Here is a 205297-nt window from a genome sequence, read left to right as displayed (position 1 = left end):
AATGTTTCATCAACATCATCAAGAGTAGCTCCAAGAAGAGGAAGCTTTACTAAAGAAGCATTAGCTTTGTAGCCTTCATAAATTATAGAATGAATAGTGCAATTGCTCATGTTTAAACATATAAGCGAAGAAAGATTTGGGATGGTAGCCCATACGAACCCTACCTCATCCTTCTCGACAACATCCACATTGGACGGAGATGAGAAATGCTTAGTAGCCTCCTCCACATCGATCTTGAAGTACTTCATGCTGCTCGAAGCTGCCATCGCTAGCTCTTCTTTGGTTCTTTTCATTTATTTCTCTCTTTCTCTCTTTAGTGAAGGATGGAAAATGGCGAGGCAACTTTTTCCACTCATTAGATAGGGTGGGGCTGAATGCATGGATTGGTTGTTAAATAATAATGATAACTGAGGGAAGGAAGAGAGGGGAGGTTTTATAAGAAGAGGAGTGGAGAAGTGGTGTAGTAGTGAAAGAGGGAGGGAGAGGGAGTTGTTGGAAAAGGGGAAAATTTAAAGAGACCTGTACATACTTTAGGTGCGTAATGGAGCATGACGGAAGCTGACAGATCCAAACCTCAGGTGGGTTAAGTACTACGTTTTGAAGTACAAATGGCTTAGTGAAGATAGGGCACATAGGTAATTTGCAATTATTTTATTTTTTATTAAGCTCTCCCAGTTATATTTGGTTTCCACTGTTGTAGAGTTACTGGTTTTCACCCAGTAATTATCTTCGGTAGCGTGCTGAGGCCCATATAAAGACATACTCGCTTCGGAGCGAGGAGGAACAAGAGCACCCATCTCATTTCTACAACTCCTCTAAGGTGGGTTGGGGAACTCCCAGCTTGAGTGCAGCAATGGTGCTCTTGGGTTGGGTACTTGGGTTGGCACTGGGGTTCTTGGTTGTCTGCAGTGGCTTGTTGAGATGGAATGAGGTGACATACAGGAAGAAGGGCCTCCCTCCAGGGACTATGGGATGGCCACTCTTTGGGGAGACAACAGAGTTTCTGAAGCAAGGACCCAGCTTCATGAGAAACCAGAGACTCAGGTGAGCTTGGAGAAAGATGGTTCTTTGGACTTATTTGCTCTTCCTTTTGAAATTTTGAGATGCTAAAACAAGGAAGTCCTCATTGATACGCACTAATATTTTCTTCATCAATGCATGAGGTCTTTTTTTGAAGGTTTTCTTTATCAATGCATGAGGTTTTGAACTCTCTTATCCATAAATAATTTATGGCTTGATAATAGGTTATTCCTGGATTTACTTCCGGAGGGGATAAAAAACATTTGAGTATTGAATGATAAATCCTTTTTATCATATATTTTCCTTTTATAGAGAAAATAATGGTCTGTCTCATGATACATAGTTGCAAATAAGATGCAACAGATTTTTTTTTCCTCCTTTGTTCTTCAGAAAGTCTGATATTTGGAAACTGATGGCTTTTTAGTGGGTGTTCCCCGTCGCTCAAAAATGATTTATATGTTTTTATCTGATATGAAACATCTGCATGATTTAAAAGGTAGATTTTCTGAAGTGGCTTTTACTGGAAAGTGGTGTGTCTTATTTAAGCCTTTTCTTTAACTCCATTTCCAAGATTCATGTCTGCTAAAAGGAATTCTCTCAACTGTTTTAGCTGGTTCTGCAAGTACTTGCTATTTGATATTACATCACTGTCCTTCATGCATTTCCTTAGCTGCTTTGGTCTACTTCTTTCAGCCACTGAAATACTTCGTTCGGGTCTACTTCTCCAGGCTTGGCAATTATCCCTGCTTTTTTCACATTCATAAAAGGTTCTCTGTTTAGCTACTTTAAGATGATTCCAGGAACAAATTGTCAGTATGATGATTCTCATATATATACAATTTTTTTGAGGAATCATATACTGACAATTTTTTAAGGTGGAAACTGTGCATACTAGACATCAGTGGAGTATTTATTTTCTGGTTTACATGCAAGTAAATAAGCTCAAATTTTAAAAGTTTAGAGAAGTTTTAGGTGGTTGCTGTTAAACATGATTTTTTTTTTCCTTTGCACTTTCTCACACTAAAAGTATGATCTTCACTTATATATATTTTTCTTTTTTTAATGAATTTTGTAGGTATGGGAGTTTGTTTAAGTCACATATATTGGGATGTCCTACAGTGGCATGCATGGATCCAGAGCTCAATAGATTCATTCTCATGAATGAAGGGAAGGGCTTTGTTCCTGGGTATCCACAGTCCATGCTGGATATATTGGGAAAATGTAACATTGCAGCTATACATGGTTCGCTCCATAAGGCTATGAGAAGTGTCATCCTTGGTCTCATCAATCCCTCAATGATCAGAGACCAACTCTTGCCCAAGATCGATGAGTTCATGAGATCTCACCTCAGCAGTTGGAACGGGAAAGTCATTGATATCCAAGAGAAAACCAAGGAGGTTTGTAGAATTTCCAACAGAAAAAACTTGAATCTTCATCTTTAATCTTCTATTCTCCAGTAGTTATTCCCTTCAATACCCAATGAAGGAAGGTATGACTGAGGGGAAAGGAAAAAAAAAAAAACTTGATTGAAGCAGCTTCTACCTAGGAATAGAAGCTGCTTTGATTGGCACAAAGTTGGGAAAAATAACCATACAAGTTTTCAGAGCAGTCCTAGCCTCTTGTTGATTTTAACTACAAATCCTGGGAAAGTAAAGACTAGAACTTGAGCTAATGAAACTTATTTATAATTCAAATTCTTTTAGAGCTACAGATTTCCCTTTCAGAATTTATTAGCCATCTAGTTCTTCATGTTCAGATGGCGCTTCTGTCAGCCCTGAAGCAAATAGCTAGCATCGAAAATAGTCCACTTTCGGAAGCTCTTAAAACTGAGATCTTCCAACTAGTTCTTGGTACCCTTTCCTTGCCTATCAACCTTCCAGGCACAAATTACCGCCGCGCATTCCTGGTAACTCCAAATATTCTTTCCATCTCTTGTAATTTATAAGATTTTGGTATGTTGCTGATATACTCCTTCTGCAGGCAAGGAAGAAACTAATAGGCATGTTGAGAGGTATTATTGAGGAGAGAAGGGCTTCTCAGTGCTCTTACAACGACATGCTTGATTCCCTCCTAAAGAGTGATGACACCACAAAAGTAAAACTCACTGACGAGCAGATCATTGATCTGATCATCGCTCTCGTCTATTCGGGCTATGAAACTGTCTCAACAACTTCAATGATGGCTGTCAAATATCTCCATGATCATCCAAGAGCTTTAGAGGAACTAAGGGTACAAACAATGCTCTTATATTAATTGAATTAAGCTTGTAACCAAATTTTTATATATTTTAAAAATCTCCTATTTGTTGTCCTTATCAATTGATTTCCACTTGCAGAATGAACATTTGAAAATCCAAAAAGGGAAGTCAGCAGAGGATGCGATCGACTGGAATGATTACAAGTCCATGAGTTTCACTCGAGCGGTAAGTCGATCAGTCCAGCAGTGAGTTTCAGTGGGTTTTCCTGCTAATATGAAACATTTCCAATAAAATAGTTTCATAGAAAAATGTTGTTGTTGTTATAGGTAATTTTTGAAACTCTAAGGATGGCCACAGTTGTTAATGGGGTGCTCAGGAAAACAACCCAAGATGTGGAAATGAAAGGTGGGTTCAGAAAAATGGGAACATATGTTCCTTGGTTCCCATCAATCCTATGCTAACTATCCTCTTGCTGTCTCCGGAACCTAACAAAATTTGGGTCCTCAATGTTTGATGTCTGTTGTGTTTTCTTCAGGATTTGTTATTCCAAAAGGGTGGAGAATTTATGTTTACACAAGGGAGATCAACTATGACCCATTTTTGTATCCTGAACCTTTAACCTTCAATCCATGGAGATGGCTGGTGAGCAAGCACGAAGTTTCGATGACATACTTAAGTAATTCAAGTACAGCATGCCTCTTTCTGATTTAATGCAGACTTTGATCTCTAAGCGATATACCCTTTTCACTAAATACAGGAGAAGAACATGGAGTCACACCAGCATTTCATGATGTTTGGTGGAGGAGGTAGGCTGTGCCCAGGAAAAGAATTAGGGACAGCAGAAATCGCAACATTTCTTCACTACTTTGTAACTAGATACAGGTCTGACTATGTCTCTGGCATTTGATCTTCAAAAGTGTTCTTTTTCATTTCATTTTTTTTAAAGAGATAAAGATCATAAAAAAAAAACTCATGAAATTTTTTAATGAAGCACTATCTCACACATCAGGGATTTTGGACTAAATGTGTGGTTGCATGGTTTCTGCTGCTTGTCATATATAGTTCATGCTGCTAGAGTTGAATGACTAAAGAAACAGGGCACCTTCGATCTCGGTTATATGTTTCACTAAAATCCTCTGCAAAGTAATTCTGATTGTTCTCCAAATATTTCTGTTGCAGATGGGAAGAAGTTGGTGGAGATAAAATCCTGAAATTTCCAAGGGTTGAAGCTCCCAATGGGCTGCATATCCGAGTTTGGGACTATTGAAACTAATGTTGTGTACAGATACAGATAGGTTCACTAACAAATCATCAAAGAGAAGTGTTTGTTTTCTATTGTTGAACATGAGATATTAGAAATATAATTAGTCATCACAAAGGCTATGCATTGCATCTGCAAAAGTTTGTCAGTAAAGAGAGGTGTGATAAGTACCTAGGTATAGAAGGGGCCATAGATATGTAGGCCTACTAACAACTGATCAAAAGAAAAGTGCTTTTCTTTAGTTGGTGTTCTAATTGGAAAGTATTATTCTCTCATTGCAAAGTTTTAGCTTGATTTAATTTTGAATGCTCTTGTAATCCTATGTTTACAAGGTAAGGATTAATACCTATTTTTTTATGCACAATGTTGGCAACCTTAGCCACTTCTGCCAACCGAGGATCCAGGTAATGTAACACTAAATCCCACTCAACAAAAGAAAGATCAAGAACAACTAAAAATCATATTCTTTCTGGCTTGTTTTAGAACATATGATTTCTAAAGAGAATTAATGTTTAAGGTACTTAAAATATAGAATTCCAGCCTATTTAAGGATAAAAAAGTTTAATGTGTTCATGAAAAGTCTTGGACCAGAGACAGGCATCAACTCAGTAAATTCATACTAAGCATTACAATGAGCAACATACTGCAAACTGGTGGGTCGCATTGATAACAGACAATTCTCAATCCAACTCCTAAAGAAACGGATACTTTGACTGCTTGCATATATTTAGCACTCTCAAAAGGAATCCATTTTGTCAGAAAAAAATTGAAAGCTGAGGAAAACAGTTTGGAAGAACACCATATTTGGAGAACCTGATGATTTATTGATTATATTCAAATGAATAGGCCACAAAGTATGTAGAAGGAGAGCTTCACCAGATTCGCCGACATTTAGACTTACAATTTTCATTAATCTCAGCAAACATCTCCAAAATTCTTACCGATTTAAGCGGCATCAGCATGTCTTTCTATGCACTTAATGGTGTATGATCAGATGAAAGATTGTAAAAAAGAACACAAGAAGAGAATAGCAATGGCCTGCAGCAGATTTTAGCCCACTAGAATCTGGATAGGATGGTAGACAGCCTGAGACCAAGTTCTGGCCTTGTGGTTTCGTGCTGGGCTCTCAAGTTCCAGGCCAAGTCCATTAGAGAATATCCTTCACTGCCTCAGAGCAACCAACACTTGGCGTTTTCAGATGTGGACAGGTTCTAATAGTTTACTTGGCATGACCTTAGCCTTGCTAAACAAAACCCTTAGGCTTGTTAGGGGAGAAAGAGAGGAGAAGCTTCACCGAGTGTAAATTACCTGTCTTCAGATACTTGGAGATGCATCATCCAAAACTTGAACTTAGGACCCCCTCTTCTTAGGAGATGAGGAGAGACCCGGTTCGCAAATTATGAGCATATTTTTTTGGGGTGTGGCTTTCACTACGGTGCTTCCTCATTTTCCTAATCAAGAAGACCATAGATTATATATTTTTGAGGAATGATCATCGATTATAATATGACTCTATTCCTTGTACCGGTGATTTTCAAGTCAATCAAAGTTTGAGCCCCCCAAGCTAGAGGGATGCGATTGATTTATGACATCCGCCGACTTTTGGGTGAGTGCACCTCTTATCGGGCCACTCGTGCTTTCAGAGAGGCTAACAGTATGGCTGACTGAGTGGCATCCTTCGTGGCTTAGCATTTCGGAAATTTTACTAGGGACAACCACACCTTGATTCCGTCGTCTTATATTCTCTAATTTTGTTTTGATCTTATGGACTGCACCCACACTCGTTATGTGTGAGTTGCCGTTGTACCAACAAAAAAAAAAAGAGTTTGAGCCCAGCCCAGACCAAACTCAAACTTTTGGACCACACTCAAGCACAGACTAAGCACTTGTAGCACAACTCCTCATTTTGCTCGCAGAGGATGAGGAACCAAGAGAAGAAAAAGGTCAATCAATACACACTAAATTTATATATACATGGACTCATTTAATTTGTGAGAAAAATTTCTTCTCACTAAAATATTTTTTCTGAAAAGCTAATGCCTCAGTATATGATGTATAAAAAAGCATTTGGTCGACTATAGAAAAGTGATATATTTCAGATTGGCTTATATTTAGTTGAGTATTCACTTTCTGAAGAAAAGTATATAAAATATATGTTATATCCTTAATAAAAAGAAACATCTTATTCCATTCTATCTAAAAATTTAAAAATATCTTTTTTATAAAAAAATTATCTTAATTTTCAGCCGGTGAAAAATGAACTTTTTCACGTCCTGCATAAATTTTTCCTCCTTATAAAATATAAAAATTTTATTTTTATAAAAAAATTATTTTCTTACCTTTTTCTTTTTTGAAAACTCCAACCTACTACCTCCCTCCGGAACCAAACAAGTCCAATGTCCCTGTTCTAATGGTCAATGAATCTATGGTGCTTCAACTCGAATCATTGATACCAACATATTATAGTATCCTCGTGGGATGATTACACATTGTTTACAATCTTAAAAAATGGGCACCAATATTTTAAACATATATATATATATATATACACAATCTTAAAAAATGGGCACCAATATTTTAAACACACACACACACACCCATCCATCTTTGATGCCAATGTGGAGCCATTTGGCATATTGTGAATTAACTATTCCTTCATGAACTTCAATAAAAAAAACTCGTATTCATTCTGAATCCACTGTGAATCAGATAAAACCCATTTCATTAGGATCAGATGGAGTCAGGTATCCGATAGGTTAGTGCAAACTTCCACCCCTAATTTTGAATCTCGCCTTGGTGTTTCGCCTTGATTGCAATGGTTTTGTCGCAATTCAACAATTGTGATGCTACCTTCGGCGACAAAATGCATGGACTTGGCCTTTGGAGGGTGGTGGTGTGATGCAAGAAAAGGAAATTGTGGAAATTGGTCTTACCAGGAGTCTCATGAGCTACTTGGCTGATGGCATTTGACGGTGGGTGAGCCCTATTACATCCTACCACCTTGCTACGTTCCCTTCCTAAGATGGAAGCCCTTCAGGATCAATTACAGCTTATTCAGAAAAGCTGACTCCTAGTTTCTTCCCTCAGATTAATTGAACGTGTGATAAAAATTAAAGCACTTGCACCAGGTTTTGAGTTGGAAAGGCTAGCATTCAGCCATTTTCTAGCTGTGGATACCTTACCTGGCTTTAATTGCCTGCTTCTCAGTCCACTTGTAACCCTCTTCCAACCACTGTCCTCTCTCTGCAAGTTTCCAGCTATACCAAGATCTCGAGGTTCCCTGTGTCCATTGAAACTCCAGCTGGCTACTGCAGGCAGTGAGCTTGGAGCCAGAAAAAAAGAAATGAAGGCAATAGAATAGATACATAACAATGTGTCACCGACACATCCATTGGCCCACACGGTTACCTTACTGCATGCATATTGGGAACATGTTGGCAATCAGAACGGATCCACTCATATAGAATAAATCAAAAATCTGCCCGTCTGCATCCGACCGATTTATTAAACAAATTAAAAATTCAAATCTCGATCCAACTATTTTATTGAATAGATGATCAAATTTAACCTACGATAGATTGGAGCGAGTTAAATGGATTAAACGGTTAAGCACTGCCATCTCTATCTGGACTTGATGATGGGAATCGATATTAGTTGTCGTGCATTATCTTCCCTATCGACCTAAATTTATAAAGAATTTCATGTTTAAATTTTGGGGCCACATCACTTGCCTTATTAGATGGTTACAAATGAATTAGCTAATGTCATTGTCAAGTGGGATCCTTAGGCCAAAATAGGAGTTGAAATTGGGGTCCCACTTGACATTGGCATTTAAATCCATTGGTACATGACAAAGGAGATCTGAACACTGTTTCGAACGTTGCAATATTTTGTCCTTCAAAGGGACGGTTGAGGCGGACCCTGCTTTCAGTGGCAGTCCCTACGGTGTCCGTCCGAGAATGACTACCAAATGCCCCTGCTTTGGCCGTGAGATCTCTAAGTTAATTTGGCATTGCCTGCGTGTTTTTTAAACATTGCATGCCATAGCATGCTAAAAGTGTCACACGGGAGGTCATAGTTTCGAGTTATCTATTTCAAACAAGTTCATATATGACATAGGCCTGCCTCATTTGATGGCCGTCCATCTCTTGATAGCAGCTATTCACAGCTGTACAACATTCTATAGCAGTGCGCATGCACCGTAGTGGATGCTCAAAATATATAGCTACATGTCTGCATCGAGTCAGTACCAATGTGTTGGCAATGGTAGAACCTTACATTCCATTATAGATGGGTTTAGTTATGACTGCACTTTTCTTGTTGTGTACAAGCTGGGTAAGCATACTCTTAGGACTCATGTCTCCATGGTTGTTTGTCTCAACAAGGAACGCATAAAGTCTTCCATTTGAAGCAAACCATCACTACATCTATAAAGAAAGAAGGTTGGCATGTGGAGTCAATTTCTTTGAAACACCACAGAATATTCCTCTAGACTGAGTCTAGATCCATGTAAGCAACGAAAGTTCAATTATATAAAAAAAAATATTTAATTGAAAAAATTATATTCTACACCATATGCACCATATAGCCGTGCATCATACCAACCAGCTTATCTCTTTTCTGCGAGCTTTGTTCATCATGCACTTATAGCAAGGAGATAATGTGATTGGCATGGCGCATGACTACATTGGGGCGCATAATGTGAGATATAATTTTTTGATTAAATAAGCAAATCCGAGCCTCAACCAACCAGAATTTCTTGACTTTCGGTTTGCCGACAGAAAAAACGGGGTTAAAAAACCAACGATAAATTCTTAACGGTTCATCGCTTTATGCTAAAGTTCAGACCACACCACAACTCCGGATCCGGTCACCGCCCCGTGACTGTACAACATATGGACCGCGCCGTGTGAACACGCGTAGTTCAAAAACCGGTGACGCGGACTGCGTCGCTCGTCACGGATAAATCTTATGTGAGGACGTCCGCATCATCCGCCAGCTCCTCTCGTCCGAGCCCGCGCCTTATTCAGCGGGAAGACCCGTCCCCACGGGATACTTTATGCGGGCGCGGACACGATCGCGTCGGAAGCTCTCCGCGCCGCGCCCGCAGCCCCCGCACGTGATGCCACGTGACGGTTGCTCCTATAAACCCTTTTATTTCTCTATTTGTACCCCCCGCTGCCTCGTTGCAGAAAGAAAAGAAAACAAAAGCTCCTGTAAATCTCTCTCTTCTTTCTTGATCCTCTGTTCTCTGGATCTTGGAGAGAAAGACAACAATGGCGGAGCGTTACGGTTCGATCCCGAGCACGCCATTGCTGAAGGACGAGCTGGACATCGTGATCCCGACGATCCGAAACCTGGATTTCTTGGAGATGTGGAGGCCCTTCTTCCAGCCCTACCACTTGATCATCGTTCAGGATGGGGATCCCTCGAAGACGATTAAGGTGCCGGAGGGGTTCGATTACGAGCTCTACAACCGGAACGACATCAACCGGATCTTGGGTCCCAAGGCTTCGTGCATCTCCTTCAAGGACTCGGCTTGCCGCTGCTTCGGCTACATGGTCTCCAAGAAGAAGTACATCTTCACCATCGACGATGACTGCTTCGTGAGTAATCTCTTCCTTTCTATGGCTTTTTTTTTCTTTCTTGTGGGGGTTTTGGATCTGGGGTTTAGGTCTGGGTTGGGGATTTGAGGGAAAGGTGGGAACTTTGTTCGGTTTTGCAGATCTGTTGTTGGATGTGGGGGATCTATTTGGTGGGCCCCGTTGTGTTAATTCAGGATAAAAAAGATGGAGTTTTTGCAGTGGATTTTTCGTTTTCCCCCACTTTTTTATTGTTTTCCTTCTTAAGAAATTTTTGCTTAGTTGGATTTTATAATATCGGTTATGATCGTGATGTTAGGACTCGGATCTGGGGAACAAGGCTTTTTTAAAGGATTTTTTTTTGAAAATTATTTTATTTCATCCCTCGTTTGCATTGATAGGTATTGTCGGCACACATATTTAGCCCTTTTTTCCAACAAAAAAATATAGTTCTTTAGCATCTTTTGTTCAATGGTCTTGTTTGTTTTAGATTTACCTTGTTTTGTCTGCTAAATCTTTATAATGATTTTTCTTAGATTCGAATTTTGAAGGACAATGATCCGCTTCTGTTGGGTTGAAATCTGAGTCTGCTGCTGTTTTTTTCCAGAACCAGAAACATGTGATTCTGAATAGTTTGATGGACCTCTTTAAAGGGGTTTAGCTGACGCTGCTTCTTGCTGATCTCGATGAGATCAAGTGTCTGCGTCCTGGTTAAAATTTATTTTGTGCTTAATTTGCGATGGGATGGCCATGTAATGCTATTATGAATTTTTTTCCGGCATGAGTTCTTTAGTTGTTTTGATTCTGTAAAGTGCATAAGAAGTGCAGATCTGTCCCTGGCAAACATCGATGTTATGCCATTGTTCTTTGAATTGCATGTTTATAATACATGCTTTAAAACAAGCCACATATTAGTAGGAGATTTTAAGTAGATACTGTTTTTTGATATACAATTTTAGTACATGCTTGGAAACTGAATTTTGTGGTGCTTGTGAATTATACAAGAATTTCAGTTTTCTCTCTTTTATATTCTCTTCGTACATTGACGTTGGTGTTGTTTGATTCATTTTTTTAAGCAAACGGTTTTTTTTTTTTGGGGTAAAATCATCATTTTGGTTATTTGGTCTTTATAGTTGGCAATGTTATGCACAGAAAAAAATTGTACCAACCTCATGTTACATTACTTCAAATGGCCCTGTCGGTAAATAGGCTCAAACTTTCTCATGAAGAATGTAATTCTGGTGGGCTAGCTGCATCATTTGATGGCATGGATCGGTAATTGACTTTTAGCATGTGGCTACATCCTGATTGATATGTCTGCCAACTTTTGATATAATTAGATTTTAGTCTCTTGTCGACATTATCGTTCATGAAATGTACAAGTCAATGGCATCATCAGGAACCATGGGCTCCAGTTGTGATGTGCTAGTTAAAACTTTTGGATTGGTAGTTGCCTGATCACATTGCAATTTGCTACATGAACTTGAAAACTTAAAAATCATAATCCCTGCATTTTGGATATGTAATGAAAAACTAGTTCAACTACATCTCCCTGCTTGAAGGTTTCAGGATTGTTAATTTCAGTATAACTGCACCCTGTCACTTCATTGGCACGAACATAGTTAGTAACTCTGTATAAATTGAATAGGTTGTTTTTTTTCGAAAGAATAGTGGTTGCATGAGAAATCTACATGATTTTCGTATATGCATCTTGCCTAGCTATGCTATCCATACTTTTAAATATTGACATGATTAAATTATTTAGTGTAATAACTTGTTAGCCTAGCCCATTGAGTTGGATGATGTATGAGCTTTTGTAGATATAAACAACTGACTTGTATTTTTATACAGGTTGCTAAAGATCCATCTGGCAAAGAGATCAATGCACTTGAGCAGCACATAAAGAATCTCCTCACCCCTTCTACCCCCTTCTTCTTTAACACTCTGTATGATCCCTTTAGAGAAGGTGCAGACTTTGTTCGTGGATATCCTTTCAGCCTTCGGGAAGGTGCTACAACTGCTGTTTCTCATGGCCTTTGGCTCAACATTCCTGACTATGATGCTCCCACCCAGCTTGTCAAGCCTCATGAGAGGAACACAAGGTAGCAAAGCATATATTGCTGGAGGAGTCATTGATGGATGATCAGTTGTTTAATACCAACTTTATCATTAAGTTGCTCGGTCTTTTGTTTACCAGGTTCGTGGATGCAGTTCTTACAGTTCCCAAGGGGACTTTGTTTCCAATGTGTGGAATGAACCTGGCTTTCAACCGTGAACTGATAGGCCCTGCAATGTACTTTGGACTTATGGGTGATGGCCAGCCTATTGGGCGTTATGATGATATGTGGGCTGGATGGTGTACCAAGGTAAGTCGCTCTATAGACAATACATGCCTCCTGCTGTTTTCCATTGCTACTTACTGTAGAAGCTTGCTCATCCAAAGTTGTTAGAACTTCAGCATTTCTAAAGTTGTTTAGAGTTGTAATCTGTAATTGGTGTTATATTGCAGGTGATCTGCGACCACTTGGGTTTGGGTGTGAAGACCGGACTGCCCTACATCTGGCACAGCAAGGCCAGCAATCCGTTTGTGAACTTGAAAAAGGAGTACAATGGTATTTTCTGGCAAGAAGAGCTGATCCCGTTCTTCCAATCTGCTGCCCTTTCAAAGGATTGCACCACCGTTCAGAAATGCTACATCGAACTGTCAAAGCAAGTGAGAGCAAAGCTCGGGAAGATTGATCCTTACTTCAACAAGCTTGCAGATGCCATGGTTACATGGATTGAGGCTTGGGATGAGCTCAACCCTTCTGGAGCTGCTGCTGAGAAACCCAATGGCCCAGCCAAGTGAAATAGGGCAGGCAATATGGACGTCTTTATCATTTCCTTTTCTTATTAGTATTCATGGACTTGGATGTTATTCATATTGTTTTTTTAGCTTCGTTATGAGGCTCCGGGTGCTTTTGTAGTTGATGTTGTAATCTTATTGACACATCGCGTCAATAAAATATTTTATGCTGTGCCTTTAAATTCAGTCCGAACTTTTTCATCACCATGGCAGGGTGGTTTCGGAAATGATTTCATGCTGTTGCTACGTGAAAGATCATTTGTTCACGAAGTCATTTATCTTAGCATGTTGTTCTGGTGAAGGCAGGAGTAAGAGTGCAATTGGGTCTGCCATTGTGGCAACAGCATCGATGAATACTAGCTTTAAATTGGTTTATAGGCAATCAGATGGAGTAAAGGGAAGGGAAGAAGATCAATGAGGCATGTAGGTTGTGAGGAGTATTCTGCCCTTAGGTGACTGACATTTTTTCATTGTCAACGTTTAACAGAACAGAGCTGCCCTTTTTAGCTGGTGGCTGTCAAATGACCCTGTAAAAATAGGTTCCGATGGAGGCTCATATTTTGCTAATCTGATCCGAAACTGACCCAAAACCTAGGGTTTCGATCTTTGAAAAGAAATTCAATAATTTTATTGGGTGGGGCTTGGGTTCTGAAATTAGATTTTAAGTTTTATTGAATTGGATTTGGATTTAGTCCATGCCTGTACCTTGACTTGATTGTATGCTTATATACAAACATTTTGGTATGTATATGTATGTATGTATATATATAGTACATACATATAGGTATCTATTAAGACTGAAATTAGATCAAATACAGATCGAATACTAGTATGGATGGTAGTCAGATATAAAGATTTATGTCCATATTTATTTTAAATAGATATGGATACAAATTAGATATGGAATGTATAGATATAAATACAAATATAAATCAGAAAATTAAACTTTATATTACATAATCAAAGATGTTACTAAATGGATGATAAATCAAATTAAGAATATATTAATATGGTCATTTATTTTTCTTAAAAGTTCATAAATACTATATAAAATTAAATAAGATTATATATGAAATTGGAATTCAGATACGGATCAGATAGTTGTCTATTCATATCTATATCTATTTTTCTTTGATGGATATGAATACAAAAATATTTATCGGATGCACAAATTTTTATCCATATTCCGATAGTTTTGGATACAAAAATGGATACGGACCGATCCACTTTTACCCCAAGTATCTATCGATTTTTCTTTATTGATTTGGCCAAAATTTTTATTCATATCCTTTGTAGTGTTTTTTTAACATATTTGTTACAATTTAGTATTTATACAAAGTTACATTATTGTACAATTTTTTTATTCATATATATATATATATATATATATATATATATATATATATTAATGGATGATTAGATAACAAACATAATGGTTGAATTGGGGCCCTCTTTTAGATATAACTTTTAGCTTTTTCTTTAATATATATTTTCTTGTTTCAGTATTCAGGAAATAGCATTTTGAGTATATTGAATATTTTTTTAAAATCTAAAATATAATAAAATAACTTGCTAAATATTTGATTTCTACCTGAAGCTTAGATCCAATATTTTATCTTTTTTGGATCCAGAATTAGGTGGATATAAAATTTTAGTTGAGTTGTGGCCTGGCTGTGATAAATATATTTTAGATTTGTGTATGAATGTGGTCAAACGTGACGGGACCGATTCTGACATCTCTACCTATAAACAGTTCTGTAAGGCCTAAAAGCTTTTTGTTGTGTGTAGCTGCAAGCCTGCAAAGTAGCTCATTGTATGCTTGCTTTGGGAAGAATGTGGTATGCTCCGTACTCATGTATAGTTTTATGGATGGCCCTGATTCTATGATGATATGAATGATGGATGCTTTTGTTGCTATCAGAGGCAATGCATAGTACTTACTGAAAGTGTACGATCAAGATTTGATAGATCAATTGGTGAATTTCAATTATGATGCAATTAGATGCACTTCTATAATTATTCTTCCAAACCATGATTAAGAGGCAATGTAATTTTTTTATTGAAAATAAAAAAGATGAGTAAACTTAAGCCACCATGCAAAATAGCTAAGCACATTCATTACTAAAAAAACAAACTAAGCACATCCTTGGCTATCATATCTGATCCCTCAAAATCTAAGGCTTGACAGCCATAATCTTGAATCATCAAAAATTACAAGCGAACTAAATGAAATCAAGGCATGTTTGGCTGGAGATAATTGAGCTTTAGAATAGGAATGAGAATGAGTAACTCTCATTTTAGCTTCTTGTTTTGGAGGAATCCTATTCTTATTCTGATTGTAAAAGGAAATGGAAATGTTTAGATCTCTCAAAATTCAATTCTAGACTATCTTGAAATGCTCAAATTTTATTTCAATTCCAATTTAGTCACGAACTAAATGCATTAGGGGATATGGTCCTTTGGATTTCCATTCCAGTTTTGATTCGGGTTTCGAACCAAATATGTCCTTAAAGCAGGCAACCCAGAGCACCTGTCCAAGTATGTCTCTATCTTCTTTTCGAAAAAGGAATCGCTCATTGACATTTACTCAGTCATCAGCAGAATCATGTCATTTTTAACAAATAATGTTGGTGATATCTAGAAAATTTTGTGAACCTCATTTGCATTTTTTCACTCTACTTTGCGCGACGCAGAGGCGCTGCACGACGAAGATATACAAAACTGAATTCTATACAACTGCAAGCATTAAGGCATAGACAAGGGTAATCTTTAAGCTCCCAACAACAGCCATACAAGACCAGTAAAGCCTACAGCATCTGATTGAACACTCTGTTTTAATGCAAGGTCATCCGATGTTGTGTCCCCTCTCTGGCATCACAGTGGATCTTGTTTTGGAGATTTCAGATCCTGCAGTAAGATTGCATGAACAGATTTTCTAGGACATGAATCATAATTCTTCCTTTAGGACCTCTTACTAGTAGAGGTGATGGGGATGAAAAGTTTCAGGCTCATATCCTCAAAGTGAGATGAGTTCAGAACAACTGCTTCCATGCAAAAAAACACAGGAGGACCGAGACTTTGTTTTTCCCATCTTTCTTGTTTTAAGCTGTATTTTCTCTATATTGCAGCATGTTTGACATTACTAATTTTTCCTTATGGAGAATAATGGGCAAACAGGTCATGGGATTTTTGGACGTACAAAAAAAAAGTTTCATAATCTAATAAAACACAAACAACTCATAAATAGAGACCAAATTAGTTCCTGTGTAGGTGAAGCTCTTTTGGCCTAGAACTTCCTCCTTATGCTCCAAGCAAGACTCCAGCTTCCTTGCCCATCAGAATGAGACAATTTTGCGTTTATTGCAAGAAAATCCTACTGAATCATGCAATTTCAAGCCTATGGTTAGCAACCTTACAATTTACAGTGCTTGATTGTGCATATGGCTCTGCAAAAACCTTTGCATAGTGTAATGTCCTTAGGAGCCATAGAATGTTCTTGACATCTTAGGGCCCACCTCAAAATCCCAAGAAAAAATATAAACTAAGCTTTCGGCAGCCAAGATTATTACTTCCAAAAAAAAAAAAGTGAAACAAAAGTAGGGAAATGCAGAAGTTTTGTGCAAATACTATCTTCGAAATAAACCTGCATGCATGAGGCACTCAACAACAATACCAAACAGGCCCTAGTTACAGTACTACTCGCAAGTGATATAATTAGCCATTGCACAGAAATAAAAACAGGTTTCAACATAATTCAGTGAAACGAGCTTCAGGCTCTTTAATAATACACAATGACTGCGAAGGAGCAATGTTGTTATGATCGGCTTGCGGAGGAATCATTGATCTTTTTATGCTCTTTGTAGCAGGCTTATCTCCCTCATGACTGATCTGTGAATCTGTTTCCTGTGCCACCAGGTCAGATGGAACATCTCCTTCTTAAGAGACCCATTGATAACCTGTGGACCCAACAGAGAAGAGTGCTTGCTTGTGACCTTCCTGCCATCCCAGACCTTCTTGGCTCGTGCTTTGCTGAGGGAAATCTGCCTGTTAAACAGAAGCAAAAGACAGACACAGCCATGAGTTTCTCTGACTCCCTTAAGGCCAATAAAACTTGGTGAAGGTACTTTGAGAGTTGTAATTAGACTGAGTTCAATTATGCTCACTATCAGATGTCAATGCAGCTTTTCATATATTGTAATCATGTAAACTAGATCTCTTGAATATCCACAGTGGTACGAGGTAGCCATTTGTTGTGCTACAAGTTGCAAGAGTTTCAAGTCTTGAGCTAATACAAAATCTTCATCTAACTTGAAGAAGGCCACAATCTTCCGGTACATGCAATTTTGGGCATTTTAGGCTTAGGTTACTCTCAGATTTTCTTAGAAATGAGGGAGAGCAATCGAAAGGAAAGAGAAGCATACTAAACAGCTTTCTTCTTTAACCCGCAGAACTCTCCAGCATGATCAACCACATATTCCAATAAAAATAGAAAACAAAATATCGCGGAGCACTCGAGGCAACTCTTCATCTTCAGTCCATAAGATATTATCATCATGACTGGCCACATAGACAATCATCCAATTTGCAATTTTGTTAGATTCTTATTAACGGTTCTATAATTAGTCTCTCTATAATATGCTTAATCTGAAAAGTAACTGCTTATCGTAGCCCGAATATCAAGTGCGGCACACCCTCCTCCCACAGCCGCGAACAAACGCTTACTTCACATGCAAGCTCTCCATTATTTTTATTTATCCCATGGTACTCTGGAAACGGGAGTACCTATCAGGGATAACAAGAAATTATCTCCAGGGTGCCTATCGGCTTCCGGACGAGCACTGGTGCAGCGTTGGGATAAGGAGCCAGCGCGCGCGCTTTGTGTCTGCTGCTCCGCTTGTAGGCTCTGGGGCTTCTGAAATCTGAACCCGTTGTACAGCTGCTTGGAAAGCCATCTGGGGCACTGTACTGTGTGTCTATTACTGTATGGTCACGTCCACTGACTTGACATGCAACAACGTGTCATGTCCAGTGTCTTGACAAATTAAGGTCTTGCAGCTGGATTATTTTAATTATCCTTTGGTTTTCACATGAGAATTGGATGGCTGGGCTAGGGCAAAATATGTGGCTTATCCATACTTGCTGGATGGCTATTTGTTAGGTGATCCTTAGTAATCAGCTTTCATGAGTGGTGCAAGGGGTATTTTCTATTTTGCGCATACCAAAATTTCTTCTATCCAATCTGACTTGACTCTAATAAAACAGGTTTTATCCGATCAGTAACAAATTCGAAACCGATGTAATTAAGTAGCGGTAAAATCTACCCCGAACTCGATCAAGATATATATAACTTTTTACAAATTCCGTCTCTATTTTTTCTGCTTCAGTCGCTTCACCCGTGAGAAAGATTGAATATGTGAAATATTACATATCATAATACTTAGTTGTTCATTTCTTTTAGTAATTGATTTTCTTAGTTTAAGGGATATTTGACTTCTATTATTTTTGAAATTTAGAAACAATACCATCACATCCAACTCTACCGACTCCATCTCACTCTGAGGTGAATATGGAGCGAATATGGGTAATGGCCTACCGATCCATATCCGATCTGTCTACCATTTCCATCTACATATGGTGCAACTTGCAGAAATCACTTTGGTATAAATTAGAGTGGTTAAACACCGGCTTGCCAAATTAGTGCTATGACATATTGAGAACGTTTTATTTGCTCCAATTCATCACTCCAAAACATTCTTCAAATTTTACTAACTTTTCTCATCTATTCTTATGAAGGATCTAAATATATAGTTGTAATGGCTTTTAATTAAGATTATTATCAAATAAATGGAAATTGAGAATAATTTGCTATATGTACTTGTATAAGTTACAGCAAAAGATTGAAGTACTTGTATAAATTATAGCAATCTTAGCCGATCAAATCAGGATTTTGTGGACTCCAAAACTATGTGTGCACTAACTTGCCATCCAAATCATTTTTTTTAATTATTTTTTGTAACCTTTTCATAGATTTCAATGATGAACCTAATTTGTAGTTGTAATGGTCCGCAATCCATTTTGTAGCAAGGCAAAACTAAAGTACAATTTTTTTTGACTTCATGGTTTCCATTACAATGAGAATTTTCAATCAAGTTGTTATATGAGCTTGTTTGCACCTATAGATAAAAAATATTGCTTCATATCCTCAGAATATTGCTACCAAGCACTAATTGACATGCTCTGATTGTTTTGCATTCACCAATATATCATACGTATAAACTTGAGTTAAGGTATTATCAACAGGATGCAAAGCTATTAACATCATCAGCCTTCCTACTGAAGAATTTATTATATTTCTCCATCCGAATGTATAATACACTATAGACAAAATACTTCTAATCTGTTCTCTACTAGATCCCATCCCTCCCCTCCCCCCACTTCTAATCTTTACTGAAGAATCTACTTCTAAGCTGTTCTCTACTAGATCACATCCCTTCCCTCAAAACAAAACAAAAAAAAAGGGAAAAAAAGTTTTCACACCCCACTTGTTTTCTAGTGAACTTAATTGTACAAGGACCTAGAGTTACAGCTAGCACAGATTCAAGCCATTTCACATTGATTGGCACTTAAGATACTCCTGTCTTGGTAGAAGGGCCCATCAAACCCTAGCCATTTGTTCAATATGTTAAAAAATTATATTGATATAACATCTTATATGGCATTGGATGAACATAGAAGCAAAAAGGACACAAATATTCTAAATATTTCACTTCCCTGGCTACTTCCCTATCGCTGTCTCCCCTCAAATCACACGGACTGCTGGTGATTTGCATAAACTTCCTCAAAGCAAGGTCGACACTCCCACAGTTTAGTTCTAGTAGCTGTAGACCAATTTCTTTTCAAGATCGATATATAATATAACTTATGCAAGTATGGTTATTGTTTCATGCTTGCAATCGATGCTCATACCATAGCATGAAGGTCTTAAACTCGCCCCTTCTTTACAATTGCATGTGCATAAGACATCCTGTAGCTTTTGTTTTTAATTCTTGTTCTCTCTTTTAAACACTTTGAACATGCTTGGTTGGAGAAAGTTGGACTCTAAAATAGAAATAGGAATGAGTGATTCCCATTTTGGCCATTTGTTTGGAGGAAATTTCATTTCCATTCTGATTACAGGGAGAAATAGAAATATGTCCCAATCCTTCAAGATCCAATCTCTACTCTCTCCTAATATTCAAATCCTTTAATTTTGATTCCGGTCCTGAACCAAATGCGTTGAAGGATATGGTCATTTCGATTCTTATTCTAATTCATTCCAATACTGATTCCTGTCCCAAACCAAATGCACCCAGACTTTAGTGAGTGCTTCAGCATTTCTTGAAGAGTATTGCCAAACAAGTGTAAACACCATTTTTGTTGCAATATCCATAAGATTTGATGGTTAATGATAGTTAGAATACCAACTTTTTCCTTGAAAAACAAGAGATAAATGAGTCATTTTAGAATCTTTTGAGAGACTTCGAATTAATGTGAATCTAATTAATATAATGTATGTCATACTTAATAATAATAATAGTAAATTTTTATTTATTAAGGATGCTATGCTTTCTATCTCAAGATGTGTACCAAGCACCACACATCTCAAGTGGGACATGGTTAACGAAAACATATATTCTTGCTTGCCAGAGGAGGCAGCCTTTTGATTAAAGCAAATTTTCTAATAAAACTTGTGAAAAATTAATATATTGCATGCATACAAAAATAAACAAGTAAATAATAAGACTTGTAGAATTAATTCCCAAGAAAAGATGTGACCGAAAAATCATTAGTGTATTCCTTTGATGAAAATTTTGTCTGCATCTATATGGATAGATAGCATGTTCATAATATGGGGATGTATGGATAATTTTTAATTAATTTTATATGCGCACTTTAGTTTGCTATTGACAATATTTTTTTGAAGCCATTTCATCCTTGCTTGTATGAGTTTTAGCCCAAGGAAAAAGAGATGTTTTTCATAGGTGGATATATATGGTCCCGCAAAGAGATGAAGTACTCAAAATGTTATTGTTTTGTATTCTCGAGCAAAAAGGGAATTGTTTTGTTCGTTTACTCCTCCAAAACATTTCCTCATGAGTTATAAGATTGAGAGGAATATGTCTACCAGATGATACGTGCTCTTTAAGGCTTCACAACGTAATATATGTCCTAGTCCAGTGATTTCTCTATCATGTATTATAAAGTTGGGAATGCATCTACTATGAATTAAAGATATTTCAATGTGTACCCTTTGACATCTAGCTTCCACATATGCACTATACGTGGAATAATGGTAGGAATTTGTGATTTCATTGGATTTTCTTCTTTTTTTCAGAGGGAGGAAAGAGGGAGAGGAATATTGTAGCTGGTTCAATTTGTTGGAAGTTATGATAAGAAAGAATTTTTGCCCTTTTTTCCTTCTTCTCCCTCTCTTTTTCTAAGGTCTCCATGGATGTGATATAGATGTCCACAAAACAGCTAATGTGAAAGATAATGAACACCATCTATCGGTTGTTGGCTATAACAGAAGTGAATCAGATGATGAGATATTTGAGAGTCTAAATTTTGCTCATCTAAATGTACTATGATCTAGGAGTGCATATGTCCTACATCCATAGTTATACAATTATATTGCGCAGTTAGGACACATGGCAGATATTTATTGGCCATTAAAGTTGTAATTATCTACCTGTCTCTTTGCAGTTGGGTAATAAAGTTTCTTCAAGAAGGACATGGCGCAACTAAGATAAAGCTAGCATCACCAAAAAAATATGCCGCTATGCAACACCACCTATTTGGAATAAGAGTTGGAGTGAAGAATGGAATTGGCAAAAAAAAGGAGGTAGGAACCACGCCCACCACACACTTCGAGTGCCACAAAGACAAGCCACAAATATATCTGCCAAGTGTGGATGCCCGGCCATGGAGTGCTGACATCTCGGTTGTCTCCATCCAAAACTTCTCCCTTCCAAGTTCCAACTAGTTAGGTTAATAGGTTGCCAAAGTGTTCAAAAAACTTCTCTATCAAAAAAGGTTGCAAGAGAATGGTGAAGATGATGCTGCCGAAAACTGTATTGGTAACGGCTAGTTCGCTCTGAGGCGATAGCTTTGAATTTAGTATGCGATCGATGATGGTGGAGAAGAGCATGGCGGTGGGCAGCACTACCGCGAGTCTCTGGGAACATGGAAGACGTCGGTGCGAGGAGATGCCATGTAGAGGGTCTCTCACAAGTTAGAGCTCAGCAAACAAAGCTACGCAGATGAAACCGTGAGGTGGTCGGTGACATCTTCAGATGATTGGAAGAGGTGGAGGCATCCATTACTGACCTTTAGGGATGGAAGGATTGCAGTGGTGAGCTACCGGAGGCCGACATGGTTGCATTGCATCGCATCATTCTCTCTTGCGGTGGTAGGAGGTCTTTTGGAGACAGAATTCTAGAGTCCAGTGGATCAAAAAAGTAGACAGGAACACTCAGTTCTTCCACCGGTCAACCATCATTAGAAGACAAAGAAACGTGATCCGATCCTTGAGAGATGGGTTGGGCAGAGAATGGAGGAAGAGAGCAAAGTTAGGCAACTTCTGTTTGACTTTTTCAGGTCCAGATGGAGAGAGAACAGTAACTCGGAGGTGTCCACCAGTTTTCTTTATCGGATGTCGGAGTTGGGACGACGGAGAATGCAGATCTAATTCGAATAGTGTCAGAGACTGAGGTGCGGGCGGCATTTGGGCTTGGCGAAGGACAAAGCCCCAAGGCCGGATGGCTTTTTTCTTCTCTTTCAGGAGATATTGGTGCATCATCCGGAGGGCGATAGTGGAGGCAGTCCATCTGTTCTTTAATACGACGTCCTTGGCTGATGACTGGATGGCAACCTACGTCACCCTCATTCCCAAGCACCTGGATGCAGTGGAGCCCGGTCACTTTAGGCCTATTAGCCTTTGTACTATTCTTTACAAGGTAGTGACGAAGATCATGGTGGGAAAGATGAAGCGTTTACTGTCCAGGCTCATCTTCCAAGGATAAGGGGCATTCGTGGGGAGTTAGAGCATTACCGACAACGTTCTAATTATCCAAAAGATGATATGGGATCTACAGCATGCCCCAAGGTAGCAAAGCTACATGGCAATGAGTTAGATATGGAGGAGGCCTACGATAAAATCCACTGGTGCTTCCTCAGGTTTGCATTGGAGAGCTTTGGTTTCCACAAGCCCTGGATAGCCTTGGTACTTAGTTTTGTGCAAAGGCCATTCTTTTCCATCCGAATCAACGGGTCGTCATCGCCTTTCTTTCACTTCACCATCGGGCTTCGCCAAGGTTGTCCCTTGTCCCCTTGCATGTTCATCATTTGTGCTGATGTGTATTCTTGCGCCCTACGGATTACTTGTCGAGAGTGGGAATTGGCTGCCTATGTGCCAGCACCCAGTGGCTGACCGATATTCTATCTTTTGTTTGTAGACGACTGCCTCCTCCTTGTTAGGGCGAGGATGAGGGATGCAGTGGCCCTTAGAGGTGTCCTGGAGGACTACTGCAATCAAGGCAGAGGGTGAACCTTCATAAGTCTACCATTTGCTTCAGTTTGAAGATGGAGTTGTAGGTGAAGTAGGAGATTAGAAGACTCCTTAGCATGTGGGAGCAGAAGGGGTCGTGGAGCTATTTGGGCATCCCTATTAAGGAGAGCAGACTACGGGTGTTGGAGTGCCTTAGCATAGTGCAACGCGTCTAGGAGAGGCTGGAGGGCAGCCTCGTTATCCATGATGGGTAGGGTGATGCTGATAATGTTGGTCCTGAGCTCTATGCTAATATATCTCATGTATAACACAGTTGTTCTGAAGACTGTGTTGATGAGAATTGAGTGGCTTCTTCGAAACTTTCTCTAAGGTTTCTTCGGAATTTAATTTTGAGCTGAAAAGCTTGTAATCTTTGAATTATTTAAGAGGCTTTTATCGTTAATATCTAAAAGATGTTGGTGCTGGTGATGAAAAGTTTTGCATATATATATAGATATATATGACATTCTAAGACATTTATAATTTAAGAGTCAAGTCATTTGTGATTATATATATCCAGTAATTCATGTAGAATCGAAACAAGCTCCCGACCAAGTACGCGCTCGATTTGATCAAGAATCACATAACATTGATAACGATGCTTAACATGCATTCCAATCTCAATCCTCTATAGTCTACAGAATAACTTGCGCAACTATAGTCCTCTTCTTCCTCTGATATATCTTCTTTGGCGATGACAAACTTCTGTAGATATAGGGGCTTCAACTACTATATATGATAAATTATTCTTCTAAACAAGTTGGCATGATTGTTTGAGAATGGATAAATCTCACGTGAGACTCACACGACACCCAACTACCTCGGTGCATTGCACCAATCTAGATTGGAGTGAGGATCAGTTGCAGTACTTTTAGGCCCATGCAATTATGTGAAGACATGTCATAAACATCATACACCATGCTTCAATTCATGTGGTGCCCGGCATCACATGCATGAGAGAGAGTTCAGTCATGTTCTTACTTACCCGGAGGACAATCTCAATCAACTTAATGCTACGTGTGCTTATACAACGGATCGAATCCAAAATCCTCTTAGATTGTTACCTGCTGCTCAGCCACCATAACAATATCAACTTCTTTAGAAATATTTAACCATATGATCCACACGAACAGCTTCATCACAAATACTCGACTGCTCGTGACTTGATGTAGAAAGTTGGTGACCAAGCCCTGAAAGGAGTCCAGAACTGTGGTTCTCCAGAATTCCATGGGTAGATATGTGGAGGGAGAAAAAAAAGATTGGTACATAACTCCTCTCATGAATCGACACGTGGTGATTCTCATGCTGCGATGGTGACTTGGGTGTTGACGCCCTTTATTCGGACGCGATTGCTCTCCAAGAAAGATTGCACCCTTGCTTACCCATCCTTAAACACAAACCCACCACCCAGCCAAAATCTTGTGCCAGTTTCTAGCCTTGTCAAAGAATGATCGTGAAGTGCCTTGGATATTATTAATGTGGCAGTTCCCAAGCCATTCATCTCTTGGTCTCTAGCTTCTTGCCTTCTTGTTGCCTTCTTCTTTTTGGAGTCGGGGGAGAGAGGAGATGGGGAGGGGGAGGGTGGAGCTGAAGAGGATCGAGAACAAGATAAACAGGCAGGTGACGTTCTCGAAACGGCGGAACGGGTTGCTGAAGAAGGCGTTCGAGCTCTCCGTCCTCTGCGACGCCGAGGTCGCCCTCATCATCTTCTCCAACCGCGGCCGCCTCTTCGAATTCTGCAGCAGCTCCAGGTATCGCGACCTTTTTCCCTTGTCTTCTCCGATCCCTTCGAATTTGTTCCATCTACTGTCCATCGTTCGTTTGGTCATGTGATGGTGGCTTTCTTTTCTTTTCTCTTCTTTTCGGTTTTCTTCTTTATCTAGCTGATGATGCGATTTTAGCAGTCTTTCTTCTCTTTTGTTTTTGATTCTTGATCTGTGTGATGGATTTGGATCATTTTGATAACCCTAAGTCTGAACCTTACATTATTTAACGTCCATAGATTAATCTTCATGACACCTCGCTTTCTCATCTTTTATCTCCTTAAATTTCTCCAAGATTTTCTCAAAGCTTAGTTTAGTTTTTTTTTTTTTTCCCCTTTATTCTGGGTTGAGAGAATGAGTCATCCAGATCTAGAGTTTTTCTATATTGTTTTACTACTTCCAGCTAGTATTCTATCTTTCTTTTATATTGTTCTTATATTGTCTCGCTTTTTGAGTGTAGAGTTGTTCGATGGATCTAGATAGGTTGAATCTTGAATTCTCAATTACTCCAACCCCTAATTCTTTCATATTTGCATATGGTTGTGGTATTCCTAGTGGAAAAATGTCTTGGATCCGGTCCTCCCAGGATCTGTCTCCCTGCTAATGGATCTGGTTCTTGTTGGATGGTTTCTAATGATACAGTTCTTGATTTCTTTTTTCTTTTCTTTTTTCCTTTAGTGCACAAAAAATAGAAAGGATCCAGATGGATGTTGTTGAGTAATAACGCCTGTGATGTCATGTACTTCACTAGATTTACCAATTCCGCAGGACAGAAGTGCTGTTAAATAAATTTTTTTGTTTCGGTTTTCGCGCCATGGAAGCTTGTTATTTTATGATATCTTAAAATGATTCTTTAACCTAGCTTGGATTTCTCCTCTAGTCTCTCCCTCTCCCTTTCTTTCGATTCGTTTTTTATATTTGAAGCTGGATCCTTCTGCAAAGAAAGCCAGGCAGCAAATAACTCTTAAAGTTAGGACCTTTTTTCGGCTGGAGATCAGTAATAGAACACTTGCCCAAGAAGATTAAATAGGACTGGAGAATGCACAAGAAATAATCTCATGTACGTATTGGAGAGTGTGCAAGATGAGAGCACAATGGACAGAATTAGTGTGCAAGCTAGAGAAAGAAACCTCAAGACCAAAAGAAATAGCAAAGAGGATATCTATCTTTCATCTCTATAGCAATTATTTAAGAGGCTGTTTTTGATGCAGAATAGTTGAAGTATAACCTTTAGTAACACATTTGCCATGAACATGGAGGATCCAATGGCATGTGAAGAACATTAATTTTGAGAGAGTATAGCTTAATGAAGATGGCTTTCAGTGAAGCTCGACTAGAACAAGAAGCAAAAAAACGAACCAAGCATGGGGAGCCTTTAAAGATGATAGGTGCTGCTTGGTGATTGTGTAAGACCAAATGAAGGATGGCCTAGAGTTTGCCATGTGGGAGGACAATCTTCGCATCCATCTGATAAGGATCCATGCATGAACAATAACTAAAACGAAGGGAAAACTTGTAAATATTCACACCATTACTCGGTAAGTTTAATGGCTTCATGAAAAGGAACAATAATCTAAATTTGTTCTCAGATTTTTACAACATCTTGACTGGTGCTAAGTGATAAAAACAATACCCTAGGAAAGAGTAAAGGATAAATATCCTATAAGTTGATGAACTTTAAGGTGAACATGCTTAACTAAATTTCGAATAATGATTAATGGGTCGAAGAGTGTAGACATGATGGTTGCTATATATGATCAGATCATTTCATTTTACATAATTTTTGCATTTAAACTCGACAGTAGAGGTGCTGGATTTACCATGTAAAATTTTGAAATATAATTTTCTTTGAAGATGAATGTCCCTTGAATTGTGTTTCGAAACGCCAGTCTAAAAGTTTTTCTCTATCCCTTGTTGATTATTACACTAGAAAATGTAGAGTAACTCTGCTGATTGGACATTTAAAAGCAACCTTCAGGAAGTAAAAGAACCAGGATGGAAGACAATTAATTATTTTACTTTTAAGCTCAGAAAAACATGTCAGTTTGTTCAGCTTTCTGCAAAGTGACTATCAGTAATGTTGGGGAAGCTCAACAGACAAGTCCTGACTATTCTTCTACCAGGCCTTAAAACCATAGGAAGCGCGGATTTCTGCCTTAAAACCATAGGTGCTAGGTGCGGATCTCTATAATGTTGGGGATTCTCTTTAAACGGTGTAAGCCTAATAAGCCTAATCATTTTTTTTAAAGTCATCCTTGGTGCCTAGTTATTGAACCTATCATTAAAGTATTGATTATCTAAGTTTTTTTCTTTTTGTATGATGTCACCAGATCAATATCAAACAGCTTCTCTAAATTCTGACCAGATGGTTATGACATAAATCAAGTAAATAGATTTCATCATGGTGGGGTAAGTTTGAAAACCTTCAAAATAGTCGGCTGGTGTTTTTTTTTTAGCACAAATTGAATGGCATCGTTACTTCTGCATATATTATTGTAATTTTGTAATGCTAATCTTTGCATCATATCTGATATCTGAAACCTATTTAACTATTTAGAGCTTCTTTTATGTAAAAATCTGATGATAAAAACTACATTATATGCCAACCTAAAATAATATGTAGTAGCATCAAATGATTGTATCACCTTATCCTGAGTGTTTTTAAGGAAGTTAATATACTCATGATTCTATACATAGTGAGAATTCCTTGTATATTCACCACAAAAAAAAATACTGAATAGGTCTCATGAATGGAACACTTTTAAACCTGAGATTGTTGAATGTTGGTGCTATAGTATGTTGTCAGTTTGCCAACTTATCTCATGGTGGTTAAAAGCTATGCGAATGCCCTTATGAATCTGTTTAGCCTTGGTAAGAAGTCATGGCCTCTTGGAACTCGACAAGTAAATTACAGATTTTCATTTTATATGTAGACAAAGCAGCACTTGACCACACCTGACCACACATGAATTGGAGTAGCTGTTGTATGATGCACCATTTTACTCAGACCTCAAGATATATATATATATATATATATATATATAGATATATATATATATAAAGAAAGATCCCGATCCAGAGACGGCATGCAAAATGGGTAGAAGACTTGGTGATAAAATTTCAATGTTGGATTATCTGTTGGATAACAGCTAAACCCAAGATACACTCCGGTTGGGAATGCAGTGCTTCCATGCGAGACTAAAACTGCAGAAGCAAAACCTTGGATCTTGCTGTAGTCTCAGTAAATATCCAAAGACTAAATATCCAGGAGGAGGAGATTAAAGCCCAGGAGCCATGTCATTGATGATAACAATCAAAGCTTCTAGCTAGACATCCACCTTCTACGTGAAAACAATCTGTTCAAGCAATTAAGAATTTTAAAGTTGCGATCGATAGTGGTGAATGCAATAAAACGAATGGAAGAAAGCAGACGCTCTAAATGAATTCAGCACTACTGTTTTTGATATTATATTATAGTTCTCCACGGCCGACTTGCTTTAATGATCGTACTACTGTACTTGCGATGTTTTGTGAGATATTACAATCTGAAAAGCAAGGAGCCTCGATAACGGTGCATGATTGGAAAGAACTGGATCCATTACCCTCACTTTTGCCGTATTGCTTCTCTCAAGGCTGTCATTAGGCATTATTCTTGTAAACTGCTTTTATTCTGGATTTTTTTTTATCATTTGAAAATTTTCTTATCAAATCAAACTCTTACGAAGAAATGCTCTACAATAAAAAAAAAAAGTATGAGATGAATAGGGTGATAGAATATGCAATGGTGGTGAAAACACAAGAACATGAAAAGAAAATACTTTATATAAGATAATGGTGTAGAACAACTTTTCTTCAAAGAGGAACACAATTTTTCTTTCAAGCCCTCTCTATCTACCACTCCTTTCTTTTTTTTTCCTTCCATACATTCTTTTTCATAATAGCCACATATTTATAGGTATTAGAAGTGACCTTTTAACTTTCCTAATAAGTACATCATAATGAGACCTTTTAGATTATCCATATGACCCTTTGGATACTTCATATGACCCTTTGGATACTTCATATGACTCTTTGAATTCCTCAGCATAATTAAGTTTATCAACTTCCAACACCCCCTCTTAAACTTAATTGTTCTTTCTTTAACATATCAAGAGAACTTTTAAACTTGATGAAAAGGTCTACTTTCAAGGATTTAGTGAATATATCAGCCACTTGATCTTGAGTCTTCCCATATTGTAGCACTACCTCTTTATTCTTCACATGTTCCCGGATTGAATGAAAACGAATATCAATATGTTTGCTTCTTTGATGATACACCGGATTCTTTCCTAGTGCAATGACTGATTTACTATCAATGTTTATCTTAGTGGGCTTCTTTTGCTCAGAACCAACTTCCTTTAGCAAGTTTCTTAGCCATATTACATGTGATACACATGCAGATGCAGCAACATATTCAGCTTCACATGTAGAAAGAATAACAATAGGTTGTTTCTTTGATATCCATGAAAATACTTCATTTTCCATAAAAAATGCGAATCCAGAAGTACTCTTACGGTCATCCATGTCTCTAGCCCAATCACTATCTGAGTAGCCAACAAGTTCAAAGTTATTAAGATGAGAATAAAATAGTCCATCAGTAATAGTACCTCGAATGTACCGAAGAATCCTCTTTACTGCCTTCCAATGCATTGATTTGGGCTCTTCCATAAATCTGCCGACTAAGCCGACTGCATATAATATGTCCGGCCTTGTACAGGTCATATACCTCAAACTTCCCACTAAGCTTTTGTAGAGAGTAGGGTCAACAACCTTTCCTTCATCTTCTTTTGATATTTTTGCTCCACAATCAACGGGGGTGCTTATAGGATTACAATCTTCCATTTTGAATCTCTTCAAGATTTCTTTAGCATAGCCTTCTTGGGATATGAAAATTTCTTCTTCATGTTGTTTGACTTCCAAACCAAGAAAGTATGTCATGAGTGCCATGTCTGTCATCTCAAATTCCTTCATCATAGCATGCTTGAATTCTTCAATCATTTGTGGATCGTTACCTATAAAGATGAGATCATCCACATACAAACAAACAAGTAATATGTTAGAATTTTTTTCTTTTTGATACACAGCATACTCAGAGGGACATTGCTTAAAGCCGTTTGCTTTGAAGTAGCTGTCCATCCTTGAGTTCCAAGCTCTTGGAGCTTGTTTTAAGCCATAAAGTGCCTTCTTTAGCTTTAAAACCTTCTCTTTGCATTCCTTCTTCACATACCCTTTAGGTTGCTCAACATATACTTCTTCTTCTAATAAGCCATTCAAAAAGGCCGGCTTCACATCTAGTTGATAGATTCTCTAATTGTTTTGTGCTGCCAAGAAAATTACCAGGTGAATTGTCTCCATACGAGCTACGGAAGCAAATACCTCCTCGTAGTCAATCCCGGCTTGCTGTTTGTAACCTTTAGCCACTAAGCGAGCCTTGTATTTTTCTATCTTTCCTTCTGTGTTCTTCTTTACCTTGTAAACCCATTTCACTCCGATGGGTTCATGGCCTTCTGGAAGAGTGGTAAGCTCCCATGTGTCATTCTTTTGGATTGCTTTCATTTCTTCATCCATGACCGTCTTCCAGTTTTCATTCTTTACTGCTTCTTCAAAAGAGATTACATCCTCATCAGCATATAAACAAATGAGATTAAGAGGTCTTGTTACCTCATAGAGATCTTGAATGCTTCTTGTCTTTCTGAAATCCTCACTTAAAGATGGAGATCTCGTGCTAGGTGAAGAGAGAGGTGAGGAATCTTCAGCTTGAGCCTTTTCATCTTCTTCTTCTTCTTTACTTCCACCAAGTTGGTGCTCCAATTCCAACTTCCTTCTTCGTTGAACTTCACATTTCGGCTTACAATAGTCTTCTTTGTCTTTGGATCATAGAGTCTATATGCCTTGGACCTCTGGTCATATCCTATAAAGATGCAAGGATAACTCTTATCATCAAGCTTGCTTCTTCTTTGATCTGGGATGTGTGCATAGGCAATACAACCAAATACTCTTAGATAAGATACATTTGGCTTATAGCCATTCCATGCTTCTTGAGGGGTTCTTCCATCAAGATTCTTTGTTGGGCAGCGGTTGAGGATGTACATCGCACAATTTACGGCTTCTGCCCAAAACTCTTTTGGCATTTTCTTTGTATTCAGCGTGCTTCTCACCATGTCAAGAATGGTTCAATTCTTCCTTTCTGCTACGCCGTTCTGCTGGGTGAGTATGCGGCAGTTAAGGTCCTTCAAATGCCTTGAGATTTGCAGAATTCTTCGAACTCCTTCGAGGTATACTCTCCTCCTCGATCTGATCTCAAAGCTTTGATTTTGCACCTAGTTTGGTTCTCCACAAGAGCTTTGAATTTTTTGAATATCTCCAGGGCATCCTGTTTCTCCTTCAAGAGATACACCTAAGTTTTTCTGCTAAAGTCATCAATAAATGTTAGAAAATAACGACGACCTCCAAATGAGGCTGGTGTGATGGGACCATAAATATCCGTATGGATTAGTTGAAAAGGTTTTTTGGCTCGATGAAATGACTCCTTTGGGAAACTTGTTCTTGACTGTTTTCCAATAATACATGCTACACATATTTCTTCACAAGTATTCTCCATGAGAGGTAACCCCTTCACCATCGCCTTTGAGAAGAGGAGCTTCAAAGAGCTAAAGTTCAAATGCCCGAACCTCAAGTGCCATAGCCACATGTTATTCTTCATGCATGCACTTAAGCACTTTGTATTGATATACTTAATGTTCAACACGAACATTCGGTTCTTGGTCATAGGTACTTTTGCAATCAACTGATCATGTTTATTCAAGTACAGGCATCCTCCTTTCATGCAAACATTAAACCTTTTTTAATAATTGACCAAGACTTAAGATATTTGTTTTCATATTAGGGACATAGTAAACATTAGAAATGAACTGTTGAGAACCATCCTTGAGTTGGATTAGGATCTTACCTATCCCCTTCACTTGAATTTTTGAGGCATCTCCAAAAGAAACGTTGCCTTTCACTGTCTCATCTAACTCTTTAAAGATATGTTTGTTCCCACATATATGATTGCTTGCACCGGTATCCAAGTGCCATTTATTCTCATTGGAATCTTCTTCTCTCTTCTCTGCTAGTAGTAGCACACCATTTTCTCCTTCCTCCTTCCTTGCATAGTTGGCCTTCTCATGCACTTGATTATTCTTATTATGGTAATATACTGAGGAAAAATGACCATATTTGCCACAAATAAAGCATTTAACATTTCTTTTATCATACCTTCGTCCTCCTCTTGAGAAACCTCCTTGTCTTTTTCCATCTTGAGTGCTTTCTTCATTTGATGGAAATCCTAGGCCTCCTCTTCCTCTGCCATGTCCAAAGGAACCTCGTCCTTGTCCACGGCCTCGTCCATGATGATATCCACGGCTGTAACCATGACCATGGTTTGTATGTTTGTCCTCGTCAGTTGGGCCTTCCTTCTTCTCACTGATGGTGAGTTTGCTTTTCAGGGCTTGCTCCAAAGGTTCTTCTTTTCGCAACAAGATCCTCTGCTCATGGACTTGTAGAGAACCCATGAGCTCATCAATTGTCATAGTATCCACATCTTTGGACTCTTCAATTGCTGTCACAACATAGTCAAACTTTTGATCCAAGGATCTTAGGATCTTCTCCACCACACGCTTGTCCTCTATATTCTCACCATTTCTCCTCATTTGGTTTACAATAGATAGAGCCTTTGTGAAGTAATCCGAGATGGATTCTCCTTCCTTCATCTTCAAAGTCTCGAACTCGCCTCTCAATATTTGGAGGCGCACCTTCTTCACTTTCTCAACACCCTTATGGGCTTTCTCGAGGATCTTCCATGCTTGCTTTGAGTTGGTAGCACCAGCAATCTTCTCAAAAGCGGCTTCATCTAAGCCTTGATAAATGAAGTAGAGAGCCTTCTTATCTTTCTTCAAAGTCTCTCGTTGTTGCGCTCTATCTCCGTCTTCTTCATAGCCCTTTTCGACTATATCCCAAATATCTTGAGATCCAAGTAATGCCTTCATTTGGATACTCCAATTCTCATAGTTGCTATTGGTGAGACGAGGAATAGGAAGCATCCCGGTAGCCATGACCAAGCTCTGATACCACTTTGATAGAATATGCAATGGTGGTGGAAACACAAGAACATGGAAAGAAAATACTTTATATAAGATAATGGTGTAGTACAACTTTTCTTCAAAGAGGAATACAATTTTTTTTTCAAGCCCTCTCTATCTATTACTCCTTTCTTTTTTTTCCTTCCATGCATTCTTTTTCATGATAGCCACATATTTATAGGCACTAGAAGTGACCTTTTAACTCCCCTAATAAGTACATCATAATGAGACCTTTTAGATTATCCATATGACCCTTTGGATACTTCATATGACCCTTTGAATTCCTCAGCATAATTAAGTTTATCAACATCCAACATAGGGGACTTTGCTGAGCAAGGATTAGGTCTAAGTTGATGCACTGTTAGGATTAGGACTTTGCAAGAGGCTCTAATAAATCATACCTCCAAGAGAGAAGCTTTGTAGTAAACTACAGTGCTACGTAGTTATCATTTAAACAAAAAAATTTCATGCTAAGATACAACCAGACTTTTGTCAAAGAAAATGCAAAACTTCACTATGTTTTGAATCTTTAAAAAAGAGTTTATAAGCAATCTTGTTCCATGCTTTTAGGGTAACAATGACATGTAAAATGCCTCCGCTCTCCTGTTGGGACTCAAAATATTGCATAATTTCTGCTTTCTGGGTTGGTTTTAATGAACAATGCAACTTGACACCTACCTTGTTGGTAAATTCTCTTTGTAGTTGTTAGGAGACTGGCCTGATTTGGATCACTCCACTAGGATTTTTGAGGTCATGGGTATTTGTAGTAGGGCTACCCTCTATTAAATTGCTAGATGTTTGGGAGCCTCCTACCAAAAAGAAGAAGAAGAAAATGACTTCTTGACACTAAATTAATTAAACTTATCAACTACAAATCGTACTCCAACATTAGCTCAATTATTGACTTGACGATTTCATAGTAATACCGATGAAAGATTTGTTGGTGTTGGATTGTTCATAAATTTGAACTCCAAGAATGTAAAGGCTAACTTCAAGAAGTCATACTAGAGTAACGCAGATGTTAACTTCTATATGATATGAGGCCTCACTCTACTTGGTACTAGATGATGTGTTGGCATTAATTCTATTATCATCTGGATTTTGATCCTCAAAAACTTCATCCAAGGAAGGATATGTAGTGTTGGATGATCAAAGGCTTGGCATCTAGGTATTAGAATGATTTAAACGTTGCTATTCTTTGCGTTTAAACATTGCTTTGGTAGAACTGTAAAAGGATAGCTCTTGCATCAATTTGTGTATTGTCAAATACAAGAATGAAGACTTTTAAAGGTTACCAGAGCCAATTAAAAAACTATTGCTATTCCGAATACTAAGAGTCTGTTCGGATATTCCTACAGGATTGAACTAAAAATCTTGTAGGATTTGTGGATTGGACCATCCATTTAAGCATGGCCTTATATCAACCAAACACCATCTATATATTGAAAGACCGCTATATAGGGATAAGATTCTGCAGAACTCCAGATGTGTGTGTATCATCCCTTGAGGAAGCTCTGAGAACAAAAAATATTTACCTTTTTTGTTTTTTGGTGGTGAAGCTGGACATTTGTATGTTACATCTTACTGCATTTAATTTTTAGTCTATTCTTGTTGCGGACTCATATCTTATTTTTTCCCTGTTTCCTATTTTATTGAAGCATGCTTAAGACACTCGAGAGGTATCAAAGATACAACTATACTGCATCAGAATCTGTTGCCCCATCAAGTGAGACACAGGTAGGCGAACCTATTTCATACCAAAGATAGAGCACATTCATCAGAGTACATGTTGGTAGCTGAATGTGAGAATCTGTGCATCAGGTTTGGGCATGTAAATGTATTTATGCTTGTGTCTCTTGATGGAAAATTTGAAATTATCAATTCCAAACGAACTACATCTCTCATGCCATTTGATGCTTTTTGTCGAGCTTGTCGGACATGAGCTTCTTCAAATATTGAGCTTGCATAGAAGAACATTTCCAAAATTTCAGTTAATCTAGATAAAGAATAAGCTGCAATTCACTGCATATCTTATTAGTATTTGAGGTTTTCTATTTGCTTTTTGTCGAGCTTGTCGGACATGAGCTTCTTCAAATATTGAGCTTGCATAGAAGAACATTTCCAAAATTTCAGTTAATCTAGATAAAGAATAAGATTCAATTCACTGCACACCTTATGAGTATTTGAGGTTTTCTATGCTTGACACTTCATACAGCGAAATTCAAAATATTGAATGTAACCATCATTCATCACAGTTGTAACTTTATTCATAGATGCAAACTTTGTGCATAACAAATATGCATGGAGAGATGATAAATTGAAGTAGATTCTTAACACATATGACCGATTCCTTGTGTTATCACTAAAATATACACGTGATGAGTATTGTAACAACCTCAATAACAATTTTAGTAAGATTATTATTGTTCTTGAAATAAGAGATTGAAAATTCTTATTCTTTGCGGTCTTAACTTTCTTCATTTTGCTGGTCAAGGGGGTGATGAAGATGGTAGAAGCTTTGTGTTGCTATTTTTTACCTTATCTTTTGTTTTGCTTCTCATCTGGTCATCTACCATGATATGTGCAACTGATACCAGCGGCTGCCTGCCCTTGTTTCTGTGGTTCCAGGCTTCCAGCATGTAAGTTGCTAGGTAACTTATATGCCAGGAAGGGAGTATCTAAATATCAACAAAATGTTGGCAATTATTATTGTATTACATAAGTATAATGTACAATTATTTGATTATCTGTTCTGCGATCCATATGTTTCGCTGGTTGTATCTTCTTAGTAATGTGAACTATGCCTGATAAAAGGTTTTTCAGAAGTTTTTGGTTGCTTATTTTTTGAAGCAGAACACTTATCAAGAGTACGTGAGGCTGAAGACAAGAGTTGCGTTTTTGCAAAGCTCACAAAGGTAGTCTGTCTAGCTGAAGCATGCATCTGTATATATCATAAAACATATATATGTACATACATACACATATTCATATGCACACATGTATGCATGCATCTATATGTATGAATATATATATATCTTTTCCTATTTAGTTTGTTCGCTAAAGATTTCTACTAATGAGATTCCCAACCATGATGATACAGAAATCTCCTTGGTGAGGACTTGGACCCACTAAGTACAAATGAACTCGAGCAGCTTGAGAATCAGCTCGAGAAATCTTTAAAGCAGATCAGATCAGCCAAGGTAAAAAAGCAAATAGAATTAGGTTTCATTTAAAAGGACAATTTGAAAATCACATTGTAGGTGTTGTTCAAGCTAGAATTCTTGCATACCTTTGTCATTCCGTTCATATGGTGCAGTTTGGTCGACCCAATGATGTTTAAGCAAATTTTTAGCAATTATCTATTTGCTTATAGCCTATTGTTGACCCTCTTTGATATTAAATTCCTCAATCAAGGAACAAGGTTGGTAAGGTGTCTCCATATAATCTAAAGGACTAGTTGGCGAAAAAGGGGGCTTTGCTTATAGCCTATTGTTGATCCTCTTTGATATTAAATTCCTCAATTAAGCCAGATTTACTAAGTTATCTGCCAAAGTGATGGAAAAGTCTGCAACGACTCACCCGTATCTCTTTATATATTTGCAGACACAGTTAATGCTCGATCAGCTTTCTCATCTTAAAACAAGGGTACGAGTTCATGTTCAAACTGCTTTGTGCTCATCATAAATATGAGAATTTGTTAGGTTAGATCTCTGCTCCATGTAGTAAACAGGCTGCATTTTAATGCAGGAACAAGAGATGCAGGAAGCAAACAGATCACTGAAAAGAAAGGTACTTTGATAAATTATTTGTTTTTTTTTCCTGATTCTTTTCGACGGTTATCCGATGAGACAAAATCATCACCTTCTAGTAAACAGAGTTGATGTCTTTCCTTTTTGTTTAAATCTGCAACAATGTGCTGTCTTGTGCAAATTTATTGACAACATTTTATACCCATGCTTAAGGAAAGTTTTCTTCTTTTTTTTTTCTTTTTTCTTTTAAGTAGTTTCCTATCTTTCTCACCCAAAGGATTCCTTCTGTTTGTCATGACAATTTGATTCATTGAATAACCTCTCTCGGCTTTCGGCTTTGGCAGTTGCAAGAAGCCGCTTCACAAAATCCCCTCCAAATGCCATGGCCAAATGGTAGTGGTGATCATGCCGGTGGTGCATCAAATGCCGGTGGTGCATCAAATGCCGGTGGTGCATTTAGGGGATTCTTCCAGCCATTGGGATGCGACCCTCCTTTGCAAATTGGGTAATACAATACTCTCATGAAAAATCTTGCAGGTCTGCATGGAAATTAGCTTTGATACTCCCTTTTTGCTGCAGGTACCACCCTGTGCACATAGACCAGTCAAACGGAGGAGCTATGTCCCGCAATTCCAATGGCTGCCAGCTTCCTGCATGGATGGGGTGAGTTCCAAGCCTCATTAGGTGTACGTGCCCACCTGTAAGAACCCATTGTTGTGTGGATTCTCCTTTTTCTTCCTGCCTTTTTTGTTGTAAGCTGATCCTGCTTTATCCGTGAGAAAAGATAAGGAAACAATAAAGACAGTGCTTAAGCTTTATTGGTGCCTGCAAGTTACTGTGACAGAAAAAGACAGGATGAGCTGAATGCGTAGCTTAACGTCCGTCCGTCATGTGGCATGCAATTATCTTGCCATGAGAAAACAAGGATTACGATTTATAAGGCCAACGTGATTTATGCCTTTCCTCGTAACATGATGCTTGAACTTCTGATTGTATCCAAGGAGCATGTTGAGCTGCCGGCAATCTTTTTCTGAGTGGAAAATATCAGTCGTTATAAACCAGCTAATAATGCAGAGAGGCTACTGTTATTGAAAGATCCACATCGGCTAGACTCATTTCAGAGCCTGGGCATATAACGCGGTTGTCTCTAAATCCTGCAGACGTATTTTAGATGAAAAACAAAACCGAAGAGAGAGTCTGAGCGGTGCGTGCGCGCGCGTGCGGGCCTTGAAACCGGACAATACATGACAGGGAAGCCCCATATCCCCCTTTCATGTGGCCCCCCATGTGGGCACTGGGTGCCTCACATGCCCTGCGCAAGCGGGGATGTGACATTTGATATCAAAGCTCTAGTCCGAGGATGGATGAATGAAAGATCACATTAGCTGACTCGTTTCAGAGCCTGGGCATATGAGGCGGGTGTCTCCAAATCCTGTAGACGCATTTTGGGTGAAAAACAAAACTGGGAAGGGGTATGAGCGATGCGTGTGCACGCATACGGGCTCTGAAATCGGACAATATTTAGTAGGAGAGCTCCGTGTTCCCTCCTCATGTGACCTCTATGTGGGCACTAGGTGCCTCACGTGCCCTGCACAGGTGAGGGCATGACAGTTATCGCTAAGAGTTTTCTTCCAAGACTTCGTAGCATAGCCGACATCAATTCTTGGAGACCCAGGCATCTATCAGCACCATGAACTTATATGCCCGCGCTGGCATTGCGTTGGTGTCCAAACCTATGCATTTATTTCAAGCCAGCAAATGCCTACCATTTGATTTGATTGGAGGAAGCACCAATGCCGATGTTCCTCACCATCCATAGCTGCCGTCTCTGGAGAAAAGAATCTATCTTCTTCTTTCCCTCCGAAAGGGGGAAAGGGTGAAGATAAAGAGCTCGTAGCTGAAAAGACTAGGGTGAAGGATTAGATTTGATTCTATTTGGGAGTTTTGAGTTCTGAGAGATACCTTTGCTTTGTCGTCTTAGCCAGATTTGGAGGACGGGAGCATCAAGTTCTACCAATTTTGTGGCCCTCAAAGTCTTATGGGATCTCTTGGAGCAAACAATGGTTTTTTATCGAGCATTTTGCATGGAATGAAATCCAATATGTCTTCTGATTCCTTTTACAGCTGCTACCAGGGAGGAAAGGGGGCAGAAAGATAAGAAAAATAGTTACAATGCTCATGTTATATGCTTGAAGGTAATCAGTGCTGAGGCTAGTATCAACTGTTTCCTTTATTTTTCAGTTCTCCAAGTTTCCAGCAGGAAGAACTAGTGTTTGATTTACTGCATCCGGACAAAGATTCAGGCCATTCGTAGTAGACTTCCCGTTCTCAAGTAGTTTGTGAATGGAGAGCCGCATGGCTTGAAGTTTTCTAGCTCAATATTTGTTCTTTACATAATGGTGTAAATTCTTTACTTAAAAAATGTTAAACTTCTAATAACAAAATGATGTAAAATTAATGAACACGCATGATGTACGCAGCTGGATAAAACGAGATACTGATACCTGTGATACTTATCTTGCACAAGCAAGCAACTTAGTCCTGTCAATTACGAGGCATGGGCGCTTCATAGATGGATAGACTTGTCTTATCCAAAGTGTCTCATAGCAGGATCTTAGTTGCAATGCAACTTGACAATAAATGAAAACAAGGTTAATGTTAGCTTGGACAATCCCTTTTTTTAACCGACAGGTCAAGTATCTCAAGAAACTTTTGCAAGACCGCAGCTATGCATATAACAACTCAGAACCTCACCTATAAAAATTAGTCGGAAGGCATTATTTGGATTTTTTGATCCTATATAAGTACCTAAGATCTACCCAATGAACAACCAATGTAGGACCCAACATACGCCCGCACAAGTCATCACATACTTCCTCCATTTAAGCCGTAGCATCCTCGCTAGGCTAAGAATCCCAATCCCATCACAAACACTATAATCAGTTTGTAGTCAGCTCGAATATACCCGTGCTATAGTATCCTCCAGTGCACATAGGCTATGAGTCGGGTCCGCTCTAATACCATTTGTTACAACCCAAAATCTCACCAAAAAAGGCTACCTGAAAGGTATTATTTGAATTTTTTGATCTTGTATAAGTACTCATGACCTACCCAGTGAATAATCAATATGGAACTAAACATACGCTCACACGAACAGGTCCTCGCATACTTCCTCACTTAAGCTTTGATATCCTCGTCAGGCTAATGGTTCAAATCCATTCAAATCTAATCACAAGCACCACGATTGGCCCGTGCTCAGTCCCAATAAATTCGTGCTGCAATGCGGAGGATAGAGAATCAGTATTGTAGATTTGTAGCCAGAACAATGCTTCGACTTCTCTACTTGCAACTAAACTTTGAATCTGCAATGCACGAGTGAGATTAGTCCCTTTGGGTACACCACCTAACCAAAAAGATTGCTGCTTGATGAACCAGGCAATTAATCTTGTAATCTGTTGCTGGAAATTAGACCCGGGGGCAATCTTCGGTCGAGGAGAGGGAGCGACTGTTAGTCCTCACGGCGGGGCGGCGGTCTGTCGACGGGCGGCGTCCTCCGTCCGGGGCGGTCGGAGAGAAGGAACAGCAGGTCCTCGCAGCGGGGCGGCGATCCGTTGGCTGGCGGCGTCCTCCGTCCGGGTGCCTGCACACGAACCGGTGGCCGGGTTCTCCGGCGCCGGCCCTCCGACGCTCAAGTCAGGAATGGGGCAAATAGTGGGGAGAAGGAGATAAACAGTGATTTTTGGGTGTATGAATGTTCTAATCCCCTCTTGAGAGGCCAAGGCTCCCTTTTATATGCGGGGGTCGGTTTACCTGTGATGTAACAGGGCGAGGCCGTAGTACGGCTTGGCATGTTGTTCAGGTCGGCGCTCGGTCAGGCGAATCATTGCACTGATGTCGGCGGTATGGCCGAGATCAGAGACTTATCATAGTCGACTAGACCCTGCTGGGTCGATTTGCCGTGGAGAGCTGGGGATCCGTAGATGTCAGGAGCCATGCGCATTTATTGTGGAGTAAGTCGGAGATCCGCATTTATTGTGGAGTAAGCCGGAGATCCGCATTAATGGTGGAGTAAGCCGGAGATCCGCATTTATTGTTGAGTGTGCCGGAAGATTACAGCGGCCATGCGCAATAAATGCCGGAGGGGTGTTAGAGTACGGTCCTCGGACATCGGGGTTTCTCTTAGGTCGGAGGTTTTGGGGTCGGTCGTCTTGTGGCCGAGCGTTCCGAGGTCGGACGCTGACTTCGGCTGTCCGGGGTCGGAGGTTGTACGGCTTCTTAGGGGCATTTATGTCATTTGGGGGGAAACTTTATTCCCCCCAACACTACCCCCCGACTTCCGAGTTCGAGCGGCTTGTGGGGCTCGGACGTGGGAAGTAAAGTCTGTCACTAAGGTTGGGGGGAAGGTCTCGCCCGCCCCCTTGTGCTTTCCGGAGCTTTCATGGTGAGATATGCGCCCTTTGGCGTCTCGAGGCTGCTTTATTCGGTGAGCTAATGATGGAGCTCGTATCATCATGCTTCTTGAATCGCCAGGATCATTTTACGGCGGATTAATGATGAGGGACCTCGAGCTCGTCGAGGCGGTGTCTCGATTCCGTAATCGACGTTTCTGGCTCATTAATGAGTGTGCCGTTACGGAGTTTGAAACGGACACGCGGCGCGACCCGAGGTCGGACGCTTTCGATTTCATGTTACTGGATCATAATTCCGAAGAAGTGGAGGCCTCATCGGGGCTCCACGTGTCCCAGATCTTATTAAACGAGGGGAGCGGGGGTTACGTCCGCTCGTTCCTCAAGACGATTTGATTCTGTGGACCCATGATGAGGCCCCGAGATCCGATGGGACAACGCTTCGATTTCGTATCCGATTTATTAAACCGGAGTGAATACGGTGCCTCGGCTTCCGAGGTCGACACGTGGCGCAGCCCGGTCGGGGGGATGGGAACCGACCCCGTCGATCTGGGCCGTCAGGGGGGTCTATATAAACCCCACGAGTCTGCCCTAAAGGTCTTGTTTGGCTGCCTCTTATTTTCGTCGTCTTTCCCCCCTGCTTCCTCCCTCAGCTGAATCTTGCTGGTGGTGCCCGGAGCGATTTCCGGCAATGTCCAGTAGGTTTTCTTCCTGTTTTCACTAGGGTTTCCTCTTTTCTCCTCCTCGTCAACTTCCATTTTCTACTCTTAACTTTTGCTCCACTCTTCCGTGAGAATGGGTTCCGGTCCCGAAAAGGTTGGGTCGAGTCTGTCGAAAGAGGAGCTGGAGTTAATCCGCTCCCGTTTCTTCTTCCAGCCCGGGTTTCGCCTTGAAACCGCAGGGCCGGAAGACAGGGTGACGCAGCCGCACCCAGGTCGGATCGCGGTTTACCGCGAGACACTTTGGGCGGGCCTGCGTTTTCCCGCCCATGAGTTCGTGAGCAACTTGCTGGCCGAGTACCAGCTCGTCCCGGCGCAGTTGGCTCCGAACTCATGGAGGACCATAATCGGGTTTTTATCCCTGTGCCTCGGGCACGGGATCCCGATTTCGGTAGGCCTTTTTCGCCGGTGTTTTCTGTTAAAGAAAAACCCGGCGGACGTAGGGTGGTTATATTTCGCCTTTCGGGGCGGTATGTCACTCTTCCGGGGCGCCCCTTCCTCGATTCACGAGTGGAAGAGGAAGTTTTTCTTTCTGGCGTCTGCGGCGCCTTGGGGGTTCGAGCCAAGGTGGGGACACCCTCGGCTGAAGGCCCTCAACAAACTCTCCGAGCCCACGGGGAGGGAGCTGAGGACCCTGGACTCTTTGCGAGCCCTCGGGAGGGGCAACGACCTGACCGAGCTCCTGCGGGAGGACGCCCTGGCGAGCGTGGGTCTGAGCTCGGCGCGCCCCGAGGGTAAGGGCGGTTGCATTATTCTATTTATTTATTTCTTGTTCTCCGTCTTTACGGTCACTGGTCTGACTCTTAACAAAATTCTTGATTTCAGATATTCCACGCATGCCGACCAGCAACACATCACTTTTCTCTCGCCTGAGGAGGCGAGAGGCCGAGGCCGGGGGTGCTGTGCCCCAGCCTCGGAAGAGGGCGAGGACGGACGGCGCTTCTTCGTCGGCCGGGACGAGTGGCCCCGAGGCGGGGGCCCCTGCAGCCGACCCGAGGCGGGAGCGGGTTGTTGGTGATGCGGGCCCGTTGGCCCCTCCTTGCCCTACCCCCCTTTTCCAGCGGGGGGAGCCGTCCGTGGTCCGGCCGCAGCAGCCAGGACCCGGGCTTACCCGAGGCACCGAGGCGAGCGGCTCCGGGACCTCGGGTTCGATCGTGCCGAGCTCTTCCCGGGCTTTCCGAGAAGAGTCGGTCGAGCCGGACTCCTCTATTCCCGAGGGGCGCTCGGCCTTTCAAGATGCCGAGGTCGCACGCTCCATGTTGCGGCGTGCGGTGCTTCCAGCGGACCAGGCCGTGTTCCGGGGTATTTCGCTGGAGGAGGTCGTCGGCAGTGCTTACTGCAACACCGCCCAGGTAAGCTTCCTTCTTAATTTCTCCAAGTTTTTAGCGTACATATGTGCTTTTCAACTCACAATACCCTCGTTTCTTTCTTTTCAGCATATTCTCGAGCTCGACACCATGGCGTTCATCGCCCATGGGTATCGGGAAGAAGTTCAACAGCTCGGCCAGCAACTGGAGCCGGCCAAGAAAAGAGTCGCCGAGCTGGAGGCGGCGTTGGCCGCGGCCGAGGCTCGGTGGACAGCCACCGAGGCTGAGCGCCTTGCCATGGTGGGGGCGCTCGAGGAGGAGAAGGCGGCTCATGCCCTGACCAGGGCAACCATGCGCGGCACGGAGGCGCGCTTAGGGGAGGTCCAGGCCAGGGTCGCGGCCCTCGAGTATGAGGAGGGGGTCTTGCGCCTCCGACTCGGGCAACTTGAGGCCCGGGAGAGGAGGGCCCTCGAACGAGCCGAGCATGCTGTGGAACTCTTCAAAGAGTCGCAAGAGTTCCGCGACATGTTGGAGGAGGAGACGGTCGACGGTTTCCTTCGAGGCTTCGAGAACTTCCGGGAGCAGGTGCGCCGGTACTGCCCTCAGTACGACTTCTCGACGGTCCGTCCGAGGGAGGACCGGGGCTGGGGGGTCCGACGTGCAAGCCCTTCCTGCCATCCTGACGTCCGAGGCGGGAATATACGAGCAGGACCCCGCCGAGCCTTCGACGGGGGTAGCCGAGGCGGACGGTGTCATGGAGGCGGCTTCGGCGGTCGAGATCGACGCTGTCCCGGAGGCGGCGCCCGAAGCTCCTGCTCCCGGCCCCGAGCCTGTTCCGGAGGAAGATCATGAGGTCATCAATGTGCCGGATGACCCCCCGGATGTGGCTCCCGCCGCTTAGGACTTAAGCATATTTTTCTTTTCTTTTTCATTGTATCCGGGGTCGGCCCTTGAGTGGCCGACTTCCAATTTTGTAATTGGCCTTCCGGCCCTTTGTTAATGAAGAAATGTTTTTGTCATTCTGTGTTCATCTTTCCCTCTGTTGTCGTGGATGAGGCTAGAACCTTAGCTAACCGCCTCGACGACCTCTAACTTCGTATTTTAATCTTTGGGCTGCTTAACGAAGCTGCCCTTTTCCCTGGCTATATCTTAGCCTTCTCGGATTCCAGTCGTCTCGACCAAAGGGAGCTCCGAGCTCAGGTTTCTAGAAAATTTCTCTAAGTCCTATAACTCGGATCTTAGAGTCGTGGGAGTTGCCACGTTTGGCCTTTAGGAAAATCTTAAGGCACCGAGGTCGGGCCTTAGCCCTTCAAGTGGGACCGGAATAGGTCTATTCGTGCCGCTATTCGGGGAGTTTAGTCGGGTTTCCGAACTCAACTCCGAACCTCTCATAGGGAGCGCGGGCTAATAAACAAGTTATTGCCGAAGGTTTTCATAGTTATCGTTCTCGGACCTTGCCGAGACTTCGGTGAACAAGGCTGGGATTTCCAAAGATTGCCTTGGTACCTGTGCTTGGCTGGTACATTCGTGGCCGGGACCACTTTCTCAGCTGGACGTCGGAGTTTACTTAGAAGAGCCGAGTTGGGCCCTACTTTATGAAGCCTTAGTACGGATTGCGGAGACTTGACGAACAGAGCAGGCATAATGAGGTTGGGAGGTCGGTCTTAAGCCGACCCAGCGAAGAAGCCCGGCTTTGGGGAAAAATAAGACTCCAACATTGGACGAGATCCCGCTCAGCAATATGTAGATAAAATTTGACAAGGAGGGCGTCTAGTTGGGTGTACCTCTTGCATTCTCGGGGTCATGCTTCGCATGGTGGAGTAGGTCGCTTCCCTTCCTCGTCGACCTCCGGAGTCATTTTTGACTTGTAAAGGGGGCTCGGGCTTCCCATGGACCCGGCGACTCCTGCCGGAGTTGAGAGGATCTGGGGAGGCTCTGTTGATTTGTAGCCCTTTTTGAGATCGAGGGGGCTTAAGACCCTATGGTCGGACCTCGGAGCGCCTCAACCTTGGTCGAGGGATCTCACGTCAGGTCGGCGGGTTCGTGGACGCTTTGCTGACCTGTGATACCTCCCGAGGTCGAGGGAGCCTGGTTCTCTACGGTCGACCCTCGGGGCATCCCGACCTTAGTCGAGGGATCGTTCGTCAGGTCGGCTGGTCTGGGCACGCTCTACCGACCGGCGACGCTTCCCGAGGTCGAGGGAGTCTGGTTCTCTACGGTCGACCCTCGGGGCATCCCGACCTTAGTCGAGGGATCGCTCGCTTCGGGGATCGGGGATCGTCGACCGCTCCCGGGGGTCCACTTTGTGGCGCCCCGGGTGGAGCCACCCTTTCCACCCCTCACGGCGCCTTCCCGAGGTCGAGGGAGTCTGGTTCTCTACGGTCGACCCTCGGGGCATCCCGACCTTAGTCGAGGGATCGTTCGTCAGGTCGGCTGGTCTGGGCACGCTCTACCGACCGGCGACGCTTTCCGAGGTCGAGGGAGTCTGGTTCTCTACGGTCGACCCTCGGGGCATCCCGACCTTAGTCGAGGGATCGCTCGCTTCGGGGATCGGGGATCGTCGACCGCTCCCGGGGGTCCACTTTGTGGCGCCCCGGGTGGAGCCACCCTTTCCACCCCTCACGGCGCCTTCCCGAGGTCGAGGGAGTCTGGTTCTCTACGGTCGACCCTCGGGGCATCCCGACCTTAGTCGAGGGATCGTTCGTCAGGTCGGCTGGTCTGGGCATGCTCTACCGACCGGCGACGCTTTCCGAGGTCGAGGGAGTCTGGTTCTCTACGGTCGACCCTCGGGGCATCCCGACCTTAGTCGAGGGATCGCTCGCTTCGGGGATCGGGGATCGTCGACCGCTCCCGGGGGTCCACTTTGTGGCGCCCCGGGTGGAGCCACCCTTTCCACCCCTCACGGCGCCTTCCCGAGGTCGAGGGAGTCTGGTTCTCTACGGTCGACCCTCGGGGCATCCCGACCTTAGTCGAGGGATCGTTCGTCAGGTCGGCTGGTCTGGGCACGCTCTACCGACCGGCGACGCTTCCCGAGGTCGAGGGAGTCTGGTTCTCTACGGTCGACCCTCGGGGCATCCCGACCTTAGTCGAGGGATCGCTCGCTTCGGGGATCGGGGATCGTCGACCGCTCCCGGGGGTCCACTTTGTGGCGCCCCGGGTGCAGCCACCCTTTCCACCCCTCACGGCGCCTTCCCGAGGTCGAGGGAGTCTGGTTCTCTACGGTCGACCCTCGGGGCATCCCGACCTTAGTCGAGGGATCGTTCGTCGAGTCGGCTGGTCTGGGCACGCTCTACCGACCGGCGACGCTTCCCGAGGTCGAGGGAGTCTGGTTCTCTACGGTCGACCCTCGGGGCATCCCGACCTTAGTCGAGGGATCGCTCGCTTCGGGGATCGGGGATCGTCGACCGCTCCCGGGGGTCCACTTTGTGGCGCCCCGGGTGGAGCCACCCTTTCCACCCCTCACGGCGCCTTTCCGAGGTCGAGGAAGTCTGGTTCTCTACGGTCGACCCTCGGGGCATCCCGACCTTAGTCGAGGAGGCGCTACGGGGGGCCGCAAAGGTACTACCCCGTTGTTGGTGTCGAGCGCCACGGGGGACTGCGAAGGTACTACCCCGTCTTTCCGAAGTGTCGAGGGGTCTGGGCACGCACTGTGGACACTCGGGGCATCTCGACCTTAGTCGAGGAATCTTGCACCAGTCGACGTTTCACCGTCCTGCGATTCTTCCCGAGATCGAGGGAGTTTGGGACTCTACGGTCGAGCCTCGAGGCATCCCGATTTTGGCCGGAGGATCTGAGGATCACAGACGACCCAATATTAGAAGAGGATTACAGTCATCAAAATGAGAGAAATATTTGCAGAAAAAGGAGCCGAGTCCATTATCCTGATTATCTTGAACCCCTTGGGGTTTCACTGGTAGTACATTCGTAAATTCTCGGAGTTCCAGCTTCGTGGGATCAGAGTCCCTTCCAGGGACTTCAATTTGTACGCCCCTGGCCGTTGTACCCGGGCGATTTGATACGGTCCTTCCCAGTTTGGGGCGAGCTTTCCTTGCTCGGTTGGTTGAGAAGCCTCGGCTTTCCTGAGGACGAGGTCCCCTACGTTGAAGAGCTTGGGCTTAACTCTGGAGTTGTAGTATTGGGCCGTTCGCTGTTGATATCTCGCCATGCGCACCCGGGCGACCTCTCTTGTCTCTTCGACGAGGTCCAAATTGCTCCTGAGCTGGGAGGAATTGGTATCGGGGTCGTAATGCTCCACCCTCGGAGAAGGCAAGCCGATTTCCAATGGGATGACGGCCTCAGTGCCGTATGCTAGGTTGAAGGGGGTCTCTCCCGTGGGCAGTTGGAACGTGGTCCGGTACGCCCAAAGGACATTGTACAAGTCCTCGACCCACTGTCCTTTGGACCGATCAAGCCTAGCTTTGAGTCCCTGCAAAATAGTTCGGTTAGTTACCTCAGTTTCCCCGTTTGTCTGGGGATGGGCAACCGAGGTGAAGCGATGATCAATGCCGAGCTCAGAGCAAAACTCCCTGAAATGAACATTGTCAAATTGTCGACCATTGTCAGATATAAGGATACGGGGTAGTCTGAATCGGCAGATTATAGACTTCCACACGAAGTCCCGCATCTTTTGCTCGGTGATCCGGGCGACAGGTTCGGCCTCGACCCATTTGGTGAAGTAGTCGATGGAGACGACCAGGAACTTTCTCTGTCCGGTGGCCAGGGGAAAGGGCCCCAGGATGTCGATCCCCCATTGGGCAAACGGCCAGGGGGCGATGATGGAGGTCAGCAGAGCTGAAGGTCGGCGCTGGATATTGGCGTTTCGTTGGCACCGATCGCACTTGCGGACGAAATCTGTTGCGTCCTTCTGGAGTGTGGGCCAGTAGTATCCCTGCCGCAGGATCTTATGGGCCAAGGCTCGACCCCCCAGGTGATTTCCGCAGATCCCTTCATGGACCTCTCGGAGGGCGTAGTCCGCCTCGGAGGGGCGGAGGCATCGGGGAGCCTGGCGCTTAATTCGGCGAGCCTCCGTCTCGTCATGAGGTAGAGTTCCGTCCTGAAGATAGCAGACGAGCCCGTCGATCCAGCTTGGCTCGGAGTCGATGCACATAGTGGGCTCGGGTTCCTCCGTGCTGGAGACCCGAAGATACTCGAGCGCTGTTCCCTTGGGAAGCTCGCTCATGCGGGAGGTGGCCAGTTTGGATAGCTGGTCTGCCCTGAGGTTTTCCGCTCTGGGAATATACTGAATATTGAAAGAATTCAGGGCAGATGTGAGTTCCCGCACCTTTTGGAGATACTTTTGCATGGATGGCTCTTTAGCTTCAAAATCTCCTTGGACCTGGTTCACCACCAGCTGGGAGTCGCTGAAGGCCGTCAGGTCTCCCACTTTTAGTTCTTTCGCCAGCTTGAGCCCGGCGATGAGAGCCTCATACTCGGCCTCATTGTTCGAGGCCGGGAACTCGAGGCGCAGAGCTTGCTCAGCCACCACTCCATCTGGACTGGTGAGGATAAGTCCGGCCCCGCTGCCCCCCGGGGTCGAAGACCCATCCAAGTGCAGGACCCATGGCTGCTTCGGGGTCTCCTCCACGGACTCAGATGGCGGCTCGGGGTCGTCCGGAAGGGTGCACTCCACGATGAAGTCGGCGAGTATCTGAGCTTTGATAGCCGGCCTGGGCCGATATTCTAGGTCGAATTCCCCGAGCTCGACCGCCCATTTGGCGATCCTCCCCGCACGATCCGACCTCTGCAATATCTGCTTCATAGGCTGGTCGGTTAATATAGCTATCGTGTGGGCTTGGAAGTAAGGCCTGAGTCTCCGAGCCGAGATGATGAGAGCGAAGATGGTCTTCTCAAGTTTAGAATATCGGGTCTCAGCATCCCTGAGAACCCGGCTGGTGTAATAGACCGGCTTTTGGAGCTTGTCTTCTTCCCGGATGAGGACCGAGCTTACTGCAGCTAGGGAGACGGCCAGATATAAGTAAAGAATTTTGCCCTTCTGGGGCTTGGTGAGCAGCGGGGGAGAGGCCAGAAGGCTCCGAAGCTCTTCAAAGGCTTGCTGGCATTCTTCTGTCCACCGGAAGTCTTTCGGCCGTTTGAGGCTCTTGAAAAAGGGGAGGCAACGCTCGGCTGATCGAGAAACAAACCTTCCCAGGGCGGCTACCCGCCCCGCGAGCCGCTGCACCTCCTTAACTGTCTTTGGAGGCGACATCTCTTGCAGTGCCCGGATTTTCTCCGGATTGGCTTCAATTCCGCGTTGGGTCACTATGAAACCCAGGAACTTGCCCGAGGTGACTCCGAACGCGCACTTCGCCGGATTGAGTTTCATTTGGTATTTTCTGAGCTTGGCGAATGTCTCGTTGAGATCGGCTATGTGGTGTTCCGCCGCTTGGCTCTTTACCAGCATGTCGTCCACATAGACTTCCATGTTCCGGCCGATCTGGTCTTTAAAGATTTGGCTGACCAGTCTCTGATAGGTGGCCCCAGCATTTTTCAGGCCAAAGGGCATCACCTTGTAGCAGTAGGTGCCCTTGTCGGTGATGAAGGCCGTCTTCTCCTCGTCTTCTGGCGCCATTCGGATTTGGTTGTATCCTGAAAAGGCGTCCATAAAAGTTAGCAGTTGGTGTCCTGAAGTGGAGTCGACGAGCTGGTCGATGCTCGGGAGAGGGAAGCTGTCTTTTGGGCAGGCCTTGTTCAGGTCGGTGTAGTCCACGCACATACGCCATTTTCCGTTGGCCTTCTTTACGAGGACTACGTTGGCGAGCCAATCCGGGTAGGAGACCTCCCGGATGAAGCCGGCTCCGAGGAGTTTGTCCACCTCCTCGGCCGCAGCTCGTTGTCGCTCAGGGGCGGAGCCTCTTTTCTTCTGCTTTACAGGCCTGCTGGTTGGCCTCACCTGGAGTCGGTGGACCATGACCTCGGGGTCAATTCCTGGCACGTCCGCGGGCGACCAGGCGAAGACGTCAGCGTTGTCCCGCAGGAAGCTGACGAGGCGATTCCTCTCATGGGCGCCGAGGCCGGAGCCAACCTGCACGGTTAGCTCGGGAAAATTTTCTTGTAGTGGGATTTGAATAAGGAGCTCACCGGGCTCTACTTGCTTCTTCCAGAGGGTGTCCCTCGCATCGAGGGTTTCTATGGGCAGTGAAGGGCCCATCGGGCGGTCTGGTGCCTCGGCTGGTTGCTTTACTGTGTGGGCCGCCATGTAGCATTGCTTGGCGACCAGTTGGTCTCCGCGGACCTCGCCCACTCCTTGGCCGGTAGGGAACCGCATGAGCAAATGGCGAGTTGAAACCACGGCTCGAAGGGCGTTTAACCCTGGGCGCCCAAGGATGGCGTTGTAGACCGAGGGCAGACAGACCACCAGGAAGTCCATCCTCACAGTGCTCTCCCGGGGGGCGAGGCCAACTGTGACAAGGAAGCTAGCCTCACCTTCAACCGGGACCGCATCTCCGGTAAACCCGACCAGCGGGGCATTGATTCTCCGGAGGTGTCCTTCTGTCAACCCCATTTTTTGGTAGGCATGGTAGTACAAAATGTTGGCTGAGCTTCCATTGTCAACTAGGACACGCTTTACATCAAACCTATTTACAATCATTGAGATGACCACAGCGTCATCGTGAGGGGTCTCGACCCCTTCTAAGTCCTCGTCCGAGAACGAGATGACTTCATCAGTGCGTGGGCGCTTCGGGGGTGCTCCCTGGGCGGCTGTTCCTGCCGAGGTCCGCCCAATCATGTTGATGGTGCCGGCGATAGGCCTGTTGCCGCCAGGATTTTCGGTTGGTGCGACATTCTCCGCCGGCCTCCTTTCCTCATGTCGGTTCCTCACGAACCGGTTGAGTAGTCCCCGTCTGATGAGCGCTTCTATCTCGTCCCGGAGTTGGAAGCAGTCCTCCGTGTCGTGCCCGCGATCTCGGTGGAAGCGGCAGTACTTCCTGGAATTTCGGAGAAATCCCGTGTCTCGCATAGGAGGCGGGGGTCGGAAGAAGTCCCGACCCTCAATTTCCATCAGGATCTCGGCCCGAGGAGCATTGACGGGTGTATAGTTCTCGTACCTCGCCTGGTACGTCCGGGGCCGTGGTGGAGACCTCGGACGAGGAGGTGTCCTCTGCTGAGGTCGCCCCTGCTGACGGGGCGGGCTCCTCAGTCTGGGGAGATTCTTCTCTCGGCGGGGAGACCAGCTCCTTTGTCGACCGCGCTCCTCGCGGCGCTTCTTCCGCTTCTTCGAGGTGGGCTCGATTGCCCCCCGCCTGGAGGCGACTGCCTCCTCGGCCTTGGCGTACTTCCGGGCTCGGGCCAGCATTTCGGTGAAGTCGGCCGGGAAGCTCTTCTCGATGGAGAAGAGGAATCGGTAGGAGCGGACCCCAGTCTTCAGAGCCGACATGGCTATCGACTGGTCTAGCTCGCGAACCTCCCATGTGGCGGCGGTAAAGCGGTCCAGGTACTCTTTGAGGGACTCCCCCTCCTTCTGCTTGATGTCCAGGAGGGAGTCTGATGTCCGTCGCTGGCGCCGGCTGGCAGCAAAGTTGGTGGCGAACTGCCTGCCGAGCTGCTCAAAAGAGGACACCGTGTTCGGCTTCAGACCAGAGAACCAAAGCCGAGCGGTCCCTCGGAGGGTTGCTGGGAAGGCCTTGCAGAGCATGGCCTCCGAGGACCCTTGTAGGGCCATGAGGGCCCGATAACTCTCCAAGTGGTCGAGGGGGTCGGTGATTCCGCTGTAGGGCTCCACCTGAGGCATTTTGAACCTCGCGGGAACTGGCTCGTCCTCGATCTGGCGGGAGAAGGGGGACTTGGTAGTGAACTCAAAGTCCCCTTCCTGTCTTGCCTTCTTGCTGTAGAGTGCCGCAATCTGGCGCTCCAGATGCTCGACTTTTCGGTCGAGCTCCCCCACCCGTGGGATTGTCGCTGTGGTTTGCGCCAGCTCACGGTGATCCGGGGCTGACTCCGCCTCAGAAAGTTGGGGTCTCCGGTCGAAACCTTCTCCCGGTAACTCTCTCCGGGGAGAAGCTCGTTCTCCATTGTTGGCTCTGGAGGAGCCATGCAAATTTTGGCTGGGGAGAACCGGGCCGTTGGGGAGACACTCCGGCGGGGCCTGGGCCTGCGGGGGAAGTGTCGGTAAAGCCTCCACGCGCCGCAGGCCCTGAACGGCGGCGGCCAGGGCCTGGACTTGCTGTGCCAGGGCATTGAACTGTTCCGGCTGGACCTGAGGAGCTGGGTCAGCCGGAGTTGGAGAATTCTGGACGGAGTGTCCAGGACTTTGCGGGGGACGCCGGGAGACGTTAGAGGCTCCCTTACTTCTCAACTTCATGACTGCTACTCGGTCCCTTCCTCTAGCGCCAACTGTTGCTGGAAATTGGACCCGGGGGCAATCTTCGGTCGAGGAGAGGGAGCGACTGTTAGTCCTCACGGCGGGGCGGCGGTCTGTCGGCGGGCGGCGTCCTCCGTCCGGGGCGGTCGGAGAGAAGGAACAGCAGGTCCTCGCAGCGGGGCGGCGATCCGTTGGCTGGCGGCGTCCTCCGTCCGGGTGCCTGCACACGAACCGGTGGCCGGGTTCTCCGGCGCCGGCCCTCCGACGCTCAAGTCAGGGAGGGGGCAAATAGTGGGGAGAAGGAGATAAACAGTGATTTTTGGGTGTATGAATGTTCCAATCCCCTCTTGAGAGGCCAAGGCTCCCTTTTATATGCGGGGGTCGGTTTACCTGTGATGTAACAGGGCGAGGCCGTAGTACGGCTTGGCATGTTGTTCAGGTCGGCGCTCGGTCAGGCGAATCATTGCACTGATGTCGGCGGTATGGCCGAGATCAGAGACTTATCATAGTCGACTAGACCCTGCTGGGTCGATTTGCCGTGGAGAGCTGGGGATCCGTAGATGTCAGGAGCCATGCGCATTTATTGTGGAGTAAGTCGGAGATCCGCATTTATTGTGGAGTAAGCCGGAGATCCGCATTAATGGTGGAGTAAGCCGGAGATCCGCATTTATTGTTGAGTGTGCCGGAAGATTACAGCGGCCATGCGCAATAAATGCCGGAGGGGTGTTAGAGTACGGTCCTCGGACATCGAGGTTTCTCTTAGGTCGGAGGTTTCGGGGTCGGTCGTCTTGTGGCCGAGCGTTCCGAGGTCGGACGCTGACTTCGGCTGTCCGGGGTCGGAGGTTGTACGGCTTCTTAGGGGCATTTATGTCATTTGGGGGGAAACTTTATTTCCCCCAACATAATCTTTGCATGTTTATTTGTTTCTCGAATTAACCTAAAGAAGCAACAGTCCATGGTTTAGTTTGACAAGTCGACAAATTACGGTCTTTCATCTTAGCTCTCACTGCTGATCTCCTTCCCTACAAAAGACAAGCTAACCAATCGGCGTCTTTTATACCGGAAAGAAAAAAAAAAGGCAAGAAGAAAAATCATATGCCAAACTCATAAACAATAAGATCATATGGAGAGGAGGGGTGGGAGAGTATATCCTGATCATGATAGCACTTTAGATAGCCCACACCAATTTAAATGAGGATTTGCAGAAGGCCAGGTGAGGAAAGTTTAGCAAAAGCAGGAGCCTAGTGTGGGCAAAGATAACCATGCGACATGCTGTAACTCACTACAACATTGTTGCAGGATGCATGGTGTTATGTAAATTGTTGAGGACATTGTGTTTGGATTTGGCAACAACCATTGCTTATAAATAGGAGCGGCTCAATGCATCTGGGGCCTAAGACGAACTCACTAAGAGGGCCTTTTTTTTCCCATTTTTCTTTGAGGCCTTCTCTGTAGTGGGCCAGCTCAAGGCGAACTCACTAAGGAGGCTTTTTTCCTTTCTATTTTGTCTTTGTGGCCTTTTCTGCGGTGGGCCATCTTTGGGCCGGAATCTTAGGCGACCGCCTCAATCGCATAAGAATTGGGCCGCCCCTGCTTATAGAATATCCAACTGGTAGGTTTTTTTCAGTTTTTCTTAGTGAAGAGCCTTGCTACCTAACTACTGGAGTAATTTAGTGCTATTTCAAGAAGTTCCTGGGTTAGACCATACCTCAATCTTTCGCACGAGCATGCCGAGGCATCTACACCAGCTCGAGGTGCAATTATTAAAGAATTTGACAGATTCACACTCTCTGCAAGTTTGAACTCGCATAATTCTTTTAGGGAGCAAGCATCAGGTAAAACAGCTAAATGACCACCATCAGCTGCCAGTCTCCTACCCTCTCCAACATACCTTACATAAAATTTTTAGTAAGTTCAGAAAGTTCGATGATAAGAAAGACACAAGATGTGATAATTTGATAATAGCCTACCGATCAATAAGTGAAGAAGCCGAGCATATGTAGATTTAATCCAGAAGGATTATCGGACTCGATGTGGATCACTTTGGCCACTACGAGTATTCATAAAAATCACCAAACTCGATATGTATCACTTTGGCCACTATGAGTATTCAGGAGGATTACCAAACTCGATGTGGATCACTATGGTCACTATAAGTATTCAGAAGGATCACCAAACTCGATGTTGATCACTTTGGCCACTACGAGTAGGACTGGACAGGGTTCAAAAACAAGATCTGCCACATTGGAAAGCCGAGTCGTATGCCAAACTTTCAGAGGCCATAACTTGGTCATACGATGCCCAATTGAGATGATCCTTTTTTTAAAAAAATTAAATATATTTTCGAGATCTACAACTTTAGGCCAACCTCCTAAGAGGTTGAATTGGACCAAACTTCTATCATTTAGGCCTATCATTTAGGCTTTGAAATGGATTGGTCAAACCGAAAGTTTTCAGGTGGAGCGATAGAAGGTAGAATTGTTATAAAAGTTGAGATCTACCTCCTCAAAAGATTTTATCTTTTTTTTAGAATATTTTTATTAATCATATTTATTTTAGGATAATTAGTACTAAAAGAGGAATCCAACCCAAATTGTGAAAGAGAGGACCTCATTAGTATTATAAATAGGGACTATATACCTCAGTTTCAGATGTGAAGAACTATTAATGAAAAAAAAGAAGACTTAAAGCCCTATTTTCAAAATTCCTCCATTTTTTTCTAGTTTTCTTTTAAAAAATTCGAGTTAAGCGGGTTGAAGAAAATTTTTCTTCTTTCCAATCGAATCAAGATTCGTCATTAGTTGCCCGACCATACCCGTTATAACCCCATCATTAGGCATATGTAGGCATATGTAGATTTGTCATTAGAGTTATCATTTATATTGTAAGGCTTTGCATTGCATGGAAAGCAATATGCGGATTGCAAAATCTATCATTGAGCCAGTGCAACTGCAACATTACGGCAAGAATTCAGGTTGTATATTTCACATGGAAGAATCATTTATTTGTTTTCTTTTTTTTTTCTTCACAATGTGCACCATTATATCGTGCAATAACTGTTAGGTGACCTACAAAGGCAGATAAAAGAGAGTTTGGAGTACTTTGAGATCTATGCTAGATACGATCCAATAATTGATGTCGCGAAAGAAGATCAATCGTTCTTTCACATCAAATATATAATCCAAACCTCTATAGGAATGTTTGCTTGGAGAGAGTTAGGCTCTAAATGAGAATGAGAATGAGTGACTCTCATTTCAGCTATATTTCGTTGGAGAAAATCTCATCCCATTCCAATTCCAAAGAAAAATTGGAATACTCCAATTCTCTAAAATTCAATCCATTCCAATTCCAAAAAAAAAATTGGAATACTCCAATTCTCTGAAATTCAATCCAGATTATTAGTTAGTATTCGAATCCCATTTCAATTCCAATTATAGTCTCAAACCAAATGCGTCAAAAAATATGACCATTTTGATTCTCATTCTGATCCATTTCATTTCAATTCCGATCGCAAACCAAACGCCCCCCCAGATTTAATTGCATATAAAAAATTCTATGCAGATGTTGGAAAGGTTCAGAAAACGTTTCTGTGATGGAGGTAAAAAAGAGCTATTTGATCAACAGCCGAGATGGTCTGGTGCCGTGATCCTCAGGCACAAGAGAGGGTAGATCTCATCAACAACTGGCTGCTCTGTAATTAGTACAGGATATGGTAGCTGTACCAGCACATTACTCTTGAGCACACTTCAATGCCTACTCCATAATTTGCACCAGATATTGAAATCTCTTTGCCCATTGAAGTATGCATTTAATGAACTTTGTACTCCTGTAAGTTGAATCTGAGATTAATATACATAAGAGACGGCTTTGCAAAGTGGTTTTTTTCCATTGCCTGTTTTGATATTTCTGGTGACATGATCTGTGAACTTTCCAGTTAAGTTCTCTTCTAATATGATAACGCATAAAGATATGGAATAATATATGTTAAACCGTATGTTATGTTTTATGAAGAAAGAAAATTTGTGCCTCTCTTCCACATTTGATAAAATTCCAGCATAACTATTCTCATATGTGCAAAGGTTCTTATCACCATTTTTTTATTGCTGCACTTCGAAAAGCCTAACTGCATAAGGTTTTACCCTTGGAGAGGACTGAAACAGTGTGATACACAACCAAGGTCTGAATAGCACATCATGCCAAACCAAAAATATTCATGGCGAGCTCCACTTATTGCCAGGCAAAGTGGATACTCTCCATGCTCCCCATGAGCTACAATGCACAGGAAACTATACATTATTCTAAAATGCAACCTTATAATGTTTAATGCCACAACAGCATTTTGCATATTGTAGTCGCTGCTTAAGCCTGCTGCATATATGTAGTTAGTTTCGAAATGGGAAAAAAGAGGAAAAGAAAAGGAAAGAATGCTGCAGATCACTCTCGCAGCTTCTAATTTACCTTCACAGTTTCGTGATACTTTATTTTCTAACTTTGTGGGATATATTCACACTTGATAGGTGAGATCCATCCGGTTTATCAACAAAAATAAATCATAATACTAGGAAAAGAAAAGAAAGAAAACTCAAGTCCAAGTATCAACTTACCGATGTGACTGCTCTACCAGCAAGTCAGGCTTTTCTAAAATAAATCAACTTTAAAAAAAATCATACCAATAACAGATTCAATGTAAAAATAAACCTATGACACGAACTAAGACAATCTTTGGCCTGTATTTTGATGACTTCACCTGCATCCTCCCAAGAAATTTATGCTTTATAAAGTTAACCTCCAAGCCATCACACAAGAGTGAGATCTACAACCGGAGATCATGTCATTTCATTGAAAACCATCACCTGTCAAAAAGAACAAAGTTACAGTCATTAAATGGAGAAAAACAGAATAGTGGCACAGCAATATATGATGAAAAGCAAAAGAGAGAATGCATGGCAACACCCCTCTTGAGGGTGCCCCCTCTGCTGTGCAGCCTCTTTCATTCTATCAATGGAAGAGGTAGTAATTCCAACGTTTGCTCAAGTAGATTGCAAAGCAACATGTCTTGACAGAATGATAAGATGCGCAGCAAGTACTCGAAGAAGAGCTTTATGATGTCATAAGAACCTCAGATTGCATCATACAATGATGAATTCATATCATAGCATGGGATACGGGTTCGTGCTAAACTCACTCACTCACCAACATGATACAGGGAGTGCATATCATTTGCAGTTTGTATTGGTATGCCAACAATCTCAATCAGTAGCAATTTTGTGCCACAGAAATCACCAAGTATAGGCTGATAGATGTCTATATATGGCCAGACTACAAATATCCAAAGTTGAATAAATCATTACCATCATTTTCTTTTCAATGTCCAAAATCTCTTCAAATCTTTTTTTTTTAGCTTTTCACTGTAGACACCTGTTCAATTTAATGCGATAATAATCTGTTACAATATTTGGGCTTCTTTTAGTAAGCATGGTGCATGTTTAATACCCATTGGTAACAACTATGCTTCCACAATATGTTTTAATGATAGTAGATTGGTCTAGTCTGACAAGTAACATATAAGTAACATATATGAAAAGTCCAAAGCAAGCCTATTTGCCAGTAGAAAGCAATTAACAACATTTCAGATGCAAAAAAAGGGAAAAAAGGAAATGTGCCTTACCAACCTAGTTATGTATTTTTGAGTGGTAGCACGATGATACGTGGTGTGTATTGTGTATGCAAAACATGCACATATACACATACCCCATCCATGGCGAGTGAATGTTTTTAAGGAAGAAAAACCAGAAAATGACAAGAGAAATGCTGGTGGCAGTAAATAATGATCTTGGCAGAGACACATAGTACAAGATGGAAAATTTTGGCAATCACTAGTACAATATAGAAAATTTTGGCAATCACCCTCTTCCTTAAACCTCCATCTACTCAGTGTTTTGTTCAGTTTTTACTGGTACAGTACACGCAAAATCATCTTAATTTTGTTGTGAAAAGATTTACCAACACCTTTTTTCTTTCTTTGTATTAAAAAAAACCCTCCAACACCGGTTCCATATTTCAGACTAAAATCAAGCTATGTTATTTTTTTCTCAGAACCTCGTTCTTCTGAAAATATAGCCCTCAAATGTGTTAATATGCTTCATTATCTCTATCCTAACTACCAATGATTACTTTGCACTATTCATAAATGATATTTTCAGGCTCTAGGATAGGCTTATATAAGTGAATCTCTACAATCCATGTAAACATGGAAAGACCCAAGTCACAGACAACTGGGCGTATTCCAGAATTAATTTACAAGCTCCCGGTTTAATGATGCCATGTAAGTTGACATTAAAAGGCCAAAAGGTACTATTACCTTTCACAGGTTTGTATATCCTTTAGAAGGACTTTAAATATAAAAGCTACAGTTTGTACATTGCCCAATGTAAATAATTAGTTTTTTGAAGATTAGCCATGTAATAAATCTTCTTGCTATCCTGAAGAAGATTCCACACTTAAAAGTAGACCAAAAACACTATCAGGACAAGACCAATAATTGGTTAACAGAAAATGTTAGGAAAGGAAAAATCATGATGGAACCCACAATTGAAGATCAATTTTTATCTATTTCTCACTGAATTAGATTTCATTGCACTACTAGTGCCCTATATAAAACTCCTCATGGCTACATTTTGAACCTGAAAATTGATTTAAAATTGATAAGGTAATCCAAAAGCAATAAATGAATAGATTTATGGCTGAGAAGACTAAACGAATTGAAGCACCAAATGGGGGAAACCAGTCACCTTGCCACAGACTGGACAGGCTTCACTTCTCTCCATCCAATCATATATACAACAGAGGTGGAAATGATGAGTGCACTGCAGTATGATCCTTGGGTTCTCAGATGTGTACTCTGCACACAAAATCAGGAGAGAAAAAAGAAGAAACACTTAACATCGAATGCTACAAGCTTACTGAAGTCTGCATTAGATAAGCATGCTGTGTAAAGAAATATTTGCTTGCTCCATCTACCCTCCAGGAAGATTCAGAACTTTGATAGGAAATTTCAGCATAACGTAAAACCACATTTAGATAGACCTTTATCAAGATTTGTTTCATCCAGAAATTAGCCATGGCAACCATGCATGATAACAGAATATATTAGCAGCACCAACAAACATTCTCTAACTGCATATAGCAAATTTTACCATCACAGTAGAAATAACTTTGAATTTCTTGGAAAAAGGTTTCTTAATTCTCAATTATCAATGTCACTCCTAATTAGAGAAGGCACATGCAGGTAGCATAACTGCTATAACACAACCTGCTTCATAGCTAACTCGGTACACGCTAAATGAAGCAATTTGTCCATTCCATAAGTGGAATATTCAATGTTACGTGGATACTAGCATCTAGCTCCTAGAATCCATATCAAATACGTATTGAAGTTGGATAAGTATCGGATACTTGGATACTCGGAATGTTCTTTGGCAATGACTTTTAAAGATCAGAAGAGTTGAACTTTTTCAATAATGAGTTTGATCCTCTAATTTGATATTAGGAGCGAATAATTGTTTGTCTTCTAGATTTGTCAAAAATGTTGGTATTGAAATAACTTTACAAAATATTATTTTGCCAATATCTTTAAGTTAATTGGAAAGAATGAGAAATATGTATATTAAAAGACCTTAACAAATAGTATATTTTTAGCATTTGCTTTTTAATATTTAAAAAATATATTTAAAGGTATAAATATAAAATTTAGTTAAATTTATATGTGAACCTATAGATTATTGCCTCTATATTTTTTCCTCCCACTAAGTGGGACACTTAGATATATGTCCATATCTTATTCTCATATCTGTGTTGAAGCAATACTAGGAATATTTACTGTAGCTAGAGATACATTAAAATGAAGATATATACAAGACCATAATCCTGCTGGAATTGGAACTGTTCTTGTTTTGGAACTTAAGATTATTTCAAGCATTAAAGATGTGTGACAAGATCTTCCCTTAGCATTATGAACTCCAAGCAGTTAGCTCATGGTGTGTCGTACCACCCCTTACAGGGCGTATTGTACCATAAGAGAAGAAAATCGGTACGATACTCAACTTCGAGTCGGTACTGCCCATACCAAGCCGTACCGCTCCGTACCATATTGACCTCTATTGAGGTGTACGAAGATGCGTACCGATCCGTACCGAAGTATACCGATCCATATCAAGGCATACCGAGATAAAAATTGAGAAAAAATGATTAGAGAGCTATTTCGATACAAGGTGTATACCATACTGTATCGAATTGGTAAGGTACTAATACAATATTAGGTACTGAGATTGCGGGCCTGGAGTTAGCTTTTACATATTCTTGTCTTCTTAACAATTCAGCATGTTTTGCTATACCTTACCTTACAATCTAAAGTTCTTGTATATTTAGAAATCAACAAGTTCATCTCATTCAATGGGAATAATCTAGTCAAGCATGGTATCTAGAATGAAGAGTATAGAGAACAGGCTTCTTGAAATGCACCTTCAAGGCAAGTTGGACACACATCTTCATCTTCAGATGAAGAATCAACATATATAGCTGCACTTGCCACTTTTGTTGACAGGTGATCCAGTGAAGACTCAGGGCAGCATATCTTAGATCCCCCTTCATAGTCAGATCTACCCCACAATTTTGTTGTGCCTATTGATTCTTTGTCAGTATCATTGATGCGTCTGAGTGGGTGAGAAACCTCATGGAAATGAGCCGATCCCTTATCGCACCTTGACACACGCCCATGCTGATGCCGTAACTGGGAACATCTAGGATCGTCAAAAGGTAAAGGCCTTGGAGGAGGATGATAAGTATCAACTATGGAATTTTCTTCAGTGAGAGATGTAGAGGCTGAAGGAGTTGCCGCCTGCTCAGATGAAGGGGAAACACGTGCTTGTTCTCTTCGAAATAATGCAATGTACTGCAAATAATACATAAAACAGAAATAAGACTTGTTATTCACATGTAATGCTCAAATAAAACTGATTCTCTAAATATTCTCTCATACCAAAAGTAACCACCATGCATCAAAACTAAAGCTGATCATGGGTCGGGCATAGACATAGACAATGTCAAATTTTAAATAGGCCTAACCCAAAGCCTGACTAAAAATGAATATAATTTAGGCCTGAGGCCTGGCCCATGATCAGCTCTAATAAAAAATATTTGCTTTTTGGAATCAAAATTTAGCCAAATATTGGGACCCTCATACATTACCTCCAAAACATAATGTTGACAACATCGTAATATTATCAGTCAAAACTGACTCAAAACATATACTGTTTCTCCATACTAAAGACATGATTTCTAATTACCTAACAAGATTTCAAGAATAAAGAAGTCAGGAGAGATAAAACAGAGGAATCATGGGTTTGTACAAGTAAATAGTGACCCTCAAACGAGCTCCATGGAAACCTAGAAGCCCACAACTATTCACATGAAAATAAATGCATGTCACATGCTAAAACATACTGCTTTCATGACATATAGAAGCATGGACTCTTGGATTACACCATTATACTTTAGACGAAGTGAAGTTCTGCTGCAACCTGAATCCTTATGAGATGTATAGTTGAAAAACTTAACAAAATAAATTAAGATAGGACAAATTAAGACTGCTAGCAACCATGCAAGGTTTAAAACCTGCAGGAACTGAATGATATAAATCTGAAGTACATCCAGGTTCTACCTAGGGGGAAAAAAACAAAGTACCTCCAGGTCACTGGACCTACAACACCATGGCAAACGAGCAGTAATTAGCAAACTGTATACAGAAATGTTTAAACATTCATATGTGGCACTGATATACCTGTGATAAGCATGCAAGTTTCAAAGACACAGAAAATATTAGTTATGGCGAGAACCTCAACTATTGCGACTAACAAGGTGTTAGTTTGGTTCTACTTCAGCCTTTAACAAGCTTTCTGAAGGGTTATAGGTGTGCATTTAATTAGAATGCTTTACTGACAGTGAAATGTGAACTGCCTACATAAGTTAATTTAAAAGTAAGTTTGCAATATTGACTAAGAGTGACAAAAGCATATAGTGTGTTTAGTAGTTAGGTATTGGAAGCTTCTACCTAGGGTAATGCACCAATTTCGGAATCTTCCCGGATTCTCCAACCCGCACCCACTCCCTAAGCATGTCCTTACCACAAGTGTATCTTAAAAATCCGCTTCCCTGCACCCACACCAGATTCTGGCAACTAGGGTTTAGCATTGTTTTTGGTTTCCCAAGAGGGCTTCACAAGAGCATTTTCTTTGAATTGTTTTAAAGGACAACAACCGTTCACATGTTTGATGTTTGGTAAATGCATAACACAAAATATGATTTTCGAAAAAGCAACATGAAAGAAAGAGGGTCACACAGCAAAAAAGAAAAAAAAGGAAAGGTAGAAATATAGGTGCAAACAAGCCTAATGTAGTTCGATTCCTGCATGAAACAAATCTAGTATGAATTGGATAAGGATATAGGAATTAGAGCTGGAATCAACCAATAGGGGTTCAGTCCAACTCATGCCAAATTTGATGGTCCAATTTACAGTTCGGCAATTCCAACTCAGATCTATTTGATTATAATGGATTGAATCTAATTCTGCAAGATTTCAAGGCTGTTTGGTTGATAAGTTCTACTAAAATAGGTGGACAAAAGACTTTAAGTGAAGGAGTTTTACAAAAATGGTTGATTGTTTTCCATAAAATCTGTTTTACCAAATTTGGTAGGACATTAAAATCTGAAAAATGAGTTTTATGAAAAACAGGTTCTTCCTTATTTTTCCTAGAACATCCTTTACAGAATCATGTTTTCTGATTGTCTGTTTTAGAAAAAACTCACAGACAACCAAACAACCCTTTATTGTCACTTGGATAAGGTACAGAATCTAGATTTAAAACTCAATGACTTGGACTTGATATGCCAATTGAGATTTGGGGTTCATGTCAGATTCATGATGTATTAAATTATTCTGGTTTGGCCAAATCCACCTAAATCTCCAATGAGTTTGCTGTGAAATGATGCAAAGCCAATATTTTATACAAGTAGTAGCTTGCAATACACATAGGTCAGACACTTTTTTTTTTAAGCTTCTCCAGCAAGTTTACTCTTTTTCTGATTTTGGTTATATGAGAAATACTTTTGATTAGGCATTACTACAATGATCTCCCTTTTTTTCCTTTAAAATCCAAAAGATTATTATTTTCAACAACAACAAACTCACCAAAGTTACTATGCTAACAGAGGTATGTATATATATATATATATATATATATATATATATATATATATATATATATATAGAGAGAGAGAGAGAGAGAGAGAGAGAGAGAGAGCTTTATTCAGGTTGAAGCTTCAGATCGTGGTCTAGAATCGATTTGTGGAAAATCATCATGCTAGCATCTTGGTAATGTGAAATTGCAGTGGTGACAATACAAGTAGCTAAAGCCTCTTTGAAATGAACATATACGAGCTTTTTCACTTTTTAACTTACATAAATTTAACCAGTCAGACACAATTCATCAATTAGGGGTCAGCTAGACAAATCATACATTGCATAAGTGCAGAGGAAGGCCAATTGAAAAAGTTTACAATTTTTTCTCACGACCTCTATTGAAGTATTACCTAGTCTTTCTTGAACCACTCCAATCATTCAACATGTATTCAGGACACCAATCCTCAACACCTTCATTGTCTTTGCTACATATGACGAGACAATCTCAAACAATTACCTATCACTGGTCTCAAATGCGACATTATGTCCTTATCTATCAATAGTTTAATGCCCACTTGAGTGCAAACAAAGATATTGGCTTCAATGACTAGATCACATAAATGCCGACTCCATAGTGTCATATTTATCATGCACATAGGAAATTATGTATCATATGGCAGTGCCACTTGTTTGCAGTAACCAGTCACCTATCTAACCAAAATTAAAAGGAAAGAAAAGGATGAGAATATTGTAAAATTTAAATGCTAAAACATTAGGGAAACCTTCACTTTTTCAGGATTCGCTGCATGGAACGTGGTTCTCTTCCTTGTTTGCCATGCATATTATGTCTTGTATTGTATTAAATGTTACGATAATGAAAATGTCTAAAAGGTTAACTACTATGCAAGTCTCAGGCTTGATCTGTTGAGGTGCACTGTAATATCAAAATACTTTAGGATTCCTCTTTCTTTGGCTTTTACTATTTAATGTGCTCCCAGATTTTTAGATGGCAAGACAAAATCAAAGCTAAAAAAATAGTATAGTTTGACTGTCATATAACTTGAATTAAATGATGGAGCCGTCATCTTGTAGAGATGATGTATTCTACCTTCATTAAGTGTCTTAAAGTTGCATCCAGTCATCCTGATCAATCATCTTACCTGATATCATATTTATGAGAAAAGGGGAAGAATCTTGAATGAAGCTAAAAGGGATGCATGGGCAAGACCAAAATAGTAACTTGGATGACAAAATTTCATAATCCCAACATACTGGTCATTAGAACAAAACTAAAGTATGTCACAAACTAAAAATTTGGAACGTACCACATTTATAATCTGCTGAGAAAAGCAGCTGGAGCAGACAGGAGTATTGGGATTTTCATTTTCTTCATGATCATCGGGGCGCAAACAGCCAAAAACAGAACCCATAATAACGGTTTCCTTTCTTGTTTCAGATTAACCTCTGGTAGTAATTCTCCGGAGTACAAACTAAAAGACAACAACCTGCAATCCCAAAAAGCAAGCTACTTCTTTCTGTAGTAATAAAGCAGACTCAAACTTCGTATGAGAGAGGAGCTCCGCTCACAGATTTGAGCCTGAAACCCCTCTCCTTTCACTCACTATCTGCAAGATAAGAAATCACCTCGTTCATCAATACCCAACAAAGAAGAGGGTTTACATAAATTCAAAAACAAAAGCAAACCATGGCAAAAGACCACATTCTTTAAGCCCCGTATGAACAAACGCACCAAAACTTTATCTAGAACGGGCATTATTCTACAACCCAGTTAACAATTACTTCAAAACTACCTAAAATTAACAAAAAATGCCATCTTTGATGCAATAAATAATAACAATATAAGTATTAAAGTGCTAAAATAAAAAATAAGTCCTCCCACAAACTTCAAAGAAAAACAACACAAAGAGCAAGTCATCAACAACGCCATCCAAAAAAAAAACCCGACAATTAATAGGAGAACAAATCAAAGTTCTTTCTTCCTAGTCATCTCTTGCTATGCCTCCTATCGGCCACAGATAGTAGGTCAGACTCTATTTTCAAAGAAAACGTACCTTTCAAACGTAAATCCCTACGAAATCCCCAGCAAAATAATCAAAAATCCCTTCCAAAACTCGAAACCAAATCAGAAAATTCGAAACAGAGCCTCATACCAAAACCCACTTCGTCTCTTCTCATCCCCGAGTCGAGACAGAGGCGAGAGACAGAGAGAGAAGAAAGGTGCCTCAACGAGAAGAAAACGTGGAGGAATCGAAGAATACCAGAAGATAAGCGCAATCGAGGTCGATAAAATCGGAAGATTTTCTCGAATCGAAACTCCTTAAACCCTTCGGATTTATCGCCGAAGAAAAAGAGCGGAAAAAGGAAAGACCAATAAAAAAAAAAAAAAAAAGAGCGCGTATCGTAACCGGACTGCGCCTCCACCTCGGCCCCTCCGGTTATCCGTACGTAATGGATAATCTCTATCCCGGATTTTATTATGATTACGCGGCTGATGTTCTCCAACCGTTCTATCAGTATAAAATCTTCAATGATGAACGGTTGAGATTATGTGGGTGCATGATGTAGAATAACGAGAGTAAAAATATCAGGAGCGAAGCAGCTTCTGAACTGTAGCCGGTTTTGTCAAGGCGGTTTTGAGAGCTGTCCTTCTCTTTTTTTGTATTTCTTAAGAATGGTGGTTTTAGCCCATCTGATAGGAGACCGATTGGGAAAGGGACTCGCCATCTATTGTGTTAGTCCACTACAGGCCTAGAAATTTATGGGCATTGATTGAGTCTAAGTTAATGACTATATGTTCAGCAGGATCAATCTCATGATGATCCAGTCACTTGGACAAGATTACTAGATTGGACCCTTTGAGAGGCTCAATATGGGGCCTGAGTTGTTTAGTGCACTCATTTGTGGGACCAGGTTAGATTTAGATGGAGCAAGATTGGTCCCACTTGATAGGGAGCTTGCAAACATTTGGTATAATTTTGATTTATTTCCTTTGATGGTTATTAAAAGAGTTGTTAGGGTGGTTGGAGTAAATGTATCTTGACTTGTTCATCCAAGCAAACCCAAAAAAAAATAATTTGGATAGTTTTGTAAAGCTTAGAGCCTATGCCATGATATAATCAATAGTGAGTCACAAAATAAGCAAGGGCAATCTTTTCTGTGTTAGACAAAATCGTTATGAACTAGGGCTCATATTCATGATTACAATCGCTTCGCTTAACAACTAAGATTGTAGGTTCAAATCTTGAATGGTGCATCTCCAATAATTTAAACCTGGGTAACTGTATGCATGCACGTTTCTTTCGCTTTTTAAAAAAGTTGGACAAAATTATACCGCAAATAAAAGATAATATTGTTAAATTTATCATAATTTGCTCGTGTAGTCCATTTAATAATAAGGTTTGCCTTTGTTTTGCTATCTTTTTGTCGCTGGGAGATTTTTCTTCTTTTTATGGAAGCATGAGATAGGAATAGGTTATTTGACCTAAAACTAATTGTGGTTTATGTCAAGTTTTATTAAAATCCAATGGGCCATCAAAAAAGAAGGGCTAGAAATAGAGAGGCAAGGATAAGAAAGAGAAAACAGTAGAAAGTTTTGAGTAAAAAACTAAGGTGAACAGCGCAAACTTAGGGTGGAACAGAACCATTAGGTGGAACATGAGATGGATTTATATACTATAAGGCAGACTAGTTTTCTTTTCTTGATAAGAAAACTTGATGTCTTAAGGAATTCAATGGGAGTTTATATGGCGATTTTTTTTTTATAGTTGGAGTACTTATTGCATGTATATATGGAAAGAAAAAATATGGTGAAGGTGAATCATCTTGGACGGCAAAGCTCCATCATGAGTAACAATAAGGGTGAATCATCTACTATTTTTCAAAATATTTGCCTGACTTAAGCATCGAAGAATCTCTCACCAAACAAAGTCCAGTGACCTTCGGTGTTTTCTCTTTTATTTTCAAGTCAGACTCATAACTCCAAACAAATTTGTTTGTCCAGCAAACCAGTCCAAGTAATACAAGCAGAACTAGCTAGTCAACATTCATCCATGCATTCAGTTTGGTCGGTTAGATTTTGGCAGGAACAAAGTTGAACCACCATGGATGACAATGCTCCATCATGGAGTAAGACTAAGGGATTGAGGTGCATCTTAGAGCATATTGATGTTCACACTTCATTCTATATATGGAAACTGCAATATACGATCCCCATTAAGGTCTATAATTAATTCTACTATCCTTATATCTATATAGCAACCAGTCATCGATAATCATCAAACAATCTTTTATCTATCTTCCTATATAGATAAAAGAATAGTTCATAGGTTCACAAAAAATATATTTCTAGCTAGATCCTAAATTAAACTTTTCAACATACCTATTTTGGTTGGCGAAGTTACACGATCTACAATTACATCATTTGATTCATATAAATTTTATCATACTTTCAACATCATCTCATATATAGATTTAGCAACATTTTGATAATGTATCCATAATAGATATGTTGGACTAGAATTCTATGGATAGGCCCAAAATCAGCCAAATAAGATAGAATTATGTTTTAGCTACAACTAAATTGGATATTTCCAAAATCCAGCCCAACCTTGGATCCAATATGACCTAGCTCAGACTTATGATTAATTAACTATGGATTATAAAATGGATTAAAGACTTATTAGCGACCCAATGATTTTGAAATGTGGATACAACAGAATAAATCATACATTAGTCAAGACATGTGGCAGGTTGGGGCCTAGTCAGACACAACAAGATCCAAAGATAAGACCTAAGCAATTTTGAGATTAGAAAATATAATCAAATTTTATTGGCCAAATTAGTTGAACCAATTACATAACAACTATCCTCCTGCTCTACTAGTGTTACTCAGCATAAAATATTATGCTACCAAACCTAGTCCAATATTGGCTCTCATCATTGGATAATTTCCTTTTTGCACTAATATTGATTTCTAACATCATTTGCTCCAAGGGCCCCTCAAATAACATATTAAAAAATACCCAACCAAAAAAGATCATCTTAAATAAGTTCATTTTTCTTCTAAACTCCAAAGTTATTAAACCAAATAATAACAATAGCAACATCAACAATAATAATGACAATACTTGCATCTAGTTTTAGTAATAAGAACAATGACATCAACAATAATGAGGAAAAAGAAGCATTTGTTATGATATTAATGCTTTAGGTATTTATCATCAACATATCTTCGACTTTATGCTGAATAGATTAAAAAAAGAATCTTTGATTATTGGATACTAGGACATAAATGTGATTCTAATGATTGCTCATCCCATCAGGAACATATGCTTGATCTCTCTAAATATGCTATTGATTGGGTTTAACCCTGCCAAGATTGTTAAATAGGTTTGGGCTACCAAAAAGTCATGCTTGATCTCTCTATCGTACTTGATATCTCCAAAACCGTCGAATGTCAGATTGTTCATTGGATTTGGCCAAGCTGGAACATCATACTTGACCCTACCAACATCTCCAAAACTAAATAAGGAGGTGTCAAACTAGAAAAAGAAAGATTCTGGTGCTCCTTTAAAATCTGAGCTTGGCTTGATCTTGATTCAGGCTTAAATTTCTAGACCAATCCATCATGTTACAAACCTCATTCGAGCTGAGTTGGGTGAGCTAGGCTGATTTTGCTCATGTTTAGATGACGGGTTTCATGACAACAAAAGTTAAACACTCCAAAATTGTCAAGTTGACAAAAGTTTTAAAGTAAAAATGCCCATCTTGATTTATATGTATCCCCATGGATCTCCATAGATTATTATGATTTTAGATTAGAGGGTGCAATTTATTTACCAATTAGTAAATCAAACTACTGACGTATATTGTATTAACTCATCATTAAAATTTAGACCCCACTTGTTTTATTATTTATTATTTCACGCGGTCAAGAATGCAATATCTTTCTACTTAAATAACAATTCTATTAAGAAAATCTTGCTTACACCCTCAACCTCCTATTAGGAAGTAGGTGAGCCGGCTCGAGCCCAATACCATACCGCTAAGATTCGGCTCATTACATAAGCAAGCTCCTCAATGCGAAGCTTTAGTCAAGCCGGATAAGTGTTTGAGTCTCCACTCATTTAAAAGCCAAGCTTTGAAATTTATTCAAGCACACACTAAGCTGCCATCAAGATGAGCCTTTTGAAAAACTTTGAATCATTTGCAGCCCTAGGGCTCTCATTTCTGTTTCAGACCCGAATCCGATATATGCACCCAGCCGGATTCGGATGCTGTTCCTCGTACCGGGCTGGAGCCTTTGCCACCCTCCTATTACTCTCCCGAAGAGAGTTTCCAAACCATGCAACGAATAATTAGTAAAGAGTAAAAAGAGGGAAGCGCCCAAAAAATCGTCCGAGCGAGAGAGAGAGGAGACTGGGAGGAGGGGAAGTCCCTCTGCTCGATGGCTCCGCCGAAGAAATCGAAGAAAACCAAACGGAAAGCAAAATTCGGCGACAAAAGCAGCACGGACCCCAAACCGGCAGAACCCAAGGCGTTGGAAATCGATTGGTGGTACAGCTTCTGGCAGAAGAATTGCAATTCTGGTAGGTGATTTAATCCATCATTCTTTGTTTCTAGTTATTTATTTTAAGCTTAGAAAATGCTAATTGGAATTCGATTTTAGGTAGTGTTGCTGGTGGTTTCGCCTAATTCGTGCTAAATGTGTGTTTTTTATTGGATTTTAAGTATGATTTCTTTTTGAAGAAACCCAAAAAGGAATTTTTGATAGCTTAATATGATTCGTAGCTATCTCAGTAGAATTATTTGACAAGAAGATTTTGATTTTTCTTTTTCCCCCTTTTTATTGTTGGCTTTAGTATAAGATTTGCTTCCCGATCAAATAACCTAAAATGCTCTTAATTTTCTTGGTATTGCTTTCTCGATTTCCCTTTCCAATGGCTTTTTTCTGCGCCAAGATTTCTGATAGCCAATGCGTTGTGACATAGAATCCCAGTCTGGACTTGGATGCTACCTACGCTCCTTAGTAGTTTCTTTCGACAACCTTGATGACAATATAAAACATAATGGAAAATTTCTTGTAGCTTTCGATTTGGTACTCTCTAACATTATCTCATCGTCTATGAATGACGAATCTTAATGGAGACTCAGTACGTGGATAAATTTAAGGAATAATATAAATATCTTATGTTACTTAATTTGACAACTGCAAAGAGGATTTGAATTTTTTTTCTCTGCATTTAAGATTTTTATATAGTGTATCAAATCAAATTGGGTGGTCCTATTTTATCCATGTTGTGGATTAGTCCATATGTTCTTGGATCGGTGTTTCCAAGAGATGCTCTTGGATTGACGAAGTCAAATTTCATCTGAGATGAACAAAATATGTTATCAGTTATGGGTGGCATATTTATGCGTTGGTTAGTTTGCAAGTTGGTACACAGTTTTCTAGATCATTACAGCACCGGTTGCTTACTTCTGATCTTGTACTTGGTAGAAAGAGCTTCTGTAAGAGAACAAAATGCAGGTATATGAAACATCAAAAAGGAATGACAAGGTTTAAACACCTGCGGAGACCAAAGTAAGAGGGAAAGGAAGCAGATAGAAAAGGAAATGATATATCAATCAATCCGAAATAACAAGTAAAAAGAAAGCAACCCATACAAAAGTCAACAGCAAATGAAAACTCTCATGACAAGATGAGGACCAACCTAAATGCAGAAGCTGGAACCAAGGAAACTAAACATAGTTGTCTCCAGGAAATCTCCTTCTAGCTCCAATACAAATTATCAAATAAGTTGCCTTGGATCTTCCATATTGATCATGTGAAATAAAGGATTCCTGAAATAGTTGCAACCAATTAAACTCAAACATTATTGTTCACTTATGAAAAACAAGCAATGAAATTATACCTTCGAATAAATGACCAAGTGAAGCAGTTGACAGAAATAATAAGTGTGCTTGAGGGATTAGAATAACTGCGGGAGTTTCCACTAAACTTGTTATGTTATTAAAAGATAGACAGTGTTCATTGTCCAGATTGCTGTGTAAGTTAAAAAGGCAGATAGAACCTTATGCTTCAGACAACTTGCCTATCCCAGATGTTGCAGGGTGGAGGAGATGTTGAAAATGGACTCCTTGTGCACTACCGAATACATAACTTTTTTTATCTCATATGTGTAAAGAAAATAATAACTGAAGATCAAAACTAAAATGAACATTTTTGTTGAAACCAAACTTCGGAATGTTTTTTTCTAAGCAAATATCGTTTTAACGACTACATGGCTTGTCTATGTTAACAGAAAGGGGCATTCTTTTAATTCTCTCTTTTATGTATAATATACATATTTACTGCTTTTCTTGAATTTGATTCTTAAGTAGAAAGTTGAAGTTGAATATCTTACTAGACTAGTTAGGTTATTTGCTATGAACAGCTTCCTTTGTTTTGATGCAATGGATCCAGAAGAAACTGATCATCTGACATGCAGGGCCAGCTGTTCCAACTGATGAAGATGAGGCATTCAAATATTTTTTCAGGGTGTCAAAGAAGACCTTCGAGTACATCTGTTCGCTAGTGAGGCAGGATCTAGTGTCAAGGCCTCCTTCAGGTCTCATAAACATTGAAGGCAGGCTTCTCAGTGTTGAGAAGCAAGTTGCCATTGCCCTGAGAAGGTTAGCATCTGGCGAGTCCCAAGTATCAGTTGGGGCTGCATTTGGTGTTGGGCAATCAACAGTTTCTCAGGTGACCTGGAGATTTATTGAGTCAATGGAAGAGCGAGCACGACACCATATCAAATGGCCTGACCCAGACAGAATGGAGCAAATCAAAAACCAGTTTGAGACAACCTATGGTCTACCTAATTGCTGTGGAGCAATTGATGCAACGCATATCATCATGACGCTGCCAGCAGTGGAGTCATCAGATGATTGGTGTGACCATGAGAGAAACTATAGCATGTTCTTACAAGGTATAGTAGACCATGAAATGAGGTTCATTGACATAGTGACTGGTTGGCCTGGAGGCATGACTGTTTCCCGCCTACTGAAGTGTTCGGGCTTTTTCAAACACTGCGAGAGTGGGAAGCGTTTGAATGGGCCAGTTAGAATGTCTGCAGAAAAAACAGAGATCAGAGAATTCATAGTGGGAGATGCAGCCTATCCTCTTCTTTCGTGGCTCATGACTCCATACGATGGTAAAGGCATATCAGCTTCAATGGCTGCCTTCAATGCGAAACACAATGAAGTAAGGTTGCTAGCAGGGAGGGCCTTGTCACAACTAAAGGGTGTCTGGAGGATCCTACACAAAGTCATGTGGAGACCAGATAAGCACAAGCTGCCAAGCATCATCCTCGTCTGCTGTCTACTTCACAACATAATTATTGATAACGGGGATGAACTGCATGCCAATGTTGCCCTATCGGATCACCATGATGCTGGTTACAAAGAACAAAGCTGTCAGCAAGTGGATCCTGACGGCAAGGCTATGAGAGAGACCCTGGCCGGACATCTGCACTGTTATGAGGCATCTCATTTGAGTTGAGAAAAATTGAATGGTGATGTAGTGGATTGAATGCCTGCTTACAGATGTATTTTTGTTGCATCTGACAGCTTAAGCACCTGGAAAATGGAACTTGGTGGCCGTTGAAGTATTTATCTATTTCCTTGATGCTTAATGTTCAACAGAATGAGATTCTATTTTTCTGCTTAATTCCTACTTTTAGCCTTATGTTACTTCTAGCAGGCTGTGTACAAAATGACAGGCCCCTGTTCTCTCTTCGCAGGGACTGATGATCTAGGAGGGACTGCTTTTTCGCTTTGTTCGCAGAATGCTCAACATGATCTTAGATCTCTGCTCTTGCCACCATTGGCAGATTGTGTTATTGGTTGCACAATTTGGTCTTTACAAAATTTTGAAGATTCAATATATAACTGGTTTCGTATCTGTTGCCTATGTGTTAATCAGCAAAGTCCTATCCAAACCTCGTTTCAGCTTGATCATAGTACCTTTTTGCCCTTTTTGTGTGTCAAGTACATGTTATCCAGCAACTTTCTCTGCTTCAAACCTTAACGGCTGCATCATCTATTTTGGCCAACTTTGGAGAGTCCTTTTTTATAATTCATTCTATTTTAGACACTTTGCTCTATAAAACATTTGAGATTTCTGTCACCTTCATTACCTACATATTACCTCGCTGACCAGCCTTAGTTAGGTGTTGGAATTAACCAGGGATGGACAAGTTACCACTATTGAGTCTTGTCACCTTCATGGGGCTTGCAATGTTCCAACGCGATCAGTACTACCGTTTCAGCTACCTGATCAAAGTATGAAAGCTAGAATTGCGTCTAGGATATCCCAGCTATATATTTAGTTTCTGCCGCATGGATATAAAAATAATAATTAAAAAAAACAGCTTACACAAGACTTTGGGTTCACTTTGGCCTCCACCAGTTAGCCAGTGGAATAGTAAGCATTTCAGAGACTTGGTCCTCCATGTCATGCGCATGAATGCATCTAATCAAGATTTGCCATTCCTCAAGGAAGCTACTAACTATTTCTATGTTGAAACATTTGATGGCAGCCAACAGCGGACCGGATGGTTCCCCGACTTTGCCGCCGGTGTCGGTGCAGAACGTCCAAAGTTCATATCAAAGATGCAGACATTCCATAACCAAACTATAGAGAAATATATTGAACCTCCTTTATATTACTGGTAGCAGAGTATGGTGGTTTGTACTGAAGTACTTCCATCAGCCAAGCTATCGTGCACTTTCGGTTCTGATTGGAGAGTTCTAAATGGATGCAGGTGGTGGATCGAAGAATGTTCCAACAACAGGCACAGATTCTTCAGATGGGGCTACTGTCAAAATCCAAGTTTGGATCATTTTCTCCCTTGTGTTTTTTTTGTGGCCTATTTTTCCCCATCTCAAATCACTTTGAGTAGGATCTGTTACTCTCCATACTAGGAGGCTCTTCTCCCATAGATTATGAGCATCAGTTGTGCATCATATATGGTTGATTCACTAATTCTTTGGTTCTCTTTTTGTGATTGATGTGAGACCCTTTTGAGGCCATTTGAGTATGTACTACATGATAAAGAGAGATAATTCTATATCCACTCTCTTTTATCGGCATCACCATCGCTTGTTTAAAACATCAAGAAGGGGGATTAAGGTAAATGAACCATCTTTCACCATCTACTCAGGTCAAATTATTGACCTAAATTCATCAACCAGCAGAAAATCCTCTTCAATTGATTTTTCAGACTTTCCAATGGAGGATGAAAAGGTGACATGTAATCTAGGTTATTGTCTCCTCTACTTAGTTAAGCGAAGCATGTTCGGAAGACATGTATTAGCAGGATAATCAAACAAATACATGTTGACCATGACTGCCATATATGGCTGAAGTGCGATGAAATAATTCTGTTTGCTATCTTTCACTCATCTGGCAAGAAGGTTTACTTTGTGCCTTGTATATACGTAAGAATCACGAATCAGTTGCAACTCTTGCATGAAAACTAAGACTTAAAATGTAAACCAATAGAAAATGATAATCAAAGATCCAAGACATGGCATCAATTAACTAGCAAGGATATTTTAAAACCAGTCAGATAATTTCACCTTTAGATAGAAAAGAATGACTTTAGCATGACTGACAAAACCAACATAATTTGAAAGTGTACAAGGCCATATTAGAGCTTGGTGCAGGCACTAATGACAGACTGATGCAAGGTCTGCCATACCGTACTGAAAGAAAACCGGTACGAAACACTCCTTCAAGTCAATGCTTGGCACAAAGGTGTACCGTACTGTACTGATAAGATACGGTATCTGATACTAAGATTGCAGACCATGGACTAACCAACAATATGACAAACTGATGGCCAACAGAATGAATAAAAGAGTTCATTTTTCTAATTTAATAGCAATGTTTACAGAAATAATTTATGATTTTATAATATTCATTTTAAAATGTCGTAATAGTTAATACTGGATGATAAGCATCAACCATTCCATTAACTTAAATCTATGATACTAGGAACTACCACATGTTACTGGTTTCACATCACAGAATTATAGGGAATTCATATCTATCTCAGCTTCACTGACGCAAAAATAGGTTTAGTGGTTCAATATTTTAGGGTAACTCTGGTAACAGAACCTTAAAGATGTTTCAGGTTAATTATGTTTGATTGTAAATAAGTCACTAATTGCTTCTTTCAAGACAAACATAATGCAAAATGAGGAAATTGTTTGACAACTGAAATTTGGTAAAGAAAACAGAAGACCACTAGCGACGTAACACGCTATCATAATAAGTTGCATCTAAACCACATTCCTTGGTTCGTCACACAGAATCAATCCATGAGGCTCGTTCAAGAGGAAAAAGAAATAATCATCTTAAGCTGGAGCAATTCCAGCATCTTTAACTGATTCACGCCAGGCATACTCCCTTGCTCCATCCTTGTCAACAATCTTGATCACAAAGTTTGGTGGGGCAACAACCAGTCTAGATCGGATTTCCATTATGCACTTATCCACCAAATCAATTGCTTCTTCCAATGACATCCCGCTGTGATAGTGCCGATCCATCATTGATAAGCTGAAGTAGGATCCGTAACCAAATGCACCCTTTTCAATTTTGTGCAGAGTTGCAATGTAGTCAATGTAGTAGAGCGATGGACCAATATCCTTGTCGTAACCAGCCAGTAGAATATTCACAAGATATGGGTTCTGGGAAACCAAAAATCCAAAGGGTAAATCAAATTAGCATGCTCATATAATAGCTTAAAATTCAAAAATTAAATAAGTATCCCAATTCATTGCCCTAGCTTGATTGTGATTACAGGAGAAAATATTTGGTCAAAATGCTGGGATTAGACAGAGTATCTTTTTCTTTTTATGTTGGCCAATTTATGCATATGGGACCTTTCTTTTCGAATAACACTATACCAGACCGCATTAATGGTCAAAGGCTGTGACCCCCTTGGAAGTCTTAGGTTACTTCCTGGGTTCCTGATTGGGTACTGCGAGAACTTGAGATGGCTGGACAATTAGGTCTTCATCTGTCATATATCAAAATATAAATACCATAAAAGAGTGCATGTCTATTATCTAATGCAGGTTTGAGCACGCACTGCCATCAACTTTTGCCCTTTTTCTATCAAATGGGTGTATTGGATTCATCTTGATGTTCACTAATAATATGATAGGAATAACTGATACTGACGCCATAATTGACACCAGCAGCAATCAATATATTATCATGAAGTTTCAAGTTGAGATTGATATTATAATACTGAAATCAGACCAACCAACAACAAAAAAAAGAGGATGTTTCTCATACAGAGTGCAAATATTGGTACTGATACCGTTGTCTTAGAATGATGAATTGTTGATGCTAATCTAAGTATGAGAACTAGTGCATAATATAATGCTACTGGTAATGCTTTATCAAAACTAAAGCTAACAAATAATGGCAGTGAAGATAGTACAATTACTAATTTCACATGCTACCCTTGTATCAAGCAACTACGCTACTGATACTATACATATACTGAACCAAGTAGTGCTAACAAAAATACTAACACCAAGAAAAATGCTTTTGGAGAAAGGCTTTGGTAGGAAGTATAAACTCAAACTGATAATGAGAAGAAAAGTTCTTGAAGGGTTGCATGGTGTCACGAAGACGTAGGAGTTCTGAAATCACTGGCATAGGACAAAAGGTGAGGTGCCATCATGAGTGAGATTGATGCTCAAAAATAGATGCAAGGTAGTTTAGAACTGCATAACTATCATAAATAGTTTTCTTCCATAAATTTCATTAATTAAAAAATGATCCCCCTATTGGCAATCCTGCTTTCACATGAGGAGAAGAGAAAAGTAGAGGGTCTCAAACCAATAGGTCCAGTCAAACTGGAATTGGGTTCTCCCTATTCTAAAGATGGTCTTTTTGAACCAACCTGGAGGATCCATTCTGAACTCTTCTTCCCCTGTTTATTTGTCCTTTCCATCTCCCCTTCCCAATCCTCCTCTTCCTCAGCCTCTCTTCAGCACCATTGGCATGACCTCCTCGACCCCACCCACTTTGTCATATCCTCTTTGCATCTCCAATGCCTCCCCTTCAATATTTTCTTTACCTACCCCCACCTAGAACCAACTTTCTTCATCCTCTTCTTCCATATCAGCATCTCCTCAGCTTATTCCTGGGCAAAGTGCTCAAGAGGAAGAAAAAGAAAAGCAGCACCGCGACATGATTGAGATGTGTGGTCGCATCAACTTTGAGTCTAGACTCCTAACCTCTTTGTCAAGGACTTCATCTTTGAAGTTAACCCCAATCGGATATTATTAAATCTGAATTCACTAATGTGAGGCACTTGCATAGACAAGGAATGGAGCTTTGAATTCAGAAAGACTGCTTTTCTAGTCATCATCTCCCAACATAGTCACAAACTTAGGCTGTATGAATTTTTTATAGGTTTGTTCTTTGTCCATGTTTGGGGTGTGCTTGGAGCTTCATAGATCCTGTGTTTAGCTCCCTTTATCTTTCTAGTAGCTGAAATCTAGACTTTGTATGACTTGTTTTTGGCTCCTTTTAGTTTTTGAGGCCGCCTTTAAGGCTTCGTTCCACTCCTCTTCTTTCGCTCTCATCTCTGCCTTTCATCCACATCGATACCCCCGATCTATCTCTTTTCGAGGAAAACAGACAATAATGAAGAGAAGATGAGAAGAACAAATCAAGGAAGTAAGGATTTTAAGAGAAGGTCCTTTGCTGGTTTAGAATCCCATTTAGATTGGACCAAACCTATCCATTTTAGAAACTAATTTTCTTCCCAATCAGAAAGCTGGACAAGTGTCCCTTCATGTGAGGAGGAAGCAGTTATTGCAATTGCAATATATTGCAACCTAAACCACTTCCTTGCTTAGAAAGAGATTTTGAGAAAAAAAAATACAGTTATTTTATAGAATTATGGATTCTAAAAATCAAGTATTGACAAGCCTAGTCGTTTGCCTCTGCTTCTTGCGGGGCAAGAATTTATCGAGTTAGATCAGCAGAATAAGAAATTTCAAGTCTTTTGTTGATCAGGCAACACCCAAATTTGAATTGAGGATAAAGGATTTGCATCATAGACAAACAATTGAAACTACATTCTTTATTGAGCATTGCAATAGTACTGGAGTGAATCTAATTGGTGTAATACTATTTGAAAACAAGTTCAAGCAACTTATACATTAACAACATACTGAACCATAGGCACACAAATTACATTCATAGATGCAGATATGTGCATATACAATAAATGTTAGAGACATAAGGTGTAGTAGTGATAGGGGAAGAGGCAGTCTCTAGTATGGATGCGAAGGAGTTCATGGTATAAGAGGAGCAGAAAGGAGAGAAAGGTGATAAGAGTACATTGCTCCCAAACATACAGGTTTGAGCATTTCCATAAGCAAGTGTACAAGAATGTTAATACTAAAAGAAACCAATCAAAAAAATTAGATGCCGCATATATTTCATAAGGAAGACCTAAATAAAATAATTTTGGCCCGAAACTGTCAAAGCATTTGGAGAACATAAGAACACTCACAAGTTTTTCTCTTTTAAAATAACATGCAGCTCAGCCATTAGATCTCTGATCTAATGGTTTTAAGGTTTATTCACTAGTTACATTATCATCTTCAAGACAGGACCAATGGCAGGGGGTGGAATGGGATGGAAGAAAGGTAAGAAAGCTGTAGCCGCAATACCTCCAACTCTCATGTTTCCCATTATCTTTTTCTCGGATACAAGAATAGCCTCTACAGTAGTAGTCGCAATCCCCCTCTATGTGTATGGCCTCTCATATTCGATAACCAGCAACAATCACACTCGGTAGCATCCCTTAAAAGAGTTCACTGTTACCAGCTTGGCTCTCTCAAAGATGAGAATAGTAGGGATCCCTTTTTTAATTCTCCCCACTCTGCTTATCTCCCTCTCCCCAAAGCTTACTACATCCAGAACCCACTCAATCTATTTTCCTCCATTCAATTCTCCTTCTCTGAAACCCCAAGGCATTGGAATCTCATGACGAAACCATTCTGAACAAAGCTAACAATTGAGCCTAAGCAAGAAAAACACGAGTCAGCTAATTATTAAAAGAGCCTAGCTAGAGCCTCACCTTCTTTACTCAACTCAAGCTCATGCCAAGCGTGAGCTAAACATATTTATTTTGGATGTAAGCTCAAACTAGCTTCAGATTTCTTGTATTTTGCTTGTCTACACCCTTACATGTATCACTACATCTGAAAATTCACTACAGCACAATTAAAATCCTACCCCCCCCCAAAAAAAAAAACAAAAAAAAGAACCAAAGAGCTTGGCCATCACAAGTGCAGAATTATTTTCACGTATATCAAAACTCTCTAAAACTAAGGAGCCTAGACTCCCACCCAAATCATCTATTCAACAACTGAATAGCACCACATCAGGATCAAAAAGGAATACCTAAGAAATTTAGGGGGTGGGTAGTGAGGCGGTACGAAATCTCCAATCTATAGGTCACTGCAAAATCTTATCACTTGTAACTAACTCTAGACCTAATAATTATATCAAAATGATTAACCTTTGTTATATCTCACATCATCGTGCCATAGAATAAAAAACGGTCAAAGTTTTTCTCTTAGCCATAAAAATGTTGTGATGAACTTAAAAAATACTTCCCAATCGAATTGTTAAGCAGCAACACATGAACCATGGTTTTTTCTATGCCTAATCCTTTAATCAAAACATTCAGATCTTATAGCAGGCCTGGAGACAAGGAAAATAGAGTTTATTGGCAATTCAAGATTTACAATTAACAAATATTGTGAAAACATATAAAACAATGTGAATAATCTGCAAGGCCATTCAAGATACTGATGTTTCAGCTCCAGAAATTAAATTGGGTGGACTGTTAGTGTTTACCCTTATTTTGCTGACAGAAACATTGAAAATGGAATTATGAACTTAAAGTTTAAGAGACTAGAGAACTACCACTACAAGGATGAGTATAAGTGGGAGGACAAATGCTTCATTCAACTCCAAGATAAAAAGGCACTCAGAAATTGATTCTAATTCAATCTGAATAACTGTTATATAAGTTCATGAGGAATCTTATATTAAATTTAGAAACATAGGAAAAGGTGTAGATAAATAGAAATGTACACATGCACCAACATATGCCCAGACCAAAAAATATGTAAATCAAAGGGGACAAAAAGAGGTAGACCATTCAGTTGAGGAATATGCATCACCACTATATGGAGCATAGTCACAAGGAAATAAGAACATGTACGAGCTAAGAAACATTTAACGAATCAAAAGCAAAAATCTCCACTTTATGGCCCAAAAACTGGGAGAAAAAAAAAATTTAAGAGTCTATATAACAATTTGTTCATTGCAAATTCTTTTTGACTATTGTCCATCAACAGGAGAACTAGAAAAGCATTCATTCCAATTTCATAGTTCTGCTTCATCCCATTAAGAGGGCACCACAGTTTTATCTTTAATACTTTTTAGCCAGATAACGTAGAATTAGTTTTTAAAAACCAATTATGTATCTCAGTCCTAAATGCACATTACAGCAATCAAAAGCAAAAATCTCCACTTTATGGCCCAAAAACTGGGAGAAAAAAAAACTTTAAGAGTCTATATAACAATTTGTTCATTGCAAATTCTTTTTGACTATTGTCCATCAACAGGAGAACTAGAAAAGCATTCATTCCAATTTCATAGTTCTGCTTCATCCCATTAAGAGGGCACCACAGTTTTATCTTTAATACTTTTTAGCCAGATAGCGTAGAATTAGTTTTTAAAAACCAATTATGTATCTCAGTCCTAAATGCACATTACAGCAAAAAAGAGAAGGAAAAAAACATTTGATCATCTAACATTATCGACATCTTCTTTTCAATCATAAAAGACATGAAATTAAGCATACTAATGTTCAATAATCATTGGGCTTTAACCGTTTTAATCTCAAATAAGCCACAAAATTGCTTCCCCAAATATTCATTTTTCAACAATTTGACTGCATACTAGTGAACTAAGCTAAAAATCACAACTTTCTTAGCTCTTCCTCCACAACGATAGCAATTTTAATTAATACCGGTACTAAGTACCAAAACCAGACCCTATTATTTAAGATCGACCACATATAACTGATTCCCCTAACAAGAAAGAACCAAACCCCAACTTTTCGACAGATTACAAACAAAGAAACCCTAGAAAAAAAGGGTGGATTCGGAGAGATATCCGCCTACCTTCCGGAGGGCGATGGCGAGCTCGCCGCGGGTGAAGTTGGCGGCGGCAGCGGTTGTGAGAGGGATGCCGTTCCGGAATTGGTACAGGTGCACGTTCTTCTGGATGTATTCCGTGAACTGCACCCTGCCATCCACCATCAGAGCCATCAATTGAGGAATAAGCGAACAAGATCAAGACTCAAGGGAGGTGCTCATTTAAGAAAGAAAGGAAGAAGGTAGGAACGAACCGATCGCCGCCCTCGCCGGAGGCTCCGAGGAGCTTATGGGAGTCGAGGATCATGACCTTGTCCTCATTGGACTTGTGGACCAGGATCGAGTGGACGGCGGATGAGTCCGCCGCGATCAAGGCGAAGCCGTCGCCAACAAGCCCGAACACGCACTCCATCTCCCTCGCCGGAGGATTTCTCTCGAGACCAAACGAAGAACAGAAGGAAAAAAGAGCGAAGAAGAAAACAGCGAGCCGAACGTTGGGCAGAAGAGATTCGTAGAGAAGAAATAGGGACCTTTGGACTTGTAGAACAAGCAAAAGGGCAAGGAGGGATCCGGTGGTCTAGCGGATCAACTTAACGAGACTTGTTATAACTTACTCCAAATCATCATGCATACATTCATACATACATTATATATATATATATATATATATAGTTTAAAATATAATTAATAGGAAGTTATAAAAATATATATATGTTAATTTTTAAACCAAAACCAAATGTTGCATATTGCTATTATTGATCCCAAAATGGAAATTACTTTCCAGCCTTGTAAGCTAATGCGTTTAATACGATTTATGTGGACCATCACTAATAGAAGAAAAATAATCTTTGTATAATATATGAGTTGAAAGTCATGCAACATGATTAGGTGGGTACTGAATGAACTAGCACTTTATCATTCCATCGCTGGTATCGAGGTTGGAGCTACCTGAAAGGGTGTCTCCTACGCCAGACGGATGCTGGAGGCGAACTGCATGATCCTTGAAAGGGATTCCGATACGGTGATCAAGGGAATCCAAAGTCCCAAAGAGTGCTACTAGGGAGATGCGACTGCTCCTCGACATTCGTCGATTCTTAGCGAATGCGTTGCCTTTTGGGCTACCCATGTCCTTAAAGAGGCCAACAACGTTGCAAATTGGGCGGCATCCTATGCGGCTGGTCACTCCAAAGATTTTATCTGGAAGAACCACACCTTTGTTTTATCTCTATTATATTTTGTTTTACTGTCTGACTCTTTAAGTTGTACTTACATCTATTATGTGTGAGTTGCTGATGTACCAAAAAAAAAAAAAAAAAAAAGCACTTTAGGTTCTTTTACACCAGCAGCCCTTGTGTCATTTGTCTCTGGTCTAAATATATAATAAGTTATCATGTTCATTTAAGCTGGTTGATATTAACTGTGATAGTCACCTGATTATCCATTTGTCATTCTATACTAGATTGAGAGTTGCCTGCAAGTCTTTTGCTGTGTACTTGTGAATCTAAACAATGCAAACAAGAAAAATTTATAAGCAGACATGCTTTTTTTTTGCCATAGCAAACCAAGATTTATTTATCATTTTCGCTTACGAGACGGTGATTCTCGTCGCGAGAAGAGACGGCGACGGATGAGTGGACTCCAGCTTATCTCGTGACTGTTAGATAGAACAAGAATCATTAATTCACTCAAATGTTAAGAACCATGCAACTTGGCTTGTTTTGCAAACAATCATATTTGTAAGAAAAGAATGAGAGAAAGAGAGAGATATATATTATATACGTTAAAGACAGCTCTTAAGACTGGCTTGCCAGAGCTCAGCTATAAATGACGGGGTTTTGTCCACCTGCACCGACGAACGCCTGCATGGGCACAAAAATTGGTCGTTAAGAACTTAGAAGATGACTTGGAGAGATGTGAGCGATAGTTGTATGTGGGTGACCTCAAACATGCCAGGAGTGGCTCCAGGCTGGAGGAGGCTGACTATAATGAGCTTCTCGTTACTATCTTTGTTTTTTTTTTTCCGCTCTAGAATAAAAGCATCATACATGACATGTATAGATACAGCCAAAAAAATCAAAAAGCAATACATCATGGAGAGCACTTAGCAACTCCATTTCTTCCACCTCTAGATGGTCCTCTGAATGATTGGCGACAAAAGATGCAATCCAATTTATAGTACTCCAGCGTGCACGAGCACTGCAAGCATGAATATAGAGTGAGCCAGCAGAGCGAGCAGAAGCAGAGATGGTGCGAGCATAGGCGCGAAGAAAAATATTGAGAAGAGAGGAGAGAGCGAGGTCAGGAAAGAAATGGCCAGTCGAGCAAAGGCCCTGAGGAGGAATTCCAGCAATGTCAGCAACAATGCCAGGGCCAAAATCCGAATTTTAGGAACCTTCATTAATTTGTCCTTCGGGGTGGTGCGTGAATGGATAGGGGACGTTCCCTCTCCCGTGGTGGTCGTCGTCTTCTTGATTTGATGGATTATAAGCGTTATATAACTCTAATCATAACTATATTACAATAAGCTTCACACACCCAAGCGGGGATAGCTCAGTTGGGAGAGCGTCAGACTGAAGATCTGAAGGTCGCGTGTTCGATCCACGCTCACCGCAATGTTTTTGAAATTTATTCAACCAGTTTAATTTTTATTTTTGAATGTCAATAAAATTTGGAAAATAAAAATTTCAAATTGACCCTTTTTAGAAATTGTTCTAATATTTTATATTATCTTTCAAAATAAGAAAAGTATTAATTAAAACTTCCGGAAATCAAGAGTATTTTGAAATTAATTCAACATTTTTAATATTTTGCTTTATAGATAAGAGGATTTGGAAATGGTAAAATTTACTATTGCTAGCAAGTTTAGTTGTCGTTAACTTATCACTCAATAAATTATTTGAAAAAAATATCATTTTATAAGTTAATAATTGATTCAACCACAAAAACCTAATAAACTCGAAATGGTGAACTACAATTAGTTGGGAGAGAATAAATACTAAATTCTAGTTCATAAGTTAGGTAGGTTGTGGCTCAAATGTGAAAGTTGAGATTGGAAGATGTTTCTCATTTTTTGAGTTATATGAGGGATATATTGTACAAAAGACTAAATTATTCTATGATTTCAGGCAAATATGTGAAATAGAAGTTCATGTAGAGCATTTCCTTCCCTTGTTATTCCTCGAATGTTTCATGTATTGTTTAGGAATTGTAACCACAAACTAATCGAAATTCCTAAGTGAATAATACTTTGCAACTTTACAGAACCCTAAACCATGGATCATAAGAAATCCATGTATAAATCAAAAGATAGGATTATGCTCTTGTGGCAAACTAGTTTATGAATAGGAATAGTAATACAGTGATGCAATTCAACCAATTACAAATTCTTGCAGGGGAACTAGATTAGTACCTAATTGGTTCACATATCGCATCATTAGAATATTTGTAGTCAATTGTGCTGAAGCAACAGCATGACAAGCAACATAAACATACGAACTCATATTTTTTGTTGTTTCTTTTGATCTCTCTTATATAATTAATATATTAGCAACATTTTTCTTGAACAAGGATAAATCTTCGTAGGTTAACTTGCATAAGGTTCCACTCTCATTTTTTGAGTTATATGAGGGATATATTGTACAAAAGACTAAATTATTCTATGATTTCAGGCAAATATGTGAAATAGAAGTTCATGTAGAGCATTTCCTTCCCTTGTTATTCCTCGAATGTTTCATGTATTGTTTAGGAATTGTAACCACAAACTAATCGAAATTCCTAAGTGAATAATACTTTGCAACTTTACAGAACCCTAAACCATGGATCATAAGAAATCCATGTATAAATCAAAAGATAGGATTATGCTCTTGTGGCAAACTAGTTTATGAATAGGAATAGTAATACAGTGATGCAATTCAACCAATTACAAATTCTTGCAGGGGAACTAGATTAGTACCTAATTGGTTCACATATCGCATCATTAGAATATTTGTAGTCAATTGTGCTGAAGCAACAGCATGACAAGCAACATAAACATACGAACTCATATTTTTTGTTGTTTCTTTTGATCTCTCTTATATAATTAATATATTAGCAACATTTTTCTTGAACAAGGATAAATCTTCGTAGGTTAACTTGCATAAGGTTCCACTCTCATTTTTTGAGTTATATGAGGGATATATTGTACAAAAGACTAAATTATTCTATGATTTCAGGCAAATATGTGAAATAGAAGTTCATGTAGAGCATTTCCTTCCCTTGTTATTCCTCGAATGTTTCATGTATTGTTTAGGAATTGTAACCACAAACTAATCGAAATTCCTAAGTGAATAATACTTTGCAACTTTACAGAACCCTAAACCATGGATCATAAGAAATCCATGTATAAATCAAAAGATAGGATTATGCTCTTGTGGCAAACTAGTTTATGAATAGGAATAGTAATACAGTGATGCAATTCAACCAATTACAAATTCTTGCAGGGGAACTAGATTAGTACCTAATTGGTTCACATATCGCATCATTAGAATATTTGTAGTCAATTGTGCTGAAGCAACAGCATGACAAGCAACATAAACATACGAACTCATATTTTTTGTTGTTTCTTTTGATCTCTCTTATATAATTAATATATTAGCAACATTTTTCTTGAACAAGGATAAATCTTCGTAGGTTAACTTGCATAAGGTTCCACTCTCATTTTTTGAGTTATATGAGGGATATATTGTACAAAAGACTAAATTATTCTATGATTTCAGGCAAATATGTGAAATAGAAGTTCATGTAGAGCATTTCCTTCCCTTGTTATTCCTCGAATGTTTCATGTATTGTTTAGGAATTGTAACCACAAACTAATCGAAATTCCTAAGTGAATAATACTTTGCAACTTTACAGAACCCTAAACCATGGATCATAAGAAATCCATGTATAAATCAAAAGATAGGATTATGCTCTTGTGGCAAACTAGTTTATGAATAGGAATAGTAATACAGTGATGCAATTCAACCAATTACAAATTCTTGCAGGGGAACTAGATTAGTACCTAATTGGTTCACATATCGCATCATTAGAATATTTGTAGTCAATTGTGCTGAAGCAACAGCATGACAAGCAACATAAACATACGAACTCATATTTTTTGTTGTTTCTTTTGATCTCTCTTATATAATTAATATATTAGCAACATTTTTCTTGAACAAGGATAAATCTTCGTAGGTTAACTTGCATAAGGTTCCACTCTCTAATCACATCATAGGAGAGTCTCCATGACGATGTAACACAACTTTGACCAAGATTTTTGCCTTCGCTGATAATTGGTTCTTTGATGCTGCCAAGAACTATACGTTTACAGAAAAGACTTGAATTTGTGATGGGAGGCTACTTGCTTTAGAAAGAGTATTAGAGATGCTCTCTAACATGCTTGAAACCATGAGGTTTGAAAATACATTAAAAGAATTGTTGTGGTTGAAATTTGGCCTAAGGGTGACCACGCCGGAGGAAGCTGAGAAGACGCCGGTCGGGACGGAGAAAGGGAGCCACCTCTTGCGCTCCTGTACCTGCACAAAGCCTTGGCCGGTGATTCCGGCGAAGGCCGTCCGATGGCTAAGTTAGCCGAGTTTTTGGAGAGGTTTCTGAATGTTTTGAATTGCTTCTAATGGCTTACCGAAGGCCTTTTTCTACATCCTTTTTATAGAGAAAGGGTCTCGGCCGTTACTTGAAGTCTCGGACCGTACTGTGATCAGCTAGCCATTAGCTGAAGGTGGCGTGAATCACGGAGATCAATCCCGCGGGCCGAGAATTTGAGAGATATCTTTCCAGATTTGTTCTGAGGATCTGCCACGTCATTCCAAACGGAAGCAGTTGAGGTGGGCTCTTCAGTGCATTGTGTGCACACTCCTTCTCGAGGCATTACCTGATGGTATGCGAGGGCCAATCATCAATGCCTCCCCCCTCCAAGGCGGCCATCATGATGACCGGCCTTTAATACCGCGATCCAAAAAGATCTGCTGTGGGAGCTTCTCTGCCACGTGGCATAATCTGACCGCTCGGCTGCCCGAGCAGGCCGATTAGAGCCGTTGAGGTAGACTATATAAGGCCTTGGGGGGGAACCGTTCCTTTTGTGCTGAGGATCCACAGAATTTTTGACGGAATCAAAGTTGACAGGGCTGAGGTTGGCTTGGCCTTTTGCGGGGTCCGAGGTTGGCCTGGCCTCTGTCCAAGGTCGGCTCGACCTTCGACGGGGTCCGAGGTCGACTCAACTCTTAGCAGGGCTGAGGCTGGGCATGCTTGGCAGGAATTGGGTGGTTCCATGCTGGAGTAGGACGATCTATTTTGCCTTCCATCAAGAATAGTATTTTTTTTTAATATGTGCTATTTCAACATCTCTTCCCTCTTTTTATGAGGGCACGAGGGTTGGAAATACATGGGGAAATAGAATTTTTATTATTTTGATGAAGAAAATGGTCTTTTTAGCACTACCCAACCTATTAGATGCTGTCACATGATTAATACCAAGCACACAGACATAGGAATGTACATTCTTGCACATCTCCATATGATTTTACCAAGCGGTGAGTCACTTGACTTCTTTATTCTATGGGAATCTTCTAATCTAGTTACTGCCTGAGTCTATCCGTATTCATGTTTACAGAAGAAATCCAAACCTTAAAAAAGTATTAAGTGAAAATTTTCTATACACCAACACGTACCACCACATCTTGCTGGGGATCGGCGCACATGAATCGAAAAAAAAAAAAGTGCAGTAAACTGGATGCAGACGCAAATGATTAATTACACAGAAACTCGGAGATTAAACCTAAAGGATTAGAATGATCGTGACTCCATAAAGCTTCTAGTTGTAACTCTACGGTGCTTCTTTTGCGCCGAAGAATTACCTACCATCATAGGTAACTGCTACATCATTTTATTTGGAGACGGACAACTTTCGTTTATTCCAAAAATATCTTCGAAGGCTTTTCAAATCGTATTATTCTTGAAAGCGATTCTACTATGGTGGTTGAGTAGATCTGGAGACAGAGACGCACGGTTGAGAATCGGTCGTTGATCTATGAGAATCGTAGATTGATGGAGAAGTGTAACTCGCATCAAACTTCACACATATACGGAGAGGCCAACATGACTACCAACTGAGTGGCTTACTATATAGCCCACCACTTCAGTGGTTCGTCTAAGTGGATAGTGGGTCTGTGCCATGATCTTTACGTAGTCTTCTGTGTTGGTCGTATTCATATTCATAGTGCGTGAGCTGTTGTTGTACCAAAAAATAAAATAATCTACGGTGCATCACAGGAAAAAAAAAAAAAACTGTCTTTGAGATAGATGGCATGGCAGCTATCCACAACGGTACTACACTCTGCCGTGCAGAAATCTCAATGTAGAGATCCGGTTTGTAGGATTTTTAGTACCAACTTTGCTTCTTAAAACTCGGGCCGGCGACCAACCCTTCCATTAAAAAACAAAGAAGAAGAAAAAGTTTGTCTCCTAACATGGACGACTGAACTGTACCTAAAAAAGAAATGAAACCTGATTTTTATTTTATTTATTTTTTTGGGCTAATAATTCTTCACTCAAACAACATGAGAGGTTTGCCTATTATTGTATACAAGGATACAAAATACTTCTTCCATGTTAAAAGACCTGCTCGGTGATAAGAGTAGAACTGTTAAAAATGTTTATATCATATTTTTAACCAATCAAAACTTTAGATACTATTATGCAATTAAGAATAAAAAATAGTTTCATAAAAAGTAAAATAAATTGGAATAGATCTAGATATTGGTTGGTTAGATAGTAGAAATAAATGAATAATGATTCTCAAGAGAAATTAGATCCCTCTATTGGCTCGAATAAAGCTGTCTGATGACCAAGTAAAGTCCCAGATGGAGCCAAGTATATGAACGCTTCAGGGAGACAACTTTGAACGCTGAAACCAATAAGAGCATCGAAATCCACAGTTGGATTCAGAAATGCAGAATTTTGTATAGACTTGGAACCATGCATGGTCTTCTAAATTTTTATCTAAGAACTCCGGATTACAGCTTTGAATCCCATGGAAGTCTGCTATGATATGAACTTAAAACATGTTTTGTTACATGTGAATCCAATCCTACAAGACTTGGATCTAATTTCTTACATATACATCAATTATATTGAAGGGAGTTGGTCACAGTTCTCAGCATTAACGAGACTGGATTTTCCTTTGAGAAGAAGAGCACTTCGATAGTTCTTGAAAGTGCTTCGATCCTGCTGTCTAAGAACGTTGCACGCTTCTGAATTCTAAAGACTTGGTTCATTAGGTAAGGGCAAATACAACGAGGCTAATTTAGATCATAAATTTGAACCAATGGCCTAAGGACACATGGAGCTTTCAGCCATCAAGAGGGGAGTCAAAAAAGCGTTTTATTCTAATAAACAAAAAAAATATATTTTTGCCATCCCTCTGACCATTTTTTTAGTCGTTAAAATTCGAACCCAAGAGTGCCCACAAGGTCTGTCATTTGCCTGCTTTTTATGCTCTCTACAATTGGAAAGGAGTAGAAAACAAAGTAACCTTCAAAGACCATCAATGGTACAAGCTTTTTCAGCTAAAACAATAAGCCATGCCCTCTGAACAACAAATCATAGCTAAAACAATAGGAAAGAAGCAATAGAAAACAAAGTAACCTCCAAAGACCATCAATGGTACAAACTTTTTCAGCTAAAACAATAAGCCATGCCCTCTGAAACAACAAATAATAGCTACATTCTTTTATCACCAAGCAATGAGTATGAATGCAGAGGTCATCCTCACTTTCCAACTTATACAACATAGAAGAACTATACACAATTATTTGCCCAAAATCATTCTCCTACTTCTCGAGCTACAAAAAATTCCCTACAACTTGCTCAGAAGAATCATGCCCTGTATCATGACTTGGCTTATATGGCAAACAACACCTTTCCACATTGCGTTCTTTCATCTTGTCATGGCTTCATTTTATTAATAGGCGATAAGGAACTTGAATTTAGGCACCTTCCTGATCAAATCGCAAACAACTCTTAAAGAGTTCTTCCATCTTGTCATGGCTCCATTTTATTAATTGGCAATAGGGAACTTGAAATTAGGCATCATCTTCCTGGATCAAATTGCTGATCTCCATTATCAACTGACTGCTTGGGCAGAACACTAAAATGAGTCTTAAGAATGCCAAACAAGCTGGTGGAGTGACATAGCAGCTGATTTATTGTGGAATAAGTTTTTCATTTGATGTGTTTGCTTTATGGACTTGGTTAGTGACAAAATTTGAACAGCCATTTCCTGTTAAAACCAAGAAGAGAAGCAGTCAGTACTAATGGTTAATCTGCTAATACAAGCAACAATGGTAAAAGCAAACCAAAACAAAAGAGAAAGGGAATTACTTTTGCGGTGGTATTTCTGGGAATGTTTCTTCTTTGGTCTCTGCTGGCAAGCCACAGAAGAAATAAGTCTCACAAAGCTGAATGATTAATTTGTTTTTTTCAACATTTTCCCATGATAGGATTCCAGTTTTCTCTTCTTATAAAAGCAAAGTAATGACAAACTGATAGAGATAAATCATCTAACCCAATGCACGACAAAATGCAAAGATCCTAAGATAACCAAATTTAGTGTTGCATAAGGTTATATATATAAGAAGAATCGGTAAAGGTTAGTTATACTAAAAGATGACTACCTGCTTGCTTAACTGGATTATTGCCCTCCGAAATTCAGAAAGAGATTAAAGCTTGTTTCTTTGGATTCAAGAGATGCAGAATAACCTACATTATCATAGAGCACATTTCAGTACTTCAATAAAGCGGAAAAATATATGCAAGAGGATTCTACAGTTGTTACTCCAAAAATATTAAAAAAAAAAATTATAGTAGCCGCCAATAACTCTTCATAGGTTTAGTAATATCTTTTTGATGGGTACATGCAATTGAAAGAATATGTGGGCATCTTTCATCATCACTTACCTTATGAAAAAACACTGGTGCTCTGTTTCCTTTCAGGTCTCTGCACATAGCAAAAACAACTATATATTTTCTTCCATCAAAAAAGAATCACTTTAACATAGGTCCTCTACAGTTGGCCCCATCAATAGAAGTTGAGATCAGTGTATCCATGTGGGTATGGCAAAAGTTCTTCAACTTCTATTCTAGAGCTAGAACAACCCAAGTTCTTTCTGCTTCGGCTATGACTGATTATTTCAACCTCTGCTGAAAAAATGCTGTACACTGGTCTATGGTCGGAGAATCTGGACTCACCACGAACATAAGCCAATTGATTGAGGCCTCTTCCATACCATAAAATGCGGTCACACCTTCACAATACAAATAGCGCAATTAGCTTTGCAAACTCAAATTAAACAATAGGATATGAAAAATTTTACATCCTGCAAGATGCCGTGCTTTGAGCTTTTACCATGCTGGTGTCCGCCGCTTCTCTTTAGAATGCATGTCATCCCCCGCATATCGATCTGAGTTAGTTGAATATTTATATGTTGGAGGGAAATATATTCTTCCTTCTTTCCAGCCCTCAAAAACACGACCACATCCTTGCTCTATCCGAAGCTGTTAAAGACATAAGAGATTTGGTTCCATGCTTCACAATAATTAAGAAAAGAAGAACAGAAGAATCATGGCTTTCTCTAAGTTCCAAGAGAACCTCCCTCTTTCCTCCTCTAATATAGAGAAAGTAAAGAAAATAATAGGTATTCTTGGGACACTGAAAGCCATCATGCATAGAAGATTTTCAAGACACCGAAAGCCAGACTAAGAAGCCCTGCTAATATATATAATAGTTGTCCAGCACTTAGCAATTGGGAAAACTACCTGATCTCTTTGCAGCAATGCTCCCCAGTTTCGCATTTCAACTAGAGCCTTTGCTGAGCGATATGAAAGAGCGACGCGGTAATTCAAGTCCCCAAGCCATATTATCCGACTGAAATAAATAAGAAAAGTGCAAGCTTAAAATAAATTTAAATTATTTCTCTCGGTCAGTCAAATCTAAAAAGTGGGCTTACTCATGCTCAAGAATTGTTTCAGGTGACTTTTCATCAGCAACACCATGCACCCATGGAAATCTAGTTTTCCTCAGAATCTCCATGACATCAGAGTTCCTTCGTAGCTCATCTCCCTCCTTCTGCCCTGATGTCAAGTGACTGCAGATGAAGCAGAAGCTTGTTTGGTGCAAAGACATGCTAATGGAAATTGATCCCTGAACGAAGGACAATATCCTCCACTTTACTCATGATGTTCAAAAATCACCAAAATGGATAAAGCACTGATAGAGCATCAATTTCTTGCAAAAAGGTCTTAGTTAATGTTGAAAGTGAAGTAATATTAAATAGTAACTTGTTTAAGCATTGTGGGGGGGGGGGGAGTTAATCTGAATCCGTGACATTTACCTTGTTACCGAGATAACCCATTAAACCTCTGCCAACACAAGATACCTTCAAGTTCTTTACATCATCTCTAATTTCACTCCTCACCCATACTGTGAGAAATATCCCAACCATCTGCTTACTTGCCACCGAGCAGTACCTGGCATTGTCCCAAGTTCAAATTTAAGACTATTTCAGCAATGGCAGAGGCTTGAGCATAGAGAACAAAGTGTAAAGTTAAATCATGATTGAAAAAGGAAGGAAAAGCTTCACATAGAGTTAGAAAAACATTAGACCAAAATTGTCAAAAAAATTATGAAAATTTAACAAGTCTTGCAAAGGGCTACCTAGATTTTCCTGATGGTCTCTCCCTCTCTTCCACTGATGAATCACCATAGCCATATGACATTGGTGAAAAAATGACAGTACTAGGTGACTCCATGCCAAAATTCTCATCATCAGATGACCCACACCATCTAAAATTGGGATCAAAATCACTTGGTCTGCTCCCAAAGCTGACACGTTCGCAGACACTGAATCGACGATCCAGCCTTGACTGTGGGACCATGATATCTCCATCAATTCTTAAACTGCGGCTCAGGGACTGGAACGACCGTCGATGAAGCAGCGATGAACTCTTTTGCCTCATTGCCGAACCCTCAAAGTCGGCATCAAGCTCAGCAATTGGATTGGGAACAGGGGAGGGCGTGTGGTAGCTTACACTACCACCAGTGCCAGGAAGATTGTTCAGTGTCTTTCTAATGAGAGCCATCCATTTTCTTGCTGGGCCATTGTCTTCGGAACCTAGAACATTCCCAGCATTCAAAGGAACAATCTCCTGAAACCTAAGAAGCGGCAAGGATTTAATTAATGAGATTTATGTTAACCATCAAGAAGTTGCATGCTTCACATTTAGTGTAGAGATATACCCCAAAACATAAATATCAGCAGGAGGATAAGCATGGAGCCAGTCCTCAAGTTTCAAGGAATTTGAGGGGGATTTTCCTCCTACATTCCATGTTGCGACAAACATTCTACACACCAAGTGGAGAAGAAGATTAAAGGTTCGTATCACACATTGGAAGACACATTGTAATTAGCAAGTGAGGAAGCTAAATAAGGTTGATGGGGAGATAATCCGAATTACTTGTATTCCTGAGTATCTGTAACTTGAGCTGATTCCAGATCATTCCTTCCTCGCCAAACTCGATCCGTGCTCCGTTTGGACAATCTCTCTGAGGATCCATGGGAAATTAGCAGGCAACGAGAGACAGTATTTAAGGTGCAGCCGATTCGAGGAATCAAAGGAATTTGAAGAAGAAGAACAAAAGAAAGAAACGCAAGCAGCAGCTTAGATGTGGTCCAAAGATATTAGGCAGGGAGGAGCCTGGCACTCTAACCTGTTCGGCTTTTCTTGACTGTGGATGCCTCTCTCTCTGAGAAGCTGGTCCTCCATTTTTCATCACCTCCTGTAAAGAACAAGCAATTAAAAAAAAGAGGAGATGAAGATTAAAAAGGCTGTCGCTTGAGTCCTTGAGTACTGTTGTCTTCATCAGAGATATGAACTTATACATTGAAATTATTTTTTTTAAAAAAAAGGAATAAGGATTGCAGAATTTATCAAGGGATGCTGAAGGAAAATCTCAGATATTTTGTGAAAATTAAATATATCTATTTACAACAATATGGATCCAAGGGAAAGAAGAGATCTTTAGGAACAAAAAGAAATAGAAGTATAGAACCGAGCCTCAAATCCAAGAGCTGGAGACTTCTACACTTAAAATCCCAGAAAAAGGAAATCACAACTAGTAACAGAGAACTGAGGCCAAATCCAGAAGAGAAGCAATGGACTTACCTCTGCCAACAACATCATCTGCATTAAAGTCCTGAGCTTTGCCCTTGATGCTGAACCACTTTCTGACTGTCTTGGACCATGATAGCTTCTCCCACAAAATTAGGGGAAGAAACTTAAATCAGCAATCCTAAAGACAAAATATATTAACTACATCAAAATGAAGGAAAAAATTTTTTCTTTTGAGGGGAAAAAACCTTGCTTTTCTTCGAATTTTCATCTCTCATGTTTCAGAACTCCTTCATACAGCTTCGAAGAAATGGTGCCCCCTCCCGTCCTCCACCTCCTTCAAAAGACTTTACCTCTGTTGCCGATGAAATGAAGTGGAAACAGAAAAAAATTGGATCTTTACCCTAATACTGCTAACAAACAGAAGAAAACCAAGGGGGGAGTGGCCCAGCTCTTTCCTCTAACACACCATTCCCCAATTTTTTTCCACCGAAACAGATCAGAAAGCAGAGCTTCCAAGCAGAAAACGATGGATGGTTTGTTTTTCTTCCCCCACCAGTCGAAATAGTTTCTAGGCTTTGTATAAGACTCACAAAGAACTCAACCATATACTGTAAAAGGAAAAAAGGAGGCCTTTTGCTCCTTCCTCACTGGGATTTCGAGATAAAACTCAAGTATCGGAACCAAAAAGATTAAAAAAAACTTGGAGTGGAGTAGTATAGGCTTGAAAACAAATGCAGTGGAGTTTAAAAATAGGATTTTGGAGACAAACAAAGCAATGCAGACACTGAACAACAGAGAACAAGAGAAGATGGGGGAGGGAAGGAAGGACACACGCTCTCTCCTTCGAAACCTCGTTCTCAGAATTACCGCAAAGTATCCAATCTGAAGAGAATAAAGCGCAAGGATTGAGCCCTCCTCTCTCCTTTATCCCACTCCCCTCCCCCCTCTCTCTTTCTCTCTCTCTCTCTCACTCTCTGTCTCTCCTTTTTTTCTCTCTCTCTTCTTCCTACTCTCCCCCCCTCTCGAGGCCTTTTGCCCCAAATCCAAGGCCAACCCAGAACAGGGCAAGGCAATAAAAAAATATTTTTGAAATTTTAGTCATGGTTAAAAAAAAAAAAGTTAAAACAGAGCTGCCCGGCAGCCGCCCGGGCCAGGTCACACTCCTCAGTATCTGCCTCCCACCTCTTGCCCGCGGTCAGTTTGCTGCCCCCTGCTCCATTTCGCCTTCCTCCCATGGGGACAGGGGAAGAAAAAGCAGGCAGTGGGGTAAAAAAAAAGTTAAAGATGAGAGCGTATTTGAGAGGGAGATGCGGATACAAATCCCCTCTTCTTTTTCTTTTTTAATAGTAAGTGTGGTGGTACGTATTTTTGTACGAATATGTGTGTTTTTTTAATGGTTCATTTTCTCAAATAGTTTTTTGCAAGAGCATAGGTAGGTATGTTTTGGTAGGTCTTTATTAGTGTGGGGTTTGTGAGGTGGTCTAGGGCAAGGGGAATGTTTAGAGAACCTTCCTTTTGGCATTGGGAACTGGGAGCTTTCCAGGGTTTTGAGGGTATTAGCCTTTGAGTAACCCTGCAACCCTATGGCTGTTGATGTGATCAGATGGTCCTAGAATGTTGGGCTGCATGGGGTTGGCCTTAGCTGAATCAATGGGCTACATCTTGTGTCTCTTATAGGGCTTTGATAGCTTATGAATGTTTGGTGGTGTTTTGAGACAACACAGCTTTTAGCATTGTTTGGATCCAGGATTTTGCCTAAGCTTATGGCTTTTGAGGAAGCAACATGGTTTGCTCATGTTCTTCAAAGCCAAAATCCAAATGCATGCACTGCAACTGGTTTGAGATCTTGTTTGCAACCTTTGAGCCATAAGCTTTTACCCTACGCTCTCCGTGGTACAGCCTCATCCGATCAACTTCCAAGCTTTTACGAAATAGATCTCATCGCAGTTCTCCGGACCAGAGCCCTCGCTTGACCAACCCCGATAGACCGCATCCAATGTCGGAGACCGTGTCGGTCCCCGTGGCACGGTCTTAGATCGCGCAAATCTAAGTCGCTGCAATCGAGTGAGAGCAATAATCTATCTCACGAGAGAATAAAATATATCGGGTTGACGGCGAAACACTTCAGGGGGAGGCTCATGGAGCCCATGCTTCCATTACCGAACGGGGGAGCCCCCATCGACAGGCTCGCTATTCTAGTGAAGGCTCCACTTAGATGCGGGCCCCAGATATGCGAATCTAAGGTGATCGAGAATTGTCCCAAGGTGCGATCGCTCGATGACTTGGCTCCAAATTAAGTGGACAAAACCATGGTGACCGTCTTTCAAGTCCGAGTCTTCCAATGCTTCCATGGATGGATATCGAGCTCAATTGATTTCCCATCAACAAATCCTGTTAAGACTGCAATACACCATGACCAAATTTGCAAGAGTGGGGCTTTTTGGAATGTATTGTTAGCCATTGACCTTGTGTTTTGGTGAGTCTCTGGAATCATTTGAGCCGATTGTAGAAAAAACTTTGCAAGGGCACACAAAGTTGTAGAGAGTGCTGGGCCCAACACCACTATGTTTGAAGATGACCCTCCTACCAACACCTTTTTTTTTGCCATCTGAGGTCCATTTTGATGATTCACCCCACCCATGGGCTTGAATGGGATCTATAGGGGACAGCATGGATCCAGATTCAATGAAGACATGATGATTGCATTACTCCAACACCTAAGGAGCATGACCTGGATACTATCTACTTATGGACCCATGTAGGTCGCCGCATTCTCGACCATTCGATCGATCGGAAGAAAGACATCGAAGCCATATCGCTACGAACGTAGTGTTAAATAATCCATAGGATCATCTGCTAAGGCTAATGATGCAAATAATAGTCTAGGGTCAAGACCTCAAAGCCAAGTAGTATATTAAACAAGACTAAATTTAACTGTTTGCTGAATATGATAATCCAAGCAATGGTTTTAACCACATCATCACATGCGTCACCGGATAGTTCTTATTAAAAACAGAGCAGCACTTTGGTCCCTTGCCATATCCACAATAAAGTTGCAGCATGTAACTTTTATCCGTATCTCTGATGAGGCCTATATATAAGGCAAATGGCTTGCCTCAGAAATAGCAAGTCAGCCTCATTTGATGGCCATGCCTGAAACTCCCTCCAAAGCCTCTATTTCATTTGATGGGTAAAAAACTTAGTAGATGGGGCAATATGTGCCAATTTTGAATGATAGAAACTCCCCTGCCTAATGGAACTCTCTTCTGTTCCACTAGATCAAGAGTGCCAATTTTTCTTTATGTGACAGAAGTGTCTCCAATGTTTGCACATTTTGGGAGGGTTGTACAAAGAACAGAGCTAAATATGAGTCATTTCATAGAATTTGTGGGCGCATATCCAGCTGCTTCTGTGACAGCCTTGAATAATAACATGTCTTGTCACCAGGAGAGAGGTGATGCACATAGTGACATGATGCTACTATTTTGGTCGCACCTTAACCTTATCAGAAAGCTGCTATAAGTGCAATAATGTTTTATAACATTATTTCCAAAATGCTGCTGCTGCATAAACAACATTATTATAGGTTAAAAGGTGTCAACAGACCAAAGTTGATAGAGCCACTTGCATGGATGGAAGAGACATGGATTCCATCTCACCCTCACCTACCATCCTACTTCTCATCAAAAGAATTAAACTGTTCTAAAAGAAAAAAACATTACCATAGGTTGGTTTCCAGGTGTACAATCCAATACACTCCCACCTCAAATTGTCTGTATTTTTTCCAATCTGCACCCGGCCCCAGATTTCTTTAGAGCTTAGGACCAAAGAGCATGACATTTAGATTGGAGAGAGAGGAGGGCAGTCAAAGATCTATGGTCCGTGCTTTGGGCAGAGTATTTCTCGCACTCTCTCTTTTACTTTTTTCAGCTTTAAGACCTTCTTAGCAATCATATTTAGCTCTGGTCTTTAACGGTTTTTACCAAGTTTTGGCCTTGTGTTCTCCAGCTTGGCTTTTTCTCCATGTCATTTTCTGGGAGCTCTTCGTATTGAAAGGATTATTTCATGATATATGAACTCCAAACAAAGCCCTTTTGGTACCTCCTAAGTGGCCATGTCTGCAGATACTTTCCAGGTATTTAATAACAGGAAGATGAATTTGTTTTTTTCTTCTCTCTCTCTCTCTCTTTCTCACACGCGCGCACACTCTCTCTCTCTTTTAGTCTTGTCTTCACAGCAAGAAAGGCAGATAAAACTCTCATTGGACCACTTGAATTGAAGAAAAGATGGGCCCTGTTTTGTCGATCAATTTCTTGATCAGAAGGCTACGAGCGAGATAAGATTTTGAGAACAGTTCCATTGTACCATCAGATGGCTGTTACGTAGTTGTCGAAGTTATTGGATCTTATGCTCGAAAGCATAGCCAATTATGAGTTCGGCAGTATCTTAGACAAAAAGACCTGATATAAGTTTGTGATATCTAGCATTCATTTTGGAGTGTCAAGTCTAATATTGGCCTTCAGTCCATCAATATTTACTTGTAGCAATTTATCTTTATAGTTGGTAATGGCATTTGTGGCTGTGACTGATACTATTCATTCTTGTGAATGTGCATGCTAGGTTAGACTCTCTGCAAGGCAGAGGAGGGAGAAAGAAAAAAAAAAATCCTTGTTTCTCTCCATCATAAGCACAACAAAGCAATATTAGTTCATGGCAGAGCATGATTTATTTATTCTTACAACATGTACGTCAACTCAAGCTTCATGGTGATAAAATCCAGCAGAAACCTTTCTTCCGTTCTAGCTGAGCAACCACCACCTCCTTTTCACCTCCAAAATAAGGTGTCGAAGATGATGTCGTTGCATGCCACACTCTGCCCACAAAGAAGAAGAGAGGGCCAAATTTGTGAGTGGTGTTTCCCCACCCTCTCAGATGAGCTCCTGGTACATGAATCAATCTATATCAAATTACGAAAACTGTGAGCATGATGAAACCATATTTCTCATGTTTTAATCTTTGTTGTATTAGACCAAGGTTAATCATATATAGCATATAATCGATAGCCATCTGTTCTTATTAGATGCACTTCCCTCATGCCCAGCATCACGCCTCCTTATAGCAAGCTGTTGGTTTTCTCGAGGAACATGTTTTCTGAAATAAAAACACCGCAAGATGGAATGGATAAGAAACTTATTTTAAAAAGCATGAGAACTGTAGGTAGTTGGGACAGTTCACAAAACTCCAAGAACGCACACAATTGGATCAGAACAGTTCACAAATCTCTGAGAGGCACCCCAAGAATTTTTGCATCACAGCCGGATCGGTAGACAGTCATCCCAGCATTATTCTGGTGGTAATATTACAGGCATTGGCCTCGTTTAACTATACACAGGCCAGCATCCATCAACTGAGATACAGCCAGCTTTTTGGGTTGCAGTGAAGTTTAGTTACTGCCAAGGTCAGTGAGTTCTTTTGGGGGTCTGAGTCAAGGGACCTATATAAAATTGACCTTTTTTATGCTGTTGACTTCACATTGTTGCTCATATGAAGGCTGTTCTCTTATATTTATTGAATCATGACTTCAAAGAATCAAGACTTGTCAAATGGGTGGACATGTCACATAAAATAAGGGCCCTCGATTTATGGGCGAACTTAGGAATGGAAATCTATAGGCGTTTGGCATGAATTTTTGAATGAAATAGTTGAGAGAAACAGTGATTCAATGAGATTTCTTTGCTGAAGAACAAACCATGATATCCAAAACAAGTCCTGAATGGCCGGGAACAGACAAGAGTGGGCATATATATGCTTTAGTGGACAGCAGGAAGCTTTGCACCATTCCATTATTTAAGACACAGGCAAGTCCCTGTTTTTTGGTGAGAACTGAGTGAACCTGACTCCATGTAGTAAGATATTTGTTTGATGCTGAAGTATTCCTTCCAAAGAATCTCAGAAGATTCAAGTACGTAAGAATCAATTCCGAGTCCAGTTAGGATGCCTGTATTTCTTTGGGAGTTAATTCTCTCATGATGGATCTACATCCCAGAAACAGCTTCCTGTTCTTGATCAATCTCCATAGTAACTTTATGAATGAAAAATGAAATAACTGAAAATATCCTGGAAAGAAAGTAGCTGGTAAAATTATTAGGTAAGCCTGGAATTTAAATATAGTAAACACTTATGTTGTCGCGTTAAAATTAATAGTAAAAATAAAGAGTAAAGCAACAAAAAATTTAATTTTTTTTTTCTTACTTAGTTTTTTTTTATCACCAATGTGATTCTCACTTTATGTGTCATCGAGAACCAAACTCGGCAAGAAAACCAGCCTGGGATAGCACTACAACTATAGCAACCTAGGACATCACCCAAGAAAGCTATCGGATGGTGTTACTTAAGTTGTTTGATAGGCCATGGGAATCCTAGATCATTAACCTTGTAATACCAAAACTACTCATGATAAATTCCATATATTTCATAACTATTAAACAGAATTCTCAAATAAATCATAAAAAAATGCATATGAATATAATTTAAATTATCTAACCTGCCATTCTAAACTAATTCAACAAAATCAAAAATTAATCAAAATCTATCGAAGTAACTCCGGGTGATTGTCGGACTTTCCTAACTACAAGATTTTTTTTTAATAGGATTGTCATCCTTCTAGAAGAACATTTTTTTTGCCTGGAGACCAGCAATTTTTGAAATAATTTTTTTGCTAGATTGAGGAGCAATTTTATCCTCAAATTTCAACCCGGCATCACTGGCCCTGGAGTAATCTTGGAAACCAATCTTCAAGAACAGATTTAACATCACTAGGTTAGATGGTGAGAGAGGAGTGATTTCGAATCACCGCCTCATAGAATCACTAGGCTACAACCAATTACAGTGATCTTGTCACCTCCACCCACATCGACATTAATCTTGGGGTCATAACTCCATACCAAAAACCATCTAAGTGTCAACTCAAAATTAGAGAGAGGGACTAGAACTTGATGATGGGAAATGTCAAATTGGCAATGGACTCGGAAGTGTTAAAAATTGAGGTTTGGTGGAACATAGGAGGAACATTTTAGTGAAATGATAATAAAAATCATATATAACTTTTTGTTACGAGTCAGAATCCCCACTACTTTGAGAATAGATAAATGAAAAAAAAAATATCTAGTGTCCAAGCACCATATATCCCACATTATATGAGCAGCTGGTGGTGAGAGACCGACCAATTCTAAACTAGATATGATTTGAACGCTATTAGCTTAGTTTAGCATAATTCAGATCTCTAAGAAGTAGAAAGGAAGTCCTTGGGAGCATATTTTTTGCATGCCATGTGTTATAAATCTCACATGATGTGCATGGAAAAAACAGTGGAAACATCTTGTTAGATGGAAAAAAATAGCAATGTTTAATGAACCCAGACAGGGACCTGGAAGTCATATCAGCTGAAGTTAATATTTTTGAACTTGATTTGCAATTTGACTTGATGATACGACTTATGATCCTTCCATCTTTTAGGAACAGTAGTTTCTGAGATCAAAACTAAGGATAAAAAACCATGTTAGTGAGAGACTAAAGAATGCTTGCATCCAAACAGTATATATACGTATGTTGTGCCATTAATTATAAGAACAGAATGGTTGCTTCCTCCAAATTTTCGAAAGATTAACATTGTGAAGTAACATATTGGTCCATCTTATAGGACAGCAATTGAAATATATGTAGCATGCTTTATCTATACACCTGTAGATCCCTGTCACCTTTGGGTTCTATTAGGTGTGTTTTCCTTAAAACAGTGTAGGTCCACATTAACATGTCAATGGGAGAAGAGTACAATCTAAATCACATCAAGTGTGAGAAGATCTAGCACTTCTTGTACGTCAGAATAATTTTCATCAAAATAGGACAGAAGCTAAATATATAGGCCATGGCACATGGAATAGTTTTTATTGTAACGACCTAGGACCTCATTCAAAATGACTAGCTGGAAGGTATTATTTAGATTTCTTAATCTTATATAAGTACCCAAGATCTACCCAGCAAATAACCGGTGTGGGACTAAATACATGTCCTAACATCCTCGTCCGGTTAAAAGTTCAAATCCATTCAAATCTAATCATAAGCACTACGATCGGTCCATGGACAATCCGAATGGATCCGTGTTGCAGTGTCCTCTAGTCCGCATAGGTTATGGATCGGGTCCGCTCTGATACCATTTGTAACAACTCAAGACCTCACCCAAAATGGCTAGCCGGAAGGAATTATTGGGATTCTTTGATTCTATATAAGTACCCAAAATCTATCCAGCAAACAAACGGTGTGAGACTAAACATATGCATGCACGAGTCCTTATTACAGTGATCATATTACGTTACTTGGAAATAAAGAGCAAACAAGAAACTTTTTGAACTCCTGCAAGAAAAAAGAATACTGAACATGTAAATTTATCTGACATTGTGCTATAACAGACAAGCTGAACTCTCTCTGGAGCTTCGGTGCCTTGGGGCAGTGGAGATGGCTTAGAAGGACGGTCCCCATAGAAGCCTATGAGCTTAAATTGTTGGAAAATTAGATGCACTGATGTTGTGACAAGAAACATGGCACTGCGCGCGGAGAATGCTTGCCACATAATTGACACATCACCTCCCTCTTATCCTCGTCACCTGGGAGAGAGACCAAGAACCAAGTGGAGCAGAATTAATGCCTCATGCCATCTTGGCTGTACAAGACTTTTTTTTTTTTGTTTTTCTCCTCTATGATTCGTTAGATGGTAAGTGGAAGAAATGATGGATTGTGTTAATGGAACAATTCCTCTTATGTTAGGCTGAAGTAGTATTACACCATAAATCAAACTTCACCTTTGAATAGATATCTGTATGATGGTTTCTGAATTTGCCCGCTTACATCAAAGTTAAAATATTATGATGGATTATCTATAGAGTGCAAATGTTGCATTTCTACAGGGGTTTCAAGCCATTGTTTGACTATCATTTTATATTTAGCTCTGGCATTAGTAGCATCATATATATTAGTCCCTTCCACACATAAAAATATACAAGTTAGGCCTGTTTTTGTTTAGCTGCCGGCTTCAGATGTCAGCAGTAACTAAATATAAAATGGCAGTCAATCCAGGGTCAGACATCAATTTTTCATTTATTCTTCTATATCGATAATTATAACAGTTTCTGAAACCTTCCAGTTTTTTTTTATAAAAGTTGCATTTTACATACACAGTGGGTACTTAGATAATAGTCATCATTTCCTGAATAGAGCGTTGAGCAACAGAAATATCATTTGATCTCTTTGCACCATGTAATCAGCTTTACTTTTATCGAAATTTATTTTTTTTAAGAAAAAAACTTACACAGGTGATTAGCCATTTTGTTGCACCTATAATTCTGATCTTAAATGAAAAGTTTCATGAAAGAATTTTCTAGACCTAAAAACTGTAACCTGTTTGATAAATGTTTACACAGTAATTGCACTAATTTCATCACTGATCCAATAGGTATCAAAATCTTCCAGCTAATTTTTATAAAAAAAGAGAGAGGAAAAATGAAAAAAGGATTCTCGTAACCATAATTTGAGTTGCTGAAAACTATCAGGCAACAGTAGGACTTGTACACTTTCCTCCTAGGTTCCTTTGACATAAAAGCTGCATTACTCTAGGATCACACAAGCTCCCTATAATTTTGGTATCGTATGTATACTGATGATGAATGGCATTACAAGTAGGGTTTAAATCATACCACTATGACATGCCAATTGCTTGTCAAGGACATGATGAACTTTACAAACTACAATGAAAACAAAACCATGTTTATTATAAATAACAGTGTTAACCTTATTAAAGTTACAAATAACTTCAAAATCCATGGACGGCTGCAGCGACAATCGTTGCAATAAACAATTTTCTGCCACCTGACTCAAAAGGAAGCTTTTCAGATCATGAACTTTATGCCAGCAACTTGAAGGCATCACATCTGAAGCTCCTCAGATCCTACACGAACAAAGAAGGCAGTTGACAAAAGAAAAAGGACATCATGGGCCACGAGATCGAATGAAGCAGAAGCATCCACGAGCCTGGTCTTCGGGTATCATTCCACCTCCTTTGCTTGTGTCCACTGCCTCCAAAAGCCTCACAACTTCATCCATGTCAGGTCGCTTATCTGGATTAGCATCGCAGCATTTTCGCATAATATTTGCCAAAGCACTTGGGCAACATCGAGGAATCTCTGGTCGTAAATTCTGGCATATAATCAGAGAAAATTACAATGTTTAATGCTTCGTCTAAACTAAGTTGTGCTTCAAAAGTAAATTAATGAACAAGTTCATACTAGTCCTTAATATGCCAATTTATTAAGATATTGTTTAGAAAACAAGTGAAAATGACAGCTTCGATTTGGCGTATGTCCGCTAGAAAGAACAAGGAATAAACCTGCCAAACAACAGCAGAGGAGACTTCAGCAAAGCTGAGGTTAGGGTAAGGCATGTCACAGCAGTAGATTTCCCATAAACATATGCCAAAGCTGTAGACGTCACATTTTCTGTTGTAAGGCTTCCCATCAAGGACCTGGACATGAAATTTTGTAAGAATTCCTTGAATATCACAAACAAAAACTGATTTTTGTACTCCTGCAAAATGGTCTTGTTATCTGTCCTAAAATGATTCTTGTTAACATTATATATATTTATTCAGATACTGCATAACAATTTATCAAATATTCAGCTAGCCTGGTAAAAACCAAATAATTATTATAGTTCACAAATTTCATGCTACAAGAATAGTAAGATATCGGCAATACACACCTCTGGAGCCATGTACCCTAGGGTTCCCGTTTCACCGGTCATATCCCTGGGATTCTGAGCCTCAACACGAGCAACACCAAAATCAGCGATTTTAAGATTTCGATGGGCATCCAATAACATATTTTCAGTTTTGACATCACGATGCACGATCTTTCTCGAGTGTAGATAGCTCAGTCTGAAAAATAACAAATGCTGCTTTAAAATGCACGTTTTGAGTATTCAACATTTTTATTACAAAAAAAAAAAAAATCATTATCAGTGCCATTTACCCTCTTGATAGATCCAACGCAAGCTGAATCACAATCTTATAGGCGAGTTTTTTTCGCCTATTTTTAATTAGATATTGCTTCAGCGTTCCCCCAGGAAGATACTCCACAACTACACAACATGCTCGAGCTGGAATGGTAGTCTGAACACTGTTCGTGGAATTTTTTGGTGGAATCTTAAGGTCTGCTGTTCCCATTGATGCTCCTATAAACTAAATGAGATTTGCAAGGATAGGAATGGAATGTCCATTAGTTCCCACATAAAGAGCAGAAAACAGCATGAAGCTCCTATACGAGTATTGATCCAAATAGACAATGAAACACCCTGAGGTTACATGCTTACAGTTCATATATAATGCAATTTAAAGCCGGAAAAGATTTAATAAACAATTAAATCTACAGTTCAGTAGTTTTGGAATTCAAGACCACGATATTGGTAAGGACATACATCACACATAATGACTACTACTTAAAACATACCCTGTCCAGATGTTTACCTTTGTAACATTTGGATGCTCAAGCTTATGCCAAACAGCAACTTCCTGTCGAAATGATGCCCTAAGAGCTGCAGTTTCAGCATTTGTGGCAACACCATCTTCTCCCCAGTCCAACAACTTCACTATAATATGAAAATTGATTATTTTGTAATGTTACATTTAAAATAATATAACAAGACTGTTTTATCAGTAAATAATCATTTGTAGCAGTGCTGAAACAAGTATGAACTGTTTGAAGATATTATCTTGTTTCACATAGACCAGTTTCTAGTAAACTTTTTACTTTTCTTCAACATTTTTAGAGGTTTTTATTGCACAAATGTCCGTGAGGACTGCAAGCAGGTTAGAGATAAGGCTCGACCTTAAAATATCAAATTCCTTAAAAAATGGGTCTAGATCAGGCCTGTCAACTGATATGCAATAAAATAACACGTAACAAAATGGAAGCAATATGAAGAATGCATTGAACAAGTTAGATTTATTAACAACCACATCTTAGTTTTATAAAACAGATGATCATATACCTGAGATTTATTAGAACAAACACATTAGGATTATGATAACAACACAAAGAAACATACTGATTTTTCATCAATAGCCATATTTGCATACAGTAACTTAAGTTTTGATGTAAACTGGGAAAATCATGCATGCATTATCTTGAGATGGGTCACATCTGTTTTGAATCTGGTCTCATATAACACAAACCAAGTCAAATTCTAAACACTTCAAAATTCATCATCTAATATTGGATCAGATTCAGGTAATTCGCTTGCAGCCCTATCTCCATGTTGAAGGAATCTAGGGTTGTTAGAATAAAGATCTGCTGAGCCTAATAATGTCTGAATTTCAGCAGAAATGGAAAAAAAAGATCAGTCGATTGGAAAGTTCAAGTGCACGAAGTTCCCTGCATGAAGAAATAACAACAGAATATTGAAAATTCTTCTTTAGGTAAAGGTTGCCAAATAAAGCCTCATAGTATCTGTAATTAACATTATTGCCAGATATGGAAAATGTGTTTCCTAGTAAAAGAAATATTTTTATGGATGATAAGACACAGGCATTTTGCTAAAGAGAATCGTCGATGACAGTCAATATTCTAGGTGGGACATACATGCTTACATACATAGACATCACTGCAGAACAAAGCTAGAAGCTAGTACAAGAAGCAAAAGATCTCCCAAATCCTTCTTGTAGAAATAACATAAACTTAAATAAAGTTCTAGATCAGATGTCTTTCTTTTAAGATCTTTGCGAGCAACTTACCAGTTAGAACCACCTAATTGTTTTGTTGACAAATACTATTATCTGTTTAACAAGATCTGTATGAAATATTTTTATGCTCTAAATCACTGAAGAAATAGACAGTAGGATCGTAACCATTTCAAGGTCTCCAGAAAACGTAAAAGACAGCAGGATCAAAAAAATTTAGCATGCCTGTTATAGCAGGAAAAGGTCATGTCTAGACAAAAACTGTGAGAGACTTTTAAATAACATTTCACAAATATTATTGTTCATTGTCAGTATGCAAAGCATACCTCCTATTCATTTCCCTCAACAACAGCATCATATCCTTTCCTTAAACAAAAATCTTAAGATTTAAAAAAAGAATGGTCCAAATCAATGTGATTATGTTTGGCATATTGATAAGCTTTCAGTAGGCAATATTGGATATGCGAAAATGAAAAAGCATGACAAATAAGATGTTTAAAAGGTGACACTGTGAGAGACATCGAAATGATAGTAATAGTCTTCATGTTCATGACTTTACCTCCCCATAACCCCCCACCTCCCATAAAAAAAGAAAAAAGAAAAGAAAAAAAAACAGAATCAATAGTTGTGTGAGTCATAAGCTTGGTTCACTTTGCTTGTTGAACAATGACCAAGTCATATAAAGCCCACGAATAAGGATAGGGATGGTTGGGGATTAGTATATACATGTTGAATGGACGGATGCCTGTCATGACCATGAAACGCATGAAATAAGGTATCCCAGAGAATAAAAAAACTCTAATTGATGCTGGATAGAAACAAGAAATGAAAGAATAAGGTGAAATGGCTTAAGGATATGATGGTTCTATCCTACAAGGACACTTCCGATGCAATGAAGTCTATAAGGATAGCTCACAAAAAAGTTACCAACAGTCATTACATGCTAGCAAGAAGAGTAAATGGGGAAATAAAAGTAGATATAGGAATAAAGAATTGCTAGAAGCTGGTGATTCTAGGAGAATTATACTACAACGTAATCAACTATGACCCAGTTTGGTATAAATTAGTAATTAACACACCAACTCCACACAAACATACAGCTTAAATATAGAAATATCAATTTATTTCTCGGTTTAACAAACATAATTAACCAACAATTCAATATAAACATACAGTTTAAAAGAGAACAATATCGATTGATTCTCTACGGAAACATCTTCATCGATTAGGGGATTAATATGAACCCATAAGAAAAAAGAACCACGCAGTTTTTCTGAGTGCAAAAGAGTTGTCCATAGTGAAATCAAAGTTAACACCAAATGCACCACCAACACCAACAGAACACCAAACCTTCCCAAATTTTAACGCCACAAAAGAAAGGAGAAAGTACCTGCAACATCCCGGCAATCATAATTGCCTCGATACACAGTACCATAAGTGCCTTGTGCTACAACATAACGTATTTCCAACTGGGAGAGGTCAATCTCCCAGTCTTCTTTGGATCTCTGAGCACCATCCTTGTCCTTGCTCCATGCCTTAGTCAGATGATTCTCCAGCTGAATATCCAAGCTCTTTAGATCAATCTTGTCGGCCCTAAAGAACATATCTTTACTGCTAAAGCTCCCAAACCCCTTAAATTTCGATCTAAATCCCTTCTCCTTCACTTCAGCAGCAGTTTCCACAACTCCATCTTTCTCTTTACTCCGTAAATCCATACTGCCAAAGCGACCCAACACAATCCAAAACAAAGGTCCGGCAAAAGGAAAATTTAAGCAAGCACTAAAATTTTCTTGTTCCCTTCAGTCGGGACACCAAGCACCAACTACCAACAGCAAATTGGACGAAACCCTAGAAAGCTCCCTCTTTTACCGTGCTAGTCCCTAATTAAAGACTCTCCAGATAGAATGCACCTAATCAAACGATATATCATATGACATATAAAAACAAGGGAAAAAAAATGTACAGCCAGCTACTCCAAAAAAGAAAAAAAAAATCAAATTTTGCACCAAAATAACGAGAACTAAAGCCGATCTCCACCGCCAATCAATGCCAAGCGACGAGATTCAAAAATGACTACGATTCAAAGCCCCAATTTAACCACAATAAGACTTGAAAATATATATAAAAATAAAAACAACCAATCCAAAGAGCCCAATTCCCACGCAGGCACGGCAACAAAACCAGCAAACAGAAAACAAAGAGAAGAACCAAAAAAGCGATCAAAATCCACCAAAAAAGACGCTGCTTTCGTTGACCGCAGCACCGCAATCCTTGCTCAAACGTACGCTCAGCTATAGCTTTCAAACCAATTAAAGTATTGCGGAAAAGAAACAGGCATAACGTCGCCCTGGGCGTCGCCAAACTCGCGAAAGAGGGAGAGACAGAGAGACTAGAGCCCTAGAAGAGTGGTTTTAAAACCACTGCGAAGCCCCTCCGCAAGAGAGAAAAATCTAAGCAGCGGAAGCGCAGAAACGAAGTAGGCAGCGCGCGCGCGAGAGAGAGAGAGAGAGCCGCCCGGGTTCGTCCCCCGTTTCGCTGACTTTATTGGAATTTGGGGACCTTTTTTGGTAAAAATACGAAGTTGGGGGCTTTTCGGTGAATCTTGGCGGCTGGAGCCTGGACCCGAGACCCCTAATCTTGTACACTTGGGACCGGTGGGTGAACCTGCACCGACACCTCTGGCAGAATCCACCGAACACTAAAGTCAATTAATAGCGAAGTAGAGGGACTTGTCTGAATATTTTGTATATACTATTGCCAATTGATAGCATCCACCGAACCCTAAAGTCAAATAATTGTGAAGAAGAGGGACTTTTCTGAATTTTTTGTATATACTATTGCCCATTGGTAAGTGGGTGGACTGGTGGAGCCTACTTTTCTATAAGCTTGTTTCACGTTGTTGCATTCTTATATTGGGTTAAGTTTAAACCTAAAACTTGAAAGTGAATACACTTCTAAATTAATATTCTCTCTCTCTCTCTCTCTCTCTCTCTCTCACACACACACACACACACACACACATATATTCTCATAAAATACTAATTTTATCATTCTACTTTTTTTTATCCTTATTTTTGCATATATATACCTACACCATTTAACGCCATTAAAAAATTAAAAATTTCAGAGTAAAATGGCTAAAATATCCTTAATAGATAAATGTGCAAAAAGAAACACTTATAAGGCGATCACAATAGAGAACAAAAAATAATTTCAAATTTTTATTTTAGTTTTAATTACAAAATAGTTTTTATTAACAATATTAGAAGAACCATTATATTAGAGGTATTTGTGTGCAGAAAAAATATTTTATGAGGGCACTGAAATAAATATAAATTTTAAGAGAGTACTCATATAAATTTTAATTTTTTAAAAAATAATCATGCAATAAAATTTAATTTTAAATTTGTCTATAATTATAGCAAGTTATATTTAAAAAAATTGTTTGTGCTGGTGCCTTTTTAATTATCATTTTAGTGGTTGTTTCCAAATTTTACATTTACCGAAGCTTGAGAGATTTGGATAATGTTACTCTTTCTACTATAGCCCATTATGTATAAATCTCTGCTGTCAAGGAGCGCTCACACCAATTCCCGTACAGTGTAATTCATTTAATCAAAGCATTTTATTTGTTAGTTTCTCCTTGGCTTTAATGTATTTAGCTCCGGGTGATATCATTAATTGTAGATTTCAATGTATATAGCTGGAGATCCCTTGCAAACAATCAAAAAAAAATATTTTATTTCAAAATGGGGGGGGGGGGGGGGGGGGGGGGGATAGAAAGATGTTAAAAGTATGTTTAGTTACCTGGGAAATGCTTTTTGCAAAAAAAAAAAAGGTTTCCATTTGTTTGAATGGTAAGAAAAATAAAATAACACACAAATTTAATTTTTAAATCTGACAACATTTGGAGAATCTTTTTGAAAAGTTTCCAAGCATCCAAGAATTATCTTGAAGACCCATCACTGCACAGCGTAAAATGAGAAGGAAAGTTACATGGTATATGCCTATCCAGTCAATTTTATCTAAGTGCTTTAAAGCGCTCAATATGTCTACATAAAAAATTGTCAAAAGTTACTATAGCCGAGCTGGCAATTTCATAATAATAGAGGTGACAATTTATGACCATATCTGTCCATCCGACCTGTGAATCATCCACTTTAAGCATGCTTGGATTTAATATAAATAGGTTTGGATCATTAATAAGTCAATCCATCTAGACCTATTTATTATATAGATTTAGGTTCAAACCTCTGGCCTGCTTAGTCCGTTATGACATATTTAATAATTAGGTTGGATCATAACCTAACCCATTAAAATTGTTTCAAAACCTGGTTAACCCGACTCGCTTAACCTATTTAAATTCATTTAATTCATTACAAACTCATTTAACCTGATTTGACCTATTTAATAAATAGGTCATGTAGGTGGATTGGATTACATGTTTAATAAACATGTCGGATTCAAATCTGAAATTTTGACATATTTAAAAAATAGGTTAGATTTAAGTTGATAATTTTGACCTGATCTGTATCCAATTTGACCTATATCCGAACCGGCACAACCTTATTGCCACCCCTCACATATGCATCAATCCTTTTTGATGATTCCAATCCTTCGTTGCCATGTGTAAAAAAAAAGGAAATTTTCATATGCACATGATGGGCTCCATCCAGCATATAAAATGCATTCATATCTAGTATATTTGTTTCTTTTCTTAAATGATCTATCTTGGAACCAAAAAAATCTTAATTACCAAAAGGCATAGAGTTTTTTTTGGTTATCACACAACAATACTTCTAAATATACTATGTTGTAATTGTTTTAACATTTTCCAAAGAAACAGCTATTAAAATTATTGCTTTCTAAGTATTATGTTCTGAAAAAAAAATCTCTTGGACACAGGAAGAATTAACCAAACAGCTATTAGAAACTCTGCGGAGTAGATAGAGAGGATCTGGTCAGAGACTGTTCGAGCCTTATCAGGCTTATCTTTTGGATTCTTTGTAGCCTTTCCTTCCATTCAAGTCATCAGTTTTAAGTCAATCACGAGCACAGAAATCAGTTTTAAGTCATCAGTTTTGGTCAGAGAATGCAAGAAACCACCCTTTTTTATCCTTCCGGCCAACGACTCCTACTTAAAACTCTGACTCCGTCAGACTATAATCCAAGTGGAGCCCACCTCTGAGAGGAGTAAAGTGGGTCCGACTACAAAGTTTCAGTCAAAGTTCCTTTTGTTGAGAAATGTTCCCATAGGCCTCGCCCTTTTTTTTAATTTCTCCTTGGACTATAGACCTTACCTTTCATTGCATGGAAAGTGACTTTGTAATCGACTCAAAAACTTTTCCTAGGTTTCTACAGGATGGACTTTGGTGTCTTTGACTGAGATTTGAAGATAGAAGCTACATCATGAAGAGTGAATGAGATTTATATCTTTGATCATTCATGATAATGATTTCCTGGCTATCTTCGTCGTCAACCTTGTCATGATAATTAAAAGCAATAACAAATTAAAGTGAAAGATAATAAGTTTTGAATAGGGGTGCAAATGAGTCGGACCGGGTCGAATCATAAGTGACCCCGACCCAATCTGGTTTTTTGTTCGGATCTTAATTTTCGACCCAAATCCAACTCAATAGAAGATCGAGTCGGATCGGGTCAGGTCCACCACTACAATTTTTGACCCAACAAGTCATTCGAATCGGGTCTATGTATAACCCCAGACCCAATCCAAAAAAATTAGAGTCCAATTCGGATTAACCAACCTATGGCTGCAAAACTTGTTTTAACCCCCGCGGGCCCAAATAATTTTATATATTCAGATCGGATCGAGTAGGGGCAAATCGTAGGATCGAAAATCCAAAATTACTTAAATTTCAAATAGGTCGGGGAGGGTAGAGTCGTAAGATTGAAAATCCAAAATTATTCAAATTTCAAATAGGTCGGGTTATGTTTGAATTCAATAAACACAAACTCGATCCGGAAAATGGAACGAGTCTAATTTTAGAAAAACTAACAGACTGCGGACTGAGTGGCATCGTATGTGGCTGATCATTTTGGAGGTACTGAGTCGAGAAAAAAAAAAGAAAGTTACCTAGCGCACTCCATAATATAGTATTTTTTGATATTTTTTGAGGTACACGGATGAGCCATAGGTTGCAAGAAAAGGAAAAAAAAAAAAAAAAAAGTTGAGGATGGCCGGTGCAAGAATAAAATATATTCAGCGATTGTGGGCTCCACTCCGTGCGTGTGCATGAGGGTCAATCGGGATGGACGGTTGGTGGGTAGGGGAGATGCACGTGCGGCTTCGCTCGCTGATTGGATGGATGAGATTAGGAAAGAGAGTTGCGACTTCCTCTAACTGAGGGAAGGGTGTTGGTAGAATTTTCATGGGATCTTTAAAGGTGTAAACCGAGGGGTGAATTAAATCATCATGGAGTTACTCTAACAGGCACTGCTTCTTTGGTGAAATTCTTCTTCCATCTCTCAATTTTCCGACAGTTATTTAAGCTATTGAGAGCATCTTCTTGATCCGGATGTGTGATCATGATTCATAACATCCTCTAAATCGCACCGTCAAACTTGTATTTAGATAAGATCTTCGGGTGCGCATACAATGTAGTCACGTCCAGAAAAATTCTACCAGCATATTTGTTATATTTCGATAATTTGGTAAAATTTGATATATATATATATATACACACATATATATATATATATCATGCGCTGCATCATGATCCATGGAGGTTTTCGATGTGCACCAACCAACACCCTCTAAATCGCACCGTCAAACTTGTATCTAGATAAGATCTTAAGGTGCGGATACAATGTAGTCACATCCAAAAAAATTCTATCAGCATATTAGTTATATTTCAATAATTTGGTAAAATTTGGGATATATATATATATATATATATAATGCAATTATAGCAAATATAAAAATTATTAGACTAATAGTAGTGGAATGCATAATTATATTGATTAGATAGAATGAAGTTATCTGGTCATTTATTCATTGTTATCACTATATGTTATATAAAATCTTCTTTACAAATATTTAAGATACCTGAAATTCTATATACTTATAATTGTTCAATTGTGGATCTCATCTGTATACTGAATAATTCATCTAAAATATTGAGTAATAGCTAAAGCATATATTACAGTGCTGAAACCATAAAATAGATATTGACAAGGCAAAATCAGTGGTAAGAAAACATCCATGCATCAAATCAAACAAGAGAACAGTGTAGCAGCTATAAACGAAAATGAAATCAAAGAAATAACTCAAGGAGAAAAAAACAAACAATGGATGATAAACAAATCAATCAAAGAGTAGCTTAATCTAGGTAATATTTTGTAAATTTAAGAAGCAGGACACAGATCAAACAATATATCTCAATAATAGTGATATCTTACTTTAGTTTTCAGCAAGGAGGGAAGAAAAAAGCAGAAACAAGAGCCTGAAAATAAGAATAATTGATATACACATTGTTTGAAATATATCTTTTTTGATTTTAGTCAAGAAAAATTAGAGAGGAACAAATTCTTGTTTGGTAAAAAAATGATCTAATTAGTATAAGTCAATAAAAACCATGAAAATACTTGAAGACAGAAATCTTAAAAGGGAAATACCCTAGAAGTATTATTGCATTCCTTATTTACATGTGTTCTTTTCCCTATTCCTCCGAGAATCTAAAAAATATAAACCATTTTTATGGAAACTAATCTAACAAATTTCTTTCTTTAAAAAATATGAAAAAAGTGCACCTAAAACAATTCTATTTTTCGATATGCTTTAAATAAAATATCAAATGTAAGCATATCTTACATTAAGTGTGCCATATACTACAAGACCAGTTTAAAAAAAAAAAAAATACCCTACACATTGAGTGGGCTATAAGCTAGTATATATTTGAAATAAAAGCTTAATTTATGCAAAGCTCTCCATTCATTCAATTATACTAATATTAGTATGTTGATCATATTAAAATTCATTGCCTAGTATGCAACAAATATTAATCTATTATATATATCTAAATTGGAGGCTCGGCTTATGCAAAGCGCTCCATTCGGTATGGTAATAGTGATATAAATATTGATATATTTGATCATTATTAAAGTCATTACTTAATATGCAACAAAAATTTGACACTTGAATTTTTTTTTATTATAATTTGTTATATTGTCATGCACAAATTTAAAAAACAGTTGGAAAAGGAGAAAAAAAAACATATATGGCATATCATGCGAGGCCAATATTAATACTGAAGGCTCGGGCTATGTAGAGAATTTTTATTCATCATGTGGATGCTAGTATTAGTAATATCAGTACTAATTACGGAAGTTTTCACTCATGAATTATTAAAATTCAATGCTTAATGTACAATAAAAATTTGATTATTAAAATCTTCTTTTGATTATAATTTACTATATTGCTATGTCTCAAGAACCGTTAAAAAAGAAAGAAAAAAAATCATTTCTGCAGATCCAATCATATGCTTTTGGTTAATCAAGTGCCCAACTTGTAAACAAACATGCCATCATTCGAATTTATGGCCATTGTTCGAGGAGCAAACCATGCACCTCGTTGCAATGAAATTTTCTTTGCTCATTTATGACATTTGCATGAGATTAATGGGTGTTGATGATTTATGTTTCCCAATGTCTTATAAAAAGAAAAAAAAAAAGGTGATTGTGATTCAAGACTAGAAGAAAACATCATACTTCAATTATTTACATTTAGTTAAACCATTGTCTCAAATTCCTCCAAACCTCATGTTTTTACTATCTTCCTCCCTCCAATCTTCCCCAATCCAGATTATACCTGCTAAAGTACATCATCAGTAAAATTTACACAAAGAGCAAAGTTTAAAATTCCTTTCAGTCTTCACATATATAAAAAACCCAACTGTATGGTCCATTCGATTGCTTCTTATATTGTCCATCACCAACAATATCATATGAAACTCAATCTATAAGGTCTCTATGAAATTTCGAGATATTTTAATTGCTCACATCATCTCTGATTGGCTGCTGTTGGCCGAGAGCAAGGAAGGTGGTAAGACTCGGGATTGGTTCTCACTTATTAGACTTTTTACCCTATGCTAAGAGAAGGGAATGGAATTGTAACAACACAAAATCTCACCCAAAATGGTTAGCGGAAATATATTATTTGACTTTCTTAATCTTGTATAAGTACCCAAGATCTACCCAGCGAATAACCGATGTGAGACTAAACATTGCCCGCACGGATCCTCACATACTTCTTCCGTTCAAGTCCTAACGTCCTCGTCAAGCTAAGGGTTTAAATCCATTCAAATATATTCACAAACACCATGATCGGCCTGTGGTCAACCCCAATGGAATGTGCTGCACTATTCCCTAGTCTACATAGGTTATAGGCTGGATCCGCTCTTAAACCATTTGTAACAACCTAGGACCTCACTCAAAATGGCTAGCCAGAAGGTATTATTTGGATTCCTTGATTCTGTATGAGTACTCAAGATTTACCGAACGAATAACCGATGTGGGACTAAACACATGCCCGCACGGATCCTCACATGCTGTTGGTCGAGAGCAAGGAAGACGGTAAGGCTCGAGATTGGTTCTCACTTATTAGACTTTTTACCCTCTCCTAAGAGAAGGGAATGGAATGTTATTTTTCTTGGAGTGAGGAATGCGGTTAAAAATGGCGGGAAACATGCATGCGAGGAGTGCCAACAAAAAAAAAGTTCAGTGTTGGCTGCCTTCAGAGGAAAATATTTATCGATGTGATCACATTGCATGCTGATGCTCACCATATGGGTCATGGAGCCAAGCCCCATGCAGACTGTAGAAATAAACCATTTATATGGAAACCGGCTTAGCTTGCCTCTTGATGCAATGGAATGGAATAGGTGCCTGCCTCAACAAAAAAGATTAAAAAAAGAAAAGAGTTGTGCCATTTCCATTTGGAAAGGATAGATGCATCCAATTCCTCTCAAGAAAATGGCCACAAGTATGATCGTGACTATGCTTAGAGGGTGGATTTAGCTGTTCAACCAAGATTGCATGGGAGTGTTCCTTGTACAAATTTTTTCTAAGTGATATTTCATAGATGGGCTTAAATTGGCCTACTTGCAATCTCATGGATCAAATGCTCAGGTAATTTGTAGCAATTTTTTTCTTTGAATTCTTCAAATAATGTTTCACATGTACAGATCCAACCTTGGGTGAAGCAAACAAGAAATATACAAATCGACTCTCTAGGCCTTGCAAGTGATCGAGGGGTGGCAACTATTAGCTGCATCGAAGGTAAGGGGAGAGAGAAAAATGGGGGAGGGGACAAAGGATCCTGTGACTCATGCACTAAGCTACAAATTATCCAAACATGTGGAATATAAATATATAATACCAGTTTAGTTGTCCTCTTAGGACATGTGTGGGTACTGACATTTGTTATTTGCAACCAACTTTGTGCATGTTGACAAAAAAGATGTGAGGTGGTGAAAGGGAGAGATATCGAATCGCATGAACTAGTAATAATCATGAATTAGATTATTCCTAATCAGACTTTTCATCATGCATTGTATCATCGAATGCATAAGTTATCAATGGATGATCAATACCCGCATCTAGATTGGACCTCGAGTTTAGTTTGGTTTAGAGATAGCATGTGACAAAGGGGTTTATTTTGACCATCGTACCAAACAAAACTCTAAAGTAGTTGTTCTTTTAAAGAAAGTTTATCTTTTTCCACGAACTAAAAGTACGGACACGAGAAAAACTAAGTCCTTGTTTACATACTGAAAGATTTTTTTTATCTAGGGTTTTTGCTTCTAAAAATATGAGGGGAAGAGTGTGATTGAAAGAGTTGAGGCTATTAGTAAGATCTGCAATGGAACCAATGATATAGAGATAAATTAAATTATCTTAAAAAAAGTATTATTTATTTATAAAAAATATGGATTAATTGCCCCATCTAGCAACTCTAATCTCTTTCAACAGTTTCCTATCGTATTTTTCTTTCAGAAAAAGGGCTCACTGGAAAATTTTCGCAAACAAATAAATTCTTTCAGCATGCAAATTGGTTCTTACTCATCCTAATATTTCATATCTCTCACTTCACAAACAAATACACACACAACCTACCTACAACCATGTATATTATATGTGTTGATTATAAACAAGGCCAAGTATTAGCTCAAATGGTGTTGGTAGGTAGATTAAAGGATGAAGTCTCTCTTAGCTTCCCTTATTTTTCAAAAAATACATATTTATTAAATAATATTCTAATATATTATATAAGTATGCTTATATACATGCATATGCATAAGACATGGACATGCTGCAATGGCCAAATATTGGATCCAATTCAAGCCAAAACCTTGCCGTCACAAAAATAACTTCGTCTTAGTTGGTCCACTTAAATCTAGATCTTCTTTCAAAATGGTCGGCCAAGCATCATGAATTATTCCATTTTCATTCGATAAAAACAAAATTATTTCATAAAGATGATGAAAAATCTGTCCTTACTAAACAACATAGGAAACCCTCCTTCCCTTCTCAGCCTATACCATATCATATTGTACCCAAAAACAATACCCTATATCATACCATAAAAAAAATGCTTGTATATATTGTGCTTAGAAGCAAACTTTTCGCACCAAACCAGTCCTCGTGCACGTTTTTTACCGACAAGTTTGCAGTCTCACGGAAATATATGTTGACGTTGGCATCCTTCTCTGCCATGCCCAATCTATTCACTGTTTGCTGTTCGAACTGAACGGCTGATCAGTATTGACCGTGCTGGCAAAGTTAGGCAAAGCAGGCTGGCAGAGCGGCAATATCGAATCCAAGTTGCCGGACATCACTCGCCCAGGAATCGTAACCGTTAATTTTTAAATAACTAAAGGACGATACGTCCACCTCGAAGAACTCGATGCGTACCCGCAATATTATCCCGTGGGCACCACCATCTTCTCTCGTGGCTCGATTCCCGAGTTCCTTTCCGAGTCAACTTCGGGTCTCTTTATATTTCGAAACAAAAGAAAATCCTAACGTCGCCGTTTCCGCTCCCTCCGCCTCCCTTCCTCGTTGTAACAGCGCACCCGCCGGCGAAGGCGCGTAACGGAACCCGCCGCATGAACGCATCTTATTTGCGTCGCGAAGCACCAGATCCCACCCCCATCGCATAGCAAGGAGGAGAGGAACGACGTGAACGTACCGCTCCCTGGGAGCGGGAACCGCCCCGTTCTCGAAGGCGGTGTCGTGATCCGTCTTCCCAGGGGGCAAAAGGTTAAAATAATAACAGTAAAGTCCCCTTACATAGTTTCTTTTTTGTTTTTTTGAAGGAAAACGATTGCTTACCCTTTTAGGTCTTATTTTCACTCCCCTCTCTCTCTCTCTCTCTCTCTCTCTCTCTCTCTCTCTCTTCTCTTTCTCTTTTTTTTTTTTTTTTTTGCTGGAAAAAAAAGGAGAGGAAAGGACAAGCCCACCCCCGCTAGGTCCCCACCCCGAGAATGTTCGATAGGGTAGAAAAGACCGTGTGTTGGGCACTCCGGCCGGTTTTACTCATACTCTACTCACCTGTGGACCCGGCTCGGTTATCCCCTCTAGGGTCCGGTACGAATCCTTCGTGTGAGTACGTCACATCTGGCACCACTAAGGCTACCAGCCGATTAGTAGCGCTTCCAGACTCCATGTCCAGGCGTGGGGCATCCGGTCCCCAAATTTGATCGATGCCCATGCATTTCGAATTTGGAACCACTTAGGGCTCGTTTGGTTCGCGGGAAAAGAAGGGGGGAAAGTGTGGTCAACGGGAAAGTAATGAGATGCCTCTTGTTTGGTTGGAGTTTTCAAAGGAGAGAGATGAGAAAGTTGTATTCTCATGGGAATATGATTTCCATATTTCATGGAAAAGTTTTTTCCATAAGAAATATGGGAAAGTTACTTTCCAATGAGGTGGGAATCACTCCATCTTTATTTTTTTCCAAAAAGACCTTCAGTATTAAAGAGGCATTAAAGAATTAATTTTTATTAAGGGTATAATAGGAATTACATATTTTCAGAAAAATGGATGGTCAACCAAATATAAGCACTCTAGAAATTTGTCACTTTTTCATGTTTAATCAAACATGTCAAAAGTACATTTTCAGGCATTCTCTTCGTAGGAATCTTTCTTTCACAAATTATATTTCTAAGAAAAAAAATACTTTTTTGAACCAAACGAGCTCTTAGTTGAAAATAAACGCTCCGTTCAAACTAAGCTACCACCGGTGGCATTTTTACTCCTCTTCGCGCGGAGACGATGGGAGTTCTGGTGATTTATAAATATTTGGGTGTAACATGAAAAAGCGACCGGGGTAAGTAGGGACGGGCGATTAGGACGAGAGGAAAGAAAAAGATCGACTTCCCGCCCTTCGCCCTTCTTGAAATCTAGAGCGGTGGCGTAGAAAGAGACAGAATAGAATAGAAGAGAGAGAGAGAGAGAGAGAGAGAGAGAGAGGAGAGGAGAGGAGAGGGAGAGGAAGGGGGCAAGAGGGGGGAAGAGGATGTGGGAGAGCTCTGGGGCATTCCGAGGAGATGGACACGCCGGAGAGGAGCAAGATCGGGGGCACGCCAGTATCTAAGTTCGAGGTGATCTCGATTCGATGCCCTTTTCTTGAAGTCTCGCCTTTCCTTTTTTGCGATTTTCGGGATTTTTTTTGGCTGTTTCTTTGGATTGGAACGGGATGGGGAACTGTAGCGTCATGTGGGGGTTTTGATGGATTTTAATTCCTTGGATCGGGGAAGTTTGTGCTTCTGTGGACGGTGAATTAGTTTCTCTTAAGATGGTTTGGATGGGTCGTGTGGTCTTTGTTTTTCTGCTTTATTTTCTCCGGCATTGGAGATATTTGTAGTTCTTGGTCGGCGAAGATACGCGTTTTGATCTCTTTGGGATGTGGTGGGCTTGGTTCCGGGACTGACGATTTAACTGGAAGTAGAGGGGTTGTTGCTGATAGGTTTTTGATTTGCTTGGTTTGAAGTGTTATTAAAAGTTCCTCCTCCAATAGAATGTTATGTGCTAAAAAGAATGTCAATTTTGTTAGGTTGTTATTTTTGGTCTTGCTTGCACTCTAGGGTTTAATTTTCTGTTCCGTTTCCTCTTCTTGGTGTGCTACGAATTGGCATTTTAGTTCAGATGATTCTGGTTCAATGGATCTGAAAGGGTTTGAATTTAACGTACACCTTTGCTTCTCTCAATCCAAGTGCTAGGATCCGACAAATTAACTTATGGATCGGAGTATTCCCTCCTCTGATTCTTGAAAATGAGATGAGATTTCAAGTGGTGCTGCATTTTTTTGTTAGGTTTTAGCAGGCCTTGGTGTGTGTTTGTGTTCTTCATCCACGGATGCAGCCTTGCGCCATTCTTTGTTGATCTTCGTGTGCATCAAATTCCTTGTCCTTCTATCAAGATTACAGTTTGATTAGGTTAATTTTTGGCAAATCTCTCTATGTGAGAATTTCTTTTGTCTTTGTGTTCGTGCTGTTACTGACATCATTTAGTTCTTGCAGTGATGATGCAAATATAGGTTACTGTTCTTGATTCAATTCACATCTCATGTTCCATGATTTTATCTAATGTTGTTTTCTATCATACTAGTGGCAACGTCCATTCAATATCTTAGTCAATGCTGCTATGCTGGCCATTCTGTGACATCTCCTGTAATATTCTGTCTCTTGATCCAAGATTTAGGATACTTAATTTCCATTTTTTAGAGTTTATATTTTTTTCCTTCCTTATTTGACCTGCGATCTAGTTGAGGATTACATATCCCTATCAGTGGGCGTGCAGGGTGATAACATTCGTCCTGTCCAGTTCGGGACTTTTTTTCTCGTGGTCAGGCAATATGCGAAGTATGTATGCATAAAGTTGATTGGTTTTTTCCCCAGAAGTATGGCCTATGTAGTATGTCTAATTGTACATGGGAATTTAGCAGGTTTCGGGGGTTATTTGCCTAATGAGTTTGTATATCATTGCAGGATTCTCCTGTCTTTAACTTCATAAATAGTTTGTCTCCTATCCAGCCTGTTAAATCTGTAGATTCAGTACACAGTGTGCAATCGTATCTGCCATCTGTTTCTTCCATCTTTGCTTCACCACATGCCAATCCACAAAGGGAATCAAGATTCTTGATAAGGTATATAATCATCTTGCTTGTGCATATTTACAACCTGCTGTTGCCTATTTTGAATGTTTTGGCTATCCTTGTGCTTTTCTCTTTTCATAGGAATTCTTCATCCGACTTCTCAAAAGATGAGAGTTCTTCTGACAATGTGGATGAAAGCAACTTATGTACAGGGGTTCTAAATGCTGTTAGACTATCCAGATGCACTGTTATCGCACGAGAAAGTTGCAGCATAATTTGCTCACTTAATGAAGCTACTGTTGACCCTCCTGATGAATGTTCAACTCTACCTAGTAATGTGCCTCAGCCAGAGCAGTATAACTCTGGTAGTCCCAACCATAATACTACACCTTGGTATGGTATCAAAATGGATGTTAAATTGGACATTGACCATGCACCAGTAGAACTGGTTCCCTTTGTTCAAAATGGTCTGGACAAAAGAAAAAGTCTACTTGCTTCTGAATCTGAGTTTCTGGAAAATTATCCACTAGAGCAAAACAAAGATGAAGTGGTAGGGTGCAACTGGGTGAATTTAATTCCTGACAATGCTGATGGTCTGTTGAGTTTTGATTCCAACAATGAATCAGAGGCTTGCAAAGGACCCAGTGAGGAATTAGGAGATTCATCAAAGCCTGCAGAGGGCCTGGACAATTCACATAAAACACAACTCGATGAGTCTTTTGGTCCTTGTGTCAAAAATGCCGCAGGGGATCCTCCAGTCATCTGTAGTGCAGAAAATGGTAAGGAAGATGAAACAGATCATACCCTGCAAATTCTCTCAGGCACTTGTCAGAAGCAGGTCTTGTTAAGTGATCAAACCCAGAAGATGGCCAATGGAACTAGTGATCAAATTCAATCAGGCCACAAGGTAGATCTTATTCAGAAATCATGGTTACTATTGTTGACAATTTTTTTTTCTTTTCTGGAAATCTTGTTTGTTGTCTTTAAATTTCCCCCGTTTGAATTGTTTTGTTTGATCATTTGACTTGAATATCTCATATGTTTCACAACAAATGAAATGTATTAGTCAAAAAAAATTTGTTTGTGACTTTAACCCCTTGAGATTCTTCCCATCATTCTGCTACCAGCTGATATATTCAATCTTTTAGTGGACTTATTTGCTGCTCACTCGCCTTTGGGAAGCTGGGTAGATAATAAACTGCCTTGGAAGTGCTGTTGTTATAGAGCATACAAGTGTAGGTTGTTCCTTAAACCCTTCCTTAGAGGAGCCTGGGATGATGACTAAGCTGTATGCTTTTTCATTCCTCCTAGAGTTGTGGTGAGTCCAAGGTACCTTGAATCACACCGAATATAGCAATTTAGTGAATGAACTGCAGCTTGAGTGATGTCTCTGCATACTTTACTATTTTGATTATGATGTCAGTCATCACTTACACCTATCCTTACTTGCAATTATCCAACTACTCGCTGTTAATTTGCAAACGATGGCTATGATGAAACTTCTAATGTTATTATGTTTGTGGTGTCCAGATACTGCAGTTTTATACACGAAGAGTTGCTCAGATATTTAATGCCTTTGTCTGCTGGCCTTTCTGATTTAGGATGTCATTCTTGAAAATTGTGAATATTATGTCTAAAATGGTCTGGCATTCTCAAATTTTACATGTTCAGTATCCTCTGGGGTTGTTTTCTTTCGTTGTTTTATTCTCCAACTTCATCAAATAATATGTGGATTCGGTCTTGTTTATCCAATTTCACCTGTATCTGTGATTTGGTTAACAATATGCTGTCACTGTTGCTAATTCTCTACTACAGGTTGACTCCCAACAACAGCGTGGCATGCGAAGGCGCTGTCTGGTTTTTGATATGGCTGGGATTTCTAAAAAGAATTTGCAAAACAACTCGTATCACCATTCTTCAAGCTCATCGCTGTCCGATGAGAAAATGGCTTCTGATGATAAATGCTCGAGGCCTGGAACTAGTCAAGCACCATGTGTGTTGCCTGGAATTGGGTTACATTTGAATACTCTTGCGACAACCTCAAAAGAACGACCGGGCACTAAAGAGATGCTGGCTTCTGGGAAAGAATTAATCAGCATGCCTTGTCCTGTTGGCCCCTTTGGCCCAACAACATCTGGGTGGAAAGGTAAGTCATTGGCTGTTGAAAAGGATGCGAGTTCTACTGGAAATGAAGTCCAGAACCTTCATATTATGCATGATGATGCTTCTCAGTCACCTGTTCTTGGTAACGGTGAGGAGCTAAATCAAGTTAGTCCAAAGAAGAAAAGGTATATTATCTGCTGCCACTGGTTGTCTTGATTATTGCCACATTATCTGTCTTTCAATATATAACTGGTGCCGAAAAATCATGAGCCAGGCGCAAGTCAGAAAATGGAGTTGAAAGTGAGGCATGCAAGCGTTGCAATTGTAAGAAGTCAAAATGCCTGAAACTGTAAGATTCTGTCACTGCATTTAATTTTTCTCTAAATCTGAATTCATGTAACATAAATCTTGCAAATCTTTAATATAACTGCTCCTTTTGTCCCTCATATTTTTCATAATGCTAGGCTAGTACCAGAAAATTCTTCCATATACTAGAAAATTCCTGAACCTGATAGATTGTTCATTTTCCTTACTTGGGGTACTCTTGACAGGAAAATTGAATTTTTTTCCTTAGTTCTATGTATGTAGTTCATAATTCTAAGACGTAACTAGTTCGTTTCTTCGCTGTATCTAACAGGCTTGTAGATTCAATCTAAGCCTTGCAATTTATGCTTGATTCTGATATTGGTCAAGCTTGAAATTTAAGGCTGGTGATATCTCTGCTTTGATTCTTGAATCGTGCCTGCCCTTTCATTTGCATCATTTCTGTTGCAACAGAACTTTGTTTCTTCAGCTGGATAAGCAAATAGCTGAAGTCCGCCAAACTGCCGTACATATAATTGTCAAGAGAGCGCATCTTCTCTGACATGTTTGTTGTCTGACATCTTTTAATTTTTCGCCTTTTTTAATTTTTATCATTATTATCTTTTAGGTATAAAGAGGCCAGTGGGCAATGGGCTGCCCAAGCAGGGTAGCCCTTTGCTGAATCCCCTAACCCTCCCAACCCTGGTTAAAGCAGGATTGGCACCCAGGGCGCAGGAATAAGTCTGGATCCTCTATAGTGCATGTTTTGCATTGTAAGAGCTGTGCATGCTCGGATAGTCACCATCTCGCTCATCTTGGAAAGTGAGGGCTCTGATGCAGTTCCTTAACCATGTGTTAGAGAGGCCTTCGAAGAGTGTTGCCTTGGGCTGCCAAACATGCTGGGTCGAGACGTTGTGTAAGAGCCCTCCGTTTCTGAGTTGAGCGATGTGGCGCCTGTCCAAGCATGCACCGTAGAGGATCGTGAGTCCTCAAATACAACCATCAAGAGAATTTTACCATCAACGCGAGCTGGTACCTTCCTTGTCAAATAAGGCAAGGAGTAGAACACTTTCTGGAATTACATTTTTGTATGAACTGAGTTGTTTCTGACCTAATTCTGTATCGTATTACCTATCCCCTGATCTGGTAATGCTTTTGTAGAAGATAAATTTTGCACAATTCTGTTTTATAAGCTGTTTTTTGATTTCATCTTTTATCATCAATTTTACATTGAAATGGTCTGCCTGGTCAGAAATTGTTGGTTGTTTTGAAGTATTTTTTTTTTTTTTTTGGTTGAATGTTGGTTTGGTTTCTGTGATAAAGTTTATCTTCTGGAGGAATTCGCTTATTTTGTGCGGTGTTTTAAAATTATTCTCAAAGCTTCCTGTGTGCAAATCTTAGAAGTTCTTCTATCTTTTTTGTTTTAAATCAAACTTGTTTCAGACTCTATTTGTAAAATGGTCATTTATTTTATTGACATTTCATGCAGTTATTGTGAGTGTTTTGCTGCTGGAGTCTACTGTTCTGAGCCCTGCTCATGCCAGGGGTGTTTTAACAAGCTGATTCATGTAGAAACAGTTCTGGCTACTCGCAAGCAGATAGAATCTCGCAATCCTCTTGCATTTGCTCCTAAAGTGATTCGCACTTCTGAAACTGGCCAGGAAATGGGGGTAGGAATTTTATGCGATATCTTTTTCTGCTTGCCACCACTCCCAACCTTTCCCCCACATTCTCCTCTCCTTTTTCTTTTCTCTTGCTATTAGTGAGATCACCTTTTTGGTACCCTTTAGGAAGATGCTAACAAGACACCAGCATCAGCCCGCCATAAAAGAGGATGCAATTGCAAGAAGTCAAGTTGCCTGAAGAAATACTGCGAGTGCTATCAGGTTCTGCCTCTTGGCTCACTAAACATGCTTTCTGTATTGCATGTTATCTGATATGGGAATGCTGGTTTCTATTTTAAGGGTGGTGTTGGATGCTCTATCAGCTGCAGATGTGAGGGATGCAAGAATGCCTTTGGAAGGAAAGAGGGTGAGTACTGAGTCCTATATTCATCCTTAGATAATTTGTTGTTACTTGGGTCCCTGACGGGATACTGCTGTTCTGATTTTTCTTCAAACCTGCAAACAGCTTTACTAAATGTTTTTTTTGCTTCTACTTTATTGTTGTGCTTTTTTTCCCATACTTCTTTGTAATCTGATTACTATATTTTGTCCAATTGCCCTTATTTTTTATTCAAAAATCTTTTGATTTTGTGCATTCTAATATTCTGAAGTTGGAGATCATGAAAAGTGGCCAGTTGAATTCCTTAGTTGTCAATCATTCCTATGCCATGTAAGGAATTGTGGAGCAGACCCTTATATTATCACTTCACATACTTTTACCATCTTTATAGTTATTTTTTTCCAGCTCGATAAACATTTCAATGGTGACTAAACGTGAGTAGAAATTGACACTCAGGAAAAAAGGTGCTATATGATATTTCAAGATTCTTCTGATTATGTTTGGTTTTGATAGGATGAAAAGAAGTAGGAAATAGAGATGCTAATTTACTTTTGGATGGGAATAAGATTGAAAAGATATTCAGAGGAGGCAATTGTTAGATCATGTGGAGTGTGTAGTTTTCTTCCCAGATATGTAAGACGAACTTTAAAAGTAGAAGGACAGGGTGGGCGGGGGAACATTATGATCAAGAAACAAAAGGAAAGTGGGAGAGCTCAAGACCTTTCCAAAAATGAACTTATTTCTGTCACTATCAAATATTTAACTGCCAAATTTGGATCGCCATGCAACCTGATATTTAGTGGCTGTGGAACTACTATAGATCTTATTTTTAATGTAATAAAAATTTCAGCATGAACTTTGAGTTCTAGAGACCCACTATCTTCATGATCTCAAATTCTATGCTTTACCAAGATTCTAAATTTTTGTACGTTTTGATATGTTTGATTTTTCATAGGTGGTGATCAGTTGTTAAAAGGAGATAGCTCAAAACAAAAAAAATATAAAATGTCAAAGAAGGAAAATGTATGGAGTTGGAGAATTCTGCTAAAAGTTGAATAGTCCAATTCTATAATCTCCAGAATCTTTCAAAATTTATTAACAGAAGCAAGGACAAATGCTGCCTTACATCATATCTTTGAATGACAAAATTATTCTAAATAACAAGGTATCATGATTTTGTATGCATCTGAAAACACTCTAAAACACTGCTCTTCTATATAATGAGCTGCTGACTCTCCAAAGAGTTGGCACTGCCTTTGGTATCTCGTGATGTACTGATATGTAGTCACATTGTAGCATTGTAAGTACTTGAATTTATATGTTACATGAGATGGCCATAGCCCAATGTAGTTGTACATATTGGGATGTTGCTTCCTATTTTTAGATTAATTGCATAGATCCAACTCCTGCTTTCTAGATTTTATGACATCATAAGTGAAAGTTGTCAATCTTGATAATGAATCTTGAACTGGATATCTCGGCTATTGCATGTAAACTCTCCTTGTCAAGTAGGATTTTCCTTTATCACGGAGATCATTGAAGCATTGTGTTAGTCCAATAACATGGGCAAGAGTTGAAAACTTCTTGGATCTTGAGTATGTGGTTTGGTTTTACATTGTGAGAGTAACTAAAATGTGTGTATAGATCTTCAAATAACTAATCAATGTTTTTGCCTCTGGCCAAATTTTGTACCTAGGTGAATACTGCCTTAGATTGCTTTTAGTTCACCATGTTATTTTGTTGCAATTTTTCTAACCTCTCAACCAAGTCTTTCGTGGTCAATTTAACTCATCCAATTTTTAATGGACGTATATAAAGCTTCATCTTTGCTTTGTTTGTTATAGACTTCTGCTATTTCTACTTTGCTATCTACATTGACCAGTTGTTTTATTCATTACATCGTCATTATGATGCCATACTAGATGCTCTAATCCATTCTTTGGGTTGTTTCATCTCGTTTGAACCCTTAAATTTTATTCTTTTTACTTTTCTTCCCCGATGTGTTTAGTTCTTGGATCTTGTATGATTTAAATGTTTGATTCTGTATGCTATTTTCCACTTTGTTGGCCTCCCTCAATGGTGCATGTTCTCTTCCTTTATTTTGACCATCAGGAGTTTGATGCACTGGTTGCTTGAAGTCCTTGTGCCTTTAATACTTATTTTAGTGTTTGTCATTCCTTCTTGGTGGGACATGCACTTTGTCTCATAACTTTATACTTCCACTACATTTTGGTTCTTTACCTAGGCTTGCAATGTTTACTTACCTAACTGTGTTGCCTGTAATTTTCTCCTGCTCATGAACGTCTAGCCCACTATTCCAGGAAATTGGACTTTTGGATCACCTAGAGTTGACTTTAGGGCATACAGGTGGCTTAGTTCCCCGGTCCATCTATTCTAAAATATTGAACTTTATATCCATTTCGTCTTCTGCCTTCTCATCTTGAAAAGGTGGCACGGAAATTTGCAAGGGTTGCTATGATATTCGGAGAGCCATGTATATGTTCTTTCATTTCTGATGTATATCAGACAGTGCATTTGTAGGGACTGACCACTTCAGGCTTAGTTTGCAGCCTAGTGGCCACCATGGCTGAGGGTTTATGCGCCCTCGCTAGTTCTCTTATCAAGGTGAGTGTTGAGTTCAATATTCCATTCGATTGTCTGGTTATGCTGAGCATTTTCTTATGGGGCAAGTCATGCTATCATCAGCCAAAAGGATTTTTTTACGCTTTAGAGTATCAATAATTCACATTTTTGATGCACTTACACTTTTGAGTTTGAGCCATGTTGTGCTACTTATTTCATAATATGACAGAACTGGTCTCCATGAATATCTTTGCTTTGGAGCAAAACAATTAGAATTAGTCTCAATCAACTGGAATTTGTATTATCCATATGGAAGATCTTCCAATTGAGAAGATCCATCAACCTGAGACAAAGAGAAAGTTCTATCTATTTTCTTTAGTTATTCAGTTAAACCAATGATTCATTATTGGAGCAGATACCAACAACCATTTTATTGGACATGCATATTTTTGATTTTCTGATGATTTACATGGTTTTATTAATAGAAATTGTTTGATGTAGTGAGTCCAAGCCTTTTGTTATGTGAGAAAGGTCTATCTATTTTCTTTAGTTATTCAATTAAACCAATGATTCATTATCGGAGCAGATAGCAATAACCATTTCATTGGACATGCGTATTTTTGATTTTCTGATGATTTACTTGGTTTCATTAATGGAAATTGTTTGATGTAGTGAGTCAAAGTCTTTTGTTATGTGTTTGATCCACTACTTTTTATCTATCTGGATTGTGGATTTTACCTGCTTTCATATTTTGGTATTCTATTGTACTTCTGTAGACATCTTTGACATTGTGTTATCCTAGGCTTCTCAACCTTTTCTGTCCTTTTGCGTTTCTCCATCTTGCTCTTCTCTGTGTGTTTTCTGGTTCATGCATGACCATCTTGAGGTATTGTTGCTAGCATACTCACTGAGCTACTTTTCTTCATTTTGCCCGTGATGACTAACAAAAGTTTTTTGGTGCCTGGTGTTAGAGCTCATCACCATTAACTGGCATATGCAGCAAGACTTGAAAAGCTGACTAACAGCTCCATTAATATATTTTCCTTTCCAGTGCATGCCCCTTCTGGATGCCTCTCTAATTAAGGAAATTGGTTTTGGGGCTGCTGACAATTTGATGCAAATGATATCCCTTATATGCGTTATCCATGTCAGGTATACGCCCTTGCAAATACTTCCTGAGAGACCAAATTGAAAACCGGTTTGTTTTTTCCCTTTGGAAAATCGAAACTACTAATGTAAATTGGATTGCATGGAACCCATAATGAAATTCATGACAATTGATTGTGGAATAAGTTCCTGAGGCCTTTTCTATTCCTTTCTCTCTCTTACCATTTAGGGAGTGGCCCAGCATTTGGTACCTTCTCAAAGTGGTTGTGTTAAATTCTGGTTACATGCTTATATTGTGAAGCAGATAATTGACTAGGCCATGATGAGGTTAAAAGAAACATTTGTTATATATTTTGTGTTAGATACATTGTTTATGATGTCTGGATGCAACAAAAGCTGGTATATTGTTTGGCCATTGTGTCTAGTGCCTAACATCCAGGGACTGTGGGACCTATTACTCACAAGTATTATCTCAGATGAGCTGTTAATGTGGATCAATCAATATTCAGCTCATTAGTTGCTGGTCCAGTGATGTGATAGAGTCATGGTTGCACCTTTTATTTGCCAGGGCATTAGGGAAGTTCATGGTATTAGAACACCCTCCTCCCCAATATAACTTCCAATGGTGTGTGGGTTATTTGTAAAGCCTTCCTGCAACCATTATTATACATGGTAACTACATTCAATCGGTTTGAATACATAAAGATACAACTTATTCTGAAATTAAAAGTCAAAGATCCGTTAAGCATGTCATTGATTTCATTTTGTTGGTCTTTAGCTGCATTCTTGCTTCAACTCTTTCCTTCAACAGGTATTGTACCAATAGGAGCTGAAGAAATTGACCAGGGAGAGGACAAAACAGATCATTGTGAAAGGGACAAGGACAAACCAGATGATGATGGCCAACAACATGCTAGTGTGCAGATTGATGACAATCATTCTTCTGAAGGTGTCTTATCTGTGACACCATTGGAAACTTGCAGGTTCAGCATTTTCTACCTGTTTTCCCTAGTTTAGTTTCAGTTATCTTTCTAAAAAATAATACTAGAACCACAATACTTTTCAGACCATCGGTCAAACTGTCATTCTTTTCAAGTGCCAAGCCCCCAAGATCCTCTACACTTTCTGTTGGACTTTCTCCTTGGCTATATACATCTCAGCCTTTCCGAAAGTCTGAAATCCCACTTCTTCATCATAAGCTTGAGAAGCATGTAAATAATGTTCTTGAGGATGATACTCCGGATGCTCTGAGATGTGATGCATCACCAAGCAATGGTGTGAAGACTGCTTCCCCTAACCGAAAGAGGGTTTCGCCTCCACATAATGGAATTGAATTGCTCCCTAGCTGCAAGGGTGGCAGGAAGGTGATCCTAAAATCTATTCCTTCATTCCCTTCACTCACTGGTGATGTATCTGAAGATTATCCTTGAACTATTCCGCAATTTCTTTTCATTTGTCCACATGTAGCTGAGGTATGCCTTCTTTGTGCTCTTTATATGTTGTTATAATATTTCAATTTCGTCTATGAGTCATTTTTTTTTTATTTTTTTGGATCAGGTTGTTGTGAAGTTGCATGAGATTTGAGAAAGAAGACTTCCACACGTTACCATCCCTCGCTTCATAAGAGTCCTTGCACTGGATGAAACTCTAGTGTGACCTGGTGAAGTATAAATAGCAAGTGTCAATCATGGTTAAAGAACCGAGCTATGTTTAGATTTTCGTGTTGTATGATGCTTGTCTGATACTTTTCTGTTCGTTTTGCATCTTTCTTCACGTGTACTGTCTTCCTATTTCACTAAATTTATGAAGAGACCATTGTCTATTGCACTTCTCTTTTTCTTTTTCTCATTGTAAATAGAAGATGATAGATGCCTAATTCTCAACTGTTGTTGTGCCATTGTAGCTGGTAGGAAGATGAATAAACCTTCTGCATCTGGGTTGGCAATTCATTCAAGGTGGTAAAATATGCACGCATGCGTGCTGGTGCAGTCCATCCCTTTTTGGTGTGTCTTCCCATTTTGTTTTTCTTTATTTGTTTTCCTTATTCTGAACTGGTCGATTGATGTCCACTGCAATGTATGTTTGCAGCCATGCCTCCCCTTGGTAGTGGCTAATCAGAGATATAATTCAACATATGGACTAGGATCTGTGGCCTTGTTCTTTGGTGGGGCAGATGCTTTTATCCAGGGATTTGTAAATAAACATGGAAATCAAATGATTTCAAATATACAACATAGTTGCTGATGGAGATGGGAATTGGGTGAGTAAGCAGGGAAGCTTACAATGATCGAAGCAGATTGTGCTAAAAGAGTTTCTATTTTTTAAGATAAACCTGCTTGGGTGATGCCTGTTTGAAAGTTCAAGCATTAGAGGTATGTTTGGTTGCCTGGAAGAGGCTTAAGCCCAGTATGAGCAAGCTGGAGCCTGCTGTAATGCACAATAGCATGTCATGAACATGCCATACCATGGCATATTGCAATTATATATTACTGACAAAATAAGTAGTTTTAAACATTTGTCGGTTGAGTTTAGCTCAAAATATAGAGATTGATTTCATGATGATCAAAATTTTGCACGGCATGGTGAGGAATGCTTACAATCCAAACATCTTAATTAGAAGTCTCTTAATTTTAATTTCTCAATTTTATATATATATATATATATTCTAATATTGCCCCTATTCTTAAATAAATATTTTTAAATATGCTTAAAATATTTCCTGCTCATTATGCCGTCATGCCATCATCTTAGAATCCTAACATCATTTAAAAAGTCTCTCTATAGGTATCCCTGGTCACTCGCAATCTCCTATCATCTGGAGTCGAGTTGTTAAGAGTTCCTGATTTTCATTGTGTCGTACAATATCCAAGGTTTTCTTTTTCACTCCAAGGCACTGTTCTTCATGCTGGTAGATATGCACCACCCTTTTGTGATTCATTGAGTGATATGCACCACCCTTTTGTGATTCATTGAGTGATATGCACTGCCTTGTTTTGACTCATTGAGTGAATTGCTTAAGCTCAGGGTCCTTCCTTCCAAAGGGAGTTCTCTAGCATTTTCTTCACAAGTCCTCTTATTAGTTTTCAAAATCATTGATTTTTGATAAAATAATTGAATTCTAATTATTAACTCAAGTTGCTTAGGAGCAAAATCCTTGCCTCGTTCCATTAAAAAAAAAAAGCAACTCAGTATATATATATATATATATATATATATATATATATATATATATATATATATATATATATGCAGTAGAGGCTGTTTTTGTGTTTTGAACCCATAATTTCCAAGGCGCGATAAAGCAATCTACTTATCTGTTTCCATGAATTGGTAAATTGCTTAGGCACAAAATCCTTGCTTGATTCCATAGAGTTACCTGGCATTTGCACTTGCACCTTGAATTTTTAGTGCTTCATTTAATGCCAACCAAATATTGTCTTGTTGGATCTTGAACTTTAAGTGCTTAGATAATAATTAACCAATATTCATATGCCTTTTTGATTATGCTTACTTTTGTTTATATGGCCTTTGATTGGATGAAAAACATACCAATGGACCATATTTACTGGAAGCTGTTGATAGACCTCACCTACAAGAAAAAAAGCATCCCTTGCTCGGGGATCTTCATGGCCTTACAACTTCATAGAAGCTTTTTTTTTTTTAAAAAAAAAGAAAAAAAACTTGAGAGAGAATAAAATTGTGATAGTAACGGACAAAACCAAGTAAGCTTCTTGATAAAAAGATGTTTCCTTATTTGTTTGAGGCAAGGCATTGCTGCCTGTTGATTGACCTCTGCTGCTAATCGACTGAAATGTAGTTTCTGCTTTGGACAAGGCAAACCCTAAAAGGATGCTTCCTCGATCGAAATTGGCAAATTTATCACAAGTTTAATAAGACATAGGGGTACTGGGATGATAGCTCTTTGGAGGAAGATAGAATCATGTTGTCAAGATGCTGATTTCAATCTGATTTAGGAAGATTTAGCTAACTCAAGCAGCTCTAGAAGAGAATTCCATACTTCAACAAAGAAATATGGTATAACAAACGAGATATTTCACAATTGACATGAGACCCAAGACTTAACCTAGAGTTATAGAAGAAATCGACTTTGCTAAAAGAAAAATAAGTATATTCTTTTTATTCTATACTCATTCCGCTTCCATTTTTTTCCTAGTCCAATCTTATCATTTTTTTCACTTTTCACTGTTTGTTCCAAAATATCTACAAGACTTTTTCGAAGCTGTAGAAACACCAGCATCCAGCCCATATCTGTAAAAAGCTTTTAAATAAAGCACATCACGTATATAGGCTTTTTATAGACATAAACAAGTACCCAAATAGATAACTTTTGTTCATTGATTTTTGAAAAAAGAAATAAAGGGTCAGGACAACATGGACATATCTATCTGCATTTTGTTATTATTGAGTCCTACAAATTGTTTTCTGCTACCCGTTTTAGTAGACAATTCGTATTCATACGTTGAGAACTCGTATGGTTTCTTATATGGTTTATGTCTTGAATAACATATCTGAAAGAGTTCACTATGAGGAGAACCCATGTAGTATTATTGCGATGACCCAAGCCAACATGTATCAAACCCAACCAATTAAAATTGCAAACTTGTTTTGTAATTAATTTCTGGTCTGCTAACTCAAAATATGTAATCAGCTAGGTGATAACATGGCTGGGGCCACAAGCTAAATTGCCGGCATCCTTAATGAATATGCCAGTATAATTTTCTTTATAGTTCTCTTTCGGTCGAAATTAGCAGTAGCCTCACCTCTTTTCAATCCTTCTATAGTAGAGATTTTCAGATATTATGGCTTCTTTTAAAAAATGAATCAATAATGCACAATGAATCACCGATCATCTTCTGATCACACCGACATGCGCAATAATTAGTGAATATTTCCTCACCCAAATATTTGATAATGTAATAACACCGCTAATTCATCGATAATTTTTCTTTTCAATACACATGCATAAGCACGTGCATTATAACTAGTTTATAGAAAAAATTGCATCTCATGCGATAAAATTACAGGCAAACGACTGCGCCGTGACCTTACTCTAGGAGAATGCTCGCATTTTTTTCTGTTGTGGTATTTAGGTCCCATATAAGATTAATGGTTTGACTAATTTTCTATTAAGTTATGAACTAAAATGTTGGATCAAAATAAATTTTAGGAGGTTATGCATAGGTTTTTTAAACTATTGGAGATTAGTATAGTTTATCTCTAATCTTAAGAGGATTTTTATAATTTACTGTAAATTAAAAGCTCTGCTTGAGTAGTCCTAAATCAAATAGAAATAGATTAGCTTTGGTTGGATTTTTTTTTTTTAAAAAAGCAATTCATATATAAATGAGGTTTAATTTGTTGAATCATTCCAAAACCTGATCTGACCTCAATTTCATGTTCCTTGAAGGAGGGTTTATGTGAAACTAATGTATGTTTCCAATAGCAAGTATATTAACCTCTCTTAATGTCTCCAAACAAGTGTGCTGGCTCGCCCCATAGCTGGATCTGCAGTACAATTCCACTTGCGGTTCACAGCGATGAAGGTTGGAAGGTCAAGATCAAATAAATCTTCACATACTTTGGAGATTAGCCCTACACTAGAGGCATACCCTCTTATTAGTGAAAAACATTATATATGGATGATATATTTTAAAAACATTTTTTTTTTAAAATGATGTTCTCAAGAGTTAATAAAAAATAAGTTTTCAATATATGGACACAACTATTAGTAAAGTAGTAAATTATAGCATTATCATAAACATACACAAGAACAAAAATTATGAAAATGCCTTGTCAATATCCAGTTTTATGTCTAGATGATTAATGAGCAATAATATTTTACAAACATGTTGATGGATAGAGGAGCACCACCACCTCTTGTCTACCTTTAAGCCAGTATTAAAGGAATGAGTTACAAAACATTTAATTGGAAGAGAGAAAGAGATATTTAATTGGAAGAGATAAAGAGATATCTTCTGTGATCTTTCTACTAATGCTTTCTAGATATGCAACTCTTGCTTTGCATATCTTTGGAGTCATGGAGTTATTTGTTGTAGGATCAACTACACCGTCGAAAAGGAGAAATTATGCATGCACCAAGCGGCGTGCATGTCGCCACTCACAACCGCTCATTCCTATAGAGGTGCATCGAGATACGTGCTTGATGAGTAGAGCCTACAAGAATATGCAGCTATGATCGGTGGCGTGCTCCGCTATGCGGTGCATCCACAGTAGAGAATAATTTCTCGTCAAAAAGTCGTCATAAAAATACTTTGTACTACATCAATCCCACATTAGTTATACCAATCTATTAGTGCCATACCATCACAAGGAACTTTTTGTATGTCTTTATGATATATTTTGGCATTAATCACTATCATTAATTAATCACGTTATGTACACATTCTACGGTGCCAAGTTTTTCTTTTTTTCTTCTACCAGTTAAGAAAGTCATATAACCATCAGAAAATTATTAAAACCAGGAATTATTAAATCAGGAATAAAAAGAAACTTGAGGATGCAATTACAAGAGACAGCAACAGCACCGGATGCAGCGTCCATGGACTAGTCCTAATATAATGACTCTATCTAATAATTTAATGAATGCACTTACTTTTGTTAGTAGAATTTAGTGCCATTAGAAGAGGGATTGTGCCAGAGTTGGTGGATAGCCTTCTTGTTCATTGCATAGTTCCATGCAATTACTGCCCATAATTCTCCAATTGCACTCTTAATCCCAAAAATCTACCAATTTTGGCACCCAGAATTAATTTCCTGCGCTCTGTTTTATTTGCCTCTGCTTTCCTCCTGTCATCAAAACAGAACAGGGGAGGTCAATATTAGATAAGGAGAAGAATCCACATACACAGAGAGAGAGAGAGAGGAGGGAGAGAGAAGGGGGGGAGGGAGTTCTTTTTTGCTAGAGAAGCGGTTGGATCTTTCGGTACAGCTGCTGGCAAAAAAACGATTCGATCTTTTTCATGGTATGCTCTTATTCTTGCAAAAAAGGATTGTTTTTCCATGTTTTGATTGTAGTTTTCTATGTTTGATTAAATTTCAGCTGCAGACATACCATTTCTTGTGTTCTTCTAAGCGTTTGTTCCATAGGATTCGGTGCCATAGGCTGGGTCATTTTCATATTGTGATGGAAATTCAGGTGCCTTTTTTGCATCACTTTCAATTATCTATTATCCTTAAAAAATTTGTAAAACTTCAATCCTTTTAAAATTTTTAAAAAATAAATAGGTTGGTCTGGCTGATTGTTTTTTAAAAACATAAACATAGTACCAGCGATGATTGCAGCGATGAAGATAGTCGAGGTATTGATGGTGTTGGTGGCGGGGCAATAATAATAGGGTAGAGGTGGAGATGACGGTGATTACAGGGGCAATAGTGGCAAAGGTGCTAGTGATGTGGCAAGCAATAGTGGCGGTGATGCGGCGGATATGGTGGTAGGGATAATGGTGGCGATGGTGTCAACTATATGATGGAGGCAGTAGCGGTGTGTCGGTAATGATAATGATGGTGATGGAAGTGCTATTGACAAGTTATGAACGACGATGATAATAACAATGGGGCGGTGAGGATGGAATGACATCGTAGGTGGTCGAAATAGTAGTGGGGAGACGAGGACGGTGGTGGTATAAAACTTGAGTTCGTTATTTTTAAAAAAAATATTAAAAATTAGAATTTCTACTTTCATTTTTATAGAAATAATGAAAATATTTTTTTTTAAAAAATAGCAAATAAAAAAGAGCCACCAAAATGTTTTCTGTCTTTATTTTAAAAAAATAGAAGATAAGAAACAAAATCAATACAAAATAGGCCCTTAATGTCTTAGATTATGTTTTTTCCATTCATTCTTCATTTCCTAATCACTGAATGAATTGGCTTTCTGGTACTTGGTTATGGCTTCAATTGATCAGCGAGTCTTGCTGCTTGTAGAAAATAAAAATCTTTGGGAACTTTATCGGCGTTTTTGGTCTCTAACCACAGCTGTTATCTGCCCTGCATGTAATTTCTGTTTTGGTTGAGCTTCCATTCTTCAATTGATCCATTTGTTCCATGCTCGGATTAAAACTTGGTTACAGATGGTGGACTCAGTCTTAGGCTTGCTGGGTTTTTGAATGTATGATGATGTAGTTGCTGAAATTATTTGAATTGCTGTTGAAGGTGGAGCCTTTGGATTGATTTCTTCAAAGGAGGCTTTGTTCCTGCTTCTTCATTTTCTTTATCTTTCCACTGTCTACTGCTGCTGTCTTTAACATCACTCTTTAGTGACCCATTTGTTGTTTTCTGATGTGATCGCTGTTCATCAGGTGATTTTTGTAGCAAGAAAGCGAGTACTCAACTAACTTATCAGGTTCCTAATGTTTGTTATACGGATGAGGTATTCTTCATGCACCACCGACAGTTTTAGATTTACTTCTGTATTTCTAAACCTGATCTAATTTGCATTGTCCTGTAGGTGATTCAGAACTCATCGAATTTGGAATACGGGACTTCATATAGATTTCGTTAACATTCATTGAACTGAGTTGCTTTATGAATTGAGTTTGGCGAATATGTTCAGATTTTCTGGTTTGACCTGTCACCTAGGCTTTTATATTGGTAAAAATATCGAGCCTTTGTAAGACTAGATCAGATAGCTTTGGTTTGCTTGCTTGGAGAGATGGAAAAGTTGACGCGTGCTGAATCCGGACGCTTGTATTCATGGTGGTGGGCTAGTCATATCAGCCCAAAGAATTCTAAATGGCTCCAGGAAAACCTTGCAGGTATGCATTCTTGCTTCATGGCTGTCTCGTTACCGTTTGATACCATGGATAGAGTTTCAGTAGAGGAAGGTTTTCTTACAAAATTTATGAACTCTACTGTAAGCATGAATGCCAGAGTTATGGGTAGTGTTTCAGTAAAGGAAGGTTTTCTTTCAAAATTTATGAACTCTACTGTAAGCATAAATGCCTGAGTTATCCTGTTCAAAGAACTCAAGGTTGCGCTTTTAGAATTTAGATTACTTTATAATGCTCCCAGTTATACACTCGAGCAGATGCATAAGATTACAGTTCAGGAACAAAATTAATAAGAGACTTGAAATCCTATAGATAACATAATCGAACATTGGTAGTTCGTTCGGCGACAGGTATGAGTTTTTAATGAAAACAGAGAATTGGCATCATATTTTAGCTGTTCGTGGATCGTACTTCGACAAGTTCCAGGAATTGTGCATTTCACCATAAAGATACAAAATGTTCAACCAAGGAAAGAGATTTTGTGCCATGCGCAGGTTTTATGATGGCTGTACCAGCTTTGGCTGGCTGCTCAACACACTTAAAGCAGCCCATAGCTTACCAGATGAGATAGCTAAAAGTAGTGCAGATCAGAACTCCATTTCTTGCCACTATGGTTCAATCCTTGTTGCTTCATCTGTAATTTGTTATCTATTGTACTATATCTTTCTTAATTGATATCATCCATGCATCATATATGCATGTATGTGGGTTTATTCTACTTTTCATCCTTAACAAGTTTTAAGAATTTTGTTTGATAAAAGGAATGCATTCTCAAGGACAAGTTTGAAAAAGGAGGATGCTGTTTTATTTAATTATAATTTGATGCAAAACTTTGAAGGATATTGTCGTTGGTGAAGCTTTTCTCCAAAGGCATGCACATAGATGTGATTAATGAGTTGGAGCCTACTCTTTTTGTTATTTATGTTTAGGAATTGTTCTCTCTTGGTCTCCTCTTCTTCATAGTTTATGTTGAGAAAAGTCTCTGAGTAAACTTAGAGTTGACTTAGTGTTAAAAAACTTGTCTTAGATTCCTTTCATTTGGTTGGGTCTTATCTTTTTCTTTTTGGTTATGGATGCTGCATGTTTAGATCTTTCACTAAGATCACGCACGTATGTGGGCAGACATGGACAACAAGATCAAAGAAATGATCGAGCTCGTAGATGAAGATGCTGATACCTTTGCAAAAAGAGCAGAAATGTTCTATAAGAAACGGCCCGAGCTTATGAAATTGGTAGAGGAATTTTACCGAACGTACCGTGCTTTAGCAGAAAGACATGATCATGCCACTAGAGCACTTCGACAGGCTCATCGAACAATGGCAGAAGCATTTCCCAACCAAATCCCGTCAGTATTAACTGATGAGATGCCTCCACCCATCCATGAACTGTTTGATGACTTTCAGAAGGATGCTTTGGGCGGGTCTTCACATTTGAATGAGATGTTTGCATCTGGGGAGGAGACTACCTATTCAAATACCAGTGAAGAGAGGGCAAGACAAGGCTTGGATGTCCAAGAGGAGCAAGGAAAAGGTTCGGAGTATAAGCTACTGGAAAATGAAATTCTGCGATTGCTGATGGAAAACCAGGAGCTCGAGAGCCAAATTATGTCAGAGTCAGTCCATGCTAGCAGCGCTGAAACTGAAGTACGAAGCCTAAAAGACACCCTCTCTGAATTAAAATCTGAGAAAGAAGCTGCCATTCTTCAATTCCAGCAATCTATGGAAAGGATGGCTAGCCTGGAGATGGAAATATCCTGCTCCCGAGAAGACATTAGAAAGCTTAACAATGAGATGTTTATAGGAGCTAAGAATCTGAATGTTGCACAAGAGAAATGTCTTCTGCTGGAGAAAGCAAATCAATCTCTAGAGTTGGAGCTAAAGCAGATCATTAACAAACATGAAGAAGAAAAGGTTACTCATTTGCAGAACCTGAAACAAATGGAGGAGCTGTTAGAGAAGAATGCACTGTTGGAAAACTCTCTCTCAAATCTAAATGTTGAGTTAGAGAGATTAACAGAGAAGATAAAGACATTAGAAGACTCCTGTGGATGTTTCTGTGGCAAGATTTCCATCCATCCATCTGAAAAGGCTGTGCTGGTCTCCCAGGTAGAGGCTACTCTGCAGAATACGGCAAAGCGTTTGGAGAAAAATACATTGGAGAACTCCCTGTCTGATGTGAACATCAAACTGGAAGATTTGAGAGGAACGCTGGAAGGCCTTGAGAAACACTGTCAGTCTCTTCATGATCAAAATTCTGAACTTCTTGCTGAAAAGAGTTCTCTTGTCTCCAAGGTAGATGTTTCAAGAACCATTCCTCCAACCTCGTTCTTTGGCCCATTGGCTATTGCAAGATCTGTTTTTCTTTTTATACTTGTCCTTTATATTGATGTTTCTATTTTTTTGAGATTCATAATATGTTTCTGTAGCTGTTTTTATTTTCCTTTGAAAAAAAAAGAAAGAAAGAAAACAACTCATGTGTTTTCCTAGAATTCTTTTCATTATTCTTTCCTTGGCAGTAAATCCTGACGACATTGATGCCTCAGGTGGAGAGCATTAGCAAGAGTCTGGAAAACTTGGAAAGTAAGTATGCAGAATTAGTAAACAAATACTTAAATTTAGAGAGGGAGAAAGATTTGACACTACATCAAGTCATGAAGCTAGAGGAGTTACTGAAACTAGAAAAGGAAGCGCATCGAGCTGTTATCCAGTCTCGCAGGAGTCAGCTGAATACTTTAGAAAACGAGATCTTTTCCTTACAAGAAGAAATTCAATGTAGAGAGGAGGAGCTCGAAGTGGAAGAGCATAAACTTTTAAGTGCCCAGATTGAGATTTTTATCTTGGAGAGAGGCCTGCATGATATGAAAGAAAAATGTATGGTTCTTCTAGCAGTTCGCCAGAAACACGAAGAGACATCAAGAGATGCAGAAAAATTAATTTCACAAGATGAGCAGGACAACCTCATTCAAGAGAAAAATGTAGGATCTTCATCGGTAAATTATGAGAAGCTGAGGGAGGGTGTTCATCTGATCCTGAAAACACTAATAGCTGAAGAGTATGGGCCTCTGGATGGTATCAAAGATGAATTGCTTTTGCAGATTATTCTGCATGAAATTAGATGTTTGTTGAAATCGCTTTCGGAGGCCAGGGATGAAAAGCAGCATCTGCTTCATGAGAAATCTGTAATTCATGGCGTTATGGAGCAGTTTGGACATCATGTGGCAGATCTGCAGTCAGAAAAGAAGGTTCTCAAGAAAGAATCTAAAATGAGGACAGAGGAACCTTCAGTGCTGCATGGCCAAATGCATGAACTCTTTGAGATGAATGAAAAGTTGAGGCAGGATATGCAAGCAAGTAATCTAAGACAAGAAGCAATCAAGGCTGAAATGGGGAACCTTTATGGACAGCTATCAGATTTGTTGGAGGCTCGTTGCTTATTGCAAAGAGAGATTGGTAGGTTACTAGAAGAAAATTTCTCTTTGTCAAAGAGAATAGATGACATGAGGGTGAAACAAAACACATTGGAGGAGGAAAACAGCATTATCCTTGAAGAGGCCATGGCCCTAGAATATCTTCATCTGATCTTCAGAAGTTTTGATGCTGAGAATGCATCAAAGCTGCAATTGTTAAAAAATGACGTGGACTATCTTCATGGGGCTAGAAATGAGCTCGCCCGGGCGAACAGACCAATGGTCGTAAAATCAGGAGTGCTAGAACTTGAAAACGCGCATCTCAAGGACTTGGTTGTTAATCTGGAAGACTGCCGAAGACGTTTGGTGATACTTGAGAATGATCTTAGTGCATGCATAAGCGTCTGCGAACAACTGAACCGACCAATTGATTCAGGAAGGAACCTTCTAATAAAGAAAGACATGGAGCAGTTACAAGCAAATCAAAAGATCCAACAAGCAGAAGATGTGACAACAGAATTATGTCGAAGTATCAAGGGCCTTAAGTTGCACATTGATGAGGGTGAGGTGGCAAGAGAAGAGTTAGAGAAGAATATTTCGACATTGTCAGAAGATTATACCCACAAGAAAATTGAGACTGCATGTCTTCATCAAGTAAATGAGATGTTGAAAGGAGAACTTGATAAATTGCAGAAAGAGGTTGGAGAGCTTAGAAGAAGAGAGGAGCATTTGACTTCTAAACTGCAGAGCAGAAGAGATGAGGTCAAGTGCTATGAGGAAGAAATTGCATCATTATTAGCTGAAATTCAATCTACCACCATCAATGCAGCAATCTTTGAAGAAAGGTTGCTTGAACTAACAGCAACATATCATAACCTTGAGATAAGTGCCATGGTGCAAAGGAAAGTGCTAAAGGAGGAAATCACTCTAAGAAATGTGTGTGTGGATGAATTAAAGGAAAAATTGGAGGCTCGGGAAAGAGAAAACAAAGAACATAAGACACACTTGTCTGCATATGTGCCCCTTGTCATGTCTTTGTGGGGCGATGTCGCCTTGCTGGAAGAATACATCCTTATGCTGGCCAATCATAGTTCAGCAGAAAAGCAAGAAATACAGGTACTCCTCCCACCTTGGTGACAAAGAGAAGGTTCATCTTGTTTTCAACTTTGTATTGCAATTCAGTTGACTGATTTGCATTAACCGAAATTATTTTGCTCTCTTGCCCCTAACGCATGGGAATTTGAATCATAACAGATCTGATGGATTTATTAACTCATGCATGTTATTCCTGAATCATGTGTAATGGTTTTTTCGTGGCTTGATTATGTTTGGAAATGCATCTTGAAGTATTGCAATATAAAGAAAACATTAATAGAATTGAGCTGATCAAAGTAATGATTTCTAAAGGAAAAAAAATCTGTATCTTTTCTTTCAGGAAGTTCCATTGGTGCCTCTCCAGAGCAAGAAGAGCAGTCAAGAACCAATCAAAGATGACAGTGCCAAAGATCTGACGGGAATTCTGAAGCTGCAACAATTGCATGCCAAGGTTGAAGCACTTCAGAAGGTCGTCATGGATGCCAAAAATCTTTTAAGGCAAGAAAGGTTTGATGCATATGCTAATCTAGAGGCTGCAAGGAAAGAAATTGAATGCTTAAAATCAAAGGGAACCTCAGATGATCATATCACCAAAGTGAAGCATGAGCAGAACATGAAGGATGTACAACTAGATCTTGTTTCACATTCATCACAATCTGGAATTGGAAATAGTGTTGGTTCATATGGGCAAAGAAAGACAGGAAATGTTAAAACTAATGATGAGGGGTTTGAAGTAAGGGGAACAGCTGAAGGAGATCACAGCAACCAAATAGAGGTAACTCCATCAGGAACTATGGAGCATTATTTAGAGTATCGCCAGATCAAAGCAATGGAGGAAGGAAAAGGTAAGCACCCCATTTGTGAACTGCTGGATGAAAACGACTTGGGCATTGACAAGCTGGAACTACCAAAAAATGTTATGATGGAATCTCATAAAGAATGGAACAGAAAGGTCATCGAAAGGCTTCTTTCTTCTGATGCTCAGAGGCTATTGGTCCTGCAAGCAAGTGTACATGGACTAAAAGCAAATATGGAAAAATCTGAGGATGTTGATATACCTAGAGGTTTTGAAATTGATACAGTCAAAGCACAGTTGAGAGAGGCTGAGGAAATCACCTCACAGTTGATTGGTACCAACAGCAAGTTGACAAAGAAGGCTGAAGACTTAACTGTGTCCTCTGACAAAATGCTTGAGGAAAATGTGGATTCATGGAGCACAAGACAACGGATAATCTTAGAACAGGCACGAAGGGTGTCAGAAAGGATTGGAAGGCTGGAAGTGGAGCTGCAAAAAATCAAGTATATCTTGCTGAAACTTGGGGAAGGACATGTTAAGGGAATGCCAAAAATCACTTTGCAAGAATATCTCTATGGAAGGAGAAGCAACCATCGACAGAAGAAAGCCCCTACTTGTGGCTGCATCAGGCTTAAAGCAATAGATGACTAGTTCTCATTCCTACTGCTTGAATCACTTGGCTCCGCTTCTTTGATAGAAGCAAATGAAAGGTTCATGCAAGCATAGTATTCATAAGTTAAATGAATTCAGTAAGTTATTTCTGCATCGCCATCTCATTTTGTAAGAGAAGTCTTCAACTTGATACTTCATAACTAAGCAGTCCTGATTTAGCATGGAAATTTAGTCCTGATCCATATGGAAAACTCAGGTGAATTTTCTTTGCCATAATACACTCATGAACTAGATGCTTATTTGCATTCATGATTTCTTCTTTACGAATGGTTTTTCATTGCTGCTCTTCTCATTCTCCTCACCACCTCCCAGGGAATCTTGACAACTCTCCCACAAAGTAATGGAATTATGCAACTGTTCCATTTCTTGCTGAAATTTTCAAGGTATTTCGTTCTGCATCAGGAGTCTAACTTGTCTGTTCATAGCCTAATTTTCAGAAAGAACTAAAAGCACAGCATTTGAAGTAAAGGTTTCCTTGAAACATGGAAAGGTAATAGGCGACCTTGAGTCAAGATGTCCTCTGAAGCAGTTTAAGTTTGTTTGAAAGTTAACGGTAACCTTGTGCTGCTGACACCATTTTCTTGCTTCAGAACTTTGACTTCTAGTATATGGTTTCCTTCTTTGGAGAGAGGGCCAGATATCTCCTTCGCCAAGAATGACTACAGAATGAAAGTGTTCATCTGTTTCCAATCCCTTCGATCATTTACCTAGCCCACAACAATATTCAGTTTGCTACCTTAACTTTTGAACTTATCAGACAATGGGTAATCTGAAAATTGTCACAACAGGGATCTTATTCAGTTACAGTTAAGGGCTATTAAGGGGTCTCAATGAACTGAATAATTAGGTTCCAACCAAAGAATTCATTTAATGTTGGTTATCTGGTATCATACCATGTATAAATACAAAATTAATTTATTAAGATATTAGTTCTTGATACGATGTCTGAGTTGTCGATTACTATGCGATTAAGATATTATTATTACGATTTTTTTCACGTTCCTGCAAACAAACATTAGATGTTGCTATTATAAATGTGGAACGTATGGTACTTTTAGTTTTATTTACATAATTTGATGACTTTATTTGTGTTGAATGATAGATCAAACAAGATTTATCAGTTGCTGTATTTGCATATCTTGTACATCTAAATTCATATCCCTCCAGGAAACTGATTTGGTAGAATATAAATGAATCAGCTGATATCCAAAGCCTGAGGGTTCCTTAAACAAGGTGGAACAAATATAGGAGACTATTGATATGACTTGCATAAAGATTCAAATGCCTGACAAAGCAAAAGGGAAAGATAGTAGTAACATCTATGCTTGTTGAGATAAGAGGCTAGCCATGCCATAGAGAAAAGGTCAATTACGAATATAATTTAACAAATAGATGCACTTTTTTCGAGTACCAACAAAGAAATACACTTTAATTGGCATAAAATGAAGCCCAACTTGCAGATGTTCAATAAGAAGAACAAATGTAATTTTTCATTTCATGTAGTTAAAAAGGAATATCATAAGATACTCTTCACCTAAATAGATCAAATGTGGAGACTACATGCATATAATATACTCACTTAGATGGCCAGTGGAGCTATTTGTGAGTCCGTGACTTCTGCTTGTCAAGAAGGAAATCAACCCTTGGATCTAATTTCCAGTTTCATGCGGAGCCTTTTTTTTTTTTTTGGTAAATCGGATAAACTAAACAATTCAAGAATAAATATATCTATAGAAATCAGAAAATAAAATTTTCAAAAATTAAATAGAAAGTTTCATGCCAAACTTTAATAGCGGACTCCATTATATCAAAAAAAAATAAATCTTGCCACAACTCTGCAGCTCCAAATTTCGCAGAAAATTCAAAATTTTAAGGGTTCCAAATATTTTAACATGCTGATGTTAGATTGAATATTTTCCGCATCTTCAACCATCTTTTTTTCTATGGCTCATGCATTTTTTTTTTGGCAATCACAATTATACTGCTACAAAGCTGCTAGAAATGCAGCTACATTATCGCCTCAAAAAACAAAAATTTTATAAATTAAAAAAAAATCAATTGTCAAATGGTGGGGAAAAAATTTACAGCATATCTCTTCTGAGTAGAAACGTATATAGGCATTGATGTCATTTACGAATATATACAGAAATCCGAGTAGGCAGAGATACAATCTAAATATCTTGGCATCAAGCTTTTTGCTTGTAAGATGCCTTAGTTTACCGTCGCTAATTGGTGGTAGGTCCAATTACAAGATTTGTTACAAATAAAAATTATAAACAAAAATATTTTATTTTATAAAATAATAATAATTATATTATATTAAAAAATTTATATTACTATAATAACTTGTTGAATATTATTTAATAATTATTTAGTAATACAGTCATATTGTAATAATATTCATAATTATATATTATATTATTGTTGGGTGGCGGGGGTTTTGGGTTCCGGTCTTGGATTCTGCATATCGCGAGCGGTCGCTCTAGAGGTGGAATTATTTAACAAAGTCCTCGCCTTTTTCCTTAATCTTGTTTACCATTAGTTTCGCTGGCTGCTGCTCCCAGGGGATGCAAAGAAAAGGAATCGGAAAATCCAAACCCTAAACCTAACCCTAACCCGAGAGGGACAGCGATGGCGGAAGGGGGCGCTGCGGTGGGCGGAGGAGCGTCGCTCAAGGACAAGGGCAACGAGTTCTTCAAGGCCGGGAACTATCTGAAGGCCGCCGCCCTCTACACCCAGGCCATCAAGTTGGAGCCTAACAACCCCACCCTCTATAGGTTCTTCTCTCATCCAAATCTCCTTCCGTTTCGTTCCATTTTTTGTCAGTTGTTAGTTCGATACTCCATTAGAAATCCATTTAGCTATGTTAATTGCGGCGCTGGTTTAGGCTTTCGGTTATCTTTCCTCTGAGAATTGTTTGCTTTCTTGGGTGGTCGCAGGAGCGGGCGGGCGGGCTTGATAGTTGATTATCTTAACTTGGTCTGTTTGATTTTAGATTAAAAATTCGACTTTGGGTGGAAAGATTGTGATTGCAAACTCGCAAGCAAGAGAAGCTTTTCAAAAAAGAGGTTTTTTTAGCTTCTTTGGGTAGTCACTTTTGTGTGTAGTAAGTGGAAGTCTGCTGTAATTGTTCCCCTAGCTTGGATGTCGCGGTGTTGGCTTGATAGGAAAACGTTAAATGGAAAATGGATGCTCTTATGGATTAAATGCTTTGTTGATCGTCAGGGAATAGGGAATGCTTTGTATGTGGTTTGAGTAAAAGGAGAACGGTTTATTGTTCTCCAAAAGCTCCAGGGAAGGGCCGATGGAGTGCGTCACGCCTTACAAAGATTGAACAAAGGAATAGGAGGAATGGCCTTTACTTTATTATTATTGTTTTTGAGGGCCAAATGTACGACAACCTTGGGTTTTGGAGTTTTTTTTTGTCTGTTCGGAAGTGGTTTGACAGTAGAGTTGGTTGATATTTGCTTCAGATGTTCCATTACACACATGTAGCTTCTTTTGTCTTTACACTAGGCAATGAAAAGAAGGAACAGGAATTAGCACTTCAATTTGTTTCCATTGTGGATGCTAAGCCCTCTTTATATGACCATCACTATACAAAAAAGAATATGGTGATTCAACATTTCAACTAAGATGTTTGGTATGGCTTCAATGCTTATTCTATTAGACCACTCAGGTATAATGCAACTTAGCAAGGCAATTTGTGGCATTATTGTATTTGTATAATTTCAATTTATTTTCTTTCTTGCCAATGTCTATCTCCAAGGTAGTTCCAAGTTAACCGTAAAAGTAAATTATATTTTTAATTGTATGATGGTTACTTCGATATAATTTCAGGACTTCATGATTGTTAAACCTGATAACATTGTTGATCCCGTCCCTATCATTTTAAGCTTTTGGGATTAATTGGAATGAAAGATAATTGCTAGTTTCCTGTCTGGATTAAGGGTTTTTGCTGTTGCATTAGATGCTACTTCTAGATTCCTGTTGCTATTTACTGCTTTCTCAGAGAAATAGAAAGGTTCTTACAGGGTATTTTGTGGAAGCTCTACTGCCGATGCGCTGACAATTAGCAGTGGAAAATGGTTAGGGTAAAGCTGTGTTATCTTTAAATGAAAGTGTACTCCATTATAAAATAGTATGTAAATATAGTAGATTATGGAATGAGGTCTTGTACATGATGGATCATGGTGGGTAAAGATGCTTATGTAAAGGAAATTTTTCATTGTTTCTTGGGATGTGGAAACTTTATAGGCAAGTGATAAAATGATCAAGACAAACAATTTTAGTTACTATTGCATGTCATCAAGTGAAATGGAACAACTTTCATGGAAATCTGCATTGTTATAAGCTAGTAAATATGGGTAGTGGGATTGAAAGAAAACGGCAACAGGTAATGGTGAAGGTAAACTTGTTCATGGTAAAATTGTTCTTAATGGAGGGGTATTAGTTAATATTTTAGTCTTCAATTAGGATCTTAGCTAGACATTTAAAAAAGATTTAGAATTGGTTGTCATGCTCCTATAAAAAACTGCCAGATTTAAAATTTGCATCATTTTCTAGAACGAGGCTTATAAAATGACCAGATGGCAGAATGATAATATCACACCTAATTACCAAACATGAGAAAGATTTGAAGATTCCTTCATCATAGTTGAAGATCTTGGCTTAATCTATCCTTTTTATCGATTTATTTATTATCTTGTAGTCTATTTTTGCTTTCCTTGTCCTAAGAAAAGCAATCCACATCTTCTATCATAAAATTTCTATGATGATGTAATGATGCTTTTAGTAAAAATTTTATTTCACAATAAAACCCGATTAATAATCATCAAAATAAACAAGCTATTTGCACCCTTTGATAAAGCTATTATCTATATAAATCTATATAAAGTTATTGATACGACTCAAATGTGTATCTACATACTTAACCTTGTAGTGCACCAAGTATGGAATTTGACCCATCAATGATCGTCTATTTACCGCTATTAAAACTTCATTTCAACTAGTTTAAGTGAAATTTAATATATGTTGTAACTTCTGGAATCTCATGATTGTTTCTATTAAAATGCCTTCTTTTATTGTCTGACAGCAACCGTGCTGCAGCATTTCTGCATTTGGTCAAGCTCAGTAAAGCACTTGCTGATGCTGAGATGACAATCACACTCAACCCCCAGTGGGAGAAGGTAAATAAACATATACATTTATTTAAGATTTTGATTATTTTAATCCTTTTTTATCAAAAAAAGATCCTCAATTAAAACCCATGCTCAGTGTGTTGGCTTTTCTTCTAATTCATAGACTGACCATTTGTTTGTCTCATGCACTTCTAGGGTTATTTCAGGAAAGGGTGTGTTTTGGAAGCAATGGAGCGCTATGACGATGTAAGCCTAGAAATTTCTAGTACTTCTATTCTTTTGTATCCATATCTGGGAGGGGTGGCAATGGGAGACCAATGAAAGCAAGAGTCTTTATAATTAATGTATTCAGGAAATTCTGCTGCCTCAGCCTGACCTAGAGGATTCCAGTATATCGTCACTACTTAGATTGGATGGCCGGTCTTGTTTAGTACCTTTGGTGTAGCAAGATGTCAAACCAATTGACTAAAGCCTGTAAAATATCTTGAACTTGGGATATCTAATTAGTGTACCATTCATGCTCTGCATCAGCTAAGAATGCCCATGAATTGGATAACCATGTCTCATGGCTCCACCGAGCAACTAGACAAGAGAATAGAAATTTTGATTTTGTGACAGCGAAAAGGTCATTTCCAACTGTTTTGCTTTGCTGATACATTGAACTGTTATCCTTCTGCATTATTTTATTTCATGATTCCTCAAAAATGCAGGCTATGGCTGCATTCCAAGTAGCTTTACAGTACAATCCACAGAGTGCAGAAATATCCAAAAAAATTAAGAGGCTCACACAATTAGCCAGAGAAAAGAAGAGGGCTGAAGAAGTAGAAAATATCCGATCTAACATCAACATGGGAAAATATTTGGAGCCCTTGAAACCTGAATTTGTGAGTACATGATACCTAAAAAGCTTCTATTACTTTAGTTGATGATTGTAGTTGTGTGCATATACTGTGATCTTTCTCGAAGTTTTCCTTGTCTTTTTCCATAGTTCTATCATTTCCTTCTTTTTTCTCCCCTTGCATAAATGACCTCTGCAAAGAGGTATAGGGCATGTCCATTGCAGTTATCAACAACTTTTTTGATTTTTGGCTTTTATATATGGAAAGAATTTAAAACTTGACCTTATGTTAACTGCAGAATATAGATTATATCTCTGCTTCTAAAAGAAGCTTTGATTCAAATTTGTTTGCTGAAGTATTTTTTTATTATTTTTCTTGTCATGGGGCATTAGCAGGTTCAATCAAACATTTTCTTGCACCCAATCAACTGGCGATGAACTTGTGATACTATCTGATAGTAGAGGCTACAAAATGAGAGGCTGCACGTCAGCATCTTGATTTCGAAACTTCTGATTAATATTTTCTTTGTAGATATTGAGATTAGTTTTTAATAGAACAAGGAGTCAATGTAGATAATTAGTTGTCGCAAATTCTGTTCAGTTATTTCCTTTGTTTGTCACTTCTCTGAGAATGGCATAGGCTAGATTATTTTGAATTGCAGAAGGTGAGATTGTAATGGTGATTGAAGTTGGTGAGTTTGTCTCTTGCATGTTTTTCTCCTTCTCTATAAACAGCGCTATTACTAGATTTTCTTTTTAATTATCATATGGTAGTTAAATTGTCCCAAGGTGTTCTTTTTAACTGAATCGTGATCAACTGAAGTCAATTTGGCATTAGCAGGTCTGTTCAGACATTTTCTGGTGTACAAATCAACCAATAATGAACTTGTGATACCAAATATTTGCTAGTAGGGAACTGCAAAATCATCCAGATATCAAAATCTCTTTGACTAACTATTTTCTTTTGCACATACTGAGAAGTGAGAACAGACAAATGATTGTGCATAGTCCGAAGTCATTTGGCATCCTTGCCTTACATTTACTTGTTCTCGATCTGTGTTACTTGACTCCGAATAAAATAGCATCTGCTCGACATTTTGAATTTGGCTTAGGTTGAGATTTCAGTGGTGACAGAATTCGTTTAGTCTTTGGCAGGATTTTCTCCCTGAATTTGAACAAATCATATAACTATACTTTGGTTTTGATTTTCATCATGTTATAAGGTGTTCTTTTCTTTAAGAAAACACTCAGCTGAAGCTGAAGAATACTGAATACAATGACGTTTAATGAAAGACAGTGACAAGAGTCAGTCATTATTGCTCCCTACTTGGAGTTCTTCTTACTACTTATGGGCTAATCTTGTGGCTCTTCAATTCCTGTCTTCATCAACTTGTATCTCTATTTAACCAAAGGACTTTATGTCTACTGTTTAAGTGTTTATAGAAATAACAAATTAACTTCCTCGTTCATTTTGCTGTTTAACAATCTTTGAGTGCTCAGTTGAGATCAATCTGTCCACTTTTTTTTTCAATTTCTTCTTCAAACTTTCTTCTTATATATTTTATGAGTTATCTTTGCTAGTACTTATTATAGTTAATTGCTAAATGTTACTCAGTGATTCATAAGGCCTCCCTTTGACTCAGTTTTGTTAGTGCATTAGTTTAAGCCTTATGAATCATCACGGTTTTATGAAATAATCTTTCTTGTAGTATTTTTATGGACAAATTCTCGTAGAAGACTTTTTTAGAAAAAAAAAAGATCCTATGTTTTTGTCAACTTAATGCATTAGAAATGCGGAATTTCAATGCTCAACCACTCTGTCAAACAAAAACTAACTTGATGCTTGTTGCTTGTAGTCTGTGAAATTTGGAGCTGCAGAAGCGTGGCAAGATATCTTCTCTTTTCTTGTTGATATAATGGAGTCAGCTATTAAAGTTTGGCACGAGACTGGGAAGGTGGATCCAAGGGTGAATTTCCTTCTTGACAAGCAGAAGACGCAGAACGATAAATATGCTCCAGTAGTCAACATTGATAAGGTATTAAAAATTATCCTAGTATTAGTAAGTATATTATATGGATGTAGTCCCCTCATTTTTTTGCTCTGTTTCAATGAAAAATATGTATCTTATAGTATTCCTTTTATTTTTACGAACTCAAAAATTCTAATTGTTCTCCTTATTAAACATTTGCAGGTTAGGCTCCACTATATGCCAATTTATGTGCATTTATTTTTTAAACTGTATCTGTACTTCACCTTTCCTCTATGGCATGACTAACTGCTATCTCAACAAACCTCTCATCCTTATCATCTCTCTCTCTCTCTCTCTCTCTCTGCTAGGCATTTGAATCTCCCGACACACACAGCAGCTGTTTTGCATTTTTAAGGCAGTATGCAGAGGAGTCTTTTTCTAGGGCATCTTGCTTGGTAGCACCCAAGAACATTATATATTACCCACAGGTGCGTAGACTTTTATTTTGTTATAAGTTCTAATAACTGCTTGCATTTGAAGGATTTCATGTTTTATTGTGCTATTCTTATTTGAACTTCATTCATGCTAATGAGTTTCTCTTAGAAGTGTATGAGTGTTAAACAACTCCAACTTTTCACCTGATATAGGAGCAATATTTTATCAATATATATGATCTGTGCATGAAGCTTATAGTTTAGGAATTTGAGATACTTCTGTAGACTTTATCAGTGGTTGAATGATTTAATGATGGACCTGTAAGCACAAGCAGATTTATATGATTTCACTTCATTCAATGCCTGTGTAGGTTTGGAAAGGGCAGGGGTCAAGAAAGTGGAAGCTTGGGAACAGTGATGGCTTTTTTGTGCAATTTGAGTCTCCTGTATTACGTAAACTATGGTTTATTCCTAGTTCGACTGAAAAGGGCCGGACCTTGTGCAGGTAATAACATTTCCCAATTCAGAATTGTGGATAAATTGGTTTTCATCTTTCTTCAACTTTTCCATTAGTAATGGGTAAGTGGATGGTCTTCATAGATCTAATGGCTGTGATTTTCAACTGTGAGTGATCAACACACTTGTCCTTTGGTTTTAGTCCCTCATCTGAAGATCCAACCTACAAGAAGCTTAGTTCCTTTCTAAAAATATTTTAGATCTGAAATTTGATACAGATGCTAGGATATTTTGGTAACTATCTAAGATAAAGTCGCAAAGCAAACCATCTCTATGTGCCATTAACAAATTTAGATGCTTGAATGTTAGAGCTAACACCGCTCTTTCCTTCAGCTAGAAGCGCACATCCGTGCATGCACAGGACGATTGTAGATGTACCTTACAAGTATTTACTCTCATGAAATACATCATGGCAATCATTTTTTGTGAAACATGTTTCTCTGGGCATCTGCTGCTCAATGCTGATTGTTAGGTGAATTTGTCATGAGAGAAACTTTGAGCTCTCAACGTGCACCATTCATAATTCATATTGATAAAAAATATGCCCCTTATGCAAGTCATATTAATAGTCTCCTATTTTTGTTCCACCTTTCAGGGACCCTGAGGCTTTGGATATCAGTGCCCATGAAGTGCTTCCTCGTCTGTTTAAGGAGCCAAGTTCAGATGTCAGATAAAACTTCAAAAGACAGCATCGAGCACGCTAGCTTCCTGCCCTTTATTGTTTGTTGGTATGGCCTGCGTTATCACAAGCTTGATCGCCCCTCGGGCATTTCACTACCTAGAGTTTTCACTGCCATGCAAGGTGCTTCAATTTTTGTACATGTACCATGTCAATTTTGTTAGTCGAACCTGCCAAAGGTTTTCCTAAATGATGTATGATTTGCTTAAATGCTTCTTTTTTGTGTTGCTTAAATGCTCGTCCAATCTGTAATACTTGGTGGTTGCCATTTTGTTTTGGTTTTTTTAGGGGGGATCTATGTATTCTGGAACTAGTGGATTGCTCAGTTTTGATAGCTTAAACTGATATAATGTTCGTAAGAGGTCTCACAGGTTTGTGGTCTGCTTGCAGACCTCGCATTTGTACTCGTACTTTAGGCCTTATCTATTCTCTGACAGTAGCAAGATCCGTACCATCTTTAGTTAGCATTGTCCTTGTTTAATATCCAAATCGTTGCCCACCCTTATGCGGCATCTTGGTTTAAATATATTACGTTCTGAGAGAATGAAATGAAACTTGGTCGGTTGGTGAGGAGAATTCATGCATCCATTTAGGCAAAAACGAGACACTCGGATAGATTGGATCTTCTTGTTCATCTCTCTCTTCCCATTATTTTATTTTATTTTTTTTTGTCTAAACCGGAAATTTTACATTAAGTTCATCGCATCATTTCAGCATAGACTAAATCAGTGAATCCAAAGACAGGAGACACCAAGGTTTGCACCCAACTCGCAACCCAATATATTGCCTTCTACTTTTCTAAGAAAAGTTCGACAATGAAATTATAGGCTTGTTGAACTTAGAGCTTCGTACTAGTTTTGTTAGGTCTAGTTGGATCAGTCCAAATATGACCATGTTGAATACAATGAAATTTTTTTTGGAGGTAGTCCTTAGAACTCCTTTTGTGCACACAAAAACTTTATTAAATTCACTTTTTATCGACTCATGAACTCATCATCCAACAATCCTCATCTATTACACCAGTTTCCTAATTTACACAAATCAAGTTACATGAAAGGGAATTTTATATGCTTGCAGGATTCGAAATCCATAGCAGCAACCGAAACCATTTGCACCATTTGCGTCGTAATTTGATATCTTGACTTGAGTCTAATTTTGTTAGGTCTAATTGGATCGGTCCAAATATGACTATGTTGAATATAATGGAATTTTTTTTAGGGGGTAGCCTTTAGAGCTCCTTTTGCGCACACAAAAACTTTATTAAATTCGTCAACTCATCATCCAATAATCCTCATCTATTACAAATCAAGTTACATGATAGGGAATTTTATGTGCTTGCAGCATTCAAAATCCATAGCAATAACCGGACCCATTTACACGATTTGCATCTTGATTTGGTATCTTGCCTTGGGTCCCTAATGATCTGTAATGTGGGTCAGATTTGGACCTATCAGACCTGCAATTAATTTTCCCTTCTATTACCCCTTCACATATCTTGTCCTAATCCGATCATCCGATCCTACGGGGCCACTTAAGATTTAAGATTCGGGACCACTGCAGTTGGCCGGACCCCTTGGATCTTGGCTGCAATAGTCTGATAGAGACAGCCACAGCCGTTCACTTCCGTGGACTCACAGTCCATCGTCCTTGCGTAAGAGGACGGCTACAGTACATGGACCCTGGGTTGGTCTCCCAACCGTCCGATCGTGATCAGATGGTTGCTATATCACAAGTCTAAAAGCAGCTGCACAGCTGGGTTCTAGCTGCGTGATCACTGTGATCGAGGGAGGGGGACCCTGTGATTCCGACGTCACGCCAACTTTTGGTGCGACGTACACAACGCCTTATTGTGTATCTTATCGCTCTCGATCCCTTCAGTATCATTTGGAGTTACCGACGACGTCCTTTTTAGTCTTGCGACAAGTGGTTATGGATGCATTATGATCTTGTCGTTATCTAATAATTAGTGTTTAACGCAAATGATTAACATGTGAGAAGGAAATCTAGAAAGGGACTTCGCATAACCAAACATGGGAATCATGCCAAATGCTTGAGAAATGGTTATGCATCACCTAAGAATCAAACTTAAAATCTTCTCTCGATGAGTAGATGTCGATCGTTGTCACAAATCTCAATTCCCCATGGAAGACACATTTTTAAGTCCCACAAAAGCTCTAAGATCTTAGATACTTATATAGGACGGAGAAACAAAGAAGGTCGTAGGTTGTTATAAATGGCAACAAAATAGATTCAATCTCTAGCCTACATTAATTGTTTAGGAGATGATGCAGACAACGTGTACGTTGTAGTGTTTGTGATTGTATTTAAATGGATTTGGATTTTTAGTTTAGTGAAGATACTAGAACTTAAAAAGAGGAGTATACGAAAATCCGTACATACTTATATTTAGTTTCACATAAGTTCTATACTAAGTCAATCTTGGAAATGTATATAAGGTTAAAGAACCTCAATAACATTTTCTTGATTGGGTCAAGTCTTAGATCATTGCAATTTTGTTGCGATAAATTGTTATATGCTATACAGCTAAGAAGCATCAAGAAATCTAAATGATATTTTCAAAAAATAGTTTTTAAGAATTTGGAAGGCAATCTCACGGCCTGAATAATTCATGTGGTTTTATTAAACCAACTCTTTTTTTTTTTTTTTTTTGCTTAAACAGGTGTTTCGTACAAAAACCAACTCTTTTTGCTGGGGATTTGGCAAGAATAATGGCTCGAACTTTCTTGAATTAACCCAGCTTGAAGATTTTTAACTTGGGCTTCTTAAAAAGATCACGCAATAACCTAAGAAATTGGTTTGTCGGCAATCAATCTTGCCCAGGTTGTCTTATATGAAAGCTCGTCATTTAGTTCTCAACAACGAAATCTTTTGGTCAAAGATCATCCCAATTCGTTTCATTTATGTGCGGCCTCCACCAACCACGATATAAATGTTCGTGGCGTTAGCTATATGTAGGAGTCACAGATAGCTAACGGAAACATGATTGGCCCTTGTACAGTCTTCTCCTGCTTTATAATTACTTCTCTCTCGCCATCACAAAAGATGTATGTACTTGGATCTATTACTTGCCATCACAATCCTCTGACATACTACTTATATTATTATTCATAATTCTAAAATAAAAATTAGTTAAAAAATATTATTTGAATTCGAATAGCTGATGTGAAACTAAACATATGCTTGTATAGTTTCTGCATATACTCCTTCTATTTAAGCTCTGACGTACTCGCCATACTAAAAATCCAAATTTATTCAAATCTATCTAAAGCATGATGTATCTTCTAATATTTATATAGAACATAAGCTGAATCCACGCCGATATAATTTGACGTCATAATTCAGTACCTAATTAAAAAGACTACTGAAATGATGTTATTTGGATTTTTTAAATTTGTATTTGTATAAGTATCCAATATATATCTAATACATAGCTATGTAAGACTAAATATATGTGGTATCCTCACGGCTGATGCCATTAAATTAGATTTAAATGCGTCTTAAACACCTACCAACATTTTTTTTTAAGAAAAAAATATCAATGTTTAACAATTATTCACAAAATTTTTAAGGTGTTGGATATAAAGTACATATATAAGTGCATGCAACCACAAGAGTGCCGTAGCAAAAAGAACGTCTTCAGTTTCAAGATAATTGACTGTACGGGCTAACGCATAGGTGGAGTACCTCAAGATAGACCATACCAAGATTCAAGAAACTCCATGAGGGCTGTAACTCAAACTTCTTTATCCTCAAAGACATGACAATACGGACACTGACACATCAAAACTTAACCAACCTGACAGTGGCAGCTCTTGAGACCGGTCGGGCGAGCCACTGCCAAGAAAGTTGATGATAGCACATAGCCATACATGGCATTGTCCATGAGTCTAACAAGCTTTACCATGGAAGATGGGATGCATCACATGAGCTGTGCCTTTGTCCGTGCATGGAGACAACAAGAAAGCCACAACTTTATTGACAACCGCATAGCTATACTGTGCATATATATATATATATATATATATATATATCCTTTTTAGATGGATGCAATCAAAGGAGAAAATAAGAGTTTTCCACTCTCACGTCATTCCCATGGGCAAAAAATCTCAGTCCACAGTTGTAAAGGTGGTGGAAGAGTGGTTGGGGAAGCGAGAAAAGAACCAACATAACTCTGGTACCCAAAGACATAGGACTTGTCCCAGTTACGTGAACCTCCCAAAAAGTGTACCTCATCATGCGTGACTAGTATTAAACGGCTAGGCAGCACCGCTCTCTCTCTCTTTAATTTTATCAATCATTGTAATGTGGTAGATTAGTATTAACTTGTATAACAACAGACACTAGTATGGTAATAAGTATTATATAAAATATTATTCAAACAATAGTTATTTTATACAATAACTAGTATCAGCTTTGAATTATGATGGAAACATAGATTTTAGGAGACAAAAAAAATCTAAGTAAATGTCAAATAACAACTATATATTCCCTTATATTAATTCTACAACATGCCTCAACGTTGAGATCCCATTTTAAAGACTCCTGTGTTAATTAAATATTATATACGTAACTTAATCCTTATACCTAAGATACACATAACACATGGCATTCACCAATGCTTGTATACAAATTAGTAAATTAAGAAAAATTAAGAATCTTTCGCATGAATGCCCTTCTAAATATCAAATTTTGTATGAATACATTCTTAAAAATAATATTTGCATATATACCCTTGTAAAATACTTGTTTTGTTATTCTATTTTTTTTTAAATTTATTTTTGCATATATACTCATGTCATCTAATACCGTTAAAAATTAACGATTTTAAATTAAAATGACTAAAATACTCTTAATGGATAAACGTATGAAAAGAAATATTCATAAGGCGATCGGGATAGAGGACAAAAAATGTAATTTTAAAATTTTATTTTATTTAAATAAATATGGTTTTTATTAACGGTGTTAAAAGAACCGTTATATTGGAGGTATTTACAAAAAATAGTATTCTATGAGGGTATAAAAATAAATATAATTTTTAAGAGGATATTGATGTAAATTTGAATTTTTAGAAGAAAACTCATGGAAAAAAAGGGTTAAAAGTTAATTATGAGATTGGAAAGCTATTCCGTTCTTTGAAGATGTTGGACCGTAACTGCCGACATAACGGAAGGTCTTGGAGACGTCAAAAGAGACAGGGTGGGAGCATCCAAGGACCTCCACAGTTGGTGTCTCCTTCGAGACATGTCCCACGCGAATCATGTACCGTCCATTCAGGTGGGCACCCGGCTGATTGACGGCAGATTCGGAAATAGGTGGTCCCACTTGGGTCGTAAATTATTACGACAAAGCTTGGTGAAGTTATCGCGGAGACGGGGAACGGTGATTCTCTGCGCGTACTGGTTTGTTAGGTGTCCATCAATCGCGATTCATGACGTACATCTGAAAGCTGAAACCAGTGGGGAAACGGGAAAGATAAAGTGGAGCGTGGATCCTGCAGCGGGGCTTTTTGAATTTTGACGACAAACCACAGCGTCGGCAGCCTTCGTCAGTTTTTGCTGCGTTTTAATGATGATTTAGTGCATGATTAGCAGTTTTTAAGCAGATGGTTAACTGGATAACTGAAGATAAATATGGCTGAAATCTGTATGATATGGTCAGTGCCAATCCCAATGTTCTGCAGAAGCTAAATGACTGCTTTCAAAAAATATCGTGTATCTTCTATCGTGTCACTCATGCTTATAGAGAGGCTAACAGTGCAGTTGACTGAATAGCATTCTTCGTAACTTAGCACTCCGAAGGTTTCACTTGAGACAACCTATCCTTGGTTGTATCGTCCTTGTATTCTCTTATCCTTTTTGATCTATAGGCTGCACCCACATCCGTTATGTATGAGTCACGGTTGTACCAATATATATATATGGTGATCATTTACCATCATTCGTACTTGAATTAGAAATCTAGAGGTGTTTGTGTACCTATCCAGTGATGCCGAGTGTTATAAAATTTTGCTGCATGCAAATATAGTGGATGTATACACAAAATCCTCTTAATTATTGTTTTTAATAAAAATATTAATTTTTAATGGAAAATGATTTTAGGGGTCATTCGATAATTTTTTTCTTCGATTGAATGGGAGACAACTAAATCTTGTAGCAACCTAGACGGATCCTCACATAGGAGAATCAAATCATGTAGCAACCTCGACGGATGCTCACAGTCTTTTCAGGCTGAGAATATAAATCCATTTAAATATCAATCACAAATGCAATAATCAACTAATGATTAACTCAAATAGGCTCGTGTCAAATTATTCTCTATTTAATGTTGATTATGGACCAGGTTTACTTTGATATTATTTGTAACAAGTTAAGATTTTACTTAGAAAAGTTAATTGTAAGGTATTATTTGAATTTTTTAGGCTTATATAATTTCTAAGTCCTATATTGTGTATAATTGATGTGGAATTAAATATATCTATGCATGTGTCCTCACATATTTATAATTAAAAACATTCAAAAACCTCTACATATATATAATTTTATTTTTTCAAAGAAAACCATCATAATTTTTTGTAAACATTTATTGCAATCAAGTAAATTGGTCCATTTTAACAAATCCATATTACGAGATTTTTATTTTGTATTAATTAATAATTGAATAATTAACAAGTTTTATGTTATTTGTATGTTTCTCTTTTCTAAGTAGGATTTATTTTCCATGCTAGTATCACTCATCATGGAACTAAGTAAACTTATGCTGTATGATTTAAATATATCAATATGCTACGAAACATTAGTCATTACAACAAATTAGTAATTAAAATTTAGAATAGAATTCAAGATCTTTCAGTACTTTAAAGTGTTGATTTTTTAATAGTACATTGCCATAATAAGTCTTCGTTTTTTATAAAACATTAAGACCAGTCTACATGATAAAGTGAATAATTGCATATGATTCACAAATACACAAGCTAAAGGCTGCTGAATGACAAATTATACGAAAAAAATTTATATTTGATTTATTACACGTAACTAGAATTTTATAAAATATGAAAAATCACTTAATTTTATTATTTTCAACATTTTTTTCTTAAAAAAAAAAGAAGAAGATGGAAAGTCTCAAGATGTTTGCCCTTGCTATAGTAACATACCCATCCATATCTTCATCCAGTGTTTGAAAAAATTTGTGTAAACTATGCTCAAAGCAAACAATAAACAATGCTCAAATTATCATAGAATTTTTTCATAAAATCAAAGTTTAAATTACAGAGTCAACTTTTTAAAATTCGTGCAATCACTGTCCTGGGATTGCGATACAGGCAAGGCATTTCCTCATGGTGATAAACAATAACTTATTCTTGTGAAAGAAAGAAAGCTTACCCAATTTTTATTAATAAAATCAGCTGCATTTGTTCTGCAAAACTTTCTTTTCAACTGTCCTTTACGACAAAACAAGCAAAGAAAGATTGGTCACCAAACGGAGTCCGCGGAGAAGTGGATTAATTATTAAGAAATTAGAAATTACTCCAATTTTTTTTTACAAATTACTACCCCACAAAATTTTAATTATGTAGACCCTATGAAACCAAGCAAAGAATTATTTAAAACAAAAGAAACCATCACCCGCTGCCTTCCCTTCTGACCTTCCCACCGCCACCTTCGCTGCCCCACTCTGTCTCTCTCTCTCTCGTATTCCGACACTGCTTCGGTTTCTTTTGTTTTTAAAAACAGAAGACTTTGAAATCCCCAATCATCTCCTCCTTTTTAGCCTTTGCCGCCCCCGTCGCCACCCCCTACTTCCTTGTCTCTTTCTCATTTGCTCTCTCTCTCTCTCTCTCTCTCTCTCTGAGCGTGACGATGGGGGAAGCAGAAGAGGGAAGCTGGACCTTCGGCTCGGTCCTCGTCTCCTTCGAGTTTTCTTGTGTGATTCGGTAGCCTTCTTCTTCTATTATTAGTACTGAGATCTCTTTAACTCGAAAGGATCTGGAGATCCAGGTACTTCTCTTCCTCTTGATCTATGTTCTCATTGTCATGGATTTCCTTTTTCTTTTTCTTTTTGTTAATATAATGTGAGTCGATTTGCGCTATAATGTCACTGGATTTTGGTGTGGTGGGGTAGTTTGTTAGGTTTTCTCTTGACGGGTTTGTGGGGATGCGGCATTTCGAATAAATTGCTCTTTGGCGGTGGTTTCCCTCTTTTTCAGAGAGTTGGCGTCTTCGAGATTATTATTCGTCATTTTTTTTGCATTTTTCTAGATTTCTTTATAATTTCCTCTGTAACTTTTGCCCTTTTAGTTCTAGCGATCTATTGCCGCGTCCTTTTCGCTTTTTTTTAAATTAAAAAAATTGCAGTTTTATTCTAAGCGGCTAATAATCACGGACCAATATCTTTCTATATATAATTCTTTTGAACTAATATCTATGCTTTCTCAATTTTTTTCTCCAAAAGAAAAAAAACTAATGTACGATTCGCTTTTGATCCACATTTCCTGCTGTTGAAATAAATATCAGGAATTCTATGTCTCGCTTAGTGTTTCTTGGAAATTTCTTTTTTTGTAATTTCTTTAAAAGTTTTAGGGGAGCCAATTTATCGGAAAAACAGTGGGCAAGCCGCAGGTCCCAAAATGGATCAGTATGAGGTTTTGGAGCAGATAGGAAAAGGAGCATTCGGTTCAGCACTTTTGGTGAGGCATAAGGTTGAGAAAAAGAGGTAAGGAAGCCAGCAGCCAAACTCCATCTTTTTCTGGTCTTTTTTTTTTTTGGGCCCTATCTTTACCCCTTCTTTACCTCCTGTTTGAAGCTTCTTATGCTTTCCCGTTATTTTCTCGCAGGTATGTCTTGAAGAAGATCCGGCTTGCCCGCCAGACTGATAGGTGCCGCAGGTCTGCTCACCAAGAGGTAAGCATCTTTGGTTAACCTACATTATGATTTAACATATCATATTTTATATCACAATTACTGCAATACTTCTTTGGGTTGATTGGTTGAACTTTTTCTTCCCTGAGTTTTCCTATTTCCACCTTAATGACCAAAGTTTTAGTTTCTTTAAATGCATCATTCTTTTTTTTTTTGTGATTGATAAAACGAAAATATTGACCGCTAATGCTCGCCATAATATGGAGTTGAAGCATACGTAGATATCATGATTTTGGAAAAAAGAATTCAATCATGATTGCTCAGTCCTCAGAAAGTTGGTTAACATAAATAGTTCCAATGCCATTTATGACTTTTTTTTTGATTATTCAGCAGTTCCATGGAAAAGTATGTTTATTTATGGAAATGATGCAGTGGAGATGCATTATTAAAATGCCAATTTGATGTAATAATCCTGTGTTTATTCTGCTTGAAACTTATTTTCTTATCTTCTTTGCTCGACAGATGGAGCTTATTGCTAAAGTACGGAACCCATTTATTGTGGAGTACAAAGATTCCTGGGTTGAGAAGGTCAGGGAAGCTCTGCTTTCTATAAATTCTGCTGATACGAATTCTAGATTTCATTTGTGGTGGATCTCATATCTTCTTGCATCAACAATTATCATCACTGAGGCAGATCTCATAAAAATCTATCCTATATTCTTGCTCTCAGGGATGCTACGTGTGCATTATAATAGGTTATTGTGAGGGAGGGGACATGTAAGTTTCTTTCCAGGGTGAAATCAAATTGCAGATCCTTTTTCCAGGATACTCTATGTCTGAATTTGTAAACATCTCCTTTCCTTGTACAGGGCAGAAACTATAAAGAAGGCCAGTGGAAAATATTTCCCTGAAGAGGTTGTTTACTTTAGCACAATACCACTATATCTTTGTGGCCGTGTGTGTTATGCTCTAAATTAGTTTTCCCTCTCTTTGTATCCCTGTGTGCAGAAGCTTTGCAAGTGGCTTGTGCAGCTCCTTATGGCACTTGATTACTTGCACATGAACCATATTCTTCATCGTGATGTAAAGGTCAGTGACAATTCCATGTCGCTAGTGGGTTCCTTTTTGCAGAAACTTTGAAATTGGCAAATTGATGTTTAGTGATAGTGCTAAATTATTGTTCCAGTGTTCAAATATATTCCTTACAAAAGATCAGAACATACGGCTTGGTAAGTCTTTTGTTTTTTTAAATGTTGGAGCAATGCTACATCTATGAGTTTCAATAATCTGAAATGATGAATATTGCAGGCGATTTTGGGCTTGCTAAAATGCTGTCCTCTGATGATCTCGCATCCTCAGTGAGTTCTGAATTTTTCTAGATTAACTTGTCCTGTGAGATGTATCTGGTTGTCTTATTAGTGCTAGTTATTTGCTCCTGATGCAGGTTGTGGGAACTCCCAGCTACATGTGCCCAGAACTTCTTGCTGATATACCTTATGGCTCTAAATCTGATGTCTGGTCTCTAGGTGAAGTGTTTATTCTTTTTTTGGCACATGGCTGACATTTTAATCTTTCTCTGATTACTTAGGTTTCTTTATGTAATTTTTCAATTTATCCAGGGTGCTGTATATATGAGATGACTGCTCTTAAGCCCGCATTTAAAGCTTTTGTAAGTTGCAGCGGCACCTATGTTTTATCTGCAAATACAATTGTTTTCTATTATAGGGATGTCCTCGAAATTGCAGTACCAGATGCCTGCGTTTCTGTTGCAAATATTATCTTGAATCCATGTGAGCTTGTATATGTGTAATTGCTAGTAATTTATTTGGGTAGCAATTTCATGTCTCAGTAAGACAGTGCTTTGGAATTCTATGTATGTATGTAATATAACAATTTTTTATATACAGTTTGTGTCTATTGTACTTTTCCCCCTTACTTTATGGATTAAATTCTTGTAAGTCTTCTGTTCATGCAAAATAATTAAGTGTTCCCTATTTGTTGACTAATTATTGATGTAGATATTTTGAGTTATTATTCTGAGTCTTGCATCAAACTCTGATATAGTTTTATTCTTGCACGAACTGCCAGATCTGTTGCTAACTCTTGAGAGAAGCAGATTGTAGTGCTATATTTTATGTTTGCACGAACTTGTGATGAAGTTGAAATGATATTCTTGGGCCTTTCTGTTTTATATCCAACAATGGATAGATTTTATTTGTATGTTTGCTTTTAAGCAGGATATGCAGGCTCTTATAAACAAAATTAACAAGTCCATAGTGGCCCCTTTACCGAGTACATACTCTGGTGCATTGTAAGCCTGATCCTTTTCCTTTTTTCCAAATTTTGTCGACTGATTTCTGCTATGCTGGTTCTATAGTAAGACAGAACTTTCTGATTGATCTTGATTACTGTGTGCAGTAGGGGACTCATCAAAAGCATGCTGCGCAAGAGCCCAGAACGCAGGCCAAGTGTATGTACTCAATCAGGGATTATATACTATTGCTAACAAAAGCTTACTTGTGCACATACACATCTATACAAGCACAACAATGTTTATCTCCATATTTTTCAAACAATTTCGACTCATGTTTATAATCCTATCACCAGGCTGCAGAACTGCTCAAGCATCCACACCTTCAGGCTTATGTGTTTCAAGTCCATTTAAAGACTAGCCCTAGTCGCAATATGATTCCTATTGAACAGCCTGCAAGCAAGCACATAAAGAAAATTAGATTTCCTGATGACGAAGGTGCTTCTGCTTGGAAGGACAAGGAGAAAAGGCAATCTTTTGGCAATGAGAGGATCTTCGAACTGAACAAGCCTGCACCTGAGCAAAACTCTATGAGTTCTACACGAAGCATAAATGATTATCCGAATTATCTGAACCAAAGGATAAAAGAATTATCGGTCGGTAGTAATCAAGTTGGAGAGATTGGTGTTGACAAAGCAATCAATACAAAGCAGTCGACCACCATGAAGACCCCTAGATATACTCCTGCCAAAACCTTTACAACTCCAAGGAAGGGGATGGAGCCATCAAAAGCATTTCATACCGGACAAAATCGTGATGTGGTATGATCATACATAACTATGCTTATATGGTAATATACTTAACAATGATGTGATAATTTGTGTTTGATGATATGCATCTATATGAATGATGCATCAATAGTCAGTATACATGCATCCAATTCTATAAACCATGGTTTTTTTTTTTTTGAAATTCCTGCATTCTAAGTAATGAAGAAACAAATAATTCAATTGCATTCTTTATATGCTGGGCTATTAAGCACACTTTTTTCATGTATGATCGTATTGAGCCCCCAGTTCTATGCTTTGTGTTGATGTTGAGCATGGTCATGCTAGGTCACTAAGAAGCTATTAGCAACACTCTTCTTTGCTGTTGCAAATATGGGAGTCATTTTTCATTATTCTTTAAAAAAAAAGGGAACTAAATGTTCACTGCCTCCTGCCTATGAAAGGATTCTTGACCTAGCATCTAATTATTTGTGTTTATTATTATGTTGTAAATTCTATTATCCTGTCTAAAGTTTTCCTGTTGAAATGCTGAGAACCCTATGTACGAGTATCTTGCATCCATGATTTTATAGAATTTACAATTGTATGTATTAATGTGATCGGTGTGTTGTAAAGAACATGCACCTTATGCATTTACAATTGTTTGTTGTGCTTCAGATGCAGCTCAAACCATCGCAAACTCCAGCAGATAGAAGTTCTCGGCCCACTCGAAGAGCATCTCTTCCTTTGCCTACATTTGAAACCCCCCATCGACATCATATCAGTATTCTCCACCGCATGAATTCTCCTGATGTGTCTGTCAATGCGCCTAGAATAGATAGAATTGCTGAGTTCCCATTAGCGTCTTCTGAAGATCCCCTGTTCTCCTTCCATAAATTCTCATCAGCTCAAGGCTCCTGTTCTGTGAGCCCTCACTATGGTGACCGTACCATCACTAAGGATAAATGCACCGTCCAAATCTTCCGAACAGAAGCAGACAATGGGAGCGATTCATCAGACCGAAATCCAACAGCTGTGGATGTTTCAAGCCGGGGATCAACAGAATCAAGGCAGCGGAGGTTTGACACTTCATCATACCAGCAGCGGGCAGAGGCCTTGGAAGGATTGCTCGAGTTCAGTGCACAGTTGTTACAGCAGGAAAGATTTGAAGAGTTGGCAGTGCTCTTGAAGCCATTTGGTCCTGAAAAGGTCTCTCCAAGGGAAACAGCTATATGGCTGGCAAAGAGCTTCAAAGAAACAGCAATATAGTATAAGGACTTTTAGGCCTGCTGCCCGCTGCCTGGTGCTTAGAAACCGAAGTCAGATGCTCACCATACTGCATTGTTAACACAAGGTATCCTGGGAACTTTTCATCAGTTTTGTGATGTGAAGTAGCTGGATAGGCTCACAATGTAGCATGGGGTTGGTTGTTGATTTTCTTCAACATCATACTTGTAGCAGGTTGTGATGATTTTGTCTTTTTCTAGTGTCATCTCCCTCTTTTCCCATGTACAAAGATGATCTCCATTTAGTTGACCTTGGATAGAGAATTTACAGGTGCAGGTACTGGGAAGATCATCAGAACCACGATTGTTGAATCTGTTTTTTGCCGCACAAAAAACTCAAGTGAGTTGCTGATTGATAAATTTGGTCGAACTCATAGTCACCATCATCACTTTGCCAGGCCCCAATCCGGTTGGTTGTATATGGGTCCTATCTGCATTTGCAACCTAGTCTACCTGAAAAAGAAACAAATTATTCAGACATTATGAATTCCCAAAACAGATGGGAGTGTGCTTGTGAATTTGTGCTTAGTAGGTGATTTGAACATCGCAGAAAGGTGATTTTAACATCTCAAGCTTCTAATGTCTAAAACCACATCCTGTTAAGGTGATTTCTGGGGCCATAGCCTGGTGAAGTACTGTTTTCTGTGGCCGGAGCATGCAGAATTGCTGGTATGTCAGTGCAGTTGTACACTAGCTTCTGATTCATGTGTAAGCATATAGACTGTCATCTGGAAGCACAATGTATTTTGCTTTTATTTCTGGTTCCACTGCTACCATGCCTATAATTTAGAATCATCAATGCTTAGGATTTCATGTCACTGTTCTATGATGCTAATAGTAGGAAGTTGATGGAAGTTGGGATTTTGTATATTTTTTACATGTTTGTTGCAAAGTCACCAAATTGGTTTACTAATTGGCTAATTACTGTGGTTTAGGTGGTTATGCTGTGTTGTTTAACAGCTAGAAGGATGAAATCCAATCAGGGGCCACAGCAGAATAATGAAAACAGGTAGTGGGTAATTGGGCCATTTGGTTGTTGTTTTGTTGCGACATCTAACCGTGTGATGTTTTGCTTGTGACTGGGGGAATGAAGGGGAAGGACATTGTTCAATCAAGAAAAAGAAAACTTGTAGTTGCTTTGGCCAGCCAATTATACTGCTGGTCTTTTGCCCAGTTACGGGCTGCTTGGGAGGTGTTACAAGCTGCTGCCTTTTTGACTCAGGATCTATGAATATATTGTTAAAGCGTGATTCGATGTCTGTAATTTATCAGACTTTGGATCCATCATTTTGCACTTAGTGGGGATATCATGGGATCTAATGTATGTAACAGAGGGGTTTTTGTTTTTGTTGCTGCTCTGCAGCCAAATCTTGTAAGGGCAGACGGCTGTTGACCCATCTTCCAACAGTGATAAGGCTTGACCTCCATCCTTATCATAGGGTTAAAAATGAAACAAGCTGACTTTTGACAGCAAATTATTTGGCCATTTCCAACCTAATTATCAAATGGATATGTTATCAAATTATTTGCTCCACGGCATAGGATTCAGCAGGCGTACGACAGTAAAATCATACTGGGAACTATCAAAGCGAAGAAACATTTGCTTGATCAACTAATAATCTGCATCCTTAGGTCATTGTTAGGTTGCTGAGGAAAGTGAAGCCTCATTCTCTCCTACACCATTTTACAGGAGAAACTTCAGAATTAGGTCCACCCACCTTATGATTGAGCTTGATCATGCTGTAAGCAGCCGCAGGAGTTATATTACAATGCACCTAACCTTGGACCAGGTATTCAATTTAAGGAAAATTCCACCTGCAATTTTTTTGTTGTCGCATTCAAGGGACCTGCCAAACTAACCTACTCTTAGTGGAACAACTTGAAATCTATATCTGATCAAAATCTCCCATGTAATTTGCTTTTGAAAGAATGTGAGATCATTTTTCATCTGTGCACTTTTCTCATGTACAAATATGTTTTTCGCAAAAAAAAGAACATTGTAGTTATAACTTAACAGCATATATTTAGTCTTGGTGATGTTTTGGTATTACAATGCAATAATAAAATGAATTTCATATGCGAAATCAAAAAAATATCATCTATTAATTCATTTGTAGCTGCAGATATATAGCTTTAAATTATGGTCTGGATATCTGAAAATTTTTGATTTAGGATTATAAGAACATTAACCCGCGATTAATTCTTTCAATGCACATTATTGCTGACTCCTTGTTATTCTTGTAATCCTATTCCACTTTTGATGACTTTCCGACCGTTATTCCTGACTCCCTGTTATTCTTATAATCCTATTCCACTTTTGATGACTTCCCGACCGTTATACCTGACTCCTTGTTATTCCTATAATCCTATTCCACTTTTGATGACTTGCCGACCGTTATTCCTGTCTCCTTGTTATTCTTATAGTGCTCTTCCACTTTTGATGACATCCCGACCGGGGACTGCGAGAGCGAGCAAAGGAAGCTGGGGGTAGCAATGGCGTCCCCAACTCCGGTCCCGTTGCAGCGGGTCCCGATCACACGCTCGAAAGCCAACTCCCATGGCCACACCCCCTCTCTCGGGAAATATCCCATCGGCAACTCGTCCCCGCCGTTGCTATCTCTCCTCCAGCAATGCTCTTCCACTCGAGAACTCTCCCAAATCCACGCCCGACTCCTCAAATCCAATGCCGTCCAAGACCCTCTCTACCTCTCCAAGCTCCTCTCCTTCTACGCCTCCCTCGAGCCGGATGGCGACCCCTGCTGCTACGCTCTTCGCTTGTTCTCTTCGCTCTCGTATCGTGACTCTGCTCTATGGAATTCTTTGATTCACGGGTTTAGCCTCGGTTCGACGCCGGCACAATCCATACTGCTCTTTATTAGGTTGCTGGAAGAAGACCCGATTCTTCTGAATTCCCATTCCTTCCCCCCGGTTCTCAAGGCATGCGCGAGGATTAGGGCGGTCTCGGAGGGGACCCAGATCCATGGTTTTGCTACCAAGTGCGGAGCAGCGGCGGATCCCTATGTGCAGAGCTCGTTGGTTCGGATGTACTTTGGTTGCGGGAGATCTCGCGACGGGCAGCTCCTGTTTGATAAAATGCCAGAAAGGAGTGTTGTTGCGTGGAATTGTGTAATTGGGGGCTACGCAGAGTTGGGCTTGTGGGAAAAAGTGAAATCTCTGTTCGGGATGATGGTTTCGGAGTTTCGTTGTGTGCCCAATTCGATCACGTTGGTTAGGGTGATCACTGCATGCGCTCGGTCGGGGGACTTTGAATTGGGAAAGTGGGTTCATCAGTACATCAAGGAAAATGGGGTTCCTTTGTGTTTGAATTTGAGGAATGCACTGATGAATATGCACGCTAAATTTGGTGAGATGGGGGAGGCCAGGAGATTGTTTGATCAGATGCCAGAACACGATATCGTGTCATGGACTACATTGCTTAGTGGGTATGCTACCAAGGGACATTTGAGGCTAGCTCGCGAGCTTTTTGATAAGATACCTGATCGAAATGTTGTCGCATGGAATGCAATGATAGCTGGATATGTGCTAAATGGCTGCTTTGGAGAGGCGATTTTGCTTTACAAAGAAATGCTGGTAGGAACTCAACTTACTATTGGTTCATAGACAGCAGTAATTTAGACCTTTTCTTTCATTTCTAATGTCAGAAACATTAAGATGTGGGGAAATGCATGATTGCAGTGCCCACCTTACACTTCTGTCAGTGGTTAAATTCAGGGTAGTCGAAGAAGTTTATTGTTTTAACAATAGGGGATAAACTGTTAAAGAAAACCTTTTAAGATTGCATGGCCATGTGCAATGAGGACCAGAGGAGGCCTTGAGGAGATGACCTTAATTTCTTGTCAAATAAGAGAGGTTTAAGAACACCGAGATAGAAAATGCGTGACATGAATGTGCTTAAAAATCTGCACTGTTTGAGCATTTTGCTCTTGGTGGTTACATATTTCTTAGGATTATTCCAAGAGTATACTCAAATGGCTGGATCGAGACTCATTGGTCATGTTTGTTATGTACTGCTAGAATCAAGATACTTGCCGCATACTAAAATCACATGTCCAAATTTCTACAGTGGAGTTAGTGCTTCACCGTGGGCAGTATAAATATCATTTATGATGTAACACTTATTTTTCTTACATAATAGTCTTTGATTATATCTATTTTTGTCCTATACTATCTTCAGAGTTGTGAAAGACAGTGCAACTTTCAAGTTGATAAACCAGTAACAACTGTTCCAAGCAGCATTCTTAGTAGGGATAACAAATCAGATCTTATAAGTCAAGCAATCAAGTTTATTAAAGATTACTTATCACATTAATTTGACTGCCACAGGCTCTCAATGTGAAAATTGACAAAGCCACAATGATTAGCGTTCTATCTGCTTGTGCAAGGTCAGGATATCTACTCACTGGAAAAATGATTCATGGATACATCTATAAGGTTGGTATTGAAATGACTCTCGATTTGCTTCACTCTATTCTAGGCCTGTATTCAAGGTGTGGGAAGATGGACTTGGCTGAGTTTTTGTTCAGTAAAATGGATGTTAAGAATGAGATCTCCTGGACTTTAATCATGGTGGGATATGTGAATCATGGAGAAATAAAAGCTGCACTTGAAATCTTCAATCAGATGCCCCACAAGGATTTAGCTGCATGGAATGCCTTGATAAGTACACTGGCCCAATGCAATTATTTCAGCGAAGCCTTGGACATCTTTGAACAGCTGCAGAGGATGAAGGTGAGTCCTAATTGTTTGACTTTGGTTAGCATATTGTCCGCTTGTGCCAGGGTTGGGGCTCTTGAACTAGGCAAATGGGTTCATGCTTACATAGAGAGGAACGACATTGAAATGGATGCCTACTTAAGTTCTTCACTTATCGATATGTATTCAAAGTGTGGACGCATTGATCTATCCCTTGAAGTGTTCAATAGAATGCCCACAAAGGATCTATTATCTTGGAGTGCCATGATTGGAGGGCTGGCCATACATGGCCACGGCGAGTTTGCTATAGAGTTCTTTAGACAGATGGAAGACTATGGAGTGCAACCAGATGCTGTTACCTTTGTTGGAGTTTTGAGCGCTTGTAGTCATGCAGGATTAGTAGAAGAAGGCCAGCATTATTTCGATATGATGACTAAAAAGTATGGCATCACTCCTACAACTGATCATTATAGTTGCATGGTGGATCTCTTTGGTCGCCGTGGTCTCTTGAGGGAGGCCAAGGAATTCATAGACAAAATGAACATTTCCTCAAATGGGGAGGCTATTTGGGGAGCTTTACTTGGTGCCTGCAAACTTCATGGAAATGTTGAACTGGCTGAGTATGCTACAAGTCATCTTATAGAGGAGGATCCAAACAATTCAGGAGCATATGTGCTGCTATCCAATGTATATGCTAGTGCTTACAAATGGGATGATGTTGGAAAGGTCAGGAATATAATGAAGAAGAAAGGAATTGAAAAAGTTCCTGGTTGTAGCTCAATTGAAGTAAATGGTGAAATACATGAATTCCTTGCTGGGGATGCTTCTCATCCGCTGTCTAGAGAAATCTACATGACTTTAAATAGATTGGAGAAATTAATGGAAGCAACATGACATAACCTCAACTTGAGCATGAATAAAGAAGGAAATGGACCCAATATCATTTATTTATCGGACTACGATCGCAGACTATGGAATGATGATAAAAAGTGGCTAAGTTTTGAATTCACTCATTTGGCGCTGGGGGCAAGATTCCATCTCATTTATTTCTACTAGATTGGTTTATAAGTTGTGAAGCATGATTCTCCACAATGGACATAACAGTATTTGTTAATGGATGCTTTTGATACACTACAGGGAGACAATAATTCGCAGAAGTTTATCCTCTGCCATCAAATATGCTATTGTACATATTGAACATCTGTAATTAAATGCATACATTTTTAGAGCACCGATGTACAAAATTTTATGTCCCTTAAAGCTATTATTCCTACAAATGATGTAACCTTTGACATACAGATGCTTCTGGTCACTCAGAGACTAATTTAAAGAGGATGCATGGATGCTTTTGATACAGCATAGTTAGACATTAACTTATCCAAGTCTTTCCCGCCTATCAAATTTTATGTGTATATGCTCGCATACATATTGGACATCTTTAACTGAATTTGTATATTTTGAGTATTGATAAGCAAAAGTTTATGTACTTTTCTGCTATCTATTCCTCCGAACTATGTAACCTTTGGTATACACATTCTTCTTGTCACTCAAAGTAACTAATTCAAAGAGTGTCATTAGATGCTTTTGATACAGGATATGTAACTTTGTACCGATCGACACTTGTACAGGTGCTAGGAATTGAAAACAATGGAACAGTCACAAGGTGGCACTGGTGGGATGCTGAAACAAGCAGAAACAAAGGTTGTTAGATATATGGTCCATATGTGCTTTTATTTCCATATGCAGAACAAGCTTCTTGAGGTCATGGAGGCGGAGAAAAGAGGATTTGAGGGAGGAAGAGATGGGGGGAGGAGGAGGACGGAGAGGAGAGGAGGGATAAGGTGGCCATTTGGAGGGGAGTGAGTGGTGGATGGAGGTTTTTTCCTGCTTGTGCTGGAGGTTTTGGGGTTTGGGGTTTGAAGCAGGGTTTCTATGGAAGGTGGGATGCCTATCTGGAGGTTGGTGGGATTATTAGAGTATATATATAGATGGTCATAAGCAATGGATAGTCTCAAATGGATGGTTGGTCATAATAAAATTTGTGTCTTTTTTACCGGTTTCAAGAGTCTAGTTGTATATCATCACAACCATTGGATGCCCCCTTTTTTTTTTTTTTTTGTCTCCATACTATTTATTTATGTTTTTTTATTAATATCATTCTAAAAATTTAAATTTGTATGAATATTTTTTAAAAAATTTATATTTATTTTTATATCAGTATAAAATACTATTTTTACATAAATATTCCTAATATAACACGGTTAATAAAAATCAAAAATATTTTAATTAAAAATAAAATAGAATTTTAAAATTATTTTTTGTCCTCTATTTCGATCGTCTTATAAATATTTTTTTGCACATTTATCCATTAAAGATATTTTATTTATTTAATGTAAAATCGTTAATTTAATGGCGTTAGATTGTGTGGGTACATATGTAAAAATAAGGATAAAAAAATAAAATAGTAAAATAAGTATTTTTTGAGGATATATATGCAACTATAAATTTTGAAAGAATATTTATGCAAAATTCGATAGATCACAGGATATTCAAAAAATATTATTTATTTATTTTTCGTACTATGATTTTTATTTATTTATTTATTCATTCCTCGAACCAGGCCTTTAAAAACCTCCGCACTTCCTCGCGAATCAAGTACTGAAAGCAAGCCCGAGGGGATTTAGCGCTGCTCTCTCTCGCTCTCGCTCTCGCTCTCGCTCGCACGCATCGATCGCTCGCTACCTCCCCATGGCTTCGGTAGTTTCTGCTGCGATGCCACGAAGCCAGGTAACTATCAATCGAACCCTAGGTCTTTCTCCCCTTCCCACGCTTCCGATTCCGCGGATTCTTCTTACTTTCGGGACTTTTTCCCCGCTCCTAGGTGGATCTAGTCGATTTCGTGGACTGGAGCGGAGTCGAATGCCTCAATCAGAGCACGAGTCACTCGCTCGACAATGCCTTGAAACAGGTGATTGATTGATTGATTGATCGGAGGCGGGAGCTCTCTTTCAGCCGTCGCTTTTAATTTGATTCCTTTTTGATGAAGTTTTTGCTGGAGCTAGTTATTTTTTTTGGAATATGTGTCCTGCTTTGATTTTAGGGTTATAGGGATGATGATGGTTTGCATCTTGAGAGCGATGCAGATGAGCAGCTTTTAATTTATATTCCCTTCACTCAAGTGATCAAGCTGCATTCAGTAATTATCAAAGGGCCAGAAGAGGAAGGTACTGCTAGATTCTTGTGAAATTAAGATTTAAATTTGAATTAAGCCTGAATTTCGGAAATTTCAAATATATGCTAGTGCAAGAGAGGAGAAGACCATGGTGATGAGGTTTCGGTGATTCTTTTTTCTTGTTGCGTGGTTTCTTTGCCTGTTAATTCAGATCTGTACTACTCTAGTTTTAATGTTCCACTATTTTGAATTGGTGGTAGCACTACCTGGACTTTCTGTTATTGATATCTATCACAATTGCACCATTCTTTGCTTTTCTCTATGTAAAGATGGATTGCTATTAAAATGTTGTCATAATTTTTTTTACATTTGCTTTATATTAGTACCTTCTTTGCTAAACATAGTTGAGTTATACTTATTGCATTATAAAAAGGATAAATTAGATAAAAGGAGCATACTAAAGTTTTCTAAAGCTAAACTTGGAATTAGAGGTAATCCGAAGAAACTTATCGAGGAGTTTGATGGGGAAGGGTGAAGATCACCTTCTTTTTTTTTATAAAACCCCTCGAGAGAAAAACTAGGAGAGCTATGCTAAACCTAATCTAGATGGGCGGACCTAAGTGCATAAGTACAAACTAACTAGATAACAAAATTAAAAGAAAAGGAGAGAAAGGACTTCCCTGAATATGCTCTTGCCCCTGGCTGAACTCCTACAAGCATTGTTGGGCCCTCTGTGCCCTCAAAGACCATATAAAAAGTTTAATTTTTGGATACCTTAGTTAAGCAAACCACAATCTCTAGCAAGCATGCTTGTTGCAAGATAATTAATAAGCTCTTGCTGTGATTGCTTGATGGTTTTGGCCCTGCCTAAAGTGTATTTATAATGCTTAGGGAGGTTGTATATTCAATATGGGACTAAAGAAAACATTAAAAAATGAGTAAATTGTGGGAAAATTGTAAGGAGAAGAAACTTTAGGGGTTCAAGTCAAAGTAGGACGAGAATCCCTTCTAACGGCAGTTGACACCAAAAGCCAACTATGTTACCTAGCCATCAAAAGGGAATTAGGTGATACCAAATATGCTATCATAATGATCCGAGACCAGTTGAACTGTTGATGGCCATGACCTCTAGAGGATGAGGACCTTGACTGGCATTACCTCTTGAAAAATGCTAGTCAAGGAGGGGCAGCTATAGTCACCCTAGTTTTTCACAATGCTTGAAGAAGCATAGTAATCTGTGAATAATGGTACTCCGGGCATTATGACTCTAAAATGGGCCTTAACCATGACCATCACCATGATTTAAGGGGGGCTACAACCAATTCTACAAATCAACTGAGGTTAACCATTCTGCATCTGAAAGCCCAACTAATGGCTATTGCTCAGATCCTTCTAATGGCGTAGCTAGCACCATTAAATTTTTCTCCGATGATTAAGTATATGTTAGTTGGATTTTCACGGCAAATTTTGTGTTATGGAAACAGATGAGTCCCATTAGAACTTGAAATCCTAAAATTTCATCTCCATATGATTTTCCTATGAATTTACTTGATTTTCAAGGTTTTTCTTTAATCTTTCGTTGGATATGACATAAATCTACCACCGGAGGAGCACTATAAACACCTGACAAGCCCTAGGGCCAGAACATTTGAGCAGCTTCAGTAAGAATTTGTAGCTAGCTAGCAAAAAGCATGCTTGTGAGAGCTTGAGGCTTGCTTGACTAAGGTGACCAAAATTATTACTTTTTGCTGCAGTTTTGGAGGGTTTGTAGGGCTTGATGGTGCTTGTAGAAGATCGTTTAGAGTGCCAAGTATATTCTGGAGAGTCCTTTCTTATTCCTTTTCTCCCCCCATTATTTCATGAAAGAGCAATTAAAGTAACATAGTAGTTGGAAAAAGATTGCAATCATGAGAAGTACATTGGCCCCATGCTTTACCCTGCCTGGAAGTGAACCTAGAAGTTTTGGCATCTATTAACTCAATTTAAAAAATCCTAGGACCCACTTCTTCAGAATTGAAATAATTAAAATTTCATGTAAAAGTTGTTAACGGAAGTTGAAGCCTGCAAAAGACTAGTCAACCATCTTATTGTTTATCAACCTTGTTTTTGAGGCCAGCTCAACAACTATTTGCTCCCATAGTTGCTATCTTATTAAATAAACAAGATGCGTCTATTGTTCAATTTATGCCTCGTGCTCCTTCCAGTTTGGTTAAATCTCTTAGAATTAATATAATGCTAGATTCAAAATCTCCAATGGTCATTTGGCAGGCCCAAAGACGGTTAAGCTTTTTGCAAACAAAGAGCACATGGGCTTTAGGTATGCTCTACTTTGGTTTCAGATAAATCCATTTTGTATATAAAAATTGCATGGCAAACTATGGCTATTTTGGGCTTAAATCATTTATTTTTTTGGTATGTTAATATCTCTTGCAGTAATGCTAATGACTACGTACCAAGTGACTCAATTGCTTTATCCCCAGAAAATCTGAAGGTAAAGTGTTGTCAGATATCATCCTTGTTCATTTTGTTGTGGTTAAGGTTACATTGATATCTGTGCAATCATGCAAATTACTTATTTCCCCTAATATGTTACTGCTAAGATTGTTCATTTGGGGGACTATTCAAGTCATAGCTTGGTTTCATTTGCAGGGAACGCCTGTTAACTTAAAGTACGTCAAGTTTCAGAGTGTTCGCAGGTATGAACATTTTGTATTCTGTTTTCATGTTTTTGTTATGATTAATCATCTAGTTTGCATAAACAAATACAATCATGAGATTATCTTATTGTAAGTTAAATTTTATCAGCTTGACAATTTTTATTGAGGACAACCAAGGTGGTAATGATATCTCTAAGATTCAGAAGATTGTCCTCTGTGGAACTACGTGAGTACATGACTATTACTTGCTCACCTTTGTTTTTTTTCCTTTGAGACATCTTTTGATCATACTGACTTTTATCTCATCATAAATTTTTCCTTGCTGGATATTTTGACTGTAATATATCCAGATTTTTTCTCTCTCTATATATGTCTCTATATATGTATGTATGTATACATATACACGTACCATCACCTATAAATGAGTGATCGTGGGCCAAGTTGTAACTGATGGTGGGTCATTGGCCAGAGTTCTGCATGATCCAATAAGATCAAGTTTCCAGAATGCGAAACTATTCTCAATTATTTGCATTGAGATTTTCTCCATTTAAAATGAAATTAGTGAGTCAAGGTTTTGCTGTGGCCTTCTCATGGGGTGTCCTCTCCTGATCGTCTTATTCTGTGTTCTGATAAATGGTAGCCTAGGGATTGCATATTTCTCATGCACACCATATGACCATAGCACCACTTTCTTTGGACTAAAAACCATCATCTATTCCTTGGTTTGTCATGATTTTTGCAAAGTATATCACCATTATTATTCTGTGGGTGGGTTAATCTCAAGCCCAGTTCATTTGTCGATATAACATTATATGCTCACAAAAGATCTGAAATATTGGTTCAATACAAGCTTTTCAAATAGCACCTTTGTGCTCTACACTGTTGTATTCTTTGGTCTTCTTTTCTTTCCTGTCCTCTAAAACTCAAATTCAAGCCTCTCTTATTATGGTGCTATTGTTGAGGGCACGCATGGTTAGACCAGAGCACTTTGCACTTACATGACCTCTTACAGGTATCTTGGCCATATTATAAAGCTGTAATGAAGGTCACCCTTGAAGGTTGATTTATTTGCCAGGAAAGTGTTCATTGTTACAAGTATCCAATTGTAAGCTATACATTAGTTTGCTTATAGCTTTTTTTCCTATTGAGCTGGAATATATATTAAATTAATGTTGTACATTGAGAACAAAAACATTTTCTATAGCCCATGAAACATAAATGAAATATAAAGGACCTGGGGATTTCTTTGACATCAAGCTAGGCAGGTCAATGTGTAATGTTTTCTTGTGAAGTAGGAAATGACAGCGTTATACAGAAGCTGGTGCAACAAGGATGATAAGGACTTTGAAACTAGAGTTCAAAGATAAGCGAGGGAAAACATCTAAGGTTAATATATATATATATATATATATATATATATATATATATATATATATATATATATATATATATATATATATATATATATATATATATATATATATATATATATATATATATATACCATGTTTTTATAGTATCAAACAACATGTATTTGAAGAAGGGATATTCTCATGGTACCAGCCATGACCTGTAAAGGAGTATGCATTGGTGTAATATGAAATCCGAAAGTTCTAGAGTAATTTAATTTTATAGACTATAACATGCTGATATTTTTTCAATCAAAAGGCAAAATCCATGGGAAACACGAATGACCATCAAGACTAAAGTCGTTACTGTTAACAGACCTAGGACTGTAGTGGTAGTGCAACTTAATTAACTTAGACCTTTTACAAGATTGAGTATTAATATTAAGAACTTAAGATATCTATTCACACTTATGTGGCACTTATACTGATTAGACTTTTGTTTCTCCGCCAAATAAAGAAATTGATATCATAGCTACAATTCTGACAAAAATGATATCTCAAAGAATTTGGTGTTAGAGCATCTTATTTGACCCTTTTGCTATAGATCTTGCCCTGTAGCTTTTATAAAATGTAAACATATGAAAGGAGCATAACAAGACTTAACTGTGAAATGTAGATAGTTTTGACCTTGTAATCACACACACACACACATCTGAATAAAGATGTACAGGCATTTTTCACTCTCAAAGATTTGCAAAAAGGATATGGAACTGGATATCCCTTTTTTGTAACTTCGGGGGAATTCTGGGTTGGGCATATCAGCTCCCTGTATTGAAATTTTGATGGATTCATTTCCAACGAAATGTTTTTTCTTTCCCAGCTTGACTATGTCAAGACGTAGCTTAATCCAACATATACTTTGTATATCATGTTTTATGTTCTTTGGGTCTCTTCTATTTTACTTCTGTCAGGCCTATCAATACTGAATTCTGAATGAATATTATATATGCAGCATGCGCATTCATGCATCACGTTGATATAATGTTTTGCAGAATCATGACTTATACTGTCTCCAACACCAACCACTCTACCATTAACTGAGCAGGTTGACTTGTAGACTTAACTATTTTGAAGTCTAGGTTTTTATGGAGACTTGAATAAGAACACAACATAGAGAGTAACCTATCTGCTGGTAGTTTTCACCCTCTCCAAATCTCTAGACTCAAGTAACTCCAATGTGTCAACATTTAGCCACACCCACCCTTAGGCTGCAAGTTCTGTTTTTCTTTTGTTTTTTTAACTTTGTAATCACTTGTCACTGTAAGCTTGGAAAGCATGAATGAATATGGTAGTTTTTGCAAATATTCATGATCCACCATTGGAATTGAATAGAATGTAAACACAGAAGACTTGGTTCTATGACCTTGTTCTTACATGGTATGTATAGCTACTTGTGAAAACCTGCTCCTGTTACAACTCTCTCTCTCTCTCTCTCGTTCGCTCGTGCACTTGTGCCTGTTCACGTGCATGCATTCATGCCACCAACCGCTTCGTGTGATTTATCATTCAAGCATCCAGCAGCTTATGTAAGAAACCATGGGAACAAATAATATCCATTACAACATTTACATATTGGTGCTTCTAATCTGTATCTGTTGTATTACAAATTAATTTCGAGATGATAGTATTTAAAGATAGAAATAGCAATTATTTTGTAAGCTCTCAAGTCCTTTTAACCATGCCTGCTGCTTCAACTAAATAATGCAAGGTGGTTGAATTTTTTGGCCAAAGAAGTGTCTGTTGTAATATATAATGGTTTTGAAGTTGCAAAATTTGATACTGCATATATTGTTATTTCTGGTAAGAGTTGGTCACGTTCAATTTAATATGAAACATCCGGTATAAATTGTTGTAAACCAACTTAATTATTGCATCTTTGCTGTCATTTCAACTTGACTATTCCATTTCCAATAGCGTTGAAATGCCTTGGCTGATATGTTTCTCTATTCTTACATCTGTGCTGCTGTTTTCCTGCGATATCTTTGGTACTTTGTTTTATATGCCATTATGCCTCTGCATTGTCTAGATGCATTGGATCATCATGCCGGTTATTTTTCTACAGAATCTATTTATCTATCACTTCTAGAGTGATTCGCAGTGTCTCCTAGGATTTCATAATTCATGTAGGCATCTCTAGCGAGAATATCCTCCAAAATTTCACATCTAATCAGTGATCAATGATGCAGCTTTCTTTGGCCATATTAAAGAGAGATATGACCATCTTTCTTGGATCCAGTCGGATCTTAAAAAATGTTACTTCACAGGATAGAGGTAGATTGATGACACATTAACTATGGGCAGAGACGACCTTCATCTAGATCCAATAGAAAGGCATATCCTCCAATTTATCCACTGATCTCTATGGCAGGATGATTATTCTGTCAGGGCAGTCATTCCAAGGTTCCACTTGATCGTCCATTCTTTATATAATCTCTCTCTTTTTTTGAGGGGAGAGAAACCTTCGCATTCAAAACTAAAACTGTCCTTCTATAATATCTCTTTTTTTTAGGGGGGGAAATCCCTCACATTCAAAACTATAAATCTTAAATTCTAAACTTTAATTGCCTCTGTTCTTCTCCATGCAGGGTGGACACGACAAACATGAAGGATTTGAAGAAGATTGAAGAGCACTGAGTGTGTGATATCTGATGAGATGTAAGCGATGAAAACCAATACACATTTTTATGTTTCCCTCTAATGCATTCTCTTTTAACAGAATCAAATCATAATTTTTTAGGTTCTTACATTGTCCCCTTGAAGCTTCGTAGAGTGCTCCTTATGGTACTGGTCTTGCATTTTGTGGTTCCTATGGTCCTGGATTTCTATTTTGTATCACATAAAATAATGCATTCTCTTTCTCATTCGTGGGGACAAGGTGTTATGAGGGGTGGGGGCATGATCTCCATCTCTAGATTTTTGATTTGCTCCTCCCGTTCTTTATTGATGTGATCTCCTCTACCATTGCTTCTGTGCTATACTTCTATATTCTCTCTCTTTTCTATCCTTTCTCCTCTCTTTTGTTATAGGCACATCCCTCAGTTTACCTTTTACTTTCTCGTATCTTGCGGTACCATTGGATGGACAAAAATCGGTACCATTGGATGGACGAAAATCCTCCGGTGATCTCACTGGAGGATGTATGGGTGGCTCTCTGTAGACTGACATGCATACTGTAGACACATTTCTAAAAGTAAGAAAAGCAATAAACACTGATATAAAAGAAATAAGAAATTGACGGGAGTGGATCCTGTTTGTTTTCTCCCCTTCTCTGTTCCTATCTCGTCTCTCTCCTCCAGTATGCTGATCTAGCTCTGCTCCATGCATCATTAAGGGCTCCATACATCTTTTTTTCTGTCGCCTTCTTTCTCTTATACTCAAACCTCAACATCTGAAATTTGCTCGAATCTGATGTTCTTTGCCTCGCTGCCAGCAGCCTTCACTTCTTAGCATTCATTGTCCTCATCGGACAAGGATAGTACCGAACCTTAGATCAAACTGGATAGAGGCTCAAGTGTGTGACTTAATGATGTATTATGTATTAGCAGGATAACAGTTTAGATTATGGATTACTTCAGTTTGATATGTATATTAACAAAACACAAGATATGTATTAACAAAGATAACGAGTGTGTATTAATGAACTATTAAATACATATTGGTGCATGAGGCTCATGTGTACTACTTGGACATATGTTATATATTAGCCAAGTAATGATCCAGACTGTATTACCTCACTTGGAGAGGTATGTACTAATACATGTTAAGGTGTGTATCAAGAAAGCAACGGACATGTATCAATGATCTGTTGGGTATGCACCAACACACTGAGAAGTTTGTATTAGGGATGGCGGTATGTCGATTCTCTGGCCAGGTTTCATATAGAGAGAGAGAGGAGGAGAAACAAGAGGGAAGTAGTGACACAGATGGTGAGGAAGGTTAACATCAAAGGGGTCTTGCAGAAGAAAAGAGCAGAATGATAGAGAAGAGGGATGCTATAATGTTGATTTGGAGGAGCTGGCATTAGAAGCCTTCGAGTTTAAGAGACGGTAAAGGAGAGTGTAGGGAGAGGTTGGAAGGGGAAGGGATGGATCACTAAGCTACTCATCGTCTTCCACTATATATGTATATATGTATATATATATATATATATATATATATATATATATATAAATTTTTGGTTTGGCCTACCAATGGAGGCGCCGATCAGCTGGGTGAGAGAAGTGATTGGGGCTTTATGATCCGTGAATAATGCAACGTGGCGCGATAACATTACCTCCCTATACGATTTCCTATGATGAATTTCCCAGAGAATTCCCACCCCCGTTGAACTACAAGTTTTGACCGTCTGCTCTCCTCTCACCCCGCTCGCCCTTCTCTCTTTTTGTTTCCTTTGTAGCTTTCGAATGACCTGCATGATGTCCGGTTTCTATTACGTGAATGACATTTCTTTTTGCTCGAAACTTTTAGTTGGATCGACATATCAAGTTTGCCGTCTCTTGGCAGTGTTCTGGATCGGTGCGATGCAGCGAAGGAGCCACGAGGTAGGGTATGGCTGAATTAAATATTTTGAGCGTGTGGGCTCTAAATTGCTGTCGTGTGAGCGTTGGGCCATACGTTAATGGCAACAAAGACTCATATATTGAGTTGTGGTTTTGGTAGTTGGATCAGTGGCAGGTGTGGCTGCAAGTGATCTTTTTGGATGGCCCCTGTGAGTTGGATGCTTTAGATTAATTAGCTTGTGGCTCTTGTTCTGGAGTACAGGGAGAGTCTTTATGACCATATCACAACCAATGGGTCTTTTGTTTCAACTAGTTGTGGTTAGTTTTATGGAATCCTTTTCACCATTCACTCTTTGTTATCACAGAGGATGGATATCTTCTCTCATACCCAGACCCCACTTTGCAGCCTTAAAGGTTCGGGCACCCTGGGAAAAGTCCTGAGTGGGCAGTAGTCTCAAATTAGTAAAATCAGATGCCATTACTAGTCTCAAATTAAACATTATATACTTGAGCTTCTACTAATATTTCACAGATCATGGGTGCAAAAAGTTAGTCAGTGAAACCTTTACACTTAGCCTAACATGGCTTATTTTACCTTCGTATCTTAATTTCTATCATAGATGCAGTTATATCACGGTACGCTAAGTCGACACCTCCTTCCATCTGCCTGGTCGCCAGTGATGGATATTCCAAGACTCACTGTAAGCGAATATGAGCAGGTATTGAATTTGTCCCTAGCTATACCATTGATCCCAAAAGCCTAGCAAACCTCTCTCTCTTCATCTACAGTGGTACTGCAATTGGCAGCCTTATTCATCCATGCTCGTGACCCATACTGGTATTTGTTTGAGAAAACGCTAAACTTTATTTCGTGCCTCTCTCCTCTTTGTTTCAATGCAGGGCATGGCTTTTTGTTCAACCTAGGTCCAAAATTTCAAACTCTAGGCTGGTTTGAAGGCTAGTGGGGGTAAGGATGGAGTGGGGAGACAACTGCTTTCTTTGGTCCCTTTCCTTTCCGTGCGTCCATCAGATTTGGAGCAGTCGGAGGCTTACTCCAAGTTCTCTGCTTTCCACGGGAGGACTGTGTGAGAAATTAACTTCCTCACTGGAGACACTGAACACCAATACACTTGTTTGTGCATGAGACAATAAATTAAATGAGATTCTCCAAAATTTTATGCTGTGGGGGGCATCAACAGGGGTACAACATAAGGAGGCTTTGTTGGGTCAAGTCCAGCTTGAGATTTAAACCTGAACAGACCCACTGATGATTCAAGCCGGGTCGGGTTTGTTTTCGAAGTTTTCTGACATGAAGTGAATCAGCATTTTCTTTCAATTAAGGTCTAATTTGGTTGGCACAAAATATATCACATTGGAAGCTATCAACTTTAGGGTGAAAATCAAAAACTCAAGTGGTTCGCAATGACGGTGATAATGCTATCACCACCACAACCACCCACCCAACCTCAATCTCAGACAGAAGCAAGGGCTTGATAAAGGTGGATGAATCTCTCATTTGAAAAAGTCTAAGAAGTATGGTGAGTGAGGCCAGTCTGTGGTGGCCTTTTTCCTAGGCACAACTTTGGATTGTGTTGTTGACTTGCACCAACAGATGCTAAGAAGATCCCTGATACACTTGGCCATGAACTGTGGTTAGTGATGCCATTTTGTGATGTGCTTTTCGTGGACGCAGCTTTGGATTGTGTTGTTGACTCTCAATCCAAGCACTAATTGGATGCCATGGAGATTCCTTGTACACTTGGTTTTAGTGCCTAGTCCAAAATTGTAGATGGAGACACCTCCTCCTACCTCTCTTGTGCACCTGACACACCCCCCACCATCTCATCCTCACCTAAATTCCCATTCCATCATGGGAAGGACCAATGGAGGCCAATTCCCACTTAGCTCCAATCACATCCTAGCCTACAGTCTTCTCAATCCAACCTTTCATTTAGTGGTGGACATCAAAGAAAATCAAGTAGCATTGCAGCAATATTGCTGGTGTTGCTGCCATTATTGCTGCCATTTACTATTAGAAACGTCCCTTGTATCAAGAAAATACATATCTGCATCATTAGTGGTTGAAAAGGAATCCAGAGCTCCTTCTTGATGACACTATGCTACAATTTGCAGCACCATTGCCCTAGTCCAATGTGCGCTTCCTTTGCTTATATTTCTTTTAGGACATCATTGGACTAGCTTGTAGTAGTACATCCATATGTTTTCTGAAAACAATGTTAAAGAAGATGCCGTTGGTTTTTCTCAAAAAGGATAAAGAAGATATGTGCCTCACTCGAGCAAGAGATTGATGATTTTATTAGACGATGAAGTCTAAGGATATTAATTAAGAACTTGAAGTAGAGCAAGAGAATTTTAATGTACAAGGTTGAACAATGGGAGTAGAATGTCTGCTTAATGTTGCCATGAATCCAAATTCCCCAACCCTTGAAGAGCTTTATGCTTGATATCCAGCGTGGGCGACAATTTTTTTTTGTACTAAAACGGGTGAATTATACTTGACAAGTATGCATGCATCCAATAAAATCAAAAAACAAAATACTTCGAAATGTTAGGGACAACTTCCCATCACCAGTCTACAGAATATTACCGGAGTGATTGGCTACATAATTAGTCACCCATTCTGTAGCTCCATTAGCTTCACGAAAAATATATTTGGTATGAAAGATCAAGACGGTGGATCCTATTTGTTGACACTCCATTGCTAAACCCATAAACAATCCTCGAAGACAGCTCTTACCGGTGCGTCTTAACCTATCAGAAATTGTCTTGCCGAGGAGACACCAACCTAGCATGCTGCCCTTCACATCCAACTGTTAGTACTTAGTGACTCTATGTTGTTGAGGGTTGTACAAAGGAGTTGGTCTTTGTTATGCCCTTCGCTGTGACTTGACGAGGGGTCCGGGCTCCACTTGTCGGGCTTGAGGGCTGCTCCTGCGAGCCCTGTACTTGCCACTTAACTAGAAGATATTTTGCTCACATATTTGTCAAGTTCCTGTTTCGTACCATATATATATATATATATATATATATATATATATATATATATATATATATATCTACAGGCGCCTGACTAGTAGATATCTAATTCATTAAGAGGGTCCCATGCAAATTAAGTCACATAACATTTTAGTCCAGCTAGCATTTCTCATAAATGCGTGACAAGCCAAACAATAAAAAAAGTTCGACATACAACACTATCAATGAGAATGAAGTTTTAATCTCTTCTCTTCCTAAGTTCTGACTTTCACAACAATAATGTTACCTGTTAGTGTCATAAACATCTCAAAAAAAAAAAAAAAAAAAGGGTATTGCTCCTCTAATGGTGAATGATGAATTGAGGAGAAAATTACACCTCCCTGGAGACTCTTTAATGTGTAACGAGGCATATCTAAACTGAAGAATTCTTCCTTCCTCGGAGCCCCTCCAGTTTCTGGCTCTGCATCATGAGCTAGCCGTCAAAAGGGTGTCAAGGGGGTAGCCTTTGGAATTCTACTACTGCCATTATTCTTTGGTACTTCTTGTCTGGGACCTACGTATTTGCTTTCTTTTTTCTTTTACTTTGTTTATTTATCAGGAAATAGGGGCGCCCTACCGTGAGCAGGTTCATGATGATCCCCAGATGCCCATTGTCCTCCACAATCCTCTCTTACCTTTCGCTTTCAGATTGTCCTTTTTCATTTCATCAGTGCACATCACTCTCTCTTTCTCTCTTATTCGCACCTTGATTTATCTTATTCTAGATGGATGAGGGAAAGGGAGATGGAGGATAATAGCTGATAACCAAATCCATTTGTGATGATTTTAATATTTATAATATGGCCATGGTTCCATTGTTGGGCATGTCTCTATTAGGATTAATATCGTCCACATATATGACTTAGTTGTCAAATAATTATTGATGATAGGTTATGATAACACTATCCACTCTCTCTAGTTGTAGCTGAGGTATGGTTATCTAATGAGGATTTCTGGACCAGCCTATTTAAGCCTGGGATATCCCATCATTTTTATGATTTTTATGGAGGCATACGTTAGAAAATTTTTTATTCTTAAAGTTTTCTTCTAGATTTGCATAGAAAGAGATTTTGATCAAATACTTAAAAAATCATGGCTGGAGACTCCATAACATGTAACTTATTGTGTTTTGGCTTCAAAGATCTCTTAAACCCACAAATGAACGTGAAGTTTATTTGGAGCTCTCGGAAATAAATGATGACAAACCCCACGAGAAGCAATGCAGCAGGGCCGGAGACACTAGGAGGACAACAACATGATGGTGAAGCAAACAAATAAGCCAAGTGAAGCAATCACTCAAGCCTTTCTTCCTTGGCCATGACTGTCTGTGAAGTAGAAATTCTTAGCGCAATCATATATTATACCATCTAACCTGTGAGAGATTCTCCAGTCCTGGAACTTTTTTTTCGTTTTTTTGGGGTGGAATCTAATCCAGCTGGAACTTTGTGCCGTGGCTCCCCAGCCCCGGCAGGGTGGTCCATCACAAGGATGGCTCAAACTCGTGATCATTTCATGGCCCCATTCTGGTCCTAATGTGGAGATGAACCCTTCATACATATAAAAACACACATATAGCTAAAAAAAAAAGGACAAAAAGAGAGAGAGAGAGAACGAAAGCAAAAGAAGGAAAGGATTCATGTTGCCTTTGATTTTTACTGCGCAAGTTGCTGATCCTGTTGTTGGGCATTCAATAGCTCAGGGCAACCGGCAGTCAATATCACTATGGAAGAATATATAATGCTTCTCTCAAAGAAGAAAACGATTAAAGATATGCTATATATATATATATATATATATATATATATATATATATAATTTGATCTGGATTTACAAAGTTTATTTAAAAAGGGTTCACATATATATTTTTAATTCTTGATGATTCTAATAGGTCTTAAGAAAACCTAAAAAATGGAAGCTCAGGAAACAATTTCAGTAAACTCTTTCTACTACCTTTTTTTTATGCCTTGCAGCCTTAGAATTCCTGAGAAGACAACTGAAATGGATAGATGTGCAACTACCCCTAGACCTTTCTATGTCCATGGGACATCCCAACATTACTAACACAACAATTGTAACTCTGCTAGCAAATTGAACATTTCTGTGTAATACGAAAGGATAGAAATTTCCTGTATCTTCCAACAAAAATCTATGGTTGCCCAGCAGTATTTTCTTAATCAGAAAAGCCATGCAACTGGCTAAGGAATTTAATCACTACCCAATATGAAGAGATCTTAAATACAATAGCAAGGCATCATAGGGATTGTTGGGGGAAAAACCCCAAGTCATACATCCACGGAGGCGCTCGGCCAAAGAGCGCCGACCGGAAAGCTGCTCGGCCAAGGAGTGCCGACCAGAGAGCTGCTCGGCCAAAGAGCGCCGACCGAAAAGCTGCTCGGCCAAGGGGTGCCGACCAGAGAGAGCGCCAAGAAGAGGCGCCCAGCCAAAATAATCAAAGTAGGGATGCTCGGCTAAAAAGAGCCGACCAGGGGGCAAAAAGCGCCGAATAGAGGCGCTCTGCTAGAAGGTGCTCGCCTAAAGAGCGCCGACCAGGAGTACTCAGAGCGGCCCCGCCACAGGGCGCCCCATTGGGCGACCAGCTCGGCTCGGCACCCCTGCCGAGCCGATGCCTTAATGTTTAACCTCCGCCTAAAGTCCAAGTGACTTGACAACTCTTACAGCTTGTAACCTGCCGTTATCTCCAAGCCATCAAGGCATAAGATCTTCGCAGGCATTCGCCACGACCTGCCATTAATGCATGAGACTCCCTCAAGTCTCCGATGCACTCAGTCATTTAATGAACACGGCCCAAGACGATCTCCGGATCACTGAACCATCAGAGCGTATGGCTCTACCTGACCGCCGGTTCATTCGGTAATAAATGCACTTACCATCCACGGACCCCAGGCCCACCATGGCCGGCGGTTCAACAACTCCAACAGGTCCGATCGACCGTGACAACTCCCTGGTTCCGGTCTGATCCGGTCCCGTTCTCCACTACGCCATTAATGGGCTAAATCGTGCCCAATTATCACAGAACAGGACAAACCTCCGGTCACCTCCCAGGTAACCAAATCTTTTTATAAAAGGAAGCCTGGGGGGAAGAGGGAGGGGACTCTCAGGACCCTTGGGACTGAACCCTCTTGGACAGCACAGATACAATGGATGACATCATCTTCTTCATCTTCTTGATCTAATCTAAATATTCTGGCTGTCTTCTCCACATACTCTCCTCCCTGCTCTCTCCACATACTTGCCCCCTCTGACTTAGGCATCGGAGGGCCGGCGCCGGGGAGCCCGGCCACCGGCTTTTTTGCAGGACAGGACAGGATTGGATGCACCACCCCTCTTCGGACGCTCCCACGCCCCACGGTGGAGGACGCAGCCGGCCGGCGCATCGCCGTCCGCCCCCTGCAGCAGCGGAGCTCCTCCTTCCCCGGCTTCGCGGCGGCCCCCGGGTCCAATTTCCAGCAACAGTTGGCGCTAGAGGAAGGGCCCGAGTTTGCTGCCATGAAGCTAAGAAGCAAAGGGGCTTCCAATGCCTCTCAACGTCCTCCACCTAGCCCGGAGCGTTCCGTCCGGAACTCATCACCTCCGACCGAGTCAGTTCATCAAGTTCGGCCGGAGTAGTTCGATGCCCTGGTACAACAGGTGCAGGCCCTGGCTACTGCTGTCCAAAGCCTGCAGCCCAGGGGCATCCCAACGGCACCGCCTCCTCCAGCTCCGGTTCAGCCGGAGCCTCCTACAAGTGGACTTCCCCTTCAAGGTCAGGACTCCCAAGTCCAGGCCTCCCCCTGGAGAGAGCGCCCAGCCAGAGGCCACGGAGGTTGGCCACAGCCTTCAGAAGCTGAGTCGGTTCCAGGGCAACCTGCGCCCGAACGAACCGCTGCAGCAATCCTCCAGAACGATGAACTCGACCGGAAGGTCGAGAAGCTGGAACGTCAAATCCAGACACTCCATGGGAGGAAGTCAGGACATAACGGCGACTTCGAGTTCAATACAAAGTCGCCCTTCTCCCAGGAAATTGAAGATGAACCGGTTCCGTTGCGGTTCAAGATGCCCCAGGTAGAGCCCTACAACGGCAAGGCTGATCCCCTGGACCACCTGGAAAGCTACCGGGTCTTAATGGCCCTACAAGGAGCCTCGGAGGCCATGATGTGCAAAGCTTTTCCGGCGACACTCCGAGGACCAGCCCGGTTGTGGTTTACCGGGCTGAAGCCGAGTACTGTCTCCTCCTTTGAGCAGCTCGGCAGACAGTTTGCTGGCAATTTCGCCGCCAGCCAGCCCCAGCGGCGGACATCCGACTCCCTCCTCGATATCAAACAGAAGGAGGGAGAATCCTTCAAGGAGTATTTGGATCGGTTCACCTCCGCAACATGGGAGGTCCGGGAGCTTGACCAGTCAATCGCCATGTCGGCGCTGAAGACTGAGCCCGGTCCTACAGATTTCTCTTCTCGATCGAGAAGAGTTTTCCCGCGGACCTCACCGAAATGTTCGCTCGGGCGCGGAAGTACGCCAAGGCAGAAGAAGCCGTGGCAGCTAGGCGGGGCGGAGCCGAGCAGAACCCCAAGAAGAGACGCCGCGAGGAGCGCGGCCAGCCTAAAAGCCCGTCTCCGCAACGAGCTAAGAATCCGCCCCGCCCAAAGAGTCCACCCCGGCTGAGGGGACCGCCACGGCAGAGGTCACCACCCCGCCCGAGGTTCCCACTGCAAGCCCCTGCACCTGAAGGGAGGTATGAAAGATACATTCCCCTCAACGCTCCTCGGGCCGAAATCCTCATGGAGATCGAGAGTCGGGATCGCATCCGGCTCCCACCTCCGAAGCCTGATACCCGAACCCGGCGCGATAACCGGAAGTATTGCCGTTTCCACCGGGATCAAGGCCATGATACCGAGGAGTGTTACCAGCTCCAAAATGAGATCGAAGCACTCATCCGCCGGGGGGTGCTCGATCGGTTTGTGCAAGGCCGGCGTGAAGAGAAGCAGCCCGCCGAAGGAGCAGCACAGCCTGAAGGTTCGAATGCCAACAGGCCCATCGCCGGCGTCATCAACACTATCCGAGGAGGAGCCTCGGCTGGAGAAGCTTCGGAGGAAGAAACCTCCTCAAAGCGCCTGCGCGCCTCTGAAGCCATCTCCTTTTCAGATGATGATTTAGAGGGAGTCGAAACTCCCCATGATGATGCAGTGGTCATCTCCATGATCATAAATAGATTTGATGTAAAACGCATCTTAGTTGATAATGGAAGCTCGGCGAACGTTTTGTACTTTGGTGCATATTGTAAAATGGGGATGACTAAAGAGCAGCTACGGAGGATGAATGCTCCGTTGGTTGGATTTACTGGGGATTCAGTCCCAGTAGAGGGCGAGATCGACCTTCTGGTCACAGCCGGGCTCGCCCCCCATGAAAGTACCGTGGGGATGAGCTTCCTCGTGATACGCCATCCCTCGGTCTACAATGCCATCCTCGGAAGGCCAGGCCTCAACGCCCTTCGAGCGGTGGTCTCCACTCACCACCTGCTCATGCGATTCCCCACCAGCCAGGGGGTCGGCGAAGTCCGAGGAGACCAAATGGTGGCAAGGCGATGCTACCTGGCGACCCATGAGGCAAAGCGACCCGCCAAGGTGCCTGCCCCAGCGACTGACCAGCCCTCAACCGAGGTTATGGAGGCACGGGTCGACCCTCAGAAAGAGCGGGTAGAGCCTGTCGTCTCGTCAATTTCCTGCGAGACAACATGGATGTCTTCGCATGGTCGCCTGCAGACATGCCAGGGATAGATCCAGAGATCATGGTCCACCGGCTCCAAGTAAAGCCGACCAGCAAGCCTGTGCGGCAGAAGAAGCGAGGTGCCGCCCCTGAGCGCCAGCGAGCAGCAGCCGAGGAGGTCAGTAAGCTCCTTGGAGCTGGCTTCATCCGGGAGATAGCCTACCCGGAGTGGCTCGCCAATGTGGTCCTCGTCAAGAAAGCCAACGGGAAGTGGCGTATGTGTGTGGACTACACCGACCTGAATAAAGCCTGCCCGAAGGACAGCTTCCCACTTCCCAGCATCGACCAGCTCGTGGACTCCACCTCGGGTCACGAGCTGCTGGCATTCATGGACGCCTTTTCCGGATACAACCAGATCCGCATGGCGCCAGAAGACGAGGAGAAGACCGCCTTTATCACCGATGGGGGAACCTACTGCTACAAGGTGTGCCGTTCGGCTTGAAAAATGCCGGGGCAACCTATCAAAGACTGGTCAGCCGGATCTTCAAAGATCAAATAGGCCGGAATATGGAGGTCCATGTGGATGACATGTTGGTAAAAAGCAAGGTGGCGCAAGATCATATAGCTGACCTCAATGAAGCATTCTCCACACTCCGAAAGTACCAGATGAAGCTCAATCCAGCCAAATGTGCATTCGAGGTCACCTCCGGCAAATTCCTCGGCTTCATCATTACACAGCGAGGAATTGAGGCCAATCCAGAGAAGATCCGAGCCCTCCAAAAGATGACGCCCCCCAGGACGGTCAAGGAGATACAACGGCTCACAGGCCGAGTTGCAGCCCTCGGGAGATTCATCTCCCGCTCGGCTGAGCGCTGCCTTCCATTCTTCGCAGCCCTCAAGAAGCCGAAGAATTTTTTGTGGTCGGACAAGTGCCAGCAATCTTTTGAAGAGCTCAAGCACCTCCTGGCTTCCCCTCCCCTGCTCACAAAGCCTCACCAGGGCAAGCTTCTCTACCTGTATCTGGCCGTCTCCCCTGTGGCAGTAAGCTCGGTCCTGGTCCGAGAGGAGGGCAAACTTCAAAAGCCAGTATATTACACCAGCCGGGTCTTGAGGGACGCCGAGACCCGATACACCAAGCTTGAGAAGACTGCCTATGCCCTGGTCATCTCAGCTCGGAGGCTCCGACCCTACTTCCAAGCCCACACAGTGGCTGTGCTGACCGACCAGCCGGTCAAGCAGATCCTGCAGAAATCAGATCGCGCGGGACGGATCGCCAAATGGGCCATCGAGCTCGGGGAATTCGACAAGACCCAGACCGGCGATCAAAGCACAAGCGCTCGCAGACTTTATTGTCGAGTGCACTATACTGGATGAGATCGAGCCCGAACCTGAACCACCAGTGGAGCAGACCCCGAGTTTGACATGGACTCTGCATGTCGATGGCTCTTCAAACTCGGGGGGTAGCGGAGCAGGGCTCATCCTCACTAGCCCAGAAGGGGTGGTCGCCGAGCAAGCCTTGCGCCTCGAGTTCCCTGCTTCCAATAATATGGCGGAGTACGAAGCGCTCGTCGCCGGGCTCAAGCTAGCCAAAGAGCTAGAAGTGAAGGACTTGAAGGCCTTCAGCGATTCTCAGCTCGTCGTCAACCAAATTGTGGGCGACTTCGAAGCCAGAGACCCGACCATGCAGAAGTATCTTCAGAAGGTACGGGATCTCGCCTCGACCCTGGACTCTTTTCACATTCAACATGTTGCCAGGTCGGAGAACCTCAGGGCCGACCAGCTATCAAAGCTGGCGTCCTCTCGCATGAGCGAGCTTCCCAAGGAGGCAGTACTGGAGTATCTCCAAAAGCCTAGTACAGATGAGCCCGAGCAGACCCTCTGCACTGAGTTCGAGCCAAGCTGGATGGACGAACTCATCGGCTACCTGCAAGACGAAGTCCTCCCCACCGACGAAGAAGAGGCTCGCCGGATCAAACGCCTCGCTACCCGGTACATATTGTACGAGGGAAAGCTCTATCGGAGATCCTTCACCTCTCCCCTCCTCAGATGCCTCCGCCCAACGGAGGCTGATTATGCCCTACGCGAAGTCCACGAAGGGATTTGCGGGAACCATTTGGGAGGGCGAGCATTGGCCCATAAAATTCTGCGCCAAGGATATTATTGGCCGACACTCCAGAAGGATGCTATGGACTTCGTCCAAAGATGCGACCGGTGCCAAAGGAACGCCAATGTTCAGCGCCGGCCTTCGGCTCCTTTGACTTCTATCAGCTCCCCTTGGCCCTTTGCCCAGTGAGAAATTGACATCCTAGGGCCATTTCCACTGGCCACCGGGCAAAGAAAATTTCTGGTCGTCTCCATCGACTATTTCACCAAGTGGGTGGAAGCCGAGCCCCTTGCCCGGATCACCGAGCAGAAGATGCGGGATTTTGTTTGGAAGTCCATTATCTGCAGATTCGGGCTTCCCCGCATCCTCATCTCTGATAACGGTCGCCAATTCGACAACATTCACTTCAGAGAGTTCTGCTCCGAGCTTGGCATTGACCACCGCTTCACCTCGGTCGCGCATCCTCAAACGAATGGAGAAACCGAGGTAACAAATTGTACTATTTTGCAGGGTCTCAAAGCCAGGCTCGACAAATCCAAAGGACAATGGGTCGAAGACCTATATAATGTCCTGTGGGCTTACCGGACCACGTTCCGTGTCCCCACCGGTGAGACTCCCTTCAACCTAACATATGGAACGGAGGCCGTCATCCCACTGGAACTTGGGCTTCCCTCTCCAAGAGTCGAGCATCATGATGCCGGCTCCAACTCTTCGCAGCTCAGAAGCAACCTCGACTTGATCGAGGAAACAAGGGAGGCCGCCCGAGTTCGTATGGCGAGGTACCAGCAAAAGACAGCTCAGTACTACAACGCCAGGGTCAAAATCAAATCTTTCAGACCAGGAGACCTTGTCCTCAGGAGAGCTGAAGTCTCCCGACCAACTGAGCAAGGGAAGCTGGCCCCAAACTGGGAAGGACCATATCGAGTCACGCGCATCCACCGACCCGGGACTTATCAGCTAGAGTCCCTAGACGGGACTCTTATTCCGCGGAGCTGGAGCTCTGAAAATCTCCGCGTGTACCATCAGTAGAACCATATGGGGTTTCCCATTATTCAACTATTGAATTTCGTTTTATGAATTCCATTTTATAATAAATTTATGGTCCGCATACTCATTTTGAGCTCACCGATTTTTCTGATTATCTCATGGTGTCAGGTTTATTTCTCCTACCTTGACCACGGTCAGGATGCCCTGCCGCAACGGGAGGCCCCGGCTATAGGGATGCTCGAGACGCCGGGATATGAGTTAACGGTCCTCTCTGACCGGACGAGCTCGGCTCGTGCTCCATCGGCTATGAGTTAGCGATCCTCTCTGACCGGACGAGCTCGGCTCGTGCTCCATCGGCTATGAGTTAGCGGTCCTCTCTGACCGGACGAGCTCGGCTCGTGCTCCTACCCTGAGACGTCAGGATGCCCCAATATATTGGGATGCCCTGCCGCAACGGGATGCCCCGATCCGTCGGGATGGCCCGAGACGTCGGGATATGAGTTAGCGGTCCTCTCTGACCGGACGAGCTCGGCTCGTGCTCCATCGGCTATGAGTTAGCGGTCCTCTCTGACCGGACGAGCTCGGCTCGTGCTCCTACCCTGACCACGGTCAGGATGCCCCGAGACGTCGGGATGCCCCGATCCGTCGGGATGCCCCGAGACGTCGGGATGCCCCGGCTATAGGGACGCTCGAGACGTCGGGATATGAGTTAGCGGTCCTCTCTGACCGGACGAGCTCGGCTCGTGCTCCATCGGCTATGAGTTAGCGGTCCTCTCTGATCGGACGAGCTCGGCTCGTGCTCCATCGGCTATGAGTTAGCGGTCCTCTCTGACCGGACGAGCTCGGCTCGTGCTCCTACCCTGACTACAGTCAGGATGCCCCGAGACGTCGGGATGCCCCGGCTATAGGGATGCTCAAGACATCGAGATGAGTAAGCGGTCCTCTCTGACCGGACGAGCTCGGCTCGTGCTCCATCGGCTATGAGTTAGCGGTCCTCTCTGACCGGACGAGCTCGGCTCGTGCTCCATCGGCTTCAGCCAACGAGTTCGGCCCGCTCTTCATCACCGGATCTCTGCCGGCGTCCCCAAAGAACGGAGTCCGAGCAGAGAAGTGTCTTCAGTCGCCTTGGCGCAAGGACACATGGTACAAGAGAAGCGTCTTCAGTCGCCTCGGCGCAAGGACGCACACGGTACAAGGTACCCATTTATGTAATGCTTTTACATTATTCTATCTATTTTTGGATTTCTCTGCCAACATCCCCAAAGAACGGAGTCCGAGCAGAGAAGTGTCTTCAGTCGCCTCGGCGCAAGGACACATGGTACAAGAGAAGCGTCTTCAGTCGCCTCGGCGCAAGGACGCACACGGTACAAGGTACCCATTTATGTAATATTTTTACATTATTTTATCTATTTTCGGATTTTTCTCTGCCGACGTCCCCAAAGAACGGAGTCTGAGCAGAGAAGTGTCTTCAGTCGCCTCGGCGCGAGGACACATGTTAAAGGTACCCATTTACTTAATGTTTCTACATTAATGTTTTTACATTACCTATTCTGTTCTCGGATTTTCTCTGCCGATGTCCTCAAGGAACGGACACCGAGCAGAGGAGCGTCTTCGATCGCCTCGGCGAAGGAGTGCTCGTGACACCAGCACATTATCATACAAAGTCCGGCGAATCCCCGTCACAAGCTGACGGGCATTCGACTTGTTCGTTAGAAACGAACGTATTCCGCCCCGGCAACGCGAGGATTGAAAATAGGTAACTTCGCTGAAGTTTGAGTCCTGGTGACCGCCTTAGGGCTCGGTCAAGTCCTGGACTAGGCACCGAAAAACTCTCCGAGCTCGAATCCTTGGTATAAGCTCAAGCGTTGCTATACCACTGGTTGAAGGACCGAGCAATGGAGCTCGGGAAGCCAAACTTAAACTCAAACCCTGTGGCGGGAAAAGCTGAGGCCCTAGAGCCCATATCCTCGGAACCTAAAACGGATCCGAGCAGAAAAACTTGGACTACGACAGACGAGTTTCCCAAAAAGGAATATATATTCATTTCAAAAAGGCCCGTAGGCTAAGTACAAAATTCGGGTTTGGCCCTTACAAGTATGGGAGGCCATCCCGACTTTACAAGAAATAACAAAAATTACATCAAAGGCTCGAGCTCGACCACCTCGGCCTCGGCAGTACCGGGACTGGTTGGCTCAGCACCCGGGACCTCTTCGGTGGCCTCGACAGCAATGGGGGTAGCCTCGGAGGCGACCTCGGCAACTTCGGGGACGGCTTCGGCCGCCTCGGCCAGACCTCCCTGGTCGACTTCCGGAGTCTCTGCCTCCGCCCCCGGCCTTTCGACCCCTGCTCCCGGTTTGAGCAGGTTTACATCGAAGTCCGGGAGAAGCCGCCGCAACTGGTTGCGGAAATCCCGGAAGCCTTGGATCAGCCCGTTCACGCCCTCCTCTGCCATGAGTTCGCAAAACTCCTCCGACTCGCGGAAGAGCTTCACTGCGTTTTGGGCGTTCTCCCGGGCCTCTATCTCCCGGGCCTCGTGGTACGCGGCTCTCCGCTCGAGGCCCCTCAGCTCCTGCTCGAGCTCCGAATGTCGGAGGCGGGCATCCCCCACCTCCTGCTCGCGGGAGGCCAACGCCTGCTCGGCTTTGGCCAATCGAGCCTCTGCGGCGCGCAGCTCGGACCTCGCCAATGCGTGCGCGCCCTTCTCTTCATCGAGCTCAGCGGTCAGAGCTCGAATCTTTTCATCAGATGCTCCGACTTTCCCTTGGAGCACCTGCTGTTCGGCCTCAGAGGCCTGGTATTTCTCCTTGGAGGCCAGGTACTTCGCCTCGGCGGCCATGTACCTCTTCTGGGCCTCCTCGTAGCTGCGCTGGCACCTCCGGGCTTTCTCCCGGTACTCTTGAACCAGGTGCATCAGCATCTCTGTCTCGTGCAAGTGCTGTAAAAGAGAGACGTAAGGCGCCACGAGTAAAAAATCTCTACAAATCACGTAAGAGGAAAATTTTACTCACCCGGACGGTATTGCAGCGGGTAATGTCCATGAAAGCGTTGTAGCTCATGGACTGCATCATGGCCCGGTCAGCCGGGAGCAGCGCGAGCCGAAATACCTCGCGCGCCACTTGTGGGTTTTCGAGGGCTGAGTCACCCTCGAACACTGACCAGGTGGGTGCATAGGGCACCCGTTCCTCCGAGCCTGATAGGCCCGGAAGGCCAGCATCGGCTGGCCTAGGCAGAGCCGACCCCGGGGCTCCCTGACTGCTCCCCGTCGCGGAGCTAGGGGGCTGGGGTCGGATGAGCGGCCGATCTGACCGCCGCACAACTATAGCGGGGCGTGCAAGCACGGGACTCGCTGAACTCCTCCCCTGGTCGGCAACTGGAGCGTCCTGCCGACCAGGGACCTGCGCCAAGGGCGCCAGGCATAGGGGCACCATCGGGGCTCTGGAGCCCGAGCCCCCGGAGCCCGCGCCCTCTCTCCGATCAGCCTCAGGGCGTGCGGGCTGAGAAGGACCCGCCTCGGAGTCAGCGGGGCGAGAAGGCCCCGCCTCGGGATGCGCAGGGCGAGAAGGCCCCGCCTCGGGATGCGCGGGGCGGGAAGGACCCACCTCGGCCACCACTGCCGCCGAGGGAGTCGAGGTTGCCGAGACCTTCTGCTTCTTTCTCGACTCGGTGGGCTCTCCTGAGAGCTCGGCCGCTCTCTTCTGGAAGCGAGTATAAAGAACTTCGCTCTTCGTCACCATCTTTGCGATGTCTGCAAAGACGAATAAAATTAGAACATTAGAACAATTAAGGAAATAAAAGGTTGCTGTAACTATCCTTACCCTGAGGACGTGCCGAGCTCAGGCCCACGTTCACCAGAGCGTCCTCGCTAATGAGGCCGTTCAGCAAAATCCCGTCCCCAAGGCTGCGGATGGTGTCGAGGATCTCCTGCTCACGCGGAGAAAGCTGGGGGGGCCTGTTGATGGACTTAAGCTGGGCCGGCCTCCACCTGGGGTCAAACCCCAGGACCGTTCAGAGCCCAGGAAGAAGAATTTCTCCTTCCAGCCATGAATGGATGAGGGGGCACCATGGAAGAGTGGCCGACCCGCCCGAAGGGCAATGTAGAGCCACTCCCCGTCTCCCGGATTCGACTTAAAAATAAAAAGTCGCCGGAAGACGTTGACAGAGGTAGGAATCCCCTGCAGTAAACACAGTGACAGGAAGCCCATCACTGTCCTCCAAGCGTTCGGAGTAAGTTGCGCCGGAACCAACTGGCATACCGCCAGCAACTCATTCACGAAGCTGTGAAGAGGAAACCGGAGGCCGGCCCAGAGTGACTCCGAGTGCACTCCGATCCGGCCCACCGGAGGATCGGTTATCCGATCCCTTCGCCTGGCGGGTTCCAAACGGAACCCGTGAAGAGGGAAAAACCACTCTTCGGTCATCTCGACCTCCAGGACACTCATGGTGGACACTACTTCACTAGGCAAAGAACCCATTGCAAGAGAGAGAAGTCAAAAAGAAGGGGGACCTGGGGAAGATGCCGGAGAAAAGGGACTTCGGTCTGAGGAAGACTGGAAGAATAGGAAGCTGGAAGCAGAAAGCAATAGAAAGAGGACAGGGGGCCGGGGGAGAGTTTATATAGACCTCCCCAACGGCCCGGATCAGCGAAGAAAACGCTGCGTCCCGGTTAGATGATAACACGTGTCGGTCTAAAAGACAGAACGACGCATTTAATTAGGGCTAGCGCTTCGAACATCGAAGCGCCCCATCGGATCGTGCGGAAAGGCGTCCGCAATCGAAGATCGTGCGGCCCCATCATGAGCCCACGACGCGAGGACGCTTCGCAAAAAGTGTCCCAATAATGAGGCTTTTCGGGAAAGAAGAGACGCCGCCTATTAAAGGCACCTCGAAGCTTCCGATAATTCAAAACGCGCAGTAAATCGAAATTTTCGGAATTCGTAATGACCCAACTAAAGCTACTTCCCGCGCTCCAGCTGGTAGCCAACTGGAACTCGGAAGTCGGGGGGTAGTGTTGGGGGAAAAACCCCAAGTCATACATCCACGGAGGCGCTCGGCCAAAGCGCGCCGACCGGAAAGCTGCTCGGCCAAGGAGTGCCGACCAGAGAGCTGCTCGGCCAAAGAGCGCCGACCGGAAAGCTGCTCGGCCAAGGGGTGCCGACCAGAGAGAGCGCCAAGAAGAGGCGCCCAGCCAAAATAATCAAAATAGGGATGCTCGGCTAAAAAGAGCCGACCAGGGGGCAAAAAGCGCCGAATAGAGGCGCTCTGCTAGAAGGTGCTCGCCTAAAGAGCGCCGACCAGGAGTACTCAGAGCGGCCCCGCCACAGGGCGCCCCATTGGGCGACCAGCTCGGCTCGGCACCCCTGCCGAGCCGATGCCTTAATGTTTAACCTCCGCCTAAAGTCCAAGTGACTTGACAACTCTTACAGCTTGTAACCTGCCGTTATCTCCAAGCCATCAAGGCATAAGATCTTCGCAGGCATTCGCCACGACCTGCTATTAATGCATGAGACTCCCTCAAGTCTCCGATGCACTCAGTCATTTAATGAACACGGCCCAAGACGATCTCCGGATCACTGAACCATCAGAGCGTATGGCTCTACCTGACCGTCGGTTCATTCGGTAATAAATGCACTTACCATCCACGGACCCCAGGCCCACCACGGCCGGCGGTTCAACAACTCCAACAGGTCCGATCGACCGTGACAACTCCCTGGTTCCGGTCTGATCCGGTCCCGTTCTCCACTACGCCATTAATGGGCTAAATCGTGCCCAATTATCACAGAACAGGACAAACCTCCTGTCACCTCCCAGGTAACCAAATCCTTTTATAAAAGGAAGCCTGGGGGGAAGAGGGAGGGGACTCTCAGGACCCTTGGGACTGAACCCTCTTGGACAGCACAGATACAATGGATGACATCATCTTCTTCATCTTCTTGATCTAATCTAAATATTCTGGCTGTCTTCTCCACATACTCTCCTCCCCGCTCTCTCCACATACTTGCCCCCTCTGACTTAGGCATCGGAGGGCCGGCGCCGGGGAGCCCGGCCACCGGCTTTTTTGCAGGACAGGACAGGACTGGACGCACCACCCCTCTTCGGACGCTCCCACGCCCCACGGTGGAGGACGCAGCCGGCCGGCGCATCGCCGTCCGCCCCCTGCAGCAGCGGAGCTCCTCCTTCCCCGGCTTCGCGGCGGCCCCCGGGTTCAATTTCCAGCAACAGGGATGTTGTGGTATCCTACCCAATCTAACCTTCATCCTATCCTTCTTGTTTCGGCGGCCCCCACCCCTAGGAGTGCTCAAGACCATGATGGATTTCTGATTGGAGATTATGTGGGGAGACTCATTTGTGTTGCCTCCAGATTACTGCCTTTAAATCCAGTGCCAGCATCAGTCTTACAAGCAGCCTAGGAAGGCTTGTGTGCAACTTATTTTGGCTTAATGCCATATAGATATGGCTAAAGAGAGACTCACAAAATGTGCAAGGAATTCAATAATCTCCACCAAGTAACCCCTCCTCAAAATTCTTTTTTTTTTTTTTTTTGCTAATACGGGTGGATCATACCTGTCGGGTACGGATACACCCAATAAAGTCAAAAAATAGGATACTTCGGAGTGCCAAAGGCAACTCCCCATCACCAGTCCACAATGTGTCTCCGGAATGGCAAGCTACAAATGCAGCCACCCAATCCGCAGCCCCATTGGCTTCACGGTAGATGTGCTTGGCCTGAAAGGCCCCTCCATCCCTCGCCATAGTCCATATATCACGAAGCAAAGGGTGGTCACTACCGTCACCCTTAGGACCCTCTCGGATCCAACTGATAACGGTGGCAGAATCACCCTCTAGGGTGATAGACCTAGCCTGTAACACGCACCGAGCATGACGAAAGCCTGCCCAGGCAGCGCTCAGCTCCGCACTCGGAACCGAGGTATCAAATAAGTGACTACCACCAGCGGCTACAACCCTAGCGAAAGGGTCCCGAATGACGAAGCCCGCACCACCCCTCGTGCCACCATCTAGGACTGACCCGTCAAAATTGACCTTGAGAAAACTCGGGGGTGGGGGCTCCTAGGTGAAAAACACCGTGTGAGATGCTGCCGAAGCAAGGTGGGGGCCCCAGATGTCCCGAGCTGTCAAGGTCCCTCCAGTGGAGGAGGCATGACACATCTCTGCCGCCTGACTCCGGGCGCTCTCGGCCACAAATCTCGGCGGCATACATCGTTCACCAAAAATACGAGCGTTCCTAGCCAACCAGATCTGGTAGGCAGTGCAGCTCACTCGAGTCACCTCCTGACGAAGCGCCGGAGACTCCGAGGCCAGGCGCATGGCCTGTAAGAACTGGTCCCTACAGAACCATACCGGCTGCGGAACCCCAGCCAAACGCCAAGTATCCCTCGCCCTAGAGCACCGAAACAAAGTATGGTCGACCGTCTCGGCCACACCGCACACCCCACACTCCAGGGGGATCCTCAATCCTCGTCCACCAAGTACTGCTCTCGTTGGAAGACGATCCCAGACCACCTTCCAGAGGAACAGCGCAACCCTCGGGAGAAGGCCCAATCGCCAGATCCAGGCACAGTCAGGACCAGGTACATACTCCCGCCTAAGAATGCGGGAAAGGACGCTCATCCTGACTCTGGGACTGGTCGAGGAGCTCCACACTCGTACATCTGGTCCACCACTCTGTGGCAGAGGGAGGGAGCGAATCCGCTCCGCCAGATGCTCCCCGAAGAAGCGGGCTAACCGAGTCTTGTCCCATCCAGCCTCCCCGGGAGTCATAAGATCACAGACCTGTAAACCCTCCCCAGCCTCAACACTAACAGTAGTCGGCCAACGGCACAGGGGGAGGCCATCAACCCATGAGTCCCTGGTCACGTCAATACTGC

At 40.3% G+C, this 205297-nt stretch overlaps 14 protein-coding genes and 1 non-coding gene across 41 annotated transcripts; 11 read left to right on the top strand and 4 right to left on the bottom strand.

The window, feature by feature from the left end:
• The first annotated feature begins 751 nt into the window (after positions 1–751).
• Positions 752–4719, top strand: LOC103704493 (cytochrome P450 85A1-like). Its single transcript, XM_008787807.4, has 9 exons — positions 752–1044; positions 2096–2417; positions 2777–2926; positions 3001–3249; positions 3356–3442; positions 3544–3622; positions 3753–3859; positions 3975–4099; positions 4397–4719. The coding sequence occupies exons 1-9, from the start codon at positions 854–856 to the stop codon at positions 4482–4484; spliced, it is 1398 nt and encodes a 465-aa protein (XP_008786029.2). The 5' UTR covers positions 752–853; the 3' UTR covers positions 4485–4719.
• Positions 4720–9644: 4925 nt separating this feature from the next.
• On the top strand, positions 9645–13091 carry LOC103704494 (UDP-arabinopyranose mutase 1). The gene is made up of 4 exons (XM_008787808.6): positions 9645–10084; positions 11912–12162; positions 12258–12426; positions 12570–13091. Exons 1-4 carry the CDS (start codon positions 9755–9757, stop codon positions 12906–12908), a joined length of 1089 nt encoding a protein of 362 aa, XP_008786030.1. The 5' UTR covers positions 9645–9754; the 3' UTR covers positions 12909–13091.
• An 11757-nt stretch (positions 13092–24848) lies between these two features.
• On the top strand, positions 24849–37979 carry LOC103704495 (agamous-like MADS-box protein MADS2). Its single transcript, XM_008787809.5, has 8 exons — positions 24849–25241; positions 35071–35149; positions 36266–36327; positions 36513–36612; positions 37016–37057; positions 37160–37201; positions 37506–37666; positions 37741–37979. Exons 1-8 carry the CDS (start codon positions 25057–25059, stop codon positions 37826–37828), a joined length of 759 nt encoding a protein of 252 aa, XP_008786031.3. The 5' UTR covers positions 24849–25056; the 3' UTR covers positions 37829–37979.
• Positions 37980–57344: 19365 nt separating this feature from the next.
• LOC103704496 (E3 ubiquitin-protein ligase At3g02290) lies at positions 57345–66613 on the bottom strand. Of its 5 annotated transcripts, none has more exons than XM_008787812.6 (5): positions 66554–66613; positions 65453–65752; positions 61412–61841; positions 59683–59792; positions 57345–57744 (listed from the first exon to the last, which is right to left on the bottom strand). In XM_008787812.6, exons 2-5 carry the CDS (start codon positions 65555–65557, stop codon positions 57718–57720), a joined length of 672 nt encoding a protein of 223 aa, XP_008786034.1. In that variant the 5' UTR covers positions 65558–65752; positions 66554–66613; the 3' UTR covers positions 57345–57717. The 5 variants fall into 5 exon arrangements, with proteins under 5 accessions (XP_008786034.1, XP_008786032.1, XP_017697625.1 ...); XM_008787810.6 differs by having other exon boundaries at positions 66407–66590; XM_017842136.5 differs by lacking the exon at positions 66554–66613 and adding an exon at positions 65236–65287 and having other exon boundaries at positions 65453–66538.
• Positions 66614–70473: 3860 nt separating this feature from the next.
• Positions 70474–75174, top strand: LOC103704497 (nuclease). 6 transcript variants are annotated; one of them, XR_015968586.2, is made up of 4 exons: positions 70474–70735; positions 72638–73795; positions 73931–74613; positions 74729–75174. XR_015968586.2 is itself a non-coding variant. In XM_008787814.5 (2 exons), the coding sequence occupies exons 1-2, from the start codon at positions 70594–70596 to the stop codon at positions 73687–73689; spliced, it is 1194 nt and encodes a 397-aa protein (XP_008786036.3). In that variant the 5' UTR covers positions 70474–70593; the 3' UTR covers positions 73690–75174. The 6 variants fall into 6 exon arrangements, 1 of the variants encoding a protein (XP_008786036.3); XR_603622.6 differs by having other exon boundaries at positions 73931–75174; XR_015968583.2 differs by having other exon boundaries at positions 72638–74613.
• Positions 75175–76302: 1128 nt separating this feature from the next.
• LOC103704498 (proteasome subunit beta type-2-B-like) lies at positions 76303–82932 on the bottom strand. Its single transcript, XM_008787815.5, has 3 exons — positions 82658–82932; positions 82431–82554; positions 76303–76883 (listed from the first exon to the last, which is right to left on the bottom strand). The coding sequence occupies exons 1-3, from the start codon at positions 82813–82815 to the stop codon at positions 76551–76553; spliced, it is 615 nt and encodes a 204-aa protein (XP_008786037.2). The 5' UTR covers positions 82816–82932; the 3' UTR covers positions 76303–76550.
• Positions 82933–84942: 2010 nt separating this feature from the next.
• Positions 84943–85015, top strand: TRNAF-GAA (transfer RNA phenylalanine (anticodon GAA)). Its single transcript has one exon. It is a non-coding gene; the product is annotated as a tRNA-Phe (tRNA).
• A 6042-nt stretch (positions 85016–91057) lies between these two features.
• Positions 91058–96645, bottom strand: LOC103704499 (type IV inositol polyphosphate 5-phosphatase 7). 3 transcript variants are annotated; one of them, XM_039115783.3, is made up of 15 exons: positions 95852–96645; positions 95658–95742; positions 95203–95271; positions 94950–95037; positions 94732–94836; positions 94150–94647; positions 93827–93962; positions 93443–93636; positions 93252–93360; positions 92842–92990; positions 92685–92740; positions 92394–92433; positions 92111–92195; positions 91818–91857; positions 91058–91716 (listed from the first exon to the last, which is right to left on the bottom strand). In XM_039115783.3, the coding sequence occupies exons 1-12, from the start codon at positions 95879–95881 to the stop codon at positions 92426–92428; spliced, it is 1527 nt and encodes a 508-aa protein (XP_038971711.1). In that variant the 5' UTR covers positions 95882–96645; the 3' UTR covers positions 91058–91716; positions 91818–91857; positions 92111–92195; positions 92394–92425. The 3 variants fall into 3 exon arrangements, with proteins under 3 accessions (XP_038971711.1, XP_038971710.1, XP_038971709.1); XM_039115782.3 differs by having other exon boundaries at positions 91818–91860; positions 92394–92740; positions 95852–96642; XM_039115781.3 differs by having other exon boundaries at positions 92394–92740; positions 95852–96642.
• Positions 96646–105293: 8648 nt separating this feature from the next.
• Positions 105294–110994, bottom strand: LOC103704501 (serine/threonine-protein kinase 52). The gene is made up of 6 exons (XM_008787817.6): positions 109778–110994; positions 107176–107297; positions 106682–106890; positions 106413–106587; positions 106042–106176; positions 105294–105851 (listed from the first exon to the last, which is right to left on the bottom strand). The coding sequence occupies exons 1-6, from the start codon at positions 110100–110102 to the stop codon at positions 105645–105647; spliced, it is 1173 nt and encodes a 390-aa protein (XP_008786039.4). The 5' UTR covers positions 110103–110994; the 3' UTR covers positions 105294–105644.
• A 10645-nt stretch (positions 110995–121639) lies between these two features.
• Positions 121640–134112, top strand: LOC120104513 (protein tesmin/TSO1-like CXC 2). Of its 5 annotated transcripts, none has more exons than XR_015968581.2 (13): positions 121640–122007; positions 123394–123551; positions 123642–124407; positions 125316–125788; positions 125878–125952; positions 127396–127576; positions 127697–127792; positions 127871–127937; positions 132412–132583; positions 132667–133072; positions 133158–133260; positions 133504–133603; positions 133689–134112. XR_015968581.2 is itself a non-coding variant. In XM_039115784.3 (11 exons), exons 1-10 carry the CDS (start codon positions 121954–121956, stop codon positions 133028–133030), a joined length of 2406 nt encoding a protein of 801 aa, XP_038971712.3. In that variant the 5' UTR covers positions 121640–121953; the 3' UTR covers positions 133031–133072; positions 133158–133431. The 5 variants fall into 5 exon arrangements, 2 of the variants coding, with proteins under 2 accessions (XP_038971712.3, XP_038971713.3); XR_015968582.2 differs by having other exon boundaries at positions 121643–122007; positions 132667–132964; XR_015968580.2 differs by having other exon boundaries at positions 133504–133931.
• A 5967-nt stretch (positions 134113–140079) lies between these two features.
• Positions 140080–147198, top strand: LOC103704582 (protein NETWORKED 1A-like). 3 transcript variants are annotated; one of them, XM_039115786.3, is made up of 6 exons: positions 140156–140395; positions 141533–142701; positions 142953–144932; positions 145252–146575; positions 146692–146869; positions 146970–147198. In XM_039115786.3, the coding sequence occupies exons 1-4, from the start codon at positions 140293–140295 to the stop codon at positions 146356–146358; spliced, it is 4359 nt and encodes a 1452-aa protein (XP_038971714.3). In that variant the 5' UTR covers positions 140156–140292; the 3' UTR covers positions 146359–146575; positions 146692–146869; positions 146970–147198. The 3 variants fall into 3 exon arrangements, with proteins under 3 accessions (XP_089781342.1, XP_038971714.3, XP_088560063.2); XM_089925216.1 differs by lacking the exon at positions 146970–147198 and having other exon boundaries at positions 140080–140395; positions 146692–146950; XM_088703937.2 differs by lacking the exon at positions 146970–147198 and having other exon boundaries at positions 140256–140395; positions 141499–142701; positions 146692–146950.
• Positions 147199–148814: 1616 nt separating this feature from the next.
• Positions 148815–156316, top strand: LOC103704502 (uncharacterized). 2 transcript variants are annotated; one of them, XM_088703936.2, is made up of 8 exons: positions 148815–149156; positions 151475–151568; positions 151716–151766; positions 152231–152404; positions 154215–154394; positions 154697–154816; positions 155134–155267; positions 155874–156316. In XM_088703936.2, exons 1-8 carry the CDS (start codon positions 149011–149013, stop codon positions 155950–155952), a joined length of 978 nt encoding a protein of 325 aa, XP_088560062.2. In that variant the 5' UTR covers positions 148815–149010; the 3' UTR covers positions 155953–156316. The 2 variants fall into 2 exon arrangements, with proteins under 2 accessions (XP_088560062.2, XP_089781341.1); XM_089925215.1 differs by having other exon boundaries at positions 155612–156316.
• A 7294-nt stretch (positions 156317–163610) lies between these two features.
• On the top strand, positions 163611–170564 carry LOC103704503 (serine/threonine-protein kinase Nek2). 4 transcript variants are annotated; one of them, XR_016396356.1, is made up of 16 exons: positions 163617–163972; positions 164549–164687; positions 164809–164875; positions 165356–165421; positions 165564–165610; positions 165703–165748; positions 165842–165922; positions 166020–166062; positions 166142–166191; positions 166278–166359; positions 166453–166502; positions 167071–167144; positions 167252–167303; positions 167441–167905; positions 168530–169806; positions 170073–170564. XR_016396356.1 is itself a non-coding variant. In XM_008787822.6 (15 exons), the coding sequence occupies exons 2-15, from the start codon at positions 164602–164604 to the stop codon at positions 169118–169120; spliced, it is 1800 nt and encodes a 599-aa protein (XP_008786044.1). In that variant the 5' UTR covers positions 163611–163972; positions 164555–164601; the 3' UTR covers positions 169121–170007. The 4 variants fall into 4 exon arrangements, 3 of the variants coding, with proteins under 3 accessions (XP_008786044.1, XP_026659400.1, XP_026659399.1); XM_008787822.6 differs by lacking the exon at positions 170073–170564 and having other exon boundaries at positions 163611–163972; positions 164555–164687; positions 168530–170007; XM_026803599.4 differs by lacking the exon at positions 170073–170564 and having other exon boundaries at positions 164580–164687; positions 168530–170007.
• A 785-nt stretch (positions 170565–171349) lies between these two features.
• LOC103704504 (pentatricopeptide repeat-containing protein At3g22690-like) lies at positions 171350–175240 on the top strand. The gene is made up of 2 exons (XM_008787823.6): positions 171350–172728; positions 173482–175240. The coding sequence occupies exons 1-2, from the start codon at positions 171631–171633 to the stop codon at positions 174742–174744; spliced, it is 2361 nt and encodes a 786-aa protein (XP_008786045.4). The 5' UTR covers positions 171350–171630; the 3' UTR covers positions 174745–175240.
• Positions 175241–176481: 1241 nt separating this feature from the next.
• LOC103704505 (PITH domain-containing protein At3g04780-like) lies at positions 176482–186923 on the top strand. 6 transcript variants are annotated; one of them, XR_016396357.1, is made up of 10 exons: positions 176482–176637; positions 176732–176818; positions 176951–177074; positions 179291–179339; positions 179456–179513; positions 179672–179718; positions 179828–179905; positions 183674–183743; positions 186214–186306; positions 186488–186923. XR_016396357.1 is itself a non-coding variant. In XM_026803600.4 (9 exons), exons 1-8 carry the CDS (start codon positions 176599–176601, stop codon positions 183720–183722), a joined length of 531 nt encoding a protein of 176 aa, XP_026659401.4. In that variant the 5' UTR covers positions 176482–176598; the 3' UTR covers positions 183723–183743; positions 186488–186923. The 6 variants fall into 6 exon arrangements, 4 of the variants coding, with proteins under 4 accessions (XP_026659401.4, XP_008786048.4, XP_008786047.4 ...); XR_016396358.1 differs by having other exon boundaries at positions 186208–186306; XM_026803600.4 differs by lacking the exon at positions 186214–186306.
• The last annotated feature ends 18374 nt before the right edge of the window (positions 186924–205297 follow it).

Source organism: Phoenix dactylifera, chromosome 9 (genome assembly GCF_051530095.1).
Source record: "Phoenix dactylifera cultivar Ajwa chromosome 9, Ajwa_hap1_PhDact_Kaust_v1.1, whole genome shotgun sequence".
Classification (NCBI taxonomy): Eukaryota; Viridiplantae; Streptophyta; class Magnoliopsida; order Arecales; family Arecaceae; genus Phoenix; species Phoenix dactylifera.
The sequence above is the reverse complement of the archived record's forward strand: the minus strand, read 5'-3'. Positions and strand labels throughout refer to the sequence as shown.

Bases quoted from the DNA above. Each gene is read 5' to 3' on its own strand.
- LOC103704497 (XM_008787814.5), top strand. From the start codon at position 70,594: ATGGCTCCGCCGAAGAAATCGAAGAAAACCAAACGGAAAGCAAAATTC. The intron at 70,736-72,637 runs GTAGGTGATTTA...TCTGACATGCAG, and splicing joins GCAGAAGAATTGCAATTCTG to GGCCAGCTGTTCCAACTGAT.
- LOC103704494 (XM_008787808.6), top strand. From the start codon at position 9,755: ATGGCGGAGCGTTACGGTTCGATCCCGAGCACGCCATTGCTGAAGGAC. The intron at 12,163-12,257 runs GTAGCAAAGCAT...TTTGTTTACCAG, and splicing joins CCTCATGAGAGGAACACAAG to GTTCGTGGATGCAGTTCTTA. The intron at 12,427-12,569 runs GTAAGTCGCTCT...GTTATATTGCAG, and splicing joins GGGCTGGATGGTGTACCAAG to GTGATCTGCGACCACTTGGG.
- LOC103704501 (XM_008787817.6), bottom strand. From the start codon at position 110,102: ATGGATTTACGGAGTAAAGAGAAAGATGGAGTTGTGGAAACTGCTGCT. The intron at 107,298-109,777 runs GTACTTTCTCCT...TTCATATTATAG, and splicing joins TGATTGCCGGGATGTTGCAG to TGAAGTTGTTGGACTGGGGA. The intron at 106,588-106,681 runs GTAAATGGCACT...GTTATTTTTCAG, and splicing joins GCGTTGGATCTATCAAGAGG to ACTGAGCTATCTACACTCGA.
- LOC103704505 (XM_026803600.4), top strand. From the start codon at position 176,599: ATGGCTTCGGTAGTTTCTGCTGCGATGCCACGAAGCCAG. The intron at 176,638-176,731 runs GTAACTATCAAT...CCCCGCTCCTAG, and splicing joins CTGCGATGCCACGAAGCCAG to GTGGATCTAGTCGATTTCGT. The intron at 177,075-179,290 runs GTACTGCTAGAT...GTCATTTGGCAG, and splicing joins CAAAGGGCCAGAAGAGGAAG to GCCCAAAGACGGTTAAGCTT.
- LOC103704499 (XM_039115782.3), bottom strand. From the start codon at position 95,881: ATGAGAGATGAAAATTCGAAGAAAAGCAAG. The intron at 95,743-95,851 runs GTTTTTTCCCCT...TTGTGGGAGAAG, and splicing joins AAAATTCGAAGAAAAGCAAG to CTATCATGGTCCAAGACAGT. The intron at 94,837-94,949 runs GTAATTCGGATT...CTTGGTGTGTAG, and splicing joins ACAGATACTCAGGAATACAA to AATGTTTGTCGCAACATGGA.
- LOC103704582 (XM_039115786.3), top strand. From the start codon at position 140,293: ATGGAAAAGTTGACGCGTGCTGAATCCGGACGCTTGTATTCATGGTGG. The intron at 142,702-142,952 runs GTAGATGTTTCA...TTGATGCCTCAG, and splicing joins AGAGTTCTCTTGTCTCCAAG to GTGGAGAGCATTAGCAAGAG. The intron at 144,933-145,251 runs GTACTCCTCCCA...CTTTTCTTTCAG, and splicing joins CAGAAAAGCAAGAAATACAG to GAAGTTCCATTGGTGCCTCT.
- LOC103704502 (XM_088703936.2), top strand. From the start codon at position 149,011: ATGGCGGAAGGGGGCGCTGCGGTGGGCGGAGGAGCGTCGCTCAAGGAC. The intron at 149,157-151,474 runs GTTCTTCTCTCA...ATTGTCTGACAG, and splicing joins AACAACCCCACCCTCTATAG to CAACCGTGCTGCAGCATTTC. The intron at 152,405-154,214 runs GTGAGTACATGA...TGTTGCTTGTAG, and splicing joins AGCCCTTGAAACCTGAATTT to TCTGTGAAATTTGGAGCTGC.
- LOC103704493 (XM_008787807.4), top strand. From the start codon at position 854: ATGGTGCTCTTGGGTTGGGTACTTGGGTTGGCACTGGGGTTCTTGGTT. The intron at 3,623-3,752 runs GTGGGTTCAGAA...TGTTTTCTTCAG, and splicing joins CCAAGATGTGGAAATGAAAG to GATTTGTTATTCCAAAAGGG. The intron at 3,860-3,974 runs GTGAGCAAGCAC...CACTAAATACAG, and splicing joins TCAATCCATGGAGATGGCTG to GAGAAGAACATGGAGTCACA.
- LOC120104513 (XM_039115784.3), top strand. From the start codon at position 121,954: ATGGACACGCCGGAGAGGAGCAAGATCGGGGGCACGCCAGTATCTAAG. The intron at 125,953-127,395 runs GTAAGATTCTGT...CATTTCATGCAG, and splicing joins AAGTCAAAATGCCTGAAACT to TTATTGTGAGTGTTTTGCTG. The intron at 127,793-127,870 runs GTTCTGCCTCTT...TTCTATTTTAAG, and splicing joins AATACTGCGAGTGCTATCAG to GGTGGTGTTGGATGCTCTAT.
- LOC103704498 (XM_008787815.5), bottom strand. From the start codon at position 82,815: ATGGAGTGCGTGTTCGGGCTTGTTGGCGACGGCTTCGCCTTGATCGCG. The intron at 82,555-82,657 runs GTTCGTTCCTAC...GGTGGATGGCAG, and splicing joins TCCGGCGAGGGCGGCGATCG to GGTGCAGTTCACGGAATACA. The intron at 76,884-82,430 runs GTAGGCGGATAT...TTGGTTTCCCAG, and splicing joins TCGCCATCGCCCTCCGGAAG to AACCCATATCTTGTGAATAT.
- LOC103704496 (XM_008787812.6), bottom strand. From the start codon at position 65,557: ATGGGTTCTGTTTTTGGCTGTTTGCGCCCCGATGATCATGAAGAAAAT. The intron at 61,842-65,452 runs GTACGTTCCAAA...TATTATTTGCAG, and splicing joins CTCAGCAGATTATAAATGTG to TACATTGCATTATTTCGAAG. The intron at 59,793-61,411 runs GTGCATTTCAAG...TTTTGTGTGCAG, and splicing joins GTGTCCAACTTGCCTTGAAG to AGTACACATCTGAGAACCCA.
- LOC103704503 (XM_008787822.6), top strand. From the start codon at position 164,602: ATGGATCAGTATGAGGTTTTGGAGCAGATAGGAAAAGGAGCATTCGGT. The intron at 165,749-165,841 runs GTTGTTTACTTT...CCCTGTGTGCAG, and splicing joins GAAAATATTTCCCTGAAGAG to AAGCTTTGCAAGTGGCTTGT. The intron at 166,360-166,452 runs GTGAAGTGTTTA...CAATTTATCCAG, and splicing joins ATCTGATGTCTGGTCTCTAG to GGTGCTGTATATATGAGATG.
- LOC103704504 (XM_008787823.6), top strand. From the start codon at position 171,631: ATGGCGTCCCCAACTCCGGTCCCGTTGCAGCGGGTCCCGATCACACGC. The intron at 172,729-173,481 runs GTAGGAACTCAA...TGACTGCCACAG, and splicing joins TGCTTTACAAAGAAATGCTG to GCTCTCAATGTGAAAATTGA.
- LOC103704495 (XM_008787809.5), top strand. From the start codon at position 25,057: ATGGGGAGGGGGAGGGTGGAGCTGAAGAGGATCGAGAACAAGATAAAC. The intron at 35,150-36,265 runs GTAGGCGAACCT...TTTTTGAAGCAG, and splicing joins CCCCATCAAGTGAGACACAG to AACACTTATCAAGAGTACGT. The intron at 37,202-37,505 runs GTACTTTGATAA...CGGCTTTGGCAG, and splicing joins ACAGATCACTGAAAAGAAAG to TTGCAAGAAGCCGCTTCACA.